This window comes from Phalacrocorax aristotelis, chromosome 5 (assembly GCF_949628215.1).
Source record: "Phalacrocorax aristotelis chromosome 5, bGulAri2.1, whole genome shotgun sequence".
NCBI classification, from domain to species: domain Eukaryota; kingdom Metazoa; phylum Chordata; class Aves; order Suliformes; family Phalacrocoracidae; genus Phalacrocorax; species Phalacrocorax aristotelis.
The window spans coordinates 60,176,204-60,410,229 of record NC_134280.1 but is presented as its reverse complement, the minus strand read 5'-3'; the positions used below and the strand labels follow the sequence as shown (position 1 = coordinate 60,410,229).

General features: G+C 40.8%; 2 protein-coding genes and 1 long non-coding RNA gene across 7 annotated transcripts; 1 reads left to right on the top strand and 2 right to left on the bottom strand.

Moving 5' to 3' along the window:
* The first annotated feature begins 5,068 nt into the window (after nt 1–5,068).
* LOC142057911 (uncharacterized) lies at nt 5,069–39,387 on the top strand. Its single transcript, XR_012660804.1, has 3 exons — nt 5,069–5,109; nt 5,688–5,740; nt 38,030–39,387. It is a non-coding gene; the product is annotated as an uncharacterized LOC142057911 (long non-coding RNA).
* Nucleotides 28,156–95,970, bottom strand: PARVA (parvin alpha). Of its 2 annotated transcripts, XM_075094849.1 has the most exons (14): nt 95,672–95,763; nt 91,613–91,709; nt 53,608–53,697; nt 53,438–53,508; nt 52,695–52,797; nt 50,164–50,304; nt 48,091–48,206; nt 42,636–42,694; nt 41,554–41,573; nt 40,112–40,173; nt 39,381–39,449; nt 37,635–37,736; nt 36,759–36,831; nt 28,156–33,231 (listed from the first exon to the last, which is right to left on the bottom strand). In XM_075094849.1, the coding sequence occupies exons 3-14, from the start codon at nt 53,612–53,614 to the stop codon at nt 33,155–33,157; spliced, it is 900 nt and encodes a 299-aa protein (XP_074950950.1). In that variant the 5' UTR covers nt 53,615–53,697; nt 91,613–91,709; nt 95,672–95,763; the 3' UTR covers nt 28,156–33,154. The 2 variants fall into 2 exon arrangements, with proteins under 2 accessions (XP_074950950.1, XP_074950949.1); XM_075094848.1 differs by lacking the exon at nt 91,613–91,709 and having other exon boundaries at nt 95,672–95,970.
* Nucleotides 95,971–103,465: 7,495 nt separating this feature from the next.
* MICAL2 (microtubule associated monooxygenase, calponin and LIM domain containing 2) lies at nt 103,466–233,233 on the bottom strand. 4 transcript variants are annotated; one of them, XM_075094847.1, is made up of 36 exons: nt 233,143–233,233; nt 209,221–209,578; nt 190,422–190,629; nt 189,665–189,781; nt 188,457–188,558; nt 186,532–186,687; nt 185,482–185,582; nt 183,575–183,832; nt 182,659–182,774; nt 181,339–181,465; nt 181,068–181,158; nt 180,829–180,976; nt 178,473–178,672; nt 177,850–177,962; nt 173,468–173,539; nt 172,729–172,878; nt 171,461–171,565; nt 169,721–169,939; nt 169,401–169,502; nt 168,665–168,796; nt 161,081–161,188; nt 160,572–160,652; nt 158,946–159,132; nt 157,789–157,877; nt 157,414–157,513; nt 138,095–138,287; nt 134,300–134,472; nt 132,892–132,966; nt 128,520–128,617; nt 125,021–126,380; nt 117,266–117,360; nt 115,065–115,157; nt 113,014–113,107; nt 107,490–107,589; nt 106,358–106,431; nt 103,466–105,444 (listed from the first exon to the last, which is right to left on the bottom strand). In XM_075094847.1, exons 2-36 carry the CDS (start codon nt 209,482–209,484, stop codon nt 105,236–105,238), a joined length of 5,910 nt encoding a protein of 1,969 aa, XP_074950948.1. In that variant the 5' UTR covers nt 209,485–209,578; nt 233,143–233,233; the 3' UTR covers nt 103,466–105,235. The 4 variants fall into 4 exon arrangements, with proteins under 4 accessions (XP_074950948.1, XP_074950945.1, XP_074950946.1 ...); XM_075094844.1 differs by lacking the exons at nt 160,572–160,652; nt 161,081–161,188; nt 168,665–168,796; ... (1 more) ...; nt 169,721–169,939; nt 171,461–171,565 and having other exon boundaries at nt 134,279–134,472; XM_075094845.1 differs by lacking the exons at nt 160,572–160,652; nt 161,081–161,188; nt 168,665–168,796; ... (1 more) ...; nt 169,721–169,939; nt 171,461–171,565.
* Between the last annotated feature and the right edge of the window lie 793 nt (nt 233,234–234,026).

Here is a 234,026-nt window from a genome sequence, read left to right as displayed (position 1 = left end):
CATCAAAATGGTGTGGCTCTTGTCCTGCTTTAGAGCCAACAATATAAGCACAGCAGCCTATTCCTTCTACTGATAGCAATAATTCTTAGCACCACTGATTGAAACAAATTGCTGTGAAAACCACTTGGGTGGTTGGGCTTTTAAAAATATTTTACACTACAAATTTTGTTGTGTTACCATCATTTTCTACTGGGGGAAAACAGGAGAAAAAACGCTCCTATTCAAATTCCCAAATAATCTCTTTTCTTTGATTCATCAAAATTTCAGGTTGCAAAATTTGCAAATGGCATATTTTGTTCCCCCTCTTTACTTTGGCCCAGATTTCTAAGGTATTTAGACATTTGAAGTTAGGTGTAGGTATTTTTAATTCTCTTCAGTACTTAAGTGCCTAATTTCTTTTGATTTCAATGGTTTTTAGATGGGTACTTATTCTGGGAAACTTCAGTATTTACCTAGACACCTGAATAATAATAATAGTAATAGCAATAAAATAACAATAACAACAACAGTAATAATAAAAGACGCCTTAATGTTTATCTTAACCACCTAAGTACCGTTACAGGCTTCCTCTGGATGATGCTCAGAATCTACATCCAAGGAATATTTCAAAGCACTTAAAAGCACCACCTGCTGTGAGATCTGTTGCACAAGGTCGTTCACAAGCATTCACTTATGTCACAAAAATGACTCCACAGGTGACTTTTACAGGGACAGGCAGGGCCCAGACTTTCTTCTTTCCAAAATGCATTCTTTCTAGGCAGGCCTTTTCCAGGCACTGAGAAGGACACACAAACACCATTCCTGGTGTCAGTTTGTCCCAGCACATCCTTGTGGCAACCCGGCCAGCTCCCCACCACCTGTATCCGCCTTGGAGGCTGCAGCATGTCCTTTCATGGACAGGCCTTGCCTTTGTCCCCTGCGCTGCTGCTGCTTCCAAATCAGCCCATAGCCACCTTGCCACCACCACAGAAGGCAACAGGTCCCATAGACCTGGCTCCCTCCTACACCTGGCCTGGGCATCTGTCCACACCCTTTGTACGGAAAGAAGCACATCGTGGGACGGTAAAGCTGTTAACCAACCAAATTTCAAAGAGCAGCATCAAACACAGGAGTTGTTATGCCATCTTAACACAAGAAATGGAAGACATTTCACTAGAGAAAGTGCCAGGCAGATTTACCAGAGATAGCGACTCCTTCTGCAGTAAGATAAATTCCACTTTCACAATTGACTTTGCTGAGACTGCAAAAGGTATAAATCAGTGCAGCATGTGGACCTATCTGTTTATAAACAACTTGGGGCATAAACAGGCACTTGGGTGACATGTAGCCGCCGGCAAACTGGCAAAAAGCTGAGCTGTGTTTGCTGCTGAGGCTCCTTGGCCCCAGGTCAGGAGTGCAAAGGCCGTTTCCCCTGTCACACCAAGGGCAGTATACATCGGCTCCCCTGACTCCTGCTTCATCTAATCCCTGAAAAGCCACGTGCTAAGGGAGAATTTGCCAGAAATTGGGTAAGGCTACCAAAACCAGTGAACCACAAGTGACAGTGTCTAAAGTGAAAACAAACTGTCCCGGACAAAGAACGGTCCTTACCCATACAAAGTCCAAAGTATGATGGGATGTTCTGATAAATACAAAACCAAACTTCATCTGAAGTGGAAGGGATACCTGATATATGACCAAGGCAGGTAGGACAGACTGCACACTGAAGGCCCAACTAGAATATAGTTACCCTTATTTTACACTGATTTTTTCATTTCTCCATTCATAATGCAGATAGTATCACACATGATAAATGAAACTGGGAGAAAACTCAAGTGAGGAAGTCTGAGCTCTGCAGAGGTGTTAAGGGTGATGTTACTAAGAAAGGAAAAAGTCAGAAAAGATGCATCCTCTTGTCACGCTCTCTTCTATGTCATCTGCATAATGAGACCTGCAAAAAGTACCCGAGTTCCTCTTGCCTCGTTATTTTCTCAGTGCATATTCTTCTGCTATGATATAGCAACCTGCAAAGCTCAGGGTTTGTTCAGGACAGAACAAGGCAGCTGAGAGAGGACAGCACTATTTCTGAGGTGATTCAAACCTAGCAGGATTCAGTCTTTCTATTTTTGAAGGGGGGAAGTGAGAGAGAAAAGGTGAAGGAAAGGGACTCTGAAGAATGTATTGCTATTTTCTGTTAAACTTGACTATTTGGATGTTCAAATGAGTATAAAAGGAAATCTAAAGAGAGGTAAGGCGTTCCTTACTGCAACTGATCCTTGAAGGCCAGGCTTACATGGCTTTTCAGTAGAAATATTACAAAGAGTAATTTGCAGTTGGTTGGGTAACGAAAGAAGGAAAAATACCTAAAGCTGCTGGGAAATCATAATGGTGCATGGGTATGAAGTTAGATGGCCTCAGTTCACAGGGAAGAGAACTACTGAATCAAGTTTCTGGAATGGCCATTACAGAATTTGTAGTAGTAAATATCACCATGTAAATCCCAACCTTTCCCCGTCCTTCCCAGGGGGAACCACAAATACTTTTCCTCTAGCCTGTATTTAGGAAGACAGTTTTGGAAACAGGAAAAAGAAAAGTCATCTGAAGATGTAGGAGCCACTGAGCCTAGCTGGTGCTCTAGTCTACCAGAATAGGATCCCCACCTTTAATATTAATATTGGACTGTCTTCTCTCACTGCTTTTTCTCTGTCATGTTCCAGTAATGACAAACAGTAACTTAACTGACAGCGTTACTTACTTGAAATTAAAACAACTCTTCAATGCCCTTAAAATTCAGAGTTTTGCAGCTTTGCAGGCTCCAGTGAATGGACTGGCTGCTGTGAAACTTAATCCTGATTGCAAATGCTCTCTTTGTTTTGGCTTTTCTGCTCAAGTGTTACATCCCATAGAGACCCAGTCAGGAGGCATTGCCAGTGTTTGAAGTGGTCCATGGAAATGGAGAACCACCTCAAACAGGCAGGTATCCTGCAGGAAGAGCAATGCCTCCCAAAGGTCGGGGAGGAGCTGTACAGTCTTAATGAACAGGTTTCGGCAGAAGGAAGATGGGGCAATTGCAAGTCACACTAGTCGCTAAGTGTCCCTGGCTCAGGGCCGTGTACCACACAGCACACAGGGCAAAGAGCGCTGCCCACAGTGGGTGCACAGGTAAGTGGGACACATAAGGAACTGTGAATCACAGGTCCTCTAAAGGTCATTAAATAGTTGGGTGGAAGCATGTCAAACAATGAGATGATGTAATGGACAAATGCTTATCATAAACATAGAGAATCCTGACCTCATTTCACGTATGATTTCATCTTAGGTGACCTCACAAGTGCAGTTACTCTACCACCTGCACAGCCTTGTATGTTTTATGTGCTTCTTTTACCCTCTAGATCCTGAATAAATTAGTTAATTTGTTATTTTTCACAATCAGTCCCAGATGGATGATGTCTGTCAGCATTTCCTGATTTATATAACATTTATCATTTTCAAAGCACTCTATGAACACTAAGCAGTTGATCCTCATGCTACCCATGTGCCCTAAGCATTAGCACTTCCTTTTTACCAACTGGAAATTGTTATGGGAAGTCAAAGCAATCCTCACAGTAGCTAAGGTAACAGCAGAACTCAGTATCATCCAATTATTTAACGGCTCTTTACGTCTCTAGCACATCACACTTTCCTAATGCAAACGCATCTACCTCCCTCCAGTAGCTCTTTTTTCTTTCTTATTTACATATAAAAATCCTCTCCCAAGCTCTATTAGTTCTTGCAACTTTTTGGTCTCTAGTATAGCTGAAGAGCCAAGCTCCCAACTTGTCCAAGACTCAACTTCCAAAATATTCCAAAATTAGTACAACTTTTGTGCTGTAAGATATTGTATCCCAAATGTCTGTAAGGTACAATCCATAGTTTTAAGAAGTAATCTTTTTAATTTATTCACTTAATATGAGGTCACAGAGTCATCTAAATTCCTTGTGGGTACAGAACTGAGGCTCACTGAAAATCAGGCCCCATCTGAGCTTCGGTGAATTTTTGAAGTAAGCAATTAAATGGCTTGTAAAATAGAGGTATTTCAGAACTGACATCAGTAACTGGTGGAAAGAACTGAAATTCAGAGCGGCTGCATTCTTAGCTGCAATAGAGCATTCAGCAATGTTAAACTCCTTCCAAGCACATACAAAGGAAAGCAGTTTGATTTATTAATAATAATGGCCTTACGTACATAGTTATAGGCAGGTAAAAGCTTTTGAGTAATTTCTAACTGCCGAAGGCAAGTAAAGAAGAAACACTGGGTAGCAGTTAGACAAAATTAGAAGCCTGTAACCCCTTCCTTGGGCAGTGTTTCTTCATCTTATCTTGTCCATACTAGCAAAGAGTTGTGGTACGTGGCTGAACTATGCTAGTACACCGCCACCTGCCAGCCCCTCAGCACAAAAAGGCTCTATAAGCCCTCTGATCATTTGGGACATACTATTTGCACATAAAATTACCTGAACAAAAACACAGTGCAAGAACTTCTGTTTCTGATATTGTCTTCTTCCTTCCTCTCTTCCTCCCTCCCTTCTACCCTTCCTTCAAAATTTTTCCCTACACTGGCATAGGTGAGCTAGCCCTAATGCTCTTAAGGATAAACCTTCCCAACATTTAGTGTTGCAATTCATGCCTTATGGGTTTGCTTTCATGTTAGATGTAATGGCCAATGCATGGGAAAAGCCAGGTGCCTGAGAATAAGATTCACCACAATAAGAGACACCTAGAACCAGCTAAAAGGGAAGTCCTTAGGAAGGAAGTTAGAGGTCTGCCCTCTGTCAGCATGAAGACACCTTGTTTGGCATAACAGGAGATGTCCTCCTCTTGCAGTTCAGACCCTGGCTGCCTCTGCTGAGGATGGATGTCTCTGCTCTTGCTTTTCAAATCGGCAGCTGGCCTCCATGCTTTATAGCAATGAGAGAAAGAAGGTCACATTGCAATTTACTGTCCTTCCCTGGTAGCAAAGCAGATAAGCTTTGGTCCACTCAGGACAGAATGAACTTGAGTTTAATGTCCTTCTCTGCCTGAGATAAATACACTCCTCCAAGCCCCATGCAGAAAGCACTGTCTAGCAGGAGGCAGCTCTGTTGCAGAGAGGTAGGTTCTCCTTCATTGCATTTTACTGTGCTCCTTGCAGGAGAAAGCAGTGGGTCTGTTCCGGCTTTTCTGGGCAAGCCATTAGTGGGTGTAGGCATGCAAACTGGGAACTGGAATGACACATAACCTCTCCTTTCCATGAGCTCAGGAGCATGGCAACCAGTATACCTTCTCAAACAGGTAAGTGGGCTTCATCAATTTTGTGGCCTCAGTGTAGCCTTGGCAAAATTTACTCTTGGCTTCACCTGGACTGGAATTAGCTATGAAGGTATCTCTGCATTGTAAATCCTGCTCACTCTGTTCCCTTTTGCACTAAAAGAATTAAAGGTTAAAAATGGGCCAGAATGGGAAATCTAAAGCCAGTTGGAAGGTCCACCTGCTCAGAAGGAGCATTCGTTGACTTTTCATCTTGTATCTGTAGGCTCGGCATGCATGTTCCTTCTGACCACGCATTATAGCAAAACAAAGGGGAAAACAAACTTGTGTGGGATCGAGTTGTTTTAGTAACATATCAGTATTAACAACCTACCTGTATAAAACATTGCCCATACCTTTTTGTTCTGTTTTCTTTCCTCTAGGTGACTGTTGTCTAACCTGTAGGTGTCTCATTAGTTCAGGCCAGGGGAAAACAGTAAGTAAAAACTGTTTGTTTGAGACGTGGGTTTGATCTGCTGCCCAGGTTTGAAGCGGGCGAGATATTTACCTACATTTCATTCCACCATTGGCTCAGACACACAAGCCAGTTGCAGCGGCTTAGCAAGGCAATGCTCATCAGCTGAACTATGGTTGCTCAGTTATGTCAGAGCTCTTCATGGCATATATGTGAATCCTACATATAGAATATGAATTAGGCATCCATGCTGCAGCCCTGGGAAGGGACTTGCGCTCCTGCCTACAAAGTTTTTAATCTCCAAAACTTTGAAAGGAGCTATTACAGTGTGGCAGAGGAATGACTGCGTGACACGTGTTTTGCTTCTATGGCACCACTATTAACAACTGATGGTTTATGCTATTGGTGAGGAGAAGACTTAAACTATCAAAAACCTAATTTAAGTCTCTTTCTTCACTGTGTGACTCAAACCAGTTTTGCAATCTGTTACAGGTTAACTAGCCAGGGTTAGGCAGGGTGGGGCTTCTAGCAGATTGCAAAACTAGTTTATTCAATTCACAGGGCAAGAAAATGTTCCTAAAAATAGGCATTCTAGAAGAAGACCAGATAACTTCCTGTCAATCACGGCACATCATGCAACAAAAGAGATTTTCAGGCCCCTCAGCTTTTGCTGTGTTGAGTGAGACGCTGTGTGCAAGTCACGTGCAAGCGGAGGCCACCCAGTATTGTGCTGCGGCTGAAGAGCAAGCGTGCCTTTCTTTCAGCCTGGGGCTACGCTCAGAGGCACACCCTCACCTGCAGCCTCTCTCCTCTCCTCCATAACTCTGTGTGCCAAGTGCAGCTGGTTAATAGATCAGAGATCAGACAGACCAGCTGCTTCCAGCATATGGGGTTGTGGAGGAGGGGAAGCTGCAGGGCTGCTCTGCAAATGTGTGAGATGCAGGCCTGGAGCTGTCTGGGGATCAACAGGTGATTTCAAGTAGGTAAAAAGATGGAAAAGAGCTGTACTGGTTTCAGTAGAAGAGAGAGGGAATGCTATCTGTTGTCTTCTCTGCAGTTTTGCTCTTTTTGAGAGGGTAGGAAGAATGCAGATGATGAGAGTTGCAGGCTTACCTTGTGGGGTATCTTGTACAGCTTCATTTGGACATGGGATGTACCACACAAGGCAGTAACATAGGTGTATCTGAAAGCTCTCCTTTGATGTTAAACTGAGGAAGATGGAATACACAAAGCATGGGAAAAAGCTATTAAATTGCATTAAGTCTATTCTATACGTGTTAAAATATGTGACAGATGGTTTCAGAATCTTGCACCCTCTCTTGTTATCAATGTAGTTCTTTTTATTGCTTCCAGACAATTCAAGTTTTGGCATTGTACAACACTATCAGAGAAGAGAAGTAGTATGCAATCTACTTTTCTTTATGCAGCCAATACCATCACTCCTAGTCTACAGCCATAGAAAGGTCGTTAGAAACGGAGAGCCTCACTTTCACTTACATTAGTGGGTCCTTCATATTGCTCCAGCAATATAATAAGGTCCTAAAGTTCAAGTTAAACCTAATGCGAAACACTTTAGCAATCGTTTACATTGTCATGGCAGTGCAAATTTGTCCCTACTATGAACATAACACAGCCATGTTCTGAATCTCTGTTACGTTGCATTATCATGGTGAGGCACCAGAACAGGCCAGCTGGTGAGCCAGAGGATCTTCCTTCACGGGAAGTTTCTGAGAAGGCAGGATGAGCGTGTGCCAGGGTCGTCTGGGAGTATTTGAACCAGCCACAGTGCAGGGCTAGACTGAGTGATTTTTTGAAATCCCTCACAGTTCTGCCGTTCTAAAGGTTTATGTTTTCTAAAGAGACGGTTTGTTTGTGTGTCAGTCGGTGTGGTCTGGTCTTATCCCCAAAACATTACTGCCTGTTTTTGCAAAGGCTATCAGTTTACCCGCCATTGTAGTGAAAATTAAAAAATACATTCCTGAAATTGGCCTGTTTCCTAACAACATAACAAAGAAAAGCAAACAGAAAAGGTAACACAAATAATTTAGTTAAGATTGCTTCTTTTGTATTTGCTACAGTGTAAACATATATTCCCTTCTTGCTCACCCAAACTGTCCAGCCCAACTTAATTGTGAGCTGTGATTCTAAGGACATCCAACTTCTGTCCTTTTTAAAAATGTAATAAAAACTTCCCCCTTTCATCTATCAATTCCCCAAAACTTCGTCAAGTCCTGCTCTGTCTAGACTGTTTTTTTCTCAAAAGATGTAAATTTTAAAATGAGGCTATTACCTTTGTTTCTGAGCACAGTGGCCACTATTTGTTTCACGCCCCTTTTAGTTTCACAGCAACAACTATTGGGAAGGGCCCTTCATGATGCCTCTCAGTGAAACTCCACATTTAACAGCTATAACATCTAGAACCAAAATCAATGTTCATGTCAAGTGTTAATCCACAGCTCTCCTGTCCCTTCTCGATGGAAGTGGCCAGTTTCAAACCCAAGTTGTTCAAATTTCCTCATGCTGCCCCACAGAAGAGGCATAGGAATGCCCTCACTGCAACCTACAGTACAGCAGAGAGAGCCAGGTAAACCATCTGTCTTGGGAAACCAGAGTTGCTTCACTGTCATCCCACAAAGCTGCTTTGCAGGGTAACTAGCTCACATGGTGTTTTGGGTTGCTGTGGCTGGCCTGTCTGTGGTACTCAAACAAGCTCTGTCACCCCCTTGCAATATCAGGTACCTCTACAGTGCCGGTGTAACCCTGCTCCCAAGTTTCAATGATGAAAAAGAAACTTCAGTTTGCATATGTATTAGTGTCAGCCTTTTGTAATGTCACATTCGTGCTAAAGACAACTGTCCCAAAGGAATTGGACTAGAGCTAGCATTTCCCTTCCCTGGAGTCAATGAAGCAGCCCTTGGTTAGAGCTGCGGTCTGGGTGACTGCAGTAACGAGGTTCTGCAGTCCATAATTCTGCACGGTGCACTTCCTCCCTAAGGAGTTGCATGGCTGGTTTATTGAAATCACACACAAATAGGTCTTAGTGCATTTCTTAGCAGTGGATATTAGAAAAATCTCACATACCCTAATTGTGAAATATGCTGGTGGAACCTGCAGAAATGTGGGCTTTATTCCTGGCTTTGTGACCAGCTGGAGGGAATACTTCAAACAAATCTTTTAAACCCTTAGTGTTTCAATTCCCGTCACCTGTAGAAGAGGGATGCTCAATGATCACCACCTCTATGCTACTGCCATGTGCCGGCGTGGGCTGAGCACATTCCGGGACCAAGGCTGGGCAAGCCTGTCCTACTGCTGACCTCCAACACCTGTTCCCTGGATAACTGGAGAGCTTCAGCTCAAATTCCAGCCAATACAAGACCTTTACCAGCAGGTTTTTTTTTTTTCACTAAACAAACATTTATTTTTATTAATGTTATGATTGTAGTTGGTTGACAGAAATCCCGTAAAACTTGATGTTGTAAAAAATAAAAACATTTAATGTTACAAAAAAAGTTACTTTGATACTAAGCGCCAAGTTGGCATGAATAAGAGTGTAGTGTCACATACCAAAGCTACCAATGCTCCTCCCACTCATCAATAGGCTTAGGCCGCTCTGGCCAGGCCCCTTGGGTCCCTACAGCCCCTCACCACTCACCTTCCAGAAGAAATCCTCAGCAGACCCTCTTCCGCTCTCAACTGAAGCTACTTTAGTAGCTTTAAAAGTGGCTCTGGGCTATGATGCTCAACTTCATTTCAGAAACTGCACTTGCGGCAAAAGACACTTCACTCCTTGCCATGACTTCATGCTCTGGACCACAAGAGAACCTAGCAGTGACATGGCTGTCCCCACCCTCTCTCCATGTAATAGCCATATCTGATCATTTGGTGTAAGCCATTTTCTAAGGAGAAATCCTGATTTTTAAACTGCTGCTCAGCAGGCCAGTCATTAGATCTGATCTGCAGTTATGTCTTACCTTGGGATCATCTTTTATTGCATGTGAAGTATTATGAAAGTTAGTATTTTTCCAAGGCAATAAAATTTGCATTTCAGAAACTTTTGAATAAATATTTAAGAAAAAATATGAATATGTTAGGTAAAGTTTAGTTTCTTTTAATTTTTATGACTCCTCTGGATGGCAGCTGTATTGGCTGCACAACATATATTTTTTAGAGTTAGAAATATAGAGCCATCTGTTCAGCTCGTAACATGTGTTAATAGGTATCTCAAATTTCAATTCAAGAAATAACCATCTTAATAAACAACATAACAGCAGGAAACTTGGGTTAACTAACGGAGACCTAGCTGTAGTAGTACTGCATCTGTTTAAGTTAGTCATTACAGACATATTCAGGTACAAAGTACTTGGCTTAAATGAGACCTTTAGCTAAAAAGCATTAGGAAGCTGCATTTCCTGGAATTTTGAGACTGAGACTAAGAAAAAGACCTAGCCAAAAGATCTCCAGCCTTATGGTGACATTGGGATACATTTTACAGGGATAAGAGATCTTTACTAACAATATACCCACCCAAGCTTCATAAATTTCTCCTATGGACTTGACGTGCCAGAGATGACCCTTCAGATAACTTCAGACCTACCTGGATTTGACATTCAGACCACTAACTCTAGAGAAAGAAAAAAGCCCATGCAAAATGCCTGAGTTAAGGCCACCATTAAATTAATCTCAAATTGTGCTGCCCCTGTAGGACAATATGCTGTATAAGTGGTCTCAGTGCAGATAATGGTCACCTCTGAATTTAATCTGAAAGGTGAGTTAGTACTGGATAATAGTACCCTGTATTGCATGGGTATGCACGAAGCAAGACAAATTACAAAATAAAGTAAAAGTATGATCATCTTTTTTTCTGCTGTGTAAGGCTCTTCTCGCTGCACAGTGGCAGGCAGCGTAAAGGGCTGTAACTCTAGGTCTTTGGTTGCCAAGATGAAGAAAATGTCACTCTCGGGCAGATGGTACTGCTGATGCAGAAGGTCATGGACTTGGAAATTCATTTAAACAAGCCAAAACAAAGGCAAGGGAATGGTAGGGATAGTCCGTTATTATCTCTGAATATTGAAAACAAGTTTGAGGAAGCACAGCAAAAAAGGAATGCCAGTTTATCCCTGGTTTAGCTATAGAAAATGCATTTGATTTACTTAAAAGAACTAGAGAGAAACATAAGCCACCAAAAGAAATCATGGTTAGATCCTTGGACCTCTACAGATGAGGATCTTATCTGAGTCTGGGGAACCACAGGAGGATACAGTGTCACCATAATTAATGGTCCTTATGCCATTTTCCACTGCATGGATGCATTCTACTCCCCCACCAACCAGCTGGGTGTTGGAGGGGTCTAAGTGCCCTAGTTGATGTTCTTCCTGGTTCAGGTCTTAACTTAGGGCTGAGAAACACAGAGAGCAGTTGACATCTTTCTCTCCCATCTCCAGTCATCTTCCAACTATAGCTCAGCAGACTGGTGAACTCCAGTCCTTTGTGGCTAGCATGGGGTGGATGTCATACTGGAGAAGTTACAAGAATATGACTTTATGATTTCATAAAGTACCTTCACAGGAACAAATTAGGGGGTAACTACTTAACAGAGAAACCACCAAGTTATGAATGAACTGTCAGTTGCTGTGCCAAGTCACTTGCATCAGCAATTACAGTCATAAACGTTCTGGGTAAAAGCACACTTAATAGGACCCTTTCACGGCCTGTGCAGTCTCTGTTGCAGGAACAATTTAGTGACTCCTTTGTTTGTGCCAGCTACAGAAGGGCCTGAAAGATCTGTGATCTCTATTCAATTTCTGTCACATGAATTTGCACCCATCTTTGCTATTCATTAACTGCTCCCCTCCCCCAACTTTTTAGCTCTTATGGCTGCAGAGAAAACGTGCTTCAAACATATTTTGAAACAGCAAGATCTTCCTGAGTCTGTGAAGAGCCTAATAAGATGCTTCTGAATATGAACTGCCCTATTCATATTAATCAGTAGCTTCATTGGTCTCACAGCCACAGAAATGGTATTCTTTCAACAATATATGAAAATTAATTGAATTTTTCATGTGGTTTTTGCCACAGACACAGGACATTTCACTTTGTTCCTGTACTCCGCTGGAATCTCTCAGCATCTGTTTCTATCTCAGCGCTCTTCCTATAAGCAGGAAATCTGTGGGATTATGGTACATCACTCCTGCTCTCTCCATTCAGTCAGGCAGCTGTATAAGTCACCTCTGGCTCAGCCCACGGTAGTGTGGCCACACTGAAGTTACACCAGTAACCTGGCACCCACACCAAAGTTACATCCCCTGGCACCCACTCCATGACTCTATATCTTTAAGCTTGCTTATAAATTGGAATTGGCACGTGGCAAATTGACAAACTATCTGTAAGAGGCAAAAATCAACGAGTACGCTGTATTTTTTCATGCACTGCTTATCACTAGGCAACTTGTAAACATCTGAGGAGCTTTAAACAGTTGTACATTAAAGGATATGAATCTGAAAAGCTTTCAGAATGCACAGCCCAAACACAGAAATACTTCCTGCCCAAACAGCCTTCCACAGCAGCAGACACAGAGTTTGAAAAATCTTGCAAACAGAAAGAGACATGGCATCTGATTGGAAAGAACTGCTTTCCATCTTAAACTTAAAATGGAGTAAAACCCCATTTTTATCTTCCATTCTTTCCCAGGCTGCATTTTGTATCAGTCTCTTTTTAAGAATCCCATCAGAAAAGAAACACTCACCGTAAAGTTTCCTAAGTAAGAGACTAGCTGTTAATACAGTACTTCCTATGTGCTAGTATTCAAGGACTTCCAGAATATGATTAAAATATTATGAGCTGCTTTTATGAGAGCTGAAGTCATGTAAGGAGATTTATATAGGCCATTGCAACCTTTCTATCAGCTGTAACTTTGCTTAAGGCTACTGTTTATGCTTTCCGAAAATACTGGAGATATCCAAGGTCTAAGGCACCAGAAAAAAGGAAAGGAAGACAAGCATCTGTCATGGTACATAGAAAATGAATCCTTCTGGCAACTCCTGCCCAACCCCAGATTAATATGGATTTACAATTAACATCATCAGTGAATCAAGCAGCGTTGTAATTGTTTTTGCAGCTATTCCAAAACTTTCTTCTGCACAGACATAACCTAATTCTAACTTACTGAGACAGAACAGCTTGACACATTTGTTATCTAAAGACCACTTCAGCCAAAGAACATAATGAAAAAGCATGGGAACTTGACTCAGGAGCAAAGGCTCTTCTTTAATACTTGTTCCAAAAATAAAAAAGCCTCTCCCCCCTTCATGTCTCATTATTTCTTATTCTTGAAGCTCTAATTTTGCCCCAAGGACTGCTTCAAAAATACATTCTCTTTGATAGGATTGCTTAATACTGCTCAGTCAAGTGGGATTAGAGCCTTGTGAGGGAAAGAACATATTTCTTATTCATTTTCTTGACTAATTAGTAAAAATGACTTTGGGAAACCTTAGTTGTAGAAGTATCACTCACCTCTTCTTCACAGCGGGTATTAATAACCAGCGCACGCTATTGCTCGACGCCTGAGAGCAGTTGGCAGGCAGTTCTGTGACACCAGCCCCAGAGCCTCGTGGAGTAAGGCGCTGCGGCTGCAGTCTTCACAGTGACTCAGATCTCATGCATGCAAGGAGCAAACCTGTTATTCCCTCTCACAGGCACACTCTTACCGACTTCATCACTACAGTATTTAAGGGCTGCTACAAAGGAGGAACTAACCAAGCGTAACCCTGTTCTGGAGTCATTCCTCCAACTAGTCTTTAGGGAGAATTGTGTGAATGCTCTGCTTATGCACCAGTCGAGGGTAGGGATTATACCTGTGACCCAACTTCTGGAAGTAAAGTGACATGAAGGTGAGCTGGAAAAGACCAGACACGATGGTGGAATCAGTTGCATGTCCTTCCTTCTCCATGCTATTGCCAGACATAGCCTGTCTTTGCTGAGAATCAATTTGCTAAATATTCCTTCAAAAGCCTGTAAGTTTCTTTCCTTAAACTTAATGGACTTGTAGAGACACACATAGTAAATAAACAGGACATGCCTGAATCATGCAAACATTGAAACCTTATTTCCATGGTTTGTTCAGCTATGAAGTTTAAGAAGAAACATGGTCTATCACTATGTGTCATGCTATGTTTTCACTGTGTATTACACCATCAATACACTAAGGTATTGACACTTGAAACCATTTCCAGTAAGGCTGAGACAAGACAAAATCAAACTCAGGGATCTGAATCTACAGTCCTCACTAAACCAAAAGCACGATTGTTGTTGACATGTGTACAAAATAATTACTCAGACCTTAAAAATCCATGGTGTTGACTTAAATCTGTGAAATTTTTTTTTAATGCACAAGACTGTATTTAGAGTTCTTTACATGGGTCCAAGAATATGGCCTGGCCATTGCAAGTCCTACAGTTAATTTGCTGGAGTGTTTTTGTAGTTTGGTACGTAAAACTGTCAGGGTGTGATGCAGAAAAACAGGCTTTATGAAAGAGCATGAGACCAAATTGAAATGAACTTCCCAGCAGAGGGAGAAAGGGGTTTTTCTTGTTCCTCAGCACCACTGCCCCACTGGCTGAGCTCGGCTGGAACGGCAGCACTACAAACAGCCACCTCAGACATTTGGTTGAGCCATGAGGCCACAAAAAGTGCCCTGGCTTCCTTGGAAAGCTGTAGCTCTGAGCATTGTCTCTGGCTTTCTGGGCTAACTGTGGATACCAGAACAATGCTCAGAGATAAGAAGAGAACACAGATCCTGGAAGAGGTGTTAATCCTTTTGCTGAGAAAGAAAAGCAGTCTAGAACAAAAACCCCATGCTTTGGGGCACATCTTCCACTCTGCAGTTACTGAAGAAAGGAGGATTTCTTCCTTTGCCTAACTGTCCAGTCATTAGTAACACGCTGAAAAGTGGTCTCTTTTGTGTAGAACCATATGCACCAATCTAGGTAATGCCAGGGTAACACGGCGGGAACTGTCATTTCCTCGTGCCCAACCAACATATTTCACTTGCTGTCGGAAGTCAATAGATGCAAAAAATAAAATAAAATAAGAACAAAAAGAACCTAACAACATAATCCTTAATACACTGCCAGAGCTTCCACTTAGACATGAGCAGTAGGGCTTATTCTAGCAGGTAATAAAATCAACTTCTCTGTGACAAAATGGGTCCTGATCATACGATTTTATTGCTTGTTTCTCTTTCCTGAAGAAGTTCTATCCTCAAAAATGGTCTCTAAGCTTGACAATATTAATAATATTGATTCTGCTTGACAATATTTCAGGACTTTTGCAAAGACCCCTTGACTAGAGCTGAACTGTAAAAAAATCCTTTTCTTTTTTTTTTTTTCAAAAATGTAGCAGAATACGAAGTGTTGCCGTGTCCACCAGCTGTGAACATGACTTTTCATCAGCTATAAGGATTGATTCAATACAGCTGTAATGACGAGGTTTCTGAAATGCACAGACCAGACCTCTGGGACCCTGCAAGCCTCCCTGACACTTTGAGAGAGGCACTTTATATCCAGATTTCGCTCTTAGGACTAAAACCACCACACCAAGCAAAAACAAATCTGTGACAGCTTCAGAGCAATTCTGTTCCTGAACAGAAGTGCTGGCTCTGGGAAGGTGAGGGCAGGAACGGCAGAAGAAGGGGCCAGGAGTTACTTCCTTTCTTCAACAGTGCACAGCAGTGACAACATCTGCAGAGCAAGCATAGGGTGCAGGGCTGGGCATGGATGCTATACATGTCCCACATGCCCGACAGAAGAGTCACTTCACCTTCATCTTGCTTCACCAGTGCTTTGGAACAGCTGTGGGGAGCGAACAAGTGAGCCTAAGGAAGAGGTGGCTTTAGGGATATTTCTGGGCAGGCCTTCAAAACTCATTTCTTAGCCATATTTCCATGGGTGTCCATGAAGACTACAATGCTTAGTCAGTTGTCTTGACCCTTCCCCAAGCCAATGCAACAGATCCCAGGGAGAAAGGACTCAGTTCCAGATTCTTTTTAGAGCTAATGGTATCTCACAGTTGTTTCATTCCTCACACCCTGGCAGCATGTGTTAGGGAAACATATGACACTGAGGGCCTCTCTCCCTCTCCATCTCATGACAAGCCTGAAGAGATCAAGAGTCAGTGAGTCTGGAGTGGGAGTCGGTAACAGTGATTCTAGGAGATGACCTATCTGCTTCTCTATGTAGGCATAAGGAAAGGGAGTAAGGGCAGCCCACAAAGCTAACAGTCAATCATGGAGTGACCCTTCTGCTTCTGGTGGTTACAGTGTCTACCTATGTGTAGCTTGCCTGGCCCAGCAAACTAATTCTGAGCATGTTGGGGAAGGAGGAACCAGGATCTTGCAGACTGCACAAGTCTGAGAGATACAGGCATGTGTGCAGCCCACCATCTGTGCTAGCTCCAAGTCTGAAAGATTCCAATGTAACATTTCACCTTCCCCCCAAATATCAGAGCTAGTCTGAAGAGGCAGCTATGTAAACCCTTTGCTAAGACACCTTCACAGAGCAAAAGAACATCCATCAGGGCCAATGTTAGAAACACCATACCACAGGGCTATCCCTGGAAGAGCCAGCACCAGTGGAAATGTGGCAGGTTTTGCTCTGTTTGGTTGCACACCCACCGTGGATCGTGTGAATGGCTCTGAGTTTGCTGCTGTAGGAGCACAAATGGCATCTTTGAAGCTTGCTGCTGAACTCCTCTGTATCAAGGAAGATAGTAGCCCCTTTTCTTGACAGATAGCCTGTTGACACGAGGCTGCTGTGGTACAGGCTAGCTGTACTGTCTTGCAGGCTTTTGGCCGTCCCTGGCTCTCCATGTGCTTACGAGCCAGACTAACATGGGTGCATTTGGGAGGGTGATGAAAGCACAAGGTTTTTTGCTAAACACCCTAGGAAACTCCTGAGGAGTTAAACGTTAGCATGTGTGGATATTCACAGGGTTTGACCTCCAAAGACACTAAAGCGCCAATCTAGAGGACTATGAAAAAAGGAAAGCATAGTTCTTCACAATATTTGGGCACTTAAATCCTATCTGTGTTAGCAGGCATGTAGCCGTTGAGGATGCAGGATAGCAGTTCAGATTTGCTTAGATCAGTGCCCACCACAGTCCTAATGCTTCAAGTTCCTGGTTGACTAATCCTTGGAGCGAGACAGTGAGGAATGCTTGCCATTGGCAGTAAGGTAGATATATCTGACAAGAGCAAGTAAACTAGCCATAGTTGTGGTGGAAATAGGGTGGCAAAGTAAGGAAAGGAAATAATCTTATTGCCAGAGACGGATTAATGCTTAAACTATGGTACTGTACTTCATTTCAGAAATCACAAGCAGCCCTAACTGAAGAACTAAACCAGTCAAACTCTTCTCAAAATATTTCACTGATAATAATGTAACTGCCTGGGTTTTGCTGCAACCATAAGCAGAGCTAAATAAGAATAATAATACAATGAACTGATGGTACAAAATAAAGTTACAACAGTAATTAAACAGAAATCTACTTAGCAATGCAGGTTTGGTTATTAATCTTGCTGCGTTAACATTTTGGCTAGAAGGCAGTTAAACTTTTGTATTTTGAATTTGATCTTGTTTTGTCATGGAGTGAACCTGAAAGTTCTGTAGGTGGTATCTATCAAAATCCTTCCAGTCTGAATCACACAATTAGCATTGGACAGATGTTCTATGTTGGTATGCATTTGTGATCACGTTAAAGATTTTCCTTAAATCAAGACACTTTATTAATACCCACACATTCTCTATCTAACCACTGGGAAACAGGTCCTGTGGGGTCAGGTAGACTGCTCTGGGCTACTTCATAGCAAAAGAGCTAATCCGCATCACAACAAACTGTCAGGCTTTAGGAAAAAGCAGTTCTACCATGGTGTATTCTGAATTACAGACAGGCCTCAAATGGTCTCCACAGATGCCAAGTCACTAGCAGCCTGATTCAGCTATTCCATTGGTCCGAATGTCTATTGCATTTCTTCAGCTCTTTGGATACATTAAAAAAAAGTATTTTTTGCTGTCTCTCTTCCTCCTCTCACCCTCCTCCTCCAACATCACTTCCTTTAGGATGTAATGCCCCCAAATGGCTTTGGGGCAGCTTTTACAAAGGAGCCCATTTTCGATGCTGTTCTGACTCACCACAGAAAGAATAGTCCGCTCCCCTCCTCACACAGTAGTGTGTACTCTTAATTTTGTAATGCAAAAGCCCTGAACCAAATCCATCCCTAATGTAACTCTACTGAAGTCAGTGAAATGACTCCAAGAATTGGTTTGTCTTTTGGTTTTAATACCAGCAAAGTGCCTCATCCAGCATAAAAGTAGAAACTTAGTACATACTTCGTTGTGTTATACAGCGTTGTCATCACAGCACTGTATTTGCTTTTGAATAGGCTTATTATCCATATCTGTGTTACTTCTAAATCTGGCTATTGCATTTGTTAGGCAAAGAAAGAAAACTAGTTTTATTACGTGACATAGGGACCACTAAGACAGCTGAGTTTCAGCATATGTTAATAGTACGACTGTCGTCATTTAAAGAGATATTCAAACCTTTAATAAAATTTTCGTTTTTAAAGATTTCCCCTACTAAAGTACACATAACTACCATGTACCATTGCCATCTAGTGGAAAGGTAAGTAAGAACACAGGTTTCCTTCACTTAATAGCTATCTGTGATGATCATTGATGATTATTTCAGCTAATTTGGAAAACCTCTAGAAGGCATACTGCAAGGTACACACATCTTTCAATGCCTCCCCTGCTCTCAAAAAAACCCAAATCAATAACTTCTATTTAATTTAGCTTTTAGTATGGTAAAAAGAAGTGTTTGATTTCTGTTAGCAATCTTACTGATAAAGAGTTTTTATTCTGAAACAGAGGAAACTTAGCTTGTTTTGTTCTTTGATTAAACATAACATTCACTAACTTAATTGAAATACATCATGGTAGTGGATTCGCATGGTCAATAAGGATGTATTTCAGAGACAACTGCTGTGAAAGGGGAGGTGGTGGTACAGCAGAAATAGAAATAATGCTATAGTCATGCAGCTTCTTCTTGGCTAGTCTAAAAGAATGACATTAACACAGCTTTTTGCAATTAAAAGCATACACAAGATTCAGGCAGGCTGGCAGATTAAGCATTTAATCGAGGAACTTCTACACAAAAACTCTGGTCAGGCTAAAAGACTTATTTCTTGTAGCCATTTGTTTAATGAGTTTACATCTGCTGTAACACTCAAAGAAGTCAGTAGAGCTCAAGTGTTTGACAGCTGCTCTTAAAAAAAAATCGAGGGGGATGTACTTTGCTCATCTTCACAGACTTTAGATAAGGATGAGAAATGTTACAGAGATCCACTGGAAAGCCTCAAAGACAAAATACATGGTATCTAGTTTTACTAGATTCTTGATCATTTACAGTTCACCCTAAAACTCCCACACATTTGTTTCTTAATGTCCCTCATGCTCCGTTAAACCTCACTGCAGCAATGTTCCCATAGGAATGTGGCCACTTGCCAGACTCTCTCATGAACATTTCATTAATCTTCTTGGCTCTCATACAAACTACAAAACATTATTTGTTAGCAATTTAACTGTTTTGCTCCCAAATGTACCAGAAATGTGATCTCCGCTATGCTTTCATGCAAGAAAACATAAGGATAATTATATAGTAAATGAAATGAGGTTTTTTTTTATATTGAGCAAGATACAGTGCCATGAAAGGTAAACTGATTATATCTTGTTTCTGGAATTAATCCTTATGCTACCCTAAACACCCCAGTCATTCTCAAATGTTAAGATCCAACTTATACTTAACAAAATACATGTTTAGATACAGTTTTATTTCAGTACATTACACGATGATCTCTTAGTTAATAATTCAGACCATACCATATAATCTACCTACTTCAGAGGACAACTTAACAGAAAATACTATTTCTGTCTTCTGGTAGGCTGGCCTGACCCACATCCAGTGATGTTGAGAAAAGACTATCACTGGTTTTGCAAGAAATATGAAGAGTCTGTTAGCATGCAAAGCTTTGAAAGCACACATGACTTGCTGGAGAGGAGGAAAATGATTTAGAGAAAAGCAACTTCATCCTCTGCAGAGCAGGGAGGACTTAGTTCTAAATATACAGATACGCAACTTTTATTTCATAAAGCTGGAAGCTTCAGAGAGGTATCAGTGGATAAAGCTGTCCTCAGGTGCATATACGCTAATACTATAGAAACAGATTTCATCACTCAGTTTCATCTGGGCTTAAAAAACTGAACAGTATCACACGGAAACATGCAGATGCAACTCAACTTCATGTGAGAAGTATAACCTCTTCATTTTTTAACTTTGTAGTATTGCAAATAATAACCTTCATATGTGTCAACTCCACAGGATTTTTTGTAACTGATGTATAAGAAGTTCAGTTAATTCCTCAAATCCCAATTTTACTTTGCAACAATGTGACTGTTTTCAACAATTTGCTTCCATGGCACTGTATGCAAAGTGGTACGCATCTGCAACCGAGGGTGAAATTAAGAGTAAAGAGTGAATAAAGACCGAAGCCATTTAAAAGGACAGGATCAGAGAATTAAAGGGAGGGGAATGAACAACAGCACATTTAGAGGCCTTTGTTTTTTCTTCTGACTTCTGTAAGTGCACACAAGAAACCAAAACATTTGGGATGTATCCAAACTCAGGCACTTTTGAGGTTTTCCCAGCACTTTTCTGGCTTAATATTGCTCTGCAATGTAATAGGCAGACACATGCAGCTATACTCTCCTTATTGTGCAGTCACTACATTGCAACCTGTGTGAACAGACACATATTTGACCAGCCATGAATGATGCAATGGCCAGGGGCTGTTTGCTGTGTCAGAAATTGGATTTTTTTTCTTCTTAGAATAATCCTTAGGGGAGAAGAAAAACCTCTTGCAAATTATGTTGCAGAATGTGCTGGACTGGGGCAAACCCTGATACATGCTCTTTCAATCCTACCTTTAAAAATTATAGCAGGGGGATGAGTGGAGAAGTGTTATGAGTGTGTCCACAGAACATGAGAGGCTGATGATAGAAACAAGAAGCTCTATCAGTTGTTGTGGGCAGCAAGATAAAGAAACCATTCAAAGCCTTTAATGTTAATTGGAGAAAAGGAACAGGAATGACATAGTGCTTAAGACCAGCTGGAAAAAAAATAGCTTTTGGTGAGACAATGGCATGATCAACTGCATGATTTTGATTGTTTGGATGGTGGGTTGATCAACTACCTTAACCAGGGAGAAGGGACACTGAGAAGGTGAGGTAGGCAATAAGGTATGGTCAGATGAAGCGGGGTTTGGGAGCTGGGCATTTTTGAAGGGTTAGAGTAGGTAGGAAAAATTTGGTAGAAAGGCTCATACAAGATTTCAGGAGAGTTGGTCAAGGAGGAAGTAACCAATGGAGGGGGCAAGGCACCCTGGAAAGTATCTGTTGATTTGAGAGGGTGATGTGAGAGCTGATGCAGCTCTTTTAGCACTGGACTGAGGGTACTCATCTGCAGTGTTGCAAGGGTTAAAACCAGTCCAGAGACAAGCACATATGTAATTTGCCATTTGGAATCAGTGTTCCCAATTTAGCTTTCAACCGGTGGCAAAGCCTAGTCATAGAGATGAGATGCCAAATATTAATTTAGGCAAAGCTACGCTGCTATACACTCTTGGAAGCTGCATGATTAGAAGAAGTCAATAGAGTATAACTGACCTAATTTCTTATTTTTATTTCGTAACTAAAAGCAACTCAAGGGAACCCTGAGCACAGAGACTTGCTCAACCCACACCATAATTGGACTGGCTGATTGAACTAGCTGGTTAGCTAAAATTGTATTCTGATTAAATTGTAAGACCTTTTTTCCAAATGGCAAAGCTCTCCTCCCTGCAATTCCTGAGAGCCCCATCCAAGAATTACAGCATGAAGAGAAAGAGAGTGCACAGTGTCAGACAGCCTCTGTTGTTCCCCCCAACAAGTTATAAATAAATATAGGATACTTACAGTGCTCTGTACTAGAGAAAGCCAAGATCAAGGCCAAGTGTCACAGTCCTCCCTGAAAATAATTGCAGCATGCAATATAATCCTACATACTCCAGCAATATGTAGTCTAAATAGAAACAAACAGGATAGCACTGGATTGTGGGTGGTGGAATTGTACCAGACCCTGGGAATTTTATGTTAATTAAGAAATGCTGATTAATAGAGAATTGTAGGTTTTAATAAGGCCGTAATAAAAGAGAAATAGCGTTTAAATAACAGGCGTGTCTTGATTCCCTGGAAATAATCTTCTGATTTTTAATCGGGGGAATTCACCTAGTGAAAAATTTTGCCTGACTTAAGACAGCAGAGATTTTCTGTTGGTGTTACTCACTGCAGTTTAACTCCCTATCCCAAAGGTCTGCCTGGGTAACTGAGCCATTGGGAAGAGGTCTTAGAAGCAGCATAAGTTACAGTCTTGATACCAAAATTACTGGGTGAGGTTGTGTCATACTGGAGGAGAGAACAAAGGATCACAAGACTTCTGGGGTTGAAGTGTTAAGGTACCTGCAAAAGACCCAGCAACACAAGTAGTTCAGCTTATTTCCTGAAAGTGCTCAGAGAGCAAGTTAACAGTTCTGCTAGGAAAGAGATTGCTAAAGGTGCTGGGACTGTGCTGACCCAGCAAGATCCATCCTCTTTCTCACATCAGGGTACAACTGCTCCATCCCCCTTCTAGTAGCACAGCTACATGTAACTTCCTTAATCACAAAGTGAAGGTCAGCCCTGGATCTTTTCTGCTACAGAGGAGAGACGGTAACAGGGACAACCTGAGGTCTGATGTAGGTTTCCTCATACGTATATCCCAAAAGCTGACTCAGAAAACTTTCCCATTAGTATCCTACCTTCATATCACACTCTGCACTCTGATGGATCATACAATACTTTGCAGATTATATAACGAAGCTCTGTTCAATGGAAGGACATTATTGTAAGCATAAAATGGGAATCCAGACAGTTTTAGTAATCAAACCTCAAACAACACAGGCATAGAAAATCTACTGTTGGCTAATGAAATACAAAAAGCAAGGTCTAGTTATCCGCAACAGAATTTCAGAAATTAACACTCAAAACTTTCACCTGAGGAATACCTATGTTCCTGAAAAACAGTGTATGTTCAAAATATCAGTAGACAAATGCGTGCCCTAAATCTGCTCCTGACCACCTTGGTAACTTTCCACAGTGATTGGGAAGTGCATGTTGTAGCAAATTCACTGCCAGACTATCTTTCTTGCATGTGAGGACAATGGCCCTCCAAGACATAAAAACCTCTGAACCTGGACACGGAGCTCTGGCTAAATGAAGCTGAGTCTGCTACGTGCCTCTAATTTCTTTGCTTTGATGGAAGTCCTAATGTCACCACTTAGGCAATGAGAAGGCGAGTTAGGGCTTTATCAGGACTAACTGGCAGCAGGCAGAGTTGAAGGCAGATCTTGATTAAGTGCTCTAAGCACCTGGAATTAAACCGTGGGACAGCAGAACCTTGGAAGTAGTGGTCCACTACTGCAAGTTTTCATTTCAGAGCCCCTGAAACTAAGCCCCTTTTAAATCCTGACCTTTTTCCTCCAGCTTTCCTCTTCATGCTATGAGTAAACTCATGGAACCTGCCAAAGTAGAAAACTAACTTATTAGTCACAGGACAGTTGGTGGCACACAGAGCATACTCCTGATTAATTTATCAGTCTAGGTTACTTTACAGCCAGCTGGCCCACCCTCATTGTGTTATATGAGCATGTTGCAAACTATATATAAAGTGTTCACACAAAGATACATTTCTCTCTGTTCCCCTCACCCCCTGCTTTATTCTGTGCTTGTTTCTTTAGAGATAGTGTTGTGGGAAGGCTCCAGCAAGTATCTGTATGCCTGCTTCTCATTTGCATTCAGAGTCCCCAAGGTGCCATGAAGAAACTTTAGTGTTAAGTAAGATTCAAGCCTTGATTTCTGTGAGGGTCTGAGAGGGGTGGTTTTGTTTTCTTGTTTTTGTTTTAATTCTTTTAAAGTTGTGTAAATATAATTTAGTATTGCCTCCATTTTGACAGGCTGTACTCAGTAGTGGCTCAGATTACCTTCTCCGCAATCTCTACGTGAGGAGTTGATTTGATTTTGGCATTGCTTTATTAAGAGAATGCACAGTGACCCAATTAGAAATACTGATAGGGATCCTGACCTATTCAATCTTTATATTTTATCTTAAAAAAAGAAAAAAAGTTCTCAGATAGCAAAAAAAATCACAAAGGGAAGTACCACTTAAGACTGTACTTCTATTGAAAATGTGACCACCACAAACTTGTTTTCCACTTGGCTGAATCAAGACCAGGACTAATTTCCCAGTGTGTTAGAATTGTGCGTTTCTTTTTTTGTTCTCTTATAGTTTGTGAGGCAAACCAACAAATGAGATTAATTACAATACTTTAACAGTCTGTCAAATAAGGCAGTTTTGTTGCTTACTTTTTAAGCTAGTACTTTCATGAGATTTTTTTTTTTTTGTAGCATTATCTCATAAAAATACACATGTAAGTTTAGCACAAACCATAAAAATGTATTGTAGACTTCAGCTAATCTAGTATCTTTCATTTGTAAGGAGGATTTGGGTGGAGGCCAAGTTAATTAAAACCAGAATAGAAATGTGTTCTATTCATGAGTCATATACCTCTGACTCACAATAGAGTCTGTGCAGCTAATGGGTTAATTTGTCCCGATAACACAGAAAAAATGAAGCTAGAGGTTATGACACTGTTTTAACTGAGTGCTCATTTCAGACAGTAGATGTGCAAGGTTTTTATGCAATTAAGAACACAGATCTGCTCTAATGATGTCCTTTCTGTCTATTCAAGTGCTGTTACAAACAGTTCGGAAAGATCTGGAGTTACAGAAGGCTTAGAAACCCAGAACTGACACCTTCAATACTCTATTATTGTAACAATATGCACATGAAAGTGTTTAAGCTACTGTCACATAGAGGAAAGTCTAAATCTCATGACTGTAACTTGTAATGCTGGCAATTTCCTCCTAGCTGATGGCCCTGCAGCACTTCAATGGGGAAAATTCCTCCCCAGGCAACCCTCCCTAACTCAACAATCCCACACGCTTACTTGCCCCAGTGGCCTGATGCTAAGCACCTACATCTTTACCACAAGAAGTGTGGTAACCGTCTAAGACAACAGGCTTTGTAACTCCTCTGGTCCATTTTCCCCTGGAGACTGGCATTCCACACCAGCCTCACTGGTAACTTTCTAGCTCCTTGTTTTACACCACAACTTAGATAGGGTACAGAATGGGGAACCTAGTTCCTCATCCACACCTATCATGATCTTCTGTGTAAAGTTAGTGAAGTTCACTTACAACTTTCCTCCTCCCACATTCCTGCAAGACTGTGAGCCTTTCAAGACAAGGACTACAGCATAGCATGGATTCATGGAACTGCTAGTGCAGCAAACCCTGTAGGCATGGATATAAACCAAACAGCAATAATAAGCACACCTGAGTTATATCTGCCTAAAATTTAGTGCCAAGGTTGAAAGCAGACAGCAGCATTCTGCTACTCTGCAGTTGATTTAGTTATCTGATCTCCAAGGGCCTCACACGGGAAGACAGGAATTATCCTGGTTTTCAACCTTCATGCAGGGAAACCCTTAATGAATACATGAGTGAACAAGAAGCACATATCTTTTATAAGCTAATTTACAAAGCGGCTGTAAGGGATCCTTTGAGGAAAGCGGGCCTTAAAAATAATAGTTTTGTGGGTGTAATTATATAGGATTGTGCTAGGATGTGAAGACAATGCAATGCAGGCCTCAGTGTAAATGTGACTGAGGCTTCCCACGGTGATACGAGTATTGAATATTTATCCATTTCTAGGTAAAGCAGACTCAAAGAAACCACAAGGACTTTTCTCACATCTTTAAAGTTAATTCAGTATTTCACTGAATTGAGGCTACAGTCCTCAGCATGTTGCAATTTCAGACTGTTCACGAGAATATATGTACTCCCTACTTTACCCCAGTATTGCCACCAAAAAAAATAATTACGTTAAAAAAGAAAAGAAAAAAAGAAAGTTCTGGTCACAGTGATTTCCTCCCCTCCCTCCCCCCCACCCTGTAATTTAATAGCCCTCATCTGTTCATCTAATATAACAGTTATAAATTTGGCATGTGATCCAATGGACCAGTCATTCAGAGACATGACTACAGTCAGCACCGTTCATTCCTCCCAGCACCGAAAGCCCTAAGCAGTGGATGGTGCTGATTAGGCACAGCTGAAGACTTTAGAGCCTCAACATGCTAGTTTAGTATTAATTTGCACCTAACTGGAACAATGCAAACATCCAGGAGAGGGAGGAATAGTTAAAGCATGTTTTCAGGCTTATTCCCAATAAAATTAAACTGAGCTAAGCAGGAAACAGTCTGTGCAGTCTGCCACAACATGGAGATCTCAGAAAGGAAGCAGAAGATGCTCTTCCTGTTTTCCCTCCCCAGCCCACGTGAGGGGCATGGCCTCAGGCAGATTTTCTGCTCTTCACACACAATATAGGCACCGAGGTTGCAATCCTGGAAAATCTGTTCGAGCACCACCTCCTCCCTGAAGCCACCTAAATTTCACCTTTGATTTTCATTTGAAAAACACCTAGCATTTTATGCCTGCACATGTTCGAAGCTGTCCCAGTCTCAATGGGACTGAATAGTTCTAATTTTAATCTGGCTGGAATCCAAAAATGAGATGTAGCACTCAGTCCAGTGCTTGTGCTCAGAGAAGGCCCAAGAAATCTCAACTGGCTTTACAGACAAAATGCAATTGTGCCTGCCATTTTCCTAAAACAGAGTCTGTAGATGATGTGGTGCTCACCTTCCCACGTGAGCTCATCTAATGGCTAGAGAACAGGTGGGAATCAGGGGATGAAACTATTATTTGCTTTGCCTGAGGAAATGTAAACCTAACTGAGGCTGCAGGTTGTGTAGGGTAGGAATACCTTTTCTTGGGTCTGTTTTGACAGCATAGACCTGGCAGAGAGGAGTGAGAGTGACCAAAGCTCAGCAGAAACGGCAATGAAACACAGGTGATGTTAGTCCTGGTTCCTCTTCAAAATGTGCTTTGGAATTTTAGCACCCTTTGATTGACTAAGGCCTTACAGGAGGCCCAGTAGACAGGTTCTTCCCCAAAATCCTTTTCCACCCTTTCAACAACCTAACCACCAGTTATGCTCCCTCTTCTGTTCTCTTTCTCTCTTTACCAGTTAATGTGGAATTACTTCATACACACAGCTGCAACTTCAGCTTATGAGTTGACAGTGCTCCTCCATTAACACTGAAAAAAACCATACCACCTTAAACTCATACTGCACGTTATGGCACTCTGTTAAGGAGGGGAAATAATTCCCACGGGTGCAGAAGGGTATTAAACCTGTATCTTTTACTCTCTGGGTGAATAGCAATGAAGAAATTGAGGTAGCCGGACCGTGACCTTTTCGTTGTACTGCAATGTTTGAAGAAGAGCTAGTCTACTTGCTCTTTGGGACAAAATCCATAACATTCAGGACAAAAATCCATAAGTGCATATGGTGGGGCTTAAGACCACGGATCCTATGCAGATAGAGGTACTACTTTCTAGCCCTAGTAATAGGGCTGGGATTGAAGAATGGCATTAAAACTCACCCTGTCCTTTGTCTTCCCTGTTGATTAGGCAGCTCTGCTTGGTGGTTTCAGCTTTATAAGCAGACCTAAAGACCAAACACCTGCTTCTGGATTCATTCCAGTAATTCAGTGGCTAAAAATGTTGATCTGGAGCACTTTAGATGCCTATATTTTTGACTGGTTCCAAGTTCTGCGTTGAAGCTCCTGGATTTAATGGTCACAACAAAAACAAGTTTATAAAAAAATAGGTCTCAAAGTCTTCCTAAATGCAGTTAATTTTTGAAACATACAGCTTAATTTTGATAATTTTAACATTTCACTAATATTTTGTTGCATTTTAAATTAACAAAAATACTCTGCAGAAAATTGGATTATACAGCGCTGCAATATCACCACTGAAGTGTTCAGCACAGCAATAGTAAAGCAAAGGTATACTTTGAGTATAGTTTTTGAGTCAAATACAGCACTTTCCTGACCTGCTGCTATTAATCATTTCAAGCATATGTTTACATGGCTGTTTTTGCCAACCCACTTTCAGCTGTCACCAGCCCCCACAGAAAATAATAATAAACACCAAGTACACCCACCAACAGATAACTGAGAATGGGTTAGATGCATGGAGAGGTCTGGAAGCTCTGAGAACATAAACCACACAGCCTCCCTAATTTTGTGTCATACATCTCATACTTCGACCCAACAACAACATATAGTCTTGATTTTCAGGTGCAAATTTTATTGTGGATCGTAACAAAGGTTTCAGAAAAAGCACAGGGAAAAAAATCAGCAATTGAGTGTCTCTTACTTACAGAGTACATAAAATACTTTCTGTGAAAGCTACTAACTCTGCAGCTGAAAGCAATGAAGCTTAATTTAAACTAATCATTATTTTCAGATATACATGTTAAGAAGCAAACTTTGCAAATAACTCTTTTTTCTCTATTAGCTTGATATTGAAATTGAGAACCAAATATTTCAATGACACTAACGTTGTTGCAGAGTGTGTAGTATTATCTATTAGACAAAAAAAGAAAATCTCATTATTGCAAAAAGAAATAGTCACATAGAAAATATTGTCAAAATACCTAAAATTAGCCCTAGTAAATGTTAAATGACGCAAAAATTCTTTGGAAAAATCTGTTGACACTGAGGTATGCATAATTCTGGAATGTTGGTGCTGCTATCTCCATTTTTCATGTGATGCATCAAACATTAAACTAATTATAACTTCCTACAAAGGATTTCTTCAGCCTTTAATTGTACTTTAACTGTAAAGAGAAAACCCACACTAATTCTTACAATCAAACAACAAAAGTCAATTCAGTAACAGTGTAGAAAATCTTGCAAGAGGTCTTCAAGGCACTGTTCTCTCATGGGTGCTTGGCACACACGCAGGCCATTCATGAAGGCTGTTTCGACAGGAAGACAAGAATAACGAAAACTAGACCTAAAGCCAGTATCTAGTATATTAAATATCATATATATCTTTCTCTAATGAAATAAAACCCATTACTTTTAAAAGCCACTCTGTTTTACAACACTGCAGCTTGCAGTAAGGTGTCTGCTAAATTAATCTAAAATGTGAATTTAAAAACATACTTTACGAAAGTAAGAACAAAGGTCAACCAAGTAGCATTTACCTCAACCAGTATAGTCTGCCTGAATGTAAACCATTCTCAAGTACTGTAACCCTCTGTAAAACAGAAAGGACCAAATGTTCTGTTGATCTAATGCCACTGGTTTACATGGAGATATGCCAATCAGCAACCTGGTCCACAGTCAGTCAAAGCAGATTAGGGCCTTATCCAGCACTCACTGGTCCACTTGAATTCCTGAACTATGTAGCTGCAAGGACTGCTGCCCACCTTATAACAGGAAGATACCTACTGACTAAGAAATGCAAATAACTAGATATTCTGCAGTCAGCTCATTTAATAAGAAACTTGGTGCGTCTGTACTCCATCAGAAGCATAGTGCAATCCGATTCTGGATTTTATGTGTCTCAGGTAAAATTATGCAAAGATTCCTTCAATACCTTTTTTTCTAGGGCCTGTTCTTTATGGCAGCTAAATGCCAGTCAGCTGGGAAAGAAATCTGAAGGGAGTAGACCTCAAGATCCTAGGATTTTAGATAATTATTTGACAACCTTTTTGTGACATACTATTAAGCTCCTCTTTGAAAAAAAATAACAGTTTTGTGTGGTTGACAGAGCATGTCAGGCTTCATCAATAGGGAAAGGATGTCTATCTCCAAACACAAAACAAATCTGGGTACCATATTGCCAGATGCAATGGATGGATTAGAAGTCAGAGAAGCACAGAAAACTCAGTTCTTTTGGCAGTTTCATAATGCCTCAGCAGCAAAGTTTACTATTTGTTACTCACGGCAGGCTAATAATCTGCCAGTTTTCAGTGGACTCAGCTGCCTGTGGGCCTTCATGTGTCAGAGTACAACAGACAAGCATGGTGGTCTGGTGGATGAGATCCAAATACCACTATGAGATATTAAGACAGTAGCTTGGTTTCATACTACCTGGCGTTGGAAACTTAGCCAAAGTACTGAGATAGCAGCCTCGAGATCAGAGGCTCTCTCTGGGACCAGTAGATAAACTGGCCTTTCCAGGTGACTGCTCATATCTTACATGGGCTAAATCAATTGATTTGGATCTATTTAATCATTTAAAGTAATTATAAATAAAACCAGGATTGACCTAAATCCTAAACAACTTCTATCTTAATATAAACAGTGAGGAAAATTATGCATTCAGCTATACATAAGTATACAACACTGTGTATCAAGAATAAAAGCATCACAGGTGTCAGCAGAATTTGGCCCAGCTAACTGAATATTTCACTTCCCTGAAGGAAGGTGCTGGTCTCCACTGATTGCTGAAGAGCAAACTGTCTACAGTAGTATTCTATATTTCTATAATATTCTGTATCAAAGCAATAAATATTAGATAAAATCTGTATATTAGATTTCATATTTATCTGATAGCTATTTAAATCTATACTGTCAAAAATATAAGCAGTGACCCACTCCTACATGGCAGCATATACTATTTGTGAGAATGTGTTAAAACTATCACATAGGTCTATATTTACATAGGACACTCTTGTTTATATAGCAGATTTTAATTTACATAAATTCTTACATTGGACAGGTAACTGTGTAAAGGTTGGATATTGTTTAAATGCATCTACGGTTCTGCATAACTGCATTTCAGCATGAGGATTTCATCATTCTGTCTCAGTTTTATGTTTAAGGGTCGAAAATGGAGTCTGACAGACTTCAAAATCTCCAGTAATGTTATACCAATATAGCACAGGAATACCTATTTTCAAGTCCGGCAAAAACCAGTTTCACTGTTCCTAACCTTTTTACTTTACATACAAAAATCTCTTTAAAGAAAGTGCACTCCTGAAAACAATGGCAATCAAAATGTTTCGGCACTGCTGAGATGTAAGAGAGTATTTCAGCTGAGCATGATCTGCAGAAAAACCACCATATATTTATTAATTAAAAATTACAATTACTACAGTCTAGGTGTGCAAATGAAAAACTTACATGTGAAATTAAAATCAGCTGAAATTGCTGCTGATATATATATATGAGAAGTTCTGCCTCAGTTTGCTCAAAAATGTTTTTTTAATTCCTACAATTTAGCTTCTCAGATATTAAAGATATAATGAAAAAATGTTCATTTTCACCAAGGACAAAATGCCAGTTATTTATCTATGTAAATGGGAAATAATTATTATCTATCTTCTGCACCTCTAATTCCAGAAACTTAGTTAAAAATATGCAAGTAAAAAAATATTTTACTGAAGATATTTAGAATGCTTACAACAACCAGATAACAATTTTTGAGTTCAAAGAACATCCAGTTATTGTCCTTTGAATTAAATACTAATTTTCCTTTGCAAAAGTTGATATTTACTTCTCAGAATAATAATCTCTGTGACACCCTGGCAGAAGTCATTATTATTTTGTTATTAATCATCAGCTAGTGTTCATCAAAGACAGAACATGATTGCTTGTCATCCTTTTATGCGAATGTTGCACTGGAAAATGATACAGTAAAAAAAAAAAAAGAGTTCTGGAAAACTAAAAAATATGTGACGCTTTATATACTCAGCAACATATAGCTGTTATTGACTGTCCTTGCCAGCACTGCATTTCTGCAGATGAACAGACTCAAGAGCTGTTAGAGGCTCAAGAGTGGTATAGCTTTCACCTATACCACTTCTGCCATAATCAGATGACTATTAAAAAGTCTCCTTCCTGCACTAAGCAGTCCAAGATTTCTAAACAGTCGTGCAGAAATTTCTGCCTAAGGATTTTTTTCTCTACGGTGTAACCCAAGATCTCAAGAACCTGTGGTTGCATTGGAACACTTCTTTTAGAAAGGTATCTAATACTAACATCAAGTCTTCTAGCAAATGATTAATTTAGTTATGCCAGAGCAGTTTTTGGTGATTAACACTCGTATCAGGCAGTGTCTATCAGCTCCTTTAAGGAAACATAACTAGTGCTTGATATCAAGTCTAAGGGAAGAATCAACTGCAGTTTCTCTTTTGTGTCTTTGTTAAAGCTAAAACCAAAACACATAATGGCTTATACTTGGTTATGATTAGGCTATAAAGAGTACTTTCTTTCCATGTGAAATGACCCAAGAGCCTTACACTGTAATGGAGCCTTTATAGATGGGAGTAATTTTGACCTAAAAGCAGTACTTTTGTTTCTGACAGGCTACGGCAATGTTTATGGAAAATAAAACTTAGTTTTCATGTTGGACATTATGCAGCAAAGGTCATTCATCATAAAAATCAACCAAAGGGACAGATTCTAAATCTTATTTAGCAATAAATCTATACTTGCAACCTGGTAATCCTGTGTTTAAACTACTAAAAGAAAAACAAGCCGTTCTTTTACTTTCTAATACTATGTAATATTACAAATATTATAGGGAAACTGTATTATACAGGTATGTTTTCTTGAAATGTGTACTTTGCAAAAAAATATCTCTTCCTCAAACAAAACCAAGTGACAAGCTGCAAAGTGTGCTCACGTGGAACGCTCAATAACACATATTTAAAGCAGAGTATCACATTGTAATAAGCCTGAAGGAACGAGTGGCCATTCAGTTTGTACCCATAAAATTCAAGCCTAACAGCACTGGAAATAAAAATTAATCAGGTTAAGTGCTTGAGAAAGTCTCTTCTTTTTAGCTCTGAAGTGAACAAGAGTATTTAACTGTTTCTCCCCATGCACATTTCTCATAACTAGAATGCAACCATCTTATCATGGATAGAAAATCCCCAGATTAGAAAAGATACATGTAAAAAATATTAAAATAGATACTCAGTGCTGAGTCTTCCTATGATTGGCTTCAAAGGCTGATTTGAAATAAAGTTACTAAATCTTTTTTCATTCTTGCTTCACCTACTACAAAACAGTGTGAAGACAGTTATTACTGAGACATTAATTCTCCCAGAACATACCCAAACACCTTCCTCCAAACCTTTTTCTTCATACTTTATATTAGTTTTAAATCTACTATGAAAACAGTAGTGCAAGAATAAGCAATTAAAAATTCTTCAGATCAATGGTTTAGTTCCTTTGAGGATAAAGATGCAGAGGAACACCAATGAAAAATACACTAGTTATGATGCTTGCTTTGTTAACACTCCTTGGTGTCCCAAATCAGTTCTTCACTCCACATTCCTGTATTTGGTAAACAAATTGTACAGCACTCTCAGTGTAGACTTCAAGTCACAATTTACAATATCTAGAAAAAAAAAGACAAGAGAAAAAAAAACATTAGTAACTTCACTAGCTCAAAACATTTTCAAAAAAAGCACCTATTCTCTACTCCATTTGCTTGTTCAGATCCATATCCATAAACATTTGATTCACAAAGACAGTAAGAAAGAGTAAAAATACAAATAAAGCACAGTTTTTAAATTGGCAACTCAAAAATCATTATTTCAACCACTTTCAGTTAGGGATACAAATGGCTAAGAGTGCTGATGAAGAAATGCAACCAAGGTTTAGATGCCCGCAAGACAAATTGTGCCTAGGATTACATATATTTATATGACTGAATCTTGAGTCGGTTGTGGCCGAAAAGTAATGATTTTGACAAAATCATCAGGCAGGAACCAATGGACCTCTTCTCTTGCATAAGAATTGCAGGACTTGGCCTATTCTGGGCTGCAACATGCTTTATTACCCCCAATTTCAGCAAGATAGCTTGAGGCAAGTTTGAATTTTCTAAAGGATCTAGGTATACAAGTGCCCCTTGAAGACACTTCTGAAAAATGCTTTGGGTTAGCTGATGTACATGGCTGAATCAGTCCTTAGAAACTAAACATCTAAAGTAACGGACATATAGGAAAGAAAAAGCTAATGAATACCTGCTGTTTCCAAGAGAAGTTGCCGAGAAAGTCAATATTATTTCACAAGAAATCTATAAAACAAACTGACAAGTACTACTGCAGCAGTCTACGCTAGTGCTTCAAAGAATATTCAATCTCAAATAGGGACTCAGAATTGCCCTCAGAAAGAACAGAAAAGAATTAGACTAGAAGAGAGTTAGAACAGAATTAGAACAGTCCTATTTCTTTCTGTTGACTGTATAGGAACTCAGTCTCCTAACTTTGGTTCTTGGAATTGGCCATGAAGGTGTAAAGCAGGTGGTGTGCATACTCCTATTACCTTCAAAATCTCCAAGTAAGACTAGTAAATTGTGTACATAATAATCAGATATTTTTTGCCATTATATTTATCTACAGTGTTGTTTCTCATAGATTGTGAAAAGTTTATACTCTGAAGAATGAATCCAATCAAACCTATGCAGGGTATCCCAAAGTATGCAAACTTTGAAGGGCTAAAGATATTAGCTACATGGCAAACTGACCTCCATGGACAAAGGGTAAAAACAATCAAACCTAGATTTTAGGCTGAGACTATGCATGGTCATGAAACCATGGCCACATGGTTTTGTGGCTCTTAATCACAGAATCATAGAATTCAATCAATCCATTGATTGGATTCATTCTTCAAAGTATAAAGCTGATTAATAAATCAGATCAAAAATGCATGCCATAAAATGAAAAGAAGATGCCAAAAGCTACACGAAGGGCACATTGCTCCCACAACTTGGTGTTACATGCAAACAGTATTGCAGAGAATAACTCAGGAAGTTTCCTCTTTTAGGCCAGCAGCAAGCTGTAAGACCTTCATTTCCTAATACAGAACTTCAGATTAATAGAGATAACTTTGACAGGTCTTTGCAAAGTTACCAGAAGGCTCCACCAACACAACAGAATTCCACAGAAAGGTCCAACCTAAAAAGAAGCATGCTCCCAGAGAAAGATGAGTTATTTCCATTGCTACTTGTATTTGACCAACATGTATAACATTTTACTGGTTGCAATTTCCAAAAATAGAAACTTGAGTTTGGCTTTGATGTACACATTTCAAGAAGTAATCTGAAAAAGCTCAAACTGCAAATGAATACATTACAGTCTCAGTAGATTAATGTTCTAGGCCATTTTTGAAGCAAAAGGTCACAGAAAGCTTTTTAATACCTTTTCAATTATATTGCAAATAACCCAAATAAACTGTTGACCCCGTAAAATCATTGGTTTTCATACTCATTTATTTAACCACATTCTTTTTTCTACTAAATATGTTTTTCATATTCTAAAGCACTTTTCAGCATATTTTTTCCTCAAGAACCTCAAAGAAACAGTGTAGGAATTTAAAGAGTATTTAGTATACACATTTAGGGTAAGATCCTTTACAATACTCTCTTGCTCACTGGAAATTTTAAGTACGGGCATTGTGCCCAATGTAACAACACATAAAACAGATGTGTTTTTCCATTCACATTGGGCAGGAAGTTTCATATTAAGCATTTCAATAATTGCACAAGAAATGTCTTATATATGCTGAAATATCCTTATGGCTTGATTTATACTGGAAAAATTAGCTGTCCCCTAGAGCAATAAATACCTGAAAAATTAAATGCCATAAGAATTTTAAACCTCCATGGGGAGTAAGGGATCACAGACACTCTCTGTTTTACTTGGATCCCTAGATTTCACTATTTCCCCCTTCTCTGACTATTTCAAACACAAAAAAGTTTGTGATACAGTCACCACTAGTTTAGTTAAGCATGATTGTGGATAAGAGTTCAAGCAATCAAAAGAAGCAAAAAAATAGGCTGGGTAGGTCCAGATTAAATGCATAGGCAGCATAAGCTCAACCCTGAGACATACTTTTTTTGTGTGTGTGCACATGTTTGCTGCTGTTATGATCTGGAAGTTGGGAGCGATGGAAAATAAGCAGAATGGAGCAGAACTTGATTCAGTGATGTGTGCCTGAATCTCCAGAGAGCCCTTACTATTAGAAATAAAACTCTGAGCATTAGCTTATATCAGCTCCTCAGGGAATGACAATCCAATATGATGGCAGGAAAAGACAGTGTGCACCATAGAATGTGAATCTGCAATGAGTCTTGAAAACACATACATATATTGATTATTATGGTAGGTAACAAGCAGAAGCCCAGCTACCACCCCTCTTAGGAAGAGTGGAGCAGAAGGTGTATGTCCAGCTCCTGCATAGTAAGAAGTGGTAACTTCTCATGAGAGGAACCACAAGAGTAACCTATACATGGTGAATCATGGGCCCCATATCCAGCCTGAAAAGCTGCATTTAAACCCTGTATTTATACGAGTAAGGAGAAGTGGAATCCTGGTCCTGCTAAAGTCAGCATTAAAACCTTCATCTTCCCTGAAGATACATTTTACTTTCAGTCTCCAGCTCTAAATCTAATTTAAACATGCATGATTAGGTTCTGCACTCAAAGGCAGTTACGTGAACATTTGAAATTATTCTTCCACAAAATCTACATCTTTTGTGAAAATCTTGTAAATTACACTGGAATACTTGAGGTTTAGTATGAAGATGTGGGGTGGGGAAAATAGAGCAATTGGAACAATTCATATCTGCCAGTGACACCATTCACAATTGTATTCTTTTTCTTTCAATGGATATCTGAGTGTTACTGCATATGTTTTGTCACACAAATCTTACCTTGGCCACTCTAGAAAGGAAGCCTTGCAATGTTTGAAAAGGCGTATCTATCAGCCATTTGAAATAGAGTTATCCGAGCACTTCAAAATGCATCTTGCCTTTTGCTCTTGGATTAACTTTTTAACCTTCATTTAGCTATACCACAATCATGAGATAACATCTGGATCCAATGAAAGTTTTTAAGAGATACCAAAAAGGTAGAACAGATACCTTCTGGTCTTGGCTTTGGTTTTTCCAACCCACCATCTTGCATTAGCTCAAACGCAAAGGATACATTGAGGACCTAGTAATATAAGAAAGGTAGTCATTATTGTGAACTATATACAGCATAGCATAAATGGTCAAAACAAGATGTATTTAAAGCTGCAGACCCTGATTCTCAAAAACAACAAAAAAACCAGTCAGGGCTCCGTATATCAGTGGAAGATCTGGTCCACGGAATCCAGACAATCGTTGCTTTGATTTTCTGGGTGGTGATGGTGGTTTCAGAAATATAAAAGTAATTGAAAAAGAACATGTGAACTAATATTACCTATAGAAAAATACTTACAAGTAAGAATAGCCCACCTCTCACAAGTTTAAAAATCGGAACATGATGGCCCAATGAAGTGCTCTTGTCTTGAATACACATCTGAATTGCCTGGACAGCAACATACACTGGGCTAACGGTACATCTTAAAATGATACATAGTACACATATGACTTTATGCTTCCAAAAAACATGAAATCTTTCAAATCTATAATTCTTGGATTCTGGACACAAAAAATCAGTTCTGTCATCAGTTCATGTGCACAATTCTTTGTACACTTAACGAGCAGTAAGTCTGGTTCAATGACAGCATCACACAATGGCTGCCAAAATCAGTTAATACTTGCTAACCACCCCATCATTAATATAATTTTCCCTTTTATTCCAGATAAGCATTAATACCCAGATCTTAAAAATGCTTGGAAATGCTATGAGTAGAGTCCTCTCAATTTCAGCAATTTACATCAAAGTAATGCAGAAAAGTTTGTGTCATCCTTGTAGTACCAGACATGATTATATGTTTATTTGTTTTTAAGAGAAAAATGAAATCTAATTACCTTTTGTTCAAAACTATCAGGAGTCAAGAAAAAGCTGTGCAGAGGAACAAAATAGCCTTCTAGGAGACCCATTAGCAGGACTAAGTATACACCATCTGCAAACTGTAAAAAAGACATTTCTCAGTACATTTTCTGAAGAATAACTCATTGATTTGCTTAATGAACAAAATATATATTGACTAATGCAGACCTGTCAACAAACTACCAATAGAAATATTTTAAATTGCAACTAAAAGATCTCATCTCACTTCTTTGATTCTTTTTATTCAGTTAGTATGTTCTCTTATGTCTTCTCCAAAACTGACCTAATGCTAAAATACACACGCAGAATAAAGCTCCTGGAAAGAGAGGTTGTCAGTGGCTTTGATCTATGCCTTTGCTTTCTATTCTATTAGTTGTGAGGAATCAGAACAGCCACCTTTCAAGCTCTCAAATGTCATGCATTCCCAGAGCAGAAGAAAGCAGAATGAAGGTGCAATCTCATGACTACACTGAAATTCAGCATATTGGAGGGAAAAAAAGGAACAAAGAATCATCTTTGTCCATGTTCTGCGAGTCTGAGTCAATCTAATTTTAAGTGTATGCAATTATAGATGGAAGTTAACTAACTGCTATGATATAGTTTTATTTCTATCTAAAGAAATAGCAACACCCTTAAGATTTTGTTAAAGGCCTCTTACTCTTACCCCTGTGGCATCAGGTCTTTCAGTGCACTAAGATATCCTCACAAGCAAACCGAGTTATCTGAAGCAACACATCACCTTCCTGAGGTAGATAATTTTCTTTCACTGATAGAAATACAGTCTCTCATCTTAGGGAATACTGTTTCGGATAAATGCTTAAGGGGTTTCTAGGCACATTTGAATACTTTTTTTCCCCCAAAGTAAACAATGCAATAAGGAGGCATAGGAATCACCTTTCTAAAAGGCGTTACACACCATCCCCATATAAGTGTTAATTTTACCTTTGAAAAATCTCTATCAGAGTGATAGCTATTTAAATAAACCAGAGGTTCTTAATAACATGAATCAAGACATAAAATAAAGCCTGTCCTGAAACACCTGGGGTTTTTGATAGTGTGGATACCATCCTTCCTGCCTGACCTTGTAATTTTCTTATGATAACTGCTGCAATTGTTCACATGGGGAGGTATTGATACAGCAGGATTAAGCTTTTCTTTTAGCTTCTTTCCAGCCAATTTAGCAGCTGAGAGCAAGACAGACAACCATGTACCACATTATTTCTAGAAGTGCAATCAAGCCTGCAGCCCAACTGTACAGCTGCCTATACACTTGAGTAGTTTTACTCTCAAGAACATATCTTGCTGAATAGAGTCATTGTAATCCCATGCGATTGCGTGCTTGTATAAAGGTAGGCAGGAAACAACTGTTCAGCTTGATATTGGATCAAACCAAGCAGACAGAGCTCTTTCCTGACCACAACAAGCACAGGTTCTGCTTACAGCACTTGGCAGCGCCCAAGAGGCAGCGTCTGTTAATTACTTTTTATGCTAATGGAAGTACAGAACTGTTTCAGAGAAATTTAGCTGCCTTCATGATTTCTCTGCTTAATTGGCCAGGGTCTTCTCCATACACATATATTTAGAATTGAAGGGTTTTCCTCCTGAAGTAACGTCTTAGAGCTCAATCGATAATAATTCAATTATATTTCTGGATAAAATTGGGGACATAGTGCATAACATAGTGCAACTATCCCTCCCCTTTAATAAAGGCTGTAAAATCCTACCTGGGTCTCCAGTTCAGTGACCTCCAAATTCAATTTGTTGAGATGCTTGTTCACAAAGGTGATGAGAGTCTGAAATATGAAAACAATATAGTGAAGCCTATTCAGTAGGGCAGCAGTTCAATGCATGCAGTATGAACCCCACTCAGAAGAGAAACTGCATGAGTGAAGACACTGCAACACAATTTTTAAGTTTTAAAGCTGAAATATGACATTAAACCCCACTTTTTTTCCAAGAATGAAGAACAGATATAAAACGAACATGATGCATATAAATAAAAATACACTGTTAAAACATAACAACTCTTTTTAAAAAACCCTTGTAGCAGAGTATAAGGAAGTGGGTAATTGGACTCCACTCAAATCTGACAGCAGCCAGAATACTCTAGGTCAGACCCCTGGCAGCTGTAAACTGGATACCTCTTTGGCATCAGTACACTCAATCTACCAGTCGGGTTCTACTCAACACACACTTTGTGAGAACTTCTTTTTGATGGAAACTTTGATAACTACATGTTGTTTTGTGTTCCAAAGTTAAGTTCATGCTGCTAAATATTAATAAAAAGTAACATTACAATAATGAATTTATATATTTGAAGTATAAAGCTTAGTTGTATTTAGTGTATGCAAACTATGCCAATTATATACATACACACTCACTACATAGGTACAAACAGATACACACAAGATGCACATGCACACATTATGTATTCCAAAAATAAAAACTTTCCAACCTTTTTCACTACATTGAGCTTGTCTGGAGCATGGTCAAATAAAGTATCAAATGCATCTCTTTCTGAAAAACATTCAGAGATGTTAATATACTAATCAGCAGCTGTCCAAATGCAGAATACACACTTAAGGCACACGCTCATTTAAGACAACAGAATCAGCAAAAGGTTTCAATATAGTCTCTTTGTATTCCAAGTACCATGTATTTTGCATACTGCTCTTTTGCTATAAGCTGCTAGTAACTTATTCTCTATTATTTACAAAAAGCATAATTTTCAAGTAGGATTTGGATTACCTAATAACCCTGTTTCTCAAAAATTAACAAAGAATGATATCTTTAGGCATAAAACCTTAAACAGCCAGATACAGGGAGCTAAGTAACCAAAATCATTGTGTGCAGAAGAACATGAGTTTGCATCTAGAGACACTACATCTACAGAGGAAGATTTTCCCCATGGGCCACTGACTGCATTGTGGTGTGCTATATTATTAACCACCTCAAGCAAGCTTATGATTACACAGCTGCAACACAATCCTTTGTATAGATGTTTTTGAGCCATTCTGATATGCAATTTAGGACATTATCAGTAGGACAGGCAACCTATGGTAGCATGACTGGAGTGCTAATGTAGTCACATTCTGAAGAAAATAGGGAAAAAAAAAAAGGCACCAGAACCTTTTCTGAGCAATATTTCCATTTTGACAATCACCTGAATGCCAGAGAATGACTCCACAAAAAGCTATATTCATATTCCCCAATAGGAAAAAAAAAAAAATGTTAGAGTAGACCCAAAGGCAGTTGTAGAAGGCAGATTTTACACAAAGTAAGACTGCTCAGGGATATCACTGAGAAAAGAGGTCATGCATGTAGCCTTTAAATCAGCTGTAAGGCAGCCGATGAAATAATATAAGAACCAAATGCTAAATTCGTGGTGGGACTCCACCTAAGCTCCTCAGGTGAGCGTTTTCTGTTGGCTAGGCATTTGGCCAGTCTCAGTACTAGCAGTGAGACATACTAGGCACAGGAACTTGCGTGGTGTTTAGGTCTGCTGAATAATGACTCAATGTCATTAAAGTGTAAGTAGGTAATGTATGCAAGAATGCCAATGAGTTCACCCGCTGGTTTATGATAAGACATAATTTCATATTATGCTGGGGACCTCTGACCATTAATACTAACGTTCTGGAGGTTAAACCACAAAGCACTTGTAAATTAACACGTGCTGAAAAGCAAGGAAATGTTTTAAATATGGTAAAACTGATTTTGATTTTTTTTTTCCTTTTGTTAACTGCCACAATAGCCTATAGTGCCTATATTTATATGTTTGCCAGAGCAATCTGAAATCTTCTACTTCCTTGCAGTTTGATCAAAGTGACCACCCATTGCAGAACTAATGTATGCTTTGGCTGCCTCAAGAAAAAGATAATAATCAAATGAACTTACCATGCCTTCCTGATAATGCCCTATAGCAAAGAAAAAAAAAAAAGAACAAAACACAGTTATATATAATTCACTTGCAGACACTGTGCTGCAAAAGAAAATGGCATATGTGGCCAGATCTTCAGCTTGGTGAAAACTTGAATAGATCCATGGAATTAAGAAAGCCTTCATCAAGTTACTCCAACTGAGAATCTGGATTAGTCTGAAGTCCATCAGTATAACATCTCCTGGCTTCACCGAAGTCTCATGGGAGGCCAGATCTCAGATTTTCTACTACTGAACCAAATCAACATACCTTGCCCAAGTGCAGAAGGTTTCTTCATGTTGATTTTGTGAAAACTTTTCCCTTTGCTTTAAAGATGCATTTACTACACCAACTACAATACAATTCCAGCCAAAACAATACTTGGACTGGGTTCTTAAGGACTGCAGCATTTTGTTCCAGTTGATCCCTCATATAACTATTACACATAAACAAATCCAAAAGGATTAATGATGAGTCAATAGTCTGGCTTGTCTCCATTCTATCAGAAACTACGATATTCTATCATTGCTTTCTGTTGGTTTAGAGTAACTTTTTGCTATAAATTTTTCAATGAGATGACATGTACAGGGCTTACTATGGTTATTTCACATCCCCGAAGTCCAAACACCTAAAAATAGTCATATCACATTCCTTTTTGAATTAATCTAGTTCTCTATCAAATACATATCAACATAAAAGAATGAGGCATATATTTCTTGTTTGTTTGAAGGACTTTTTAACATCATAATAAAAAATATAATGAATACAGAAATAAATTAGCAGTAGATAAATATAAAATAGAGATTTTTGTGTATCTTCACTCTCTCTTCTCTTTTATCCTGGTCTCCTGCTTTTAGTTCCCCAGGTCTATATTACCTCACCCTTTTGTACTTTTAGACACATGTTTGTAGCTCTTGAAAAGACTAAAATACAGTCACCGGCTGATGCATAGCTTCCTTGGAACCCCAATACCAAAATCTAAATATCAGCAAATGTTTAAATTTCTGAGATGCATCTGTGTTCAATTACTGAACTGCTGGCAAAAGTGGTGTTGACATACTCAGTGTTACCAGTTATTTCCTCTTGGATTTGTCGAGACTGGAGGATTCCTTCTCGTTTCTGGAAAAAATAAAAAAGTGACATTTTTCTCAGTAAAGTTTAATGCTTAGGCTACAGTAAAAGTTTATTTGTGAGCCACAAACATAATTAGATAAGAAACCTGCAAAATAAGAACTTTTAAAAACAAACTTACAGTAATACATTATTTCATCTTGCAAGTATTTCAGAACACTCTTTTGTACATTAACAAGAAACTTGAAACACCACCTGTAGAAGGAAGTATTTCTTTTCCTTCCTCCATTGTTCTTAATTCACTTTTCTTTTAAAGACCCCAATTCAGCAAGACATTTGAAACACCTAAACACATATGTAAGTATTTTAGTAGAGGTATGTCTAGGTGAGTTGAATTAAACCTTGTATTTCAATGAACAGCTTTGCAAATGGTACCCATGCTTCTCTTTTGCAAAAATGTTGCTCCCAGGCTATCTGTTCTTTCAGCCCTGTTTATACACTTTCTTTTTTGCCTCAGTGTTTTACTCTTCTGACTTCCCTCCACACAAAGAGCTCTATTTGCTTGTGATGGAAAACCAAAGTGGAGGATAATCCATTCACAACCTGCTCCAGACCCTAGTCATCTTGATGTAATATATGCACTGACTCCAATGTTCTTCAGATGCGAGCAGCCCTTCATACATGGTGGTGAGTGGCCTGTGTCTAGAAGCCGCACACAAAATGGCAGAAGCCAAGTCAAATGGTTGCTATTTGAGTCAGTTGGAAAATGAAGTTTAAAAATTTGACATTGTCTCCAGGATGCTGATCATAGTCATCTGGTGGTGGTATAAATACCACACATATGTTTTGCTCTCTTTGTGTTCTCTCTGTTAATTCTATCCACTGGAATTAGTAAAATTTTGCAATACAGAAAGAAAAGTCAGGCAAATGCTGACGACTGCATGTAAAGTCTAGACATTAGGCAATTATTCATGATTCTTCACTCTCTGTCATACAAGGAAACGAGAAAAATAAATTTATGCTGTTCCTAGACTTGCTTTCTACATGGAAAAGAGAAAAGAAGAATAACCTTTTGGAAGAGTCTTTCGTAGCATGTGAACTGGGGCTGCTGCTCTTCCCTGACTTGGAGAAGGTAGCACATCCCCACCTGAGGCAGTCCTTGGTGTATGATGCGCTGAGGACTTGGCCAGGCTTGAACCTATTACTTCTATACTCTATTGCTAAAATACATGAGGATCAAACTTACTTTCTGCAAGGAAGCCATACGTGGCACCCTCTGGGTCACTCAGACTGACACTTGGAGTAATCTGAACTGTTCTTTTAGCTATATGATAGTTTCAGGTGTTTTCCATTATGTTTTTTAAAGCCCTGTCATGAAATATCTTGTACATCATTAAAAATGCATTCAGGGAGGACCTTGAACATTAAAAACACAGAGTGGAGTCCAGTGTGCTAGGTAGTGAAAGAGGGGGCACAGAACAGCTGCTGAGACATCTTCTGTCACATATCTTTAAAGTCTGAAGAAAAACTACATCATTTAGGGCTATCTTCATTTCCAGCTTGTGCAGACAGCAGTAAGTACTTGCACTTGAAGTTACAATCTAGTTCATGCTAGCTCAACTTAGGATTCCGCTCTGTTTGGGATTTTTGTTTATTTGTCCCTGTGCTGCAGGATGAAAGGAAACTTTTATTTCCTCCTGATGATGACTATGACATGCCAATTATGCCTTCTGGAGCAAAAGCCCTATCACTCTTGTCTCCTAGAGGAGTCGAGCATCATAGCAATGGCAACTGTATTTCTCAGTGCTCAGTCCTGTGATATGGGAGAAGAAAAAGGCTCCTAACACTCTACCTCCCCTCTGCAAACATGCAAAACCAGCCTAAAACATACAGCATACTCCAGTACCGATATAAAACATATTTCCCTTTTTGATAAACTGCAATTAACAGCAATAGGAATTCTGCACCTTTGCATCCACTGGGCACTTATTCAACCAGCACATGTCAAAATAGGCTTTCCTATGCTTTTGATTTGTAGAAAGACTGGTGAAAGACTACCAAAGGCAACAATCAGAATGGACCTTAGAAACACTAGTCTAAGCACCTTCTCTGTGAAGGCTGATTCCCATACATCTTTTGCACTTCAAAAACTCTCCACCTCAAAATTGACCCTAATACTGATGTCACCTGTTGTGAAGTTTGTTTTATACTAGATAGAGAATGACACAATATTCCCCAAAATACAAAGAAGTGCTACTGAGGACTGAAAGACTGTCAAGCAATGTTCCTTAAAGACAACAGTGGCTATAACTGAAATAACAAACGATAAAAATGAACATCTACTATTTGAAATTCACTGAGAAATGAGGCATGAATTAAGATTCCCCGTTTAAAAAAAAAAAAGCTGGACACACATTCCAGCAACCACAGAAGACACTATTTGGACAGGCTTGGCATCTTCTTCCCTCACAGCTGAAAGACTCCTCTAAAGGCCATGAAAGATCTCCCTAATCACCTATCATTTTAAATTAGTGACTATGCCTAGAACAAAAAAACACATCTGAAATTTTGGTAATATGTCTGGAAAAGGAAAATGTCTCCTTCATGCCTCTTTGCATCAGCTATATGTCAGCAGTTTTAGATAACTGAGGGCCAACCGCTTAATTTCCCACACAAAGCCTCATTCTGAAAACCCTCCCACTACTTGAATAGGTTTTGCCTGTGTATTGTTGCTATGCATTTCATCTGGAAGACCATGTTTTATAATTGCCCCACCAAGACAAAATGCAGAACTATTCTGGAGCTTGAATGGACAAATATATTTGTCATAGGTTCAGAAAAAGACTTCTTGGGAACCTGGAGGCAATGCTGCTTGGAAACATTTGAGACCTTTCCAGGGCTTTCAGAGAGGGAGTGAACTAATGATGTCAGATTAAGCCTGTGATGTACACCTTCTTCTAATCTCATTAACTTCCCAGCTTTGCTTAACAGTAGTTTATGCACCCAAGAACTGCTGTCCCAGTGCTCAGAATATGCTGAAGCCATTCTGGCTGCTTTGCCAAAACATTCTTATACTCTCTGACTTACAGCTCTTGCACACAAACAATCTGTCATTTAACCATTTGTGGATGACATAAATAATTTTTTAAAAGAGGCAAAATGATGGCAAGATCCAGCTCTCCACAAAAGCTCTCACTTGTTTCAGCAGGAATGATCAAACAAAGCCTGGGCTTTGTTCAAAGTTATCCATTCTATTAGTACGGAAGGAAAAGAAAATAACAACACAAAATAGCTACAAAAGGTCCAACTATCACATCTTTTTCCCAAATCAGTCTATAACCCAGATTTCATATTATTCTCATTGCTAACAGCTTTTGTACAAAACAGCCAAAGGAAACAACCTTTCATAAGAACTGTGCTGATTACCTGTTGGGCACGAGCATATTTTTTTGTTTCAGAAATATCTTTGTTCCTATTTCAATAAACTACACCCAGCCAACACAGAAACCTTCACATTTTATGTGTTTCTAAACCTAATAAAATAATCAAATGAATTAGGGTAGTCTTTCTTAAAGACTTCATAAAAGTACTTTGTTCTTTTATTTCTCTCTTTCTACTATTCCCTTTACCAAACTGTAGAGCTGAATTTAAAACCAGCTACCATATAGTCTGTTGAGTTTCCCTAGGCACAACCTTACTTCAGAGAATGTATGAGGGTTTAGAACATGAGGCGTGCATTTTTCAACACTAAATAAGGCTTTAGGATCTGCTGCTTGTTGATTAAAACTTTCATTGAGTTCAAAGGGTACATGATGAATTATATAGAAGTAATCCCACAGGACATGAAAGACAGATTTAAAAAATAAAAATAAAAACCCCACCCACCATAAAATAAAAATGAAAAATGTCTCAAATACAATTACAGTAAGAATACTGGCCCCCACCCTATGTTAATAGGAATCAGCATAGCCTTGGAGTTCCATTGATTGGCTTTCACCAAGAACTGAGTCTGCAGGATGAAATCTGCAACATTACTTGAATTTTATTCTGGTGCAACTGCTTTCTCTGCAATTCACTGGCGCCTGAGCTACAGCTGTGTAGCTAAGAGGCAAAGCAGTGAGCCAGATTCTCCCGCTACTTATTGTTTTTAAATTGGTTTATCTCTACTGACTTCAGTGGATTTGCTGCTGAACTACATTAGCCTATTAAAGAAGAGGACAATTACATCCATTGATTTCAACTGGAATTTTGTCTGGATGTATGGAGTGACAGCAGAATGCAAGATCTGGTTCTTTATTGCAGGACTATGCTCTTTTTCTGGTTTAGTTTCTCATCCCAAAGATGCCCTGACTGCTGCACTCCCAGTTTCTTAAGCTGTCTTTGGAAGAACTTTGAGACAAACCAGTGCAATTAATATATTTATAATAGTCAAAGGAAAGTGCTTGAAAATTATGTTCCTCTCAAGTCTTAGACACGTAAGTGCAGATTTGCTGGGGTTGTCTTTCATCGTCATTAGAGAAACCCATGAAGCAGAATCTGAGAGTCAGTGAGTCATTATCAGGCATCAGTGATACATCTACCAGAGGCTGTCCTTCAGATTTCTGCCCAAATTACAAAACTCCTCTGATTTGAATCCCGGAAAAAGGAGTACTTATTTTCTCATATCTGTCCCACAGATTTTCAGTCACACAAAACTTGTGCAATAGCTCTTTGCACCAGGTACTTCAGGGTAACATCAGTTAACACACACAAATAAAGACAGTTACAGTGTGAAAATATAGGTAAAGTTAACTGGAGAGAAAGAAAAGCAGATTAAATAGAAAGAGGCCAAATAAGATAGAGCAAGCCCAAATCCAACTGAAAGAAGAATGATGAACAGAATAACATGAGGTGTTTGGATGGACAAGGCTCTAAGAAGGAGGCTGACTGACACAGAAGATTTAGTTGATGGGGTTTTTTTGCATGCTTATGAGAAAGCCAACACTGTAATCAGACTAAATTAGCATGCACAAGGCTGAAAAAGAATATTTAGTCACCTAACATGAATCTGAATGTAATAAACATTGACAATTCATCATTCAGTGCCAAGAATGATTTGAATCTCTACACAAGTAAGGAGACTGTCAAAAATGGGAAAAATAATAATCCTAGAGATCATATTGGGTGATAAACAAACACATTCCAACAATAATAATGCTTCATAGATTCTTAATGTCAGAGTCTGGCCACTTCACAATCAAAATAAGATATTCTGAGCCACAGCTCAATCTGGGAAAGCACTTCTGCCATTTTCTGGTTGAAGCATTGTGAGCAGGAAAGATGCACGTGTGTTTCTTGTCAGCCAGAGAGACACATGCCCAAACAGAAACTCTAGATGTATTTTTAAAGAAACCCCTCAGTCAATTTCACAAGACTACCAAGGAGCTGTTTAACACCTCTCTTACCTGCACAACAACAACCTGAATGGACACGTGATCTGGGAGTCTGATTGGTGCTCGAAAGTACTGTGATAATGCAACCAGAAGATGAAGTATTGCTACGAGACTTTTAGCATGAACAGCTGAAAGAGATATTAAAAGCACAAGTTACAAACTGCAAAGCAACTAGGGCACATATTTTTACTTTTTAGGATGTAGGGATTATGGGACTCTCTTCCTCTTGCCACCTGGAGCCAGAGGCGCTTTTAAGGTACCTCTCCTGTACTGGTCTCCTCCTGCTCAACAGGTCATGCGAATGCAGCTCAGCCAGTAATATGTGTCAGCACCAAAGCGTTACTTTTTGCAACATGTCTGGATTCCATAGGCTTGTGTAGATGGAAATCTAAAGCTAATCCAAAAGCCAGATTTCATGTACGGCAGTTTAAGTGCTGTCTCTGCATTCTCCTTGCCTTTCCTTTATTCCCTTTATTTCAATAAGGATTTATGGACTATCAGAAAGATATTTTTGTATTCATAACATGCACTTATTCATTTTTAAGTGTCACAATGTCTGCAGGATGACAAACGAGCCTATTTTGGCAGAAGCCTTAAGCAATAACTTACTAAACTCAATGACTCAAACATTCCTCATGAAGTTGTTATAGTTCTTGTTATTGAAGCTTTTTCACAGCAGGGTTCATATGGGTAGTTAACACTAACATGACTTACAAGATACCAAAAGCCATACTGTAGGAAATCCTTAATTGGCATGGAAGTGAATAATTTCTAATTCTTAGTATTGCCTTTCTTCTTCTTCTGTTTTGTTTTCTGCAGTTATATCTTCCCCAGAACAGTATTGCTAAATGATCTTTGATAGCTACAGTTCAGTGCACTTACATTCTTTGTACTTCAACTAACCAATAACTACTACCTTACTTCATTCACAAAGCAGGATCAGATTCACTAAAATATCCTTCTTCATTATCTTCCAATGCAAGTCTCAACCCTGTCATGGAGATATTCATTCATACAAAATGTGGCATTGCTGTCAAACTTGGCTGGGGTGCCAGGATGAGGTGCTTTAGCAGAACACTACAAAGATGTCTGCCTGCATAGCACCAGCATGTGCTCCAGCTGGCTCCAGCTGCTGCTATCTCTACTTTAGCTCTAAAACACATGTAAAACATTAAATTAATACTAGAATTTAAATTGTCAGGCCACTCCAAACACCCTGCCTCCAGCTGCACAACAGAGAATGAAAAAAACCTGGAGGGAGGTTGAAGAGAGATGGGGACAGAACACTCAGTGGGACCACATGAAGGGGAAAGTCAGAGGTGCCTAATGTTCACTCTTCCTTCCTCAAGCTAATTCCCCCCTGCCCACTAATTTGTTGTGAATGGAATGGGATACAAAACAGCTCAGCTCAAGACAGGTATAGGAGACAGGGAAACTGCTATATACTGGTCAGCGTGAAATGATTCTGGATACCAAACTTAAAACAGATTAAGAGGCCTAATTCTCTAAAACTGCTGATAACTGGCTTTCTGGAATACATCTGCACTAAAACATCTAGTATTGGGCCACTGAGGACATTTCTATTACATATTACTATGTTCAATTTTAATAAAATGAAACAGGAAGGGTGCGGTCCTAATCTTGATGACAGTTTTGTTATCAAAATCAGTGGTTCAGGTTTAGCCTTAAATGATCAGAAACACTGCTCATATCTATGTTGCAAATTTTATACAAACAAAGAGTCCTAGGACCTATCTCTCTGCCTATCTACTACATTTATGCAGGTAGTTGCCCATTTCAGCAAACCAATTCAGTAACAGAAAACCTAAGCTGGTGTGCATATACACTTAAAAGCAGAAATACCATACTTTGAGACTCTGAAAAGACAGTTTTTTTAAATTGGAGGTTGAGCACCAGTAAAGACGACAGAGTATACCACGTCTGCAAGTGCCCTGCAGAGCAGCTCATACCATAAATACCAGGCTTCAGCCTTCCTTTATCATTGGATATTTCAGAATTCCAGAGAGCAGCTATAAACTCTTGGTTGTCAGCAAATGAGAACGGCATAGAACACACACAACGTACAGTCAACGTTCCACTTAATGCTTCTTGGAGGTAGTTTAAGGGTTTCATTGATCTTTTCAAGTACTGTCTGTAGCTTCTGTTTTTGAGCAATTTCGGACTGAGTAACTTCAGCAACATTCAGCTTCTCACTTTCAAGTTTCTCTGAAGTGATAATAGAAAAGAAAACCCACTGTCAACTCGATGAAGAACACAAAGACATACCACGCACCCAGATGTACATTCAAGCGGTATTAGATTTCCTAGTTCTAAAATTACCAGCTTTTCCTTCCAAAGCCACTTTCCCCCATACTTCTGAACTCCTAAAGATACAGTTCGCATTTTCACTGTGTTTACCCATTGTCAAGGGGAAGGCCAAGCGTTAAGGAAAGCCACACTACTGGTTAACAAATATTTACTGCAACTCCCTTTAGGAACACCAGGCTCAGCGGTAAGGCCTATTACTTCTTTTGCTACTAGATAAAGGGTGTTCTGTATGCAAGTGGTTTGTACAGCAGATCATCAAACCCAGGAAACAGATACCAACTTTAAGAAGATTTTCATCAGTCTCAGCTTCCCAGCTTCTACCTCAGACTCAGGAGATGTAAAAAATTTTACTTGGCCCATTTGTGATAAAAGCGAAGTGACACCATATTCACAGAGGTGGCTGATGCACTCAAGAAAGGCGAACAAGTATTTCTGGAGGTATGAAAACAGCTAAAACCTTAGGCAATTTCTTTCTGTGAAACCACAGCCCTCTTCTGGGCTCAAAATTTGCAGAAGATTTTAAAATACTTAATGAATTAGTTTGTTAATAATTAGTACAGGTTGCTACGTACGTACATAGACAGCTTAGTGTTTACCATTAAATAGTAAGGAAAGAAAATTTAGCAATAAAAGCTTCATGATAACAACACCAAGAACAAAATGCTAGGTTGCCTATCAATTTACTTCTATGAAACACTATCTTATTAAGCTTGGTAAGTGTGGATCTTGTTCTCATCAAAGACAGCTGAGTATCTTCCCAAGGAGAACTTCCAGGGAACTGCTCAAGCAAGTCCAGCGGAGAGCTACCAAGATGATCAGGGGGCTGGAGCATCTCCCTTAGGAGGAAAGGCTGAGAGACCTGGGTTTGTTCAGCCTGAACAAGAGAAGACTGAGGGGGGATCTCATCAATACCTATAAATATCTAAAGGGTGAGTGTCAAGGGGATGGGGTCAGACTCTCTTTAGTGGTGCCCAATGACAGGCCAAGGGGCAGTGGGCACAAGTTGGAACACAGGAAGTTCCACCTCAATATGAGGAAAAACTTCTTTCCTGTGCGGGTGCCAGAGCAGCGGAACAGGCTGCCCAGGGAGGCTGTGGAGTCCCTTCCCTGGAGACATTCAAAACCCGCCTGGACGCGTTCCTGTGCCCCCGGCTCTAGGTGTGCCTGCTCAAGCAGGGGGGCTGGACAATATGATCTCCAGAGATCCCTTCCAACCCCTACCATTCTGTGATTCTGTGAGAATGAGCCTGAGCTACCAGCCTATGAATCCTGACTAAGAGACTGCTATCTCTATGGGTTTCTTGTGCCTTCACAGAAACCAGTCTGTGCGTAGTCTCACAACAAGACCAAAATCTTTAGTTAGCATAGACCTGATCCACAAGGCATTAAATGTAATGGAAAAGATTCCACTGAAATCAATAAGTGCAGGATCAGTATACACTCTGACTCTAAATATGTGTATCTGATACACATTTTTTTGGTTTTGTGTGAAGTCACTGGAGGTCTGCCCATGAAAGTCAAATTGCTCAGTCTGGGGCATATCCAGTTCATCACAATACATTCAGTAGCTTAAACATTCATAGAAGGGAATAGTCTGTGTAGTCTTCATTAGAAGTACTCACATGATATTTCGAGATTCATTTAAGATACTGAAAAGAAATTTACTGGAGACTTTATGAGCTGTAATAACTAAGAAAATGGCTTCCAAGCCAACAGTTAAAAAAGCACATGCCAGCTCTGCATTAGCAGTTTCTTTTCTCTATCTGTTTCTCAGCTGAAGCTCAGTTTCAGTCCACTGGGTACCATTACCTCAGTAACATTAAAAGCCAGACATCAAATCAGAAAGAAATTCCAACTTTCCAGAGGAACTTCGCGATGTGAATAAACTATAGTATGGAACCAGCAGAGATTAAAAACATCCACTGTTGTACTGAAAATACCCTTGCCTTCAAACTTACTTTCCACTTGTAACATGGGTAAGTTTGTACAGCACATATGCAGATAATAAATTTAACTGGAGCGAATACCGTTGCCAAGACAAGAACCCTCCCTCCCTAGCACCCCAGGTAGGCTTTATGCTGTTCTCATCAACTACAGAGCACCACACATTGCACTGTAGCTATAAGGACTGCGCATACAGCCTACTGCTCAAGGGTCTCATAACACAATGCTATTTTTATATCACTTAGTGGTATAAATGTAAAATGATACCAAGGCTCCAAAGTAGGAACAAGTGATCCACTTACTGACAAAGTGCCCCAACAGCATGCACATATATTTTTTCTTACCGAATAATTTCTGCAATACTTGTCCATCATACAGGTCTTCAGCCAAGTCTTTCACAATAATCCTCTCTCCTACCAACACATCATTAATCCAGTCAATTAATACCTATATGGGAAACACAAATTTGGCAATATTATACACTATTCATTTGCAATTTAAAACACATGCCATTTTGTACAGTGATGAAAATATTTAGCAGAAAGAATACCAAAGCTGCAAGGGCTCAAAATACAAATCAGTCTGAAATGCCATCAGAAGAAAATAGGAAGGACTTAGGAAGGACTATTCTAGGGTGGCTGTGTCGATGCACCACAATGTCTAGACAAACACTGGAATGACACAGTGCCTTCTGGAATGCAATCTATCCTTTGCTTTCAGTAGTATTTTAACATTTTATTGTGAAGCAAAAGGTGTTGAAGTCGATTATAGTGAAGCTTTCTGCTGAAGTTCTAATGTCACAAATCACAAAGACTACAAGGGAATCCAGTGTGATCTTAGACAGGGGGTGCGATAGGGTTGAGAACCTGGATTTAGGATTTTAATGCAAATTCTTAAGTCTCACTGTGCCATATCTGGAGGAAGATACTGCAACAAATGACCCATCCATTTCACTGGGATGTACATACCATGTGGTTTCATTTAATTAATACCTAAACAGTGCTTTGAAGTGTTCAAATGAAAGAGGCAGGGATAGCATTAAAAAACAGTTTCACTTTCCTGAAAGTGTTTACATGCTTTTCATTACCTTCATTAGTTCTTGTAATTTCGGGTCATTTCTCGAATTCGGATCAACCATTGTTCGGACTTCATTTTCCTCTGGAAGGTTTAAAAGAAAGATATTAGAAACTATTACAGCCATGACACTTTATTTTACATCAAGCTTTTATGTTGAGATGTAAAATTGTTGTGAATTACCTAGCATAGTGTCCTCAGGGTCTAGTTCGAATGGAATTGGACTGAGAGGTAAGTTAATGGCATTTATTCCTTCTTCCTGTAATTCAGATACTAGGAAATAAAAGAGAAGAGCTTGGTCAAATTTCAATTCAATTTTAGTTACTATTTCACTCTTGCTAAAAGTAGCATTAATTGTCTTAATTTCTTTATAAGAACATGACTCTATTAGATAAGCCACTAGGTGTAATTACAGCAATAAAATACAGCTAGCAAAAGTAGGAGGCGTAGCCAACAAACCTTGACTTGTATGAGCAGATTTTTCACAGATAATGGTACTGGAACCAATGCAATTTCCTCAAATCTTTTCCAGGCTAAGGCCCGTTGTCCTCAAATTTTAAAAGGCTCGCTTGCATTTTAATGGTCTTGATATTTTAGTGCTAATGAATCATTTTAACTGAGGAAAAGATTATTGCTCTCAGCTATGTCACCCTTGCTCTGGAGATGCTTCAAGTTTATCTACTTGAGAAGAGCTGGGGCTGGCTATATATCCACACAGGAGCTGCCAGACTGATAAACTATTTAGGACTGAAGATGCAGTTGCAGCACACAGCTCCCTCCGTCGTTCAGGTCAGACACCAGCTGGAGCAGACTGTGGGATGCTTCTGGCCTGTGCTCTTGGCCTTTCTTTAACAGAAATCATGGCAGTGGGACACAGGTCTAAGATGATGAACCCTCAAAAGTACTGCCTTAGTGTGGAGTCCCAACAGGTTGAGAAAGAACTTGGACATCAGAATGGGGAAGTAATCCAAAATCCCATAGTCTGGAGATGCCCACAGTTGTCAGGAAATACAGACAAGTTCCTACTCAGCCAAAGTCCCCTAATGCTATAAAAATCAATGTTCTTGTAATACATGCTCTGAGAAGACAGGAACAGAGAGATCCAGAGAAGAAGCATAAAAGCAGTCCTGCCAGTAATTCCGTACTGTACAGGTTCTGTACCTGGTATAGTTCAGAGCAACTTCATTCACGCCTCTGGGTGACCCAAACTTTTATTAGGTTACAAAGACAAAACCCTTCCTTCACTGCCCAAACACGCCTCCGTAACAGAAGAGAATAAATACAAACAATCCAATATACTAGTCCTACCACTATAGAAGAACACATGGCACAGTGCAGGGCGGGTACCCACTCTGGTGATCAGACAAGTTTGTGTCTTGCTTTTTAGCCAACAAATCAGCACCAACCTGATTAACCAAACCAGGAAAGAGGCACTCTGTCTTAGGAATGACAATGTTGTTTTGACCACTCATTTTCCAGAGTACAGACCTTCAATAGAACTGGTTGTTAGTACAACTGTTCCAGTCAAGAGTTTAAACTTAAATAACTTAATTCAACCATCCTACATGTGTCCTAAAGATTCAAGCAGCTGTATACACCTTCTGACATGAACTAAAATATATTATTTAAGTGCAGATGCAGATTCACCATGTAACATTTCAGATTTACTACCTGAACCTTTCCTCAGTTTATTTTGAAAATTACAGAAACAGTTTAAGTTTGGAGAGAAGAGAAGTGTAGAAAGTGACAGTAGAGATCTCATGTTTTGCTCCTGGCGCTGTGACTACCTCATATGTTAACTTTTGGAAAACAGTTTTACCTCTCTGCCTTAACTTCCTGTGTGCAATAAATTCAGCTAAGTTTCACATGAACATTGTGATAGTTGGTGTGATAACAGTACTTAAAACTTCCCGAATATTTTCTATGCTTTCTGAAATGTTCTGTGCTCTGCCAGATGAAATGCCTGTGCACATTGCAGGAGTGTGTGTAGCTATATTCATGCACCTATGTAAGATTCATGGCAATAATGGCTGTTAGAATGCTTATTACTTTTAATTGTACAAAAATAACTTTGAAAAATCCACTACCTTCAATACTGAAACACTAACTTCACTCCATACACTCACCCTGCTTGTGTATCTGTAAAATACAAATACTGAGCAGCTCTAAAAAGTCATAAAACAATGTTGACAATAGCTCCCTGGATTGTTGTATATCCTCTAACACTGATGGCTGAGAGCAACGGACCAAATTAATCCCTCATGTGAGTCCACTGAGTTCTGAGGAGTTATAGTAAGGATGAATTTGGTCTAGCACGTACAATTTCAGGAACTGTTTACACTTAATGGCAATTTTTTGAACTGCTAGCACTCCTCAGAGAAAATAATTGTTGGTTTTATTAACCTCTTTGATTTTTTTTTTTCATTTTGGTTCAGAATGGTTATGAGCATAAAAATGTCAGTGGATAGAAAACTTCCATGCGGAGGTCTTTCTGTTCTGAAATGCTTAGTTCATGGAGGACTTCCGCACAACGGTTCCTAGGCAGAAAACATTTTTGTCACATCAATCCCAAGAGGGAGCATAGAAAATAAAATCTGTTCAAGCCAACTGGCTCCACTGAGCTCTCCTGTCCCAAAGGGCTGGATGCTCTGCTTGGGCAGGACACACTGGAGGAAGCAGTCAGCTCATTTTCCTAGCAAAGGACAGTGGGGAGAGCTTTTGGCTTCTCTGTCCAGGGAGTGACCCACTGGCAGAGCTAACTGATACTTCTCCAGGGAGACTGAGCAGACCTTTCAAGGCTGGATGTTTTAGACGGCATACTGAACCTCCCCATTTCTGTCCCCAATATGCACAACTACTACATTCTATTTTTAACAACATGACCTTCAACATATTGTCAGAGTTTCTGAAAATAAGAGAAAGCAAACAAAAACCTGCTATATCTTTGCATGGAAAGGGAATGTAAAATACAAATAAAATAATAATAAATATACATAAGAAACTAACACATTGATCTGTTCTAGAATACATTGCAAGTGTGGTATTTATTGTACAGCAGGTGCTTTGCTCTACACAGGTATACACAAGTGGTGGTCGTCTTCTCCCCAAGCAGCTCACCCGAATCGCATACATTTCTCACACCTACCCGAGCCATATGCAGAACCTACCCAACACACTTCTGGATGATCCAAAGATCCCAGATGGATCCAGTTTGCCAGAGAGGACAGTTCCTCCTCAGCCACTGCGTTCTGCAGTGCACAACCCATGCCCAAGGTTGGTATTAGTCCTGTAATAAAGACTCCTCCTGCCCTCCTATCCCCTACAAGCAGAAAACACGATGGAGAAACCCTGAGCCTGGTAACATCTTTTTTATTCCTTTCCCCAATACTGAAAAGAATTAACTACAGATTAATAATACTACTAAAAGGAGCAGGTAAGAACATGTGCATTAAATGAAGTTGTACGTAAAGGGAGAGAAAATGTATTATGTAGCATAGACTCACTTTCTCAGAATTTCCATCAAAAAATTTCCAAGATAAACTACTATTATGCACTTAGGTGATTACAGAGAAACCACAAAAATATGACAGAGGTTGAGTTTGCATACCACAGTTTCAGCAGAGAAATCAAATTTTCAGCTGCTTTTCGTTAATCTGTTTTAATTAATTTTCAGGAAAATAGCTTCAGCAATTTAGTATTCTAATAAAAATAAAGCACACTGGTTGGGACAACTTTTGCAGCAGCTGAAATTAACATAAAATAATCTAATTTCTTGAAATACTTTGAGGAGTTACTTGAAGCATCAGTAAGACCTCCACTCTGAGTCTGACAGTGTAAAGACCTAGGAAGGGAGGAGGCGACACAGCTGCAGCAGTTCACCTATACCACACCAGTTGCCAGACCGGCACTCTAGGACTTGTGGCAGCTCCTCTGGAGGACAGTATCCACAGAGCTGTCGGCTTGACATCGGGCATGCTTGGCCACTGGATGACACCAGCAATTAGAATTAAGAGCACCTTTCTGTTCTCACCCTCTGCTGCAGCCCAGATACATCCCAGTGTGTCAGCTACCGTGGGGCTTGCCCTCGTCACGCTTATATTGGCACGATTAGGGACATGATCCTTTTGGACATGAGAGGAAAATCCAGTCTTTGTTTTGTTTTTTATTTTTTTTTACAGTGACCATGCTGAGTGGAACTGGGGGTTAAATGCACTTTCAAAGCAAGACCCTTAAAAGCAACAGAGTTACATATGGCCCAGACAAACCTCTGTGGGCTGGCAAAGTGAAAGTCCCAGTTTTAACACTGGATAAGGAATGGACACTTCTGCTCAGACTTCTCATTCAGCTCCACATGCCAAATTTGTTATGATGTAATCAAGTGCAACTCCACTGCTATCAGCTGTCAACAGACTTCCTCCTATTTTGCCAGCACCAAATTTGGCCCCAGAGCTGGGGAGCCCACAAGCTTGTATCGACAGCAACTACAGCAGCTATTTTAAGCTGGATAGAGCTCTTACTGTTTTAGATGCTCTTGCATTACAAGGTCATAAACCTATGCTATCAAATCCACGCGTGTGCTCTGAGCCAGACTTTGCCCTTTGATGTGTGCATCCAACTGCCATTGAAACCGTTGGACGCTGAGCACATCTGAAAGCAGAGTACTGCCCATACGGTTTAAATTGGCTTAATTCCTCTAGTACATGCAGCTTGTTACTCTGCATTGTATTTATTAGACAGTTTCATTTGTGTTTTTTACTTGTTTATTTTGTGTGCTGAAGGCTTTTTGCTGCCCTGTTTAGTATTCAGGGCTTAATGTTATTCTGATTTGAATAAAACACATCTTATTATTTAACTGAGCTCAGAAATGCCACATCACCCAATGCGCTCTCTGTGGTTTAGACATATTTTAGCATATCTCTCCAAAGAATCATAAAATAAACACAGCAAGATGTAGTGTTAAATGGTCTCGTCTCTGAGTACTAAAGCCATGTCTTTCCATATAACTGTTTCTGTACTTAAAAAAACTAAAATCACTCAAGTGCTACAACATTAACAGATCAATTCTGGAAGTCTGTGATTAACTAGAACCAAACCCTAAAGTTGGAGGAGGACAGTGACACAATTTTTCTAACCTCAATCTTTCAAAATCAGGAAAATTAAATATATATGTATACACCTATAGAAATATACACATTAACACTTCCACAGTTTTTAATTTCCTTTCTTTCTTTAACGTAAGGGTTTTCCATTCAAGGTCTTCTCTGCCATTTTTAAGGTTGCAAATACTTTGGTTTGTTGTTCTTTTTGTGGTTGTGGTTTTTTTTTTTTTTTTTTTGTTTTTTTTTTTGTTTTTTTTTTTTTTGTTTTTTTTTTTTGTGGAAGCTGAGATTTGTTGACATTCACACGAATCCAGGAGTTTAAGCTTTCTATAAAAAGTCAAAGGGCAAACTACCTGATAGAAACTACTACGGTAGACAGCAGCTTTATGTGCCATGCCTCTATCTTAAGCTACTTTTTCCTAGAACAAGCATAACTTGGAAGGCTAGCTGCAGACATTGTATTGCCAGAGTAACACTGAATATTTGTGTATACACCCACATTCAAACATGCACGCATATGCTACATACGTTTACTTATGTAGCCAGAAGTCACAGCCAGTTTAGAAAAATGGTGATTTTCAATAAGAAACCTCTTTACTGCTCTTGTCCAGACAGAGATACCCACTCAATTATAGTTAAGCCAAATTTAGATGGATCATTTTTTATTTCATATTCTCTTTTCTGGGTGCAAATTTCTGATAAATGCTAATGATCCTGACAGCTTACTTTTTTAACCACTTGTGCACAAGAGCAGCTTTACTTCTTCTACTGGCCTGATAGTCTGCAATGCAGACTTGAGTGTAAACGACTGTATCCGCACAGATTTCAGCAGGTTTATGCTGATTTATACCACCTCATTGGCTCAGTGTGATTCCTATTCCCCCTCACATATTCCAGTTCTATACCATGATGTAATTCCAGTGGAGTAATTCTGAATTTTTACTGGCAAATGTGAGATCCAAATTACCTAAGATGGTCAGAGAATGACAGAAAAAACAGCAAAGGCATTTTCAAAGAGTCCTAGTTTAAGCTCTTACAGAATGATATTATTTAGTCAAGCAAACTCATGCAATTGCTTTCTGGGCCATCCATCCAAAATGTTATTTTCTAATGCTTGTGTGTGTGCATCTTATAAGTCCACAAAGGGAAAAGAAAATATTAATCTAAAATGGTACTGCCTAATTTTCTTGAATACATAATTCATCCAATATGGATTTTGGCAGCTCAGCTTTAACTCCAAAACAAAAGAAATCCACACAAAAGACAATAAATCTGCATTACACATGGTACTAAAATGACCCAATGGATTTATAGATGTTTACAAGTTTGCAGAGTGTGACACAGCGTCCACCAGAAATTTGATATTCACAGCACAAAACATCATAAACATATGTCTGCAACTACAAAGGGGCCTTTTTATGTGGGGATCATTGTTAAAATTGTCTTCAGAACATAAACCTTAAGTTGTAAATGCTACTCCCCATTTATTCTCCAAGACATAACAAATGAGGAAAGAAAAGCAGAGATATGTTTGTAATTGAAAATGTTTCTCAGGAAATGATCTGTACAGGAACATCATTCTCATTCCATTAACTGCTGACTCCAAGCCAACCGTTTGTAAAAGTAAATAAATATGCAAACTGGCTGACAACAATGTGCCTGCCTTTAATGTTACTGCATTAGTACCCAGTCTCCAAAAAAGAATCTATTTTCTTTTCTCATTTACCCATTAAACCAAACATGGCATACGCACAAAAGAATGGGAGAAATCCAGTTCACAAAAAAGAATGGGAGAAACGCTATAATTTCATTTTCATGTATGCAATACAAATTAAACACTTATTGCCTTGAACTTTTTTTGAAGTCCAAAGCTACTCCAAAGTACCTCAGTGATTAGCTTGCTGTTCCTTTCTTTTTTTTGCAATCAGGAGGGAAAAAAAAACCTCCATAGACTGACAGATCTCTAGTCTGAGTAGGTAAAAAACAACAACAAAACAGGCAGCAAACTCAATCCTTTAAAAGAGTACATGTGATTTTCTTCGCCGTGTCATAAGTAGCTTCATTAAGCCTTACTTGCTTTCACATTTCATTTGGGATGCAGTTCTTTCTCAGAATTTTCCTATAGTTTCTAAGAGGTAACAAGTGGTGCAGTGTCAAGCTAACACAGACGCCAGTCATTCCATTCATTCCTTCAACACATCCTTTAAAATACATCAGCAGTATTTGCAGATGTTTTGAAAAGCCTGTCACCCTGCAGGACTGTTTAAAATATCAGTAAAAAAACCAAGACAACACTGGGAACAAATGCAGACGGGAGTTCAAATGACACTGATTTTTTCCCCCCACTGAAGAACAAGACATGCATATGAGAAATGCTGTGACCATTCCAAGTCATTATCCTGATCCCAGCCTGAAAACTCAAACAACTCCAGATACATTAGTAGGGTCTTTGTGCAAAAGATAGCTGCAGCTTGTTAGCCGCTCTGCACATGGCATCTCTAAATACAAAACATTTTATTGAAACCAATCCTTTGACAGCTAAGATTTTCAATTTATTAAGATATCTCAGAACTACGTGGGGCGCTTGGGGCTATATGGAGACAGAAGGGAGAGCATTTGTTATCGTCCTCACTGCTATTTTGATACTTCTTGATTTATAACAAATCTGGAGGTAGCAACAGTCAGAAGAGAGTCAGACCGACCTCTTGATGTAATCCTAACCCTAACCAAGGGGAGGCAATTGTTCATCCTATATGCTCACCAGGTTGCTGCACCATTTTTGCCAAATATTGTGGAGAAGCTGATTTTATACGACTGACTTGCCTCATTCTCTGAATCACCAACCAGCTAAGAGTAGCTATTCCAACATCAACAAGAGGCACTCAGGCAGAAAAGACAAAACCAAAGACCTGTTCCAAGAAGTCTTTCCCAGCTCAACAAGTTCTAGCTATTCCTAAGAGAAAACCCAAAAATAGTTCTTAGGAATGCGAGGGCACACTAGTAGCAAGCTGAGGATTTCCTGAATTTCTTGCCCTTTTCTTCTTGTGCATAGAAGCCTTGTTTCTGAAGGAGAAAAAAAATAAGTGTCAGACCTACTGCATCTCAATAACCTATATGACTTCTTGTTGGAAGAATTAGAAAAATGACTACATTTACTGGAAATTTAAAGTTACTTTTCAAGGACCGCAAATTGGTTTATGCATCACATGTGGCCACTATTTTCAAACTGTAGTTCCTAGAGCTACTTGTGTTTTAATATAAACATCTGGTCATCTTCAAGGGATTACTTTGTGACAAAGGATCAAAAGATTTGTAGTAAGTGGCCAAGTATTTCTACATCACAGAAGGAAAAAAAAACCAGCATAGTATCTTCTGAGAGGTCCTCAAGCTTCCAGATTTTTCTTTGGTATCAAAGTCAACCAAGATAAAGTTTGAGGATGGCACAAAGGCTGAACAAGTGGCAAACATAAGAAAGATGGGATAAGAGTGACCTGAAGAAATTAAAATAATAATGAATTAAAAAATGCAGATGTATTACTTATTTGCATAATTGGTAGCTTGCAGTCCACGTTTTGGTACCCTCTGCATCAATCCTGAGCATCTAACTGTAGTTCTCAGATTCAGTACAACAAATGAGAATTGACCTGAGACATCTAATCCTTTTTTTTCCTATCCATTTTAAGGATTTTCAATTTCTTGCTACATTTAATATTTGTGCCTAACACACATATGGTTTCTAAAAGTCTCTGCAGTGTGACCTAGGGAAGCGAAGTTTCTCGTCAAGGACAGAATCAGAATATAATTTGGGAACTGGGATCTAAAGACAGGCCTTCAACATGGAAAAACTAGACTGTGGCTTTGGCTGAATAAAGAGAAACCCAGCTACATCCTTAAAGAAAATGGGCTGGATATGGTGAAGGCAGAAGAATTAAACCTTAAAATGGCAGAAGAAATATATCTTCTAGCATACTGTAGAATAAACTACCCTTTGGGGTTCTCTTAACCAATGTGGAGGTTAGTGTGCATTTGACAGCAGAAAAACTTCAGGCTTGTACTGTTACAGGAAGGACTACAGAAAAGGTAAACTTGTCTCCCCATCTTTATTTCATACAAGTGTGCATCTTCAGGATGCACATGTGAAGTGTTGAAGCCCTCCCGTTCTCACCTAGCCATACAGCATGAAGGGTCATTTCGGGGACAGAGAGGAATATATTAGGGCTGTGGCAATCCCTGACTAGAGGGAAGACTTTGGTCAGCTGGCATAAATCACAGTATGGTGTGATCAATAGGATGGCTGTGGTATTCTCCTAAACCACATTTACACAAAAGCGTAAGATGACGATGCAAGACAGGACTTTGGTAGCACAAACTGGAAACTATGTTTGGCTTAGGAAAGCAAAGTTAGTTCTCAATTTGCACAGGAAATAAATCAACAGTGTCCAGTTTAGGTTCTCAAATCCCTTAATCAGAATTAATTAGCTTAACATCCCACCAACAGAAGAAAATAGTATTATCCCCATTCTGCTTCATAGAAAGTGACACACTTCTAGATTAAGAGATACATTTACATGTCTCCTTTCTGGAGACACGAATTGCACTTGTAAAATGGAAGCTAGGTGCTTAAAAATACAGCTTTAAATTAAAAGCCTGTCTACAATGTTGCATTTGGCCCTAAGTAGAACTGGCAGGAATACCAGTACCTCGTTTTCCAAATACCAGTTTCCTCGTTTCCCGTATCATAGCAAAGGGAACATCCTTCTTTTCATATAACCAGTAGTAATAACTTTCATCCAGCCCTGTGCCTTGTCCTTCAAGGGCACTGCCTGGTACCCTACTGTGCATTCCAGATCTTGTTCATTTCCGTATAAAACCCAAACAGCTGCTCTAACTTCCAAATGCTCTGTCTCAAAAAAATGACCTTACTGAACTGTTCATCTGATTATGGTGTTCACATGCTTCTTATCACAAAACAAGTTGCAAGCAATATAGCACCAGCACTGCAAGGGTAAACCCACAGCTCTGAACCGCACATATATTGCAACTGTCTTTTCCAAGAGGTCTCAAACAAGCTGTAAGTTTGGAGCAACACTTGCTACCACCCATCAAGTGCTGTCAGACAAGGGAAAATACTCTGTGTAATACTCCTACCCGTTAAATGCATTTCATGGGTTGATGTCATTACCAATGTATCAATTTCAGCATGCAAAACATTCATACCAATAGTAGCTGTGGCTGTATTTCCTACTTCACAGGTGAAGCACCAAAAATTGTAATTCAAGCATCCAGGTAAATAACCTTAAATGGGTTTTACTGCACAGCACTAACACATTCCGACATTCCCAGAAATAACCTGCAGCCTTCAGTTGTTGATGTCATAAATGAGTTTATGTCAATATTCCTATCAGAAAAGTGTTTAGTACTACAAAATCTTCATTATAATAAGCATGAATATTAAAACTTATCTACTGCATGATACATAGTCCATTTGAAAATTGCTATCTCAAGCATGCTTTTGACTACAAATGACAATCTTCCCTGAGTGGAAATTCAGTGGATAAAAATCACTGTTTTCACACTGGATCCAGTATTGCTTAAGGACTGAAATTCTTCTTAAAGGAAGTTAACAGAAACACATACTCATATGAAATATGACTAGGATGAAGCAGTTAATCCTATGTCACTCATATTGCAGAAATATTTTCACAGAACAGCATTTGAAATTAACAAACTACTGTATTTTTTTCCTCATTTACCCAGAAAAAAAGAAAGTCTGACTAGGGCAAGAAGAAAATAAACTTCCATTATTATCTTCAAAATATTACAAACCAAAATTAACTACCATGGCAAAAATATAAGGTCAGAAAACAATCCTCCTAAAAGTATCACAGAAAGAAAGATGAAAAATAACTGAAAGAGTCAGTCTAGTCTCCTACCTTTAGGGCAAAATGCTCCGCAGCCCATCGTAGAGTTGCTGGGCCACCCTCATAGTGCATCACAGGGACAACTGCAGTCTTTAAGGTGTTTGAAGCCCCTTGCTCTGCAGGCCCCTTTGCTGCTGCTCTTCAGAGAAGCTGTATTAGCTTTAGAGCCTGTTTTCCAACAGAATGGTCCAAGCACATCACAACTCTCAGCTCAGAGCATCGCTTCAGAACAAGTGACTGACTGCCTATATAATTTAATATGATGCCACATGAGACTCATAGACCATCTGCAAAAGAAACTAAATCTGCTTTTTGCAGCTTGGTAAGTTGCATTCTGAATGCTGGGATGGAGCTTTGACTGTGTGTTTTTGTTCTCAGTCATATAACTGAACAAAATGCTCAAACAAGCAAGTGTAAACCACATGTTTTTACTAATCTCATAGTCCATTTCTGCTGAAGGTAACTTGTATCTTTTCCCCTCACAGCTGAATAAAGTCACAAAGCATAGGAAAGGTCTGGACAGAGACATGGCAATACTGGAAGTGAAATTTCCTTTTTTTTTTTTTTTTTTTTTTAAACAAAAGTTGGTCAACAAGAGCTACAGAATTGAGATGCATATGTGATATTACCAAATTCAGGTCCTGATCACAGTACTCCTTTCTCTATAAATACTTCCCTACTGAAATAATTAGCAAAACTCACATGGAAGGAGGATTAAGCTCTAAACCAGGCATATAAAAAGTAGAGGAAAGGAGAGGTATGAGCCATCAAAATAATAATAAACTACTGGTAAGAAACGAGCTAATTTTATATGCTACGGGTCCTTTCAAAGAGGGACAGTAATGAAGAGATAATCTAAAGCAATTACTTACTTGGGCTAAAAATCAAATTGCCATGAAGTTTTCTACAGATTAAAACTTTTCAGAAGCCGTAAAATGTTTAAGTGTCTCAGCTTGGAGCAGAATGAGGGAAGTGACACATCCCTGGCCCATTTCTAAGTCATGGAAAGTGGTTACCTTTCTAGTTTCCAGCTGAACTTCATTTAAAATACCAGTGCCAAAAGGCAACTATGGAGAACTAAGAGGTATTTATTGTTATTCTGCTGTGCTACACAACATTCCTCCCCCAGGTTTTGTATCAGATGCAAATCCTTGCAGAAAAAGACCCAGAGCTCTCATCACTGTTCCGAAACCAGATTCTTCACCAGTTCTAAGGAGTCTCTGATACATATCAGTCTGCAGCTACTGGGTCACTCCTAGAAGCAGCTTTCCCCTGCCAACAGTCCTATTTCATGCTGTACTCTCAAGTGGTAATGGGGCTCCCCATTCTGACTCCTGGAGTCCCATTGCTTTCTGGCACAGGGAAACTGGATTGCTGAACTGCTGAATAACAGCATTCAATTACAGGACAATACTGAGCTGGCAGTTCTTTACCAAGCTTTCCTTTTCTTAATTTCTGAATAGAACCATAAGTGTCCCAGATACTTTATTAAGACAATCCCATTGGGAGGTAAGTACAGCTAAAGGAAAACCACGCCCCACTTGAACCATTGAGGAAGATGCTGAAGATGATTATAAATTAAGAAAATTCACAAAGCCTGAAGCCACAGCAACATGCATCATCAATTCAAACTACAGGTCTTTATTTATATCTGTTTATGAAGTGGCACCTTTTTGCATGCACAAAAATAGCTATTTTACAAAAATAATAAATGACAGTTGTTTTTTTACAATGATTTTTTTTTACCTACAGTAGTAGCCAGAAGACCATGTCCAGGTAAACTGTTCTAACAGGCGCAGTTACAGTAGAGTACGAAAGCTGCAAATTGGCTAAAGCAGAGCTGCTTTCTCAGAGGAAGTAACATGGCAACAAGTTGACAACAGCAAGTCTGATGTGCATAGCTTGGGGACCGAGTAGAGGAATTTCTAATTACACTCTCTGTAATCCATTTTCACTTGCCACAAACATAAATGCAAGCAGGATTTAATTTCTAATTCCTTGAATTTAACAACGACAACAAAACCATCATTCAAAAAGTGCACCTCCCCCTTCCCTCAGCAGCGATCACTACAGGGAAAAACCAGCACACTGGTAAGATGTTTTGGTCCTAGAGTTTCCCAAACTGTTCCTAAGGGTTCACTTTCAACCCCACAATTTTCAGCTTTGTAAAACAGAAGTATAGCCAGGGAGGGCTAAAGTCTTCCTCAAGTGGTTTTGGCCATCAATACAGGAAACAATTCAAAGGCAACATGACACTGATAGCTTAATTTGTGAAAATGGATAAATACCATATCTGCCACATAGCACATTAACCCATGTAACAAATAAATACAGAAATAGCACTGCAATACTTGGTTAAAAGGTTTTGGTTCACAGAGGAGGAAATTTAATTAAAGCATGTAATGTCAATTACTGTCATTTGTAATTTTATTTTGCTTTCCTAGAAACAATACAGATGCAGGATTCTAAAGTTACCTGCATGTTTGATGCAAATGGGATAAAATTATCGAGGTTCTGAGAAAATCCAGATAGTAGTAGGAAAAAAAATGCATTTTTACCTAACCTCATTCATGGATCTTCTTCAAAGTGTTGATTACATGAGGACTGACATGCCTCCAATTTAAACTTATAAGCCAACAACCCAGACCTGAAACAAGACTTTTATGTTTAAAAAATTGTGTTAAGTCATCAAAAAGGTTGGGAGGGGAGCAACAGCCTAATTCTCAGCTACTGCAAATGGGCACAGACTTACTAAAGCCAACAGAAAAGCACTGATTGAAATCAGAAGAGAATTTGGCTTACTGTTCATACTGATTGATTTCAACTGGAAAATTACAGGGCCGGGTCCTTAATGCCTCTGTCTCCTTCGCTCTGGTCTGTGCAAAAGTGACAGAGACCTAGGAGCCATGTAGAATATTCCAAGTATCTCAGCACCACAGTAATAAACATTGCTAAATCTCATCAGTCCTTCTCTTTTGCCATACACAATGCACCGCAGTATTAGCATCCATTTCTGCTTTTACACAAACGGCTTTGCAGCAATAAAGCTCAGTGCTGTACAGAAGCATCCTCCCCATATTGTATTCTGGTGAAGTCAGGAAATAGTACTAGAAATGGATGAATTAAACCTACTGTCAGTGAAATACATGTCAGATATATTTCTACCTTGCAAACTATGATCTGAGCTACTACTAGAATCAGCAGGAGAAAATCTGCTCTAAAGCCTTCCGACCCATTTTCCTTTAAGTACCACTACTTCTAAATATGGGAAGCATCCTGCCTTTGAAAAAAATCATACTTTCCTCAATAGTGTAATGCTACAGTAAAATGGTGATTAGAATTATAGGAAAGAGCTAACAAAAGAAAGACAAAACCAATCAGATGCTTTCTTATGTCTAAGTGATACACATAAATTGTGTCTATCAGATTCCCCCAGGCTATTTCAGGAGTATGCAGAACACAGAAAGATGCAGATTCATTACAAAATGTCTAAATCTAATCTACTTGGATTTAAAATGCCAGGAATCATGTAAATGGAAGATGAGAAGACAGAACTCTTATGTTATACATAAGCAGAAACAAGAGTCATACAAAGTGGGAGTCACATAAAAAACTCAGTTACCAAGAAATTATAGGTCTAATCTCTGGCAGTGTCAAAGTCTATTGGGGTATAATTGCAGTGAGGGAAGAGGTGTCTCCAAACTGCCTTCATGCTTTCCCCAGTCCTCAAAAGGATGACATGAGGCTGGCGTCTGGGATTTCAGTGGTGCTTTTTGGGGTATGAGTAACACTACTTTGTCATTGAAGGACACAGAGATCTGCTACACTTTCTGAAATCCATCTGTGGAACTCTCCAATATGTTCTTTACTTTTCACAGTCCACTTACACAAAGACACGTATTATATGAAACTTTTTGCATCCTACGTCAAGATTTCACCATGCTAAAGAATTCCTCAGCTGTTCCAACAGACCTGATGTAAGGCCCCTCCACCACATTTTCACAATCAGCACAAAGGCCTATGAAACAAAGCCAAGAAGCTGCCCTAGGACAAAGAGAGCACTAGCTATTCACAATTCACTTAGCAAAATTGAAATGTGAAGATTTAATTGTGATTTTCAAAAGCACTTGCTATTGGCTAAGCTTTGCTTTCCCGGAAATCAGTTTTAAAAAAAAATATTTTCATCTTTATGCGTATCATCAATGCTTATGGAAGCTTAACCTCCCCTCCCCATTCACCAGGGCTAAAATCCAGAAGTGAAGAATTCCAAAATGGACTGTGTAATGCAAATGGAGGAGATTATAACTCCAGTATCTTTTTTAGATGCACAAATTATCAAACTGTGTCCTTCCCAAACACCTCATATGAACGTTGACAAATGTCACTCAAAAGGGGCAAGTCCAACTAGACTTAGGTGGCAAATGCAAAAAATTATAGACTGTTGTAAAAAAAAAATACCATTGACATGACACAGTTCACCTATAACTGAAAAATGGCTAAATATGTTGACAAGCTCCTGAGGGATTGATTACAGCTCCCCAGTATGTTACTGTTATTTGTAATGTACCTTGCAATGTCCAAGTGTTACTAAATGCAGGCAGGCCCATTACCTTTTTCCCTAAACACACAGGAGAAAAAGAATGATGTTGTAGCTATAAATACACACACTTTTTAATGGCTTACATCATAAACAAAATCTTTAATACAACTGTACATTTATCAGATCATTTGAACACTCAATAATACACCTTCTCTCTCTTAACGTGCAAGTCTCTTTCCCTGCCACACAGGGTCTACAACTCAGGTCTAAAACTTTCACCTGGAGCCAGGCTTGTTGACTCGTTATGTGCTGACATTTCAAACTGAATGCAGGAATTACTCTCGTTTTCTAAGTTATGCTGGATCAAAACCTAAACATCAGCAATGCTACTGAAAATACAGAAACAACCTCAAAGTCAGCAGAATCTCAGCAACATGGAACTAATATGCAGATCAAACCTAAAACATAACTCCTGCCGATTTCTCTTGTGGCACAAAAATATTACTCAGCAAGAGTAAAGGCAGCACAATTTGTTACCAAATAGCTTGCTCGGTGTTATGATATTTTTTCCCAAGTGAAAAACTACAGTGTACTGATTTACAAGGATGTCCAAAATCAGCTCAAAGTTTGTGCCAGAGTAAGGGGAAAAAACCCTTGATTTATAGACCCGCACATTAACAAGCCCCTCTTTCTTGTTACCTCTCTCTGCCTTCCATTTATTCTCCATATTACTTGAGTTGGATTTCCTTTAGGCCTGGATCCTATTCACTAAGCTGCATTAATATACCAATTCCATCTTGAGTCTCCTTTTCTAGAATACTGCCAAGCTGGCAATATGGTTCCTGAGAGACTACTTTCCCTGACATGCCGTAAGCTATTTATTGACACACCATTGTTCCCATGCAGTTTTGCACCTAAGCAGTGAACTGGATAGCAGTTCCATATGTTGGAGCTGCTACACTTCTCTGGAAAACTGTATTACTTTGGGTAAATAAAAAGCTAAGAGCAGCAGGAAAAATATCATAAAAATGCAGCCGAATGTTTCATCCTGCCTCCATCAGCAAATTTGGTCTATGACCTCTGCATATGAGTCATGCAAGTGCTTTAAAACTTGCATTGATTTATATTTTCAGGATAGGAAGCTCAAGGCTTATATTTCTATTCCCCAACCATACATTATTTTTCTCCATACACAATTTCTTGAAAATTATCTATGAACTAAAATATATAGGCATCTTTTTTTCTACTTTGTGGTGCATATTAACCAAAACCATTCATGTCAATAACCAGTCTCTGTGTTCTTGGCAGAGTATAGCTGATGTGTAGGTTATTCCTGGAACCATACTAGGCTGATGCCCTCATCATAGTTTTAGTCATGGAAACAGGATTCTACCAAGACAGGCATTGTTTGTGAAAAAGGAAATTCCCAGCATATCTGTCAGAAACAAGAAGTGGTAGGGTACGCCGCTTTAAAAATAAAGTATCTAATATTTACGTAGTGCTGTTCATCAGAAAACCTTCTACAAATCAAGCAATGCTTGTCAGAGCTTAGGGCTCATATCCTGCTGAGAAAGCACTCTCTATTCACAGTCCCTCTGAAGCACAGCTTCACTCCTTGTATCCTACATTTATAAACAGATGCTGAGCAACAAGTCACAATACCACACAGGCACCAGAAAAACAGAGATGATCTCGCTCATCACATGCACACAGACTATAACTGATTCCATTTTCAGAAACGTAACTTTCAATTCATTTTTCAGATAAAACCATTAGTATACACACTACTGTTTTACTGTCACCCTGCTCATCAGAACCAGTGACTAACTCCCACGGAGGCAACCCCAAAACAAGCAGAATTATTTCTGGACTTCCGTAGGCCACTACAGAATTCTATAAAAGCTTCAGTGAACTGGACCATCTATTTCCAAGAGTTTACAGCACTTCTATTATGTGGGCACACTCTAGAATGGTGAGATAAAAGGTAACTCTACAACCCACTGTGTAAACCTGGTACTTAGTCTACATATTTGAGATCTGAATTTTAATCCCAGAAGTGGTAGTGCCAGGGTTCAAAGCACTTGGTCTGTTCAAGGAGCAACCTGATGGTCAGTATCTGGGTGACCTAACATTTCCCTGCATGTCTTACAGGGCTCTACTTGAATTCATAGTCCGCTTTGAAGAGAGCTAGCAGAAGAGGCTACTTTTCAGTTTCCCTAAACATTTTTAGTTGGGGTCTTGCGTCCACAAACCTGTGTTTTCTGTGTCTATTTGACCTGTATCACAACACTTGAAAAATAAGATTACCCAACAGGTCTCACTCACTTTAACAAGATTGTTTCCTTTGTGATGCAGGCCTATGAAAACCACAGTACAGTTATAGATATGTTGACTTAACCCTCTAGGGACCAAGTTAGGAATTACTGTATTGATTAGCTGCAACTGCTAAAGCACTCTGCCTTCTTCCTGTAAAATTTAATAAATAATCCCTTCATTGAGTAAAGGTGTAAAAATCTATCCCCTCAACTGAATTCTACAGGGCTATGCATCTTAAGCACACACCTCTGCAGGATATTTTATGACAACAAAATCAAAGTGTCTCACACATCAGAGTCTTGACTGTATTGTGCAGCACTACTGTTATTCTTGTGTTCTCTCTTCAACTGGTCCTGCCCAGAAAATAACTTTTCCAACTTATTTCTCTAGAGTACTAACAGTGATCAATAGTTCTGCTTTATTTAATGGGCGATCTCTGGGGTGTTGTGAATCGTGTGTTGGCAGCTTAATCTAGATGGAAATCTGTGTTCACCCTTGGAAAGCCTTGTTTTAAAACTATTTTCTGAAACACTCGGACTTTAATTGATCTTAGTATTTATTTCTAGTCTGAATGAGTTAAATGCAGGTGAGGCTTCCCTGCTGAATGAATGATCAGCTCAAGCAGAAAACCTGATCTCTCCGGACAGATCTGGATCAGTTTTAGGACTCTACTGCAAAACATTACATCTGTGAACAAGTCAATCCTAGTTTTTCTGTTAGGTCTCCAGATACAACCAGGGACCTGAAAGCTTCCATTTTTCTTCAGATGTGTCTGTTTTCATTAGTACTACAGGGCATGTCAGGCAAATCCTGCCCTTTGTTACTTGTGCAGCCCAGTTCCAATTAAGTTAACAAGTCTGTTGTAGTAGCCAGGATGGTGTCCAAACCCCTTTCCATAGCTGTGGTTGGTCTGTAGCGTTAACAGGAAGAAGAAAGTAAAACCATACATTTATCACAGAGGTAAGCATCTACAGACTCCCAGCACAAACAACAGCCAACAAATCTCTGCTGTTTAATAACTACAGTGGCACTTTAAGCCTCATGATATCACTTTGATGAAGATAATGGTCATTATCACTGGTTTATGGATAGGAAAACAGACAAAAAGAAAAGAATTTGCATGCAGCCTCAAAACAGAACCAGGATTAGTACTTAAGGGCTGCTGGCTCCCAGACACAGGCTTAGTCCACTTCAGCAGCAGTCCTCCGTCTAAGCTTCATCAACTCATGACAGCATTGCTTTCCTCTCATCCACTTTATCCTGATTCAGGCTGGTCACCCCCTGAACATTCCTGTCACCTTGTCCACCCTCACCTCCAAGGCTCTTGTTTGCTGTCACCTTTCCACTCGCCCACTCTGGTGCTGCTGCTGCCACTTCCTCCCCACCTGTGCTTTCACAGCTTCCCCCTTCTCCACTCTACAACGGCACAGAGCCAGATCTGGTATGTCCAATAGATCTTGTTTTCCAGATCCTACAGGGAGCAGAACCAGAAGTTAAATCATTAAAAACACTGCCCCATGCTGTCAATCTAATTTATCATATTGTGAATGCAGGTATTAAAAATATGAAAAGGACTATTAACTCCATCTTGTCCCACTTAGTGGCACCTTAAACCAACTGTTTGAACTTTGCCTTAGAAGACTGTTTCCAGTGTTAACTGCTGATTTTACATTACATACTAGATTGTGTAGTTCTCAGCATAACCTCCAACCTCCTGCAATTCCTGTAAAACACTTTTTCCTGACAATTTTTAAAGTCGTCTTTAAAAAATATTAGAAAGAGAATCTGATAGTCTATGCTTCTAGAAACCAATGCTGTCAGAATTAAGTTTAAAAGCACTGCATGTGGAAAAGAAAAAAATTTCTGGATCAATCAAGGCTTAGTGTAATAAAGGGAGGATGTTGCCTTTAACAGTCAAAGGAATCTACCACCTTGTTAAAGAGTACCAGGCCAGCTAACCCATGTTGATGAACAAACAGGAGATTTTCAGTTTCTGGGCCCTCACACAGTAAACCTGTTGGTTTATAATTACAGCGCTCTCTGCTTTGCCAGGGCAGGGGAAAAGGGCAGGCGAGAGGCTGTGCTCCACCACAGTAGCACCTGCATGCAAATGCAGCAATATCAGCTTAGGGGCTCCGAAGGGAACCACTTGCCATAAGTAAATGCAGTTTGACAGCAGCTCCTAATAAGAGGAAGGAAATGAGGGAGAGAAAGAAAAGTGATGGGAGACAAAAGGACTTTATAAAACAAGGCTTTATTGCTTTCATTTGTAGCATTTTCTCTTTGTTCTGTTTAAGCACTAAGCCTTCCAATTCCAGATACTGCACAAAAGAGATACCTGTCTAAAAAAGTTTATTTCAATTTGGAACTGTCTTGCAAGATGCTTCACAAACTCAGCAGTCCATTATTAGGAGTAACAATGAGCTGCCTCTAATTAATCTGGCATAGCCTTTGCTTCTGATACCAATCAAATCAATATTAATGGCGAGTTTGTGCTCCCTCATTACAGCACAAAATGGGTACCAATCTTCTCATGAAGATTTTTGGATCATAAACTGTGTTTGAGGTCAGTGTAGTTGGCTTCTTCCCACCCCCCTTTTTTCAACCAGGATGGAAAAAATATATAATGATGTGTTATTTAGTACCTGGATAAAAATCTACATTCAGGCTGCCTACACTGGGAGACTGAAACCAGTTCAATATGAAGAAATCTCAGTCTAAGAAAATAAAGATTTTAGTAGCTCACAGAGCTCAAATTAAACACTTAAATAGGTAACACTAGATATTTCTCATGCTGCCTCACATTTCTCTATTTATTTTTATCTGCAGGATCAGGCGTGTTAGAGAGGGAGGCCTGGTAAGAATTGCCTCAGCCATCATTCTTGGTTACTTACATCTGTGGTCAATTTTCCACACTTTCTTCCATAAAAGGTAAACGAGGCACTGTACTTGCAACAGGATAATCTAAACAATATGAACAATGTTACTGTTAAAGACCATCTGGCTCATCAAGCACAGCTCCAGACTTTTAACTCCTTGAATAAAGTGTGGAACCCTGCAGTGTATTTTTTTATCCAAAAGTCATTTTTAAAATGGTAAAAGTAGAGCTCCTGGAGACAAAAGGGATTCAGAGTGTGAGGAAATGCATTTTTGTTTTTACCCCTCTTGTATCTTACACATGCTGAAATCCAGACTAGAGACAAACACTTAGACGTCACATTTTTTACATAAAAAACCCTCTAAAATTTTCTTTAAGAAGCCACTGCATATAACTAGGATATGTGCAGTTGGCATTTCAGAGGGGAGACAACAGGGTTAAGTATTTCATAATTCACTTCAACTTAATGGCCTGATCCTGCCACTTCTTAAAAGGTAATAAAAGTCAAAGAAGGGTCACCAGGAATTAGAAGAAAAAAGGGGATGTGGGGGGGTGTGTGTGTGTGAGTGTGGGGTGGGTGAATGCAACCAAAGAAGGCTTTTGTTAATTGTACGCACAGTTTCTTATCTGTTTGATAAATTAACAAGTGGCTGGTTGGTGGGAGAAAAATGTTAAAGCAATGCAGGGGCAAAATAACCTGGAAGGCGGCAGCTGGTAGGGAGAAAACCGAGTGATCCAGAAAGTCCAAAGAGCAGAGGAAGCACTGGAGCTGGCCGTACTCTGTGGACCAGGAAGGCAGATCATGGCTCTGTGCCTCAGTTTCCCCACCTACACACTCATGGAGTAATTGCAGCCCACAGAGACTGTCAGGATTCACTTCAGTTCTGTGAAGCGCTCCGAAATACAGAGCGGCAGCACACCCCGTGCCTTGAAGCAAAGTAGCCCCACAGACATACAGGAGTTAAATATTCTTATAAATTTAAAAGGCTATGGATTTCAAAACACACTTGTTTTTGACCAGAACAACAGATAGAATTAAACCTTGTCATTGATCTTTGTTCAGTTTTCTCTCAGCTGTATCTCTGTGATTACTGTGCACAGAGTGGGTTAAACAGCTCTGCAGTCCCGTAAGTGCTGGGCTGTAACAGAGGGCAGGGTTTTGGTCCTCCAGAGGTTTTTTTTTCTCCAAAGAAGTTTTAATGGCATTATTAAAAAAAAAAACACAAAAAAACCAAAAAAAACCAACAACACCAACCAAAACAAAACAACCGACTGGTTTGTTGAAAGACTTCAATGCTTTTTTATTTAATTTCTAAAAATATTATTGGAAGGCAAAGCAAAGAAAATGGATTAGAGCATAGCTGGAGTTTTTCTTTTTGGGCAAATACAAAAATTAATTTTCATATTCATTGGCTCCCTTGCTCTAAATTCTGCATCTTGCTTTAACCAGAAACATCACCCTATCTGGTTTCTAGGTAGATCGCACACATGACTGAACCTTCCCCTACAGTAAGTTCTTCCAGCCACTCCCAGAAACATGTGCCCACAACCCTTTTTCAAAGTCTACTCTAATTTGGATCTCATTTTCATTGAAGCTATTATATCATAAGCCCACTGCAATATGTACTGACATACACATGCTAAATTCTTAACTTACAAAATCTTTAAGATGCAAGCAGGGCTTTTTTTTTTATTTTTAAAGAAGTTGTATTTAATATGTGCTCATGACTCATCAATTAAAAAAGAGCAGTGTTACAGTAAGCAAGATAGGTCAGGCAGTTTTATGATTAATGGGGTCAAAAAGTTAGAATTCATATTTAAAACTTTGGTTGCTCAAACAATTAACCCTATCTATGGAGCACCAACTATAACCACCACCCAAAAACCACCAACATAAAATTTCAGAAAGATTCAATATTATATCACAAAACACTTATTTTGGTGTGTTCCTCTGCTTAAAAAAAAAAAAAAAGCACAAAATATCTCCAATTTATTAAGAGATTTTCCGGGTTTAATGTTTCCAAAACAAATCTGGCCAAGTATGAGATGTTAGAGTACAACCTGTAAACTAGACATGCCCCAGTGGCTAATTTGCTGCAAAAGCACCCTGTTTTCTGGTGTGCCAACTTAAAGGCCCTTTCCTCATACTAAAGCTAATATTAGGATTTGGAAAAGGAAAACAGAAATAATTTGATCAACATGGAGTCTCTTGCAGAAACCTTCTGTATGTTAACGACAACATCAGTTACAGAAGTGTCTGCCAATTACACTGTACCTCTGAGAAAAATCATTCCTATTTTAAATTTATCTTTCTGCTACCTTGACTGAGCGCTCATGATAGTAAGCATCAAATGCACTGTAAGCAACTACAGGATTTTAATTAAGAGCATTCCACAGGAATAATACTAACACGTGCTGAGTGATAAGCGTATATGCACTAACACTGTCGGGTAAAGCCTTAAATTACACGCTTCAGTGCCTTAGATTTAAATCCTAGAAGACACTGGCACCAATTGCTGGGATTACAGCTTTCAATTAAACCTACAACTAATTTACTGGATTTCAAATCATTTCTTTAAGCCACACCTGTCCACTAAGCCTTTCACCACATTCACACTGAATAACCTTTAACATTTTTTATCCAGAAAGCTCAAATAGTCTTTCAAATTGAATCCTCCTCACTGCTCCATTCCACATATCTGGAAACTGAGGCACACAATAATTAAATTATCCAAACCTAATGCAAGAGCCTGTGCCATGGCCACTGTTTTTGAAAAGAGGTGACTGCACCTTGTTCCCAAACTTGTTGCTCATTCTCACTCTCACATGATCGTCATCTCTTGCACAAACATCCACATGGCCTTATGATAAATTACATCAGCAAACAGCTTCAGATTAAAACTAAACAATCAGTCAACAAAAAAAGGTTAGTTTTAGCCTCTGTCAGTTCCCAATCCCATTCATTCCACAGCCACACAAACACTTGAATTGGCTCTAGGAAGGCAACACCCCAGGGGTTACGATCAGAGTGAGACTCCATCTTTCAGTCACCTTGTAAGACTAATGAAACTACAGCATTAATGCTGGAACTTTCTAATATCCTGCTGTGCACGTGAAATCATGCACACTCAGGACCAGGTGATCATTCAGCAGAGAAGGTGAAGAGGGTGTGTATACTCAAAAAACAATATTCCAGAAAATAAAACCAACATTAAGGAATGGATCTTCAGAAAGTTGACGGTAAAACTGTGAAACTTCTTATGTAGCACACTAAAGGTACCAAAAACTTCACGTGGTAAGAGACCAAATGAGAAAAATCACCCAAGAAAATATTTGGAGAGAGGTTTAGTAAACACACATTTTAAAAGTTGCTAATGACAAACTGTTGCAGACTGGCAGAGCATTCTGAAAAGCCATTACATGCATCTCATACTTGTCTACAGCTGTACATCTCTAGCCAGTAAGCGCTGAGCTGGCTGGGCCTTCGCTAGCCTGTTTTTAAGTTAACTAGCAGATATAAGAGAGAGAGTTGCTATTTATAATAAAAAAATGCTTACTAGTTCTAGGTTTGAGTTATAAATATCTACATTCCTATTTAGATTATGAACATTAGAAACGTGCCAGATAATTATACCTACGGATGTAATTCAACTTTTCTTTTAAGACCTGAAATTTCTCTGGAGCCTTTAGACGGTCTTCTCCAATGAAACACCCAGAGGTGTTAAGTATTTTACCTTTTGGGGGCAAAGGGAATAGAAGTTGCACTCTGGTCCATGCATGTCAATTAATACAGCTAAGACTGTAGCCATTATTTAGGAGGCGTGCTCTAGGTGGGCACATCTCAGGTTGGGATTTTCAGAGCCAAATAGTAGACTTGGCAACAGAATGTTATGCTGAGTCAGCGCAGCAAAATTCTCTAGCTGCCTTTGAAAACCTCAGTCATGTTTCCATCTAACTGAAGAAAAAAGAAGGGGAAAAAAAAAGAAAACAAACAAAAATTCTCTCCTCCTGATCCAGGACTACTCTCTATTTGAAAAAGTGGTTAATTGCTCTACCAAATAATATTAAGCTTACTCAGACTAAATCTCACCAAGAAAAATCTGACCCAACTTCATATGAATTTCATTTGGCACCATAGTAAAATTTTCTTAAAACCCCATGCCCATGCTCTTGGCCAAGCCACAGATGAAGAGCTGCATGGATGGTGTGTATGGTGGAAAAGCAGTGGAGACACGGGAGAGCTCTGCGTGTGCACTTCCACACCTGCAGTACTATGCCCAGTTCTAGGTTCTCCTGCGCAAGACACATATAGAGCCACTGGAGAGACTCCAGTGAATAGCCACAATGCTGATTAATGCTCTAGAGTATCTCTCATGAGGAGAGGCTGAGAGAGCTGGGATTGTTTACCCTAGAGAAGGCTCAGGGGGATCTCATAAACGCGCACAAATCTCCGAAGGGAGGCCGTAAAAAAGGCAGAGCTGCTTTTCAGTGGTGCCCAGTGACAGGACCAGAGGTAATAATCACAAAACACAGGAGGTTCCTTCTGAACATCAGGAAAAACCTTTTTACTGTGAGGGTGACCAAGCACTGGCATAGGTTGACCAGAGAGGTTGTAGAGTCTCCATCCTTGGAGATATTCAAAAGCCATCTGGACATGCTGGCTCTAGGTGGCCCTACTTGGGCAGGAGGGTTGGACCAGATGACCTTTAGAGGTCCCTTCCAACCTCAGCTATTCTGTAATTCTGTGACGCCAGGCACACAGTGATCTTTGTAGCTCAGCAGTGACACTGTCATGAGCAATTGTGAATGGATGGAGACACACCCTATACCTCCCATCACACTGTCTGTATGAATCCAAAGTCCCAAGGCTCTGGTACACACAGTGATTCTTCAACTCAGAAATGCTCAAAAGGTTCAACTATTGATAAAAATTGGAGAACAAGGCTCCCACTGCAAGAGCAAAGAATTGAGCAAAGAATCTACCAGGCCACGCATGCCCTCAACCACTCTTTCCATCCACAGACATCAAGTAAATAACTCACATTAAGGAAATCTAAGCCATGTGCATACACAGGAACACCTCATTCTTTTCTTGAATTCCTACAAAGAGTTAGATTCATTTACTACCCTGGTACAAAGCTGTAGTGCACAAATATGCTCTGGGCATATGATCTATTACAAATCAAAACTCTTAAGAATTATTTCGTCTTTTCTCTTATCTGATGTCTGATATATTTCAAGTAGTGTTGTACACACCAGGAAGTAAATGATCTGTGGCCTTTGAGAGGAAAGAATAAAGAAATAATCTTCTCCTTTTCTGGAGACTGACATTACAAAAGTGGGTGGTTGCTTTCTGCAGATGAAATCCCTGGAACTGCACATTCTAGCCCATACTCTGTAGTAACTGCTTTGAAGCAAAAATAAAAATGCTTGAGTTGCTGATTCTTCTGCAAAGGTTTCAATGACAGTAACAACAATGTGTGCTAACACTTTTAAAGTCCAGGGAACTAAATGACAAGGAGGACTCCGCTAAACATTGAATTCTCTACAGTGACTGGATGAAACAACTGAAGAAAACTGCTGCAGCTGATTGTACTGTCTCTAGGTCTTGGCATTCATTATTTAAGTTCAGTGGAAACTGTTCAGCCTTGAAGCAGACTGACTCATGCACTTTAACTTCTAATTTCCTGCAAACGATCCATTAGTTTTTGGCAAGTTTCATACTGCACAGTACTTCCATGAAAAGGGCAGTTCCCAAACTCTTCTGATTTCAACAGTGCTTTTTGTAACAGAGTTTTAATCAAGGCTGAATTCATAGATACTTGTGCCCTTACAAAATTGAATGTGATCCCCACCTGAAGACATCCAACACACTTACCAAAGGTAAATGAATTACTTTGGTCCTAAATGTTCTCTTCAAGTGTATTTATTGGGACAAATCCTACTGGGCTATACTATACACTCCATATGAAGCAGTGGGCATTTATCAGAGAACGGAAGGTACGTTTAGATGCACAGTGTTAAGTTTCATCTTACAAGGAAAGTAAAAAAATATTTGCATACTACCTACACTTCTCTCAGAAGTGCACTACCTACTCCTATACTTCTCTGAGTTTACAACTGCTGAAGCGAGCCACTTGGTAAGTGCTAATTCCATCATTTGCAACTACAATTGTTTTTAAATTTACCATTCCCTTCAAATATTTTGTCACCAAGTGGTATCTGAAATATGTCAGTAACTCAAAATGGAAAATAACTGTGGTATCTCCAACGCCACCATTTGGTAACTGTAGATAAATGTGGTCTAGTAAATGGTGACTAGTAAAATTATTCTTCTTCCATCCCCAGGATATAATTATTTAAAAATGAGAAAAGAGACAAATGCATCAACATACATACATGGGAATACAGCTTTCAAAGTACTTGGTAGGATTCCAAATCCATATGTGCTCCAGTTCAGCTGACACAGTAGAAAAGCTTTCCCCTCTAAAATTTTTTTATTTTTTTAATTCATGCACCTTGCAGAGTGCAGGGCTGGAGTCTTGTGCTTATCCATGCTCTCAGAATGCTACAGTAAACAGATTTCCTCACCTCAGCACATCAAATCTCTATCTACACAAGACAACCATAAAGAGGTTGCAGACTTTTCATGCTCATTCAGTTCCCTAGCCCTCTCTCCTGGGACTGTCAGCAAACACAAATTACTAACTGAGATTTGCAAAAATACTCTACTCTTTGTAAGAACTGACCCAATCTCATCCAAATAATTTTACTTAAGTGATACAACCATCAAGTGGTAGTGGATTTTTGGCCACTATGGGAAAGATTAGATGTGACAAACTAGGCAAGACGGACTAGTAGCAAAAAAGTTTTACAAAATAGAAGCAAGCTCCAGAATGGTTTGAAAGGCTTGTTTTTAAGTGTTTAAAAATACATTGTGTTAGACTAATGGGGCTTAGACATTGTGGGAACTTAAGTAGCTATTTAGGCACCTAGATTACATATGTACTTGGGTGTCCAAAAGACGCCTACCAGCTCTACTGGTAAAGCCCACCAGATTTCTAATTCCCTAGTGCTGGACATGAACACAGACATAAAGCTGATTAAAAAAACAGGTGCTTATTTCCCAGCCTCCTTTCCCAAGCTAGATTTTGCACAAGTATTTCCACTGTAAAAAATATACGCAAAGATGACAGACCAAAGTTATAATTATTATTACCTACAGTAGGGGGTTACCTTATTTTCTGCACAAGCAATGTGGCATTCAGTGTTTCATGGCAATGCTAAGTTTTCCTTATTTTCTTGGTATGTAAGTTACTATCCTCCACTTCAAAATGAAATCTCTCCTACCTTGCTGAAACCACTAGGAAGTATCCCCAAAGATCGGTTAAATATTCAAACAATTAGCATAAACCTAACCCCTTTCTCGCAGTCTTTTTTTAATGGTCTCTAATTTCCTAATTTTTAAAATGTGTGATTTCTTGCAGCTATGCTTACAGTTCAGTCTGACAGATCTGCTTCATTCTTTCCACTACGTTTTCAAGCCTTAATATAGTATGTGCCTGATTTAGTCCTTAAGTTCTCATACTCTGACTTGATCCATGTATGCACCTCTTTGAGCACATGAATGGTTTCTTGACTTGTCTACTTGACTTGTCTACTTGCACGCTTATTGTTAAGCGAGGAATTAAGTGGTTTATCAGACTGATCCCAAGTGCTTAGCATCTGAACAGCATGAATTTTTACTCAGTTGAGTAGGAAAACTTTTCCCAGAGCTTCATCTCTCCATCCATGCTAACTGCCTACATGTGACTCTACTTTCCTGACACAAGAATAACATTTACAGACATTCTTATCTCCCTGTGATTTATTACTGAAACTGGAGACCAATGGTTTGAACTGGGGAATCAAATGAAGCAGAGCTGGTATACTAGTCATCTAGGAGTCAAGCTAATTTGTTAGTGCCCTTGCTGTTTCTTGCCATCAGCCACTATGCATCTACTATTTAAATTCTGAAAAGAACACCGACCTTTAATCTGTGGTATTAGTTCCTTTGACAAAATGGAAGATTATGTCTTTTTCCCACAAGCCTTCATGCGAAGCTTAGCCAGCTTCCATCTGGTCTGGCTAATTAAATGTAAGTTAACATTAAGTTAAGAGCCAGCTCCAGCCCACAGACCTTCTATTCTGCAACTGCATATTTATTAATTGGCCAAACTATTAGAGTATTTCATTCCAATTTTTGATTACTTCTATTTTCTTCATTCTCTCATGAAAACAGGGAAATGTTTTTGAAGACATATTTGCATAATTTCAGCTCAGAAACACAAAACATTAAGACATGCTAATAAGATTCTGAGCAGCCAGAAAATCGTCAGGTTTTTTCTTCTGTGTTTAACATGTTAATAAAATACCGTCATAACAGTGTGAAGGATCTGCCTATTATGCACAAGATCTGGAATCACTGGAGCTGTACACTTTTAAGCTGGCTGTGACCCACAATCTGGCCCTATATGTACTAAAACTAGAGCCAGTTGTTGTATTCCTTATTCAGTCAAAACTTTCTTTGACCTTAATGGGCATTCTGTCTGAATGAAGAACAAAGGGATTAGATCTAATATGGGGAGTTACTAATTGTAATCATGCCCATGGTTAACTTTTGATAAAATTCATTTGGAAAACTGAAAATACAGATAATTACTAAGTAAAAATGGTGCTTTGCACTGTTTTATTTTTCATATTAACTCTACACAGGTCTTGTACCTAATCTGTTTTGCTGTATTTAACATTAGATGTTAGAGAGTACAATTATAAGCTTCAAGACTTTTAAAATAAATAATGTGGCAAAGTTAGATTTATGAATATGTTTTAACGCCTGATATTACTTGGAGAAAGATTGTTACTAAGTAGAACAGCTTAAACCTCTTAACCAAATCCTCCTGCTTTGTGATAGAGGCAAAGATCACATTAAGAAATGCTATTTCTTCACATATTTATCTAATATAATGCCTGCTGCAACAGTATGTAAAGCAAATTAAAAAATGCAAAACCCAGAAAACGTCTGCCTAGTTCACACAAAAAAATTAAACACCAAATGAGCTGATGTTAACAAAAAAAACCCTCACCACAACCAAAAAGGCCAGTTAAAAGTGCAGTTTCATATAAAAATCTAAATCATATCAAGACATGCAACAGAAAGTTAAAAAAACAGCAAAAACTGTGAATGGCATAAAGCACTATCTAATGGAGCAAGACTAAACACTAAAACTAGAAAACCACTGCTCATTTCCACTTCGCACCCTGCAAAAGATCACATGGGTAAATCAACTCAATTCACCTTTTTCTGCCTCAGTTGCCCCAAGCAGATAGCACAGATAGAACAAACATTTCTCCCTTTCTGTTCTCACTCAAAAATTTGCAGGTGTTTAGAAATGCTCGGATTAAGACGTTCCATGTAAGGGTGACTATTGGCAGCCACTATTATGTTGGAAATAGAAATGGACAAGTAATTCACTTCTAAGAGACTCTGAAAATAAAATGCTGTTGTTACAGAGTGCAAGATCAACAACAGACACAAAGCATTTTTTTAATGTTTGCTTATAATATGGGATTTTCTTATCAACTTATTCTGTTCTCTCCCCTATCCATTAAATTTTAAGGTTTTTATCAAACAGGTCATTTCTCATGAACCTTTGAATCTCTGTTTTATCCTCTGCCTAGCTTATTTTATATTTCTGCTCTTACTGTACACACCAGCTGTTTTCTCTGTAGCTTGCCCTGGGAATGCTGTTCTGCACATAGAGTTGTTACCTTTTACTTGGATAAAACCAACTTAGCTCAGAATGTCTGATAAAATCCACTGGGGTAAGTCCTTCAAAAGTTAATTATGAGAAGCAAAATGCAATCTAAATTCACTAGTCCTACTCTAAGACTAGACACAGCCTTCTTCCAAAGACCCACTAAGATTCAGTTCATATTCAAAATACCAACCCTGCAATACAGCGAAATGCTGAGCTCCATTCTGACACATTTCTAGCTGATTCCTGTGAACTAACTCCTGGCACTTAGCCCATTCACGCCAGCTTTCCTCGTGAACTGGAGCCACCTTGTGCCCTCTAGAGCACCTGCACCCTGCTGTCCGTTTAGTAAAATGTTTATTTACAAAGATACTAGCGTTCTGTGCACGAAACAACTCCTAAAAAACTATTTATTCGGATTCTATATAAATTGTTTAATTTGTAACTGTTTCAAGTCAGTTAAACAAAATAATGAAGATGCAAATCAACTGAATGCTGACTTTTTTTTTCCGATCCAACCCACCACTGCAATGAGTTTTTAGTAAGTATGCAAGACACTAAGTCACTTTGAACACTTGTGCTAAAATGAGGAACACCACCACTATTTTCCAGTTTATTATCTGTTCTTACCTATAATCGAGAATTATAACAAAGCATTGACAAGAATCTGAGACCATCAGCTGCTTTGCTGCATGTTTTATTTTGCAGTAAAACAGTAAAGTCTCTTGCTCTGCAGTAATGTATTTCAGTGCACAGCATACGACCTTAAAATGTTTACAAGTGCTACAGTTCAGATTTGGCCTCTAGCCATAAAATTCAAATCCAGCTTTGAAACATACCCAAAACTCAGAGTTTAATTTCTTTTTGTCTCGTTATAAAATAGGGATCGCATGCATCAACTAGATCTGGACATATTTCCAGAGGCTACTGAGGCAAATTCTGACTCTGGGCCAAATCTATGATATTCATGTTTTTTATTCTAACAGGAACAATATCAAATGTGTTGAAGGTATGAGGGTATGAGCCAATATGTATTTCCTTTCCTTCTCAAAGCAAGGGTGATAATCTTTATTCCAAGGGGGGAGGCCAGATATGATCACACCTTCAAGTAAAATTAATACACATAATTTAAACACATGAGACCTGACATTTCCTCTTAAGCCTGAAAGCATAGGCTACCAAAAAAAAAAAAAAAAAAAAAAAAAAAGACAAAACCCTACACTACATAGTTACAACAAAAACCGTTCTGGCCTTTTACCATTCTTCTTTTTCATGCACTCTGACGACAAGTTAGGCATATCATCTTTTGAATCCAGTACTGCAATACATTATACTGCATTTACTCTGAGCACTCTGACATTATCATTATCTTCTTTTGTGCCTGACAGCAACTGCAGCTCCTATAATGCCATTATTGTAATTAAGAACAATCTGAACCATTGACAGCATTGCCTCGTTTGCTCTAGAATCCCCTGTGCATTACTGTTCTTCTAAACCAATATTCCACTATTAATAGTTTGCTGCTTTAGAACCGCCTACGGTTAAAAGAAAAAAAAATTACTAGGCCTCAGCCTAACTCGACGGTCAAAGAAGAAACTTGTTAAGAAAAAATAAATGAAAGGCTGTACACTGGCAAACTGTTATGCTTTTCTTTACACACACGGAAAATGGATTCACACCCTGCCAACCTATTCAGGCCGTTACCCAGGTGAGGAAGCTTATTTTGGCTTGCTTCAAAAGGACCACCTGTACAGACACAAAAGAAAACATCTCTCTCTTCTCCCACTAAATGTACCCAAAATACTTCTCTGTCTAAACTCTCCCTTTCATTAATCCAGCTCACAGTTGGATAAGTAGGGCACAGCAATTTAGACATTCTTGTCTGGGAAATTCTGACCTTAACACCTACCCTTGCTGCGCACATGCTCTCTAGGCTGCCTGTACCCCATCCATCTGTTTGCAAAGTATGACACCTGCTTGTTTGCTGAGCCAGGAAGGTGGTCCAGCAGAGCCCTGTGACTGCTTAACACCCAACTCTTCGACCGTCTGTAATTCCAGGGAAGCAATCAATTGTGAGCTAACGACATGCAGGTACAACTGGCAGGACAGCTTGACACAGTAATGTGCACCTCTTCGAAGCTAGGGCCAGAAAGCTCATGGCCAGGCAATAAGAAGCAACTTGCATTTTTACCTCTGTGGTAAATGAAAAGCTGGAGTATTAAGCCTGAACACAAAAGAAACCAGCACTCATTACCTGCACACTGTCTCAGAAAGGGTATGTTGAATTCTACCTATTGAACATCACTGGTAACATGGAACTTTATCTATTTTTAGTAGACATGAATACAGGAAAGCACTATATGAAAATGACCAAAGAAACATGGCTAGTGGAAAAAGGTGGTACCTCCAAAGGATAATACAGAAAAACAGATATGAAAAAAAAAAATTATTTCCTAACTCCCTTTCTCCATCCTGTTTCTAGCACAGTTAACTTACCTGAACTGTTTCCTTGTATGCTGCTGCAGCCACCGAAGCCTAGCCTAATTAGAGCACTTAAAAGTTGTCTTACTGCATGCAAAGGCAGGCAAAAGAGATTCAAGTACTATATGAGACTTCAGTAGAAATACTAAAGATGTGGTAATGGATTTTTCTTCTCGTGAACACACATTCCATTTAAAAATTATGAACCCTATACTAAAGAACCATTCAAGAAATTATAATGTTTAGACTACATTTAGGATTTCTGATGCTTTCAAAGCTTTTGCAGCATGAGATTGTATTTTCATCTCCGGAACGAGCTGCTCCACACTCTACCACGCCCTTCAGGCTCTGCTCAGAGCTTTTAAAGGGAGGCAGTAGTCGCTGACAATTGTTGCACCCCCTCTCCTACCACCCTGACTAAAGTCCCTTTATCCAAGTGGAATTTCATAGGCTTCACTATGAATAAAGATTAATCTCACCCACCACTGGGTCAGTGCCATAGACTGCTCTATCATTCCACAGGAAGGGAAAAGAACAGAATCAGCTCTATGCTAAGCAGAGAAGCCAAAAGGACTTAACCACAACTACAGCTACCAAGAATGACTCACAGAAGTATATATTCCAGGTGTTTTCTTTTGCAAAAACAATAATTTAAGAAAAACCAGATGAGTAAGATATTGTCAACCATGGCACACTATGTGGTGCTTGAGACAAACATCAATAAGAAGTCATGAAGAGAAATGAAAAGACTAAAAGTAAAGCAGGATCGCTAACTCATGACCAATGCACTCCCTTTAATTTTATAGCACCAGATGCAATTATTTCACAGGAACTACTAGAAAACTAAAAGGAAAGCAGAACATTTGGGAAATTTTAGAGCCTTGTTGCTTAACCCTGCAATTCTTTAACATTTTCAGTAAGATCATCACTGGGTTGAACAGTGGCACAGCCTAGAGCCAGGTGCAGGATTAGGGTGAACAGATGGTGGCTAATCTTCCTAATACAGCTCTGCCAATACAACTCACTCCTAACCAGTCACATCCCTATTTTTCTTTTTTTTTTCTGGCCCTTGGCTTTCTCCATCCAAGCACAAGTTGTCAAGGGGTAGCTGCATGGTAGGCTAAGGATTCACATAAGGCTGCTGATCTGATTTTTCTTTTGGTCCAAGACATCTTTTGTTTGTATTTCAGTCTGGTCACCAAAGTGAATTAACCCACTGGTGCACTCAACACACACACCCCCAATCCCAAGAGGGACAAGGATATTAAAACCAAGTGATGTTATCTATTAATAGATAGATAACAGTATAGATAACAAGTAATGTTATCTATTAATAAGTATTAGCACACCAAACAGAAAATGTATGACAATACGTATAAAGAGCAAGGCTCTGAGTGCCTTGCTACTCAGTGGTCCGAGTACAGCAACAGACTCAAAGCAGCACAGAAAGTACCATGAGCTGGAGAAGGCACAAGGGATACATAGAGCAGGCTAAGCCTCCAGCCCCACCCAGCCCTGCATTTGGATGAGCTGCAAGTGAAAATGTGAAGCACTGCAAAATATCCTGCCTTCCAGCTCACCCTCTCTCACGCGAAATGGCATCACACTGCTCCAAGCACAGCACTGACTGAACCTAGTGCAGTGTCAAATGCCCTTTCAAGGGTCATCTCTTTGTGGTTTTGGCTGCAGTTTGGCTAAGAAAATAGCCTATCATTTCGGACACAAGTCAACAGCACCATACATTTTAAAAGTAACTGGTGTGGGGAGGAAAAGGACAGAAGCAGCAGATGGAAAGCAACAATATTTTAGGTACATCTCAACCACTGCTTTTCTAAAGCTTCACTTCACAAAGAACTGTGCCCCTACAACTGCTGATTTCACCTTCAGCGGCATCAGCATCTTGCCAAAAAAGACTGCAAAACTCTGTGGATTAAGTTAATAGGAAGCACTTGATCTCAGATACAGTGAAGTAACAAAAGAACTGAACTGTCCTTATCTTAATCTCAGCGAGAAAGGCAGAGAGCCCAGTATTAAACTACTCGGTCCGCAGGGAGGCCATGGTTTACTGGTTGTAGAAGGCATTAAAGAGATAAAAGACAAAGTAGGCTATATCCCAGAGATTCTGTCCAAGGGAGTTTCACAGAAACACAGACCTGCACTTAGAGGAAGCTGCCTTTAAGCTGAGGGGTTTCAGAAGATGTAGAACCCCACAAGCAGTAATCAAACCCAGCAAGAACTTTTCTCTTTGTCAGTCTTGGTCTCTTGGTCTTCTCTTACCTTCAGGGCAGATTCCTTAAATGCTAAAGAAAACATTGGAGTTCTAAAATTACAGATTGTCTTGACAGCACGCTCACTTTACTGAGGGTGAAAATGAGAACTCCATATTTACTCTCTGCTACAGCTTTGCTTGGTCATATCCACCTTCACATTGAAGACTGGATGCATGTTTTTATCAGTTTGATATCAGGGATAGCGTATTTTAAATCTGGAGATGTAAAGAAAAAAATTAACACTGAAATAAAGGTACATCAGTCTGAGCTGGTCTCTGGGGTTTTTTTATCTCTTTCCATGGCTCTGTCCTGTAATTTGGAAGTACTGGAGGCTCTTCAACCACTTGTTCAATGCCGATTTTACTTCACCTCTTTAATCTTTTTTACCTTTCATCTACATAATTGCTATGCATCTAGCCAACTACAGCAGATACTGAAAAGAACTGACAGAGTATGCTGTCACCATGCCTTCATCACACCTGACCAGTCAGAGGTACGAGCCTGGTGAATCAGACTAGTTCACCTTCCCTCAGTTTTGATCCTGAACCATCAAACACCTGAATCTTTAGATGATCTCTAGACGTCCTCTCCAGTCATAACTATTCAATAATTCTGCAATCCAAACTTGTCAATGTCTATGACAGCATGGTCCAGCTGGCAGCTTGTGGCCACCACCCTTTCCCCACAGATGGGTAACAGCTGCTGTAGCAATAAGCACTGCCAAACCACCAAGCACTCTCATCCATGTCTGCTCACAGCACCCTGAAGAGCACAGCAGTGACCACTGTGACCAAGGCAGCACAAGGAGAGGAGGGGAGCAGCTGCTGCTGAAAGAGAAGAGGAGAGGAAGGGATGGACACATCCTTATGGAAGACATCCTCCCTCCCCCTGCCCTGCAGCCCTGTCCCTCCTCTCAGCCCAGCAGCACCTCAGAGAGCAGCTGCTTTCTGCAGCCAGACCCCTTGCTCTGCTCCTCTTCACCACCGTCCTTCCATTAACCTATTCCGTGCATGTTTAGTTTTATCCAGTATGAAACCTATAGGCTCAGATGATGAAGAAACTGCTCTAAGGGGAAAAACACAGGAAATAAAAGCCATACTTCTGTAACAGCTAACATGCCCACACTATCTAAGGTAGGTTTTTGAAGTTGAATGCAAAGATAAGAGTTCAGTGGCTCTGTGCCCACATGCAGGTAGTCAGAGAACAACAGAATTAACGGCTGTATTGGGTCAGAACAGCAGATCAAAGTCCAGGGTCCTTCCCTGTTTAGCTATTCTGATGGCATAAGGCGGCCCAGGGTCGATGTACTGATACGTTGCCGTAAAAGATAGAAATTCAAAAGCACTGATATAAGAGTGACGGTAAAGCCTTCCCCATGCCATTTCCTTTTCATCGGAAACACTGTATGTCATCTTCAAAGCACCAGTATGAAATTAGCATTCAGTGGCCCGCATTCAGTGGCCCATATTCATCATTTGCACTACATATTAGCAAACATGACAGTAGGACATATATCAGTTCTTCTTTCAGTTTCGTCTGCATTACAAATACCACATCAGGTGAGAGCATTAGAAAACAAAAAGCCTGCAAAGCATTTAAACTAGTCGAGCATCTCTCACATGAGAAACAGATGAGCAAAACAAAAGTCTACGGCTATTAAAAAAAATAGTCCTTTACACCAGTAGCGCATTACTCAAAACGAAGTTGCAGAGGCAGGTCCAAAGAAAATTATTAAAATGCATCAATTAGAATTCAGCAGAATGCTTCTTGTATACTAAGAAATACACTTATTTCACAGTAAAATACCCAGACCTTTTGTTTATTTAAAACACCTGAAAGGCTCTCATCACCCTACACTTACTGTTGTTTTTAATTTGTTCTAAATTCATATTCTGTGACATGCATAATGGCAATAAAATAAAGATTAAGAAATTGAAGGTTATTATCAAGAAATAGCAGAATCTACCATATTTTACACTGTTAACATACTTTTCCCAATACAGAGAATACGACCTACTGTGACCTCAAATACCAAAATGAAATAAAACAAGACATACGAAAGAAAAAGACGAAATATTCTAAGTGGAAGCTAGAAGAATATTCATTCCTTCTCCTGCCCATCAACACCAAATAAACCAGGCAGAAGAGCAGTCAAATTATTGAAACTGATGTCATATCAAATTGGAGAATCAACTGAGCCCATACAATGAGCAGTAATTGCTCTCTACCACATTCATGGGTCGAAGCCGTCTGTTCCTCATGTGCTTCTATGCAATTTCAGTAATTCTGAACTTTGGTCTCCGTTCCCAAATGTGTCGCAGATTTATTAGCATGTCAGGGGCTAATTCTTAAGATCCTCCACTAATTTAAGCTATCAGGAGGAGTGAAATTTCTGTGTCTATAATTGCCAGGCCAGGAAAACTCAAGGACAATCACACATGACCTTACTGAACACAGCATGAAAAATTCGTAAGATAACACAACACACACCCCTGCATCTGAAAAAAAAAGAGGTCATTCTGTTCTCTCCTTGCACTTGTATAAAGATATGTTTAGTACACAATGTACACTACTATATGGAGCTTACAAAAATTTTAATTTGCAGTTGGTTTTTGCTAATGCAGTGAGCTTCACCATGCATCTAAGTCCTGCTAGATAAGGACTGGAATCCTCCAGTAGCATACATGGGGTGGCTATATCTTTGAATGCTTTTCAGGAACGAAACGGATAGAATCTTACTATAAACTACAAGTAATTTTTGCATATGACAGTTTAGTCATAAATAGGGCATTAAATATTCTAGTATTATCTCATAATTTTCTCATTAGATAAAAAGCTAATTATAATTAATTCCAAATATATTTAGTAATTTGTAATTTTTGTTACCTTAACAGAATTTAAACACTGCAGCTGCTCATTCTCTCACATGAAAGACTGAAGTACAATGTTCTCATCCTTGAATTACACCAATGGTGATGAGATACTGTAAAGGAAAACCAGGCTAAGATCATACGTGACAAGATGATGACATAAGCAAATTTGAGTTCCAAATTTCAGATCTCATGAAATATTCTCTAATATTTAATGACAATGTGTTTTCCAGATTAACATACGTCTTAACGCATGACTAATCCATGCTCACATCATGTGTGATATCCCAAGTAACAGTATTTTGGGTTACTCTCTCTGTTTTGGTCAACAACTTGTACTGTGATATTAGAGAACTCATTTCACTGGTCTAGAATATTCTCGTCTCTAACATGGGTGGAATACTTACCATTGTCAAGAATTTCAAAGTTTGTAAGGAAAGGCTCGCTATATATTTTTATATATATATTCATACACATAAATTAATGTTATTATAGAAAATCCACTTTATATCGTAGTATAAACTATTTTTGGTACATATAAAACTACATAGACTTTACTCTCTTTATAAATAATCTGTATTATTCTTTACCATATAGTCACTTCAGATCCTAATGGATTTTAATTTGATGGAGCACTTTGGCACTGGCTCTACTGTTGCAATATATAGAAATATCATTTTGACAATGATCAAAATACCTGTTGATGGCATAAATACAAAAACCATATATGTATAATTATATATCATCTATAACAGTTAACTACATAAGTAACACAGATAAAACATTTTTGCATTACTTAAAGACACTAATTCTTAGCCCTTGTGGTAAAATACTGAAGTAAATCAGTAAGCTTCTGTGCTCTATGTAACAGCAGCACTTCTAGCAACTGAAAGACAGAGAAATTTTCAATTACCCCTTATTTATCACAACTGCACCAAGTCCCCCTGACTTTCTTGACTTATTGCTAAGTTGTAAGACCCACATATACTCCTGAGTTTTTTATTCCAGGTGTGTACCCTGAGCATGGTCTGGCTTAACACAGACAGGGGGGCATGCAGCAGAGGAACAAAACAGAGGGATGTGTGCAGCAGCCCCTTGGCAGGCCCTGAGGGTGCGCAAGTTGGAAAAAAAGCCACAGTAGCTCTAGCCAGATCCTTAACCCAGTTGATCAGGAGACTGGGATGACAGAGGCATCTTCTGCATAGTCTACATTCATCTAAAAGAATAATACTTTTTCTACTGCTCCATACATTAAAGATAACTATAAATTGGAATAACTGGAATTGTTGCCTCATGAAGCAATACTGACATAGGTGAAATCCAGAACATGGATTTACTCTACTGGAATATTAAAATCACAAAGCACAAGACTAAGTAGGTAAACCACAGCATTATTTCTAAAGAGTTACTAACAGTTCATCATATTTAGAGACTTTACATGATTAGAGGTCAACATCCACAACAAAATGGGGTAGAAATCTGTATCAGACTAACAAACTGGATTAGAGTATAGATCCTGATGTTCTACAAAAAATATGACAAAAGGGTAAAGGTGCCACCCAAAAGTACTTCATTCTAGTTTACAAAAGTTGAAGGTCTAAACATGGCCACTAGAAAAAACATTTTTTCAAATGCCTATGACTTATACTTTAACATTTTCTAATACATTATGTGTGTTAACAGCTGACTCACCATGTATGCTCCTATGACTGAGACCAGTATCTATATCCACTAGATAAGTTGGTTAAAAGGGGGAGGGGAGGGGAGAATAAAAGAACAGAGCCTAGACGAACAAGCAATCTGAACTACATGAAGTTCCTAGCTGGAATTCAAATACACCTGGAGCCTTACAAACTGTGGCAGCACAACTTAAGGTGGAACCCATGTGTGTCAAAGCCTGCAAGAAACAAGGTGAATCCTTAATAGTTTGCAAACCTGTATTTATTTCTAGTGGAGAAAAGATCAGGAAGCATGAAGCAGACAGGCTTCACAGTAAGGATTTACCAGCTTTGAAGCCATCTGAATCTGCTAAAAACAAACGAACAAGATAACATAGTATCAATCTCACCACTATATGTGCTTCCACTAAAGAAATGTGATAAATACATGCAGAAGTAAGGATGTTAACGTGAATTTAATAAAATACTTTTTCTTCCATCAGCAAATAACAAACTCCTCACAAAGTTAAAAAAAATTCTCCAATCACTGTTACTTTTAAATAGACTTTAGAAAATTAGTAAACACAAAGGACAAGCATAATACTAATGTTCCAGAATTTCAAAAGGGTAAAATATCAATATGATGACATAATGAAATGGCAGGTGTAGGTTTTAGTCAGTAAATTTAATACAGACACTGAAGTAACAAGAAGAAATTTTATTTCACAGAATACATCTTTTTGTATGATTACAAGATTGTGGATAAGAATAACTGCTGCCTCTCACAGTTTGCTGAAGATTTGTGACTTAAAGGTGTCTGTCACTGAGGAAAACAGCATTGTTTATATTAATAATGGACATACTAAACCTTTTACAAATAGGTTAAAGATCTCCACACATACCTACAATATAGAGTCATCACAGAAAATTGTTGCTAGTTCAATGCTCCTTATATTCATGAATACCCTAACAGAATAATATAACAAGCTGGGTAACTAATAATGTTTGCCATTATTTACTATTTCATCAACTTCTGGGCCATCTGCAATGACCAGAAAAAGCCAACTAATGGGAGCACAATTGTGCAACATGCTTTTTAATTGAAAAGCAAGACCACACATCTCAGAAAGGTGACATGATAGATAGAGTGAGGGGCTCTACTTGCCAAAGTTATACCACCCTTGACCACAGCACTGGTGCTACCCTGAAATACTGTGCCTGGTTTCACTACCCATGTATATACATCAGAAGCAGGGGACTGCTGAGCACAATACCCTCCTTTGCACTTGCAAGCAATAAGCATTGCTTGAAAAACTGTTTTGAAGTGACTGTTACTTTGGCTCTATTTGCATCACATTTAAATTAAAATCAGCTGCGAAAATGATGGGTGAGTGAGGTTAAATTCCAATTCTCTGTCTCATGGGATTCTAAATAGGCTGATTCAGTAGGGGGTGGATATTAATTCACACGTACGGACAAAGAACCAGACTGTTGTACATGCTCAGTGTTCCTCCAAGGTCGACTGTCGTGAGACGTGTTTTTTGCTCAGTACAAGAACGATCAGGTTAAGTTGTAAGCCCTTGAGGAGTGATTACTATTACAAACATTAACTCAGTCGTGTACACTACACTGGTTTCTCAGAGCAATGCGTATCGACTATGCTGTACAGCAATATAAAGCAACACGTTATGAGTCGAAGAGAATTTGAGCACCAAGCTTTTGGGTTTTTGCACCGCAACACAGCAGCCGATTCCTGTCGGGCTGCGAGACACAGCCGAGGAGTGCGGCGCCCGCGACCTGGACAAGCCCCAGGCTACCCCCAGTTGCGCGGAGCCGAGGCGCTGGAGCCCGCAGGCCTGGCGGCCCCGCAGGCCGCCGCGGCCCTCGCCCGCCGGAGCGCTTCACCTACTGCGAGAAAACCCTCCCCTTGTCCAGCCCGGCACCCCAGTCCGTCCCGCCTTGCCCGTCTGACCCCGTCCGGCGGTACGAGTTCAGCACTGCCCCCCACACAGGGAGCACCGCTCCCCCGGCCCAGCTCTGGGCCCCTCCCCGCCGCCGCCCGGCCGGCGGTGCGGCTGGCCCGCCTCGTCCGCACGGCCCAGCCCGCCCCGGCGCCGCTAGCGGGGGCCGTCGCCCACCCGCGCTCCCGCGTTTCTCCACCGTGACGCGCTGGCACCGGGGAGCGGCGCCGCAGCCCCCGCCCGGTCCCCGCGAAGCTGCGGGAACAAGGCGGCGCGCTCCTCCCTCGCTGCTCGCCTGCCCACCCCACCCTACGCGTCCTTCCCCAGTCAGCCCCTTCCTCCCCCTCCCCAGAGCCTTTTCCTCTCCCTCGTCTCCTCCTCCTTCCCCCCACCCCCCCACCCCCCCCCCCCATTTTAAGGTAACTCCCAGGGAACGTGCAAACCTGGAATTTTTACCTTCTTTGGCTTTTTTCCTCCTCGCCAGCGTGCCGCCGAGTTTGCCCAGGAAGGAGTCATCTTTCTTTCTGGACGGGGGAGATTTAGGGGTGGGGGACTTGGGAGAAGAAGGGGACTTTTGGGGGGAGGTTGCCATGATGGCCCAGCCGCCGCTGGCGCTCGGGAATGGAGGAGACGGGTCCGAGGCCCCGATGCCGTGGGAGGCTGCTCCCAGCTCTGAACGGAAGCGGAATTATTTCAAGCATTTGAGGCAGCTCCTGCTCCGCTCTCCCGGCTCTCCCGCTCCTTCCCTCCCTCCCGCCCGCCCTCCCGGCGCCCGCCGGGGAGGGCCCGTTCCCCTCGCACGGCTCACGCCGCAGGCCCCCTCCTCAGCCCAACGGCCGCCCAACGCCCCCCCTCTCCATAGCCCAACGGCCGCCTAATGGCCCCCTCTCCTCAGCCCAACGGACACCAAACGTCCCCCCCTCTCCTCAGCCCAACAGCTGCCTAATGGCCCCATCTCCTCAGCCCAATGGCCACCCAACAGCCCCCCTCTCCTCAGCCCAACAGCCTCTCCTCAGCACAATGGGCACCCCTACCTGCCCCTCTCAGGGGGTTCAGCCATGGGCTGAAGGTCCTCGTTTTACCTGCCCAAGGGGTCTGGTCCTTTGGGCTTAGGACAAGGGTGTTCTGCACAGCCCCAGGAAGGAGGAAGCCTAGCAGCAGGAGCCAGGCTGGGCCTCGAGGAGGGCTGCAGCCCCAGGGTGCTGTGGAGGCTACGCTTCCCTCCCAGCTGGGGAACCCATAGCTTTTTGGGTGGCCAGCATGCCACTGAGGCACAGAACAGTGCCTCGCCCGGTGGTCCATCCATCTTTACACTGCCTTGCAGGGGAGCTAGTCACTAACTCAGACTGGCTGGTCGAGCACAATGTCGGTGATCACATGCACGGCAGTGCTAGTTAAAACGAGTGCCAAAGAAACACAGGTATAGACAGGCAGGACCAGGGCTTGGACAGCTCAATTCATAACTTTGTAAGTGAAGGCTCTGGAAAGATGGGGGGTCACAGCTGCAGGCAGATGTTTCTACACGCTGTGGGCCACACTGATAGAAAAGAATCAATGAAGTAATAAAGTGTCACTAAACAGTTTTGTGCAAATTACAATTCCAGCTTACTACGTACATCCCGGGCTTGAGCACATTTTGCAAAGCAGCTTTTCTGCCTGTATATTTCTACTACATCTGTGGTCACAGGCAGCGGGCATTGTCATGTCCTCTTCTACAAAACAAACCAACTGTTGTAGTCAGACCAGTATAAAAGCCAGTGGGAGAGAAAGGTGACTTAGCATGATAGATTACCTATACCGATCCTGCTTCGATTTGCAGATGAGTAGCTTAAGAGAGAAGTATCTTTAAAACAGAAAATTTTCTGTGACTGGTTCAGGAGGCACCCAGGACTGGAACAGCATTAATGTCATCTGGATGTACAACTTTCACTTACCACTTAATCACTTGATTAACAATTCAGGCAAAAAGCCACACACACTTCATGCAAATATCTAGCTATCCATTAGGCATAATAAGTGAAATGAGATTACCATGAGGATATTTCTAAATCAGCTAATAATTGTTGTGTTTTTACCAGCCGGTAACATTGGTTAGCTGATGAAGGGTAGACATCAATGCATATTTGTTGCATGCAGTTAGTATATGCCCTGGAGAAAAACTTTATTCATCCATACTGTCATCAGTTAAAAGCAGGAATAAGCCCAAGCCGTTAGCACAATCTCTCCTTTCCTTACATCGGCTGTCTGGCTTGAAGCACCGATTGTGTCTCAGGACTGTTGTCTACAGAACAGTCAGAGTTTCACACATTCTTTTTACAGAAGTGCTACTCGCACAGTGTATGGATCAGGAAACAAACAGTTTTGAATAGTTTTTAAGAACATAATAAAGGACTGTTTCAAAAGAAGGAGAAATAAACATGTCAAGCCTTCTTTTATATGCATGTGAATCTGTGGCATTCACAGAGCAACGATCCAACTAAAACTCCATTTGGACCCAAACGACTACACATAGATGTCAATATAAGGCATAACAGAGGAGACTGACTGTGTTAAAGAACAAGCCATATACCTCAGGAACAGTAGCAGGTGCTGGGCTGTGCAGTACGGGGAAGTCAGAATTCAACATGCATTTGCCAAGTCTCACAAAATAGCTGAAAAGACCCAGCATCTGTCCTATTCCACTATGCTCAGCATATGTAAATTAATGACAAATGCAATATTATTTATTTAATAGCCTCATGAGCTATGAGTGTTTCATATCACAAGGAGTAAATAAATTTTAAAAGAAACTTAATGTGTTTCAAATCAACTTTATCAGATCTGGAAACACAAATACTGTGTGCTTTAAGTAATAATGCTGAAGCAACAGGCAGACTTAACTTTACTGTTTTTTTTTTTTTTATGGGTTTCTTCCAGAATTTATTTGCAGTTCTTTGGGTGTAACATTATTGCAGTGTTTTTCCACTTATGATGTTTTGTTCTGAAGATAGTTACAATATTTTTTTTTCCTGTATCTTAAATTCAGAACTACATATGCTTCTTTTTTTTTTTTTTCTTTTGATCTGGGAATATATATGGACATATGACCTTAAATTAATATTGCATTCAGCATGAAAGGCCTTATAGATATGCACAAGGTCTAAGTTATGGCAGATATAGGAATATTGATTTTAAATGCCTAGCTCTTATTTATACAGTATTTTAACCACAAATAAAAGCTGCATATAGATTCAGTGGGGATTTTTGTTTGGCTAGGTTTTTGAATACTTTCACGATCATGGTCCACGATCCCATGCACAGGACACGGTAGTTAGCAGGCTGCTGCGCAGGCTGGCCCCACTGCATCTGGCATATAGAAATCTGGAGCAGACCATGAGAGCTCTCACTGTACTCCCTGTCAGCGCCTTGTTCTTACAGATGACCCAACCAGTAGCTCAAATTAATTGTATCCTGATCACATATATACTTTTGCCAGACAATCAAAGAAGGCTAAATCCACAAACTCAAATAATTCTTATTCACCTGCATATCTGTCCATGCACAGCTGGTTTTTATTTCTTTTACTACAGAACTCAGAATGTTCATGAACAGAGTCTTACTTCCAACTGGGCAGAAGAAGCAGGTTACATAATATACTGACCATAGGCTAGGCTAGTAAGAAAGAGCACTGTGGCAGCCAAGCTGCTTAAGGATGTGCAATAAATATTCGTCTTAGAGTTTTCTCCTAACATGTTTCTCCTAGGTGTGCCTGTGCTCTAGCCTTGACCCTTTGGTCATTTAAAGACTGGAAGTGGAACTTTCAAAAATGTTTTATCACCCTACTGCTATTGCTGTGATTGCCTACAGTAACACCCTTCACTGATTTCAGGTAAAACAGAACTAAACCAAAGTCTACCCTCTTTATCTTTACAAGTATTTGCAGCCACCTTCTACTGACCTGCCCATTTTCTGTGATTAAGTGCTGCACATGCCTGCCCCATCCTGAGGAATAGTTAACAGCACATTAAAAGAGCCTTCTTAGGAAAGATGGCTTTTTCATACAGGTTACCTTGCATACGTTTAACATCTATTTCTTTATGGGCATTTTCCTGGGAATGCCCAAAAATACCTGGAGATAACGGCCCTGGCAAGACCTGGCGCTTCTGCGCATGTCCATGAGCAAGACACACCAGGCCTCTGCTCCCTCAGGTGAGGTAAGGCTGTGGCTGACGCTGGCACCCCAGGAACCTGCGAAGCATGAGATGCCTCCAGCTCTGTCCTACAGGAAAGTGCTTTTGAATTTCACCAGGAAGCCCCACTCCTCTTCACATGGCTGCAGGCAGCAGCCACCTCTGCATGGTGCTGGAGAGGCAGTGCAGGGAGCAGGCTAAAAGCACACGCATACCTGGGTGGCATTTGTACATCCACATCTCTTATTCCATACCCATACAAGGGAGTTTATATATCCCAAAGGACTTTGCTACACATGGTTTCAGACCCTCTAAGACAGGCCCAGGGTTGACTGGTCATCCCAACGTGGCTACATTATAACAGCAGAAAGCATCAGTATCAAGGGTAGAAGGGCTCCAAATTTTCATTGCCACCATCATCTAAAACTCACGCTTGAGGATAAATTTGTTTCCAGCTCACAAGGTGACTGTAAGTGTAAATATATGCTTATGCTTGAATTTACAACAGAGTTATGCTTTCTGCTCAACTTGTAACCTCTTTGGGATAAGAATCTTCTCTTTAAAAAATAACAGATTAATAAGTTAACATAATTTCATAAAAGTATCAGAGTATTTCCAACCAGATTCTTAAAAAGCATAATGTATTTTTTGTTGTACGTCAAGGAGCAAAAAAGATAAACTAAGATGCAATGAGGAAAAATGTACATGAAAGACAAAAGATGACATGTTGTATACAGTCATATAGATTAATTATTTGGAAAGTTTCGATGGAAAGAAAGTGGGTTTTAAGCTTTTCAGTGAGATGAGAACATCATCCTGGTATTTAATGCTTCTGATAACGTCATTGCATCAATTGGTTATTTATAGATACCTGGCCAAGTTTACTTGCATTTACATCTGGCATTCTTGAGATGGTTTTAGAAAAAAGTCAATATTATGATTTTTTCTTAATAGGCTTCACTTGTGCCCTTCACTTATGCCTGTAATTCAATACATCTGTGTTACATGAATATTCCAGCAAGCACATTGCTGGCACACAGGGCCACCAGCTCTCTTTTCGTAGTTCATTAGAACTAACAGAAGAAACCACAATTTGTTCATAAATATTAGGCAAAGAGATTTAGGTGAAATCCAGCAAATACCTTGCTCATCACGAAGTATTTGCCAGGATCTAGGTTACCGAGGTGTGGCTGCCATGAAGACTGCAGGGATCGTATTTGCGTGTTAACATGGCAAACCCATTGTGCTAAGCTATGCAAAAACTGTATGGTCCGTGCAAAACCCAGCAGAGACAGCTTTAGATCTTAACAGCAGCAAAGTCTTAAAATATGTACAGAATCTCCAATCTGCTAAGCCACATCCTGTTACTTGCTCAAACAAGGAAGAAAACAGTGTATCCTTCTGGAAAGAGACTACTAAACTAAAGTGAAATTCTTAGTTGAAATCAGATATGCATTGGACTAAAATGGAGAGCTTTCAAAGCACAAGACCTCTAAGTTTGTTGCCTGTGCCCAGAGAAACCTGGTCAAACACCCTAAAAATCAGTGAGGTGTTCCTTTACCTTGGGGGCAAATGGATTGATCTAGAGTCAAATAATGGCTTACAAAATCCTCTTCCTGAATTTCTTGTCCAATTGCGTTTCTTTAGACCTATGATCTTTTGTAGAGGGGACGAGGAGGGGTATGTGTGTGTTTGTGCGCTGTGAATAGGAGGGGAGCTCAGTAAATCCCTATGGTGGTATTTCTACCCACATCCTGCTCCTGGACCAGCCAAGTACTGAAGCTGTTGACCAGCTGGCTGAGAAGTCAACATGGCTGCAAAGTTTTGAACACAGATAAAAGTTTGACGTATTACTTCCAATAAACCCAGCAGGCAGGTAGTTCCTGTGCAGTCCCAAGAACTTACGTGTGGTATTACCAGAGGAGTCACCGCCACACCCATCTGCCTCTGAGGCAGACAAGATGGAGGTGAAAGGACATGACAGTAGAAGAAAAACCTCAGTTCAACTATGCCAACAATTACCTTGACCTCTGAAGAGAAGCAGCTGTCCATCTGTCCTCTGAAGAGGAGAGCACTATCAATCAGTTCAGAGTCACTGAGCATGGGACAATGGTGCAGGCACTAACAGAAGCCAAAATATTGCTTATCCACTTTTCTCATCTGGAGCAGCATGTTGTCTTGTTCTGTAAGGCTCTCCCACTGGCAGAAAGTAACAAAGCAAGAAGACCTGATAGAGGTAAAGTTAGCGGATTTTGAAAATTGGCAATTAAGGTTTTGATCACCAATTCTTAGTGATCCATGCAATGACACTTTTTCTTCAAGTCTTCAAGGAGCTGTTAGAATTTGTATGTCATGCCTAAGGAAATTAAGTGGTGAATTCTTATGTAAGAATGTGAAGAAATTGTTGATCTCATGCGGTTTGCAGTTTCTTGTGTTAAAGGTAGAGTCAAATGCCCTCTAACTTCAGGGTGTCATTATTCCTAAACTATAAAATGAACCTGTGAACTGCAAGATGGTGTGATATGCTTAGCAGTATACAAATTAAGAAACTGATATAATTTCTTACCTACAGATCTTTCCTAGACACACATCATTACATTGTAGATATAAGTGGAGAGAAATTGCTATGGAAATGATTCAGGGACTTCAGAGAGTGAGATATAATTTTATTTTTTCAAATAGAAAATTGCTCAAAACTAGCCCATTTAGACATAGTCAATACACTCTAGCACATCACATTATACCCAAAAATGACAATGCCGAGGACTTAAAAATGAACAAATCTTTTTTAAGTTAGTGAGTCAATTTACAGAAAAGATTGAGCAGCACTAAGACTCATAACCAAACCAAAGTTTAAATACATTTCTAATACAAGCCAACCATATTAAATTGACCTGTGAACAGTGCACATAGCTTCTCTTTTTTTCCCCCCTCCTTCTCTACTCTCATGATATATGAAGACTTGCTTTAAATGACTTAAGAGTTTATTATTTTTCTAAATCACTTGCACACTTCATTTTTGGATCTAATCATGTGAGGTGCTGAATATCAGGCAGGGTAACAGTAGCCTGACAGATTTTTCCACCCAAGAGCAGACAGAGTTTTGGGTGGAACATACGTTATGCCCACATGGCAACCAGAAACATATCTTTTTTGCAAAAAGTATTTTGGAGGTCCATAAAATGCTGATGGCCCTCAGCTTCTGTTGATTCTAATACTGTCAAGAACTCAAATCTTCAGAGCTAAAATGAAAGCACCCTTTTGCATTTGGTTTTCTAGCTGAACAGGTATCTGCTGTAAACTGAAATCTCAGTGCTTCTATGCAATTCAGAGCAACCTGAATCTGACCGATTGCAGTGTGTGCACCTCCCCTGGAGAGATGCAGCAGGCTGGGCTTTGGCAGAGGAGAGCAATCTCCTCCTCAGGGTTAGAGGCATCATGTTGCTCTGATGCTGCCCTTCCTCTTCCTCTTTGTACAGCAGCAACACTAAGGCAAATGGACTTTTCAGATTGCAAAAGTGAGGTGAGAAAAAAAACAATCTTTGACTAATATAACTGGAGTCTTCTGCTGAATTCCCCTCCTGTGCAAAGCAATAAGAAGTTTGCTTTAAAATGTTCTAAAAATAGCTTAATAATGCTGTTATAATAATATAATATATAATAATATATTATATAATAATATATAATAAATAATAATAATGCATATTATGACTCTCCATTTGCTACAGAAAACTGTGATAAATGTTCTAGACAGTCTTGTTCTACAGGATTACATGAGGCTTCTGGGAACAGTGCTAAAATCCAGAAATTTTCTCCACAAAATTGGAAATATCAGCAGATCTCAATGGAGAAAATTAAAATATTTATTTCTGCCCTACCTGCTCCTACTTTGTGTCAATCTTAAGTAACAGAGTTAGTTTAAAAATCAATTGCTGCAATCCATCGCAATAAGAATGTAATCTTAAGATCAGGTATGCTTACCTGTGAATGACAGGAAAAAAAATGTCTGATGGTAAGTTTGGAACACATTCAAGGATTCTGCTATGTCATTCCACTGTGACAAAAGCCAGCTTTTATTGTTAAAGTCCTACATGCTATGTTTTAAGGGTACCCCTTCAGGTTATGGTAACTGAAAAAATTGTTTTAAAATCTTAATTCATATTTTATTACTAATTATTTACCAAATCAATAAAGCTGTCTACTCTACAATACACAGCTTTACCTACACATAGCTGTTAGAAATACACATTTATCAAAATCAGAGACAACATCCAAACTGTAACCAGACACACTTATCCTCTTTAAACAGTCTAATAAATATAAATACATAAATGTTGCAGAACAATAGTATATTCCTTGCACCAATAGAGGTATATTACGTATCTGTGGTCAATAGTAAAACCCTGATTTTATCTTTAGAAAGGGTATTTTAAATTTATTACAATAGAGCAAAACCTTAAGATAGTTCATAAATTATTGTGACAGGATCCAGTGTGTCTGTTACCCTACAAGTACTTACCAAAAGGTTTTTTAGTTTAAAGCTTTTCTGACAGGACTGCTTCTAGCTTTGGCTGTACCATAGGCAACTGCAGCAAATTAGCACCATTCATAAAATAATGAGAACGTCAAGTCTTCTCAGAGCATGAGGTAAAATGGTATTCAAAACCAAACAGTCTTTCAGTTTGTCCTTGTTTTTTCAGTTTGAAAATCTAGTGCATCATACATACAGTTGGGAGTACTACCAATCTTAAATTGCAGAATTATCTCAGATTTAAGAAAGTACTTAAATTACACCGAATACTAAGGAGAATTTCTGCACATCTGCTTTGGCAATATCTACAAATGCATGTACAAAAAAGATAGGAGAGAGTTCATTTGAGCAAAAATATTCATATCTTCTTAATCAGGAAGAAAAATTTAGTTTAAATATACCCACAATATTTTCTATCAAATGTCAACATTACAAATTTGACATTTTTTGCAATCCTTTTGAGGAATTATTCTCAGAGAGGTCTTTAACTGCTACAACATTCATCACACCCTATGATACTACTCATGATGTGTTTTACCAAGAACTTGTAAAGCCTACCCTAGAAATACCAATTGGGTCTGGATTACTATTTTTAAATTATCATTTTGCATATTTTAAAGACCTTAAACCTGTGACATACCAAAGGTTTTTTGAGCATGCAACAGTTTTAAGGGTGGTCACCCCTTTGATAATCCCTTACCATTTTACCTAATGTAGGGATTTACATGTTGCTTTAACTTCTTGTTCAAAAATACACAGTGCATTAAAACTTAAAAATACCTGGGAAATTAATTTCTGACATTGCAGTTACAGTAGTTTTAATGAGGTCTTATATGTAGTTATTAGTCAAATGACCCTTCCTCCACCAGAAATAAAAACTAACCTTATTTTTATATGACATGCTTGCTTTCTGACCTTTACGAGTTCACCATGGCTTGGCTGTGCCAAAATATTAACAAAACCACATACAGATTCAGACAAACAGATGGAAAGTAATGCCATCTCAAAAATACTAAATTATGTAATCATGTTTCTTAGAAACTCTATTCTCAGCATTGAAATAAAATTCCAGGAAAACGACAGAGGTCTGACTTCCCTTTCACAGACCCCGATGCCCATCGGACAGGTAAATTCAGTCCTATTCTGTTTTCCAGTGACCCTTTAAGCTGATAGTGGGATGGCTCCCTCTGGTATAAGCAAAAGAACAGCTCAAGAGCTTTTGATAACAAAGCAACGTGTTTCCCAAATAAACTGATTTTAAATTTGAATTCCTTAATTTTTCAGAAGACTGTATCTCCGTGTTTACGAATATTGCTGAAATCATGTTAATTTGTATGTGGCTGTTTTAAACCTGCTCAGCTGATAACCTCTAGATAATATAATGTTTTCAAAGTGCTGGTCTTCTGCTTTTTCTTTCAATCTCTGCTCCTCTAAGGTAGACACAAGTTTGTCCCTTTCTTCAACCACTTTCATCATCTCAGCAAAAATTTCATCCTCCTCATTCAGATCCATCTCATCTTTAAGGCTGTCTAAAAGATCACAAAACAAGAGGTTAAAATCTAGATCACTCTGTTGTTACACTTTGCATTTTAACTGTTGGTGTACAGCTTGAATTAATATTATAATCAATGACATAAAATCAATAGCAGTTAATATCTTTCATTTTACAGTTCAGGGAAAATTTCTCCTGCTTTTCGGCCATTTAAGGTTGACCATTAAGGCTCCTAATGTCTAAAGTAGAACTTTTAGCAAAATGTAGACTGGAAGTGGTAGGAAGAGCACTACTTGTTTATAAAAATATTTAAGGTGGAATTTAAATTTAGTTTATAAGGTAAAAAGTCCAACCATGATATGTAGTACCTGTAAGAAAATGGAAAGTGTTTCTCAGAAAACGTATTGAAAACTGCCATCACTTCCCACACAGATGTTTAGAACGCAACAGGATATTGGGTGCTACATAAACCCCCTTTTCCCTGCACTCCTCCCCATGCTGTCTTGTCTGGTACGAAATGAAAGGACAAGGCCAAACTTTAATTCCAGGTACCTAAAAGTAGTTCCAAAATGACGTGGTAACCAGTAATGCTACAGTTAACATAAAAGCAGATAAACTCTTTTATGTTTAGGTGGTTGAAGAAATTACTTTCCATTGCTGCCCATCACTGCGTGTTAGCTGGATGTTGCTCCCTGCACAGCACAAATAGTGGAATTACATGTGCAAGTGCTTCTGACCGAGTTCAGTGTAAAACTGGGCAGGTTAGCTTAGCTTTTTCACTAGAAGTCAAGTGAGAAGGTCTCACAAGTTGCATTTTGCTGGCTGAGCTGCACTTGCAGAAGAGCACAGAAGGGAGAGCCTCAGCCACTCTGGTCCTATTTGGAGCAAACGGATGCATACCGGCATGGTCTACCACTTTGGGCTCGAGCATACTCTCTCCTTTGACTTACCATCAATGGCCATTTTCTCTCTCAGCTTTTGTTCCAACCTGCTTTGGTGGTCCTCCAATTCTAGCTCTTGGGCTCTAGGTACAATGAAAAGTACATTAAAGAATAAGATTTTTTCAATAAAGATGTATATGTTAATATTATTTCAACCAAGAGATTCTGTGTTCTGTTTACCCAGTATTTTCTCCTCGTGGGCAGTCAAGGCTAAAGGATTGCCTGTGCCTACATTCCCACAGCAACAGCAGAAGTACCACTACCACCTTTTGCCTTACATATCAATTAAGCTCCCTCATACACTGCAACACTTAAAGTCTTAACCAGCTGTGCTTTGTTGGCAGCACCCACAGTATAATTCTGGGTAGGACTGAAGGCTCTGGCACACAAGGGCCCTGCCAGGGAATTAACAGGTTTGGCCCCTGGCAGCATCAGCACAGCTGGGGAGAAATGGGGGTGCAGCTGGAGCTGATGGCTGGGCTGCAGCTCTACACACAGAGCAGCAGACTGAGTGATATGGAAATGATAAATGGCAACGAGCAGCCTACATTGGTGTGAAATCTAGAGGTGAGTGATGACTGCTGCAGCTCTCATCACCTTTCCACATTGCCCAGAAATAGTGGAGAAAATAGGTAAAAGTCACCTCTATCTATCTGTGGAATGCGTTTCCAAGGAGGCCAGGGAGCTACAGCCAATATTGTTTCCATCAACCACAAGCCATGGCACCTGAGACTGTTTTTATTTGCTTGGTGTATCTGCTTGTTTCATCACTGTAGTGAATTCCTAGATCTTTTCTCCTATGTCCAATAAAAACTGAGATAAACTTGTCAGACTATTTTTCTTCCACATGAGAAAGTGCCCCAGTGTTCATTAGAGCCACGTTACGTAAAGGCAGAGCATCTATATGCTATACTGCTTTACAGTATAGCATAAGTCTGAAATAATTGAACCACTGTGAGAGGGAAGGATGAGGAGGGCTCAGCTGAAAATCTGTGTTCAAAACAGATTGTAGCTACTCTGGGTACGTTTATTCCATGGCAGTCTCAAACTGCAGCACGCAGCAAGGTGTTCAGGTATATTGTGAGTACACTTTTCCCCTCTTCCCTCCCCATCTTTAGTACTAACGCTTGTCCTTACTTACATAATCAGGAGCTCAGACTCATAACGCATTAATTTATTCTTCTCCAGGACCAGCTCAAACCATTCATGTAGCATCTGAGTTTCATCCCTTGTGCCTGAATCTGTTTAAAACCAGAGACTTAAGTGTGCATTACCAGCTTTCCTTCCAGTGCTCTTACCACTTAAGTTCACTTTAAAAAGTCCTCATTTGTAAGCTGAGGCAAGTTCAAATGTAGATTTGTTTGCTGTATGTAACTTACATCAGTAATCTCTGGGTATAACAGATATAACATTCTTGTGTACGTTTGGTTCAATGTTGTGGTTTATTGCAGTTCAAGATGCATTTTAAAACATTTTTGGTTTGGAACTTAAGATTTTTCTTTTAAATAATCATATAGACTTTTTCAATGGACACTTGTTCTTTCTCTTAGTTCTAGCTTCGATACCATAGTTTCCCTGTTGATACCAGACTCCAGCAGCTGAACTATATGTATAAAAGGATATCCCATTAACAACAACTAGGCTTCAGGATATACATGCTGGCAAGTATCAATTTAGTCCCTGCTTCCAGTGGGCACCAGACACACAATCCATTCCTTTACAGACTTCCATTCATTTGCCAACTGGTCTTTAAATCTGCATTCTGCTTTGAATGATGGGAAAGGTTGTGGGACAGGACAAAGCTACTATTACTGGGTGGTTTTGTAACACTTTGGGACAGGGTATCACTGGTAGGCACTATACAGACACAAAACGTGAGATGGTCTCTCTCCCAAAGAGCTCACAGGTTGACTGCCTTGCTGAAGATGAGGACGTATTTCTGTCTCACCAGGTGCTCTTTACTGCTCTTAAAATGCCAAATACTGTACAAAAATCTTTAGCAGTGAAAAACTCCTGGGTGTTTTCAAGTGGCAAGTCAGAGCACATATGTATTTCTTTTCCTTGATGTCCTTTTTAACACGCTCATCACTTCACATTTTCCATTCATTTTCTTCACAAAACAAAGCCACCCCACCACCTTTTGATGCAGAATTACAGCAGCAGTGATGGCACTGCAAACACACCTCCCACAACGTCTGCTCTGTCCATCAGCTGTCTGTTGCCACAAAATAGCTATCACTTCTAGGAAGCAAATATCTTACACTACTCCAGGTTAAGGCAACAATTTAGGTGACACACCAATTCCTTCAGAGGCATAAAACCAACAGCCAGCCTGTGCTCCTGCCTCAGCATGTGGTAGTTGCATACCCCACCACACTGTCACTGTGTGTTGGAGGCAGGGACAGCTGGACCTGGGACAAAGCAAAAGGAGGTGCCCCACCAACAGGCAGGGGAGCACAGCTCTCTCCTCCTTAGTCCTTACATCACACTGCTAGAAAACCAAGATTAAAATCCCCATAATCCAGCCTAGTTATTTTCTGAGGATGGAGACTTCTGTGATTTCTCGTACTTTAAGAGGTCTGCACCTTTGTTTCAGATGACTGAGCATGCTGAAATTTAAGCCCAAAGGTCTCAGGTTCAAGCTCCAGAGATGACAATTAAAAGACTACCATTAAACTAGGGTACCAAGCAGAGAGATAGCCGGAGTCCTGGACAGCTCAGCAGTGTTTTGCATGCCTTTATGTTGTTGTTTCAAAATGGGCTTTGTTGTCAGCTCTGGGAATTACCCTCTTGCCTTTACTGTTTCAGCTGTCCTTCACTTTAATGTCAAAGCCAGGATTTAACTCCACTGAAGAACAGCAGTTCAAAGCCCATCTCCTTCAGGAAGTAATGACCTCTGCCCTTTAGCAATCTTCCTGAGCAAGAGGGAAATTGTTGGGTGTTTGGGATCACCAGCACATTTGTGTGCCATCACCAGGCACTGTCATCCCAGAGAGCCCGGGTCACCTCCTGCCAGCATCAGAGGAATTACACAGGCTCCCATGCTGAGGACAGGAGCCATCTTGGCTTGGGCGCAGTTCTGCGATTTCTCATCAGGATTTGACCCCAATCTGAATTTACCATGAAATGGGAGGATAAAGCAGCAGGAGAGGACACAGCAATCTTGGTCCAATTTCTGCCCAATTCCATTAAAACTTGGCAGTAATGGATGTGTTCCTGTAGGATCTTCCAGGTCAGCAAGCGGTGACAAAAAGTGTCTTCTCAGAGTGACTGCTGGAGCAGTTCTTGCTGAAACATGCCAACAGTGGTTTCTCAAAGATCCAATGCAGGGATGCAGCATTGGTATGCAGAGCCTTAGGTCTTTGTATGTCACCGTCAGAAGTGATCATTGAAATTTGATCTTACTGTCAGTAAAAACATTGCAGTTGCAGGTATGTACATGTCCCGCACAAGCACAGAGGGTTACTATTCCCCTTTTGCTGTTTTCTTGATTAGGCAAAAATATTCCTTTTTTTTAATGTTTCCTCACTACACTTTGTAAGTCTAATAAAAGACTGTGTATCGTAGGTTGATTGAGGTAAGCAGAATAACGCACTTTGCAAAAATGCCACCCATTTTTGCAAAATTCTCTGTGCAAGCTGAAATAAAAGTAGTGCTTGTTTTTCCCCCTCCTCCATCCCACAGAATGCCCCCCAAGTGTCCTCAGGGGCATTTTTCCCTAGGCCTTTCAAATGTTTGTTAATAATGTTAATAGTTACTGAAGTCTGATAGAGGGCTTTATGCCTTCCAAGGGTAGAACAAACCAATTAAGTCCTTCATGTAACGCGGATCTTTTTAAAGGTTAGAAGGAAAATAATTTGTGAGTTTGTTTTGTGAGCCACACTGGCTTTTTCTTACAGCATTGCAAAACTTTCCTTCTGGTTTACCCAAGCCTCCTTTAACCTAAATCCTATTTGAAAGTCAGATATTCTTCTAATTACATTGTAGCTATTTCTATTTTCATCATTTTTGAGGGAATGACAGGCTGCAGAGGAGTATTTACTGAACACTGTTCTTGAAACCTCAACCTTCTCTTCTCCAGAGTGATGCCATGCTGTCCCTCCGTAGAGCAGTAAAGGGGTCTCGGCCAGTTTGTGCCTTTTTAGGAACAGCTAAACCTCATATTCCTTATTCCTACAGGTTTTCAAGTGATTTCTTTTGACTCTGTTGAAAGTTCTGAGAAACCTTGGATATATTCCTTCTGAAATCAAAAACTAGCTGGAACATGTGTGGATATTTGTTCACCTTCCAAAACATGGAGAGATTTCTTAACGTTCTCTCAACACAGATTTTCTTCTTTACCGCCATTCTTCATGATTTGTGTAGTCAACTGATCGGTTATGCTAATTTCAGTGGAAAACGTGTTTCGAGGTTTTTATTTCTGTATTTTCTTGTAGGCAGAAGATCTCCATAAGCCTCCACAAATGTCAGTGGAAAATAAAGCGATGGTACATCAGTGATTTATTATTTGGTATTTCGAACCAGAGTAAAGGGAATAAGGGGCACGAAAAATTATTCATAGTACTGATATTATTTTTTTTAAAATGCATGAATTGTTGTCACTACAATTAGAAGATCATCAAAGCCTCATTTTGCTCATCAGTCTTCATGGCAGTTGTTTCGCACCCACGCATGTTCTCTTCTAATTCAGTTGAGGAGCTAATGAATAACTCCCCCCAACAAAGGGGCCATTCATCCCGGGCTTACAGAATTATTAGAGGAGAGTTGCGTAAATGTCACTGAAGACTAGTGTTTGCAGGCCTGACTCTAAATTTGGTTATTCACAACCTTTGCAGCTCAATATTATTGCTGAACTGTGATCGTTTTCTAATTACCTTAATAATACCTATTAAATCACTTGAATTGCATAAGCGCAGACCTGCTTAAATACAACTTAACCTAATAAACACTGGTCATTCATTAAACAATAATGCTCATTATTTTTAAGAAGGTTGAACAGAATATTAAACTCACCGATTCCAGCATCATTACATGTATGCTATTACAAGCAATAAAGCACTCACATTTTGTTTGGGACACCTACAGCTTCATGTTTTTGCACCAGAAGAGTTAGAGACACAGTAACATCCTACGTTTCAGTGCCTGCCCTATTTGTAACTGGCCACCTACACACAAACAATCAACAGGGAGAAAAAAAAATAGTACTTTCACCTTAATGAGGGCAATCCAATTACTAAGGATGGGAAGAGAATGAGAAGCATCAATCTGTTGGCAGACAGCCTTCTTTAGGAAATGCGATTGTCAAAACAGCAAAAACAAGAGGTGGCTCTAGGCCATTTATCCTGGTATTCGGTGTCTATCCCAAGAGCTAGAAGCCTCTTGTCCCTCTAGATTTTTGACATTTCCAGAAAACATCCACATTTATAAAAATCAGCAGTAAAGAAAAAATCTAACACTCAAAATCCTCGAAGTCTTTTTAGCAGACTTTTTCATGGGCAGTAAGGTGGGTGCCATTTCATAAAAGGTTATATTCTCCTTTAAGGAAAAAAATATGCTAGCCTTTTAAATAACATCTGAAATAGGTTGGCACTATCAATTATAGGTAAATAATCAATATATATAAAAGGTTGGACAAATGCTGTCTTGCTGAACTAATTAGTTCAGTGTTAGTATAGGCATGATAACTGCTATGAAATACAGCATTAAAAAAGCCAGCAGGTAGAGATTTTGCTGGGTTGCCTAGCTAAGACAACAACAAGATCAGGTGCCAAAACCTATCTAGGTTTTCGGTGTTGTGCATCTGCCTGTCATGAAAGAATGAGATTCAGCTTTCTAAAACAGAGGTAAAGACATGTTTGCAATCAGGCTGTCGGCCCCCCCCCCGCCCAGAGTCCTTTCAGCACAGAACTGCAGCCCCCTCTGAAGTCCCTTACATGCATGGTTCACATTCCCATCCCCATTTTGAGCCTGGCAGGAGCCTCTAGCTGTCCCTTTCCTGTGTAGGAGGCCTCCCCAGCTTCACCCCATGCATGCTGGGGAGCATTGGTAAGGCTGAGCTGGCAGGAAGATGCCGCAGTCCTGGGTGCTTTGGGACTGTTGGTTCAGGTGAGTGAAAACCTTGCCTCCAGACAGGACCAGGATGACATCCCTGTTATCTTCTACCCACTGAGGGGAAAGCTGTGCTCTTCAGGTCTGCGTGCCCGCATACTGGTGTTGCTATAGCATGGCCACTGGCTCTAATCACATTAATGGCATTTCACACTCCAGGAGAAGTCATTAAGGACTCTGTTACTAGGCATGGGCTGCTGCTGGCTTGGTAACTGAGATACAGCTCCTGGAAACCTCATTGGTTCCCTCCAGAAGATGAAATTAAGCTCAGGATGGGATTTAAAAAAATGGGGGAGGGGGAAATGTAGATTCAGGTTCAATAGCAAGGCAAATAATTCAAAATCTGTGATGACCTACAGGAAATGTACAGCATTTAGTGTAACTGTGTATGAGCTAACAAAGGCTAAGGAAAAGGGTAAACAATGATTTTTGTCCTTCCAGTTATTGTTTCTTTTCAGATTTTGAACTAAACTCTATTTCTGTGACAATCATTAAAACCCCTCTGCTTTGAAAACGGTTAAAAAAAACCACCACCAAACACACACTGCTTCATTTACCCGATTCTCCTCTTAGTTCTCTTTCCAGTTTGACACCAAAAATCTCCAGAGCTCTTTGTCTTTCCTCTAATTCTTCTAGCTGGCGCTGGACTGCCTGCAAAATTGTAATGATATAAAAGCTACAGACATAGCTTAAAAATTCAGAGACAAAAGATGGTCTCAGTGGTTAGAGAAACAGCTTGAAAAGGTCTCGGAGGAGTCATGGGATCTGCAAACTCATTGAGTGTATTAGGCGTCTAAAGCAATTTAATAATTCCACTAGGTATCTATCCACATTTTTATGTGGGTAAGTATCAGAGACCCTAAAAGAACCTCAGTTTTTCTGAACTTTACCTCTTCCTCATTGTAAAGCTTATTGTAAAACAGAGATAACGTTTCTGTGTCTCACAAGGTGTGAAAAGTCAATACCTTACACACTCAGAGGCACGTATTCTGAGATGCTAAATGAATAAAGCTCATATAAATATTGAATGTTTACAGCTAGAAAGCTTTGCTAGCTATTTTGTTGTCCATGGGATTTTGTTTGTTTTGCTTTTATATTTCACAAGCTTTTGACACAGGGAGAAAAGGGACTAATAGGTAAGAAGTGATAATCCAGTGGTACTTCAGGAAGGATTTCTACATTCACTGGTCCACCCCCTTTGGAACAAGATGTTCAGAGGTGCCATGTGGATAAAAGGCATGAAACACCTTAAAAGATTGAATTGTCAGCGAGAGATGCTCAGCCATTTCCATTTCAGGCTGTGTTAGGGCATACCGAGCCAAGCCCTCAGGAACTGCCTAACAAACATGAAAGATGGTTCAAGAAGTTTGGACTTGATTATTTCCACAAAGCAGTAAAATAAGAGAAGCCGTGTATACATCTAATTTTACATGGAGATAATTCACAGTTCTCAGATAAAAACTATAACATAGTTGCTCCTACTTAGGATTAAATCAGATACTATTCTTCTTTCCCATGGGTTTTATTCTGTCACAGGTTTTACAGTAACAGTTAGATATCAGCATTTTCTAAAATCAACTGTCTGGTTCAACCACAAAATTTATCTCCTTTTCAGTTATACATTTTGCAAAGCAGTGATGTCTACAAAAACGGAGATTTCAGATTCACATCTGAAAAACAACTTAGTTTCCTTTTTTAATTTAATATTTGTAAAGAAATAGCAAGTAGAAGCTCCATCCAAAACTAACCACCTGCTGTAGTAATGCAACAGAAGATGATGAACAACTCTGCCTTCAAAAAGCCTGCTCTTCCCACTACCATATCTTGATTACCATTACAACCTGATTGAATGAGATTAAATCTAGCTCAGGTTTCTCTGCCCTATGCTACAGTAGAGACACACACACGTAAATGCTAATGGTCACATAAGCCATTGAGTTTTGTGGGTGTGTGTACATATATATATGCATATAGATATTTATGTGTGGTAAGTGAAATAGATAAACCTGAACATTTTGACACCTGAGAGATCACAGTCTGAGATCAAGTCGTGCAGAAGTGCATTGCCAAATATTTGAACTGTAATTGGAAATAATAAAACATTAGCAGAGTCCAGAGCTTTCCCAGCATTTTCTGAAGAGCAGGGCCTGTATGAAATGAAGCGACTTCCCATCATTAGGAAAGAAAAGGGTTGACTTTCACTGTTATGGCAGAGAAAGAACAAAAACCATCACTGTATTATCATACCGTCCTGTAGTACATGGGGTAATAGCCAAGTTTCTTACATTCTCAGGAGCTGATATTATTTCCACAATCTCTTTCTGTCTTCAGTGTATTCTTCTCATATTGCCAGTCACTGTTCCCTCTTCTTCTTCATACACAATTACAAAAATATAATGATCTCCTGGGGCACATGTGGATTTGTCACATATAGAGATGCAAGGCCCAGCCACATACATCTTCCTGCTCCTGATGTTTGGGGGGGATTCCAACACAGAAGGCAGGAGGCCACAGTGAGGGGAGGTGCAGAGCCCACACAGGGTACCACCCCCACCCTTGCTAGTCGCTCTTGGGAGACAAATAGGACTTCTGCAAGCTATGTTTTCACCTGTGCTTTGTGAAGCCTCTTCAGCTCCTCTTGTTTAATCAATTGCTTTGTCTCCTTCTCCAGCTTCTTTCTCCTTCTGAGAGTCCTTTTTGCCTACAAAAGAGAGAGGGAGGGGAAAAAAGGCAATCAAAGCATAAGTATGCCATTACAGCTTTTCTCAAACCTTCCCCAGAATCACAGAACTGTTGAGGTTGGGAGAGACCTCTGGAGACCGTCTGACCTAACTCCCTTGCTCAAAGCAAGGTGAGCTACTGCAGGGTCCTTGGGGCAACCTAATGGAAATGCAAATATTCACATAGGAATACTTTCATGCATTTCCCTTCATTTATTTTAAATCATTACAAGCTCTTATTGCAACCCTAAGTGAGTGTGAACTGTGCCTATCAATAAAAAATGTCCAAATCACAAAATTGACTATATACAACACACCACTACCCATGGCTTCTGCAGACATCACCACCGTCAAGGGAAAAAGCCAGGCACAGGCAGTGGGAAGCACCAGTTTAAGGTAACTCAATCCAATTCTATTGCTGTACCTCCTAAGTAGTAAAATTCACTTTGGATCACTTGCAACACAGTAAGACGGATTTATCCGAAAGAAATAGCCATCATAGGACACTTCCTGAAGCCCTGTGAAACCTTCCCCAATGCTGTTTCTCTATTGCATTACAGAAATTTTTTGCCTTTGCCTTGGGCACCTGTCACTGTTGCTGGGAAAGCAGGGCAGCACATGTTGCTGGGCTGGCCAAGGGAATCACCTGCACTTGCTTCATCTTGCCCCTGACCCAAGCTATCTGGAAGTGCTTCAAGGTTGTGGTTTCCCATTATGGAGGAGACAGAATATATGAGCACCATAGACAAGACAATTAAAAAATTAACAAGCCAGGAAGTCGCTAACATTTTTCCCACCAAGTTTTGCCAGAGAAAAACAGTCGTACTGGCAAAAGAGCAGTTAGAGCTGGCATGAAAAGAGGTGCTAGGAGGCAGCTGAAAGAAACAAGCTGAGTGGGGAACATGCATCAAAACTGAGTCACTGCTAATGCCCGTGTGCGACAGCTGCTAGTTCACCCCATTTCTGGCAGCTGCCCTGGCAGCGCTGCCTTCCCCACTGCCTGCTCCTGCCTGTCCCTGTGGCTGTCTGAACTGCTGGGAGTTGCTTCTGTTGGTTTTCTCCCATGTCTCCCTTCTCTATTTTGTTTAAACTTTATTTAATTCACCATAGTATTATCTTACTATAGATTGTCTTTCCTGTAACAGGAAAGATGAATGATGAATTCTGGCATCTCAGCACATCTTGACACAGACACTGGTGCTATGTGCTGCCACACGCTGCTGATTTCTGCCTCGTGGCACTTTGGTTCCTCTGGACCTGTGCAACGAGATTTCCATTCAAAGCCCTGCTTAACTTTCAGCTCAGCTCTTTTTTCACTGTACTGGACAGCCTCTTGCTTCACTTTCCTTTTTTTCCCCCTCAAAGGCAACAAATCAAAAGGCCACCTCACACTATTAATTTCACTTACTGATATTCCCTCCAAAGAAAAGAGGTAAACATATTTCTGATGAGCTATGCAGGCAATAAAAGCTCTGCTTCTGTTCTGTTTCTTCAAATCAGAGCTGGGAATCAAAAGTCCACTTGTGCTTTAACCCCACCGCTCCTGCTAGCCACAGTAACCGAGGTAGGTCTTGGAGACCCCAGAGTACAGCCGGCCCTTTGGACACATAGGGTCTGGATGCGACTTCGTGGCTCACACAGTTGTGCTGATTAGGATAAACACAGCATTTTCCATGCAACCTGCCTGTAGCGCCTTTCAAATGAAGTTGTATTTCCCTGAGGGAAATCTGCATCTGTTTGGTTTAATTTTTTCAATAGTTTGCTTGTTGGGCTACATATTAAGGCCACTTAAGAATGCAGCTTCAAAGAGGTTTCCATGAAACATGTCTGCCTGTCAAATTAAGACCTTCTCTGTCAATGTTGGTGCAACCTGGGGGAATTAAAGATCCTAAGAGGAAACAGAAATTTTGATTTTCATCTGTCTTAAAGAATTTTAATTTATTTTCTCTCCATGACACTTAATCTCTACTGATAAAGAGTTCCCATCCCCACTTTGAGAAACTGTGTTTTGTTTTAGATCAAAATCATATGATGAATCTCAAATACAGATAGCTGAGGAAATATCTTTCTGTTTCCACATCAAGGTTACCTTGTGTGTTAATGAAGGCTTGGATTCAAATTCATCATCGGAGGAAGTAGAAGAATACTCAGTAGCTTGTTTTCTGACAGGTAGGTGTTCACATCCTAAAACGTAGGGACAAAATAGTGAAGCAAAAAATACTGTTCTTTAACTTACACAGGCACTTTGCACCTGCCCTGAGTTCTAATCAGCAGCACCTAGAACAACCTGGAATTTTGGATGATGGCATTAATTAAATTTTTGATCCCTGTCAAAAACTCTGGGTACGTTTGATTTTTTTTTTTTTTTTTTAGGTACTAGATACAAATAAATTAAATCCTTGAGCACCCTGCATGTAGCATGCTGTTCTGAACACACTCAACATTCATTGAAATGTATATCTGAAGTTAGCCATATTACCCAAATGATTGTATAAGGCTCACCATACAGTGTAATTGAATGCAAAAAGTCTGAGCCAGCTCTTAAACAAATTACCCTTATGTGGCTTGTAGCATCTGGCACCCATTTTTACTACATGACATCTGCTCAGTGTAAAATAGTTGGCGTCAGAATGTCTGGTCATATAAAAAAATCACAAATGTAATCAGAAGCAAATGGACTAAGAGAACAAGGCTTTATCACACAGCCTCATGCAACATAAATATTTCATTAATTATGTCTAAACAAACGTCACTTATTTTTCTGCTTTAGGAATATTATCACATCATTGAACTGTTGATTAAAATGCCATAATAAGTCAGGAAAATCCATACATCACAACAATGCACTCCATAAGGAAAACTCAAAGGCTGCCTTTGGAAGAAGCATGCTTTCAGAATTATAAATTAAATTACATTTAATTGCAGCAATTTTATCATGCCTGTTTTTCCAGCATCTTGTTTCAACTGGGTGTAAATATTTGAATTTCTTCTTAATTTGTCTAATTCATAGCTTCATTCTCTTTATTTCAGAAAATAAAACTGCTTTTGAAACATCTGTCTCTATGCTTCAACCTGCTACAGGGTTAATGATTAACAGCTGGGCAACATCTTGGAAATGTACATTATTTAAAGCTAACAGTGCCATTTTTCTTTGTATCTGCGAGGTAACAGTTGGCTTTCTATGTGCAAGTTGTATTCACATTAAAATCACTTCCCTTTCTCCCAATGTAAATGTTTCTTCTTCGCCTTGCCCTGGATCCCAGTCCTGAAGTAGGACTTCTGTCTCAAAACCTAATTTAAAATCAGGATCCATGAAACACATTCATCCCAGGTGGTAAAGCAATGAAAGCAAATCCAAGTAATTTGAGGCATAAATTCTGTTTTTTCTCAGCAACCTCAATTTTAGAAACACCCAGTCCTTGTGTCAATGAAGCTGCAAGCTCAGAGGTCCAGTGGAGCAGACCTGGCTCCTGCCCTCCTTTTTGCAGGACAAGTCCTTGGGCAGCAGGAGGTGCAACAGCCCTTGCAGAAATGCCAGGTGGGTCTCCAGCCTCTCAGGTGATTCCTCTGCTCCAGGATTGCCCAGGCTGCCACCCCACACCTCCCCACCTCGTGGCACTTGGAGGAGGGACATAGGTCCTGCTTGCTGACCTGCTGGGGACTCTCCAATGGCTCACGAACCCCAGGGTGACACCAGTGCCAGGCACTGCCCCACTCTCTGCAGACAAGAGCGCAACTCCAGCTGTGCCCCATCTCAGCCCCCAGCAGGGACCATCAGCTGTAAAGACCTTCTCAGTGCACAAGATGGAGGAAGGCATGGGAGTATCACAGTTACTATTTCTTCTGAGGAGTGAACTCACTTACCTTGCTTTTCACTGTGCAAAAGTTTGTGGTAACTACCCTGCTATCGAGCTGCTGGTGAAATCAAATTCCATAATATGCAAGTGGCAAACCTTACAGCCCAGGAGGGCTGGAAACACAAGCAATTACACGCTCCCTTTCTTCTCTCAGCTGCAGGAATAAGTGCCTGCTTCCCTGCATCCTCCTCTTTGAGTGATATCAATAATTTAAAAAGTGTTACAAGGTCTAGAGGAAAAGCAGCCTGCTGTAACACAAGGGCACCTGCCTCCTCCTCAGGGATGTGACTCGGGAGCTGTTTGCCTTTCTGGGACAGACAGGGTCAGTGACTTCCCCAAGGACTTCCAAGGGCCATCTCATGGGCATGAGGAAGCTGATGTCTGCATATGGAATAGATTCATAACATCCATAGTCCTCTCAATGCCTGTCTGCTGTGGAGACCCAGGTATTTGCACCTTGCTCTACAGAGAAAAGCCATTTAGATTGCTCTGAAACAGCTCAGCTTTTCAAGGGATATGGTACCCAAAGCCCTGTGAGACAACAGCCACCCGACTGCTAGCAGCAGCTTCCTTCATCTTCTCCACCCAAGAAGCCTACAGGATGAAGGACCACATGAAAACACTCAGTGATAAGGTATCTGATGGATGTACCTGTGTGCATTGACAGTTATGGTCTCTGTCACATTTATTGCATATACATTCACAGCACCAATGTTGTGTACTAATATAATGTGGATAACTGAAGCATGGGCTGCTCCAAGGAGGTGCGTGGAAGCACACAAAGAGTGACAGAACTGGGATGAGAACACATTGGCTCCCAGATGTGTGGTCCTGCCACATTTCAGGGATATAAAAACAGTGGGACAGTGCATTTTTTCAGCATAAAAAGGGCAGCCACTGAGTGCTCTACTCAACTATTTTTCTTTGGCTATTTCCTTGTGGAAGAGAGCAAAAATGTGCTCTAAAATGTACCCCAGATGCAAATTTCAACTTCAAGACAACTATAACAAGCATAGTAAGAAATTACCTCACTGAATGAACGTGCTTTACATAGAGCTAAACACCATGTTTATTCTATTTTTGAAAATGAACAAACCAACCCCCAAAAGAAACAAAATCCAAAACACCACTCTTCTGTATTACAGCATCTATATGTTCTACTATAGATGACTGAACATTCATTTTTCCCATCTCCAAAGGGTTGGGGGATAAACAGAATTTAGCTGCCAGCTGTGAGTATTTGGAGAAGGAATTCACACATAAAAATGTTCAACTTAGGGACTTTTACACTTACCAGGTCACTTAAATCTGAAACTTACAACAGCAATAGTAATGTTAGATGACAATAATTTGTCTATTCCAAATAAGTCAAGGCTTAATGCTCGATAGCTACAGAAAAGATCTCAGAAACATTGTTTTTTCCAAATATGAATTCTACTCTTCTAGACTTGGCCTTTCTCTTTCCAGCCATCTCGTTCCTTCAAAATGGGAGTTATTTATTACGTATTTCTTACCTATTCTACCATCTCCCTAACTTCCAAATTAACGCGTTATACTAGAGCTTTTCCTCCCCAGCTAACACGACTTTGGACCACTAGGAACAGTCAGCCGTAGTTTTAGTTCTTAATTATAGAGTGGAAAGGAAAAAATATTTCTGAGATCTTTAGTAATCTATTCTTGATTTCTACCTCAAAGTAGCTACTATTTTGGCCAAGAGACCTTTCCAGCATACCTGATTTGCAGCTATCAATTCACAGGAAACTGCTTATTAATTATTATTGTTATTAATTGTTATTGAATCTGACAGTGTCACAGAATAAGCTTCAAAGTATGAAGTTGGAGGAAACCTCCAATTCTTGATATTGGGACTTGGTATCCTCATACATATAGGTCATAAGAGATATGAAAACTTGCACCCATGAAATGAAAATGCCTTCCTATGGTCAGTTGCTTACAGCTTGGTAATCCAAGGATGGGTCTCAAAGGCACTTTGCTTTGGCCAAAGTGCACTGCCACTGAATGCCATCAGCAGTAAAACCCTCACTGTATTCAGAGTGGTTAAGTGCACCAAAGTCCAATGCTTTTGAGAAAACCTCCCTTAACATATAAATCTAAGGTACTGGTTTTCCCAGGAAACTTGAGGTCCCCTGAACAAAGAGGGAGGTGTCATATGAAGGGGTTACGAAGGTGATACCTTCTGTTAGATGTGGGAGGACTGCTGATTGTCCTGGAGATTTGTAGAGAAAACCACCACTGCTGTCACTCTGTGCGTCGCAGCTCACCTTCCTTTCCTGGGGTATTTTTGTGTCACAGTAATGACTGTAGTCTAAATACACAGAAAGTCTTGGAGTAGGAACATAAAGTTATATTAATCTGTTGGCTTCCTCTCTAAGAGCCCAAGACCGCATGTTTTTATAAAGTCATTGGAGCTAATCATGACCACTTTAAGTACTTCAGTGTTTTACAAGAGAGGCAAAGCTACATATATTTCTCGGGGCACTGGTGTCCCAAACTGGATGGGAATTGGCGTGAGATAGGAGATGAAATGAAAGGCCAGTAGAAATCAGTAGTGGACCTGGCTATTTGGCTTCACATCTCTGCTTCTCGACAGATTTCTCATGTGGTCTTAGGTGTGTAATTTAATCTTGTAGTGCCTCAGTTCCCCTTCTAAAGTATGAAATCACTGAGATAACAGTGTCCTAGCTGACAAGAACATTGCAAACACACAGACTTTCAGTGGTACAAAGATGCAGTAATGGGAACCATGTATGAACCTGAAATATTTGCAGGCAATCCCTTTTCAATCTATAAGTGCACAAAACCAGCAAAGTGAGTTCACACCACATCTAATTTTCTCATCACCAGAGTCACAAACATCTGCCAATCACCAACCACCATCATGGGCTGGTCTTCAGAAGGTCTGTCTGTAAGTCAGAAGTAACTTAAATCCCAAATCCACTACTGCGTCTCATTACAAACACTGCTGACTGCAACTCTCATACAACCTGGATTTGCTCTCTTTTTACTGTTGTTTTTCTGTGGTATTAATGATTTTTAGTATCTAGAACTAACATGGCACTTTGGCATTTTTTTGCATTTCAAAAGGGCAAGTAGGTTTAGGAGAGAACAGTTACCTGTCTGATTGATCAATTTTATTCATCAGATTTTGGTTTTTTTTTAACTGCAGGTTGGAACACAAAGGAGGAATCAAAGGACAGAAGCCTGAAAGATATTTGTGCAGTAAATCAAAAATCTGAAATTGCACCTAGGAACTCCAGTGTGGTTGTTTGGGGGCATTTGTATATTCTACAGGCAAACTTAGATAGGATTTTAGTTTTTTAAAACCAATCTCTTACTGAAAACAGTGCATGAACCCCCATTACTTCAGCAAGATTTGTCTAGGTCCCACACAGGTCCCACAGCAGGCATAAGTTTGAGCCCCAGGCAACCTGCTGCTGAGTAATTAAGGTCTCTGCTTCCTCATGCTGAGCTTCAGCTGGTGGCTGAACACCCGGCAGGAGATGACAGAAGGACAGAATATAGTTTTAGTTTGGACAGACACCTGAGTCTGAAATGCAGAAGTCATCAACATAGGAAAGACATCTGGATGTGTATTTGCAGATGAACTAAGATAAGGTATAGGGAAAGATGAGCAACATAACATAGAAGTAGATATGTAGGGTGAGACTGAAGGTCCTTCCAGTCTGTCACCAGCAGAGGATGTCTAAAGGAACGCTACAGGCACCAGGCAGTCATATGTGATTCCTCCTCTTAACACTGGCCCAGCCTCCAAGCATTTTTCAGTTCAGAAGCTTTCTAAATTGGAAGTGGTTTCTAAGCATTTGGTTAATCCTCAGTGGATTTCTCTTCAATAAACTTGCCCAGTCTCATCTCAGGCCCATGGACTTTTATCACCCAGCTCATTCTTTGGCTCCACGAGCCAACAGCCCATTGAAGGAGAAAACACCAGCGCAATTTAAGACCAACCATACTTGCACAGAACAAGTCTGTCTGGCCTCAAACAGGACAGAAAAGCCCTACTGCAAAGAGCCAAGAGGATTATGAGAAAGAGTCTCATTAAATTGGTTTCTGCAAGGTGCAGGGACTATTTTTTTTTCTTTAAAGAAAATAAATTTTCTGAGATTTGTGGTAAATTTCAAGAGAGAAAAATAGTGACATGTCATGTGGGCTAAAGCTCGTCATCAATTCATGACTGAAGTTTGCCAAGCCTGGGCCTCAGGCAAGTGCCAATATGAGACAGAAATGCCATTTTAGAGAGCCAGGCAGGACTTGGCTCTTTACCAGTTTGATTTACTCAAATATGAATGTTTGAAAAAGTTCAGGGAGCTGTAATGTTGAAACATTGAAGACAGATTACTGGGCAAATGGCTAGATCAAAGCTGCATTTTTTTCTTCTGAACAGACTTTGCAATGCCTATATTCAATAATTATAATAATATAATAATATAATAATTCCTCTTTTGGCTTGCACAGCAGAGGAATGCAACACATTAAACCAACATGTTTCTCCAAAATATTTAAAACAAAGTATAGCATTATTCAAACCTAACAATAACTTTTCCCATTTTAATAGGAACACAACACACCAATTATTGTAATATATTTAGTTAAGTCAGCTTGGCTTAGTTGATGGGTGATGGCTAGGTATAGACTCAGAAAAAGCCTCCCATTTGAGACCACAGCACGACAAATGTGAACACTAGCAGCTCTATGTGCCTTCAGTGCAGTCCTTAGCATCCTCTGCCTGGTTTTGTGAGTTGTTAGATAAAGGATGCTCCAGGAATCCAATCCAAAAATTCAGGAATGAGAGCAGGAGTTATTCTATCAATTTTAATGAGCTTCAGATCAAGTCTCTTATATATCTTCCTCACAGTATGCAGTAGTTCTGAAGCAGAAGGGATCTGGCAGCTTACTGGGAACGTTTCAGTGACTTCATATTTTACATACAGATTGTTATTTTAATGCTGCAGTACAGCAGCAATTTTGGAGTTACAGTTTGGGTTGCAATTCAATAAAGTAAGAAACAGGTATGTCAATAAAATTCAATAGGTTATTAAGTTAAATAGCTGTAACTTTCTGCAGTGGGCTAGTTGGAAAGATGGGTCATGGAGAAAGACAGGTGGGTGCAGCTCTCATACCTTATATTTCATACCTGAAACTGTGACGCACGTAATTCTTTCTGAGCCTATGCTCAGATTACTCAGGTTGCTCTTTGTCTGACATCAGTATTTGTTAGGCTCTTCTGCAATTTTAACACCAACCTTGTTCTTTCAAGCAAACATGAAAATTCATGCCTTTTTAATCACTGCCCAAACAGACTCACAAACGGGTCAGGGTAGGTCAATAAGTTGCTATCTCCTCTCAGATAAAAGGGAAATTAATGACACCGCAAAGATCCCAAAAGTACATCTACAATTCAGTCACTACAACAGCAGACAGAGCTGAAGAGTCACCTGCTGAGAAACCACATACACAAAGCAAAGCTTCTTGCTATTGCAACTGTATTGCTTCAGTCTCTGAGCTCCTCATAGAAAGAGTAGCACGTGTAGTCTACACTGCACTGGAGTTTTTGGTGCTTGTCCTTCTGCTTGCCCGCTGTACTCCCCCTTCCACAACACACAGCATCACAGCAGCAGCTGCTTTGCACAGCATCCCACTCTGCCCCACTGCTCCTTTCACCTCAGCGAGTACATTTTCCTCACCCTAACACACTTGAAAAACAGCGAGCAGCAGATCAAACTTGGGTCCAGCATGCTGCACTCTGCTTGCAAATCCACTCTGCTCCTTCAAACCAGAAGCAATTCCTAAACCTTAACCAAAACCCATATTTATTAAGTCTTCCTATATAGGAAGTAACTATAAATTAAACATAGCATACAACAGATACATGTTTGCATGATCATGTGCAGGTCTTTTAAATGTTAAGTGCTAGTATCAGAAATAAATAATTCCTCTCATGCCCGTACCTGTGGAAGGATAGCGTAGCCTGTCTTCTGGAGAATGGTTGTTCCTGAAAGGCAGAGATGACATGAAGGGATTCCCTTCTCTGTCATGAACTTTACTTCTTAGTCTATCAAAGAGCAACCCAAGACTACCCTTCTGTGCAGAGTCATCCAGATTGTCCTTAGAGGTGTTCTTGGGCTCTGGAGATGAAAGAAAGAGGTGCTTTTCATTACAGATAAATATGTCATCCTTGGGAGTCCTGGGAGGAGTCTCTTTAAACGTAAACTTTTCTAGGAGTCCTGGGACATCCTCCATCCTGGTGCAATATGATTTCTGAGGTATAGTGGTTGTCTTGGAAGGCCTAGTGTGAAGACTGTAGACTGGGAAGGATCCCTCCTCACAGTAATCCCTTAGAGGCCTCTCTTCAGAGCTGACAGAAAAATGAGATGGATTTGAGAGAGAGCTCCCATTTCTTAAATGTTCTCCTGCCCTCTCCCCTACTTTAAGCTCCTGTGGCTGAGTGTTATTTGCTCTATTATTGTTACTGTTCCTTTGGCTTAGGGAATAGCTAGGAGTACTGGGGAAGCTGAAGAAACCTTGTTCTGAAGAGGCTTTGACTTTGCTGCCTGAGCCCTGTTTTGGTCCTTCTGGAGACAAGGTTAGAGGCTCTAAAATGGACCTTTTGATCGCACTGGCTATGAGCCTCAGTGGTGATTTTGGCTGGCCAGCTGTATTCTCCCTAGCAACTGCACCTGGACTCCTCAGAGCACCTTTTGGGTCAACAGGCAAATCTGCTGGAGCATAGTCTGCAAATAAGAGAGGCACAGAACAACCAGATAGTTTGAACACATCTTTTCTCCAGTCAGCATCTCTTTCCTCTGAAGTTACTGGCGCTCCTTTGTTTTGATGCCCTGGACCGGTTTCACCTAAATCCATCCTGTTTGAATCGTACGACAAGGGTCGCTGTTGAGTACAAAGTACCAGCCTCTTTTTTGCCTCTAATTCTTGCTCCAGCTTTTCTTCTGGGTGCCTTGTAGTTTTGCCATCTTTCTCTTTCAAATCCAGAGATGACAGCACTTTTTTCTTCCTGTTAAAATTCTCTGGTTCAGAGGTATACTTCAGGTTTTTTTCCTTCCAGCCCTGGGCCGTGTAAGTCCCAGTGTCACAGTCTGTATCTTCAGGCTCACAAAAATCAGCAGCCAATGTCCCATTACCACGAGGGGTCTGTGTTGAACCTCTAGTGCTGCTCTGAAAAGGACAATGAGGCACATAGACGCAGATGTCTTCAGGCATCTCTCTGGCTTTTTCTTTTCTTTGAAATACTGGGCTGTAGGATTTGAAACATCCTCTTGTAACTTCTGGTGGTTTCTTGTAAGAAGCCAACTATGAAATGCATGAAAAAAAGATTATTTTAGTGGTTAAAAATATTGTGTACTGTATCTTTTATTTAATCTAATATTTTAATCAGTTTCAATCTTAACATAATATTAATAAACATAATATTTGCTTTATACGCACATATATATGTAGATGATAATACAATAAGTGAAAAGTTCTCTCTAAAAGGTTAAGTATTTCTGTAGGAGTGAAGATCTAATACTGCTGGAAATTAATAGTCTAAAAATAATATTCATGCTAAGAATCTGTCATATCTTTATGAATTACTTTTATTATTTTCTTTAGAAAGAAACAGTCCTATCTACAGGAAAATAAACAAAAGCAGATCTGCTCTATTCTCCCATGTGCATTCCAGTTGCATCACCTTAGAGTTTCCAGCAAGCACAAGGGACCACCATCCACCCTCTCCAACTGCTTTTGTGCATGCTTACATAGCACAGGCAGGAATGAATGAACTGACCCAGAAGAGGTTGTAAAATGCAAGATGCTAGTTTTAAAAAATTAAGTTAGTTCTCTGTTATGATTATTTTTCCCTTGGTGAAGATATAAAATCATTATTCTAGCCACCAAACTCTTCTGCTGGAGATAGTAACAGGGATAAATTTCCACATTATCTAGCCAGCAGACCAAAACTAGAGGTTTCTTTTCCTTCTTAAAAGGGAGGCTTTTTACCCTCAATGCTATGTGATAAAGGATGGTGAGAAGATTCAACTCCTGTTTCCACTTATGTGCCTGATTCCCAAATTCAGACAGGTGAAGCCATTAATCTGTCTGACTTGTCATTTCCCAGAAGCATCGGAAGTAAGGCAATAATGATTGTTCCATGTTTTACAGTTGTATTTGATGACTAAAATTAATATTGGCCAGGATCTCAGATAAAAAAACATGAGAAACACCAATAAACAGATAAACAGCCTCTTAATCCTCTCTCTTTATAGTAAGAAAAAGGCCGCTATGCACTGCTTGTGGAATGGGAGCTACAGCATGGAGTCACCTCTTCTCGAGCACAGCACAGCCAGGCAGCATTCTGCAGCCCTCCTCCCCTGGGACATTCCCTTCCTGACCGTATTGTCTTGGACCGGATTTCAACTACCACCATGGACATGGAAGACGTTTTTTTTCTAACGCAGTCCTGAGGTCAAACAATTATAATCGTGTTTAACCAAAGGGTGAGGACAACAGGCTAGGACACAGAGAACATGGGCTTGTCCCCACTCCACCCAGCTCTGAGTCCAGAGAACATGCTGCCCTTTACTTAGGATGCTTGGTCAGGCCCACCCTTCCTCAGCTTTAAGAAAAAAAAGGCTGAAATACAATGGAAATCCTAGGTCCTGAAGGAAGCTGAAGATGCTCCTGAGCTGTGGGAGGTGTGGAGCCAAGGGTTTGCTTCAAGTTAAGAAAAGACGTTTCCTACCATCTGGATGCAAGGGGTAAATATTAGACATGGGCACACCTGTGTCTAATGGCTAGAATGGCCTGAAATCTGCCTGTCTCCTATGCCAGGCTTCCTATGGCCAGTACTATGCGAGTCTTTATCTCAGCTCCCAGATTTGCTCTCCAAGGTTGGTGCTGGCACTTGCCTTTTGCCCAGTGATAAAGTAGCATTTAGGCCACTCAGATGCGATGCCCTCTCACCACACCGCGGCTGGTACCTGGACTTGCCCAACGTGCCACATGTTTCCATCCAGCCCTACGACCATGCAGGCAGACCAACAGCCAGCTCAGGAGCGCCAGGGGCCAGAGATCGGGGGGTTTCCTCTCCTTTGGGCAGACAATGTGGCACAGAGGAAATCCCAGTGGCAGCTAAACCCCATGCTGTGAGGGGAGAGCAGAGTGGTGATGCCTACATGTTGGCTGATGCAACAGGTTAGCGCCTAGCTCTTGGTGTGATTGAGGTCTGAGTCCCACAGAAAGCAGATGCCACTTTGACACATGATTTGGGAATGGTTATATCAAGCAGAGCATCCAAGTCTCTTCCCTATGTATAGCAAAGGAATAACTCCAACTTTTGCTGGTTACTGTGAGAAACAAAACTATTTGAAAGAGCAGAGGATGCTCAGACAAGAGCAGATATGCCCCAACAGTAGTTATGTTCATTTTGCTTGGCACAATTTTCCTTCATACCTGTGTTTTGCAGTGATCTTCTCCAGGACCACTTTGACAGCTGGCTGAGCTGTCCTTCCAGTGTAGCCCAGGTTTCTTGCTGGACAGTAGAGGGAAACCTGCCAAAGACACAATTTTTACCATCATATTTGTTGTGCTTTTGTCTTAAATAAAGTTTGCAGTTAAAGAATGAGAGTAGAAAGTTAAAAAGTAATCTGGATACAGTTGTACCTGAAGAGCGGACCTACAGTAACGAAGTTTATGGCCTTGCTCACATGTGTGTGCACACCGTGCCAAACACATGTTGACATTTTCAGTAGTGGACCTGAACTGCCTCCACTTTTTGGCTGGATGAAGTGAAGCAGCTTTTGAGTTCCAGGAAACTTTCTAGAAAACCAGACCTCTTTAGAGGGCTTTCAGGCCCTAAAAGCAGAGGCAGTCAAAACAACCAGCGACTTTTGAAGCTTTGGGTAGTTTTGAGAAATGAAGAAAATGGTTGACTTCTGAGAGGGCTGTCCATCAGAATGGGAAAGAAATGGGAAATGCAACCACACCTGCAGGCAGTAACAACAGAAACAATCCTGCGGCCTCCCAAGCCAGACCAATGGTCAGCACGCTGGGGGTTCTTGTAGGATCAGGTAACATAACTAATTAATAAAGGTCTTGAACCAAAACTAGCACAGACAGACTTAGACATGCTGGAAACAAAAGTAGGGAAGTAACTTGCACCTGAAGGGAGTCAGGAGAGCTCTCTAATATTGGTGCCTGTGAAAATTGTACATAATAAATAATCTTTGGACAGAAGTATCCCAGAGCCAAGATATTACCTTGACAAGCTTTAACATGACAAATATATTTATAGCTGAATTATTAACTCCCAAACCCAATTATTAGTTCTGAAACCCACAAAAGTTCCCAAAGCAAACTGAATCTTCTACATAGGGATTAAAAACTGCATAAGGACAAAAGCAAGACACCAGAGAGAGAAGGCGGCTCCTGCATTGTGGACTTCAGAGAAGGCAAGCCAGGGAGAGACGCCAACATTCCTTTCCTCTAAGTGTCTCACCTGTGCATTCCCAATCTTGACACAATTTGCCACATTCAGCCAAGAACAGAGGGAAAGGATGCCCTGGATTTCATTAAGGAACTCCCACAAGAACCAGCAATGAGCAGCTGAACTGAGACAAACCCAGCTTTTGTCACCTGGTTAAAGGGATACCATAACTCTGGTCTGATGCTGGTCTTGCTTTCTGTATCTTTTTGCAATGAGTTTTTAGGAGAGGGAAAAGAAAGAAACATAAAAACCACCCTTCAAATAATTCCAGACACATTGAGGAAGTCTGGTGATGGTCCTCTAAGAAAGCAGTATCAAACTTGAGCTACTCCATTTTCACAGCCTATCCCACTCTACCCCGACCCTCTGTCCTCACTACAAATGCTCCTCCTCTTCCACCCACACGTGTTGACCTTTATATTCTGTACAGCAAATTGACCATGGGAAAAGATGTGAATCCAGAATGAGGATGAAAACCCACTGTTACCTGTATCAGTGAGACGGGGGGTTTTAGCCTGTTCTACTAAAGCCCTTTGTCTCCTGACAAGGGCAAACATCACGGCTCAGCACACCGAGAGGAAACACAACCGCTGCAGCAGCAGCAGCTGTAACACTGATGAGGGCCTAAAACCCACAGCCCAGGGGTCTGCAGGGTAACGGCACGTGCCCGTGGGGAGGACTACTTCCTGCTACAGCTCTCATGGGCATGCACTATCTTACAAGGACAGGGCCTGCATATGAGAGAACATCAACTCATGCAAAGCCACAGCTTGCTGTCTTTCACAGAGATAATGGATGTATTCCCACCAAGATGCTGAGCCCATATTTGGTTCACATTCAGAACAGGGTTTTAAAAAAAAAAAAAGTTCCCTGGGGCACTATCACAATCTGCTTGGCCCAAAAGCTACTCAAATTGATCAAGATAAATTAAGATTATGGTGTTCCCTGTGGCCATGAGACAGGGATTAAAGATTTTGAAAGGTAATATCCTGCTCTGAGCCTTTCAGCCAATATAACCATGACACTGATTTCCTTTCTTTGGCCGCACACCTCATGCTGTTTATGAAATATATGTGTTTGGGGAAATCTGTCTGAAAAGGAGACGGATTTTTCTTTCATGTGACTGATGATCATATGAATTCTTGTAACCAAATATTAAGTGGATTAAAGATAGAAACTAAGATTTACAGTATTCCTCCAGAGAGTTAAAAATGCCTTTATTCTGTTCCCAGCATACGCTGAACGTGCTTTACACCTCATTTTAACAGCATATTTGAGGTTCGGACAAATTCATGCGGCGCATCGCTTCCCTCTCAAAGGCTTTTAGCTCCCCCTAGAGCCCGTCGAAGGCACATGGAAGATTTTAACAAAATGATGGGAAAATTAACTGGCAAACGATTAACTAATGCACTTGCTGAGAACAAGCTGAAAATGAGTCAAAATTAAGAGTGATGCCCAGTCTGCTCTTCTTTCCTGTCTTGTTTCCCCTCAAACCTGGAATAAGCACCATTTTTGTCTGATCTTTTAAAAACAGAGATCAATTAAGGCAAGATTTTAAATCCAAGCCTTTGGCGAAACTGACACCTGATTATAAGCCAATCCTCAAACGCTGTACAGTGCTTAGAGACAGCCTCAAGGCTGACAGATGCCCGAGACTTTGAGGGCACCCTGCTCTGCCTCCCCGTCCCAGGCAGGGGACGGCGTTCCCCCAGGCTGCTGCTCCAAAGAGGCCTCACAGGCACAGCGAGTCCCCTGTGCCTCGGAGGTGTGGTGAATCCCAGGGAACACAGCCGCCTCATTGTGGCCCGTCTGCCTGTCTGTCTGCCACAGCTGCCTCTCTGGGGACAGCCCGTCACAGGGGATGGTTTACTGAATGGTGAACTTGGTGGGAGCATCCTCTCAGGACGTTATCCCAGATGTGTGGCACCGGGGGACCTCCAAGGGACCACAGGGTCGGTAGTGACAGCGCTCACATGTACCTGTAGGCCTCTGACTCGGCAGCAAGCCCAGCACCAGGAAGGGGAGATGTAGCTTGTCTCCTCTTTTGAATACAAAGTTTTTCCTACAGTGGGTACTTGCAAATAATCTTGAAGTTTGTTTGTGCATTCAAACCAAGCAAGCCAAGATGCCTCTGCTTGAATGCTGGTCCTGTAACAGACACAGGGAACCTGCCTGTTTTGGGAGCAGAGCCCTTAACTTCTTTGAAGGCAACCGGAGCTCTGAGCAGCAGCAGAAATCCCCTCTGTCGCAGAGGGCAGCTGAGGGCAGGGTTAAAGTGTGGCCGTCACCACCATTCCCCAAAACCCACTGTCTCCATCCCTAGAAACTGTAGCACTCAGTCATATGCACAAATCTCTTCTTTCCGCTGCTGTACATTAATGTTTTATACTTAAGCCTGTCAACACATCAGCCAAATAGATACAACTGCATTTCTAACCAAGTTTTGGGAAGGTTTGGGATGCTGGTAAGTTGAACAAGCTTCCATACTGGCATGGTCAATCCTGGCAGGCATCTGCAAGTCCTTAATGGGGACTGGGCAGGCACTGTGTGCGCTTGCACAGAGGCTGTGCCAAGAGTGCTGGGCGACCCCCGTTATGAGCAGCAGAGGTGTGACCTTGTTTTGGACCACAGCCCAGGAGGATACCTCAGATGCAGCCTCGGCTGCAAGGAGTGACTGCACAGTGTTTCGGAAGTGAACTGAGCACAGACCCGATCACTATTGAAATCACTGCATTCCTGAGCGATTCCCATGGGCAGAGAGGGGTCAGCCCAAACCAAGTGAAACTGCCAGAGGACAAGAACTAGTTACACTCATTTTCACCAGCTCACCCCTTGGGATGGCTACTAGTACTCCTTCCCTTTCCATAACCCAGAAACACCACCTGTTTTTCCCAACAACAACAACAAAGTGTTACAGCACCCAAAGGTGGGTGTAAATAGGCACCTCCAGGAGCATTTCTAATAAGTGACACTCAAAATGTTAGACTCACATTGCACCTGATCAAAAGCAATCAGCACACACAGGGCTAGAGGCGGGGGTGCATTTTCTCGGCTGGAGAATTAGAGGGGTCGCCACTTGCTGGTGGGTGTAAGAGTGTTACGTGCTTACCTAAGTAAGTGAGTAGTAATGTTACAGCTATGAACAGTCACACTGAAAGGGAATTTGATCTTTTCAGGACAACAAAATGGAAAAGAAATGTTTGTCGCGTTTAGATCTGTTTGCTCATCTAGTGACTCATAACTTCTAAAGGAAAGCAGGAGAAACAGACATTTAGGAGACAGAAAAACAAAAGACAGTACACAAATAGAAGAAACAATCACTTCTCAGGCTTCACTCACTCGTTTGGAGTTTTCTTCTCCAATTCTGACACTTATTTAACGCCGAGGAGTGTAAACTGTTGGCTCTCTGTAGCGCTGAACAGAAACAGAAAAGACCCATGGTCAGTTAATGCAGCCAAATCCGGAGAGGGACAACAGAGGGCGGGGGGGTGGGGGTACAGACATAACCCCAGCGGTGGGGGGGGGCCGGGGACCCAAGCAGTCTCCCCGCCGGCCCGGCCCGGCCCTCTCCCCGCGGCGGCGGCCGGGAGGGGGCAGCGCGCACCCACTGCCGGCCCCGGCCCCGGCCCCGGCCCGGGGGGCTGCTGGGGGCGAGCGGGGTGCCAGGGCGGTGCTCAGAGGAAAAGAGCTCGTGTAGTCCTCCTCGCTGATCCCCAAACCAGCACCGGCTCTTCTCTCCGCAAAGCCGGCGCGAGCAGAAAGGCAGGCAGACAGACGGACAGGTGTGGGGGGACTGACTGGAGGGGTAAAAACTTATTAAGGATGCTGTAAAGCAGCTGGGTGAGGATGTGGAGCTGAGAGACGGGCTGCTCGTGAAGATGTAGGTAAGCTGGCTGGCATGGTGGGGAGGAAGGTGACGGCAGGGAGGAAGGTGACGTGAGCAGCCAGGGATGGGAAGAGAATGACCTTGGTGAGGAAGAGGATAAAATTCTTCAGTGACCCCACAGGGTAACATGCTGCTGGGTGCCTTTGGGGGTTTGCTGCTGTCCTTTTTGTGCCCTAAATAAGGGCTTCGTTTTTTCAAGAGTCAGTTTAAACTGCTGCACGACGTCTCCTCTTTCCTGTTTGGATTAAAAATGCACGCATGGATGCAGGATATGGTGGGAGATGGGAAGAAGTGAATGCTTATGGCCTTTTATTTTCTGCAAAACCATTTCTTTGGCTGGTTATAGCACATCTTTTAGTTTTGACCTTCTCCAGCTCCAGAAAGGAGCTTCCACATGGAGGCAGACTGTTCCTAAACCTCTCCCCACTTCCCTGCTAGCTATATCTTTTTCTCCTTGTGCTTTCACTGGATACAAAAGTTTTAAGCAGTTATGGATGGAAATACAAACTGAAGCAAGCAGAGCTCTCTAGTGCCTCCAAATGTCACCTTTGCTTAGGCAACACTGCAAATATTGCATTGGCTACCAACAACGTCCAAACTTTTTACTGGCAAGAAAACATTCACCCCACTCCTCCAAACAAAGCATGAGGCACAATTACTCTAAGTTACACTGCATCATGGAAATGCTGTTTCAGCTACAGCACCCGAAAGGCAGAAATCCCCCCTAAAAAAAGATGTGGCCAGGGTGCAGCCTGGCCACGTTGCAGATAACAGCCCCTGCTTCAAAGCCTCTCCCCCCAGCCCTGACTTCAGCCCTCAGGAGAGGCTGCTGGAGCATACCTGGGTCAGGGCGCTGCTTACCATCGGCAACTTTGGATGTTTTGGGGCTTTCCTCTGGCACCACAGGGCTCCTGGCGAGTGATGCCCACCTCCGGATGGGGCTCGGGCAGGCATGGGGCTCCAGCAGCGAGGTCTGTCCTTCGCTTATTTCAGAGTTTGATGAGTCACCATTAAAATCAGACTCCAGCTCAGAGCTACAAGGGAAAAAAAGGGTGAGAAGGAAAGAAAGTGGGACATGTCAGAAGATGCATGGCATGGAGGTATTCATTCCCCTTCAGTGCAACAAGCAGCAGCAGCTGCCCTGACAGCCTTGCAGGCAGCAGAGAAATAGATGTTTTGCAGCCAGAGCTGAAGCCCTTATTGTGCTTTTTTCATTGTCATTGTTACAGGACTGTAATTTGCAGTAGGTGCTACACAGCTGAGACATCCCTATTCCCATCAGACTTCCACTGCCTGGATTTGCACCCACAACCGCTATGTTCAGCACCTGGAATCAAACTGGCATCGAGTGACACTTGGGGTGAAAGATCCCACTGCTTGGATAGCAGGGATGGGGCCCTTCTGCCCACAAGGCTATACCAAGACGAAGAAAAGGAAATAGTAGCACTTGCAATGCTGTTATGCCCTGGAAACAAGGCACAAGGGTCAAAACTCTACACTTTTCATGTTTTTCCCACAGATATTTGGAAATAAGAAGCATGCCATAGGGAACTTGAAGGAGGCCAAATCCAGTGCAGCCTGCTCTGACTACGAAGCAGGCTTTACCCGCCAATTCAGTATGGTTATTGCTGGACCTCACCTCATCTCCCATCTCAGACTGGGAACCAGCTCCCCTCTCCAGGCGGCAGTGGCTGCTGAGCGCCCATCACCTGGCAAGCAGTGGGGGAGGCGCGGCCACCTCCTGCAGTGCAAATGCCTCTGCACTGCCACTGCCGGCAGAAGATAAAGCCAAGGAGGGTGAGGAAATGCTGAGTGGGGGGAGGCCATCCTAGCCTTCAGCAGTTTGAGAGAATCCATACTGAAAATCATGCAGCATCAGCCATTTCGACCCTGAGGTGAGAGATGACGCCATGCTGGCATCTGTGGCTCAGATTAGTCCTCTCTAAAACTCAGGTATTTTGTCATTGCAAATCTTCTTATTGCACCAGCATCATCTCTTATCATGTGTCGGGCACCTCACAGAGCCTTGGGGAGGGTTTTGGACCTCAGCGAGCTGCTGCACTTGGTCCTGACCCCACTTCTGGGTGCTGTGATACAGGACGAGGAAAGAGCCTTGAGGAGAGGGGGCCACTGGCCCAGCAAGCAGGTCTTAGGCAAGAAGTTGGAGGCAATTGTAGATATCAGTCTAGAGGGGAGAAGACTGAGTGAAGCTACATGAACAGCCTTGAAATATGCAAAAGGTACCTATAGGAAATAAGAAAATGAACTTTTCGGGAGCCGCTGGGACAGCCCATTGAACAGCAAGTGCAATGAGACACCTGAGCTGATCAGAGAGGCAGATTTTGACATCCCTTTCTCTAAATGTAATTAAAAATATGTCACACAAACATGTGAACAGCACACACATCGTGACCTTGCCTCTGGGCAGGAGAACAACCGTTTGAAGTGATTATTAGTCCTCTTTCAATAATCATGGGATTTCTTTCCTCTCTAAAGGCCAGACTGTAGGGAACAGGCACTTTTAGGCCTTCTGATGTGACCACATTCACACTGCCATAAATAAGCGTGCCACCACCCCAGTTGGCCTATTTTTAATGCAAACTATACTGCTAACCTAATTCATAGATTTATTGTGATGATTAATAGCTCTACCTTAAAAAAGAGGAGCTTATGCCATAGCTTATGCCATGAGTAGTCCTTTTGGCACAGAAGGAGAAAGCTGTTTTGTTTTATATAGCATTGCCTTCTAGAAAGGAAAGATTTATTTTAACAGCCCAAGGCACAGCCCAGGAGGCAGGATGAAGAAGAGCTAAAGAAAAGGCTGCAGACAGTATAAAGCCAGGGTAAATGTCATAGGGGTAGTACCTGCCAGTCCTGCACCCCTGCTTCGTCCAGATCAAACCAGCAGTGCTGGGAGACCAGGGCCAGCAAAACAGCGAGGATGGGAGCGCAGCTCCAGGTACATTGCTCTCTCAGCAGGCTGAATCAGTGTGGCCTTAAATTTCACCACTAACACATACTTTTTAGGTGTCTTTCAAGCTATGTCAAGCATACAAATATATATAAAAAATATAAACATATGAAGTCTTTGATAGCTGAGATGCTGTGGGATGAGGAGATACCACACTGAGATTGGGCAGCGTGCCACACAAAAGAAAAAGACCTGCCATTAACATTGATTGATATAATTCTGTTTTAAAGAGCAAAATGTTTATTTTCCTTGGCTGACAAGGATGTAAGTGCTATAGTAAGAAGCTTCTCCTCTGATCTCTGCTTGATAGGTGGTCATTATTCACAAGTACCTAAAGCCTGAACTGCAAAGCTGTGTCACTGAGCTGGTTCTTTTCCCCATCCCACCAAGCACCCCGCAGCCAGCTCAGCAGTACTGTTTGTCACTTGCTAATTCTCTTGTCTCCCTTTTTAGGCAGGGGCTGGCCTGCCAGAGGGGTGTGAGGTGAAGGGTGCCCAAACGGCTGCAGCAGTGGGAGGCTGACCGCAGAGCCACTGGCACCAGCCGCGCCGGTGACAGATGCAGCATCGCCCCTCGCGCCACGTCCCGCTGGCGGGGAACCACGGGCCTCACCATGCAGCCATAGGGGCTGCCGCAGGGAAGGGAGCTGATCCCTCAGATCAGAAGGATTAGCCAACTCTCATTGCTGTCCGGGTGCCACAAGAGCACCACGAGCCGGAAGGTATTAGCAAGGGATACAAGAACATGCTCTGCAGGGGGGTCTGTCAAACAGGCAGGAAACCTTCCCCAAGCTCTCCAGCCCCTGTGGGAGAGGAACCCTGGAGACATTCATCCTTCCCCAGAAAAGCACTCAGATCCATGCAGCAGAGCACAAAGGCCATTTAAAATCACTTCAGGGAATAGCAGGAAGTTGTATTTCTAAAAGCATTGCTCTCCCCCAGCTCCACACAGCACCACGAATAGGTGTTTACAGGACATCAAGAATTTGAATGAGCTTCCTTGCAGAGCAATATCACTGTGTTTGCAACAGCTGGCTTTGGGTTTGTCTTCCCCTTCCCCACCCCTTCTTTTTTAGTTCCCAGTAAGGAAAACTGCTTTACTCAGGAGATACCAATCTAATCTTTAAACAGAATGAAATCCCACAGAATCCTGCCCAGAAAGACAATATATTCTAATTTGTATGCAGAAATCAGGCTTCCTCTGACAGCTCCAAGGATCATCAAATTTCAGATTTCTCAGGGGTGGGCAGGCCCTCAAACATCCCAGGAGAGCCCCCAGGGTGTGAAGCTGCAGAATGATGTGCAAGGTGGGAGGTGGCCATGTCACAGGATGCACCTTTTGCCACAACACACCCACTGCCCTAATCCCTGAACATTTTTTTGGTACACAAAGAGCTGAACCCAGGCTGATCAGGGCAATGTTTTTCCCTCTGATACAGGCCCCTGTGTGGGATGCGAATCGTTGAAGATTTCCTGCAAAGTGAGTCATGTGTCTAGAGGATTTATGGCTGTGGAAAAGAATAATTGTTATTCTGAGCAGTTTGCCTTTTTCTTCCCCACCCCCCCCGCCCAGTTGTACACACATTCAGTACTATATTTTGTGTTATATTTTTCCTTAGTGTTCCAAAGAAAACCAAGGTGCTCTTATGAGTTTTTTTTTATAGGCTTACTTGTATTTTAAAGTACCTGCTTGCATCACTGGTGACCATGACTCGGATAGCGAGAAGGTTGTGCTCAGTCATCTCCTCCTCGGGGATGACCCTCACGGTGGCCCACTCGGGGGAAGGGGGCGAGAACCAGCTCTCCAAGTTGCAGTGCTCAAGGATGCTCTTTGCCTTCTTTGGGGAGGTGGGCTCGTTGGCCACGGGCAGGCAGTGGTCTGGGAAAGGCAATAGCAGGGCATTAGGAGAGGAGGGAGTCCATGGAGGGGATGGACCTCACACCCACATTCAGGTGGTCCTTGGCCACTTCTGGTGCTTTCCATGTTGGGCCCCATGCTGTCCCCATGGGTGCGGGTGAGACGTGTGCACCAGCAACCTGGCACAGCAAGAACATCCCTTTAACCCGGTACAGGCTGCCATGGTTCATCAGCTCAGACGCAAAGAGGAGGAGACTTCAGGGGCAGCCTCAACTTTTGTAGCTGCAGGTCCTAAGTCTACTCAGTGGGACAGCTATCAGGCTGTGGCAGCAGTAAGACATGTGCCAGCCGCACAAGTAGGGATTTACGGTCTCTTTCCAGGTACCCGAAGTACGTATGTGAGTGGCAGGAGGCAGATGGACCAACCTTCCTTGGATGGCTAAAACTTCAGCCCTTTATCGCAAGTTTAGGTCAATTTAGGGCAGCAGGAGTAAGCAAAATAAACACAGGCTTTTCAGGTTATTTTTAGTATGTACAGCATACACACTGGTTTGGGAAAAGAAGCAGCATCACAGCAGTTAAACAGCACCATCCCTGAACTTCGCATTCAGGCAGGAGGAATAACGAATCAAGCCAAATTTTCCTCCCTCACCCCAGGTGACACAGACAGAGCCAAAGACAGGAGGTCATCTCTCCCCATGAAATGTTTGATTTCTGAGCAACCTCATCTATCCACAACCTCCTGCACAAGCAAATACAAACGAATCAGCTGCGCAAGTTCCCCTGGGCCTTGGTGCAAGAGAGACAAATTACAAACTCTGGGAGAGTGACTTCGCTCGGTTCACCTCCCATGTGTGTTGCTTTCACCACATTTAATTCAACACTGTTGCCTCTAATTTATACCCATATAAGCAGAAAAAAAAAAAATCAGACGTGGGACATGGCTTATTTTTCTGATCTATTAGAGCAAACTATCTAGTAAACATTAATTAAGCTCCTCTCTAACTTGCAGCTCCTTCATTTATTGCAGAAGTGCGCTCAACCCTGTCCTCCACCTTGCAAGGGTTTTTAACTCGAACGCCAAGTGCTTGCATGGGTTGAACATGGAAAACAAACCCGCCGGGGGCAAGAGTGCTACAATCAAATCCCAGATGCATCAGGAGGATTACACAAACCACGGAGCACAAGCGCTGGCCCACAGGACCCTCCGGAGCTGCAATTCCCCACCTGTGGTCCCTGTGTCTGCCCCTGGGCCATCGCGTATGGCTGTTCACTTGCACCCAAGAGGCAGCAGCCACCAAGCACTGCTGCTTCCAGGAGCAGACACAGCAGGTATTGCAGGTGCACAACCTGCACCACACCAAGCTCTAACCCCATCTTGGATCACTTGGTCCATCACTGTCCCCTCCCCGTTACCATTTCTGTGGTGCTGTGAAACAAGGTCCTTAAAACGAGCTGTGACAGCATAGCTATGCCTTTATTTTGCACAATTCAAGTAGTTCCCAGCCTTCCCCAGAACAAGAAAACTGGTGTTCTGAGCTTCTGCACTTCTCCCAGTTATTCTTAGTGCTCACCCTCTTTCTACATTTGACAATAAGCACCACTGAGGAAAGCCCAGCTGCTGGTGGCAGGGATGACTCCTCTACAGGTACAACTCTTGTGCTGGCCAGGTGAGGCTCCCTTACTTGTATTCACAGACTGAGTAACATGGCTTTGCAGTCTTCCCCCCGCCCCTGCCCCATAATTTTACTGATTGCTGCACTGTTCAAAAGGCTGTGGTGAGCTCTAATTTTTTGCCCTTCATAAAAGTCAGCGTATATTCTTGGCTTGAAAACTCCTCAAGATTTCACTACTCACAAGTGGTTTGTTTGTTTTGGGTTTTTTGGGTTGGGTTGTTTTTTGTTTTTTTTTTTTTTAATTCTTCTATTTCTATGTAAAGGAAGCAAAGGATGATGGAGGAGTGTCTTGCTGTTTCTCCAGAGCAGGATGCTCCCATGTGAAAACACATGCTCGGGCTTTACATCCAGCTCACTAGCATCACAGCAGCCACGTTTCTTGACCGCAGAGATTTCATTTCCTTTGGGAGACGGAGGAAATTCATACCTCTCCAATTTTTATGTCTGACTTCTACTTTGGTCCAGCCAGGCCACCCACCCCAAAGCCTCTCATGGGCAGTGCACAGCAAGCCTGGCAGTGTTCAGGTGGGAGTGTGGGAGTCCACAGGTCAGCAGGGCACAGCTGCTCTTCCTCACGTGGGGCATGAAACCCTCCTGGGAACAGCCCCCTCTTCCTCAGAGCTGGCCTGGACCATGATATGCCATTTCTACTCTCCAGAAGCAAAGTAAAAAGCAGTTATTTTAAGCCAATTTGTAAAACCTAAGTCCTTCAACTCAACATTGTCCTTAAAAGATACTGCATTTTATATGAAAATCAGAGCAAGCAAAACCAAGCAAAAGTTTGCCAGCTCTGCCTATAAACTTGGTACCCCTGCTGGCAATAAGCACTGCCTGAGGTCGCTGGAAGCGGCTGTTAAAGAAAGTCAGTTTTGCCATTTGCTTGCACACTCAGTATATATTCCCTTCCCATTCTGCGCATTAATGCCTTCCCCGCCACGCTAACAGGAAAGAAGAGAAAACATGTTTATGACTAACAGACACACAGCTGGAGAGCATCGAAACCCACAGACAGACTACCTAAAACAATTCCCAGCATGGTTCCTGAATATGAACAGATTTCCAGTCAACAAGGCCCTCTGCAATAGCCTGTTACACATTCAATTTTCAATCATTATAGACATAATAGAGCTGGTGAAGGACCTCAGGATGTCATCCAGGCTACTGGATGACAGTGACAGATGGCACCGTCACCTCTCTGAAAAGTGAAGTTTCTGTGCTTACTTTTTTTTTTTTTTTGATGTCATGATATCTCCCCTTCTTGAATTCTGCACCTAGAAATTGCCCCTCTCAGGAATCTGTTAGGCAGCTGAGCCCTTTCTGAGCAAGATAAGCTTGCATTCACAGCCATACTAATCAGGTTTAAGATCAGCATCCTGCATTACCATCCACCTTGAGCCTTGATCTAGTGAAAGATGCACCTGCCCAAGGCAGGGGACTTGGACTAGATCTTTAAAGGTCTTTTCCAACCTAAACCACTCTAGGATTAGAAAGCAAACCCACTCCTTACTAGCACATTTAATCAATGTTTGTATTGTGACATATAAAGTTGAATAAATTATGTTGCACTGAACTCCATTAAAGCAGAAACCGGACCTCCTTGGTGTTTCAGTGCATGGGATGCCTGCATGTGCACATCAACCATTACTGGGTTACACATTCTGCAGGACATTTGAAAAGATTAAAGTTAGTACTGCTGTTTCTCACCTTGGGGCTGCACCTTGGGTAACAGGCTCAAACAAAAAGCAAAGATGTCCCAGACACCCAAGTGTCAGGGTGTTTTTTTTTAGGCTTTGATGGTGTTATGCAATTTGACTGGTCTCTCCTAAAAAGCAGCTCTTCCTGCAGCACCAGACTGAACCCCCGGCCCTGCAGGCAGGCACTGTGTAGTGAAACACAGCTCAGCAGGGCACTTCAGGCTCTCACAAGAGATTTCAATCTCCGAGAACATGACGGTAGAGACCGAGTACAGAGAGCAGGGACAAGCTGCTGCTGGATTCATGTAAACACCATAGAGGAAGAGTGTGTTCAATTCAAACAAAAGCCTGGAGGCTCTGCAGGCTTGGAGTCCACCTGGCAATCATCATCTGCCTCTCCACAGCAATGCAACCAAATCCAATCAACCATCAGCTGTGACTCCACCACTGGCCATCACTCCCGTTATTTTTAAAGGAATATCAAAAAGGAGAAATACAGTCTGATGCAAACAAGGAATTTGAAAAGGAAGCTGGAACTTCTTTAAAGCTCTTATTTTGCATAAAAAGATAAGAAGGGCTATCTGAACTAATGTCTCCTGAATCAGCCCAAAGGCTGAGTACTTACACAAAGGTGAAGCATAATTTATGCTCCTGAAGAGATGCTAGGCTACATAAGAAGCAGCCCTCATACTTCTCCATTCCAGATGGGAGCCTTGCAGCTCTCCCTGCATCCTGGACAGCCACCCATCCTCGCAGCACTGGCAGTCAGGCCCTCAGTGATGCATCAGCACAGCAATGCTGAGCGTGAGGACACTGATTTTTTGCAAATCTGACTCCAGGGTGGAAACCAAGCTCTAAACCTCAGTGCCCTGAGTCCCATCACACTGTAGGTTGGGAGTGAAGCACCTCTAGTGACCATTGCAATTAACTGGTCACCCACTGAGCTAGCTGATAAACTGACCCTTGTGGAGAAGGCTGATGGAGCCTCGCTGGAGGCTGAGCTGTGCTGAGGCAGGAGGGAGTTATTTGGCACTTGTGGGCACATGCAGCAGGCCCCCCTGCCACCCCTGCTCTCTGGGGAAATTCAAGCTGTTGCAGAAGGATTGAGGTGGATATTCAGCTCCTAAATCCAAGGTGGCAATTCCCACATAAGCTCCAATATATCTAATTTTCCTAGTGCTTGAGTTCTTTCATAAGTCTGTGTCTGGCTATAATCACCACATTATCCCACTTGACCAGAACACACAAAAATGGGCTTATGCTATTCTCAAAGGGGAAGTGGCATGTGGGTGGACCAAGCCCCTTGTCTGGGATTACCCAGGCAGCCTGTGACACTGCAGGAGCCTCCATGGCCGGCTCTCTTGCTCCACATCAGGTTTCCTCCCCATGACAGGAGATTTTCTACTAGAAGCTAAGAGACTGAGTCAGAGGAATTGAACTTTATAAAAGATAAACATATACAACGTAAAAGCTAAAGAGGCATCCGGTTCACAGAACAGAAAAGGGCACAGCCCTGTTTCCTGCCGATGCAAACTCGTGCCACACCACTGATCTCCGTGGGGCAGCACCAGAAATTACCAGAGGAGAACCCAGTCCTCAGGAAACAGTCACTCAAAATAGTATTAGCGTAAGATCCTACTTCATTTCCATCAAGCTCACTTCAGATTTCCTACTATCATGTCTCAGCATGCTAAAGACCTCCAGCAGTGAGTATGCCTGCTCCGTTGCACAGTTTGGACTGGAGTCCCTACTAATCCTTTGCCAAAATGTTCAAATAATTTACCCGGGGGGGGCACAGACGAGCCGTGCATGGGAAGGCGTTAATCTTAGGCCATAGTCAGCCAACCAGTTCTGTCATGTGAGTATGACTGCAGGGACAGACAGCGCACACCACAAGTATCTCACAGTGCGTTGCTAGCCAGTTAAAGTGGAAACATCCTAAAAAAAACCAACTAACGTTTTTTAGGTGCTGAAGTTTCCTAAGCTAGTCAGTATGAGTAAGCCAGGGAGCTAATGTGCTCACTTTCAAATCCCACATGTCCTTTGGTGCTTTCCTGCACAGGTTTGAAGGGAAGCAGGCAGGCAAGACAGCGCTCCCGGCTCTGCTCAGACAGCAGCAGCAGGGCCTCTGCAGACTGTGCAACCCAGTGTTTATGCTGTTTTATGGTCTGCACTTATACAACTAACTTGCTCTCTGAAGGTCTGGTGGGATTAAAAGAATTCAAGCTTTCTATTCCTTAAGTTGTTAACCTCCTCCTTACTCCACTGTCATTGCATATTATGATCCTTCCTCATCCATCACACTGTCCCAGTGCTTTGTTTTGGCCACACCATTGCCTTTTTCATTCATCTCCCAATTCTCCTCTCTCCTGCCAAGCATGCTGTGCCTTGCCTAATGCACCCCCTACCTCCTGGTTGCCTTTCCCCAGCTGCCCTTCTCAGGGTGATGTCCCAGCAGGCTCCCAGGTGCTCCCTTCCTGCCTCTTCCAGCTCCAAACCCTGCCAGCCCTCACCCAGTTACAGGCTAGCAAGGATAGCTGAACTCAGTGGCCTGGGGCAGCACTATTTCCACACACAAGTTCTGTCACCCATCTCTTCACTGCAAATGTCTCTCCACAGTCTCAACTGTCCTGATCAGAGTCCTTGACTGACTTGCATTGAGAGCAAATAACATGGCTTTAGGTTTTTTGTGGCTTGGGGTTTTTTTTTATGCAAGCAGAGGAGCTTAACTGCCTTCAGTTATTTAAACAGCAGAAAGACAGTAAGTGATTTCAACAGAACAATCCTGTATTCATCTGGCTCTCCCACTTAAACATGATGAAAAATTTGGATAAACAATTTCTCTTTTGTCTGTATTTCAAAGCCCACCTCATCCTCCTCGGACTGGGAGACAAACAACTGTTTTCCTTACAGGGCAAGGATTTAGCTAAACTGTGTGGTAACTGAGAAGTATCCCTAAAGCTTCATCTGCAGGGCTCACATCCGTGTCAGCACTCACCCAGAGGTCAGGGCTGTTCAAAATTTGCCCCAACGTACGGGACTTGGCCAAACAGCCCCGCAGACCCCATGGACAGATGCAAACCTCTTTCCAGTGAAACACACTTTTATTCTCCCTTAAGTATCATGCCAAGTTTTCCCAATTCCCCAAGAGTGCCAGCTCACCCTTGCATTTGAGAGAGAGCAATTTTTGTGCCAAGCCTCGAATGAATCAGAGATGCAGCCAGTGAGCAACAAAGACACTAAAAGATCTCTGCAACACTGGGAGGGTTTACAAAACTTGGAGGTAGGCCTTACTGCAGCTGCAGAGATACAGTCAGGGAGTACAAATCCTCAGTTTTTCCCCATAGCTCAAATAATCCAAACACCATGGTCATTTACTCATGAAAGGTAAGTTAGCAAGACCATTTGGACAGTAAGACCATCTTCAGCCAGTTTGTGGCTTCTGGGTGGACTTGCAGGAATTCACCCACCAGACACCATGGCTGAATGGACGTGACCACTCAGGGAAGTTTGTACTGAGGAGCAGAGAAGGCAACAAAGCAACCCAAGCCTTTGGGACAGCATGGCAAGGCCCTGTGCTGGACTGCCAGCCTGCACCCGGAGCCGCAGCCCTTAACAATCCTTCACCCCGCTTTAGGGGAGGACGGGTGATATGAAGATGCTCCCATCTCGGCACGGCCACCGAGCAGGAGCCAGGCAGAGCTGGTACCTTGGTAGGGGTCTGTTTCAAGCTGATTATCAAATCTGAGAAACACTGTAGTTTGTTTATGGCTCAAAGTAGCAGCCTATAATTAGAATATAATTATGGGTTTTGGAGGTCCCTGTATATACAAGTCCAGGAGCAGCCCTCCTGCAGGAGTTCTGAAGAGATCTTTCCCTTCATCTCTCTGGAGACACTCTCCCTGGCTGAGCCCTGCAGAAAGCACACAGGCTCAAGTCAGCTTCATATTAGTGAAAAAGCATGCAAATTTAGTATAGTGGGTTTGCTCACTGAAATATCATTGTAACTGTGATTCTCTCAACGACAGGCTTGTAAAATTCACATGCTTACTGAACAACATCCAGTGATGATCCACCATAACCCTATAAAGCATTTTTCCTCCCCCCGCACCCCCCATTTTTTTTTTTTTCCAATTACTTTCTGTAGCAGCATCCTCAATGGTCTGAAAGCATTTCAGCATCTAACAATGCCTTCAAGCAGCACCACTCCCCTGCAAAGGCTCTGTGCCTGGCAGGAACGGCCAGGGAGGGAGCACGGCAGTGGGACTGTGTGTGCAGGGCTCAGACCCAGCTCTGCACTGGGAACAGCCCTGCAAGTCATCCAGAAACAAGGATGGAGAAATCTCTCAACTTGCAGGATCAGGGACTCAGGGATCTCAAGTGCTTTTGTGAATACCTTGGTTGACCTTGCTCCCTCAGGTACGAGGGCAAAGCTGACAGCCAAGCATAGCAGTGGAGAGGTCTTTCTTGTCTGTAATATGCTGTGTATTACAGACGTGAGCTTTGTCAATAACTCTAAAGCCCTGAAAGCTTGCAATTAGTTTTGTTAGTCATTTTTTCCTGGAGTGATTTTAAGGCAGTTTATACTCATGGAAATGCAGGGCAGGTGTCCCCCACAACCAGCAGGCACCTGCACCAGTTTTGCTCAAGCTAAACAGGAGCAGCACGGCTGCAGGGGCCTGTTGGCCTTGTGCTGGAAGAGAGTAAACCTCTTCTGGCTTCGCAGGGTGTCATTGCCAGTCCAGACAGGACCAAGGGAGGGTCTGCACAGGGCACTGAGCTGCGCAGACCCAAATCCAGGACTGACACTGTCTCACGGACTCAGCACCACTGTGCGCTGCCTGGCATGGCTAGGCTTTGCCAACTCTACTAGACCGCTCTGCCAAAAATCTCAAGGTCAGATTTTTGAAAGCTGAAATCTCAGAGTTGTTTACTGCCCCTCTGTGACTGACAAACTGCTAAATGTTGTCTACCACCAGGCAAGATCCCTCTGCTACTTCAAAACAGATAAATGTACCATCACAGCCCTCCTCCTGGTCCCAGAGGCTTTGCCTGCACACCAGCCCCATTTAATGAAGGGAAGGTGCTGAGTTACACACTGGTGACTCATGCACACGTGCCAATTCAGTGCTGCACACAGAAGCATTGAAACCTTTTTCAGTGTTATGCCATGCTTGGCGGTGCAATTGCAATGGGTTTTGCTTAGCTGATAAAAGCACCATGGTCCTGTGAGAGTCCCTGGCATGGGTCCCCCTTCAGAAACCTGCCCAGGAGCAGTGTGCCACTGTACACGTGGCAAAGGAACGCCCTTTCCAAAGGGGCTTAGCATCCACCCACCCGGGGCTTTGCAGACCACTCTCGGCACCTTCTATGATTACCATTTATAAGGTGCTGATCACTCCAGCATCTGAGTGCTCCCACCGATAACACCAGGGCCAAGGAACAGACATAGCAGGAGATGTTATTCATATTGGCGAATCCCTCTTGACAAGTCAGCCTCACTTTCTGTACAGGCTGCTGCTCCTGAGTCATCTGCCAAACCAGCGTCAGGCAAATTGCTTTACTGTGAGCTGACAAGGAGATGACAAGGGCTTGGGAACCAGCCAAATTTGGGCAGAGCCAAGCCCCCGCTGGGAGCAGCTGGGCCAGATCGGCCGTTTCCCCCCCACCTTGGGCAGAGCATGCGCTGCCTACAACAGCATAAAGCCTGAACTGTGCCAAACAACATCCCCCTCCCCACCGGGAGCACTGGGCCAAGCATCTCGGACACCAGCTGGCGCAGGGCAGCTGCGTTTTATCAGCTTTGCTCAGGAGCAGCCACTCTGTGTGTGCCTCTGCCCGTCTTGAACAAAAATGGTCAAAGATGCTTCACTGAAAAATCTCCAACCAAGACAGCTGCAGCAGCCTCCCCATGAAGTCAACACCACCATGCCATAAGCAGCCAGAATTGTTCACAATTATCCTCCCTCCTCCTCTTTAGCTGGTTTTAAGTCATGAGAGGGGAATTAATTTTTAAGCAAGGTACAGTGAGAGCTCCCGCAGTTTTCTTGGCTAAGGCGGGTCAGACCAAACGGGAGTCCTGCACAAGCGGAAATGGGGAGTGAGCTTTGCTGAGCTAACCAAAGTATGAAAACAAACTAATACAAACCCAGAGAACATCCCTGAAGGCAGATGAAAAACAGAAACAGAGCCAGGAAACAACAAATTTTAAAACTGTATCAGCCTTTATGCTCTGGGCCACAATACACCCAGCATGCTGGTGATCAAGAATAAAGTTTCTACAGGGGTGCTGGTCCATAAAACACCCCTGGAGTGCACCCTGATCCATCTGGCTTGGGGGGCTCCTCACACCAACACAAGGTCTAGTGGCTGACTGCGTAGAGACCCCCCAGCTGGGCCCTCAAAGAACATAAGAAATTATTCATACCTGCTGCTGGCAGTGAGAGGGGTCCCTGCCCCAACTGCCCTGCGCCAAGGCCAGAGAGCTTGGCACCTGCCCCATGGCTCAAGAAAAAGCAGACAACAAGTGACTGATTTCTTACAGCCCTGCCCATGTTGCATATCTGTGTGACAGCCCTGCTTGGCAGGGGGAGGAAGAAGGAAACCTACTGGAATTAGGTGTTGCAAACTGCTTTTGGGATGTGCTATTTTGGCACCTCTGACACATCATGTTTTTGCGACTCCCTGAGGGCTGTGAAGCAGGAGCAGTACTTACCCACAGCTGCCCCAGCCATTCAGGACTGGCAAAGGGCTTCCAGGTCCTCAGGAGAAAAGCACTACTGAAATCCCAGGTGCTGCTCTTATCAGTGGGAGGCAGGTTCCTGGGCACCTGGGGCTGGCACACAGCTCACTCACCCCACCATGCAACTGGCCCAATGCAACACAGTGACCCCCAATAAACACCCCAGCCTAACTTGTGTCCTGCTTTTCTGGCTGGTAATCTTGAGTCTCTTAGCCTGCCATTAAACTGTGTCACCCCATGATTCATTCACAGGATGAGTGGACTCTGCCTGGCCTTGTATGGAGCTGCTGACTAAGGCAACGACAGGAGTGAACAATTTTAAAGTGTAGTTACTCATAAACATGGGCAGCCCTGATGGTGAAAGCAAACACCAGTTGGCATCAAAACCTGACATTAAGAAATTCAGTCATGAGACCACAAATTGATCTGTAGCACACCCAGCACACTTCACTGCCTCTCTGACTTCTCGCTGTATAATAAACAAAAAAAAAAAATGTATAAGTCCTGCTTATAATACAGCAGTGCTTTAAAAAAGCTGTGGGGCAGAAGGAAGGTTTCTTTGTACCAGCGCTGTGGAAGCACAGCTGAAATGAACCCAGCCAGCCCAGAGAAGAGATACAGAGCAGAAAGCACTTGCCAGGTAAGCACAGCCCACATGGGACTGTGAGAAGGGATGGGAGAAACTACAACACCTCCGGTTTGGTAGACCTTGGTCTTGGTGCAATACACTGGAGTGAAACCTGAGCTCAAACCTGTTACAGCTTCAGCTGTGCCCTGTAGCCTGAGTTTCAAAATGTGTAAGGCTGCATGGGAGGACTGCCTGTGCCAGAGTTTGAAACTGAAGACATCCCATTAAGGTATCTCACAAACCTGTGAAGAACCTTAAGAGGCAACAGTCCTTCTAGCAGCATTCCCAATTGACATCGTGTCCAAACTTTGAGTTTTTATCACACCCAAAAAAACTGCCAGGCAGATTTCTGTCCTTGAAAAAGGACTCCTGTAAAAGATAGGATGTTTGACATGGCACAGATTTCAGTTCTTGCCACCTCTCTCTTTTCCCTTGGGCCTCCTTCATATGTCTACAGAAGTCATTTCCACATTATGGTGGCTAACAGGGGAAAGAATAAAGACAACCACTGCTCCCATTTCCATGGGGTGGCACACTACTCCCTGTGCCATGGGGCCTGATCACCTGCCCAGCTTCCAACCACCAAAAGCAAATGCTTTCCTTTTGGCCCTTCTCCACCCATGGCCCATTGACAGGCTCTGCCATGGCCCCCTCCTCCTGCCCCCACACCAGGAGCCAGTCTTCTCCCACTCGCCTGTGGGCCCACGCCAGCACCTACACAAGTTCTTCAGCAGCAAAACACTTTTTCAAAATATCCATTACTTACTCCATGAACAGACACTTCTGAATTCAGGCACAAAGTATAACCAGGGAATTTGAAGTTGGCAAAGCAAGACAGAGCCCAAAGCACACAACTTTTGAATGTATCTGGGACGGTGCACATTAATGCTCTAATACAAACTAAGCAAAAATTAGAGATAAAGGAGAAAGCAACTCACTGAAAACCTAGGTATGCTGAATGTATGTATTTATGGAAAATTGCTTTTCAAACAAAACCTGCTATGATAACACACAATTTGTATAATTTTGTAGTAAATATATATTTTATCAGAGCAATCTGTGTTAGTCTGGTATATTAAGGCATGTAATAATTGTGAATTCAGAGCGCAGCTGCAACTGTTTCAGTCTCTAGAGCGACCAGTGTCTGTCAAAATAGTATTTTTTTTGCACACAGACTCAAAGCACCAAAAACCTTAAAATAAAGACGTGAATTAACACCTGCAGAATAAATGCTAAAAGAACAAATTCAAGACTATAGCAACATGCAAATTTCTTTGCAATTTCATTTCAAAAGAACTTATCAGAAATTCCAGCCATTTCAAACAAGTTTGGAGCCCACCACCTGATGAGATAAGATCAAAGCCTCCCTCCCTCTTATGTTAACACAGTTCACAGACTTTGGGAAATATTTACATGACTAATATATATACTTGGATCAAGCAATATACATAATGTGTTCTGATATTCAGCAACATGATCTTTCACGCAAAAAAAAACCCCAAACCCCAAGTCATCTGCAAACATGTCATGCCTTCGAAAACGTAACTATTAATGCAGAATTCAGCACATTTCAGAACTCCTTGTTTTGATTTGAATGTGAAGAATGAGTGAGCCACAAATTAATTAAAGCCAATTATAGGAACAAATTGCCATAATGTTGTGGGAAAATGCAGACCATAGCCCTTGCTTGAGGTTAGAATACATACAGAAGCAACTTTCACTGGCATTTTATAGCCGTAGCAGTCTAGAAGAAACCAAGAGGAACAGAAATTTACTCTTCTTGATAGTTAATGAAAGGCTGACATTTGAATTTGAGCCATTTTATGAACTTTTGCCTGTACTCACTTTTTAAAATTATTTCAAATCAACCATGCTTAAATACTTCAAGATCTTTTTCATTATAAAGCATTAGCATAATTATAATAAAGGAAGGCTACCTTTACAGAATCTTGACATGTTTGCTTTTCATTAACAGACATTTATGCACGTAATGCTGTGTTGCTTTGAGACTGAAAGATTAGTCCGGCTTTTCAAAAAAAGCACATCTGTGTATGTATTTCCAATCCAAATGGCCCCAGTGGCAACAGACAAGTTCAGAACCCACTTGAACCAGTATAAAGAGGAGGAAAAATAGAGCAACCCCTGAGCCTGCCAGACACAGCAAATGCCACCTTTGCATTCCTCGTGCTATAACGGCATCTATAACATTAAGTAGCTTTCAAGTCTTAGAAGACATTAAGAATGTAAAGAGCCATTAGTATCATCTGCTCCAGAACCATGATTTTTGGAAGGCACTCAGTTCAGGGGCAGCTCGAGACCAGAGTAGCCGCCTATTCGCCTTTCAGACAAAACACTGCTGCCAGTTCCAGCTATACAAAGGGACAGAGCATTGCAGCTTTGGGGTGCCTTTATAAAAGCGTGTGTTTGCTGGAGCCTGAGAGCGCTGGAGCTTTGGGAGGGCGGTCAATGCAAGAGCAGTAGCAGGATGCAAGCCTCCTCCTCACAGGGAGGTCTGCTCACGCAGCCAGAGGAAGACAGGGGTCCCAAATTAGGCTTGTTAAATTCGCTCAAAACTTAATGCACTAGTCTTTTCATCTAGCAGCATTACTGGGAGCAAAACAAGGACTATTTAGTTTTATTATGTACTGATTTTGACTGAGAGTGAGGGAACTAACAAACTTGCTCCCCTCATGTTCCTCACTTGGTTTCTTTTCTGTACACTGAGTCTTGTCTTGTCCATGGTGTTCCAAGGCATGGGATGTTTTCTACTAGGTATATTTAGTGATAGGATTTGCTAGTGATTTGACTTTTGGGGCCTTCTGTGTCAACACAATTACTACAAATCTAGACTCTAACATTACCCCAATTCCAAGCTATTGTACTGATATTTTAGCAGGAATAAGTGAAACTTTACAAGAACAGCATGAACATCTGATGCCTCTCAAAGCTTCAGTGCCAAACAAATCATCCCCTTCTGCAAACACAAAAAACTCTTCTGATGTTTCCACGCCACTGCCTCTGCCTAAAATGATCAAGATGGCAGAAATGATCCTGGTCTGAAACTGTAAATTGTGCAAAGAGTGAATCTGGTTTTACCCAAATTGCTTTGTCCATTGCAATTAAGGAAGTGCAAGTATTGTCTTAAACTGTATTCGTGCCCTATGTTTTCATTATGCAAGTCATCTCCCCCTCGGACAGCAAACTTTCTACTGTGCGTGATGGCTTTTTCTTTGGCAGGGAAGATGGAATAGTTCATTGGGAATAACATTTGTTGTTCTTTAGTAATGTTGTCTTTAGCAACATTGTGAAAAAAAATTTATTTCTGTCATTCAATCAACCTTAGAGAGGTTCAGTTTGAATTAACTTTAAAAAAAAATATGTCACACAATCTTACCATTAAATTATTGGGACTATTCTTTCTGGGATTTGTTTTTTTCTTGAAATACAAAGGAAGCAATTACAGCTTCAGAATTGCAGAGCAAGCAAAACAAAGAAGGTGAAGGGGAGGAAGACTCAGGAAAGCTCTTTTGGAGAACCTGCTGTTTAAAAAGAACCACACCACCAGCTTTAAAAACAAAAAAAAAATTTAAAAGCCACATCAGAGCAAAGGAAGGCAAAATAAATCAATAAATAAAACAAGGCCACTGTTAACAGATAATAGGTCACCGTTAGTTGGTGCTTCCAGGGGTCCAGAAGATACAGGGAGCTTGCAAATAGCACTCCAGAGCCTGTAGCACAGGTAAAGCTTTACACACAGTTATTACCTGCTTTACCTGTACATAATATAAGATCTGAACACATGTAACTTAGCATGACCTTTACAACATTTGTTGATATGTAAAATAAAAACATAAGGAAAGGTAACAGAAGTCAAAGAGAAGAGGGCAAGTACCATTTGCATATGCAATACAAGCTACCCTCACGCTTACCAGCACCAATTTAACATTCCCAGGAAGGATAAATCCCAACACCAAGCACCTCCTGATCTGCAGCAGATGGGATAACCTGTCAAGGACCCCAACATATATCCCTTTCAAAAGGGTAACGTGTGTGATTATACCACCACAGTGAAACTCTCTGGCCTTTGGGTCAGGCCACAAAGATAGCACAACAGCATCCATCAGAAGAGGAATTTGCAAAACAAGTCGCTATTAAGTCTCTGTCCTCAGGAAATTTTTTTAAAAGGAAAAGATGAAACAAGGAGACTTATAAAGAACTACATTTATTTTTGTTTACAGCAGATATCATAAATAAAGCTAAAACAATTTTCACTGTGTGCAAAATACAGAATTTTCAGGTGAAAATTTAAATACAGCATTAAAAACTATTTAATAAAAATATTCAGTTAAGATTATAAAGTAAAATGAAGACAGAAGATTTAGGAGAAGAAGGACAGAATCTTCACTGGCCAGGAAGACTCCACAACAGAGGATAAAACACACAGCAATGGGAAGCTGTTTGAAATGGCAGACCTTTATGTCACAGCCTTCATCTCAAAGCATGCTGAGCTTTGTAACAAAACACCATAGCCCTGAAATACATAGGAAGTCGTGTCCTAACCATTTGTGCAGGAAGTGACACTTAAAATACAGAGACGTTTCTGTGTGGGCACGGTTTGGGGACTTTCAAGGCCGTCAAGATGTTTTAGGATACCCACACAAATAAATGCTATTGCTTTAGTCACGCAAACATACAGGTCAGCAAGATAAGGTGTGGGGCTCTGACCCTGCAGCCCTTCTGCATTCCTGGCTGAGGTGTGTGAAATGGGGCAAGTGCCAGAGGATGTTTTGCCCCTCTTGAAAATTGCTGCTTAGATAAATTCCCAAAGGCTTTTCCCTTTGAAAGGGATCCTCACCAGGGAAGGCTGGATCACGGCCATATCAACCAAAACGTTAGCAAACTTGCTTGTCAGACTGAGCCCTTGGCTCTTGTTTGGATTTGTTTCCCCTTCCTGATTATCAATATGTGATTACACATACTGGAACTTATATTAAAAATATATACAAAATAATCACACAAATTTGGCATGGGGAGTAGTGGCAACGTCTCATGCAGCAAGACAAATCCATTCATCAGAGTGGCAAATGGGGCCTAGTTAATTAGTTAACAAAACAATTCAAACCAAAACACTCTGGTTATATAAACTTGGCCTTTTGATACTACAGACTAAAAATAGCATGCACATCCATTGCTGTTAGGCCTGCCTGCTAGGTTACTCAGGGTGGAAGACTGGAAATTACATCAGTTTGGCTACTAGTGAAATCCAGCAGAATCCTTTTACGTTGTACTTCTCCAGTATGAAAGCAAAGAAGTGCTTAGAAAACGCCACAGTGCTCAAAGATTGCTTGCTCATTGCATATTTGAGCTCAATGGAAATAGGTGTTCCCGATAACCAGGAGAATCAGCTGGCTAATCTTGTCCTGACCTTATTTTAAATCTTTCCTTCAATACTCTGAAAGAAATAAGGCTTTAACTAGTTCTTTCAAGAAACAATGCACTTGCCTAACTTCCCTTAAAGGCACAAGGAAGTACATGCACAGACACAGAGAGAAAAACATTCTCTACAGAGAGCGCAGACGTTACCCTTTCTAGAACTGTGAACTCAGCAACAGGTTAAATGATCATGCCAAAGCTCGCATCCATTAATATACCAGACACACAGAGTTTGCTTCAAAAGTCTTAAAAAAACCACACAATGAAATGCTGTCAAACAACAGGGTTAGTCACACAATTTTGGAACTGGCAAGCGGAGAAAAATCACCTGAGAGCAGAAAGGCTTCAGCCAGTGAGTGGGTGCAGCACTGGAATGATGGATTGTACTAAAAGCAATGAGGGAGATTGACAGAGAAGACGGGGGGAGGGGGGGGAAGAAAAACAACGAACTTAATTTGGTTATATAGGAAAGCATCAGAAAGATTATGTTACCACAAGGAAGAATAGGCCAAAATGAAACTGCCCTGTTTCATTAAATCATGAATGAAGACAAATAGGTATGAATCTTACTAACAGAATATGAAGAGATTCAAAAAAAAAGAATCTACCAATAAAAAGCCTTCCCAACAGAATAATCTGCAAACTCCCAGTGGAATGTGCAGTGTAATTAAGATTCCTCAGGAAAATGTTTTCATTATGCAAGTTCCTGAATGCTGCTGTGGGGATGCAGGAATTTTATTCCCCATTATATGAATATATATATAAAGCCAATACCATCTTTTATTATTTTCTTTTCTTTTTAAGCTTTCTGCTAGTAAGATCCATTTGCTGTAAATTCATTGGACATCAGAGATTTTCAGGTTGCTTACTCTATCACCATTTTTCTGTAAGTTTACCATTATGCGCACTCTGCTGAAAAGCAGAAAATTTTCTGTAGTAAACAACAGGAGAAAGTTTCAGGAAAAAACATTCCTAGAGACTGTGCTGTCGACAAACCAAAATCAAAATACAGTGTTCCAAAGTAGGGTTTTTTTAAAATGCTATAAAGGAGGTACAGATACATTCCTTTACACATATACAGATGCCCACCATGTTACTATAATTGTTACTATGTCCAGTCAATATTCTAGCAAAGTTTTGCTGAATACATGTTTGAGCATTAATGGCAATTTGTTTCAAACAAATGCTACCTTATACCTAAACAATTTTCTTCTAGCACTTTTTCAAGTTCTGTGCATGTACTTAATTTTTCCCAAAATACATAAGCAATGTAAAATGTGAAAAGCTTTATCCTCATCCAGTTTGTCATTTATTTTAAATAGAAGACACATTCCCTTTTAATACCTAAGTAACAAAACAATTCAAATAATCTTTTGGAAATAAATGCTACAGATGCTTTTAATTTTAGGTAAATACATACTGCCATGTTTATGTATTTACTTATTTACTGGTCGACATCTGAATTTAAACATTTAAGTATTTGAGAAGCAGGGAACATGCTTACCTCACTGGCTACCTAGGCTGAAAGTAAATCAGAATTTGGGATTTTGGTGTCTCCTTGCCATTAAATAGCTTATTTAACCTGTCCCAACACCTTCTGATTAAGGCAGACCTTGTTGAGGGACATCTGAAAAATTTACTTCATGGCTGCTCCAGATTATAGAATTTCACCTTTCTGCCATCAGCTTTATATTCTGAATTTAATCAAATACCTAACTAAGAAGTAATCTCCTTCGAATATGTTTGTAGGTTTGTGCTGTTTGTTCTAAACTTGTAATTTTAAAAAAATTCCAAATGCAGTTGGAGCAGTGCCTACCCAGAGGCATAACAGCAGTGATTTCAGTTACAGATGAGTACTCCATAAATTGATATTACTCAGATCAGACACCTAATGAGGAAGCCTTAACTTGAAGAATAAGAGAGGTCTAATGACACTACCAGTTCCTTTGACTTACAGTTTCAATCAGGCCTTCACTCAACTAAGATTTGGTCTTCAAATTTATTTCAAAACTTCAAATAAATTAGTAGTACAGATTACACCCACTATCAAAAAAGGGTATCTATCACACATAAGAAATGTAAAAGGCATGACTAGAAGCAATGTGAATTAAGTACATAATTATTTTTTTTTTAACATATTCATGCAAGTTATAAACCACATTACCCCGAGCAAAGCTGAAAGCAAGAAAAAAAAGTATGCGCCATATTCAGGTTTCAAAACCCAGTCATTTGTCATAAATATTTATCAAACATCTGAAAGAATGCACATTCTTTCTTGGTCTAACAAAAATTAAAAAAAAAAAAGAGGGGTGGGGAGACGGGGAGAAGAATGTACCACCCCCTCTATGGTCTGATCACTGGATAAAAGAGGGAGGGGGGAATCTACAAAATATCCTTCATCCGTCTCCATGTTCTGGAAATGTGTCTGGACACTGCCCTTCATGCTCTAACATACAGTACATTTGCTACTGAAAATTTTGATTGCACCTCATTTATCATTTGTATCAGAAGGAATCCACTGTTATTTAAGTCACACATTAAATTGCATGAAAAGTAAAAAAAAAAAACCAACCAAAAAACCAACCAACCAAACAAGAAAACTAAAACGCAAAAACCCTCATCAAAACAGTGAGGCTGTTAATTTTGAAAATCTGAAAGGCACAACTGAGCAAGACACGAAGAAGAACTTAAACCCTATAGAATTTTTTCACCCATTCAAGCACATTTTCAAGTGATAGCTCTGCTTCCCGGTACATATGAGTAAGTACCTCTAGAAGAGCACAGAGGAATGGCACACCAAGGCTCAAGAGTTCATACAAGTAGGTATAGTTATATGCATTGTCCCTGAAATGAAGATTGGTAGCGTGCAGAAAACCATGCATCCAGTTAGACAGGCGTCTGGGAATGTCAAGCAGATCCCTTGTCACCCGAAGGGGCCAGCTTAGCGTGCCCCTAAAGAAGGAAGTCAGGATACCTGGGGACCTGTCCTCTGGACTGCTAGCAGTAGACAAAGTGCTTTCTGTGGTGGTCTCTGTGGGTTTGGGTTCCTCTTTCTTCCATGCTTCTGTTGCCTCCTTATATAAAGCATTAAAAAAAGTTAGGTACACTTCTAAAAATGGAAGTCCAGTTCTGTTACTGTTGCAAGTTTTTATATATATTGTAATTTCCAATTGCTTTTAAGTTCAACTTTACTTTGTGCAGGGAAAGCTAATTTCCAGCCAAATTCACAGAACCGGGAGATTATATTTTAGTATTTATTTTACACATACACGCACGCGTAGGTATTGCACCCTGCTCCAGGTAAAGCTGCCTCAACATTTCCTGCATTAGTAATATAACCAATACGTACCTTTCCCTCGATCTGTAATGTTGCTCTTCTCTTTCTGTGTTTAGAACTGATTTTGCAGTGCATAAAATGAGGTTTACAGTAAAATTTGCCTACAAGAGAAAAAATAAATTATATGATATTTTACCTATACATGTATGGACTGAAACCCCACTGTTGCATCTATAAAAAGATGAAATCAGGATAATTAAGGGTTGGGCAGCAAACGGAATTGGAAAATTGCCACTGACACTGAATAGCTTAGAGCTCTGAAGGGGTTTCTTTTACAGTACGCGGATTTGCACATTTGTTAAATAAGGCAAGGTCGTTCATTTGCCACACAGGTTTAAATTAATAAATAGCAGAAAAACAAGATTCTGTAAATACAAAGTCACAAACGAAATCAAGACATCAGGCAGCAAAAAGTCAAATAATCAGTTCAAAAAAGTTTTTGCAGAAGATTCTCTGGACTGCAGAACCACTACCTTTGGCCTTGAGTCTTTAATTCTTTTGTGGAAGGACATCAGGCTAATACTCCTATCTACTCAAGTTGTTTGGAAGTGGCAAGGCAATTTTGATTCAGTTTAATAACTTTCCTCTAAACTAAAACAAAACAAACAAAAAAAAAAAGGCAAAAAATAATTCCGCATCTCCGGACCCCAGGGTGTAGGTGGGATTGAGCGCCCAAGAGCTGAACCTCCTGTTCTACAGCAGACTGGAATAAATTACACTGCTGCTTGGCCAGTACTACTGCTTTCAACTCCTAAACCATGAAAGAAATAACCTTTATTCCCCAACCATGTAAATCTGCCACTATCATGGCTTATCTTTATAGACCATGCTATTTAATGGCCAGTTATAAATGAGAGATAAGCATAATTCCGTATTGTTGAAGGAAAAGTAACCTTTCCCCCCTGTGCTGTTTTGACTTGTGATTGGAGAAACTGCATTTTGGTCACTCAGCTATTTTCCACTGAGGATTTCTTCAGGTCTGTCATAACTGGATCTTCTGAAAGACTAGAACTACAAGTACAAGGACGCAAAGATCAGCACGGACACAAACAACGTATCTAGCAGACCTCCTCCGGACAGAGCTACTCAGCCAGGCCTTTTTCCCTAGTTCCATTAAAAGCATCAATACTCAGACATTCTAAAATATTCTTAAATAGCTCCTATATTACCTTCTTCAACATCAAAGGCATAAATTCCTAAACGGAGTGTTGTAGAACATATTTCACACTTGAAGCACTCCCTATGAAAGAAGTGGCCTTCTGCACTCAGCCGCTCCATAACATATACCCGTTTTTTGCAGAAATAACAAATGTCACTCCCTCCGACAGACTGAGGAAATTCTTTTCGCAGAGATCCCTGTTAAAAGATAGAAACAGAAATGCACATAAAGCCATTGCACTACTCCCCGATATAAATTCTTATAAAGTGGGCAGCTGCTTTAGCTGCTTGAAGTTTTACACAGCACCCTCCACACACAATTAAAATAAGCAACAGTCAGCTTTTTTTTACTCATTAGCTGCAATTCTGTAGGTTTATGCAGCATTTCATAAATCAGGCATCACAAGGACCTTAAGGGGTAAGTTTTCAGCAGGACTTGCATCCACCTTCCCTCAAAGTTCACCAACATCTTGTGTTTACTCAGGTAAAAGAGCAGCATCAGCCCCAAATGTTCACTCACCACCCTGCACCATGCTGCCCCAGGCACTCACGTCTCACGGCTGAGGGCACTGGTGTTTCTCAGAAGAGGTCAAAGGCAGACCTTGCCAGCCTCAAACAACAGACATGCATTTGGAGCTAAGAAAACAGATACCCTGAACTTTCAGTTCATACACACTCCAAAGGAAAATGTAGGCTCATGCTTTAAGTTCCAGGAAGAAACACAGACTGTCTTCAATGCCAGTGTCTGAACTACCATTTACATCAGCTGCAGACATGCTTCCCCGCCCAGCCACGTTCATCCTGAGACTACAGCCCAAGCTGGGGCTTGGTTTGTTTTAAAAAATCAAATTAATTCCTACCACAGACATTCTGAATATATTTAACTCATTGGACTTTAAGATATGATCCATATTAAAAACCTGAAACTATTTTGAAAGTTTTTGTTGAATTTGAGCTGGCAATTAACATTCTTTAATTGCCACAAATCTCATCCTCTCTGCATATACATGCAAAAGGCACAGAAAAATAAATTATAAATGGATTACATGCCACTGGGTTTCCCTTTTCTTATTAGAGGCAGGTATGAGAATGTTACTTTGCATTATTGCATTCTGCTTAGTTATAGGCCGTTACAGATGAGCATCTTGTCTCTGCCACAGCTGCCAACCTCTCCCCTTCCCCCCGCCTCCCCCCACTGCCATATGAGGGGTACCACACATGGGACACAGGAGGCGCAGGCTTGGCAGGGTCCAGGCACATACAGTCAGCAGCACACAATCCATGCAACTCATCTTTAATTTGCCAGCAAAAGAAGGCCTCAGAATAACTTTTTTAATGTGAAGTGCAAGTCACAATTGTCATCGTCACAGGTCACTCATGTCCTTAAAAGTTGAGAATCCTCTTCCAAATCTGCCATTAGTAATCCATTTTGCTGTGACGGATCATTTCAGAGCATGAACTAGATAAAGCTTTCCAAATAAACAGCCATGCAAATGGAAAAGCATACAAATGTATTTTTAAAAACAATGTTAACAAAACAGGTCAGAGAGTTACAACGAAGTGGAAGCAACTGGAGTTTAGTGCTGGCTAATAAGTGTCATCACCACAACACACCACCTCATTTTGCTTCTCAATACCTGACGGCTCTGAGCAGTGGAGGCAGGAGATGAAGAATGAGGAATGGGGCAAGAACTTCTAGCTCTGTCCAGTGACTGCTTCTGAATTCAACACAGAACAGTGTCAGAGTTTAAAAACAGCTCTCTTCAAAATGAGGCACGGTGATTCAGCATTTGTGTGTTAAAAATAACTGCATAAACATGGACTGTGCAAAACTTTCTTTAGAAGCCACCCTGACTAATAATTGTCTTCTGTTACTAATTGTACCAGTAATTACATTTAATAAAAGCCTCCTGATGTGTTAATTCATACAGACAAGTAATAAAAATATAAATAGAAGACATGGTAAGCAACATTTCCAGCATATCCACACATCAGCATATTTTGCCAATATGCTCGATTCTTTAGCAGGTGTTAGACTAAGGCCTTTCATACATAACACTTGAAGCTCCACAACCAGGGTCAGAAGTCAGGATGACATTCTGGAAACACCACTCAAGTTATTGTTTCTGCGTGGGTTTAGTCTTACCAGTTCAAGGGGGGGAAGCTGTGGCTTGGGTCTGTGATCATTCACGTACAGATTGACAAGAACTTCAGCCACAGCTCCAATTGCACGTGAGACCTTTCCTACAGTCATCTAACCAGAAAAGGGGAGAAGATGAATAGAAGGAAGAGCTTTAGTTATTCCTGAAAAATAATTTACTGAGAAAAGGACAAGAATGATTTGAAAACATGCAAACAATGATAAAGAGAGGCTAGGAGAAAGAGCAGAGGCAAAGTCTAGCAAAGCAGAGGCATGTTCATGCGTGATCAGTGTGGTCCAGCTGGTGGCCACAGAAGGCTTCCATGCAGCCCACACACTTCTCCCTGTGGATGATGGGAAAACAGCTGCTGGGAATAAATGCTCCCCCCACAGCACAAGGCCTCCTGCCATGCCTGCAAAAGGCTGAGCTGAGAGCTACTGCCTGGCTATCAGGGTTGGGCCATTCTGATAGATTGAAAAACCCCTGTTGTTCACTTTGACTTCTTGGGACTTTGTTGCTGTATTTCAGAAAGGGGTTTGAGACTAAACATCACATTAATGGACCACAAACCACGGCATTTCAGGAAACATTCTATGAGAAGATGCTAGAACTCCCACACAGAAATGTTTTGTTGATGCTCACGGAGCAACCATTTTCCCTCTCCCCAGTGACTCAACGCCAGGGAAAACTGGAGAAACTACACTCATGAAAGGAAGACATCTCCTTTAATCTGCTTCATCACACTGTTGCAGCCATGAGTGTTAGGCTGTTTCTAACCAAATTTATCAAACAGACAGGCCTGCAAGGACACCGAAGTTCCTTAGGCTGTGGCTCCAAGTGTACCGGAGCCAGACCACTGACTGCATAGTCCGGGCTTCCTTGCCAAAACATACACCTGGGGACTGGAAAAGAAGAAATGTGTGTGTGAGTGGCAGGCAGGCAGGTAGGTACTCTAGTTCTCTGTCCCTGGAAGAAAGACTGTGAAGGCTTCATAGATTTACAGAAATATTTTCTACCCTAAACCAAATTTCCTGTAGTGATTTTGATTTTAGTTTTATAGTCACTATATGATCCCACAACCTCTCTGGTGGCAAAGGCAGCAACAGCCATCCTGGTATGGCCAGGGATCTGATACTCTGCTTCTGAAGCCCAGACATTTCTTTTCCTTAGAGGATCCACAATCTCATATCTTACACTCCATTTGGCTACCACAGAGTCCAAATTTTAAGTCTTTCACTTCTCAGTGAAATGATTTTTCTACTGCCACCACTCTAAGTCCTGCTAATGGAAAGGTTTAATACACTAGAAAGCTACCATGACAAAAGTAGAAAAATATAAATGCAGCGGTATTCATGATACTTCAAAATAATTTTAAAGCATTTTCTATCAAGCTTAAAAGCAAATATAATGCATTGTGGGTGTGTTTTCAAAAATTATGATGGTTGAAAGTATTATTGCTAATAAAAAAATTTCAAGTTCAGGAACTTGGGAATATGTCCAACCCCTTACAGCTCCCTTATCTTTTGAGAGTTATCCCATAATTACCTCAATATCCAGACAGACACAAAATACACGTTAGGATGAGAAAGTCCATTCAAGGGACAAATTTCTGTACTGCTTGGATTTGTTTAATATAAAAGGACTTTTAAATATTATTCAATATCTGAATAACTTGTGGGGTAACAGCAAAGCAAACTGTTAATTACATACCGCAATGCCGTGCTGAGTGGTACACTAAATTATAAATCAATACTGGAAGCAAGATTACTTGCTACTACAGGAGAACTATGTTCCCTTGTAGTTTTTAAGAGCATAGAAGACAAAATTTTCCTCCCCAAATTCTGCACCTCTGAATAAGTCTAGGTAAAAGAAAGCATTCAAAGTCAGTTGAAGCAGAAAGTTTACCTTGAACTAGTTAAACAATAAGGCTATGCTTCAAGTGTAAGTAGTTGAATTTCAGGAAAAGTACCCTTGAGCCTGAACTACACCTTGCAATTCATCAGGTTGGTTGATTTCTGTTCTCCACCCATTGGAGCAATCTGTGTCAACATTAAAGCAGTCAAACCAAGAAAACTGCATGTTTACACATACTTTTAAAAAAAGTTATTAAAAGGAAGGGTTTTTGTAATGAATGTGAAGTCACATTCCAAGTAAAAGGAAATGGGATTTTAATTTAATCTAGCAACCAAAAGACTGCTGACTGTTCTCACCTCCTCATCAACCACCACCTACACAGACATTGCTACTGACCAGCAGGGAGGGCAGCAAGCAAGTGGACTTGAGGACTGATTAGATCTCATTTTAGAGAAACTGTTTAATAAGGACATATTACTGGGGGGAAGATCTCTACCGATTGTCCTTACTGAATTGGACGTGCGGGTAGACAAGAGGAGACTGATTTGCTACAGCACCTTTCAAATGCCATTCGGTCACAAAATAGGAACATCAGGGCACGACGCAAACCAACTCGGGCAGCCCCATGAGCACTGGCCACCAGCAGAAACCTCCAGAGAATGGGAGTGATGGGGTGCGCAAGAGCAGCGCTGCCCTGCAAGGCTTGTGACTTCTGCCCTTGTATGACAACAGCACAACTGCCAAGTGACCCCCTGTGTCTTCTCTAAACTCACCCTGCAATGGAAAAGGACTTCCGTAACATCCTCACCCATTTAATCATGTAAGTGTAATAAACCCCAGTTGCAGGAGAGCGTCTGACCCCAAACCAACACACATTCCTTTAAAGATCCTGTCAACTCTTACACACCTTAGCTTTGGTCAATAGCACACAGATCTCTGCCTGCCTGATGCTGCTCAGGTACTCTAGAAACTCAGTATACACATAATAGGTTTTATATTTTGCTCATGCACTTACTACGCTTGAGGCTACTGGTGTACGTGAAGTCCTACACAGGCTGGGGCCACTATCAATATGTAACAGGCTGTTCAGGCAGGTTTATGTCAGTAGCCTTAAATCCTTTGTTGCAAAGGAATCTTAGAGTTACCTTATATGGAAAATTTCAGGAAACAACCAAGAAAACACTTAAAAATCCCTCAGGTGTTTGTGATGTACTGTTAATGACCTGTCAATGAGATGTTGCCAAAGTTTTTCAGCAGGTTGATCACGGTGGTTATTAATGTGGGAAGAGAAAGCTGCCTTCTGTGGTTCCCTGTGCTATTATTTAGAACACCACAGCCAACCATCAAGTAAGCCTCCGTAGTATTTTCTTAAAACAAAGGAAATACACTCTTTGCCTCCAAAAGCATACAGTGCTTCCCCTTTGTTGTTTCATATCCTTAATTATTTTCCTGGTCTTATTTTGCTTTGAGGGCAATTTATTTATTTTTGATACCACCTGCTACATACATTTTAGCTCTGACATAAACAACATGTGAGTAATAAGTTACTGTGTACAGGAAACACCCAAGCCCTGCTTACTGCTGGTAATTAGAGTCACATCACTGAAGGGAAGTAGTTGGTCCAAACTCTGCAGGCAGCAAAGCCTACTGATTGCAACACCTCCATAGTTCTTATGACATATTGTGCGGATTCACTCATGCAAAGCTCATATGAACTCAATTTTCTGAAGGTCAATCCAACTTTAAAGAGAAAACAGGAATAACCAAAGCATAGCCTGTAATACATTTGTTAATTTGTATTTCTACCTATGTGAATTTTGACAGCTGATTAAAGCTAGAAGGTAGTTTTGGTTATTACTGGCAACTTGCATATAGTGTCATATAGAAGTTAATTCTTAGTCAGTTGTAATGACTGTATGCCTTTAAAAGAAACAATGTGCTTCCATAGCCTTCCTTTCAAGTGCTCCTTTTAGGACTGAGGCTTAATAACAGGTTTCTCTAATAAGACAGTATGATTTCTTAGCCACCATTTTCAATAAATTTGCCACTGTAACTACTACTGTTCCCATGAAAATTCAACAGATTAAAAAAAAGATCGTCATGTCTGATAAGAATCTCAGTACTCACTTGAAATTAAAATAGTACTAACTATTTAAGGATGAGTGAGTGCTGATATTTATAGGTCATATCTCACAAAGTCTTACAAAACTCAAAACACTTCTATTATCTTCTGTTCTGCTGGGAAAAAAGCAGAAACACTGAGAGAAAGAGGGAGGCCCTTCTGCTGGCTTACCAATCCTGAAGCCCTTTTTCATACTGAAGTCTAGACTGACCTAGTGATAGCTCTCAGAACAGAGACCAGAAACACACAGAGTCCTATAACCCCACGCTCCAGATAACACAAACACAGGCAATTACTGGTAGATATTCACAGCAGAGTGGTCCAAACATATTGGTAATTTATCACCTGCAGTACTTGAAAATGCACAGTGCACACCTGAAATATTATCAGATTTCATTTATATAGTGCTGCACATTTAGCCAGTGTTTTACAGAGTACGATAAAATTTTCATGTTCTGAAAAGTGTGAAATCTTGAAAGATAGAACATGGGGACAACACTTTAACCAAGGAAGGGCACAGACAGATTGCTTGTTATGAAATAAAGGCTGCAGCAGGTGTTCCCTGGAGATTTAATACTCATAGTAAGAACAGCAGTAAGAAACCTCCTTCCTGGAAAAATTTTGCTAGAGAAATAAGAGGTAAGCCAAAACATGAGCTGTGTAACTTGAAAAGGAACAGAACTTCAGTCGCCAAAGAGAGGTAAAGCTGAAGTAACAACAAGGGTACTACAGGACTGGATCGACCTCACAGCACGTGAATAGAATGGAGAACGGAAGTCTTGCGCATCCATTAACACTTCACCAGCACATCACTAACGCCAATAATGGTCCTGCACATAGGTCCAAAGGTCCACTTAGTCCATCCCACGTCCCCAGGGCAGGATCCACTTTACTTCTGTGAAGCAAGTGCACATTGGCATGACCTGCTCCAAAAGGTGTCCATGCTGCAGACTGCAGGCCTCCCCCAGCACCCTGCTCCTTACCATTCAAGGGGTTCCATCCCCATCTCCAAGCCTGATCTGAATCTCTGTTGCCACAGTGACTGTCCACCACCCCTTATCATGCCAATAGTGGGCATGGAAGACTGGCACCCTCCCCTTCTCTGCAACAGCCTTGTGCAGACACCGTGGCTGACTCAACCTGTTTAACTCCCTCTTAGTTATCCCTGTAGCAAGGACAGCACCAACAATGTCACTTGTACTCACTGGCAACCCTGGAAAGGAAACTCAAGGGGTTTTTTTGCCCCACCCCTCTTTTTGTCTCTTTTTAAAAAATACCTACTTACTACTTCCACCATCAAAATATCTGCAGTAATCCACCATCACTTGGGCTTCATTTGGATCAGCTTTCTATTACTGCATCTGCCTCAAAGCGGAGGAAAGTAAAAGTTTGCCTGTTCATTATCAGACCTGCTATTTAAAAATTCGCAAATATGCCATGCCAAACGTACCATATTTAGAAATATGTAATGCATATAGTGTACAAGGGGACCTGAGCCTGTACAACCCTATGGAGCAGTATACTAAGCATCAAGATGTTCATGCATATAGATCTGCCAAAGAATACATGTAGTCCTACCTAACCAGCCAAATACATATCAAATGAGGTAAAGGTATATTTACTGTACTGGTGACAGAAAGAGATCTTCTTGCCTCAGCTGTGCTGCATTCTGTCATTACCTCTGGAGAGATCATTTTCAAACAAAGTAAACTCAGCCTGAGTGAAGTCAAGTCACAACAAACTCGCTACACCATTTAAATACAATAGCAAACTAATAAAAGGCTGTGAGTGCACTTAAAAAAAAATGCAGCTGAATTAAAACATCCAAAAATGATTGCTCAGGCCAAATGTTCTCCAAGAAAAAAAATATTTAAATCTCAATAAAAATTATCTCTCCACAGAGCTTCCATATGATAAAGAGCCTGGTTCCCATATCCTAAAGGGTTTACACATTGGTTTTTATTTTTTTTATTCTCTTCGCACTGTCACAATAGTTCTCCATGTCAAATGAGCAACAAGCCTCAATATTTTGGGAACCATTACTTAACTTAAAACCCATCATATGCTATACCTCATAAAAAGTAAGAGGTAAATCCAGGGAAAGGAATTATTTTGAAGCTGAAGGGAATTAGGAGATTACCGCAGTAAAGAACCTGCTGGGCTTGCAGTGTCCTTGAAGGGCTGCATAGCCTGTATTTTCCTAGGGAATGAAAAGTCTTTTCAACACCACTCTATCTGAACTGACGAACGCATCTTTGCAAACTTCAGGACAGCTCAGTGTCTACCTGCTCAGTTACTGCTGAGGTTGTGAGCCCAATTTCCTACCAGCATCAACAATATGATGCAAAATAACCTAGAGATATTTAGACCAATTCCACTAAACAATCGTGCGTGGGAAACTACTTTCAGCCATGGCTTAGCTGAAGTTGGGCAAAACTCATATGAGTATTTCATAAAACTACTGCTATTTAAATACAACTAAAGCAGGCAGAATGCTTTGCCCCTCACAGTAAATGGAGAGAGTACCCAATTTTGCTGAACAGCACTTCTTTTGTGTGTCAGGCAGCAGAGCCACCAGCTCCAGCAGCACCTGCATTGGGTCACAGCAGTTGCCTTCAATACTTTAGAAACTTGATGTTTCTACCTTTACTTCCACATAGACACTATCAATACTACAGTGTTCTTGGACTGCTGCTGTGTAATCTGCAGGCAGCAGAAAGGAAACCCAGGCCTTTACCTGCCCTGAAAAGCATCAAAATTCCCTCAATTAAAATCTTTCTGAAACAAAGGGGAGTTAGAGCCAATACCATCTTACCTTCCACAGATAAAAGCACAGCCCATTGTAACATCAGCATAAGCAGTTAGAGCTGAGTCTCTCCAATTCAGGTGTTACCTAATTGCTTGCATTCAGAGTGTGCATGTTTCCTCCCTCCAAAGTTCACTGCTACTAAGAACTGTATGCTAGCAATTATTGTGCAGAAACGAGTTTAAAGTACAAATAAGTAAACAAGAAAACAGCAATAAAGTCTGCCTCTATTAACAAGTGCTCATACAATTCTAAGACATGTCCTCTAGTTAAAATAACCATTACTGTACAGGTTCTTCCCTGCAGTCCAGACAGATATTCTTATGAAAAAGACAAAAAAACCCCAACCAAACAAAAAAAACCCCACACCTCAAAACAAACAAAAACAAAATAAAAAACCAAACTAACAAAAAACCCCAAACCCCATAAATACCACCCAGGAGCAACTAATCGATCCCAAAACATCCAGTTAGCTATACAATGTGAAGTCCCCTCTCTGCTAGGCTTGTCTGTGGTATTATCCAACAACAGGATGTTTAAAGTAAGCAGCAATACAAAATTTTCAGAATTGAAGCAAAAATTTTGTCAACACTTCGCTCTGTTCTTTAGCTTTATATCTCAGCTATTTGTAATGACAACTTCTTACGAACATGCAGAATTAACAACAAAGAGCAAAGTGAAGTTTGATTCAAATGTGAAGCACAACCTATACAACAAATCTGCTGGCAACGCCTTCCATCCAAGCCATTTCTCAAGCAGCTCTAGCGCAAGTTTGGATTTTACAGGATAAATCTGTTAATAGAGTACCTGTCTAGAAGGAACAGCAGGGGAAGCTGAACTGACAGATGATGGAGAAGAGGCAGCAGCTGAACCATGAGGTGGAGGGCAAGAGGGAGTTGGGGGCTGAGAATGGGATAAGCCTTTAGTAGGTAGCTTATTCTGTGTAGAGCAGAAACAGGAGAGTTATCCAAGAGACAGTGACATTAGCACAGGTTAAGAGAATAATTTCACAGTCATGCATCAAAAAAGTAGAAAGCTAATAACTACAATTCCGCTTTTTTTCTATTTCTGCACAGTGAGCAGCCATAGAAACCATCATGGCAAGACATTTCACAGCAAATGGTATTATCATACTCAGTTTTCTTATAAAAAATATTTACAGCGGGCAGTAAGGTAAGATAGTGCTGGGAGAAAGCATAATGAAATATTTGCATATGCCAGATTGCACTAAGAGCTCACCAATTCACTAGAAATTGTGAGCTACCAGTCTATACTTAAGCACAAGACACGGAGAAGACATTTCTCTCATGCTAAAGTACTCTGACTAGCTTTATGATTTAATTGTGTTTTTTACCTCAAGTAAATTATGCTATAATATTTAAACAAAGCTTTTTACCAGTTTCAGTGTAATCCACATTACTTTTCAGATCAACCCAGGATGAAAGGAAAAGTTAAAAACAAAACCACTGCAATTTTTCACTCCCATGAATGCTTATAGATCATCTAGCTCAGCACTTCTTCAGGTGCAAAACCTAATAGTCACCTTTGGAAACTCCACGTATCCAAACATTGAGGCAAGATGTGCTGCTTTTTCTTTAATGTTCTTTTTATGGAATTCCCTATTTGCTATGGTCTGAGCTCTTTTCTGCAATAAGAGCCAGGGAAGGAAGGCCAAGAAAAGAAAGAGAGAGATTTCAGTTAGTGTCACATACATCAGAATACAGCAAGTTTGTAGAAAGACTTTTCATTGTCTTAATAGAACCTAAAGTCAACATAGAAAAAGACAGCATATCCAGGGAAAATACAGTATACAGATTAACATAAGCAGTTAAGAGACAGAAAGGAAAAGAAATTGCTTGTCACCTGTTTCATTTTTTCCTCCAGGTGCTGAAGACGCTCAAGCACTCCAGAAAGTACAAATGCAGCAGAACAGGCAGTTGAGAGATTTTCAGAGGTTTCTGACAGACTGGGCTGGGTATCTGGGTTTTGTACAGTCTTTGCTCTCCTGGCCATATGATCAGAACCATTTAAAGACTGTTTGGGTTCCCTGACCTCGTGCTCACTCCTAGCTACCACCTGAAACTGGGAAACACTTGAATTGAAAAAAAAACCCAACTGCTTTCTGCACTACCATGCAGTATATGCAGCTTTTATGGATGCTCCCGAAAGCGCAGCAGTCATGCACATAACTAGAAATAAAATGTCTTCACATCACTCTTTGCACGCTACCTACTGCATCTCTGATGCTTGTGTCCATGCACTGAAATAAATCAGTCCTACATAACTTATGCAGGACTTGACATCCTTTTCTAGGTTTGTGGCAGTTTTTATGACTAACCGCAGACAGCATCAGTGCAGAAGCACATGACTCTACATCTCCCTCTAAGGTTTTTAGCAAAGGTTTTTGTGGATTTTTTTTTAGCATCACATCTGGCTGAAACTAAACTTACAATCAAATTGTAAGAATATCAGCAGTAGGACCCGGCATAATTCTAGATTTCATCTGACCCAAATCAAGCTATAATGTATTTCAGATTTAAAGCATTTTCTGAGGAGTTCAGAATAGATCTCTGAATTTAAATCTTCATATAAAATAGCTTTTGAAGTAAATTAAACATTTGAACAACTTTATGAAATTCAGTCTTAAAAATGACCTTCAGTTGGTCTTTTCATGACAGTTTTCTACTTCATCCTATTTGTCCAATTCAAATACACACACTTTCCAAATTTCTCAGAATTACAATTTAAAAACCTGATACCAATCAACTTAAAGTTTGCTCCTGATGTTTCAGGATAGCACTCCTCCTGCCTTTAAAACAACAGTTCTCAACCAGTTTATGAATCCTCATTTTTCATCAAGCTGATCTCCAGATTTCCACATGCCATGCAGATCTTATTTCACTGCAGACTACTCTTGAAATGCCACTAACAGGATATTTACTTCCATTAAAACTCTAATGTAAAGAGAATGTCAATACTATTTGATATGAATTGCTTTCTTTGGAAGTACTAAGAGAAAAATTTAGACGATGCATTAAAAATTTTTGCCCCATGTATATGATACTGCAAAAGAGCTTTCAGCAAAAATTCTTATCACAAGCTCTGCTTAAAGAAATAAAATAAACCTGGGCATTAGTTTTTCAGTGCTCAAGCTTTTATCTTACACATTTTTCCCAGGTTTCTCAGGGTGGAAAACTCCCTTTGCCTTATCATTACAACAGCCCAAAGCATTGAGTACACATACAAACAAATTTTTAGGTACTACTGTAGTTTTCTCGTATGTTCAATGTAGCTTTGTAATTATATTTATACTATTTGGAGTCTAGATGAGATAATACAGAAATCCACACCTATGTTTTCAGGGTTTTTTCCACACAGTTACTAATTCTTTCAAATATTTTTTCTCATCTGGTCAAGCAGGTGTAAAATAACGTTAAAATTTAATGTGGTTTTCACAATTCTCGGCTAAGTATATCTGTAAACGCTGCAGGTTACATCCAAATATTGTTTTAAATATTCTGTAGTTGCACAATAACTTTGAGTTCCCAGCAGTAAGAGATATAGTGTACTTGTCAGGTGTTACCCATCCATATGAGTTCCTACCTGCCTTTTTGGTTGAGGTGGAAGAAGACTTGTATCCTTAGGTTTAGCAAAGCGAGGGTTAACAGGAGAGCCAGAAGAGAGCAGGGCTGGTCTATCTATTAGCTCCTTATAAAGCATTTTTTAAATTATAAAGACAGATTGGGAGGGGAAAAAAAAAAGGAAGACAGTAAGTAGGATTCAAAGACTTTTTGAGGCAGAAAGAAATAAAACCTGCTTTTAAAAACATGTTACTGTGGAGCTTAACAACACGTTTTGCAGATTTTTGTCACCTACCCATTTTACTAACCCCTTCTACTATCAAAGATATACTTAAAATTCAGCACATTCAGTATTCCTTAAGAGAGGTTATGATCAAAAGGTAAGGCATCGAGGTTTCCTTCAACATGGTCAAGCAAGCCTCTGCACACATATCACACACAGAAAGCTCAGGGCATTGAGAGGCCAGGTAGAGTGCAAACAGTGGTTCACAGACTGAGAAAGTCACTTCACATCTGTAATATAAAGCCTACACTTCTCAAGGACTTAAACGTGTAAATAAACAAATGGATACAGGCACAAAGAATAAAGAAAGCCACCACCCTTGACAGAACCTCAACACCTTGCTCATCCTTCCTTCAGATCTTTTAGGTGACAGATCTGAACTCAGTTGACTCAAACCATCTCACTGGCTATAGTGAAATTTTGAGCTAATCATCCCTATCTTGACAGCATGGAATTATTTTAACATACCACTCGTCACACTAACAACAAACAATGAAAATGCTGTGAAAAGTACAAATATATTCCATCATGCCTACTTTCGAAATGGAAATGACAGTTGGACACATCTTGCAGAAGATTAGGTTCCCTTCTTCCACTTTCTAAATTTTCCATAAAGAAAGATTTGACCGGATATGTAGTGTCCCTTATTCATAGAATATAGGAAAGTCCTTTTGCAATACCATATGCAGCCAGCTTAAACTTCCACACAAAGCAAAAATTCTACAGACTGGCTTCTAAGGGATTTCTAGACATTGCGATTCCACTACACTTTATTAATATACTAGATATTAATACATTATATTAATATGTATTTGTCAATCTATATTAGTTGTATTTGTTTGCGAAGTACTGAGAGGAATATCTTTAATTTGCATAAAGTATAGAAAAAGACAACCCACCTCAAACATATAACAGATCATTTTTTTCCTATGGAAATCTACATCACTTTCACAGGAGGGACTATAGTTTAAATTCAGAGATAACTTTTATGTTAATCTATGACCTACCTGCCTCCTAAAAATTGTGCTTGGAGCATTCTCTTCAAACTTTGCCAGCAGTTGAGTTGCCATGGATTTAACTTTATTCCGGTTCATTCCTTCTCTGCCATCACTCTGTTCTTTCCCAGCATTTGTCCCTTGGCTTGAAAAACCTGAAGCCTGCAAGGAAACAACAAAGTCTGTTTTTCTTGAATTTACCTATGAAACTCATGAAAAGGGAGAAGACAGATAACATCCTTATCAGCAAAGGGTGAAGGGAAATACAGTCTACAGTATATTAAAAGTGACAGTGTTTAACATGGAAGTCACCAAAAAAATATTTTGTTTGGTCCCAGAGCACAGTAAAAAGGGAACATGAGTTGGTGCTGATAATAATAAAAAAGTCACAAAGGTAACAAATCAGAGAGGGGCTAGGAACAAAGCTGCAACGCACTCTTCAAACAAAAATTTGTTTGAATAACTGAGTTGGGAAAAGGAAAAAAAAAAAAAAAACCCACACAAAACACGTCAATACCTTAGATGTTCTTGGGTCAGAAAGAAAACCAGAGCAATTTAGGTAATGCTCTCCTCCCTACCAAACGTTTTAAATTAATTTAGCTCTTTTTTAATAAATTCAAGGTTTTAAGGGGAGAGGCACTTTGTTCCAGCCATGAACAAAAGGCCAAGCCCTGACCCCCTGACTCCCTGCTTTCTCAGCTCTGGTGCTCATCAAGGAGCTGGATATGTGTAGATACCACTGAACACCAACCTCCTCGAAGACACCAAAAAGACCTTTCCGACGCCTTTTGTTAGTCTCATTTTCTTCCGTTTTCCCTTCAACCTGAAACAGTAAAGCCAAAATAGGTGCTATGGTTTACTGCAGCAGTTACCAGATTCACCCAAGCAGTTCCTCCCAGGAAATTAACTTTCATAACCAGGAAAGCATGGTCTGGCATCTGTTCAACAAGGCAACACAGGTGAGAAGTGCGCCTGTGTGCGGGGGTCCTCATTGCACCGGCACGCCTCACTAGGCCCCCCCAGCTCAGCAGGATCGCTCCTCATGCGAGGAGCCTGGTCGCCCTTGTGGCAGGTATCTTGTGTGTGAAAGCTGCCATGTTACCTCTGACTGGGAGCTCGCACTGGACTCTGATGGGTGAAGATACATGCTTGTACACTTCGTTGAACACAGGCCCTGCAACGTTGGTGTTTACCTTTTCCTCTTTCAGTACTGAAGAGTTTGTAATTCGCAAAGCACTAGCACATACTTGAAGAAAAAGCCTTTACAGCATCAGTTGCTTTGTGAATTTTTATCCAGACTACACTGGTTTCCATATAAATAACAAAATCAAAGAACCTCATTCTTTCACTACAGCCTCCACATCTTTTAGCCTAGATATCTGCATGCAGATCATGTGTTCTCAGTGCAGACATATCTCCTTTTTTGGAGCAATTATCATCCGCCTTAAAGGTCTCCCATGTAAGGTTCATCTCCCTGACTATGGCTTTATATTACAGTACTTAAGCAACAAAATTGCCTATTTTGTGCTCAAGCTATGGACATGTTCAGTTATTTTACTGAACTAGAGATTACACCAAAAATTAATATTTAATACTCGGTCCACGCAAACTTACAAAATAGTCAATGCTTAAAAATTTGTATCAGTTCTTATTAAATTCAGTCTTGAAGAACTAGTACAATGGAGATATGTTTTGTCATGTTAGGTTATATTTTATGAACAATAAACTACATTCCACTTATTTGCATTTGCCCACACTGTAACTTAGTGATTGTTCAGCCAACTTAAAAAAAGAAATAGAATAAAGAGAGAAAGATCAAAGAATACGGGCTCCCTTTTTACATATACATTGTTTATAATAAATCATTATGCAGTGAATAGAGGTAATCCCAAACAACTTCTGGGCAAACACCAAAAGAATCAGATGACAATATTCTGATTACTTTGTATGCTTTGGTACGTTGTTTTTCAAGCACCAGCTCTCAATAACCTAGCTTTACACTACCTACAATCATTAGGAAGAGTGAACAACAGTAGAATGTATTCTGCATAATAATCTGTACCACTTAAAAGCAGAATTTGCCTAAGTGAATGGAGCAAACAAGATGTTGCCTTTCAAAATATCTTACATAAAGGACATTCATTAACATATTTACAATGAAGAAGTGAAAGACAAAGCAATTTAATTGCCTAGCAAAACTCCAAGAAAAAGGATCATGCCCTTTATTGTATAAACACCCCCATTCATTTATTAGTCTGGAGCGCAGGAAATTTCAGTTCCTCTCCAGCCCAGCTGACGCTCGTAGGAGAATGGATAACACTGTCCAGCGGAGCACACGCTGCCAGAACAGCTACCGCCACGCCAGCTCCAGGCCCCTGCTTCCTGGTCCCTCACAACCTGCACCCAGAAAAGGATCCCTTTTCCAAATAAAAGGACAAACTAGATGGCATGGAAAGTTTAGGAAGCACCGCTCTGTTACCCTGGCTGGTTTTTGACTCTGATACGTGAGTGCTCTCCTACTGTCATGCCCGGATAACGCTCAGCACCACTTTTTGCAGTGGAAAGAACCATAAAACTGAAGCCACAGCCGAACTGTTAACTCAAGCAGTTGATTTCCAAGGAGCTTCATTTCCCAACTAGTTTCAGACATGTATGGCACTCGCAAGTTTCCATCCCAACCCAAGTAGTGTGTTTCTTACTAAGTTCCATGCCCCATCCATGACAGGGCTGCAAAGCCTCATATAAAATAAGGTCTTGACAGTCCCACTCCCCAAGGTGATTTGGAAAAATATCGCTTCCACTCTCCTTTCAAACGAATCCCTGTAGTGTGAAACCAAAGGGGCCTGTCAAGCAGATCACCTCATGCTTTCATGTAGTGCCAAGAACTATACCTCCTGTTATGACAGAAGGCTAATTTCATGACGGGAGGTTAGTCAGAGGGTTGTACAGCTTAGTAATTGAACGCTCTCCCTGCTACTAAAAGTCTATTTACTTCTGCAAATAACTAATGGAAAAACAACAACATTGTGGTCATGAAAAAGGTTTTTCTTCTAAAGCAGTCACCCACAAGAAAAAGCAGTGTTTATTTTGCCTGCTTGGTTAGCTGGGAAACATGTCACTTGGTTTTGTGTATATGTGGCAGGGAAAAGTTATTTCCTATGAAAGATATATGAGGTTCCTGGGCAACTGACTGTCCACAGGTTTCAAAAAATTTATTTGTGGATTGAAAATATTCAAGACATAAGTCGGCCTAGGAAATATTTGGAAAGTCTGGAGTAATTCTTTGAGTGAGGTGGGGTGTGTGTAATCACATTTCCACCAAAACTGAGAAGATAGCAACAAATATCAAAAGCAATATATTAAAATACTGAGAAATGCAGTGCATACATGTACACCTGAACTTTTATGAAGGACACTGAACTCCAAAAGAAGGAAATCTGTAATTTTGCAGGCAAAAGTTAGAGTCTCTGCATAGGTATAAACGAAGCAATACAGTTAAGTGTTAAGGAGGTCTGTTACAAAAAATAAAACAACAAAACCAAAAGCCACCAAAACAATCAAACAAAAACCACACCCACCCAAAAACACAGTACCAACAAAAACAAACAAAAAACCAAAGAACTTGAGAATCATTGTAGTCAATCTACAGTTTCTGGCTAGCCCAGGAAACTCAAAACCTGGAACAGTCTTGCATTAAGCTATGTTTCAGAAAATGCAGAAGTTGAATTCATCTTGCATGCTGCTGTCTAACTTGTGCTGGTTAATCTGCAACAGTTGGGCTTGAGACGCTGCTGCCTCTAAGCCAGGTTGTGCAGACACTCCCCATTTAAACTGAAGTTAAAAATGAAGGTAGGTTTGGCTGTGAAAGCAAAGCGCCTCCGCAAGGTCTCCTTTCAGAAGAGGACCAAATTAATGGATAGGCAGAAGGTGAAACAGTTCATTACTGAATAATTTCATTAGCGTAACTGTTAAATTAAATCATGCAAAACTTTGGAAGTTATAATCCATTCAGAAACACACAGACTATACTCTCACCGTACACAGTCCTATGCCAGACAGTATTAACTCCATAACCCTTCAAGGCCCTGGAGTCTTTAACTGCAATATGTATGGGCATGGTTGTGTTTTATACAGGGACATAAACATGGCATGTCAATAAGTTTTCAGTAATAAGTGACCAAGACAGAGAAGTGTATGGGTATGACTAAGAGATCATTATCTCAGAGTCATGCTGGCCCACCTGCCTGCTGTTTGTCACCATTGCAGCCTTTATACATCTATAAGGGTTTGAAAGCTTCCCTCCAGAACCTTGACAGCATCCAAACTGTTCAGATCACTGCTTTAGTTAAAAAACAGCATCCCTGTCCAATCAATAAGCATTCTAGCACACCTGTGATTATTCGAGCAGATATACAATTGTATACAGTTGTATATTTAACTCTTGGAATACAGAACTACAGTACTATTTTTCTTAAAGGCAGAGATAGCCCAGAAAAATTCCAGACTTTCCCATCTCAAAAAAACCCAAACAAAACAAAACAAAAAAACACCCCAAACGAACACCAAAAAAACCCCACAGAAAACCAAACCCCCCCCCAAAATATGAAACTTAGCATTTAGCATTTCACAAAACCTCCTACAAACTCTTTTAGAAAAATTTCCAAAAATAAAACTTAAAAGACAATATGGGTAACAGACCAAGATCTCATATATTTCAAGTTGAAAACCACAGCTTATAAACACACCAATTAAAACATCCTCCTCCCCTTACACTTTCACCTACACTTAACAAGATTGGCATGGACGATGGATCCAAATTCTTCCCAAGTACAGCCAAATTCTCACTGTGATCCCAAATTTTGCATTTACAGGAAACGCTTTATTGGGACTATTATTAATGCTTCAGCAATTTGACACTGAGTGCTTCGGTTTTATCCTTACAAACTTCATAATGATTGAGTTTGCATGTTTACTGTGAAATCTTATTTTACTTTTTTACTATGCTCAAAAAAGTCTCCTTCTACAGGTCTTTTAATAGAATATATATAAAACCCTTATGTCTGAGCCTGACATTTTATTTTCATCTTTTTAAAAGAGAAAGATTTATAGGGCAAGTCTTCCTTCACAACTTACCTTTGGTACTCGCTTTCTTGGTAAAGTTAAATTGATGTAATTATTAAAGATGAACTTCGATGATTTTGCTGAACAAAGATCATTATTTTCTCCATTTTGCTTGTCGCCAGCATCTGTTCAAAAAAATGACTGCTTAGGATATTTGTTCAGGTTTCTTTTTAAAATACTTTGACTAAGCCAGAACTTTCCAGTTGAGTGCTGGTAGCAATTATATATAAGAAACCCAGGCAAGTAAAGAAAATACATACAATTTAGGGTGATTTTGTTAAAAAAGGAAGAGGGATACCCAGGAATGGGCATGCTGTATGCAGTCATCCTTACCAGAGAATCACTCTAATCACCTGATACGTGAACTTCATGGTATCAAGCTGCAGTTATCCACTGCTCCTATTCTCTGAAACCACCAAGGACCCACAAAACCCTGGTCTTCAATCAAGTTTTTCCCTCTTTCCTTTTTCAAGCACAAGGTAACTATTGGAGACAGAAGCAGGCAAGCTCGCATGCCAAAACGGCTCAGCTGGTAAAGGACTCTTGGCTCAAGAGCAGTGCCCATAAGCAGCCTAGATGAAGCACTTCCACTCCCCCAACTTGCAAGAATTAGAAGCAGCCTGGGTTCGGCTTACCTACTGCCCGCAGAGGTGTGCCCCTGAACAGTTCATAAAACTTGGAGAGGTACATGACCATGCTGAGCTTGTCAGGCTCCCCGGCCAAGCCCACCTCCTTCCCCGTGGTGACAGGGGGGATGCCAAACTCCTGCTCAGCAACATCGAACGCCAGCTGATTGTTTTTGACAACGTCCTCTTCATTCAGAGCATCAAAGTCGCTGGAGGGACAACACAGCAGCATCAGCGGTGGTTTGCTCTCTGCTCCCTTCACAAATATGCATTACTCCCTTGCCCACTGGGGAGGTGCAGGATAGCACCATGAATGAGGGCACAGGCATTTCACTGCATCAAAGCTACAGCGTCTACACAGTGCCAAGTCGTCTCATACAAATCCCGTTATTACAATCCTGGCTTTGCCAGAAATGTAATTTAAAAGCTATTTCACTGAACTGGATTTTGATGTAGTCCCACAAAAAAGGATCCTCTTATTTATGAAGAAACGCAATTCCTCCTCAGAAATGCTAAGAAACCTTTTCCTCTCCAAATACAGCTGTGGTACTACAGATTTCACCTGTTAGCAATAGACTTTTTAGTTTCAATTAGTTCTATAAATCAAAGCCAGCAGGAGTAAATTTAGCTTAGCATTGTATGAAACAAACTTGTTATATGTGTGCACACATACATGCACAGGCACTACCTTTCTTTTCAAGGTGTCACATGTACCGTTTGAATGAAGACCTCCTGTCCATGTCGTAACTGGATTTAGCAGTGCACTAAATAAAGTACATCACACCTGGAACTGTGTTATCCATTCTCTAATCCATTTTCTATGGGACTTATTCTAAGACTCTGATCCCCTGAACAGCTTCCAAAATTCATGATTAAAATGAACATGTGAATAAGTTATAAAGCTCCAGGCAGGGTAGTTTCTTTCTCCTCATAAGGAGGAGTGTAAGTTTTTGAACCCCCAAATAATTTCTCTTCTCTCTCTCCCCCACATCCACACGCACTGTTTCTGGAGCCAGGGGGCTGCAGGCAGCCCTTTGCCCCAGCCCTGCCTACAGCCTCTTGCCTGCCTGGATTTTACCTGGCCAGGTCTTTCAGCAGTTGTATTTAATACAAGATATGAACACACTGTTAATTAAACAGTAGGAGGTCCATTCGCTCAGGAGGATAAATCTATGAACTTTCTAGAGAGAGCAGTGCTTAAGAGACATGCTTTTCACAGACAGCAAAGATTGCTTTCTACACTCTCTATCCCTGCCCTATATCCACAAAACCATCCGTAATTCCTGTTTTTTGAACTATCCCAAGGCAAAAAAATGTCTTATTCTTACAATATTAGCTCTTCCTCTGGCAAAGCTGTACAAACAAGCATTGCTGAGTATTGCTTCTATTTTTTACAATTTATCACACCTCATGAAAGAGCTCAATCATCTCTCTCATTTATCCACAATAAAGGGAGGCTGACAATAATTCATGACTCCTACGACTGTGTAGGAAGGCAAGAGAATGCATCCGCTGCATTCTGGAGACTGGTGAGAGAACAGAAGAGTCACCCCACCACAGACGGCATCAAGCAGGCCCAGTAACCCAGTGCCTGCAAATGCCATTTCCTGACACCTGTTATACATTGACCTTCTTATATCTAAGCAAGGAACCTTACAAAATATTCATACGTAAGAAGTCAGGTGTTGTAGGGCTAAGATCCCAGAAACACTGTCAAGAGGAGAATGCTTGTTTACATTCAATCCCTAAAGCAGTTAATTTTCAAGGGCCAGCCCTTGTTGTATAGGCCACATTCAAGGGCACTGAGCTCTTCTGGACAAAGACTTGTGCAAAACCAGCACCTCCAGAACACCTCCATGGCCCAGTGTTGCCCTACATGACTGTCACAGCAACTGCTACAACATACTGAGGACAGCTCATTTAAGGCTCATCCAAGTATTTCTGCAACTCATGACAGTGCTATTATAGCTCTGGTTTTAAACATACACTAAAAGCCTGTCTCGAGGGACCTGGGAATGCGACTTGCATATTCTCCAAGCACTGCAATTTTTGTTTTAAATAGCCACGTGACTCCCCCAAATATGATCATAAGTCATAAGGTTCAAAGCCTTCCTAGCTCTTTGAAAGCATATATATTTCATTTTAAATGGCATGCAAGAACACAGGAAAAAAAAAAACAAAAACAAAGCAAACCCAACTCCACCCTCCCCATCCCCCAAAACTGGCAACGGTGTGCACCTCCTTGCAAAAACCAGTAATAGAAGGGGACTGTAGACTGTTGGTGTTGTTCTGGTTGGTCTTACGCTACACTTTGGTAAATGCTTAATATATCCTACACTCAACAAGATCTAAAGATGTCACTTACATGAGGTCGGGTCTGAAGCGATGGATAATTGCACACAACGCAAGGCCACTTTTCCAGGAGGTAGTCAGGTCTGTGACATTAACATTACGGTACCCTTCTGTCTGTTTCTGACACCAGGTCAAAAGCTTGTTAGGTCGAGTATCTGACTCTGTGGTTACAGTGGAGAGCAAACATCTCAGTTTTTGTATGCTCAGAAGCCTCCAAATATTAATCCACAGCAAACATGAGATGTCACATACCATGTCTTGAGAGATTTACTGATCTTCTAATGGAGCTTACTCTTTCAAGAGGACATTGTTGTAACTCATTGGTAACATATAATTGTCTCACCTACAAGCAAAATCAATTGGCGGCACGTTAGAATTGCTTGGAGAAAAAAAAAAGTTTATCAACAGCTGGATCTAAATTAAGGATCTCCTGAAGATTTTGTTTATGCGCTACTTGTGGCCCTATTTCTCCTGGATGAAAAAATGACCTATGAATTCACAAGCAAGCCTTTTAAGTACTGACCTGGTGAGGTCGAACACAGCTTGAGTTCAAGTTCGGGTATCTTGTTCCTGGGTCAATGGTATACTGGTCAAAGTTCTTGTTAATATTTTCAGGGGTAGTCTGAGGCAAGAGTCGATAAATGCTCTCTCTTACAGAGAAAAAAAGATGCAAGAGATAGTGATTAAAATAAATCTTTAAGATTTTTTTAAGATTATTTTTTCTTTTTTTGATTCTGCAAGGACAAGTGTTATGCACTAAATGCATAATGCATCCATCCCATTCATCCCCACTCAGAAGGAGAAGGATGCCAGACAGAAGAAAGACAACAAAAAAGCAGCCTCTTAGAACTTATGCCCATATTTTCCTGAGGCAGGAAGCAAGCAAGGAGAAGAAAAAAAAAAAAAAAAAGGAGGTTACATCATTCAGTCATCTGGTTTTGCTTTAACATCCACCCAAAGAGTAACTACTTTACCACATAACAGCACTAAATCCCATCATTCTGCAATTCCTATAACCACCACAGCCTTTTTTATTATGCTGTTCAATTTTCCATTTGGGACTATGCTGTGTTTGAGTCATCCCGCAGGCTTCTATCTTAAAACTTCTCAAAGCCCTGAACTTAGTAATGCTTCTACTTGCGTTACCACAACCATGACTATTTCTATTACATATCTGCCCCAAAAAAGCCTGGGCAGCTATAGCAGAGCAGAGCAGTTGCCACCAGGACCAGAGTCAGCAACTTCAACCATCAGACCATGGCGACACCGCGATTGGTGGTGTACTTAACAACAGATTTTTTGCTCTGGTCAAAAAGACATTACACAGAGAAGCTTATGATGCAGCATTATAGCAATTCTCCTCTACCACACATTTATTAATCTAAAGAGGGCATCAGGGCTACTAAGCTAAAATGCAGAGTTAAAAAATCACAGATACCAACTATGAAAACTGTTAGTATTACAGTATTTATTTGGACTTGTTTCAGGATTTTTTATTTTGATAAAAAAACAGGTTCCGAGATGGTTGGAGGTTTAGTCTTTTGACACAAGGTATCTTTGGTTTATTTCCTTAAGGATCACACTTAATTCTAGTCATTAGTGATTTAAACCCAGGTCATGCACATTGCTGGATCTTTGTATTAGTGTGCAGAAGCTTACAGAGCAACGGCCTACTGCTGCTGTAAATTATCCATTCCTTCAGGTTACTGAACAATTTCACCCAATGCCACTGCAGTGAAGAAGAATATTTCTCCTGTTGGCATTCTGAATTCCACTGCCTTCTACCAACACTGGAACTCTTTAAAACACTGGAAACGATGGAGAAGACAAAAGTAGCACTCACCGTTCAGCAAGGATTTCTAAAGGGAGTTTTCCTTGAGCCCAGCTCCGTACCATCCATGCAGTATCAAAAGCAGCTAAGAAGCCTCTTGCACAGCCAGTACCCATTGGCCAGAAGGGCTGTAAGAAGCATTTACATTCCTTGTATTTCTTAAGGTATTATTACAAAAGTAACTTGCAATGTGCATTTGGAGTCTACATTTTCATACTGTCTTAGAAAAGTAGCCAGAAAGAGTTAAAATACAACATAGCCAACTATTGCAGATCTTAGATGTTTCTCTCCTCCAAGTCTTAGGTAATGAAAGAGACTGTTTTCACTTTTTTTAACTTCTATATTTAAAAAAGATTTCTTAACCTCAAAAGGTAAAGGGTGGGAAAAAAAAACAAAAAACAAAAACCCCACTCAATACTCAAGAATTAGTCAAGGAAAAAAAAAGGAAGAAAGATGCCTTATCTCCTGACTCTGCTTTGGCCTGATCTTTTTAAACACTTCAGGTTGTCAGCATGAGTTTAACAACAACAAAAAAAAATAGTTACAACATACACTTTTCACTTCAGAAAAAGAGAACATATTAAGGCAAAGAGCAATAAAATTTTGGACTGAGTTTTTCCTTCATGATGGAAGTCAGGAAAATGATGCCATGCACCCAGGCTGAGGACACACAGCTCACAGTTTTCAGACAGAAATAACAAAACAGGATCTCAGCCAGAGACTGCCAGCCAAGTATTAGTTATGAGATAAACTATGGGTAAAAAAAAAAAAAAAAGAAAAAGGAAAAAAAAAATCTATTCCAAAGAAGGTACTATTGTTTCAGGACATGTAAGAGAGGACGGTTTGCTTTGGAGGGTAGACTGAATGGCTAAATTAAAAACAAACAAAGAGAAAACTCCAACTAATTGGAAGACATTCCAAGATATACCTCAAGCAAGCTATCTCCAACAAGTGCCACCAGGAGCTGATGCCTGTGCCTCTCTCTCACTAGTGCAGCATTTTCAGATGCATACATGGAAGTAAAATCAAACATTGCTACATCTGGTTGCCCGTAGTGATTAATTGCAAAATCCAAGGAAGGCAGCTGGTAATTCGTTGCAAAGTCAGCAGCTTCTCTGGCATAGGATAGCAAATTGCTCTGGTTCACATTTTCCCCACAGAGGAGCAACTCCGTATCAATATAGTCCTGCAAGGAGAGAAGCAAGTAGGATTAGATACTGCAACTATCCCCTCTGGATAGGAATGTTGCAGGGTCATAGCATGAGTGGCAACCACCTATCTCACAGCATAAAAAGACCAAGTGAGATTTGTCATCTCCTCCAAAAAATTTAAAACACAAACATAGGTTACTGTACTACTACCCCAAACACTCTCTATGCCAACACTGAATAAACAGCTTTATTTGCAATAGAATATTACAGTGCCTCCCAGTTCCTCGGTTTTGTGTTATTTTCATAACATTACTTCCCTCCCATCAAAAGATGTTATCATCATCACTGCAATGCTTTTTTGCATGTGTGCACCCCACATCTGAAGTACACAGGAGCAGAAATACCAGTGTACTGATGGCGTAACATGCAGGTCTCAGCCTGAAGGTTTGACTTAACATCTTAGTAACACCACATTCAGGTTTGGATCGTAGAAGCTTGTCTGTTGTTCTGTTTTGGCTGGGGATTTTTTTGGCCAGTATGGTGAAGGACCCTGCCTTTACAGGTCATCCTACTTACAAGCCAGTGATTATTAATAAGGCAGTTTCTATTTAGAGCTTAATCATGGATGAGACCCCTAATCGCAGGGATGATACCACAGAACCGCTATTAGCCCAGTTGTTTTAGAGACTGTTTTTTTCTCTAGGAAAAGGTCATGAAAACAGCTCTGATGGGTCACGGCTGCTGCTCCTTTTCTCCAAACTCCCCACAGATCTCCTGGGGCTGTGCCCACCTACAAACATCCACACCTCAACCCCAAGGCCCACCTCCCTCTCCCCCATACACTGCTGGGGGCTACAGCCCTTCCCCTCTCCCACCTCATCTAGGCAAGGACAGTTGCTCTTCCCTGGAGCCCTGGGCAGGAGATCATGGCACTGAGCTAAGTGGTCCCATCAGAAAACCAAGAAGCCTTCTGATAGCTCCCCACAACTGCTTCCTTTCGGAAATTATACTCGACTGTTTTGGCACTGTCTTACTTGGCAAGAAAAATTGACCTCTCTTGGGTTTCCAGGAAGAATAATTTAAATGGTGCCAAAACACTTTCTAGAAACAAAAGAAAACACCCCCCCCCCCCCCCCCCATCTTAACAGAAGAAGGAGGACATGGGAGGGAGGGGGGAAGAAAAAAAAAATAAAAAGAAAAAAGCCTCAAGTACCTCTGAAAGTTCAGGCCATTGTGTTTATAGCCATCTACTATTATTGTGTTTCACCCACTTTAGAGAATTTGTAGTTTAGCCTGAGGTAGGTTTTAACACTTCCTTATTTGCCTGTTAAAACTAGACATAGCTATGCTATGTTCACCTTTAAATAATGAGGTTTTTATTTTCTGGTGTGATGACCACACCACATATTTCCAAGGTGAGTCAAGATCCCATTTCAGCCAGTTTCAGAGCTGACAAATTTAGGAAGTATTGTTTTCAGTTCTCTACAGAAACTTTCTCCTGACTGCAGGGAAAAACAAAAGGAAAAAAAATAAGTCAGAGTAATATCTAAGTGATCTGAGCTTTAATGAAGTGATCTAGTAACTATAAACACCCTCTATAACTTGCAACAACATTTATGCAGATGTTCACACTTACTCTGTGCCAAGTAAATAAAATAGAGTTTTAGCCAGTATTTTTACATACATTAATAATCACTCCTTTGTCCAGAAGACTCTGCTTTTTTGCTGTCATCACAAAATAATGAGTGCTATCTTTATAGTAAACAATATTCTCCAGGTCAATTCCTGAAAAGAGATAATACATTTGTTATGAAGTACAGTGCATTGTCTGACATTTACTAACAACATGATTAACTCCACAGGTGCATTTCCTTCTTGGGATACATTCACCTTCCCAGCTGAGATGAAGCATTAGTGGACAAGATGCTATAAAACAAAACACGAGAGGAGACTGGCCTTACCCCATAAGAGTTTGCCTCAGCATACTTTGAAGTTATTCAGCATTCTTTTAAGGAATAGCCAGTTAACTACAGCCTTAACAATCTTCTGAGATAGAAAAGGGGACCCAAGGGAACAAAGTGCTTTTTAGGTTGCTAGGCCTATGGCATTGGGTCTAACCAGGAGGTTTGGTTTCTAGTATAATAATTTTTTTAAAAATCAGCTGTAAACCAAGAATGAAATTGCTTGTGCTAACAGTCGATATAACTATTCTGAAAACCCTTTCATAAAGAAGTATTTCACAGTTTATATTTTAAGTACTTACAGCAGAGTCCTGTCTAGTTCTTTGCAGTTTATCAGATCTACACATCAAAAAGCAAGAATAAACTCCTCCCAGAAAGGCAGAACCTTTTTGACAGGGTTTAAGCTGTTCAGTATGTGAACGGATACAAACAAAACAAATCATGTCTTAAGGGAAATCTCTGGGCACTGAAAATGCTCTTCTAAATTTGTTCAACATAGCAGACATTTTTACAGTCAAGAAAAGTTTAAACATTAAAACAAGCTACAATGTGGCAACGCCCAAGCTAAAAAAAAAAATTAAAAATCTCACTGAACCATAAATGGGCATCTTCATCTGCATGATTCTGACATCAACAGCATTTTATAACTTTTTTTTTTTTTAATACAATATATTTAAGTAGTTGTTAATAGGAATAGGAGGGTGGCCTGGCACATAAAGAGCTCCTCTACTGCCTCTTGTATTTTGTTGTGGAAAAAATGAGGATGCACCCACCTGTTTCCTCTTTAAGGTCCTGGAAGAACTTCTGATTGAAGATGAAAGCAACACCACTAATTTCTTCTACCTTGGCTTCTGCAGTTGTATTTCTGTTTATAAAATTGGCCGTGATAGCTATAGCCAGCTTTCCACGAAACTCCTTCCTCCTGAAACCTGGTAAGCAAAAAAAGAATTAAACACACTGGAAACTTCACATTGGACTTTCAAGGAGGGTCAGCTCAAGGCAGCTCAGTCTCTTTCCTACATCTAGTCCTACACTTCATTACACGACACACCACCAGCAGATTCCATCATTCCTCCAAAATTCCTTTGAATGCAAAGGGTCCTTTCTCCCCACTTCCAGTTGCAAAACTGGAACTGTACTGCATTCAAGATAAAGTGTCATTAAAAAAAAAACAAGCAAAGAAAACCCCAGGTCTGGAGGTGAACTATGGGAAGAAGCCGTACATGGGAAGAAGGTAAGGACAAATGATGACTAAAGAAAAACAGACTGGAAATAAAGCAAATTAATTTTAATGGAGGGAAGCATTTTTAACATGCTAAATAGCAAATAAGATTTTTGATATAAGTGGTAAACAGCTTATGAGAAAACATGCACACAGTACCAGCGAATGAGGTTTTTCGAAGATATTAGGGGTTGAAAAATATTCAGTGACTTAATATTTCCAAGGTGAGACTGACTGCAAAGTTACTTGCTCTCTCGCTCCATCCTATCTTCCTCTTTTCACAAAAAAAGCCCACTAAGCCACAATCTTGCAATCACACATTTAAGTTTTTCCCTCTGCATATTCCCCTTATCTGTAAGTAAATTCTGAAGTAGGACAGTGTCCTTAGAGTATTTTCTCCAATTGCAGCTGACTTTTCAGAGAACTCATATATTTTCTAAGAAGAAATAAATCAGCTATAAATTTGTCTCTGTGCTTCTTGATATGCTTTCATTATTTCATTGGGATAGATTTAATATGACAATACCAGCTTCTGTAAATGATCTTCAGCACACCAAATATTCCCTTAGATCCTGGTACTATGGTAACCATTAACTTCTCAATAGAGTCTGCAGCTGAGGTAGAATAATTTTGTTTTGCTGATACGTATTTAAACAGTCTTTTACAGGGAATTGCTGGACAATAGTGTGGGGAAATTTCTAATAGAACATTATAAGGAATTAACTCTAAGCGTATTGGGGTTGGCAGATATAAGAATAAGCAGACAACCAATGAAGCTTACAAAAAAGGAAATAGTGTACTTAGTAAACTGAAAGTAACATAGATATAATTAAAGCTACAAGGGGAATATATAATTAACAAGTTTGTTCATGTGATACAGGAGCAGCTTAGCTAGTGTCTCGCTAGAAAGACAGCTCAGGTGGTCTGAATTCTCAGCTGTGACTCCAGTTCATGAAGCATTTTCCTCCTCACCCCCCCACCTTAGAATTATTTATTATCTTTTGGTATTGTTTCCAAAGTAACTGCTTCTGAAGTTAAATCACCTCTGTAAAAGAGCGATACCTCTGATGTTTTCATTAAATACCTGGCAGTCACGTTTTGGTCATTAGTTCAAACATATAGTGCGAATTTACGGCACAACAGCAAAGACTATGCAGTTCCTGACATGTACCTTGTTAGCCTTGTTAAAGTTAAATCATTATATAATTACTTAACCTTGAAGCAAGCCTGATGGCATCATGATGCATTTTTGTAGGCAATACGGATACACAGTGCTGAGAATCAGTAATGACATTAAATGTCTTTATTTTGAGCTACAACTTGACAACAAAAGCAGAAGATGCCACATAAAAAATAGTTTCCACACAGACTTCAGTGGATTGAAGGGTAGCCTGTTGCATTGTGTTCTCCTCCTACTTTCAGGCTTTCCAAAATACCCCAAAGACCATTAATAGGATAAAGCACACATTCACCTACCTTCTAATGTGTTCCTGCGGCCATCTGCACCAATAATAACATCAAATTCATACTCTGACAAGGGGTGATCCACGGGAAGAAATTCAGCCCTCCAACCTATCTCTAAAAATACAAAGAATAATATTTATTCATTCTTCAGCAATACAATGGAGAAGTGCTTTTAGAGTCTCAAGAAAGGGCATTAAGAAGAACAGTCCATTTCTCATTCAAACGAGCTGAATTCTGCCTCAGTTTGATGCAGGGAAGTTCTGCTGCAGTCAAAGCTATGTTCAGGCTGTATTAGCAAGGTGTCAAGCTTGTAAACGGACAACAAAAAAATGGAAGCCTTCATGTGGATCACCTGATACACTAAACTTCCTCTCAGACCTATATCACAAGAATATGCTTAAGCACTTCATTCTCATAGAAATAGCCCCACAATGACCTTATCAGGAAAGTACGTATATGTGGTAACAGCAAGGATGGGCTGGGTTTTAAAAGAAGAAAAATAGCATTTCATCGTCAACACTTTCGTCTTCTAAATAGAAATTAAGCAGAAGCATACTCACAAAGCTAAGTTTAATTTTTATATTAACACGAAGCTGATTACATGAAAATGTTTGTATTGTCCATATTTTAAAGTTGTAAATGCTTTAACTACTTAATACATTTATTCTACTGTCACTATATGACCATTTGAGGTAGCATAGTATTTTAATTGAAGTAAAATTTTAATATATTCTATTGCTATTACACTGTAAGTACTCATTTTTAACGAAAACAGAAAAAAAAAAGATAAATCTTTCTCTAGTTTATTTTAAAATCTTCATAATATGGCTGATAAGACTCTGTGTGCCAGTGGGAGTTATATCAAATGTGAAAGCAAAATGAGGCCCAGGGAGCTTAATCCATCCTCAATATTTATATTATCAATCAAAAATTGTTTTTGCAAGAAGATACCAAAAAGCCACACCAGACTCCCTACAAAGCCTCAAACGCATGCCGGAAGACATAGTGCAAAACCTCAGCTTCTCAGACTGGGTCGTATTTTAAGCATTATCAGTGCTTTGTCACAATGATACTTACGCCTACGACTCGCATATAGCAAACCTAGCTGAATAAGGAGGACAAAACACTCTAATTTCTTTAACAGAATTCAACCAATTTCACATAATGCCCAGCATAAAAAGAAGTTACTGTGAACAGAACTACATTATGATAAACAATACTTTGGTTTTCTTGATCTTCAGGAGGTTCCAGGACTTTCACAAATTCTAGATTCACATGGATTTCAACTCCTAGTATAAGTGCAACTTTGAAGAGGATAAGTTGAAGTTGTCGAATACCTGTAGACAGCGAGTAACAAAGAGGTGTTTAATACATAAGTAGTCACAGCTGCTACCAGTATGCCACCCAACCGATACTCACAGTTAACACCAGCATGCAGCATTATTTCCCACACTGTGATGAATGCAAATACTGCAGCCACCACAGGATGTTGTTCTCGTCCAACACAGTCTCGTAAGTAATAAAACTCATTTCAGTGAGTTTCTTAGAGTAATTTTTTTTAAAGCTTTCCTTCTTGATGATATTTAAAGGATCTGCCAACCAATACGTTGACCATTTTAGGACAGAAAACTTTACAGCATACGTCCCTGTAGAATATCCCACTTCTACATATTTTCTCATTTAATTAAGGATTGTGTCTACCTTCAACATACTCGAATGAATATCAATATTCTTCATACTTCATAATAAAAACCTATTGTTTAACAAATCCAGACTAACAAAACTGCTCCATAAGACTGTCATTTGTTCAACTGCCATTTTGCTTAAATGAGACCATTTTTTTTCCTCTGTGCACACACATGCACTTACACATATTTAAGGCAGACGAGCTTTATGCCAAATCAAGAAAGTCTCCACTAATCTTCTGACCTCAGTACACCTCTTATGTGAACAGTGCCCATGCACCCAGATACTTACTGATGTGATCAATAGACCCTGCACAGAATTTTCCATAAAATTTCTTTGCTCCCAGTCCCCGGAGGTCGTGGATTGTAAATGGCCAGAGATGCAACACATTGTTCCTTGAAAAAGTGTCCCGCTTCTCCACGACGACAACTTTGGCTCCCAGGAAGGCAAGTTCTATGGCAGTCCTCAAGCCACATGGGCCACCTCCAATAATTAAACACTAGCAGAGGAAAGGAGGAGTCTTACACAGGGTTTTGCATTGACTTCAACACAGTTTCTAACTTACTCTATTGGTACAACTTAATATAACCAGACTTATGCTACTGACAGTATATTCAAGTCATCTACTTATATCAATAAACATCCAAATTTTGTACGCATGTTGGTGTTCAGTCAATTTACACAAGAGAATAAACTGTGCTTCACGCAGACATAAAAGCATCCGATAAAAAGATGAAACAGAAGAAACAGCAAAAATCCAAACACTGAACATCCGCTTGTACGTGTCTAACTCACAGCATTTCAAAAGTGCTTGCACTAAACAGGATTACAGCTACATAAAGGGAGGGGAAAGGAAATAAGTGGTCTTGGTGTAGGCTGCCTTTGTTCTAAAGAGGAAGTTGGTGTACATTTGCTACACTTGTTAGACAAATCTGTAATAAGCCCTACAGTATTAGTTACTCTCTCTTTCAAGCGAGGGAGTATCCTGCATGTAACAGCCTAGTTTGCCTACTGCTGCAAAGCAGGGCACGTCGAGAGAAGTCGGCAGACTTGTCCTGCTTTGCCACAGCCAGGGAGCTCAGCCTGTCCTATTCCATTTCACCCAGTGGTCACAATCACATTTTAGGAGCTTAAACCTAGATTTGGGCATCCTTAGAAGAACTTCTTCATAAATTAGAGAGAATTCTCGCCCAAATTTTAGTTGACAGCTGTAAGTTTTCACAGCCTAACAAGCAAAGGATTTCCAGAAAGCAAACTAATTAAAACCCAAACATATCTAATGCTTACATTCTCCTGACTGATTACTAAAAAAGTCATTAGAAACAGTCTTACAGCTGGACAATGTTGCTGTTCTACACCTCCCCCCAACCCTCACACACACTTCACAAAAATCTATGCCATCAGTTCAAGCACCGAGCTCAGGCAGGGAGGGACAAGGTAGGCCTGAGCGGAGGGGAGAGCTCTGGCTGTGAGGCCGAGCTGTGCCGCGTTGCAAATCCAAACCCATTATCTCACACGCCAGACATGCTCCTGTGCGTCCCGCACACATAGCCAGACAGTGATTACAGTTTCAAGCAGGCACGGACTGTATCTGGAGGCTCATTGGATACGAGTCTGGTTCCCATTACATTTCAATTTCATAAAATACAGTCATTTATTTATTTTCGTTTGTTACTCATTTGTTTTCAAATTTAACAAAAGTCAGCACCAGATAATTTTTGCTTAAGTTGTCCATGACTTTGTCCAACCCAACTGTAAAAGTGCAAAAAAAATTTTTTTTAGTTGAATACATAATTCAAATAAATTCCCCCTGAAAGAAGAGTTCCTGTGAGGTACTTTCGCTTTAGGCAAGTGTTTTGTTAACTAGTGAAATGAAATAAGTTAAAGTTAGGTTGTTGCATTAGCCACTTGGCTTTCTTCCTCCTAGAAGAACATATTTAATTCATAATTTCACAAGAACACTCCTCACTGCATGCTAAATATTAAGAAAACATCAACAGATGTAATTATATACAGGAAGAAAATGGAGTGCAGATGTTACCCTGACTGAAGAGGATCACTGATGGAGTCTGGGTCAGCTCTTTTATGCATATGCTTGTTGTGATTAACATGGGAACTCTGAGCTCTGTCAAATGACTGCCTTCACAGCTACACAGTTTTCCAGTAAAGTTTAGCAAGCAGTTAGAAACATTTTACAAATAAAGACCATACATGGTTTGATAAGGTGGGGTTGTTTTTTTGGCTAACAAACTGTATTATATATAAATAAATGCAACTTTTTTTAAAAAAAGCAGGCTTTTGAGATTTAGTCATAGTGGTTCCTGCCAAGTAATAAAACCCACACAGAGAACACTGTTAGTTCCTCCTGGTCCTCTGCAACACAGTGTGGTAAACTTTTAAGGAGGATTCTGCCGTCTCCCCTCCTCCTATCACCATTGACAAAATATCTTCCTAATTGCCTAGAGACACTGTGAAAAATGGTTGTATATTTGCTATCATCCATGGTTACCTTCCATAAACACACTTATCTATGTCCGAGAACTATTTGTTCTTTGATTTATTAAGGACATTTCCTGCTAGTGTAGAGCTTACTCTTGGCACTTTGTGATTTACTTTTTTTTAAACTTCTAGGGTCAAAATAATCACAAAACCCTTGCAAAGGTAATTCTTACTGTGTTTATGTTCCTGCCTTTATTAAGTAAGGAAAGGGACCGTACCACTGTCCTGTCCCTTCCCTCCCTCCCCAGCTCTCTGCTTGCAAAGACAGGCAAGGAGAAACCTTCTTGTAGTCAGCCTAGAACAAACCTTGAATGGCTTCATATTTTCACCTCCTGTTACCCCAGTCTCCTGGCTCATCAGGGACTGCTTTTGAAATTAATTTCTTGTTATTTAACACAGACTGTGACAACAGACATCATATAAGGAAGTCTTGAATAATCAATCCTGAAATCTAACAAACAGGGTTGGACAAACACCAAGAGTTTCTTGACATCTGCATTGCCATTCACAGCTCAACTGTCTTTAATGGTGCCAGATATTCTCCTAAACCAACAGTTTAGGAGATTATCCTAACAGCCAGCAACAGTTACCTAGTCACAGTCTTAGGACTATTTCAGTTTAAAATGACAAATATTAAGTAAAGCATGGAAATTTTGGTACTTCACAATAAAAGACTAATAAGCCCATGTATATTTTATAGAAGTTGGCTACTTAAGCTGCTGAGTAGATATTATGTTTCTAAGGTACTGTTAAAACTTTTCCCTGAAAGATACAAATTTGTTTCTCTATAAATCTGGTTCCACACTATAACCAAAGCACACCCTGCCCATTGCATTATTTATCTTCAGACTGAAATAGAGCAAAAACATCATGGGTTTTGGGTGTGGGTTTTTTTTTTTGTGCGATTAAAAGATTTCAGAAAGTTTCACTTGTAATAATATAAACATACTCAGCATTTGGTAAGTCTCATAAGCTTGATTCTACTCAAAGGTCAATCTGACCGTAAAAGATGCTACTTTCTCTCTATTAGTATGCTTAAGAATGACAGCGCCTTGAAAATCTCCAGAAAGTATCTCTACACTGAATAAGAGCACTTAATGCTGAGCTAAATGGCAGCACAAGTTACCTCTTCAAAAGCAGAATAACTTTTGTGCTAGGTGCAGGTTTTTTATATGATATCCTACACAAAATGCACAAATATATGATTTACAAAATAGGACAAGAGGCATGGGAGAGAAGGATGAGAAGTGGAGGCCTCTTGCAACCCTGCCCGACCCCCACTATTAAATCTGAAGCCTCTGAATGCAGGCACCTATATCCCATTCTGGAAAAACCATATGCAGTTTAACAGCTGAGAATTTGCTCAATGCCTCCATTGGTTTTCACACAGTAAACTAAGCTTACAGAAACAACTGAGGTTTTGAGAGAAACGAGGAAGAGAGCAAGAATATAAGCACTATGTTGAACAAAAACCAAAATAACACTCCATGATAACCTAGTCACAAAAATCTCATCCACTCATTTACCTTGAAAAATGCGAAAACACAGCTCTCGGCATTTACAGGCTTACAGTCAAAGAATCTACCAGTTGGTAGTACTGTGTGGGTGAGGGATGCAAACAAACAGCATCTCTTTGCACAGTTAAGAATAGACAAAACCCATTGCAGCTCCTAGCATTGCACTGTTGTCATCCAACTCTCAATCCCTCAATTCCTCTCCTGCCCAAGGTACCAAACCACTACATTAGTCCTGGAAAATAAAAGTGTTCAACTATGATCCACCCCACATACGTTCTTGGGATGAAGAATTCAAGATTTTCTCATTTCTGCCTTTTCATTGTTTTGGAGGTGAAAAAAAGGAGGTTAATTTTAGACTCCAGCTGAACAGCAACTGGATAGGCACATGGACACCCTTTGTTGTCCTAAGGCACGCTAAGTCAGAAGCGCCACTTCTACTCTTCAGTGGAAATGACACATATACTAGTGAAAAAATAGTGAAAACTATCTACCTAAATTACTAAATTTCCTTTAGCTTATATGTAATATTTATCCAATTCACCAACTGGAAATCAAAACCTATAGGAACGGATCAAGCTGCTAGAAATGAGCACCAAGAGATGGCTTTCCCCACACACCTCGAAGCTGCTGCCTGGTGCTGCAGGTGGCCCCAGTGGCTGTGGGTCTCCCCACACAGTGATAAGAGGCTCTGTCAATGCCTTGACAGCCTGCAGGATGCAGATGGACAGAATGCTTTGCTGTTCCATGGCAAACCCTCTTCCGTCATTTGTTCTGGGCCTCAGGTGTGTTCATTTCCGTAGTCACCAGACCTGGGACTTCACACCCACACTGGCCTTTGTACAACATCCAAGGATTAATTTGACTGACTCCACAGGATTACATCCTACATGGATTTGGGCAACTGTTTATTCATGATAGAGCTAAATGTGATGCAACAAGAGATAGGCATGAAATGTAATGAAACAACACATTTTCTGGATCAGCAATGACTGTTTCCCTGGAAGGGCTCCAGAGAGAAACAGCTGCATAAGCAGCGACAGCAGACAGCTACCAGAAGCTGCAGCAGGAAGCTCTCTCCACCACAACACTTTCCACTTCATCCCCTTTACTAGACATGAAAATGCTTCTGGCAAAAACAGGACTGCTCAGTAGGACATTCCTGACTTACTGACTTACAGTTCATCTCACATTTGTAGTCTCAGATTTTATCACAAATTCATTGACAGCCACTGGCTACAAAATGTACCCTGAATCCACTGAAGAGCCAATATAGTTTTTAAAGTTTGAAACATGATAATTGAAGTCACTGAAAATTAAAATTCTATATGCCACTTCAGACGCCCAACACTGAAAGTGTCAAGAGCTAAAGCTTTAGTTAAAAAAAAATTACAAAAAAAAAAAAAAAGAGAAAAGGTTAAGCTCGCAATAGGCATGGTGTGTTTTGTCAAGTCTAGTCTTGCTACAGTCCAGGTCTACCAGAGCACTTCAATATGTGGTTGCTGCCCTACACTCAACAACTCTTCAGGCACTTGCTGCTTCTCTAAACAAAGACCCCCATACAAAGTGCTTGTCACCTTTTCTACAAACCAGCCCAGCCACTGGTGCCAACGAAGGATGTGTTGCTATAAGACAGCTCGGTTACCAGACACAGGAGAGCTATGCAAGTATAGGGTTCTGTTGACAGTAACATGCCCTTCATTCCGTGAGAAGCTCGTACTTGTTGCCTATTGCCTGACTTGTTGAATGCTGCCATACCTATACAACTGGCTTTTAGAAAAGGCAACACAACATGACCCTGTCAAGAACAGTGATCGTAACTGTAGCTAAATATGACAGTGATTTGAAAGGTGTCCGTTTGACTACATACATATCTAGAAAAGGGACAGTGCTGACCTAAAACAAGAATTCTGTTCTTCATTTTTAGGAAGAAGCCAGATACCGAAACATATGCCCCAAATTTCTGTGGTTAACAGATCTATACTGTATACAAATATTAAAAGAAAAAAAATTAATTCTTCCATCAAATGAAGGGGGAGAAGTTACAGGAGCTAATTAAACTCATCCTACAAAACCTAAGTAATTTTTAAAAGCATATTTTACTCTATTATCCTGTGTTTTATGAGTTCCTTATAAAATTAGAAAGGTTCAAAGTGTTTCATTTGACAAAAATAATACAGTTAAATGTATTTTAATGAGAGGTCCTAACTCTCCAAAGGTTTATGCGCACACTACTTACATGAACTACCGATAGTTCCAAAATCTACCTTAAAATATTATTAAGACTAACTGGATCTTGCTGAATGGACATTTTTGGAGTGTGCACACCACATAAATACCACTGTTGGGGAAGTTCAAAGGCAGACGGGAACAGCAAGGCTCACACACCCCTATCTGCCAACCAACCGCAGCAGCAAAACCCTGTCCCAGTGCAGGAAGTGCAATACGAAGAGCCCATTTCTGCTTTCAATACCACCAGTATTTTACCTTCTGTAGCCCCAGCTGAGCACCTCAGAAATATGCAGTTTTGTCATCTCCTGCCAAAAGCACCCATATCACCAACTGGCAAAAATGGAGACATTACTATTTTCCTTCTTCGAAGACTGTAACATGGATTTGAGGCTACCTAATCTAGGGTGATTTTGGACAGAGCTCTTTCCCCAACACTCCACCCTGCAGTTGCTGCACTCGGCACAATCCAGGGATCAGAGGATCTATCTTTATTGCCCTCCCGTTTTATTGGGTCAAAATGCCAGAAGCAAAACATTAGTACAATTATTGCATTCATTTGGCTTATCTTTACAGGGATTTTTTTCTCTTTTTTGGAAGATGAGCTTCAGCATGGAAAAAAACACGTGCCTTCATTTTTCCTGGATGAATTTGCACACACTTGTCCATCCATCTTCTGTCTCTCGGATATACGTACTAATATTAGATTGGTGTATAAAAACCTTTCCATAGTTTGAAATTAAAACAATGGTATGAAAGACATCTGAAACTTATAGTCTGCTGTGCAACACGTTGAAGAAAGGCTGTATGCATTCAGTGTGTTAGAAGGTCAAGAGTTCCTTCGTTAATGCACAAAAGTTGTCAGGACTTTATTATTTGGGGCTTTTCTGAAGAGCTCTCCCAGGTGGCATTGGTCATATTTACATATGCTGACTTGATCTCAGAGCTTTTAAAAATTTATTTCTGAAAATTGTTATAAAAGTTGCATAATACAGAACAGTACCTCTAGAAACTTCCAGTTCCCTTGCACCACAGTTAGTTACCTGACGAAAACCTGCACGTCATCTGACAAAAAATGTTATACTATTTTTAATAAACAGATTATCCACCAGAGATCAGTCAAGTGCTTTAATCCGAAAATCTCCTCAAATAAAGCACAAAATGAACCCTCAAACGTCCTTTGGAATTGAGACCATATTTGCTGTTTTCTTATCTGTCTTTCATTGTAATAAAAATGGGAGCGGGGGGGAACCACACCCAAAAGCCAGAAGAGATTGATTTCTTTCTTTTTTTTTTTTTTGGCCAGCTGCTTAAATAATCAAAATGAAAACAAGATAAACCTTGCAGAAAGAATGTTGCCCAACTATCCCGGTCATGAATATGGTTGGCAGCATTCAAGTACCCTGCCTTTTTTTGTAGGCTTACGCCTGTGATACTGAGATAATGCTTTAAGGCTATCCTTAAAAACTTAGCAAGATACCCCAAAATAAAACCATGAAACAAAACAATTAATCCAGAAACAGAACTGGTGAACAGATATGAAGAAACAAAGGCACCAAGACTCTCACCTCCGAACACAGCAGAGACTAAGCAGAGACCAAGTCTTGCGAACCTTGTGAGTAGTGACACTAATGAGATTGCAATTGCAATAAAAGAATTAATCCTCTACATCATTTCAGGGTCAGGGGCTGACCATCCAGTAGAGGACTTGGCTACAGACCCAGGGTAAGGGATTTCTCATGCTTTATGGCATCCCAAGCATGCAGACGAGTTGGTCAACAACTATGGCTTTGCTTGTTAGTAAAATGCTTAAAAAAAAAAAGAGATAAAAAAACACTAACTACAGCCTGGTCTGTCTACAGAGATTAAATAGTACACTGAACCTACAATTTTTAGCTAAAAAACAATTACAAGAATCTAATAAATCAGCTAAGCTTCCACTTCGAAACTGGCTTTTTAAAGTAAGTAGTGAGCCAAGTTATTCAGTGAAATGATCTTGAAATATTTTAAAGTATGTTCTAACATATATTTTTATATTAGGTAAATTATTAACCAATATCCAATTAAGACTTGGCATTTAGAATCCAGTACTGGGTAAATGAGCTCATACAGAACTAGCCATCAGGTCTGAGTCAGCATCCAGATTTTTAAACTATTATTTATTTTTAAAGAGCTGAATCAGTTAATCCCACCATTCCTAACTTTCCTAAGCAGAATGACTATACAGTAGTGCATGGTGGCTAGAGCTGAGCTCAAAATGCAGTGCTGTACAAGGTGGCAGCAACTCTGGGCTACTGGAGTCTATTTTCTTCTAGCTCATCGTGCAATTTTCAAACCACTACATTTTCCAGCACTAGTATTCACAGCCACTAAACTAGTAAAGCCAAATACAGCTCCAAGGAGTGAGAACTTGATTTTTTTTTTTCCAGTTTATTTAGCTGCTCACTTGCATATACTAGTTTACCATAGGTAGACCATTCTTTTACTTGTTACATTTTTATTTACAATTTGAAAACCCTAGGAATTGACCAACAAGCCCCTCTTAGCAATGTGGCATCTGATGGAGTCAACAAGCAAGATGGATTTGAACAGTTCAAACAACTAGAATTAGAAAACGTATCTTTAGCGTAAGATTTTTTAGGAAAGTTTCTGATAGCAGGGAAAGTTAGCAGGACCTACAAACCAGGTCTGGCAGCAAATTGCACAGCAAAAATTAGCACCTCTAGTTCTTATTTCCAAAACCTTTTTGGCTGAAAACAAAAATGGTACGTAACAGACCTTATAACTGAAGGAAAGGGTCTTGAAAAATAAAAGTAAATATAAAAAGAAAGATTAAAAAGTATGCAAAGGAGCATGCTCCAAAGAGAGGGGCAGAGAGTTGAAGCCAAAATTTGGCAGCAAATTGCACACCACGAGGTATAATAACATCTTTTGCACCAACATCCAGTGCAACAGAAGTGAGATAAACGTACATAGATCAGTGTTTATTTACATGGCCACGTACTAATGATGCTGTTTTCACATTCCAGCCAGGGTGAAATTCAGAGGCACCTGCCTAAACAACACCGGCTGCGCTTGTTCTGCCACTATCAGGGCTGTATCTGGGCTGACAGGCAGTGAACTTCCTACCCCAGATGCCTACAGGCAAGCAGGTGACAGAGCAAGCCAGCCTGGCTCTTGCAGCCCCAGCGGCAGCCCCATGGGTCGCGACAGCCCTCACCTGTCAGGAAAGGCTTCCTAACCTATGCAATTATTTCCTACCTCACTAAGAAACAAACAAAGAGAAAAAGGAAAAAAATATCTGAGATAAATGCCTCTGCCTTCCACTGAGCACTTGCTGATCAGCATAACTTGTTATTAATGATCTGGGTGTGTAGTCCTTGGCAGGAAGCTCACAACCACCTCTTGCAACGTTTTCTAATCCAAGTTGCAATTTACCCTGGGGCAATTGTTTTATCTGAATTGTAAATCCAGTGAGGCTGGCAGAGAGTACTGGCAGGATGGGGAGGTGGACACCAATCACAGAGAGGAGTATTTGCTGTTGCACAGGTCCTTTTAAAGCTGCTCTTATAACTCATTCAAAGGGGCAGTGGAGGTAAGCAACACAAGACTAAGTGTGGCATAACCACGTGGTTCCTTCTAAGTTAATATCTCAGTCAAATGAACAAATCCAGAGAGTGATGCAAGACAAGCAAGGCAGTATCTCTTGGCTGGTTTCTTAATCAGAAGGAGGCATGACCTTGGGAAACACAAGCTGTTCTTCAGGGCTGAAATAGGAGCAGTGAATGTCCAAAGCAAAATGCAAACTTTGAAAAAACTAATCAGAATTTTATCTTGCAGCATCAGCCAGACTATTAGAGAAGGTGAAATAAATAACAGTTATGGCTGTGCTCCATGTAACTATGTAGTGTTCCTCTTTGGGTCTTCCCTAACATAGATTGGGTGAAGATATTTAAGCCTCTCCTACAGGTTATGTTCTTTAAAGCTCTGACCATTCTTGCTGCTCTGGTCTGGACTCAGTCTAGGTTATCTGCCTCTTGCCTATACCACGTGCTTCAAACTGGGCAAAATATTTTATCTGGGTTTTCACCTGCACCAACTAGATGGGATGGAAACTACCCCAATCCCTGACACACTGCACGCTGCCTCCAACAGGCTCCCAGAATCAGCGGCCATTGGGTCAGCCCTGTATGGACTCAGGCCCAGTGTGTAGTCTGTTATGAGCACTGGATCATTTTCTGCAGCATATTTCCAACTTTCCTTGGGTGTTGCACTTCTTCGTTAGAAGGGCCATAATTTTCTAGTAGCCTTTAGAAATGTTATCCTTTCGAGTTCAGACCATTTCTTCAATCTTTCACGATTTTTTAAAATTCTAATCCTGTGTTTCAAACCACTTGCAGCTCATTCCAGTTTGGTTATGGCTGTACCTCCTCAATCCAGCACCCAAATTTTTAATAAGTATGACAAACACCAGCCTACAACAGGAATCACTGAAATCCCACTTAATGTGTTTCCCCAGTCTGGCAGCGAACAATTGCTAGCACCACTGTAAGTACAGTTCTTCAGCTGCCTGTGTGACATACTTTAATGTAAACCCTATTCACAAGTTTGCTCATTAAAGCAAGGGCTCCATGAAGGTCAAGTCAAAATTGCAACTTCTGCTTCCCTCAGACATGCTGCACCAACTTCTTTGTAAAGGAGGAAGATGCCTATATTGGGCTGTAGCACTCACAATCAATGCAAGATGTCACCATTGCCTACTTTGTCCCTCAGGTCTCATCTCCCAGTATGTACTGTAACAGGTCCACAGATCATATGTACTTCTGATTTAAAACTTCTGTGGATATGAAGTATAGCTCTTACGTCAGCTGAAATTATGTAATGCTTGCCCTTCTCTGCCATCACCCAGGGTCCAGAACAAAATGAAGACCCATTTGCCTACCTGCCAGACTGTCACAGGTCAAGAAGATTTGAAGCAAAATGAGGCCGGGTGCCAGGACAAGAGCTCTCAGTTGCAAAGGCTTTTTCCCCCACAGAAATACGTGGTTCTCCCCCCTGCCAGGCTTGTTTCAAAATACAGCTTAAACTCACCCAAACATTCCCAACCTGAGGAAAAGGTTGAAAGACTGAAGAATTAGAAAACTAAAATAATGTCACATTATGGTATCTACTCAGATTATTTTTCAATAAGCACTCTTCAGACATATAGGCTAAGACACAAATATCCTAGAGAGCTGAAATGGCAAACAGGTGTCTGTGTTACTTTGCTAAAACCTGTCTGTTTGCAGACACAAACAGATTTTCTGCTTAAATGTAGACATGTTAGGGAATGTGGGAATTTTGATAACTGACTGACACAAAATAATCTACTTTTAAACACTGTAGCAGAGAAAGTAAGGCAAATTAATCCAATTTCAAGGGCATAAAAGGGCAATTTCTACTTTGGCATGACAACAGATCCCAGTTAAACTTTTTTTTTTGACGACTCCATCACTGTCAAGGCCTTTTAGAGAGAAAATAAACATAGAAGTTCTGTTATCTGCTTAAGACAATCAGCTTCTACTAAAATATTTTACATTTTCACTTCTTATACAGCATCTCTTAAAACTGTGGTATTTTACATTCTACTGAAAGCGTATTAAAAGCAATCTGCTCAAATGCCTAAAACTGAAAATAATGTAGAGTTAGGTTTGTCAGCAGGAAGAGAAAAGAGAGCAACCACATCCCCAAAACCCCAGTTCTCAGGACAGACATGGGAACCTTGGGAAGGACCTGAACCGTAGGAGACAGGAAATTGCCTTATTGTCTGAAATCTGGTTTTTAGCAGCCAAGTGTTTAATCACTTCTTGGTAGCAAAAGATATGTATTTCCTCACTTATCAGTACACAGACATTATCAGAGTGAAACTGGAAACGTAGCTAACAACAAACCCATAACAACCACATCTGGCACCATCAGGGCCTCTCTGAAGCCAGGAGAAAGGCCTAACCCGAGCAAAGCACTGGCATGGGCTGTGCACTGGGGGCCACGCAGGAGGACCCCTCGCCCCCCGCCACCACCACCCTGCCTGGCAGATGGACACACAGCCCAGCTGCTTCGCACAGTCAAACCCAAAAGCATTACAAAGCCACAGTTACGGCAACACTCCGTGTCGTAACCTTTTGTTTCATTCAAGTTTAAGCAAGCCATTCGTGGTGACAACAGTAGTGTTTTGTGTGAAAGTAGCTGGGTGTCACTCCCTGTGGGAATCTTTATAAAATATCTAGGAAATCAGGTCAGGGTGGGACAGTTCCCTTCTGTGGATTACTTGCAAAGCCATTAAGCATGGAAGAGAGAAACAGTACAGTGCTGTTAAAGTACAGATGTGAAGCTACTGTTATCTTGCAAGCCAAAAATTTTAAAATTCCCAAATGTCTGAAAAGGTCTTATTTAGGCTGTCTGATTACGTTACTTTGGCTGGGCTTCATTGCTTTTCATGACTGATAAATCTGAAAAATTGTGTGTTTGTGGAAGTGTCTGTAGGATAATAAAGTGATTTCATTACCAAGACACATGCCAAACATTTGCTTTTGCTGACATAATTTGGCCCAATCTGTTTAAAACACAGCTCAGAGAGTCAAATGCTTTTTCCTTCCAAAGAACCCTGTCTGCTGTCTGTCCTGTCACCACCCGACCTTCTCCCCATACCTTCTCTAAAAATCCTTAGAGAAATTAATGCCTAGACAATGATCAACAGCTGTGGTTTCCCCTGCATGCTCATAGGTGATTTGCTGCTGCTCTCCTTGTCTCAAACAAATCTTCCTTGCCACTCATTCCCATTAGTCCCATATCTTCTACTACTTTGAAATAACTCTGTAAAGGTTACTTGTTAAAATTCTTAAAAAGTAAGTTTACAGTGGAAAACCAGTGCAAGGCTTTAGGTGCCCTGTCCTACAAGGCAAAAGCAAAGCAACATAGACACAAAAATAAATAGCTTGTCTTTCAAGTGTACCAAACACACCTAGGTGCCACTTAAAAAGTCAGAATACATAGTCCTTCATACCCCCAACACCTCAATAGGTTCTGAATTCTGCTATCCAAGCACTGTGTGTTTGGATTTAAAAAAAAAAAAAAAAAGACAGCTGAATGTCTTCTGAAAAGTCACCACCTTTCATTCTTTCATTCACTAAACTTCCTATAAATATGGTATTCCATTCTAGCTTCAAGATTTATGACCTTCACAGAAATGCATTTTTATTATAATAAGAGAATTAGCAATGCTATCTAATACATCTAAGATAAGGTTTGTGTGTTCATTATAAACCTAGATTATCAGCTTTGGAAATCTCCCCATTTCAATTATTGTTTTGAAGAGATTAGTACGTCCAGCAAAAGGGATGTGCCATCTGGATATTTGCTCTTTATAGAACAAACAGGTTAAAGTTTTCATTATAATAAGGATATTTTTGAGTTGGAGCACAACTGGCATTCCCTTCTTTTATCTTACAATTCAATTACTCTTAAAAAACCCAAATATTTCTCTCAAGGGACACAATCAATCATGACACTTGAACACACAAACTCACTAGCTTCTGCACCAGTATATACAGCACAGGAGAAACCTGTCTGAAAATTGGAGAGGCCTCTAAAGGATCAACAAACGCCAGAGGTTCAGGAGGAAGTCTAGCCACAATACCGGCAAGTTTATACATGCTGGATGATTTGCTTAATTAAGAGGCAAGTATTTGTTTAGCAGTACAGAGGAAGGTGGAGAGAGGGGAGAGGAAGACGTCTAGAAGCCAACCTGCCTTGTTTACCATGGGGGGCAAGACTGAAGATTAGGATGTTTGTAAACAACTGAGGACTGGTAGGAAGCCAATTTCTCTCTAATAACAAGGAGACAGACCTGGTATCCACTCCTCATCCTGATGATTACCCTATGGCTACGCACCATGGCAGCACCTCTCCCTTTCTCAGCTCTGTATGAAGGAGAGCACCAGGCGAAGTAGGTTTTATTAACTCCAGTATTCATTTGACAGCGTCCGGAAATTGAGACAATATGAAAAGGAGCGGAAGGGGTTTCGTAGGTAAAGACCATGCTGTTTTATCATTCGTGGGTACACCAGTGTGGTCAGTACAGGGAGAGGAGGCTCAGAGCCAGTGCTGAGTCAGTCACAAAACCTCTATCCCCATTTCTGACGTAGGGCTCCTTTTCAGCTGACTCACACCCTGGCCCCCAGCACCCCTCCGCTCCCATCCCCTCTCAAGCCACACGTTCTCTGTAATGCAGCGTCCCACCAGAGGAGCCCATGGAGCCCTCCCTGCAGCAGAGATGCCAATGCCACCATATCCAGGTAGGGCTGACAGCATATGACACTACTGCAAAGAGCCACTGTGTTTTTACACAGCCCTAGAAATGTGGTCATAAGTAATTTTAGTCATTCTCCTGCAATAAGTTTCCCAACAAGAGTTTTTGGAAGGGAACATGACCTAAAATAAAACAAGCTTTGAAAGGCCAAGTCCAGGAATGAAGAAAACAAGAGAGGCCAACAGGAACCGAGTTCAGGATCATTTCATTTGTTTTTCAGGAATCTATATGATATAGATACAAATGCACCTATAGATGTATTTTTATACACAGCACTCAAAACTTCTTAGCTCAGTTTTATTTACTTGCTTTATGCTAATGTTGTCCAGTTCGGCCTCAAAACCACTGCTCAAACTGTACAAGTCCTCTGCCCAGGAGCCACAGGGGTCTACAACAGAGACAACGCTCAGAAGACGAAAGCCGTGCAGAGGAATTTGCCATTGCCCTCCCCCAGTGCACACCACCATCATCTGAAAGCGAATATATCCAGAGAGAAATGCTAGAGTCTACCAAGACAGCTGATAATTACGCATTAGCACTTTAAACAAAGTTTCCTTAGTCCTCCTCAACTGTAAGCATGTGTTTTGTTAAAACAGCATGTATGTTTGAGGGGGAAAGACAACCCCACATTTGCATCCTTTACAGAATCAACACCTCCCTTCAGAGTGAGTCTGGGGTGTTTTCATGTGCAGCAATCTCTGCTCTCTTCAAGCATGAATCTAGTCATGGGAGAGCCAGAATTTCAGGTGCACAGCATGAGCCAGGTCCTGCCCTCTGCTACATATACATACATATCTCAAACATCAGTGGGAGCCTCATTTATATGTGCATGCACATATCTGTATCATTTACACAGGTAAATTGCCAGTAAATCAAGTAAGGAATCTACTCCATACAGAGAGGTTCAAATAAATGTTTAAACAGTCACATATGTCTTTAAAAGCCTATTGAATATACTCTGCAACTAGCTGGATGAATTCTTGTTCACCATTGTATTATGTTTTGCATGTTCAAAAATCTGGAGAGACATTCAAGCTGCTAGCATGGTGAACATCATATATTAAACCTTTAATCTTCTTCAATTGTCTATCTTTCATTCCATGAAGAAGCAAGGACGCTACTCTGCATTGATTCGTAAAAGATGAAAATGAGAGGCAAACTTTGCCAGGATAACAAAGTTGTGCTCTTTTCCTAGATATATTTGCAAAAATCACAGTACAATTTCTAGAGTTTTGGCTACTTAAGACAAACTTCTGTTTCTCTCTAATACTGGTAAACTATGCAAATGCCAGCTACAGAAACAGCTATTTTGAACAGTACTCTTTCCCATTTTACGAGTTAGCAATGGAAGGAAGCCTGTGTTTGATACAGATTTAACATACATACAGATGGACTCCTACAGTTTCAAAAAAAGTTTTTCTGCCCCAATTTTGTGCATGTTTTTCTGCAGCGCCTTTTGTTTTTTCTTCTACAAAGAATTAAAGGGAAAACAAAGTCTACAGTAAGGCAACTCTGAAATAGCAGTGGGTTTGAACTTCTTGAAAATTGTTCAACTGGTTTTATTCATCCAGCTTAAAATCGTATCATTGTAGAAACTTTGAAAGCCATATTTGGCAATGTTCTTCAAGAGCAGTTAAGACACAGGATTATTGTTATTTAGTTGGAGTGGAACATTCTGTATGTACAAAACTTGTGTATGTTGTAACGAATAACTAAATAATAATAACTAAATGCATAACTAAAGTGTATAAGCACAAAAATCAACAATTACAACATTCAGTTTTTAACGACCGTGCAAAAAAATGAACAGTTTTAGGGTGATGGAGCAGGTTCTTGGTGTGTTTAAAAAAAAAAAAAACGACCATGAATAGTTTAGATCCCAACTGCATTTTATCTCCTTTACCTCCTCGAAAGATTGGGAAGATTGCAAGAAACCAGACAGAATACAAAGACGTATCTGAGAACTGTGAGCTGCAGACTCAGCTACAGAGCTCATGGCCACAAGTCATATTTTTTTTTAAATCATGCCTACTAGCAACCTTGGCTCTGTTTCAGAGCTGCAATTGCAAAAATCCACTTAGCTCATTTTGTGATCCTGCTTTAACAAGTAAGATTCTTTTTTACTCCAGGCTGATCTACTTCAACCAGTCCCCAGGCAACTCCACAGAGGTAAGTGCTGGGCACCACTGTCAGCATTTTGCCTAGTAACTCCTGTTTGCCTGCTTCAATACTAAAAACGGTAGCTGGCATAACATGCAGGAAAGACAAACTTAAAATCACCAGTTGCACCAAAGGAAAATCATGTTATGTATATTGTAGCCTAATCTCTCTGCACTAGCATTTTGTTTGGACTGCCAGCATTTCTGAGAATTCCTTATCTGTAAATGGGGCTGTCAGACTACACCACCGCAACAATCAGGGAGTCCGCTGTCTTCTCGCAACGTGTCTCCTCTCATTCATGTTGCATAGATAGGCTTTCACAGCAGACTCTGATTCACATGTGAGGAATGCTTGCTAGATATCCCTACAGAGCCTGCAGACTGTGGTTACTGCTTTCATTTGCAGCAATCTGAACAGTCATGTTTCTCTTGTTAAATCAGTGATGACACAGTGAAGTGCAGGTCTGGGCATGGTCCAAGTTCATAAGGGACATCTACAAGTAGTTAACAGAATAGCTGCACACACACTGTTCATATATAGACATTCTATATTAACTTGCAATTTGATCATATGCACATTATAGGTATGTCCATTAGTTTCTGCAAATATTTACACCATGCTGCTAAATCTTTACTGTTAAAGAGCAGTAATAACTGTACTTTCAATGCTGCTGAAGGTGTTGATTATCCTCTTGCTTGGCAACCTTGTAAAGCTTTACACAGGCTGTATTTTACATACCAACTGATTTCCACGAGTCTTCACCATATATAAAAATTAATCACTTTGCTTAAGAACTTTGCAGAACCAGACCTTGTCTTTGTAACGTCACACTTGAGAGAGGAGGACTTAATTTTTCTGTTTCACATAGGTCTTAAAAACTGTGGAGTATCTCCTACAATTTGTTAATCATCAGACACTTTCTCATTCTCCTTTCCTTCCCTGTCTGTTTTCATCACAAAGATGCTCAATGACATATGTTCAAGGCCTTTTCAAAAGAACAAAAGGAAGGAAGGAAGGAAGCACAGGTCAAAAAGGGAAATGAAAGAAGAAAACCAGAGGCTGTCAGGAAAGCAGTGCAAATAGCTGTAATGGCATTCTTCATTTTCTGAAGAAAACTTTAGTAGGGACATTTATTATCTTAGAAAAAAGTTAATAATCATGAGGAGCTGATTAAAAATGAATAAATAAAAACAGAGGCCTCTATATGGACTGAAGGTAACATGGTGTCCTTCTCCCTGGAGCTTTCAAGAAGTTTGAAGGCAATGACGTAAACAAGAAGAAAGAGACTTTCAACACTGCTTGTCTACAGAGTCCATAAACTAACACTGCAGTGATAGTTTTAATTAGTATGTCCTCCACAGTTTGGTGTCTAGTTACTCCCCCGTGTGTCCCTGCTCTCTGTTCTACCTCTACACTGTCAAGTAGCTTCTTAAAACTTACCCTTCTTGAGGGAACTTATAGATATCACTTGGCAGTAAATAAGTGAACTGCTCTGAGATAAAGCTATTAAAGATATTCTGTGACAGTTAGATGAAACAAGTGACATGAACTAGAGTATTTTGTACAGCTTTATCAACAAGATTTATACCAACATTCAGTGGTTCTCTATCAAAATATGGTATTGCATGCTCTGCTGAAGAGAAGAACATTTCCTGTCCTTTCCATGACACAATCTCCTTCAGTAACTGCCACATAGCAATCATTCATATTGTGCTTGCGAAAAAGCAGTTACAGGCAAGTATTCAAATCCTTAAATAGGGCAAGATTTTCTTTTGCTGTTGTTTAGCAACTAGAGCCAATGTCTCTGTGACAAAGATGGATCCCCAGACCTCCAAGCAGCACTTTCCAGAGAACAGTTTAGGAACTGCTATCAAAACACATTTGGCCAGCCCTGGTCCCTTACAGCACGCACCAAGCAGCAAACTGAGGAACCTGCTGAATATACTATGATTTGCACCTTGCAAAACCCTGTTTAATAGAGCAACTAGTTCTTGTGAGCTGGGAATGAATGAAGCCTACTGCCTCATGAGTTTACATCTTATGCCTGATTGACACTGATGTCTGAAGAGGGCAGAAAACTTTTCTGCCATGACTGAGGCAGACTGTAAAGCAGGGTGCTTTGAAGACAACTCTTACATGGTGTGTTTCCACAACACCTGCAGAACAAAAGTACCTGCAGATTTGTCAACATCAGTCAGTATCAGCCAGTTTCAAAAAGTACATTAAAGGGAGGGTTACACAAATGGATGCATGGCACATGATGGTATAAACCTTGCTTCTGCAGAAAAACAAGTTTGAAAGATCTTAAGCTGTGAAATACAAACTGAACTTCTCCACTTACCTTAGTGTTCACACAAGATTTTCCACGTTTATACTCTTTGTGACTTGCTCTTTTATCCAGCTTGTTCCACAAAGCTTTGGCTTTCCACGTGGTCACTCTTGACTTCAGTTTGGTGTAAAAGTTTCTATTGTCCAAAGGATCTAATTCAAGTTGGCGAGTGAGAATATTAAAGGCCTGAATGGTACCTTTGCACGTTGATGCTTGCACAAAGTTTTCAAATATCTGGCCAGCTTGACTGTATTTTTCATCATCGTTTTCCCCCATGTTCTGAGAGACGTGTTTGAAAAGGATTAAGCTGGAGCTCTTGTGCTGGGGTACAAGTGATCAACACTACCAAGTATTTCCAAGCATGTTATTCCTAGAAAAGACAAACACAGGTCATGTTAAAGCAGGGTCTGCCTAACAAAATTAAACCCACAAACTGTATACCCAACATGAACATGAAAACACAGCATATGGCAACTGGATAACCCGGTACAAAAATTTAGTAGTGGCATCCCAGACAAGTGTTACAAGTAAACATAACATACTTGTGCTGCCATGACAGGTACTTCACAAAGACTGTCATAAAAACCCTATGAATTCAAGCCTACTGCTTCAAGAACAACAAGGTTTGCCGAGACCCTGATGATTTCTTTATATTTTGTTCAGTAATAACTGCTAGGTAACAGATGAAGAGAAAACAAACCTCTGGATGCTTTTCCCAAGCAGAATTTATGTCACAGCAAGTACATGCCTGGTAACATTTTGGTCTTAAGAATTCTTAGAAACCTGCAATCAAAAATCAACACTATTTGAGGGAATTTTCTCGCATTGCACAAGCTAGGGCCAAGACAGCAACTCAGCCAAGGCAATTTAGAATTAGCACAATCACTTGCCATGAGCAAATGCACAAAACAGGCTGAGCAGAAACATTGTCACAAGTTACATTACAACTGAAGAAACAGAAACAACCACAGAGAGCTCCCTTTTTCTAAAACTCTTGCCAAAAGGAGAAAAGGTTTGGTGCTCTAGTGCACAGAAAGGAATTCTATCTCCATGTCTCCACATGTTAAATGCTGAAGTTACGTGTCTGGAATCTTACCTTGTCATGTGCTGGTGATATAAAGTAATGATGTTTGGCCCACTAAGCCCCACTGGCTTTTCCCAGTAACATGATCACTGTCAAACTGTGCCTGATATTCCAGATAAATACCCTTCCATTCTGTAAGAGCAATGCTATTCTAAATTAGCTTAAGTTTGCAAGAACTAAAATACTTCCATTGCGGCACTCCCTTATCGTTCTTTAACCTTGCTCTCACTTTCTAATGGGGAGTGTCTTAGAGTCAGCCAAGGTCCACAGAAAATATCCAAGTGGCTTTCATATTTTCCAAGAAAATTGTTACAGGTTATGTATAAACTTGTCCTCAGAAGAGGGCCTACCTACCTGGACCCAAGTCCAGAGATTTAAGTAATGTATTCTTTTTCTCACTATTGAAGAATTATCTACCAGTCCAAGAAATCAAAAACTAAATCAATGCTTGCCTAACCTCCCACATAATTAGTTATTTTGCTTGGAACATCATCTGTTAGCTGATAGTTTTAGAATAAATTGTTAGAAAGGCCTTTGAAGTTATGCTTTTTAATTTAACACTATTCACAAACTATTCATTCTCTGCTTGCATTTCCTTCAAAGAAGGAAAGAGAAAACATAACCAGTGTATTTAAGTAAAGAAGAGACCTACCATCTCTTACAATCCTCTAATACAGAAAAATATTATGCAACTTATTAAAGAGATCCCATGGGGAGATATAAGGAAGCATTTGGAATACTCACATTCCCTGGCTGCACTCAAAATAAATAACCTTTGTGTGCACATCATCAGTCTGTTGTTGGTTTATGGGTAAAATAAATTGGCAATGTTGAGAGTTTGTACATTTTCTTAGACCAAATGTCATGATTAAATATTTGGTGCCAAGAATAAATCAGGAAATTTTTGTTTTCCCCTCTGAATACTTCATTTATAGTGCGCTCTATGCCCTTCTCTGAAGAGCTTTGTGGCTTTGTGAAGTACAAGCACAAACATTTTATATGTCCCAACTTCCAGAGGTCTAATTTTTCAAGAAACTGAGTGCCGTGAACTCCCATTGACTCAAAAGATGTCGAGGACATCCAGCACCTTTCCAGGTTCAAGTCTGCAATGATTAATGAGCAAACCCCTCCAACAATTGCATGCTGGCAGGAGGGAGCCCAGTCGCCTTGGCTGCCCCAGGGCAGGTGCGAGGGAGGCCCACCACGACCCTCACCACCCCCGGCTTTGGGAACGCAGAGCTATAGAGCAGTTTTTGGGTCAGTCTAAAACCAGCCAATAGATCCAGAAGTTCCTAGGGGAAGGGGAAAGACAGAGGACTGCCATGCAGAGAGGCTGATGTATGCATGGGCTTAACCTTTACACACGAGCGCTGTTACAAGGGGAAGGCAACACAGGGCAACTAAAGATAACAGCACAAATTAAGATGCTGCCATACAGCTTAAACAGCTTGATATATACGCACTCCAGGATTCAAGACCCATTGAAAAAAGGAATTAAAATCAAAGATAAACACTTATTTTACCCGACTTCCATACTTGCCTGAGATATTTTTTATGACAGAAAAGACCGTGGTTTTTTTTCTCTTGAAATAATTATGAATAGCTTCTTGGTGAATGGGGAAGTGTCAGTGAAACATTCCATTTTGGACATTTCAGCTAAGGGAGTGGCAGCCAGATTAGGTTTCCTTCATCACTGTAAACTCACATCGCTATGCCTCAGTGCTATCAAAGACTTTGACCGACCTAATAGTGATAAAACAATACTTCCTCTCCAATGTTTTCCTTAGCTCACCACAAGACTGTTATCATGTTCATACAACACAGATATCTTTAAAAGTTAGCTCTGGCATAATTGATAAGTGAGTCTGATCACAAGCTCTTTAATTTAATATCTTTTCTGCTCACACAGAGGAGATTTTTATAGCCTCAGCTGTTTCCATCCGGCAAGGAAGGGAGGAAGATAAAAGCTCAAAGAATAGAACCATATCTTAACCAACCAAGGAAGAAAAGCAGCATGTGCCAGGGCTGATAACAGTGAGAAGACAGAAGGGGTGGTCGGCAGGAGCTACTGCAGGCAAAGGGAAGGGGAGGAAAACGTTTTTAGTGCAATGGAAATGAGCGGAAGTAGGGGTTGCACATGCATGCGCACCCACAAACACACACAGAGCGGGCCCCACTTCCTCTACCTTTCCACTGGGGAAGAGAGCAGCTGGGAAGGACAGCCAGGACACCTTCCCCACCCTTAACACTTCCCTCCTCCAACACCACAAAGTCAGGACTGAGACCATTCTTTCTGGGCACAAATTTTCTACTCACAAACTTCCAAAACACCCCCATCTTGTCCACACTGAAAAACTGTGGAGTGGTATCTCAGCAGAGACATTTTCTCACCAGCAAAGCATTTCTCCTTGCTGTGTCAGAGGTCATGTTCTCCAAAAAAGCCACATTTTGTGGTCAGAAAGGCAGGATGAGACAGGAGACTCTGGTTACTGGGGTTTCTGGCTTGCTGGAAACACCACATTTTTGTCTTTTTTTTTTTTTTTTTTTTTGGCATGAACAGTGTTGACAGATGACAGAGAACAAGATGGTGCTCTAAGTATATGCAGCTCATGGAAAAGTATGCGTTTTTCTCTGGGGAGTTACCAATATTTCACAGCAGTATTGCACATAACTCACTAGAAACAATGCAATAAGGACAAGAAGTTCAACAGAGTAATTCTTAGCTATAATTAAAGTTTCCTATTCTAGAACTGTCTCAAAGACTTCAGAAGAAATGCATAAACTGATTATCTGTAGCGGAAGAAAACCCAGTGTTTAGGGAAATACTTGAGTTCTTAGAGTATTATAATTTACTGTTTTTCTTCCTTCATCATATAGATCACTCTAGGGATGAAATACAGATCTGAAAGTCTCATCAAGGTGAGCATTGACACTGAAACTGCAAACCACACTTTTCAAAGTAACCATTGAACTTCCTCTGAAAACACAAACAAATTAAGTTCATTTGAAACTTTACTTCAGTGCTACAAATCCCAATAAAAATTTGCGTGACAGAAAGAAAGAGAGCAGGGAACAGCTTGGACAAATGGTTCTTTTAAGTCAGAACTGAAGCATCCCTGGGTTAGATTCACAGCTAACAAGAATTGTCATTTTAGGTCCCACACATGATGTATCAAGCACATACAAGTATTTGGCCTTCCACGCAGCTTACTGTGGTATTACAGAAGTCTCTGGAGGGCTCCCAGACACAAAGTGCAGACACTGGGAAGAAGTAGTGTTGCATTTTGATGATCCCTTCTACTGTACTAAGTCAGCCCAACCTCCTTTCTGCCTCCAGTTGGGGGCAAACAGGAATGTCAGATCAGAAAATCTGAGAAGTACCATTTGTGCCTGGTGGCTACCCAAGGAAAAAGATCTTATTACAACTTAAAGGAAAGCAATGGAAAAGGGACAGAGAGAAAGTAAAAATTAAAGCAACAGTGCATGTACAGATGCATACATATGAAAGCAAATGCCTGTAGTCTTGGCTGATATTTCCTGTCAGTGAAACAAGCTCTGTTACCGCAGATGATTTTGAGAATACTGAAAAAAATGCCTCCACTGTCAGGGTAATTCCATTAATTATCACTAGTTAAATGGATGTATGGAGCTGGTTCATGTCTGCACATGAAGCCTTTCAGCATAATACAGCAAGCAATAAAGTTGACATATAGGAGTCATTAAATGAAAATAACTTAATTTTTTGACAGGAGTACCTTGCGAACTGCTTGTCAGCAGTGTTTTGAGGTAGTATACTCAAAAAGCTTTTTTGGCTTAGTTGTCCCACTAGAGAGAGAACAACCCTAATTTTAATTCAAACTTACAGCAATGAAGTATTTCCTTAGTCCCCTAATGCTCTGTTTCTAATATTTGAGAGCACGTTCCTTGGGGAGATTGGAAAAGAATTAAATTCCTCACATTTCAATACCACTAATCCCGATTCCATTTTCACTACAGCCCGAATTCTGCCATGTTTACCAAGAATAAATTATTAAAATAAGACTTTAGTTTGGCATGCAGGATACAATACTTTTATTGTTTGCTTAAGGTTGGAAACAACAGAAATGAAAGGCTGGATTCTGCAGCATCTGTAGTAACCATTTATTGTGACCCTTCCTCATCATCAGTAAAAACTACAGTATCTCTGCTGTCTCTTCCCTGACATAACTGTCTAAAATCTCAATACCATTACAATAAGTGAAACTTGCAAGTGAGACTGTGTCACAGGACCTTCTAGGTTTTTCAGCTTAGTTTCTACTCACATTAGGCACTTTGTTTTCATGGTGACCATTTTAAATATAGAAATATTTCTATCTGGAGGAAACAGTTTTTTGGTGGTTTGGTTTCTTTGCATGTTTTCCTAGAGCTGACATAAAAGGAAGAAAATTTTATAAATGTGATTCTGGTAACAACTGAAGTTTTCCCTTGCTTTGCTTATAAAACTGTTTAAAAAACACAGAAGTACGTTTGCCTAAAATACTTTTTTTCTATTGGTGACAAATAGAAAACACATTTCTTAAGGTGCACAATCCTAACAGAAACATCAATGAAGAGAAATTGCTTCTGAACAAAGCCTCGCAAACAGTCTCTTTATAAAACAGCCAGATTACTTTTCTGTATTTTTATAAAAAGCTGACTTCCACAGAACTCCTGCAAAATAACTTTTCAGGCCAAGTATGGAATTCAAAACAGTTCCTACTGAGAGACTCTGTGCCTATGAACTTACAAGGTTACCATACACGCTATCGGCTTGTTTTGCTGAAGTTATACGAGACATTTCAAACATAAGCCTTCCAACAAGTGCTGCTGTGCCGATTTAACCTGCTACATCTGGAATCATCCCACAATAAAATATAGCTGGAAGCATGTGCACAAGTACACTAATACTTTGCAGCCAATATTTTATATATGTTTACAGGAAGCATAAAATAAAATGACCTGTCTGTAGGATTTTATCTGCCACACAAAGTCACATTCCACGCATTTTAAAAGCGGAAGGCTTTAAAAATAGTCCAGTTTGTTTCTTGGCATTACTGGTCTGAGCTTTCCAGTTTTACTGTGGGAATATACTAAGACACTGACAGTAAAATGAGATCAACCACATCAGCCAGCAGCTTGCATGTGTCTCCATTCATGCAGATGTACAGTGTTGGCATGAGCAAAGCATGGGATGCCGCCCAGGGGTCCACACCCATCATCGCAGAGATGGGGGCTCAGACGTCTGCCCCTGCCGCAGCCACTGGTGGGCCCAAGCCACGCTGCACTAGCTTTGCCATACGGCCACTCTTGAAATCCAGATTTCAGGTAACACAGAACAGAAAACTGGCAATCACAGGGTTCACACCATTCTGCCGCCTGCACAGGAAGTCCTGTCCTGTGAGCATCGCTAAAACCCCCAGATACTCATTTTGCGAAGCACAAGCACAAGTATATCAAATTAATGATAATGCAGAGTTCTCCAGGCATCTGTATGCAGCATATACTTAAACTACTCATGAAAAATACTGAACGAGAATATCAATGCGTTTCTGAAGCGTTCTAAAACAGAAATTTTCTTTAAAGCAATAGTGTTTTATCCATACTGCTGAAAATTGTAACTCTAAACCTCTGAGTCCGATGGTTTTGAGGAAAAACGTCTCTAGCCCAATTATTATTCTGTGCTGGTCACAGCGAGCATTTAAAAATTCTTTCTAACAAGGGCTCTAAAAGCTCTATTACAAGGTCACAAGATTCCCTATAGTCTACATCTTCAAAGCTAACTGTAGATGATTAAGCCACAGTCATTACGGGTTAATGTTATATATAAACAAGGTATTAAAACCTGACTCTTATTTAGACTGGTTACAAGAAAGAACATTTTCCAGCTTTGTTGTAGTAGATTAGAAGCACAATATAAACAACAGTAGAAAGTTTATGCTGATGTTTTTCCTAGGTTGGGATCACAAGAGCAAAGGAAAAAAGTATACCATAATGATAACATCAGAAAAGGTACCTGTTATTTAAGTTAGAAAGATGGTATGAAAATACTGTCAGTGAAAACAATTAAAAAGACAAACTTTAAGCTCTTTCTTTTCCTAAAGTGACACTTAATTTCAAGCTCACACCAGTGAAACAGCTGAGATATAAATGTTGATCACAGAACAGGCAGTAGGTTGGTTGTTTTTTGATCAGCACAATATTATCTATTTTTAATATGATGTTAGGACATTGGGCCAGAAAAATTCAGAGAGCAAGTAATATCCTCTTTACCGTTACCAAAATCACAACCAGCAGGGAGGCAGCAGGGCCAGGCACATCGAGCGGGGTGGATGACATGAGATGAGGATGCAGAGCGAGCTCCGGCACCACTCCTGCCTGGCTGCCAGTGGGAGTTTTGACATCCCACTCCCTCTCACAGCCCTGTGTCCTCCTCTCTGCTCCTCACCGCCAGGTCACAGGGAAAACTTAGATGGCACAACTGTGTCTGAGGAACATGAGAAAATGCATACCCGATAGCTGACAGAGCTATGTCAGCAAAACCCCTGGTACAGATGCAGGAATACCAACAAAAGTGAGCCACATTTGGCAGCAGCAGTTACTCTAGTACAGCTTTCCCTTTGTATGCATGGGGACATAATTATGAAGGTAAATACATGATGAAAAAAGAACAAATGCATGAACCAGGAAAAAAAGCAGACTCTCTTAGTCAGCAATCTTGGAAAAAATGTTGGTTTGTGCACTGAGAAGAGGGATAATCCAGAAGGATGGGGCAGCGAGACAGGCTATGAACTGATAGAGCAACACAAGACTGCCAAGGCCTCTGGCAGTCCCCGAGGAGGTGCCACCACATGTCTAGGAAGCTGGTGGCCCCCAGCGGGGAGCATGGGCAAAGGGGACCACCAGTCTTGGTGCCTTCCCACTCTCTCCAGCTGGGAGTCACCCCATGCCCAGACAAAGCCTGTCCCCTTACTGTGGCCAGTCTTGACCCAGAGAGGCTACAGAGCAGAGAAAGGTGACCAGCACTGCTGCTACTCAAACTGAGAACCAACCAAAGACATCAGCTGGAGGCGCCAGAAAAAATGCCTTGCAGTGAGGGACCAGAGAACAGTGGATACCAAAATAAGACTGTCTTTTGTTTGCCCTCAGGATTTATGTGAGAAAGCAAATCAATGTTTGTTTGGGTTGTTTTAAGCAAAAATATGAAATTATGGCTGGGCTGAAGCAAGTTGCCCAGGATATGTCTTGGGGGAAGAAAAGGAACAGCACCAATGTCAGCTTTCACAGAATACATGCCAAAAGCTCTCCAGAGTATGTTTCAGAGAGTCTTTCCAAGTGTGGGTCTCTGGTTATGTGTCTTCTCTCGAGTATGTTTCCCTCTCATTATAGGGGCTGCACCAATTACCCAAGAGCTGAACAGGAGGAAGAAACAGTCAGCATGACGGCTGCAAGACCCTGAGGGCTCCAGGACACGATAATTCATTTGGCAGAGCTGCCCTCCTCTGTAGACATCAGACTTCCAGATCAGTAACCAGGATTAATCCACTGAAAACACAGATAGTATTGCACTGCCAATCACCAAAGAAATAAAACATTCTGGGCAATATTTTCATATGTATATACTCATGCTTTTAGGAATCAACACATTCCATTGTTATAATTTTTTTTTAATGCAAGCTAGCACACAATACTTCCTGCAGCTTATTGGGATATTAATGTTATCAGTCACACTGAAATACACAGCAACCACAAATAAGTTAGAGAGAAAAATAATAAAAAAAACAAAAAACAGTTTTGAGTTGTGAATGATAGGTTCCTTGGTTAATACCAATTCACTACTGAATACCAGCCACTGAACAACAGTAGGGAACTGGGAAGCCTCACCCAGACAAGTCAGCCAGAGGGTGGTGGAAAACCAAACTCTGCTCCAGGGAACGTTCACATGAGAAGACAAAAAAAAAAAAAGTTACTGGGATTGCTTCATATCTGTTTTCTTTTTTTGTCACTGTACACTGGACCCATAGTTACCAGAAGAGACTAGAAAAGACATTGCTTCTGAAAGTAGAAACAGTATTTTTGGATGAAAATGCACAGGACAATTTCTACCCTCTCTCAGCCTTTGACTTCCCAAAAAAATGAAGAAAAACACAGTACAAAAACCCCAAACAAAGATTCCAAGAAAGTTAGAAAAACATCATCCACTTCTGCTGCAGAAAAATCCTCTTAAACAACAAAATACATCTTCAAACATTAGTTTTGGGAAATCCACTAGGAAAAAAAAGTAACAGTGGGAATAAAATGTTCAGAAGCAGCCCCTTAAAAAAAAAAACCTCTGAGGGCAGAACATCATTAACCAATATAGGAGAGATGACAAATGCATCACTTTTCACAAGGCAAGCTGAGATACAGTCAGAATTAAATTATGATTCATCTTCCTCAGCACAGAAAAGTTTACTAGAAAATGTGAAACACCAAAAAAAGCAATTCTAAATAGTAATTGTTCCTCACATAGCCTGGTTCCAAAAGCCTGAGGTTAAAATCCTCTATGTTAGTCCTGTCAACAATATTGACAGTCAGAGGTAGATGCACCTTCACATACTAAAGTCTTTATGCAACACTGGCCATTTGCTTCCAGTCACCTACCAAGCAGAATGACCTACACTTAAATACACAGAAGATGTTATCATCTGGCTCTCCATTCATCATTTTTTCATTTGGATAATTTATTTTTCCATGTACCTGTACTTCACTGCATGTAACTGGGCAGACATTGTAGGAACACAGGCACTTCTGAAGTGCCAAAGCAAAGAACAATGTCATCTCTTTCTAAAAAGTTACCCTCTCACTGTCATCCAGTCCTAATGCTTTACTGTATAGAAGATAAGAATGCCTCTGTAGGAGACTATGGTCAACCTTAACACATACCTATCTGAAAGCCAACATTAACGGTGCTTCTAAAGAGCTGAGCATGTGCAAGTACAAAAACATTGCAGGCGTTTTAGACATACCCAGAAAGTTTTAAGGCAGCGTTACTATTTCATTCCCATATATTACCACGAGGTTACATGTAACAGCTACAGCTGTTTGAGGATCCTGAAATGATGCCATGTGGTGATTACATGTTGCTTATTTGAGAATAATGTCTGCAGTACCAGAGTAGATTGAAGGCATCATATTTCTTCCCCTTCCTACAGCTACAGGAAGAAAGAGTTAAAGCTGCTTTGGTACCCCAACTCTCAGTTTGTAATTTTCAAAGAAAGAAAGGATTAACTGGTTCTGGGTTTGCAGAGTGCCTGGTACGCAAGGTCCTGATTAGAGCTAGCTTTGTTAGAGAAAACAACAATTTAGGAAGGAAAGTGGTTTACAGAAACATCTTGGGTCAAATCAATTCTGCTTTAACACAGCCCAGCCGCACCAGGCGCTTGGATGCCCACTGGCCCATGCCTCAGCGCTGCCAGCCCCCCAGGGCTCGCCCCAGCTGCTCTGGGCTGCCCGCAGGCCCTGCGTGGTCCCCGAGGGGCACAGCCAGACCCTGCAAGTGCCGTGCTTAACCCTTGCTGTTCCTGCTCTGAAGAGCAGGAACTGGGGAACGGGAACTGTATACTGAAAGTTTTTTACTCAACTTCTGATCAGAAGAAAACCCAAATTCCGTTCATCAAATGTGCTTACCTAAAGCAAACCAACTGAAGTCATGCAGATGTATTTCATTATTACAATTCCTTCATATACAGTTCAAACAATTCTAATATCCCCCAGCTTATAGAGACCAAGGAGGAGAACAGAGAATTGACCATCAGAAAAAGGATGGAGAGAAAAAATCCTGGATGTAAGCTATTCACAAAAGAAACATTGTTAAGTTCTCCACTTTACAAATATGGTTTAAAAAAAAAAGTTTCATTACTGAGCCCGGGACCTTATGTTGGCTTGGTCTTCTCTCCAGTTTTACGTTAGCACAGATTTCTCCCCCTTTTCTGCATACAGGTAAAAAGTATTGTTTTTATTTCTTTGAAATGTGCAACCAGATCTTTATCTACACCCCAGTTACCAAGCTTTAGTTTACTAGGAATAAAGAATTAACTAATGATGAGTACAGTGGATGCATTACTATTGTGATTAAGTACTAACGCAACCAGTGCCCCAAGAGCTGTACACACAAAACAGCATACGCTTTGTTGTGGCATCTTTCAAAAGTAAGACATCCTTGGAACTCACGCCATGGGGCTCCAAGTGTTCATAAACCCACGAAAACAGCACAGAGCCAGCCTCTACTTCCATTGCACTGTCCTAGCCATTTGATTGCAGACTGTGGTGATCTGCATTTGGCATCTCGGTCTGCCATTGCCATACTGAGCCTGACTTTTGGCCTAGTCATCAGCACGGAGGTGGCTGGTGACAGACAGGCACAAGCAGAGGAGGGCAGATATGTGTTTGGACCAGACCAAATTCTGCCATTGCCTCCATCACAGCACAATGCTGGATGCTGGTTGGGGTGAGCAGCTGAAGGACCTATACATAACACCACTCACTACTCTGCTGTAAAGGAAACAAAAATTGGCAGAAACACCCCTCAATATCACGTAGTACATTTCAGCTTTGCAAAGCACTGGGGTGGGGAGAGAGAAAAGAAAAAAAAACAACTTTAGAGGTACTATTGGAAGCTTTTTGCTTCTCAGCTTTTCCTTCCAGCTGGGACTTGCCCTTTTTTTTTTTGTCCAAGGTATATGAATTTTTTTTTTCTTCCCCCCAGTTGCTTGGAACTGCTACTTGGATTACCAGAGAGAACAAGCAAGCAATAAACTGCATAAAGCAAAGAAAAGCATTGATATTTTCTGAAGTAAAAGTTGACTTATGATGCATCATTTCCCATTTCAATTTTGAACTGAAGTTAAAAACAGGTTATTCAGTACATGCTGCACCCACAGGCATGTGACCACAATTGAGTTTCAGGTATTGTTCAGTTATTGCACGGAGAGATGAAAAAAAAAGAAAAAAGGCATACACCAGTTATGGACAGTTGGCACACCAGGTCCAAATGGATACAGTTTGCATAGTATGAACTCACCCCCCCTCAAAAAAAAAAAAAAAAAAAAAGAGAGTCAACATACAAACAAAACCTCAATGAAATAACCTGGAGAGGAAGAAGTAAGGAACAAGTTTAAAGGGAATTATCAGCTCTGGAAGCAATATTTTCAAGGATGCATGCAAGTCACTACAGCCAGATGCTACTTAAAAGAAAACCCTCAACCCAGTAGCCAAAGGAAAAAAAATAAAGAAAAAACCTAAAAAGCACAGCAGCATGAAAAAAGCTTGTATGCCTATCAAAAGATTTCCATAATGCATTTCTAGATCAGAAATCCTTATGAAAGGGAGCCAGGAAGTGACTGCAACAGTCACAGAATCAGTCCATTTCATTACAGTACAACGTGGGAGTTTTTACCACGCCATCATTCCTGCCAAGTGAAGATCACTCTGAAATACATTAAGATCAAATACTCCAGAACCTCCCCTCTGTGTAGCACAGATTATCATAGCGAAGGCTTTGAACATCAGTGTCTCTTTGGTGGTGTTTCTGGTGCCTGGTGCAGCTAGGTAGGATAAGAGACTATCAGACCTCATGTTTCTATCAAAGCTACACTGAGCTTGACTTCTTCACTGATGCTATCAGCTTCAGGGAATTCCTTTCAAATGAGGTCCATCAGACATACTGCTGCCTGCATCCAGCAAAAACAGGCTCCTTTTTAGCCAGGTTAACCTGCTATCTTAAACCATCGCATTTAAAACCACAAACACACACATCCAAGAATATATTACAGTGATTTGGCTTTTGAGTGCATATCCCAGGGCTCCTGCTGCCACTAACAATGTGGAGCCTTTCATGAAAAGTTCATTTGTTGTATTTCATACGATGGTTTATCTGTGCTCCATGATCCAAAGTCCTCCTCACCCCACCACACACAGCTGGGCCTCTTGCTGACCACTGCTAGTGGACTTGACCAGCGAGGTGCCTCTGGGGGAGCAACACAAGCACACTGAGAAAAATTCAGAAGCCTTAGCAATGATGAGTTTGCTTACCAGATGCCCTAACGCAGCAATACAATGACACCCAGAAGAATTTATTCCTAGGATCCTGTCATGTCAATCACAGAAAGCTTCAATTATTAGCTTTTTTTTTTCATTGCAATAAAAGATGCCAATGGTTTGCATAAAAGAAGGAGGAGACTAAGAAAATTTTAGAGCTGTGAATTGCAAATGTTGAGTTACATAAGTGGCCACTACAGTCTCTCCTGTTGTTGCCCATAGGATGTGCACTCAAAACCCTGCTTTGACTATATAAATTGGGTCCAAGAGAGATTACTAGAAAAAGGTGCAGAAGACAGGACTTCATTGGATTCCTAATATCCAGTGTATCAACTAATTATGAATCAACTTTTACTGAGTGTATTTCTCCAAGGCATCTCAGCAGGCAGCATACAGCAGCACGTGAACAGTTCACCTCAGTATTTTCAGTTCGGACCATATCCTAAATGGGTCAGCGCAACATCAGGCAGAAAACACCTTTCCTTTCTAAAAACAGAAGCTGACAGCTTTGCACAGGCCCCTCACAGCCCATCTTCTTGCAGTTGGGGCAGCTGCACTTACTTGGTTCTTCCTTTTAACTCATGGCAGGCTCTTACGGGCAGGGCTGCTCCAGAGCAGCCACATCTCAGCGTTCTGACAGAGGTCTATTAATCCTCAGCGGGTTAAAAGGTCAGATTAGCAAATCTGCTTAAGGCATACACCCGACAGGCAAGGGCACAGATCTCAACCAAGGACGTTCAGCACAGCCACTGCTAACGTGACTCCACTTCTACCAAACGCCCGGGCAGGCAGAGGAAGCGCACTGCGCTCGCTGGCGCTACCCGCACCGAGTCCGTCCAGGCTCTGACGGACTGCTGTAACCTTATAGGCACAGATCCTTCATGTGTTAAGAAGTACAATAAGTCAAATGTGTTTATATTTCCCAGACAGAAAATCCAGATTATTAGCAACACTTACCAACACAATTACCACAGGACTTCCCAAATGGATTTCTCTAGGTTCTTGCCTACATCCTATTTTTCTGATCCCTATGAGATTCCCCACCAGCACATCTCAGAGCTTAAAGCTGAAAATTTTACTGCTGGAATTTTAATCAAAAGTGATAGGAACATAATCTAGAATACAGGCTTAGAGGAGAGAAAAAACAGGTAAAGGCAAAAAACTGAATGAGCAACTAAAGTACAGTTTTGGTGGAAGAAAAAAGAACCTTTGGCCAGAGTCTCACTGCCACTGTCTTACAGAAGTTCACTGGCTTTGTAAGTGACACTGACCTTCAAGTCACAATATCTTGAGTGAAATTTTTAAACATGCTATACAAGCAAAAAGTTCAGCTGTTTCCACCTCCCCTCAGCAATGGTAAGATTATCATTACACTGTCACTGCTGTAAAACAAATCCAGTCATCTACTGTTGCACCACAGAGAAGATGGCTCTGCTGAAAACAGGGGAGGGACTGCATCTGCTGGGGTGTGCCAAGCGAAACTCATCAGCATCAGCGCACATGACTAAGCAAGTATTTGGGTACGTCAATACTCAACCACCAATTTGAAAATAAAGGTAATTTCTTCTTATTTCCCCCATCCTGCCAATCCGTAACTATGGAAAAGACAGAACGTTGCAAATGAAGTTTAAGAAGTCTTAACAAGTAAAAAACAACACATCACAAGATATGAAACTATTCACACAGGATAATGACTGTTAATATTCTATTTAAGATTAACATGTATCAGGTAAGAAATGTTAGAAATTAGGATCCTATTTCTAATAGAAAGGTGACTGGAGATACACTTGACAGAGACTAGTTGTGTGAATACAGGCCTGTAAGGTAAACAAATAATTAATGTAAATTTTGCCTTTTTTGCTTCATTCTAGTTGTGAGAAGTAATGCTTATGTTGTCAATACTAGTTTCTAATGACTGAGTCCAGAACAACCACATAGTTTTCATTTTTAATTCCCCAGAACTGGTAGAAAAGAGAAAAGCTCTCTCTCTTCTGGATATCACCACCCAAGAAAGCAGAATAATCATTAAAATCATAATGGAATCATCAGCCAAAGCAAGAAAACACTGTTTGGCTTCACTTTCTCCTCCAAAATTAAAACACACATTAATTTCAGCCCTGCGTCTGGCATGTCATCCCAGCAAAATATTAGACAACAGACATAAGCCATACCGAAAGTAGAAAATTTGGATGCAAAACGTGAATTGCTTCTTAGTATGACAAGGGTGTATTTTTCTCATTAGAGAAAGTCATTAAAAATAAATGTCACAAAGACTTCCACGAACTCATCAGAAGCACTGATCACAGCCTGACAGAGTCCGTTAATACCTAGTAGGAAAGTCAGACAAAAGCAATGAAGTTTGCTTTCTACTTTGTGGAGGTACCAATAATTCTCTCTCACACGTACATTTTCAATAAACTTTGCACACAGGTTAGCATATCGGCTACATGACACCCAATTTGGCAGATAGACAAGGAAAGCCTTGCCATTCTTTGCTTGTCTGTATGTTACTTCAGTAGAGCAAGTAACACTGAAAAGTGGCGGTTCACAACCTCTTTGTGCACTAGAACTATTAGAGTGAAAAACCTGTGATATATCAATCCACATTGGTATTTACTTCTAAATTAAAACTTCTGTGCAAATGCAGACCTACTACACTATATATGCCATTCCTTTGTTTATCTTAGAAATCAGTGAACTAGAAGTGACACTTAAATAATGATACAGCTATTTTCCAGCAGCCAGTGTTTGTAGTTATATTAGCTTGAGATTTCAAACAAGCCAGATCACCTTAGGTGCATGTATCCTATTAAGTTCTGGGTCAACTATGTCCTGTTGAACATTTTACTTGTCAAAGAACCCACAAAGCTTTATGTCAAAGGGCAAAAGAGTTTTATATTGACATTGCTTTGTAGAACTACCTGCTTTACCTGACCATATGAAGGATGCGTACAAATGCTCTGTTAGAAAAACCTAAGGCAAGAAACGCTGCCAAATACAGTGTTAAGTCACTTCTGTATTTTATGGAATGTCAGGTTGAATGCTGGACTTCATTTTATAAGAAGAAAGTGTTTTGAACAACACACAAAAATGTCTCACCTTGCTCCGAAATAGCTGTGTAATTTTTTTTTTTTTTGTTCTGTATTAATGCATGATAAGCATTAAGTAAATGGAAGACAAGCATTTTGACGCCATAACTGAGCTTGAAGGTGCTTCTACATACAAGTTACTAATAACATCAATCCGTTCATTAATTCAGGCAGTAGCTATATACAGGTTTGGCAGTATGTATTTAAATGCATGCATAAAGGCCTTAAGATATTACCAAGCTTCTGCATTTGCCATGAAAAAGCATTAGAAATATTGCTGGAGCCCTCTACATGCTTGCATTTGGGAAACAATCACAACTCCTTTCTTAGTAAAATAGAAAACTGATAGAACGAAAATCACCCTGCCCTTTGCTTTTTTGCACAGGCAAGTGTAAGATAAAGACCTTGTGGATCTCCTTTCCTACATAAAAACCAAGAGGAAAACTCCCCATTGTGGAGCTTCATTCCTAGATCAGAAGGAAACCCAGACAGAAACCTTCTCCCTGAACAAGGGGCCAGCATCCACCCCTGCCACCCTCACCCAGGCCTCTGCCAAGCTCCCAGTGCACAGCACAGCTCCTCCTTCCCATGCCAGCACCTGCTGCTTTGCATCTCTCAAAGCCATCTCCCTCACAGGACCGCATCAGCCCCAGGATACCTTAACTTTCTGCTGAGGCACAAAGTGTGCTGAACTGCCTGAGGTCAGCATCCTGCTGAGTCCACCTCTGGGGGAGAAGTGGTGCTCCAGAAGGAATAAAGCCATTCCTCTCTGTATGCTATTCTATATTTATCTTGAAAATTGATACGTGAAGTAGTCATTAAAATTACTCCACAGAGGATACTAAAGGCACTTTTTTTCCCCCACAACATGCACGAAGCAGGTTGGCCTAGTGCACATTAACCTGTTTTCCTGACCACTTATTTTAGCATCAAAGTTACAAGCAAGATGAGACCGACCTGTAGTGCTGGTTGTGTCTTACTGTACCATACAGAGTAGCTCTGCAGTATGTGCTGTGGAGTATTACATTACTCATCACCCCTCTGCTGCAATTTCAGCTCAGTTACCTACTCCCAAATATATACCAGGTACCCAGGACAAGACCCATCGCTTCATTAAATATTTGGCATATTGTCTCAGATTACCTTTGACACACAGGGTTATTTATACATCATGGCACATTGCATGTCCCTGCGACAAGATAGCATCACACAATAATGCATGTCAGGAATGCAGGCAACAGATTTAAACCAATCCCCGCTTCAAGACACTTTTACTAGGAAGCAGGTCACAAACTGAGTAATATCCGTTTTATGCACCGAAAAATGTATGCTATTCATTTCCAGGAAATAAAGTCAACCACCCTAATCCCTCCCACATACACCCCCCCACCAGAACAGCAGAAAGATGGTTTCCTTTGTCTTAACAGGTTCCTTGTTGTTGGGATGTATTTAGTTCTTTAAGCAAGCCTTAGTCTTCCTAATGCATTTGCTAGGACATATAATGTTGACTTGGTGCAAAGGCAGTGTTTCAGAGAGTAATTACAGCAAGAGGTATTTGGTTACATCCATTGAATTCAGTTTTGAATATGCACCAATAGTTCATATTTATGAAGCTTGTTTCCAAGCCTTAAACGTGCACATTTCTGATAGTCATTCAACCACATTAATGTTCTGAACACAATACTGTACAGAGGAGAGTCAGCTGTTACTTCTAAAAATCCATAGACATAAATGGAAGTAACCTACAATCTGGATTCTGAAAAATGGCTCTCAACTTCAGTATTCTTCTGCCCCTATAGATGTACAATTACTTAAACAGTTTTCTGAGCTGGTAGAAACAGTTGGTGGCACAGGTGGCAACCACAGGAATTCTTCGTACTCAGTGAAAGGGGAAAAACCAAACACTGGGCAGAAGGCTAGGAGTTTGGATCTGAAAGAGACCTCATTCACATAAATAATCCAAACCCAAATATCACATTTCATCAGCAGTTTCTTCACTCCAGCTAGGATGGAAATGAGACCTGGAAAAGTAAGTCCTCTCCTCAGGATGATCACTCCTTTACAAACTCTAACAGGAAAAAAAGCAATGGAGATTCAAGTGTACAAGTATATACTGTGCCACATCCACAGCTGGTGTTAAGTGACAATGACAAGAATATTTTAAATAAATAAATAAGTGAAATCAGCACTGACTATACACTTACTACTACAAAGTCAAGCCCAAGTACTTCCTGCAATACAAGCCCAGAATTTTCTCCTAATCATTTCAGATTGCTACTTAAAATTATTCCCCAGATCAGCACAAGATGACACAGTGTAAAGAAAAATCCATAATAAACAACCTGATAACGAGCGTATACAATAGATGATCCTGTACAAAAAGAAGCTGATCTCTAGAGTTCACAGGAACCAAAACCAACCCACTATCTTCTAAAGTTCATTAAGAGTAATGTTTAACCAGTGGGTTTTTGCAGCTGGAAAGGGTGTCAGCAGATAGCGTTGTGTTGCATTATTAATTTCTCCCTTGCTTTTAGCAACTGCCTTCAGAGACTGCACTTGTTTCTCTAAATCCTTCTGTGCTGCTCCCCGTGTGCACACGTTTAGAGGCCAAGCATACTGCACATGCCTAACACCACTAACAGATGGGACTCACCTCAGCCTTTAACACAGATTATAGTTATTGCGATATCCTCTCATCTGATTACATGCAAAAAAGAATTCCACTATCTGCCAAACCCAAGTCTTCTCAAAGAGAGAAGAAAATGCAGCTCCTGCTCCACTTGCTGCCTTGTTGTGTTTGTTTGGGTTTTTTTGTTTTTAAACTGTTAATAATTTTTTGCTGGACTCCATCATATATGATTTGCACATGATAGATGAGGAAAAAACATCTTGGAAAATGTAAAAGCCTTCCAATTGCCTTGTGGAGTTCCTATTCAGGTAAGAAAATGGCAAGACATGTTATCAGAACTAAGTAGTATTTTGATGTTTCAAAAGTAACATTAAAAATAAAATATGCAGAAGAGTTAAAGATAAGCATTGGAATTACCAAAGCCTATTTAAAGTTGATTATAAAACATGCCCACATATTCCCAACAAAAATTTCACGTGGCTTAGGAAATTATTTTGATGCTTGGCTATGGCAGTTACACAGAAGGATAAACTGTAACACCCCCTTGAGCATTACTGCAGTCTGCACAGGCAATAAGCTGCAAGCTTAAAAGGTCTGAGAAGGATTTATTGTGACCTAACGGATCCAAAGAACCTGCTTTTTAAGAAGCCAAAACTCCACAACACACACTTACAATGCCAGGCACAGTCATTTCAAAAACTGCATTAGTAATATCCGCTTGGCTGAATGCAGCAAGCAGAGAAACTGCTGGCATTATTTGTCCAGACCAATGCAGATGAGATGCCAGTGACAAGAACAAAAGTTTAAGTCTAACCCACATATTCCCAGCACACAATTCAATAAACCATCTGACTGAAGGAGTGAGGCCCCAGCTAGGAAGCTCTCAGAGACCGGTTAACAAAGATGTAGCCAAGTGTCCAGAAACAGGCAAATAATCTCTGAACCCATGGACTGTCTTCAGAATTATTTTCTCTTCACCAGGTCTTACCTTAACAGCTCCGGGGGGGGGGGGGGGGGGGGGGAAGAGCAAGAAGAAATGAAACCAAGTTCAGACTTCCCTCCTAGTTAAATCAGTGTTACTGGGACACTGAAATAAAAATTATCAGGACTCAAACTGAATAAGATAGGGCAGTAGTATCTATTATAATTTGTGTTGAGATAGGCTTTACCTTTCCCAACAAGGAATTGGGCTTCTCTTCCCTCCTTCTCTGCACAGTACATTGCCCACAAAAATTTGGAGAGGGTAATGAAACAGAACAAAAACCCACAACCAAAAGCCCTCACTGAACAACAGACCAGAGCAGGAAGAGGGGTTGATAGCACACACAGCTCAGATTTAAGCACTAGTCTGAATTTTTTTCCTTTCATGGAACTAAGAGTCTAAATATGACTAAAGATCATTTTGGGGAAGTTTTTACTTGGTTGTAAATGTTAAGTATGCATAGATGAAAGAGTTATTCTTAGTCATCTTCTCCATGTCAAAAATAAACCCAGCAATTTCCAGAATGTGTCACAATACAATATTAACTATGTATCTGCACGGTCACTGAATCAGTGGACACTTAATAGCCCTAATTTAGAATATCTCTGTTTTCTGGAAACAGTCTAACGTACCATGCTGGAATACCCCGAACTACTAATATCACTTCTGAAGGAGTCAATCTGCAGCATAAACACCTCTAAAACTGGTCCTAGTGGTGAGCAAAGCAAACAGAGTGCCATCCCCTAGCAGTCAGGGTGTCAGACACAGAGCAGAGGCTGCATTTTTCAAATTAATGGACTCCTCACACAGGAAGAGCTTGAAAAGAAGAGGTGCATCAAAGAAACAATTTGCTCACATACAAAAAGCACACACTAAATGTCTATTATACAGGTACACATTTAATATATAGATACATGCATGCCGGGCTGCCTGTACAGGAATACAAAGCAATCCCTCAGTCTTCCTGTAGCTTGTTGGCTCTGAACACAACATGCAAGCAAGCTGAGAAAACAGAAGGACCGTACAGGAAGGCAGACCTCAATTTCTGAAATTGTCTTCATTTTAAGGGAATCAAAACACACTATGCCCCTAAGAAGCAAAGCCTCTTCTGCTAGAAAACAGTTTTTCTGCTGACACCAGGGGAATCAAACTGAGGTAAAGAACTCCTGAGGAACAGATACACGTTACCAGGGACTCACAACAAACGTTACAGCCACGTGGAAGAGTCCCAGTGTGAAATATATAGCATTTGAAAGTTTTCCCTTGAGTTTCAAGATGCTAATTATAAAATACCAAAGGAGTGAGACAGCTGGAGCAGATACAAGGTACATGCTAAAAGAGGTGAAACACTTAAAGCATACTCACGGAGAAACCAGATCGCAATCCCCTCTCTTGATTTACAGCTTCTTACACTTAAAGAACATCTCCAGCCAAAAAACAAGCTCTCTCTTCTCCACAAGGGATGGGACATGGACACCAGACAAGAAAATTCTGCTTCAGTTTATCTTAGAGAAAACAAAATCTTTTGTCTAGAATCTAGAGATAAGTATGATCTGAAAACTGAAGGAAGCCTGAACTCCTGACAAACAGCAGTGCAACCCTGATATCAGGGGTCTTTTACTGCTGTGCATCTTTAGGGCAGCATTAAGGCAACTAAGAACAAACAAAAAAAAGGATTTCAGAGTTTCAGAGATGACTTCTCATTTCTGTATACTTTACCAGTTGCTAAGAATTCATCTAGTTTTACAGAGAGGGCAGGAAAAGTCACACCGCTTGCTGCGGGCCACATGGCAAAAGGAATTTAGACGCAGCATCCTTCAGCTTTCCATTAGAACTTCATTTCTCCACCACACAGTATAAGCTGCATCTCCAATATCTGTTTCTAGTACTATGAACAGCACTCACCAATTTCAGGCAGCATTTTAAAACCTTTGTTTGTCAGGTATCAACTTGACAGGTCTGTTTAATGTGGGGGATAACATAAGTTTTGCAGCAACAATCTTGAAAAGGAGAACTGAGTAAAATGCACGAGTCGCATGCGGTGGTAGATGGCTGGTCAGGAAGCAGCCTCCCAGCACACAGCTCTGCGGTATGGAGAATCCAAGATGTAGGGAAAGGACTGAGAATTTCTCAACCCAAGGCTTTAGCTGAAAAAGACCATTATGCCTGTGCTGTAAGTAGGTGTGTCCATTCATACGAGCTGATTTATGGAATGTTGGTGTCTTCTGGCCTTCACCACCATTGCTGGTGACCCCGTCACCCCAGCCCTGCGCTATCACCACTGGGGGCTCTGCTATCTGCCCGAGGGAGGAGGCAGCAGTGATAAGGGGGAGGTGGGCAAGATTCAAGTCAGGGTAGTAAAGTGGCTAATTACTGCTTTGGCCATCAAGTAAAATGGTTACACAAATAAATACGGCAAAGAATTGTAAAACTGCACTACCTTTTTCGAGTTTCTAAAGAAGTGAAACATGACAAAAACTGAGACTGAACATAAGGTTCAGTCTGAATAAGACTGAATAAGGCCCAAGGAAGTGTTAAGTGAGCCAACGTAATTTTAATTCTTAAAACATTTACTGACCTCATAATACACAGAGAAAAACTGTACAATATCTCTAGAGTTAGGAGCAAAAGTTTGTTGATGCTTCAGTACAGTATTTTAGATTTATTTTTCAGATGCATCCTCCAGAAAGGATAAAGCCCACTATATTTAGATAAATACCCAGATAACTTCAAACTAAGCACACCTTGGCATACACTGATTTAGAGCACATGTGTAAATGATAAGAGGCATGAATTCCAGTTTGGTTGTTGGATAATCTGTTTTCTACCCATGTATATAATTAGCAACCAATATAGAGTGACGAAATGAGGGAAGCAAGATGCCCTCTTTTCTCCCAGATCAAGGCACTTCATGAACATCAATTAGATGTTAATATCCCTAGGAGGCAAGCGTGACAAGTCTTATTAAGCCATTTTAAAGATTAGGACACTGAGTCACAGAGAGATTAAGAACTTCCTCAAAACCAACAGCAGAGTCAGAGAAGGGGCAGCTACGCCCCAGCCGGGCCTGGCAGGGCGAGACTGTCCCAGCACCGACTTACTACAAGATTTAGTAAGATTTTCAGTTTGAAAAAAAAAAAAAAAAAAAAAGAGAAGTCTGCGCTCATCCGAAGTTTCCTGGCCATGGCAACACCCTCAGTTTTGACCTGCAGGGACCATCTTTAGGGACAAGAATGCAGTTTGGTTTCCCCACTCAGATCGCATTTTGGCTGAAAGTACCAGCAAGGTTGCCAATTGTAAACGGCTTTTACAGTCAAGAGAGACCTCCAGATCTTTTCCGATAAGTTTGAGAGAGAACTTAAAACTTTTTCATACTGGTTCAACCCTATAAGCCTACGGGCAAATAAATCTACAATCATCAGTCCTCGAGCCAACCATCACAATTCAAGTCACATGCTGAATTTACACATTAAAAACGCAGCGAACATGACAAGACAATGACTATCGTAGGTTAAGACGTACTTCAAAGCACAAAGAAAAACCCAACTGATGCCATATTCAATTAGCCCAAAAGGCGAGCAGAGAAGGATGTTACGCCGGTTAACGCACTCGTTAAGACGCGTCCAAACTAATAGCCCACTTCAGTGCTGTTAACAGACTTGAAAAATACTGCCGTCTTAATCCCATGGTACTTCCGAAGCTAAAAGATTATTTTTACTTTTCCTGCGTCGCCCTCGGACACACCGCGAGAGCCAGCCCACGGAGCCACCCCGCGCTACCGCAAAGGCGCAGGGGGCCGGTACCGCCCCGCGCCGCGAAAGCACCGCGGCCGGCAGGCACAGAGCCGCAAAGGGAAGCCCAGCCCCGCCGGGCACCAGCCGCGGCGCGCTCCGCGCCGGCTCAGCGCTCCGCGCCCCGCGGACCGGACGGGACGGGACGGCCCCGAGCGCCGCCCCCCGCGGAGGGAGAGACCGGCGCCGGGTGCCTCCACCCGCGGAGGGACCCTCCGGCCACGGCCGCCCCACTCCCACGGCACCTGCTCCGCCCGCGGACCTACCAGTGGCAGCAGCCCCGCTCCGCTGCGCCCCGCATGCTGCCCTCGGCGCGGCGCGGCGCGGCTCGGCTCCGGGCGGCGCGGGGCGGGGCGGGGCCGCCGGGGCGGGGCGGGGCGGGGCGGACCCCCAGCCCCGTGCGAGCCGCCGCCGGGCGCCCTCGTGCTCGGAGCAAGGTGCGTTCCCTTCCCCCGCCCCACGCCCCCTCGTGGCTTCGCGGGAGCGGCCGTGCCCGGTGCCCCGCAGCCCCGGCCGGAGGCAGGGTCTCACCCGCCGGCCCCGGCCCGGCCCGGAGCGGACGCCACCCGTCAGCCGCGAAGCCGGGCGGCGGGGCCGGCGCGTCCGGCAGAGCCTCAGATGGGGAACGGAGAGCTGAGTTCTGCTACCCGCTTAGGCTCTGTATTTGAGGAAGCTTAAAGGTTGTCATACGCTCAGGAGATGCAAGAAGATGTGGGTCCGCAAGCAAATGGGGGACTACTGGAAAGAAGCTTCAGGCTTGACAGCTAGTGTAACTAACGGCACTTATGCTACAACCTCTTGACTTCCATTGATGCCACCCCCACCTTGCTAATGTTAGAACATTTATGAAAAAAGAGCAAAGAAAATCAATTAGGATTCACTTGAACTGCTGCAACAGGCAGGGTAAAATGCTCCACAGCTACAGCTTGTACCTACTGACCTAAAGTTTTGACAAAAACCTCAGCAGGCCTACTTTTAGGTAACTTGAAACATTCATAAATATTTTGATATGTGCCACACAGGCACTGTACCTTAAGCAACCTTGAAGAAGGCCATGGGAGAACAAGGGAGCAGGACCCTAGTCCGCCGCGACATGAGCTACCTGACCTTTTCCACACTTGCCTGCTCTGAGCCAAATGCAATGTTGCTT

Coding starts and splice junctions, on each gene's coding strand:
- PARVA (XM_075094848.1), bottom strand. CDS start 95,807: ATGGCAACCTCCCCCCAAAAGTCCCCTTCTTCTCCCAAGTCCCCCACC. Junction 50,305..52,694: donor AGTATTGCAGAAATTATTCG/GTAAGAAAAAAT, acceptor TTATCACTTCAG/AGAAACTTGAAAGTGAGAAG. Junction 42,695..48,090: donor TTCAGGTTGTTGTTGTGCAG/GTAAGAGAGGTG, acceptor TATTTTTTCCAG/AAACGAGAAGGAATCCTCCA.
- MICAL2 (XM_075094847.1), bottom strand. CDS start 209,484: ATGGGGGAAAACGATGATGAAAAATACAGTCAAGCTGGCCAGATATTT. Junction 177,963..178,472: donor CACACCTCTGCGGGCAGTAG/GTAAGCCGAACC, acceptor TTTTTTGAACAG/ATGCTGGCGACAAGCAAAAT. Junction 169,503..169,720: donor TGGAGGAAAAAATGAAACAG/GTGACAAGCAAT, acceptor CTCTTATTGCAG/AAAAGAGCTCAGACCATAGC.